The sequence below is a fragment of the Pleurodeles waltl genome, chromosome 10 (assembly GCF_031143425.1).
Source record: "Pleurodeles waltl isolate 20211129_DDA chromosome 10, aPleWal1.hap1.20221129, whole genome shotgun sequence".
Lineage (NCBI taxonomy): Eukaryota > Metazoa > Chordata > Amphibia > Caudata > Salamandridae > Pleurodeles > Pleurodeles waltl.
Window position 1 is genome coordinate 117939187 of NC_090449.1, and position 224763 is coordinate 118163949.

At 43.0% G+C, this 224763-nt stretch overlaps 1 protein-coding gene across 1 annotated transcript; it reads right to left on the minus strand.

Moving 5' to 3' along the window:
- Positions 1 to 24461: 24461 nt before the first annotated feature.
- Positions 24462 to 204205, minus strand: SNX8 (sorting nexin 8). The gene is made up of 11 exons (XM_069209940.1): positions 204090 to 204205; positions 137736 to 137909; positions 107229 to 107346; positions 94261 to 94382; positions 80799 to 80879; positions 69266 to 69426; positions 56579 to 56711; positions 56044 to 56112; positions 48234 to 48383; positions 31957 to 32106; positions 24462 to 31754 (listed from the first exon to the last, which is right to left on the minus strand). The coding sequence occupies exons 2-11, from the start codon at positions 137904 to 137906 to the stop codon at positions 31641 to 31643; spliced, it is 1269 nt and encodes a 422-aa protein (XP_069066041.1). The 5' UTR covers positions 137907 to 137909; positions 204090 to 204205; the 3' UTR covers positions 24462 to 31640.
- Positions 204206 to 224763: the final 20558 nt, after the last annotated feature.

Genomic DNA, 224763 nt, shown 5'->3' on the forward strand with positions numbered 1-224763 from the left:
TTTTTGTGGCATTGGGGGGCCTGATTTGGGCCCCCCTACATGCCACTATGCCCAATGACCATGCCCAGGGGACATAAGTCCCCTGGGCATGGCCATTGGGCAAGGGGGCATGACTCCTGTCTTTGCTAAGACAGGAGTCATGTCAATGGAGGTTGGGCGTCAAAAAAAATGGCACAAATCCGGTTTGAGGCCTGAATTTTGCCTCAGACCTGACTTGCACCATTTTTGACGCACAACCCCCATTTTCCCATACGCCGGCGCTGCCTGGTGTGAGTCCTTTTTTTTAACACACACCAGTCCGCAGCACCAGCTTGCGTCATTCCATTAATAAGGCGCCTGCATGGCGCGTTGGAATGGCGTTAGCCGGCGGTAACATTTTTGACGCGCAACTGCGTTGGCGCAGTTGTGCGTCAAAAAGTATAAATATGGGCCCGGTGTTTTGCGGCTGTGTAAAGGGCGCACATGTATCCCCTTAGGCGCATTACATAATGGTCTTTATGGAGGACTACTATGGTGGCCACGTGCTGCTCCCTGGGAAGAATGACTATTGCTCTACTGCTTTTATACATCTGCAGCAGGTAGTGTGTCATAGTGCTTGCAGTAAGTTTACATAGTTTTATCAGCAAGCCATCATGACCCATAGCTTTGCATGAGTGCAGGTCTCCAATCCCTCAGGCCACTTCCTTCTCAGTGGGGTCAACTTCCATAGTCGCAGCGTCTTCTGCAGAAATAACTGGAAGGGCAATGTCTTTCAGTAGGTCTCTTGAGTCTTCTGCTGCAGTGGTGCCCGTATGGGAGTAAAGTTGAGAGTAGTCTGTAGAGAAGGCCTCAGGAATACCTTGAGGGTCTCACACACTATCTCCATTGGCTGTATGCACTTCCATGACCCAGTAAGACTCTAGGTCACGCCTATCTAACCATGCCAATAATTTACCCGTTTTGTCACCAGTTTTGTAGATCCTGTTTTGCCTCGCCCTATAGTGGGCCCTAGCTGCTTCGTTGGTTATATCTTTATATTCTTGGTGTTTGAGGTCTCGTTTATGTTGTAAGTCCTCTTGGCAATTAATGCCTCCTCCAAGTTTTGTATGTCCTGTTCTGGCCCGCTCTACTGCCATCCTCTTCTCCTTTTTATGCCCCACTATTAGAGAGAGCGCTTGTGCCTGGTCCCTGTTTTGTATGCTTCCCATAGAGTCACGGGGGAATCGACTAATGTCTCATTTTCTACAAAATTAGTTTTTGGTTGCTTTCTCTACTTCGTCACAGATATCTGGAATTATCAAGGTCCATGGGTGTTAGACCTGGCATCCTTGGTGTGGTCTTCCCTAACTTTTGGCCTCTGCTTCGCAGGTTGTTGCTGTGTGCTGGACACTGTTTTTGTTGCTTTTGTTACTCTGGGCACTTTACCACTGCTGACCAGTACAAATACTTTACACATTGCTTCTGAGGTAAGCCTTTCTGCTTGTGCAAAGCTACCAAGGGGGTGAGCAGGGGGTTAACTAGGTGTGTTTCTCCTTTTCTCCGACTAGAGTGAGGGTCCTTGCTTGGACAGGCGGTAAGCTGACTGCCAACCAAAGATCCCATTTCTAACATTGGTGATCAGCGGTGCTATTGGACTTGTATTTGTAATTGACATACAGTGATTAAGTGTACACTACTGTTTTCAGTGTAGACCATTACGTGACTACTTATCATTTGTTTTTGTGTTTTTTCTTTTTTTTTTCTTTTCATCTGCTTACATTTTTTTGTGATTTTTGAACTTCTCATTGGGAACTCTTTTGTTCTGCCTTAGGACTTTGCACTTTTGACCTGCCATTATGTCTCAATCTGTAGATGCACTAGCTGGAGCTGTTTTTGAGTACGGAAGCTGGAAGGTTACACAGTTGCCCAACTGAAACAGTTCTGTAAGTAACTTGCCTGTCCCATTAAGAGCTCTATCAGGAAGGAGGTGCTGCAGAAGGCTCTGAGGGCCTGGGTGACAGCCAAGGAGGCACATAGAAGAGGAGGAGGATGGGGGTGGGGAGGTGCAGAGTATTCATAATGTGGTAGTGGATGTACCTGTTATGCCTGGGAGAGGGTCTCCAGGGCATTCAGTGTGTCATCCAAGGGTCTGACTCCTCAAGAGTTGCAGGACAGACAGGCAGAGAGGGTTCACCAGTTGGAGTTAGAGATGTTTAGGATGAAAATGGAGGAGAGGACGCTGGCCACAGAAGAGAAGAAGATGCTCCTGAGCTTAGTTTGAGGGAACAAGGTCAGAGGAGCCAGTCTAGTAGAGATGGTGGCAGCAGTACCACAGTGCTGCATGAGAGGAGGGTACACATTCCCAAAGACCTAGTTCAGGATATCAAGAGGGAGGATGACATATACTTCTGGTTTAAGGGGTATGAGTCTGCTCTCCACATGAACATGGTCCCTGAAGCACATTGGGGGGTGTCTTTGGAAGCTGTTTGAGGTAGAAGGGAGGAATACTCTGACATCCTTAGGGGATCATCAGGGACTCACTTACTCTAGCATGAAGGATGCCCTACTCACAAGGTAAGGTCTCACCCCTGAGCAGTACAAGGGCAAGTTTAGGTCCTGCAAAAAAAAGAAGGAATCCAAAACATGGTTGGAATGTGCTGACTCTTTTTGCAGGTCACTGGATGGTTGGGTGAAGGGCAGTAAGGTAACAACTTATGAGGGGATTTACAACTTGATTGCTTGGGAGCACTTGTACAGTCTTTGTTTTCCAGAGCTGCGCCAACACCGGAATGACAGCAAGCTGACTGACCCCAGGAAGCTTGCGCAGGAAGCGGACTGTTGGGAGAGCACCAGAGTCCAAAGGAGGTATGGAGGAGACCCCACCAATGGTGGGCAGGGTCCCTCTCAGAAGAATAAGGTTGGGTAAGGGTAAACAAGGGAAGGTCTCTGATGGGCCCCAACCTAGCTCCCAGAGTAAGGATTCCCAACCCCTAGTTGAAAAGAAGCCCTGGTTTTCTAAAGTGAAACCTGCAGAGGGGGGTCCCCACAAGTGTTAAGCATGTGACCAGGTGGGTCATTTGGAAGGGGGAGAGTCCCATATGGACACAGGCACCCAATGGTGCTCAATCACAGGGTTTGGGCAGTGTAGCGCTTGGGGAAGTAGTTGATTCCAGGTGGGTGGGAGCCAGCTGAGATGACCCTGGTCTCACTAGGGGACAGTGAGATGGTCCAGAGGAACCTTTTGCCTGAGACCACTAAGTACGGGCAATGGGTGACCATCAATGGACAGAGGGTGGAGGCTCTGAGAGACACAGGAGCCAGTGTGACTACTGTTAGAAGTCACCCAGTGTCTGAACAGCAGATAGAACCCCATGTACTTCCCCAAGTGGTTGTAGTAGACAACTCGGAGCGCATGTGCAGAGTGGCGCAGGTTCACTTTCAATGGGGGTCCTCAGGTGTCTTGTGAGTAGCTGTGAGTCCAACCAACCTGTAGATTGTCTGCTTGGCAAGGACCTAGAGGATTCCCCTTGTAAAGAGGTGGAATTTGGGGGGGGGGGTGTGGTGTACACACACACACACACACACACACACACACACACACACACACACACACACACACACACACACACACACACACACACACACACACACACACACACACACACACACACACACACACACACACACACACACACACACACCTGTCCGTCCCTCCTCCCCTGTCCATCCACCCGTCGATGGCAGCCCATCAGGGTGATCAGGAGACCCTGGCGCCTGAAATAGTAGCCCAGGTGTCTGCCACAAGCATGAAGGGTAAGGGGCACGGGAAACTGGCCCCAGACGTTCCCGTGATCTGGGGGAGATTCCCTGGAGTCTACAGGGGAACAGGTGGCTGAACTGGGGGAGGTCCATGAGCTGACTCATTGCTCGTTGCCAACAGAAAGGGGGGGGCCCACCAGGGAAGCATTCTGTGAGGCACAGAAGACATGCCCTACTCTGGAGGGTTTGCGGCAGCAGGGTGCAGACCAGGCGTCTGGCAAGAAGCCTGGAACACACAATCTACTGGGAGGATGGCCTCCTATATAGTGAGTCTAAGGTTGCTGAGCCTGGGTCAGCCTGTGTGCTGGTGGTACCCCAGTGCTTCAGAGCCTTCCTACTGGATCTGGCTCATGATGTGCCTTTAGCTGGTCATTTGGGGGCAGGAGAAGACCTTTGAATGGCTTGTCACCCACTTTTACTTGCCCCAAATATGCAGGCACTCGGATGCACACTGTAGGTCTTGCCAAACTTGTAAGGCAAGTGGCAAGAGTAGGGGGGAAATGTAAGGCTCCCCTCCAACCTTTTCCTGTGGTCAGCACCCCCTTTGAAAGGGTTGGTATTGACATTGTGGGGCCCAAGACAGCCATGGGCAACAGGTTCATGCCGGTCTTGGTGGGCCATGCCACCCGGTATCCAGAAGCCAATCCTTTGAGGTCAATCACCTCCCCTGTGGTGGGACGTGCATTGATGTGTTTTTATTTTTTTACCCGCATGGGGTTCCCCAAGGAGGTGGTATCTGATAGGGGTACCAACTTCATATCAACATATATGAAGTCCTTGTGGAAGGAGTGTGGGGTAACGTATAAGTTCACCACTCCTTACCACCTCCAAAGTAACAGTCTGGTTGACCATGGTTTTACTGTTGTAAGTTATTGCTTTGATGGTTTAATTAGACCGAATAAAGCTTGTGTGACTTGACTTGAACAGTGTGGTTGAGATTCAACCGCACCATGAAAGGTATGATCATGGGCCTGTCAGAACCCTTGAGGCGTAAGTGGGACGTCCTCTTGCCATGCCTTCTGTATGCCTACTGAAAGGTGCCTCAAAAGGCTCTTGGATTAAGCCCTTTGGAGTTACTGTACGGCCACCCTCTCGGGACCTTTGCGTCTGGTTAGGGAAGGCTTGGAGAAAGCCCCCCCCAGATGAATTCAGTTACATGCTGGCTTTTAGGAACCAGACTTCCCGCTTCGGGAAGCTCACCCAAGAGAACCTGGAAGCAAGTTAGGAAGATATGAAGCACTGGTATGACCAAAATGCCATTCTGGTTGAGTTTCAGCCTGTCCAAAAATTGTGGGTGATGGCCCTAGTGGAGCCCAGGGCTCTCCAAGGTAAGTGGACTGTGCCATTTAAGGTAGTGGAGCGCAAGAGTGATGTTACCTATCTGGTGAACTTGCAGACTCCCAGCAACCCTTTGAGTGTCTTCCATGTAAACCACCTCAAGCCTCATTTTGAGAGGACCGAGATGACAATGCTCGCAACAGATAATGGGGTGGAGGAAGAGAGTGAGCCTCTTCGTAACCTCCCGTTTGCGAAGGAGAAAGATGGGTCTGAGGAGAGTGTGAACTTCTCCTCTCACTGACCCCCAAGCAACAGAAGGACTATCGCCTTTCCTTGATCCCAGGGGGTCACTCATCTGTGTACACATGATGTGGATACTGGGGACAGCCCTCCTGTTAAGCATAAGGTCTATAGAGTGACTGACAAGGTTAGAACTAATATCAAGGATGAGGTATCCAAGATGTTAGCCTTAGTAGTTGTTGAGTTTTCCAGTAGCCCTGGGGCCAGCCCTGTGGTCTTGGTCCCAAAAGCTGCTGCTCCTGGTTCCACTCTAGACCTCATGTTCTGTTTGGATTTCCGGGGACTCTATGCGGTCACTAAGACTGACGCGCACCCCATCCCCCAAGCTGGTGAGCTCATTGATCGGTTAGGGCCTGCCCAATATCTACGTACATTTGATCCGACCTCTGGATATTGACAGATTTCTTTGACTGAGGGTGCTAAGGAGAGATCTGATTTTTCTACCCCAGATGCGCACTATCAATTTAGGGTGATGCCCTTTGGGATGAAGAATGCCCCTGCTACCTTTCAGAGGTTGGTTAACCAGATGTTGGCTGGACTGGATGATTTCAGTGCAGCCTACCTGGATGACATTGCTATGTTCAAGTCCACTTGGGAAGAACACTTGCAGCACCTCTGCAAAGTATTAGAGGCTCTGTCTCACTATTAAGGCTAGCAGGTGCTAAATAGGGCAGGGCTCTGTGGTGTACTTGGGACAATAGGTAGGGAGTGGCCCCCCCTACAACACAAAATTTACACTATTCTGGCTTGGGAGCCCCCAAGACCCAGGCTGAGGTGAGACCCTTTTTAGGTCTCACAGGCTATTATAGGAGGTTTGTCAAGGGGTATGGCACCATTTTTGCTCCCTTGACTGAGTTAACTTCTAAGAAGCAGCCAAAGATCTGGACTGAGTCTTGTCAGACAGCTTTTGATGAACTGAAGGCAGCCATGGCCACAGCACCTGACTTCTCCAAAGAATTTGTCGTGCAGACTGATGCTTCAGAGCATGGTGTAGGAGAAGTGTTATCACAGCTAAATGAAGAGGGCCTAGATCAACCTGTAGTCTACATTAGTAGGAGGCTATTTCCCAGGGAACATAGGTGGAGTGCAATTGAGCGTGAGGCTTTTGCTGTGGTCTGGGCGCTGAAGAAGCTATGAGACTCTATTTGTTTGGGATTCACTTCCGGGTTCAGACCGACCACAGGCCCCTCAGATAGTTAATGCAGATGAGGGATGAGAATCCAAAACTGTTGAGGTGGTCCATTTCCCTACAGGGAATGGACTTTACGGTGGAACACCGCCGTGAACAGAACACTCCAGTGCTGATGGTCTGTCCAGATTCTTCCACCTTGGTGCAGAGAACTTCCATGAGGTTGGGTAGTTCTCACCACTTTCAGCTGTGGGGGCACTATTTAAACAATAAATTGACCATAGTGGCAAATGATCAGAGATGCCCCTTGCAAAGTATCGTGCCTCACTGCAGTTGGAAAGGTGGTCCGCTAGTGAGAAGATGCAGTCAAGGTGAGACATACTGCTATGGGCCCCTAAGTGTAAGGTAAATTGCTGTAGTGTGGGACTTAAGATGTGCCATACGTCCACCAACCCCAGGGCCGTGGCAAATCCCTCCAGTGTGGTGTGTGAAGGTTGTGTATGTCTCTGGGGAAGTCTGTCCCTGGCATCGCCCCCACAATAAGGTCACCCTCCGGTAGCATCACCAGTTGGGCTCCCATGATGGCTAGGGTGCCTCTCTGCAAGTTCGTTGTAATGTAAACAGAGAGGATATTGATGAGTGCAGCAGCGGCAGATTCTCCACTAAGGTGGAGGAGCGTTGCCCCACTGCATTCAGTACAAAGAAAAATAAAATGATAATAACGCTATGTTATTAGCATTTTATTTTTCCTGGGACCCAGGTTAGGGTGGGGCTGGGCTGGGCTGGGCTGAAGGGGACCAGAGAAAGGATGGAGGAGGAGGAGGAGGGGTATGTGCACCATAACAGCGAATGTCTGTTTGGCCTGGTGTGTTGGGCTGGCCAAACAGACATGCGCACTTTGCCTTTCTCCACCTGGCCGTATTGCATAGCCAGGAGGAGAAAGTGCACAGGCCTTCAATCCCTCTCTGAGCACTGAACATGGCCGCCCACTCCAATCACGAGGCTGCTGTCATACTGGTGACAGCAGCGTTGTGATTGGCTGGGACCCTGTGTGCCGCCGGGAAGAGGATAAGGATGGAAGCGAGACAAACGAGTCTCTCCAAGGAGCTAGTAAGTGGTTCAGTGCCCGTTTAGTGGCAGCCGCCAGGGGAGTGCACCCTCTCATGTCCCAGTTAGGTCAGCAACGATCCCAAGTTTATCTGACCAGGTGTGTGTGTGATTGCGAGGGGGGGTTGTTTCCTCAGTAGGATTTCTGTTCCCCTGGACCCAGAAAAGAACCCTACATGCACTGCCATTTTGTAGCCCCAGTGATCTAAAGATTTGCAGGTATTTCCCATTGAGTGAGTTTCTTGGAGTAGAATCAAGTCGGGCGAGTTCCTTTTTATGTATTGTAGTACCACTCCCCTTAAATGTTATCCCCTGGGCCATTCATGTTCCATGATATGATTTTAATAGATGAGGCAATTATCTTACCCTCGCCCTCCCCCCATAAGAATATAGCACAGGTTGATGGGTCCAAGCTTCAGCTGTCGCTCGGCGGTCAGTCCTCTAAAAGGGAGGGGGGTAGAGGGGGCCTGTACATCCAGTGTTCTATATATGTCTGACATGTTACATGGCTGTTGTGGTGTGAACTGAATTCCAAACTAACATTAACCGCAACAAACTTCCCTTTCTCCTACCTGCTCCCCTGCATTGCAGACCTAAAACTATCCGCTCCCCTCAACTCTGCAGAGTGCCTGTCATGCAAACCTAGTATAATACTTGAGGAGACTGTGGCGGTTCATAACATATCCGCATTAACAGAAAAAAAGGTTACAAACACCAGTGGGTCATCACATCGGGAAATAACCAAGAAGGGATGCCGGCCCCGTATCTTACCTGCTTCCCTTAGAACAGTTTACCAGGATCTATCTGACTACTTTTTTGAGAGTGCCTATTCAAGGTCATGGTCTCTATCCACAACTGCTGAGATGTACATCAATTTCATTGACAAGTCAAGTACACCAGCTGCGGTATTGTTAGCTGAGATTGACACGGATACGAGTCATGATAGTGACCTGTTAAAGTTCAAAGACATAGTTACACACAGTTGTTGAACTAAAATGTTCGACCTCTCATTAATGATGGTGAATATTAAAAGTACAAGAATGTCAAAGATAAATTATCTATAACTCGAGAATAAATGATCTTGCGAGGATCGAGAATCCGGATTCCGAAGAGTCTGAGACAAAAGGTGATAGAAGTAGCTCATAGAGGCGTTGTGGTATTGTTGCTACCAAGAGAGCAGTCTGAGACAAAGTTTGGCTTCCATACCTAGATAAAAAGAGTTGAAAAAAAACCTCAAGGCTTGTCACATATGCATTTGTCTGTCAACCGAAGTCACTCACCATACTCTAAACATGTCAGAACTTCCTAAACATGCCTGGGAGAAAATAACCAGAGATTTATTTGGTCCACTTGACAACGGACATCATATAATGGTGATTATAGATGAATATTCACATTTTCCTGTGGTTGAAGATCTCTTATCCATGACATGAGTGAGTAATCGAAAAACTTGATGGGATCTTTGCAACATGGGGCTTGCCAGCCCTTGTTAAGTCTGACAATGATCCGCCTTTACGCAAATAATTTAAGGAATTTCTAAGGCATCTGAACATAAACCATCAAAAGATCACACCCTTAGGGCCAGAGGCCAATGGGCTTGTTGAACTTTTGATGAGTACGCTAAAGAAAGCAGTGCAGGATGCAACTCTTGAGAAGCTCAGTCTAAAAACAGTACTGATCTCTATTTTATGAGCTTATCGTTCAATACCCCAACTCAACCTCAGGTGAAAGTCCTGCGACTTTGATATTCAGGAGAGCAATGGTAACCAAGATACTCCAAGGAACCACAGAAAGAAATAGTAGTGAAAACATGATTTGTATGAGAAACTTGGTTCAAGAACAGAAAATGAAAATGTATGCAGACGAGGTAACATGAGAAAGACCTCTCATTCCGAAAAGGAGATTTTGTGATTGATCAACAGTTTAGGAAAAGATAATATGATGCTCCTTACAATGCTGATCCTTTTCAAGTAGTATCTACCAAAGGACGCATGGTGACTACCCAATGACCCCGGAAGTCCCTTACTAGGGACTCTTCGCACCTCAGGCATGTGTTTCATCTGTCTGCAACTCAAGATGGTGAAAGAAAGGTTGATTCTGAAAACTCAGTGACTGTTGCCGATTCCTTACCATCATTGGCAATCTCCAGCATTGAAAACAACTGTTTACAGTAACTACATTGGGTCGAAAAGTCAAAGTGCCAAGACGATTAATTGAAGAGATATAGTTGTACATGTTTTCTTCATACAGAGATTTGTGCCTGTCTCATGATTTTCTAAAAAAAATTGAAATTTTTCATCTAACAGAGGGGGAGATGTATTGCCTTGCATGATTTAGAAGTAAACCTTTCTGGATCCTTGAGGACTCCGTGTCTGAATGACGTAGTCGCTAGAATAGAATGTAATGAAAGCCGGGGGAGTTCACAGGTACATGCAGATAAAAAAGACATGTGATTTACAGTTCTGAGTGTGGGTCACATCATTCAGCGGATACCTGGCTGGGGAAGATGCTACGGTTACAAATACCATTGGTGACCCTGGTCAGTTATGGGGCTTGGATGTGATGCTGTGAGCTAGCCGAAACAAACCAACAATTACTGATTATATATGTAGACTAAGTTTCAACATTGTGCTATTCTTCTTGTTACATACACAGTCCTACTAAATAGGAACCGTATAACTTGGCGGCACCAACATTTTAGCTCAGGTACTTATAATGGGTCTCCTGAGCAGTTTTCTCATGTGTGCCCAAGGTTCCCTTTTCACCTCTACACGGAGACATCCGTGGTGAAAAGTATTTATCCTCCTCAGCTTAATAACAAGCACCTATGTGTGTCTGCAGGTTGTTCAAGCCTGAACATTTAAAGGGATTATGCTACCATAGTTTTACCTTTCTTTGAATTCCATTCTTTAATTATGGCACAGTCAATGAATAGTCCTGTAAATTCTAGACAGGCAGTAACTGCACAAACTGTACATGGAATCTCCAATGGTGATGGAGATGCTACCTTTGTGGTTGAGGGACACGAAGCTTAGAAATGTGAAGTTTTTCATTCCTGGGTTATATTTCCTGCAGTGGATACTAACATACAAACATTTTATAAATTTACTGAGGCAGCAGTTCCAGCACCATATAGACCTATGAATATTTAGAAATACCACTAACTTACCAGGAACATCATTATTGGTTCCAAGGCGTCCTCCCACGTATACTACAACATGTAAGACTATGTCTCCTCATTAATGACAGGGAAACCTGGCCGGTTGTAGCCCACTACACACCATATTACAATGTGACTGGTCTGTATATTCATTTAGTGAGACAGTATAAACGCTTAACTCAGTTTGAAATGCATGTAATAATTATTGCCCCAGCATGGGGCTGTTACAGCTGGGCAATCAGAGTTAGCTGCGTCTCCTATTAGTCCAGTTACCATTAATGCCATTACGGGTAAAATCCCTACCTAAATGGGAGGAAATTCCATTTTGGATTACACAAAAATCAAGCTATTTTGAAGCAGTGTTTCCCCATACAAATCCCAAGATAAATTTAGAATTCTCACACTGTGTCTTCCACTTGGTTTGGTTCCCCCAGTTGAAAATTGTGCTACATGGGTACTGTGTTTGCCGCCATATATACCACAACATACAGTAGCCCATCTATTGCTGGTTCGTCTGACGTGCTAAACAAATTCAAGATGAACAAGGACTGCCTCTGACCTGGATTTGGAGGTGAAATGAATTGGCAATTTTGCAGCAGTGTACTAAATTATGTTTGGCAATACGCCAACACCTCATACTGGTTCCAGCTGCAAATCAGAAATGCAAGCTACCTAAAATTATTTCTGAAACCTATACATCCATAGGTTATGATAACTTGAAATCTCAGCCTGGTAAGCCACAACTTTAAAACAATCTCCATTGTTCAATTGGGGGAGGCATCTTGGCTTTTGGATTGTTGAAAATGATCAGTAAAGCTTGATAATCAGTCACCAGTGTAAAAGGCTTTCCCTACAGGAATACATACAAATGTTCATAAGCCCATACTATAGACAAACTTTCCTTTTCAGGCTGTGAGTAAGCATGTTCTGTTAGAGGCAAACTACTACTAGCATACGCCACAATATGTTGTGTTGCATTTGGGTGTCCAGTATGCTGTGCAAGTATAGTGCCTGACCCAATAGAGCTAGTATCAACCACCATCTCTGTATGGAGCTTTGGATTGAAGTACACCATTTCTGTAGCATTCTCTATGGCATGTTCCATTCTCTTGAAATTATTTTCCCATTCTCATGACTATAAAAATACGTAGTGATATATAGCTAATTACGATTGTCTGCGCTTTCAAAAGCCTGTTTAAATCTGCTTTCAGCAGTAACGCTTCACATATTGTATAACTTCGTTTTGCGTGGAGGCTCTGTACTTTTTTGCAGGCTCTTGATCATAGTTTCTTGACCAACAATGGGTAGAATTTTCTGTGAAGCTCTCTTTCCATTTAAACGCTTCAAACCAGCTTGAGTTGCATTTTGACTCCACATGCACCAACCGTCACCTTGTAATACGCACAAGAAGGTTGCCTGGACCATGGCAAACTCTCCAGGACAGCACTTTCTTCTGCGGTTTACTTGTCCATTATCTTGTCACCAGTTGTAGCATATTGCTCAGCCTGGTACCCGCTTAATGACTGTGCCACACACGGAGCTGTAAATCACACGTCTTTATTCCTCTGAACTCCAATGTTCTAAAACAAGCGCTCATTACATTCTATTCTAGTGATTACGTCACACTGATACAGACCCCTCAAGGAACCAGAAAGGTTCCATGCTAATCATGGAAAACACTAAACCCTTTACTTTTACATTCTTAAACCCAAGGGATGTATAAGATAAAGATAACATCTTTATCTGTGGAGCAAGTGTCCCAGTATGTCCCACCAGCAAAATGTACCGACCACCCAACGTTGACGTCTAGGGACTCCTATGTCTTATAGACTTACCAATCTGAGACTACTGAGGTTTCTGCTTCACTGTATAAGAAGAGATGCTGAAAAGCCAGTGGTCATTCATTAACCAAATTATCTTGTGAAGTTCACTGTTGGAGAATTCAATATTCTTTATATTTCATGTTTATTTTGTGTCAATCAGAGGGAAACAAAGTGTAGTTAATAATGGGCATTGATTTGATCTAGAATGTTTAGGTTTTGTTTACCTTTCTTGAATACAATGCTTATAAAAACAAGCATTTCTAATGCAATAGGTCTCACATTTGCTTGAGTTGGAGCTATTGGCGTTGTAAATGCAAAACTGGACTTTTTTTGGCCACATAAATTGTTCAACCCTGCCGCATAAGTTGATCCCCTCTGCCACATAATTTCAGCGGCCACGCATTTAACTCAAGCACTTCCATTTACCTTCTTCCTCTATCTGCAGCAAAAAAATGAAAATCATGCCATTATTTATTATATTTTGTTTATATTATTATTATTATTATTTTGGCCTCCCCCGCCAACTTAGTGTGGGGACTCAGAAATGACCTTGACTAGTTGTGCTGACCATTTGATGGCAGTCTAATTGTCCTAGGACCACCACACAGTAAGTTATGGCCAAAAATATTTTGTTAAAGCAATGCCTGGCAAAGCATTATGAGGGGAGTTTCTGAGTGCAGCGAATATTGTAGTATCTTGACTGTAATGCTCAGAACAGCCCCTAGAGGGTACCACAATAAAATAGAATTTCTTAGAAATATGGTCAGGTAACCATATAATCATTCCCTAGAGAGCATTACCACATGAAAACAGAATGGCAGAACGTAATGTGCAACCATATATTTAGCTGCTAGAGGGCGTAGAGCATTACACATTTTCAGGCCTAGCAGGCCTACTAGAATAATATTACAAACAAGGCCCTTTAAACACAAACTATTCCCAGCTGTAAAACAAAAGTTAAAATATTGAAAGACATTGAATGGTGGGAGGGTTTATTATTTTGAGCCGCCCCTCCTCCCCAACCTAATGTGGGGACCCAGAGACAACCTAGACAGAAAGAGAGCCATGTGCTGAACGTTTTGATGGTGGTCCCATTGTCCTAGGACCACCACGCGGTGAGTTATGGGCAAAAATATTTTGTAAAAAAGAATACCCTGCAAAGCATTATGGCTCGAGTTTCCGAGTGCAGCGAATTTTGTAGCAACCTGACTGTAATGCTCATAACAGCCGCTAGAGGACACCACAATAAAAATAGCATTTGTAAGAAACATGGTCATGTAATCATATAGTCAGACCCTAGAAGGCATAACCACATGAAAAGAGAATGGCAGAAAGTAATGCAGTGTAACCATATATTTAGCCCCTGGAGGGTGCAGTGCCTCAAATATTGTCAGGCCTAGCAGGCCTATTGCAATTCAAAACACAAACTACTCCCAGCCGTAAAACCAAGGTTCCAGCCATGAGAACTTAGAAAGACACTGAATGGTGTAATAAGTTACTATCTTGGAGGTCCCCCAACCTAGTTTGAGGACCCAGAGATGACAGACACAAAGAGCGAGTTGTGGTGAACGGTTTGGTGGTGGTCCCATTGCCGTAGGACCACCGGCGGCTGAGTTATGGGTCAAAATGTTTTGAAAAACAAATGCCCCACAAAGCATTATGGGGAGAGTTTCCCCCAGTGCAGTGAATATTGTAGTATCGGGCTCTCCTACTGTTCCGGGAGAGCCGCTTTGAGGATTTCAGTTTTTTCTTCTGTTTTAAATACACCATTTTGTATATTTTTCAACTTCTTAACTTGTATGTAAGTGGTACTCATGTAAAGGGCTCTTCAGATCGAGTTTGCGCTATATAAAACTTCAAAAAAAGAAAAATTAAATAAATAAAAAATAACCCCCTCCTACCATTTATCTACGAAATCAAGGGGATTTTGAAAGGGAGGCCAAAAAACGAATGAAGGTGATGGGTGTGTGAATTCCCACAGAAGCAGATTACAACATGTCGAGAGACGGTGCCTGCGCTCGACCTGAAATGAGAAGGACCACCACTAAAAGTGGAGAATTCCAGTCCCAACCACTAGATGGCAGAATGATGCACAGCAGGTGAATCCAGAAAATTCTTCAAGCTGCAAAGCTACAACTTCATGTAAGAAACATTTCCATTCTCAAGCCTCCTCCATTTGTCCTTAGTACAACATAAGAAACTTCCATGCAGCCCGAATATTCTATTGAAGGTGCAAGGGAGAATAGATCACCCCACTGTACAATCATTACATTTGGCTGCATGGTTCCGGAGGTTGAGCCTATTGGGTCACACATTGGTTTTTCTCTGGCAGAAACACAAATAGGAGGAGGGCAGTCATTAACCTACATGGATTTTTGGCTTGACGGAGCAACTACCCTCTGACCTTTTAACCTAAACCAACATTATTCTACAGTTCCTTGCCTCCACAGAAATACATATCTATCCCAAGCTATTTATTTGTAATGCTTAACATTACCATACAACATTCATTAAAAGCCTGACCTATTGGCATTGCCAATGTCTGTTTCCTACTATAATGGTGAAGTTTAACAGGGGGGGGGGGGGGGGGGGGGGGGGGGTGTGTGTGTGTGTGTGTGTGTGTGTGTGTGTGTGTGAGAGAGAGAGAGAGAGAGAGAGAGAGAGAGAGAGAGAGAGAGAGAGAGAGAGAGAGAGAGAGAGAGAGAGAGAGAGAGAGAGAGAGAGAGAGAGAGAGAGAGAGAGTGTGTGTGTGTGTGTGTGTGTAATGGCATAGCAGATGTGTTCATGAGGTCCCCATACAAGCTGGCAGGAATTATTCTATGTTTATTTCTTCAGTGAGAAATAGTACGATGAAGAACCAGCATTAAAGTAAGTAACATTTTCATACTTTTCAATGAGGCCTTTTATTGATCAAGTGATCCAAGTGTGGGTCACACCCCAGTCCTGTGATAACTAGTAATACATCCAGACAATTTAAACTTGCATCTACAGACCCAACCACCTGTCCCATCTACTCATCCTTCACTCAAAGGTTTAGTGTCATATATCCTCTGTGATTCTAATAGACTGTTCTATCCTCGAATAGGACATCTAAGCATCTGGAACAAATGTGCAAGAAAATGCTAGCACTAGGTAGTAAAACATTGATGATAAATGGTTCCTGCATTTAGTGCACCACTGTCAATTATGATAGGGTGACCACCTTCCTCCAAGCCATTCAACACTTTCCAGTTCTGGCCTTTTAGTCTAATGCATTGTGGGTGTTGCACTCATGTTTTGCTTTCACTGAACTAATGACACACCTGAAATCTGATTTGGAGATGAAAAGTTCAGGACTGGAGATAGTCCTTTGGGCCTTCTAACAACCCACCAACTTCTGTGCTGTGGTTGTAGTTTTTCTGTATCCTCAGCAGTCCATATTTAAACGTCTTAACAATTAGCTGATAGAGTCGAGTTCCTCACAACAGTTTCAAAGGAATGTCAAAACTGGAATTGCTCTTCACAAAACCTCCATCACTCCAGAAAAATAAGAACTCTCATTTCCTCTGAGGATTCAGTTTATTGGGTCAGCTCTCAACTCTTGTCAGATGAATGCGCTTCCTCTGTCTGAAGGATTGATCCAGACATTGTACATCAGTGATCGTGCCAGATGATACCATCTGTTTAGCATTTGTGCATTTTCCTGACACTTCAGGTGTGTCTGCTAATGAGACTGCTACATTGCTTACTTTAATCTCTGTGCAATCAATTTACAGGCATCTAGGAGATAGAATGTTTATTGATTCTTCAATCCTTTATTTGGCGGACATTCTCTGGCTCTTTGTTATGAGGGACCATCCACACCTCGTGATCTCATTGTACTCTGGTTATGGACACATCCTTCCGAGGGAGGGGGGACTTCTCTATTTGACCTTTAGTGTCTCCGGTCACATATAATGGAGTAGATCTGCGTTTTTACTTTGGCCTTAAATGTTTCTCACTTGCCTGTGAGAAACCAGCAAATCATAACGGACAATACTTTCCTTTTGCCCTATCCCAGCAAAGACGGTGTTGGTGCTCTTTCCCTGTGCATCAAAGCCAGTTGGGCTTTAAACTCTCAGTTGGTATGTCATCTCCGTATTTTTGGGAGGAAGTGAACCAAGTGGCGGATTTCTTGCCTTGACTTCTGCCTCACAACTGTGGGTGGGAGTTTGCTCGCAAGTATTGGAGCAGATCTTAGTAGGTGGAGTTTTTTTCCACATAGACAGTAGTACCCCAACAGTAACCAATATGTGCCTTCTTTTCTGCTCGAGGCAACTCCAGTCTAAATTCTCTATGAAACCTGCTCAGCATATCATGGGAATCCTTGCTTCATTACATATTGGCAAATGATCAGGTTTCTTAAAGCCACCATGATTCTCATAGCTTGAGATTCGGCCATGAGACCATGCTATCCATATCTTAGGCAGATAGTTGATTAATCTCCTTATAGACTCTCTCTTTGAGAAGATCTTGTCTCGTAGTAGTAGAAAGCAATACTCCACCCTAACCTGTCGATTCTCAGTCTGTACACAGATGCCAACTAAATACTGACCTTGCGTTATTTGTCCTCTTTGCACCTACACGAAACGTTGAGGAAATGGCATCTTACTCAGTAAAACACTCAACGCTGCCTCAAACCTCACACAAACCACCAACATCATTTTTGGAACACCTGTGCATAGCAGTCCTCTCACCATTCATTCTCGCCCGCCATGCAGTCCTTGACTTACTTCCAACCTCCTCTCTTAACTATCCTTCCTTGTGATAACCTTCTGTCAGCAACAAATTGCAATACAGACTTCTCTCTGAGCACTCTCAATCATTACACATCTCGTGCCAGCCCATCAGCAAGTTAGCCCTCTTTGGTTCATAGAGTATTTAACAGTAGGTCTTGCTAACTGTAGTAGTTATGCATCAGGTCTAGTAGACTAGACTGATCCTTTAAATCTTCTGCCTTTCATTGATGCTTAACCTCTTGTGCTTAAGAGAAGAGTAATGAATTTGGACCCTGCCTGCTTTGAGGATGCTTGGTCAGTCATGGAGAGCCACACTGTCAGATCAGGGGAGTCTCACATGTGGTCCATTACTTGCCGTTCTGCCCTTAGTTAGGAGATAAGAATACCCTTCACAGGTTAATTGTTATGTCTGCTGTAGCAGTTGGCATAGGCAGATAGGTCGGTGCATTTGTCACTGATTATTCAACATTCCTCCAAAGATGCAAAGTCTCAAAATGCACAATACGTCTAGCATGTGGATCTTGAAAGATGCCACCACTGAAGCAATGTAGTTGCAGGTAAGTAACTTCTCCAGTTGCTGCACATTATATTTAATAAATAAAGCAATCATAGACGAAGCAAAAACTGGTAGTTCTCATTATGTCAACATTATGTAAAGTCTCTTGATTCACCCATTTTCAGATGCATCACTGTAGTATCAAAAGAAAACAAAAAAAACTTATCAATTATGATCATCTTTTTTCAATATATCCTTCAGAAAACGTTAGTTCTTCATTGTGTGGTATATGGAAAGTTGCAATGATTGTCAGGGTGTCTGTGCACACTTCTCACACACTAAGGGCATGTGTGCATATTGGACTAAGGTTTTTTCTAGTTTTAGCAATCTAATCCTCATCTGATATGCTATGTGTCTTGTTAGTATGGGTTTATGTAATAACAACTAATTGGTAAAGCGAAGTACAGTTGAAATGCCGAGCTAACTGCAAGTAATTTTCTTTGTTACTCTACTGGCACATGCATGGGCATTCCAGTTTAGCGAACCAGAATGCAAATGTGCTACACTTTGTAAGACTTTGCAACAATCAGAACCAAACATCATTGCTCAAAGCTGGTAAACAAGCATTATGTGTAAGTAACATATGCAGAATTGGGATTTCCTTATATAAAATAAAGTGCTTATCTAGGCAACCAACGTTACAGGGAATGCAACGTTCTTCACTTTTGCAAGGTTGGAAACTGCTTAGTGAACGTTTTAGAAGATCTGTCCTGGTCCATTTTCTTTGTATCCCCTATATCTATGTGCTTAGTAATCTTTTCAAATGATTCATTATGCAGAATAAACATGCTCTTTAAAAATTCACTCGTTTTATGCAGTTCTGTTTAATGATGGAACTAAAATTACGGCAAAGGTTTCTGCTATATAAATGCTCATTTATGAACATAAGCCTTTTTTGCTTCACAACCCCTGATGACATATTTGTAAAAATGACACATTTAATTTTGATTGAGATATTGAATTGTGGTGTAATAGTTTTCTTTACACGGTCATGACTACTAGCTGACTTAAGTAACATTGTTTTTTTGCTCAACAGGGTCTCCAGCAGACCTGTCTCAGAGTACTCTGTCTTCTTCCAGTCATAGCCGGGGTGAGACTGAGTTATTCTGCAGTTTTATTTGTACAGTTACCATAATCTCAATTTGCGAAGAGACGTAATGGTATATTGTGAAATGTTGTCAGAATAAAATCTGTACCGTGAGCTTCTGAACCCCACACAGTCTCTTGATTAGACCAGAATGAGTTTTGTGCTTGTTTGTTTCCTTCCTCTGCATCAGACGTTTTCAATCTGTGATGCTTGTATACAAAAGTAAAGGCAACAAACTTCACTTGATCACTGATTAGAGAAAAAATAGGTAATTGCTAAATGTATTAAACACAATAGTCAATGTTTCAGGGAATAAAGCAGTCACACAGCAGAGGAAGAAAAGAGGTGAGGGTCCTGTTACTCAGTGGTCTCGCCGAGGCGAAAATAAGAGCTCTCCTCTCTTTATCCGTCCTCGCTCGGCTCCAAACCCAAGCCTATCACGGGACGTTTGCTGCAGGTAGCCTGAAAGGCTTTCTTTTTGATTTGTAATATTTGTACCACCGCACCCACATTCAAAATTTTAGTGATTAAAAAGTGAAATTGAAAAAAAAGTTCTTGCATTGCATATGCGGCTCGTTTCCTAAGGCCTCCAATTGTGTGAAAATAAAACAAGCCGAAGCATTTCGGCTCTGCCATGGAGCGCGAAGGAAAGAGAAAATAAACAATGTGACTTAACTGGTGCTTATGCAAAGTGCTCCGATCGAGTTTTGCGCTGTTTGCAACTTCAAAGCGCCATGGAGCACAAAGGGGAGAGACAAAAGAAAAAGAAGTTCGCCCACACTGAAGTATATTGGCAATGGCACAATTATCCATGTAACAGGGGCAGTCTGCAAGGCGTGACAAACGTTAAGCGTTCACCCATGACATCAAGGGATTTTTGTAAGACAAGCCCACAAACCAGTGAAAGTGATGGGCGTGAGGTGGGCGTGGCTAAAGCCCATAAAGAGATAACAACACGCTGAAACTGCAGCACTTGCCATCCCTCGACCTAAAAAGTAGGCTATAGTGAGAGTGAGTGGATTTGAGTAATTCTGTGACTGCAGCACTTGTGTTGTATAACTACAGATTTACAGCGTTTGTCACATAATTCGCCACACAAATTGCAAAGTTTGCAGAATTCACCTAAAATGTTGTTCACATCTCAAATTATTAAGAATAATATTAATAGAGAATGTGTCACATAATTGGTATTTTTTGCCGCATAATTTAGTTAATATTGATGCATAATTTGGCCATCCAATCCACAAAATCCTAGAAGCCCTGACAACTTAAAGCTCTGCATAGTGGTTTGAGGGCTGTCATTTTGATGACGAAATCCGTCATTTCATACATACGCAGTCATCAGAACTACACTGCAGATTTGAAACTCAATTGAGGAGCTGCTAACTACATTCGTTTCCTCTTCACATCCCTTGTGGAAATGCTGATTTAAAAAAGGGAACTAGGACGGAATTTGATGAATGGAAAAAGTGTGGATTCTGCTGGTGGGCGATCTAAAAGGAATAATAAAGTAATTTTTTAACACATTAAATGGGATTATAACCTTGAATAGAAGATATATTTTAGGCACACTTGGGTAATGCACCCTTTAAAACAACAACAACTCACAACAGATTGTACACAGACAGACAAATCCAGAGTTCCTGCTAAACAGCATACTCCCATGCCAGAAACAGTCCAAATGGAGTCTGCAGTATTTAAGAAAAGAAGAATTTGAAATCTTTCCTGTCAAAAAGAAATGGGGAGAAATATTTTAAAGGGCTAACAATTATTAAAATATGCCAAACTAAGGGGAACTATTTGTAAAGGATTTTATGCCAGTGGCATTGTACACATAGAGGCGTATTTATGGGGAACTGGCGTAAGGCAGCACTGCGAGTCTTTTTGCTGCACTGCCCTACGCCAATGTGAAAGGGCAGGAATGCCCAGTATTTATGCAGTTCGGTGCATTTCTGTCCTGTTCCCCCCTGCACTTAAGCACCATTGGCTGCGTGGCACCAACGCAGGCACCCTTGCACAACGCCGCATGGGTGTATGCGTTGCATGCAGGATTTTTTTCGTACGAAGGGACACCTTCCTGTGCAAAAACAATCCAGAGAGGCATTTTCCTCTTTCTTTATGTGCTGCACATACATCACACAGAGAAAGAGGAAAAAACGAGGAGAAATGAAAATATTTCTCCTTGTTACGCCTGCTCTGGGGAGGCATAAGGTTTTGGCGCTGTCCCAGGTTTACGTGATTAAATAAATCCGAGGCAGCAGCAAAATCCATTGGTGTTGCGTGGGGAAACCCACTGCGACATCCATGGAACGCCTCCCTAGCGCAGAGTACGGTAACACAGAGACTTGCGTTCCTTTGTCTTACTCCATATCTGTGAGGCCATTCAAAGTCTCACACAGTGGCTTCGCGTGGCCTCATAATATGGCTGAGAGGCTTGCGCCACCGAAGGGGAAAGAAAAAAAAAAAAAAAAAAAGGACGCTTCGGCAGCACAAGCCCTTTGTAAATATGCCCCATAATGAACAACAAAGTTCAGACCAATGCTAGAGAGGATGCAGGATGCAAATTGATATTACTTGTGATATAGAACTGCCCACATCTTTAAAAGAGTTTGGATCCGATGTCTTGAAGATAAAAAGAAGGCTCTAGTGCAGAGGTCTTCAAACTGGGGGCCGGGCCCCCCTAGGGGGGCCTCAAGTGATCCCGGGGGGGGGCGCCAAACTCTGGCCAAAATAAATATTTTACAAATAACATGCCTTTGTTTTAAGCAGAAGCATGTTATTGCAGTTTTAAAAAGATAACAGTACTTAACTGCAATGTTTAAATAGGTTTAGACCTATTTAAATATTGCCATCTTTCCAAAATAATTGTGAAAATTTCTGAAGGGGGGGCCCAATGATTTTTATTTTTCAACTGGGGGGGGCGCGGCATTAAAAAGTTTGAAGACCACTGCTCTAGTGGCACTGCTAGCAGCAATCCTGGAAGTAATGATACTGACCATATAAGTATCTCACATACTCCTAGCAGCTACAGAAGCCTTTTTTTTTTTTTTTTTAATCATACTGTGGGATTAAAAGAATACCAAGTCCAAATGTTTAGTAACAGGCTACTGCTATGCTATTTGCTGGCGGTGGAAAAGCTCACTGCAATGAATGGCTGTCTAAATGCTTTGGGAGGACATGGACTTCACTGCTTGAACTACTGAATTACTGTAGAACAAGACACACCAAAATAGACAAGTTAAAGCAGGCACCAAATCCTGAAAGTGAGCTTGCAAATTTGGTGGTTTACCTTACCATAGCATTTAGACAACGTACAAACAGAATACATTGCAGTAATGGACCAGAGTGGTTTTATGAGGGGAGTCACATGGAGGTAGAATGGGGAGGGAGGTTATTGCAATTATTGTTTTAAGATTTGCTTTTCTCCTAGAATGTTTTGCAAATTAAACAGCAGCGGACCCCCACCCCCTGCTCATCAATGGTTGTAATGTTTTCCTTTTGACATTCCCGTTATTGCCGAGGGGAAAAAAGCACATTTTTCCCCAGTAATTATGGTAATTAAGTGAGACAATCTGTGGGGAAACATGTACTTACCACCAATTTTCATTCTGAGCAAATGCCCTACAGAAAAACAGGATCTGCACTGGGAGGAAAAATGAAAGAAAGGACTTTAAATTTCGACACCTGTCAGAAAATGTCTAAGTACTATGTAAAGGATGCAATATGCTGAGTAAAACATAAGAAATATTACACAAAATACATGTCTGTGAAGAAACCAGATGAGATGTGGAGCCTTGTGTTTGTTCATGGATCCTGCTCACATGGTTCTGAGCATTTCTTGGCCAGAAAAGAATATATCGACTGGTAGAGGGAAACAATGATGGGAAGAGTTAATTAAAGATGCAAACCCATGGAAACAATTAAAATATAGCTGCCACATGTGCTTTAGTATTATTTTTATTTTCTCATGGGTTTGTTTTATGCAACTGACTTAAAAGACAAAAACTGTAAAGCAAATGTTGCTTTCAGAAAAGCATTTTTTTACTTTACTGTGATTTTTTTTTCTTACTCAGTAAAACTATGATTCTTAAAGTGGGCACAGATACTGTCTGTTTATGAATATTAGTTAATAGAAACTGTATTATATTCATAGGGGACATCTAGTGAAGAGGGAAAACACAGTTCTCTTTATACAGCCCCGCATTATTAACAATGAAAAACAATAAGCATTCTAAAATGTTGCTTTGATCGCACCAACGATAAGAAACTCATATCTGATATATATGGCTTCTTGACCACTCCGTCAATTTTGCTGCAATCCCCTGCGAGGCACACGTGGGAAGCGGAATGTGAGTGCTCCTTCACCGATAGGGAATGGCGGGATGTGTTACACCGAGCTCGGGGGACAGTGCGCAACATGAACACTAAAGAATTATTCTTGAAAATTGCACATTATTGGCACCTCACACCAGTTCGGGTAGCTGAGTGGCGGTGGGGCAGCACGGACCGATATTGGCGGAACTGTGGGCAGCCAGGCACCTTGACAAACTTACCGTGGCTTTGCCCCCGAATAGCCTCCTTTTGGGATGCCATATTAAAGGCAGTTGATGATATTTATGACACTACCCTTCCACGGTTCCTTAGCTATGTGCTATTGGGGCTTCCCAACCCACAGACTTATCCCCTTAGAACTCTGGCCAGTAGGGCTATCACATTACTGCTCGGAACAGCTAAACAACAACTTTTAGCTCACTGGGGTACTGAAGTGGTTCCCACTCGCACGGACTGGCTCCATAAACTGTGGGACATAATGGGGATGGAGAGGCTCACGGCAGCAGCTACAGCCATCCTGCCCACTTTTAATAAAACATGGGGCCCTTGTGTTGCCTACCTCTCTGACGAATTCAGAGAGATGACATGCCCACGCCATTTGCACATCCTTCACCTCACTGCACCCAACTGCACCAGGCACTCACCTGACCACAGCAAAAACCACTACATAGAATGCATGGGTTCCCTAAGGGTGATAATTATGATCTGCAATGCGGTCATTCAAATTAGAGAAGCAGTAATGTTTGTCTGTTTGTACGTTCTCTATTCTACTGTTATATTTACCTCCACCGGCCAATGGTTGTGGGTGGTGCTGTTGTACACTGCTATAGCCTTTATGATAACAATACAAAGATCTAACACCTAAATAGTTGCTTTGATGACATCAACTACAAAGCTCTAAAGTGACATTGTTCACTAGATGGCTTCTTTAAAACAGATGTAACTAACTGATCTTGTGACAGTTCAATTAGACACAAAACCGATAATTAAAATCATGGAAGACAAGCATCGACTCTTGATAAATAAGCCACATAAACATAATTCTGCCTTGAAAAAGTCTTATAGACATACATGCAGAAGTACATTTCTACACTTACGTATCCCTAATTTTCTGACCCCCTGAGCACCAGGGCACTAATAAAAGACCACAGAACATCAATTTGTCAAAGCTCTTTAATGTATAGGAGTTTTACTCTTACACCTCATATATATCTATATATTTATATATGCTTATTTAAACATTGATTCATATAGATTTTGGCAATATCATTATTTGGAATGCAATAGTTTGTAAACATTATAATCTACAGGACGTGGTACGATAAAGTCTCTAAATTTAGAAGGCAAATAAAGTGCTTCATATGAACTAAAAAAGCTACACCGAAACAGCAGGTCATTAAGTAAAGGGGGTGCGACAGATTCTGCAGGCTAAACTTATTTTAGGAACATGAACACGTTGTCATTTAAATTCAGTTTTGCATATAGATATTTTTGAGCAAAAAGGATTGATTGGGATATCATAAAAATATTACCTGCTTAATGCAGCCCTGGCTAAGAGATGAGTTATCCTGCTGCCCTGTATTAGGGCTCATCACAAAGGGCACTACTATTGACTCGACAATTTATTGTTTACTCTCCTTGGGTACATGTTGACAGGATGTGCTCTAATAAGTGCCGACAAACATTTAGTTACATTTTCCACTCTGTTAGTAGTAGCAAATGAAAAGACAGTTATCACAGTGAATTTGGTACTTTTAGTAGCCAAGATCTCAAAACCTGGCACCAGAGATCTTTCAGTGGTTTTCAATTTGTAAATCTACCTAGACCCAAGTTCCACTACTCAGTACTAGAGACCTCAAACAAAAGCTATACCAGCAGTGAATTAGTCTTTACTCCAAATAAAATTCTGAATGATTATGAGGATTGTTGAGACAAACAGAAATACACAGAAGTGACTGCCTAAGCAGCTGTTGTAGATACAACAACATAAAGGTATATCAGGTGGCATAAAGGGCAACATTTGGAAACATCAATGTGCTGAATTGATGAGAAAATATTTTCTACTTATGTACTCATGGTGTGTATGCCTCCTTGTTCTTCCTTTACACAGAATGATTCCTGTGACATGGAATATGCTCAGCATCTGAGATTTCCCTTGCAAGGCAGCAAAGCTAGGGCAAAGCCCTAACTATTTTGATTGTTCATTTTCAACACTTCCATTGTGTTGTTCAATAAAACCAGCTTCCTCTGGATAATCAGGAAGAATTATTACAGTGGGTTCAAAGATCCCTTATTCTCTAGGCTCTTAGGCTAATTTTGGAAGCCTTGCCCTTTCCCACCCAAACAACTCCAAAGAGAATATTTTTGTAGTGAACCAAAAATACAAAACATAAGATGGTGATTTAAGTTTGAGCTACGCTATCTCAAAAGAAGAGGTTAACTGATGTGCAGTTCTTTTGTTAAGGATTCACCTTTAGCAGTCACTGTGAAGCGACATCCAGCTGTTTGTTTTTTAAAGTGTGTTTTGTGGAACTACATGGACGCAAGGCGCCAACTACTAAAGGTCTTTTTTGATTCACCAAACAATTGCTGTTTTGTTGCATTCGAAATTGGTAATTGACTCTTTGTTAGATAATATGGTCGGTGGAGACGTGAAGGTTGCATATAAAGCTGTTTCTTTGAACACCAGTAACCTGGTGTATTTGAAGGAGCAGAGCTAACCAAGGCTTTGTGAATGAGATCAAGTAGTATCCAGGTACGAATTTACAATGCATGAAATGCAGATGGGCTTGCACACGTAGAAAGAAATGAGTACTTGTGACATTTTGGAAAGAGTACGTGTATTTGTTCTAGCCCACAACATATGAACCCTAGGAATTCTTTATCATCCTTTTAGAAAGTTTAGTGTGAAAGAAGAGGACAAAGCCAGCCTCCTACCTCTCCTTAAGCAGTCATAAAGGCATGGTACAGAGTATGGTAGTATTGAACAACTGTAGATAAGACGCTGGGGGGATTCCAGTAAAACCCTTATGAGTAAAATAAGGACTCTATAGGAAATCCACACTCAGGAATGTGGGAACACTGACTGATGAGGCTGGATGCTTCAATGCCCTTCTCGACCAGACTCGCCCCTAGAGTATGAGTATCTCTGTAAGACACACTGCTGAGTACTGTATTCACGAAAGTCTCAAAACAATTACTGTCGCTGAAAAATGCACAGTCTTCTGCAGGGAAAGTTAGATACCAACCCTTACATTTCAGGGGAAGGTGTTTTGTGAAAGTTTCCTTCTCAACCCACAGAAACAGAGTGTAAGCCACTGACCTAAAAGCTTAACTGGCAGCAGCCAGTCCTTTAGACAACAGTGGAAAAAGTAGAAATTGAGACATTTCGGAGATACACCAACAGCTGCAAATTTAGGGAGGCCCTTACAGATTATATAAACTCTTAGGGACTATAATGATGAAGCTGAGGAAGAGATACCCAGAAATCCTGAGTCATCTGGGTTCAGTGGTGGGCAAAAATTGTTGCACCCTTTCTGTTACAAGACATACCAAGTACTAGAGTAGTTCTTAGAGAAGTGACTCTGTATGTTCCAGATTAATAATTGTTTTGGTCAACTGCTGGCAAAATAAAGAGCATGAAAGCAGGCCCTGTGTCCCTCTCCATGCATACAAGCTTAATGCACGCTTACAGTCAAAACACTGAACCTTAGAAGTGTTTACTGCCTACTTACTAACCGCTTTGCTGAGGATGTGCACGGATACACACAGGCTTGTCCTTGTAACCTGGACTTTGGGGTAAATGCCTTAGGAAAAAACACAAGAGTAATCTTTTCTTCTCAATTGCTCATCTTCAGCTGAGCATGAAAGGCAATATTTTCATATTTATGTTTAACTCTGTGATGTGTAGTGGCATCCGCTATATTAACAAGGATAGGAAATAGTATATTTTTTGTTAACATATTTGATTAGGCAGTAGACATGACTTCACATAGACCATACTAAACATCAAAGAATGCAGTACTGGCAGTTGTTTCTGAACCCTGATCCAGAGTTGGATGTCACACCACTCTAAGGGCTCTAGTGTTCTAATCCGGCACACAGCTTTTTTTCTGAAAAGGCATGCTGAATAAAGAAATGCTGGGTAATGCTCCTGTCTAACCGAAAAAGCCTTTGGCTGTTTTTGAGAAATGCAAATAGTTGCAAAGAACCGAGTACTGGAAGCATTACTTCTTGCTGCAACCAAATACATGAAGACCTACAATGCAGTTGATGGTGGCCTACTATTTGCAGCCAAAGAAAGTTTAATTACAGTTCCACCGATGAGACTAGAAGCCAATAGTTCTCTTCCCTCGCATTTGATTTTTGGTGCTTTTTACTTGTTAAATTAAGGATTTGGAGTGATCAAGCTCTGAAGCTATCTGATGTTTTCTGACAACTTTAAAATGTATTCCTTTAGCAAAATCAACCATGGAAGTGAACTCTGTCAGAAATGAAGAACCAATTAGAAGTCTTTGTCAATAAATTTACGTCTGCATGGAGTGGTAGCAAAATTAAATGAGTTATCTGGAGCCTGTTGAATCACAGGGAGCTTGTTAACACAAAAGAAGGGCATTCCTTCACAGTACACAGATTCCCAGTCAGTTTTTCATAAGGATCCAATCCTTTGCTTTTGACTGTGATTTAGATCACAGAACAGACTTCAAGGAAAGGAAGCAAGGGGAAGCAGAAGATAGTGTTAGTAGCTGTTCCCGTTTGGCCTTGGGGAGGGGAAAGGGTGGAGTTCAGGTATGTTGTCAAATCATTTGATAGGCACAGGTTTTCCAGACAGTGGAGTTGTAACGTTCCTGTGCAGAAGATGTGAAGAGGGGGCACCAGATAGGAAAGTATATTGGACTTTCAGATGCATATGGGAACAGATCTGGTGGTTCATGTTAAGTCAGGCTTGCAGATTCACCTATCATTTTCCTGACCCAGTCATATAAAAACATTATACAAATATGTAACCTACAGCAGTCCTATGGCATGACATGCTGGTACTTTGTGGATACTGCCAGGGATACTTCTTATCAATGCTTTTATGGTTGTTACCATAGTGACCCTACCTGCCATTGACTTGCCACATGGAATTACTCCCAACTGCTCATCTTTTAACACTGCCTGCCCTTGATCTATTTCTGGGGTCTCCTCTACTGTTGCTGACATCTTATTACCAGTCCTCCAAATTGACGGCTTCTACTGCTGCAGTTCAACATTATTGCTATGGATAACATGTTATGTAGATGAACTGTTCTGCCATTAGCTGGAGGGGTCTTTTATCATTGTCAGATCTTTGTCCTATCAAAGATACTGTGTGTCCCATTTGCAACTAGGGCGGTGATGCATCCTATTTGTTTATACTTTACTTCTGGGAGGATGACCAACCTAGGCTAATTCGTCAGTGACGTTGATTAACTCGGCATACAGATGGTAGGAAAAACAGTGAAGAAAAGGTAAGTACTTATGGCAATGTGTACTACATGTGCATATAATACTACTGTTGAATGCAAAGTATGGAATAGGAATCCTAAGACTTCATGTTTAATGTCTTGCAACTTCTAGTTCCCATGTATTAACATGGAGGGGTTGATGTGACCTCATCTGTCCCCCAACAGGGCCCGCCAGTAGAAGACATGAGACTTCCAAATAACCCGCATCTGAAACATCCAAATCCACTGCAACTCATTTCCAAGCCTGTATATTCAACAATGAAGGACTCTTCTCGGTGACTTAAAAAAGGGCTCCCTGCCAAAATTATCACAAGGATCATACAGCGGAGACTTCACCATTCTTGTGATAGCACTGCATTTTACTATGCCATATTTCTGCTGGTCCCATGTGTATATTTGTAACGTTTGCACAATCTTCCTAGGAACCCAGTCTAGTATCCACTGAGAAAAACCCTGTCCAAATTCATTGTAGACAGGAGCCAATAATACAATGGAAACAAAACAATTGTGCTACACCTATTCTCAAAATAAACAAGAAAGAGGGGTAATTGTTGGAAACATAAAATGACATGCTGCAAAGAAATCCCCAAATCCTGGAGAATAAGTGGACGACTTAGGTGCGGATACAATAAAAAAAAAAATGGAACGGATCCCAGTCTCCCTATTATGGTAAAAGGATATCACAAGAACGTCAGGAAGTCAAGGGACACATCTGAAAGGTTGGGGAATGAAGGGTTCAGGGCTCATGTAAAGGGTCTCACCTTTCTAGCATATCTTTCATTTTTATTGTATTAAAAAACATTGTAAAGTTTGGAGTATTGGTCCCATGTAGCAGCTTTCTCTTAACATTTTGATGTTAGGAAACTAAGTGGCATTATAACAGTTTTAAAATGCCAATCCCACCTGGTGCCATTGTTTATTCCCACTTTCACCTGTCTTGAATTAACAGAGTTCTTCGGAATCACACAAATTCACTTGGTGACACAGAAAACAACCATAGAATTAAGATGAGTTGCACAGAAACACATGATTGGTGGTGGGCTCTCAGCAGAGATAAAAAAAAAAGAACTTCGACCACTGCCTACAATTCTCACAAGAGGTAAGGTAAACCTTATGTCCTAATATGCCATTCCCCACTGAGTGTGGATAATGCAAATTATATAGAGGAGGACACTTAATAAACTGAATAGTTAAAGCTAGCCACTGAGCTAGAGTGGTCAGTCTTGGATCAGCACTGGTGAATCAAAGCTTGCCAGTTTTTAAAGAAGGCACAGGATGATGGAATAATACATTTATGTTTCATGTACATCATGGGCTACAGCCTTGTGAGAAGCAGTTCCTTTTAAATTTGCCTCCAAGATGCAATGCAGACATAGCTACACTCTCAAATATCTTTGAGAAGATTACTCATCCTTACTCTGCTCTCATAGTCCGCATCAACAGCACCAAAAAGAGCAGCCTTTTATAAAATCCTAAAGGATACACTGTCTTTGCAACAATTAAGCAGCATCCCTATGTTTCAACAAAGCTGTACTAATGAAATTGCAAATGATTTATATAAGCAGTCCAAGGTGTATCCCTGGAATATAATGGATTGACTGGCTGAACTTCTCCCCAGGCCCTCTAACTGGACCCATAAGAGAAGTTAACACTAATGCTAATTACTTCTGCTGGCAGTAGTATGAGCAAGGCCATAAAAGAAGAAGGAAGCTGTAACAATGGATAAAGGAATAAAACAAACAAAAACAAATAGTGCCAGCGTCATCGAGGTGCCCTGGTGCCACCCATTTGCATACTCAATGCTGAACGTCCAGCAAAGCCTCCATTCTAGAGACAGGGTAACCATCTCATTTGGAACGGTGATAAACAATGCTTCATCAATATTGTTTTGTTTTAGTGGTTTGAAAGACATTTTCAATATTTAGTATTCTCCCAAAGCATTCTTCCAATGCCTACTTCAACACATCATTGCAAATATAGTTGCTTTCATCAGTTGTTTGTAGGTGATCCCGCCCGGCATGCTGGAAATTCACTGTGCTTGAAAACAGGATTATTGCTCAATCTTCGGTTTATGCAGAGAGAATGTTTCCACTTCTTTTTCCAGTTTTGTCATGTAACACATTTGTATTAAGCCACTCCTACCAGGATGGTACACAATTAAGGAATTAAAACAAATACAGTTTGATAACGCCCACCCTCAATCAGTGAGGGGGGAAACAAGCTTATTTGAAAAGTTGCAAAAAGGTGTCTGCCACTGCTCTTAGTTTGTCTTGGCACAGGTTTGATTTTTACCCAAACCAAAAAATATAGATTTTTTGTGTTTCGACTTTTACCAAAAAGAGGTATTTTGAAAATGTTTACACAAGTGCTTTAATTATATCTTTAGCTTACTGGTGTGGACTGTGTGCTGTTGCAGGAATGACATTCTCAAACGGCTCAGGAGTAGGGTTGGATACAAACAGGAGTATACTTAATAATCAAAGTGCCTTTTCCCTCCACTGGAGCTAGTTATTACTTGAGAACTCATTCGACTCCGCCACCGGGCATCTCCAAAGTTCAGCCATTCATTTGTGAATGATCTGTATTGCTGTGAAGGTCTAGGTAATTTAAGCTGCCCAGTTTCCAGAATGCTGAGAGCGGTTGTCCAAAAACCCTTCCACATTGCCAGTGTCTTGGATATGTTCACTGTGAGCTGCCTTGGTCTCCAATGCCTTACAACGTTAACGTTTAATTCCCAAGCAGGTTACTTCAGCAGTCGAGTACAAATGATTGCCTGCGGAATACTTAAATGGTTCATGCTTTTTGCCATTTCTTCCTTTTGCACTTGACACACTCATCATGAGGGCTAAGTTGAGAAGAAATTGCCTTCTTGGGGAGAAAGAGGTGGAGTGGGCATGCTGCCTGTCCCCATAAAAAGGCAATTCAGCTTTGGCTTCAGTTCGTTCCATACATGGCTCATCTATAAGACAGAAAATAAGACAACAGGGTTGGTCAGGATTGAAATACAACAAAGAGAGCAATATACCCCAAACCCTACTGTTTACTATGGAGACAATAATCTTGTCAAACAGATATGGTAATACTATCACATAAAATGAGTGTAGAGGAGAAAAATTTGGAGGCAACGAAACGTAAGGTCTAACAAAAGAAGAAATGCTCACCTCCTTGTGGCCCTGGATCTGAGAATTCACAAACGCTCCCAAGATGTGAGACGTCAGAGGTAAGTAGATGTGGATCAATTGTGTCTCCTGGTGCAAGCAGAAGAGAGAGAAGTAGTTCCTCAGCTCCATGGTGAGGATGGCATTTTCTTGCTGGGAAAAGATAAGCATGATAAATTTAAAAACATATTGCCGGAGAGCCAGAATGACTCATTCTTAAGGTTGCATCGCAAGAGTTAATGTTGCAATAAAAGCCTTGCTGCCCAGAGGTGCCAGGTGCTACTGCTGCAGTTCAACAAATGTTTTTTGTGCTACACTATGTGAGAAATGTATCTAAACGAACCAAAGCTATAAGAACCGTCTGTTCTTAAATGTGTATAAAATGTATTTTTGTTTAAGATTAGCAAGAGAACCATAAGAGATACTTCATGATCTCTGAACTTATCTTTTTAGCTTTCCTAAAAGTAGCCTCGTCACATTAACCCATATATAGACATTTACTTTGATGCAGAGATTAAAGGAACTACTTTGAAGTAAAAAAAAGGGGAGAAAAAAAACACTCAATGTAATAGTTTCAAGAAATAATTGCATACAATCATGAGACCAGCTTGACTATATCAAGCACTGGATGAAAGCACAATAGCCTTTTTCTATTTCCGAGTCACAATGTTATGGGATAGTAAGATGGACATTTTGATGACAGGGCAAAATAATTTAATGTCATAACCATATTTTCATAATTGTAACCATTTCCATATCCTATGGTTATTATAATTTCAGACGACCAAACTTAAATACCTGAATACTTTTCAGTATATACTAGTATTAATTGAGACAACCGCCTAATAGTCGGCTGATTTATAATATATAGTAAAGACATGAACCAGATCTGTGTTATTTTGCCCACACAAATACACCAATATCAAATTTAAGCTGTTTTTCAGAGGTACAATCCATTCAAAAGGGTTTCCTCTGGTAGTAGCATATATTCTGTGCTAATGGTATACCAAACCGCAAGGCTAATCATTTTTTTCTATATCAGAGACAGAGGGATGCTTTCCGTGTTCTAGGCTTCATTTCTTCTCTCTTGTAGTGTCTCCATCTTCAGTGGCTAATAGTCACTGTCTCCAGACCTATTATTAATATGGGCCTGGTTCCTTGACATATTTTCTAAAAATTGGAAAGGTAGTCACTAATCAACCACATGTTACTTAACCAAAGATGTAAAAAGAATCTGGAGCCAGGGTCTCTCCAGCAAAGCCTACTAGTTTTCTTTCTTGATTTTCATGTCCTTTTCCCAAGTCAGATTGAGGAGCTTTCCTTGGTTGTTTGAAGAATGCAGGGAACTGAGGGAAATTAGGAAAATGTTATTTCTAATGTATGAAATTATTTTGAGTTTCAATTGCAATTCCCAGAGGGGTCATAAAGACCTACCTTAAGTATAATAATTAGGTAGGTCGCACTTTACAACCCATTAGGAATCGCAAAAGTCAGAAGACCACCATGTCTGTGATTGCTTTTAAATAAAGCAATGTGGTTTTTAAAAAAAACAAAAGTTTTACTTTGTAAGACTAGGCAATGGTCCACAGGGCCACTGTCTACTCTCAAAAATATTTGTTTTCCATCCTCAAAGGAGAAGGAGTCCCCTGGGTGCCCCTTCTCACTTGCGAATGGGTTACCAACTTTCAAGAAGTTGGTAAGAAATGAATGTTTTTTCCGGCCCTAATTTAGTCGCAAAACTTTCATACAATCTCATTCAGATTCGGTATTTGGAAGGACGCCCCAAACATGCTCCTTTCAAATACCGATTCACAAGCACAAATTGAAATTCTGTGATTTGTTACCGAATGTCATCTGTTTTGTACATACCTAAAAGCATTTATGCGGTCGGAAACAGCCCGGTCAGCATTTTCCGAACGCAAAAATGCTTCGTACGTGTGGCCCTAAGGGCCTTGCTGCAGTTTTACATTGTATCCCCTCATAGATCCGCTTTTGGGATTCTCCATTAGTGATGGAATGCCACACTGTTGTCTAGAGGTGGCACTGGCATTTGCTGTGGATGTAATCTGGAGCTATAGCCAGAGTCTTCAGGACCTGGACCTAGAGTAGCAAGGACAATGCAGTAGGTCTCAGTCATTGATCCTGACCTGCCCTTTGGCCTTTCCATAGTTTGTGGGTCCCTTTTTAGAAGCCTGACCTGCACTTCTTGTAACACAGGAGATATGAAGCCTCCATTGGGGGTGCCAGTCTTTCAGATATCCTTCTGTATGCTGCAGTGCATGTTCCTTATCAGGAGCTGGAGCTCATAATGCAAAACTCCAACTTCTGTTGCTGACAGGATAAAACTTATCTGCTCATATGAGCTCTCCAACACAACTGATCTTGGAGGGTTCTTAAGGACTGTATTCCCGGTACCTAGACAATAAACACTGAACACAGCAGAGAAAACATAGTGACACATGAAACCTTTATGCTGAATAGCCTCTCAGAAGCTGAGCAAAATACGAGGAAACCCTCAAAGTCAGAAGTATGGAATTCATTTTACCTGAAACCCAACATGTGTTGTTTGGTATAAAGAACAACAAGTCTACATGCTTCTGTGGCTAATAGAATAAGTAGCTCAACAGGCTGCAGTGCAAACCCTATGGCTGCCAGCTTACAGTACTATAGTATGTTTCAGAGAAAACTGCTGCCTGCATCTAACGCAAGATGCGCATCCATGTGTACAGGATGTATAAAATTGCATTTGTGGTTCATAAATGCAAAGTCTTTTCTGTTATGGTGTGTATTATGTGGACATACAGTAAGCTCCAAGCCCAGTTTGCATCAATGGTGGCTTCAATGTAAAAAAAAGTGTCTATTGACTTGCAAAATGTAACACGCCGTGGCTCTAGAACAGTGGTTCCCAACCTTTTGACTTCTGTGGACCGCCACTTCATCCTTACTGGAACCCAGGGACCCCCACTAAATCATTATTGGAATCCGGGAACCCCACCGCTTAGTCATCGCTGAATGCTGGGGACCTAATATGCTAATATTATTACATTTTTTAATTAGTCCCAGACCCCCTGGGGAGGCTTCGTGGGCCCTGGGTGGTCCCTGAACCGCAGGTTGGGAACCACTGCTCTAGACAGCTTCTTTATTAAATGATTATCATTTTGAAAGTAAATAATGTACCCAAAAACATTTGCAATCTTATTTAAAAAAAACACAGACTAAGGTTATAGATTTACATAACTAGTCTGCAAATTCTATACTTAGAAAATAAAATGTATTGAATAATATTTGCAACATGAAACTAACATAAGCCAACCCGATAGGTCTGGTGTTCGTCACCAGCATCTTGGCTAGGTCAATGCTTGTTTTGTTTTTATTATGGTTTCTGCAAATCTTTGTCAAGAGAGCTGCTAGGCCTTCATCAATCAAAAAACGCACTGGCTAAATTCACATTTTTGTGTTCGTAAAAAGCACATATTGTCATAGTAGTCCTTAGCACTTAAGGGAACTACTTTGTGTGTGAAAGGTCTTCTTGTCAAAGGGCAGAATGCCATCACTCACAGTGGAGTTAGCCAGTAGCTGAAGTGAGTTGATTCACTGGTCAGTGAGACAGGGTGCAGAAGAAAATGCAAATGGCATAATAACAGATCAATGGATGAACAGGGCTGGCAATAAGACCCTAGAAGTAAGTATATTATACAAATAATTTTAGTAAAATCAAAATCGCTTGGCTTATGCCACACCTAATAAAGGACAAACGCTGTAGATAGCTAAACTACAGTGCATTTTTATGGACAACTTTAAATACCATTACTCTAAAGCATCAATTAATTAAACATATTTGATGGTTGACAATATAAAAAAAAAAAAATCCTGGATAATCAGCACAAAATCAGCAGGCCAGTGTAAAACCAATAAGGGCCTTGGTCTTAAAGAAAGTCACAGAATTTACAAAAGCAGATTTGGGTACCTGCAACATTTGCATATTTCTAGGCACCCTTTCAGCAAACTTCTGTAAATTTCATTTTCACATGAGCAAATACCCAGCCAATGTGTAATATGCCAAGCAACAGCAATTTCTCTAGAGGGAAAATATAAAATTGCCTCTTGAAGAAGCTGCCATCCCACACTGGAAAAAGTTGTACGCCAGCCCTTGACAGGAGTATATATATCTGACATTTTCCAGGACGGGAAGAGGGCAAAGATAAGTTGGCAAACAGAGATTTAGGGGGTGTACAAACTCATAGAACTCCCCAGCCCTGGAACACAACTTCCTGTCTACTTCCAGCCCCTGAATAGATTTGATCATATGAAAATCATAATGAGAATATATAATTTTGAGTGAAATTTACATGTGTAGTGGTAAAATGGTTATGCCCATTTTGTATACAGTACTTCATATGTGTTCACCATTTAGGCAAACAAGGGAATGGGGCCTCAGGAAACTAAAGTGGTTGGCCCACAGAATAGCACAATGTGGTATACTGGAGCCGGTCAGACTAAGGGCAATCAAATCACTGGGCAGCAGGTTTTATCTGAATTTATTTACTGTAACAATTTGTGAAAGGAAAGGAATGATTAAAAGTACATTGGCCAGAGAAATTCACTATACCCTTGCTCAGGAATTGAATAAAAGAGAGAGCAATTAAATATAATGAACACTACTATAATCGGATATGCAGCATGATGAAAGTTATCAGAAAGCGAGCCTAAATAGAGACTCGTCATAGGTGTAGCATGTGAACGTTCAAAGATCGGAGATTAACAGAGCCCAGGTAGGTACAACGTCTGGAATAATCTGAAAGGCATATGACCAGAGCCTGCTATGATCCAACCACTGAGCTACTATGAGTTTTGGAATAAACAGCAACACTATTCTCAGAGCTCTGATATAACAAGATCGCCCCGTCACCTTAGTGCGTTGCACCAAATAAGACACTTGGATTGAATTTTTGTTGTTGAAAGCAAGTAGATTTCTGAAGCAAGTAGTGCCATGGGAAAGTTTATAGTTTATTAAATTCCACACTCCTCCAAATCTGATGTCTCATTGCTCACAAACAAAGAAATCACAGTAGTGGAGAGTTCCACCCAAACTTTTCCCAGCGCTTTAGCTGGAACAGGAACTCAAAATAGAGGGATCATGATTTTCATAATAACACTCTGCTTTGCAATGACATGGTCTCGTCTTCCTTTAGTCTCCCAAAATGACATTTTCTGACAAAAATGTACAGATATTAATAGAATGAGATTCTGCTAGACCACCTAAACAAACTGTGTTACTTCCAGGATTTGAGTTCCACCTCCTAAGGGTACAGGCCAAACAGATTTCGCATAATTGTGAGAGGAGACCCACAAAGACAGGACATTTTAAAAAAATATAAGTTCCTACAGAAATTAAGTTATGCCTGATGCTTAAAGACTGAGTGAAGCCAAAAATTCTCTATAAATATTACAGTTAGACATAATGTTAAGCCTAAAAATAGCAGCTGTGTGTTCAGGGATACACGCTCTTTGAGCGGGGAAATTAACTAGCTAACTTACTCTATTAAGCATGAGAAGACAATTCAGCTTCTGGACTCTTTAAAGAAAAGGGGCCAACTTGTCTGCATATGAAAAGCAACATCTATGGCAGCCATACATGCATATCTACTATGAGAATAGTATGGAAAATATGTCTTTCTCAGCCAAATATAATTTATAGTAATGATTCTCTAATTGCAATAAATAAATGAAATACACCCCTTTATGCATTTTTTCTTTAAAGAATGATTTTGATATAAAATGTTGTACATTAAAAATATTCCACAGACTGAGGGGGTTATTACAACTTTGGAGGAGGTGTTAATCCGTCCCAAAAGTGACGGATATACCACCAGCCGTATTACGAGTTCCATAGGATATAATGGACTCGTAATACGGCTGGTGGTATATCCATCACTTTACCGTCACTTTTGGGACGGATTAACACCTCCTCCAAAGTTGTAATAACCCCCTGAGTCCCTAATAAAAATCCAATGATTGGGAACAGACATTGCCAGTAATTCTACCAGTGAAATTGTCTGTGTGAGCTAAATTGGCAGGAACATCTTGAATTTCTGTTGAAACACTACTAGCAACTATTATATTTTTCAAATCCAGTTGAAAGGAAACTTTTACTTGTAATCATATTTCTCCATCATGGGAATCTTCACTGAAGCAAAACAAGAGAAAACATCAAGATATAATTCAAGAGATCATATCCGACTTAAACTAGTATTTCTTTTTTCGTCAACATGCATGCACTACCTTCTGGCGACAGCAATAAGATTTAGTTTAGACAGAAGCTGTACATTGTTTACCTTTCTCTCAACACCCAGTTTCATTAAATTCCACAGCCTGCCTCCACTGTGGCTTCCTTGCCAATAACTAAGACTATGACCACAAGATGTCTAGGATGCGGGATTAATCTGATATTCTCACCGTATACTGTAAAATAAATTACCTGCCTGTACCGTTATTCTGTGCATTGTCTCTTGTCAACCATGGGGCCCTTTTATGTTTCACTGTTTTTTGTTGAGACTTTACATGTAGTAAATGAACAGGCAGTGCAGTTAGAAATAAAAACATCCCCAAAAAGTCCTCTGATCCCTCCAGTCCAATCCCACGTCCACACCAGATCAGTCACATGTTAGAACACTGTACCCTACGCTTTGGTATGTAAAGTTATGAGCTAAGCCCAAGCGAAGCAATAGTGCTGGATTGAGCAGGCTCAACACAAAGTCTGTGTCATGTCTTCCCCTCAGAATCAGAGTTCAAGTAAGAAAGAACTGGGTCCCATAGGTTATGGAAGAGCTGGGCTTGTCCCCAAGTCGTAAGCAATTTTTTTGCGTCCCTTCGTCTGTCAAAGCTTGAAGAGCCAGAGTTCATATGTAGGGAACGTGGATTTTCCAGAAGGAAGAAGATTGTGTGTTTGATGGCTATGAACACACAAGATATTTGCTTGTCTACCGTGGAGTGTGTAGAATCCCTGGGTGGGTCTGCCAAGGAAGACAAATTCAGAGACATGAGGTCCTTTTTGAGGGTTTCTAGCACCTCTTGTGGAGGTCAAATATGCCCTAGTTAAGTCTTCCTCATTTATTCCCAGCCTCAGTCCCTCTTTCTTTGATTGCCACAATCGGATATATGCTGTGGAATCCCCTTTTAGCCCATTCCTTTCCAGAAACCCTCCCTCAATGGAGCAGTGTGTGGGGGTTTAATGACCATTCCTTTGGACTTCTTCTCTGCCACTCATGGACTCCTCCAATCATGGCAGACAACATGGTTAGTTTTAGAAGGACCATTACCATAAGTTGCTCCTCAGCATCTCATGTGGTACCTCCCAAGGACATATCCTAAAACTGATTCATAATGTTTACTCGTTTGAAAATGCTTGGTAGAATAAACAAAGCACATACTATAGGCAGTTGTCTGATTTCTCAAACCCATGGGCTGCCTCTTGCCACGCCTGGGTGGGCTAAACAGTGCAAGTATAAGATTAGCTGTATACTGCTCTTTCCTATCAGCTGCTTTCAGTCATACCTATGAGGGATCCTGAGGCATACACTATGGCTGGTTGCATAATGGATATTCGTGTGACAGGCCATGGGAGAGTCTGTAGAGCACATGCTATGGCAGTTTCATAATGCACATTCTTATGGGCTGATTTCTGCCACACCTGGGAGGACTCCCCATTTCATGGGTTGCTCCCTGCTGCTCATGTGTAGATTCCAAAAAGCACATACCATGGGTGGTTGTCGAAAGACCATTCCTATGATGTACTCCCCTGCTGCTCCTGTGTGGACCATTGAGCATCTACTACATTTGATACAAGAAAGAACCTCTGAAGAATAGCACCGGTTACTTCCATCACCTTGCAATGACAATATTTCATGTGGTTTAAACTATCTGGAACACACCACTCATAAATGTAAAGATGTATCTGTAAACACAGCATATTCCCTCATCTTTCGCCTACACCCAAGACTAGGTGCAACTGCACGCATGCTGCAATATGATTCGAGCAGTCTTCACAAAAACACTTCCCACATAGGCACAAGCGCACTCACTCACTTCTATCCATCCATACACCACCATCACATACATAAATATCCCAACTATGACTCCATTTTTGCTTAAAATTCATGCACAGGTTCAGCAACAAAACACAATACAAATACAACTGTTCCTCAGGCATACTATCAAAAACCTACCCACTGAAGTCAAATGATACCTACACATGCTTTAGTCTAGCGCTCTCCTAGTGACTAGTATGTAATCCATACAAATATGTGCTTTGGCACCTTTTTGGGAGTGAGGAACACTGAATTAATGCAACTATAAAGAAGGCAATCAAAGACAAAAAAGATACTGTAGGGAACCTAAGAAGCCAGAAACCCCTTTTGTGGAAATATTTTAAAAGAGAAGCCTGTGAAAAAAGGGAAATTCAGCCAGAAGGCCCACAACTTCATATACATGAAAACAGACACTGCTCCCGTATCGAAGCCAAGAGCCATACTATTCTATCATGCCCACTACCCCTCTACGGTAGTTCTATTTTCCAAGTTCTGTAATCTGCATTCTCAAGCACAGGGCACCACCCCTTTTATACTGGATCACATTCTTTTCACTTTTGTCTGTTTAAAAATATGCTTTTTTTCCATTTCTTTGTTAAATGTATCAAAGTGCCTTCACTTTTAGTGGTCCTTCCTATGGATGGAGGAAAGAGTGCTGAGGTGGAGTCTCTTCGTTCTGGGACCCCTTGCAATGAAAATCCTACCCACACCCTTTCAAGAGGTAGACCTGAGAAAATGCCCATCAACACAAAACACCATTCCATCATTTGTCAAAGAGAATAAGGATGTTGGAAACATGATCTCCGTCAAACCCACGATATTGCCTTGACACCCAAAGATTTTGCACACATTGACGAAGGCTATGACATTAAAACATTTAACATCAAAGTCTATCAGTGACTTTTCAATAGGTACAGAAAAACATGGCATTTCTATGATAGCTCCCTACACCAAAAGCCTGGCAATCTTTAAAAGCCTTCATCATGTGGCATCGTGCAACAGTGCCATCTAATCTAACAAACTTGTCAAAACTGACTCCTCTGAAGAGCTTTAAATTCAAGATGAAATATATGCAGTAAATTTAATCAATCAATCAGTTATTTGTTAAGCGCACTACTCACCCGGTAGCGTCGCAAGGCGCTTGGAGGGTTGGTGCTACTGCTCAAAAAACCAGGTCTTGAGACACTTCCTGAAGGTCAGAAGGTCCTTGGTCATTTGTAAGTTGGTGGGGAGGGAGTTCCAGGTATTGGCGGCGAGGTGGGAGAAGGATCTGCCGCCGGCTGTGGTTCAGTGGACGCGGGGAATGGTGGCGAGGGCGAGGTTGGCTGAGTGGAGCTGGCGTGTCGGGACGTGGAAGTTGAGACGCTCGTTGAGGTAGGCAGGTCTGGCGTCGTGGAGAGCCTTGTGAGCATGGATCAGGAGTTTGAAGATGATCCTTTTGTTGACGGGGAGCCAGTGGAGGTTTCTGAGGTGGGCTGAGATGTGTTAGTGGCGAGGGAGGTTAAGGATGAGTCGTGCTGAGGCCTTCTGAATGCGCTGGAGTTTTCTCTGGATCTTGGCAGTTGTTTCTGCGTAGAGTGCGTTGCCGAAGTCCAGTCTGCTGCTAACGAGGGTGTGGGGACTGTTCTTCTGGTTTCAATGGGTCTCCATCTGAAGGTCTGGCGAAGCATGCGGAGGATGAGATGACGTTGACTTCCTGGGTCATAGTGAGCGATGAGTCTAGTATCAAGCTGAGGTTGCATGTGTGGGTGGTGGGAGTTGGAGCTGCTCCTAGAGTGGCAGGCCACCAGGAGTCGTCCCATGCTGATTTGTTGGAGCCGAAGATGAGGATCTCAGTCTTATCTGAGTTCAGTTTGAGGCGGCTTGCCTCCATCCAGTTTGCAATGGTGTGGAGTCCGGTGTGGAAGTTGGTCTTGGCGGTGACGGGGTCCTTCGTGAGTGAGAGGATCAGTTGTGTGTCATCTGCGTAGGAGACAATGTTAAGGCCGTGGGATCGGACGATGTTGGTAAGCGGCGCCATGTACATTGAAAAGGGTGGGGCTGAGAGAGGATCCATGGGGAACTCCGCAGATGGTCTTGGTGGCTTCTGACAGGAACGGAGGGAGGCGGACAGAGAAGAAGGATGTGACCCAGTCCAAGGCTTTGTGGCGGATTCCAGCGTCATGGAAGCGTGTACGAAGTGTGTGGTGACAGACATTGTCGAAGGCTGCAGAAAGGTCAAGGAGGATGAGGGCCACGGTTTCACCTTTGACGAGCCTGCTCCTGATGTCATCGGCCGCAGCAATGAGAGCGGTCTCGGTGTTGTGGTTCTTAAGGAAGCCGGACTGGGAGATGTCGAGTAGGCTGCTGTCCTCTAGGAAGCGAGATAGTTGGCTGTTGACCTTCGCTGGGAAGGGGAGTAGGGAGATGGGTTGGTAGTTCTTGAGGTCTTCGGGTCGGCCTTGGGTTTTTTGAGCAGGGCGTAGACTTTGGAGTGTTTCCAGCTCTCCGGGAAGGTGGCGGTCTCGAAGGAGCTGTTGATGATGGCACAGAGCTGGGGAGCAATGATTTGGCTGGCCTTATTGAAGACATGGTGAGGGCAGGGGTCGGCAGGTGAACTGGAGTGGATGGTGCTCATGGTCTTGGTGGTTTTCTCGTCGTTGGTGTGGGTCCAAGCACTCAGAAGATTGGTGTGGATGGGTGCGTTGGGGTCGGCGCTGGCAGTGGTGGTCATGGGGGTCGGCGGTGCAAAGCTGCCATGGATGTCTGTAATCTTGCGGTGAAAAAAGGTGGCGAGGGAGTCACAGAGGTCTTGCGAGCGGGGGGGCTCGGCAGAGCAGGACTTGGGGATGATGAGTTCCTTGATGATGCTGAAGAGCTCCTTGCTGTTGTGTGTGTTGTTTTCAATTAGTTCTTTGTAGAATTATCTCTTGGTGGTCAGGATGAGCTAGTGTTGCTTGCGGATGGCAGTCTTGAGGGCAGCGTGGTTGCTCTCTGTTTGTTCTTGGCACCAGATCGTCTCAGATTTCCGGCATTCCCGATGGGTCTAAGGTCGGCGGTGAACCAGGGAGCTTTCTTGTTGGTGCTGGTGTTGGTAGATTTCCTAAGTAGAGCGACCGTGTTGGCGCAGTCGTTGAGTCATTGTTTGAGGTTGAGGGCGGCAGTGTTGGGGTCGCTGGTGTTGGGTGGCAGGGCGTGGGCGAGGGTGGAGATCAGTTGGTCCTTGGAGATCTTGTTCCATCTGCGGTGAGGGGTCCGTTGCTGGTGGTGGTGCGCGATGGGTTTCAGGAAGGAGAAATGGACTCAGCCTTGGTCAGTCCAGTTGAGTTCGGCGGTGTGGGTTTAGGTGATGCGGCCGCTGGTGGAGAAGATGGCGTTGGGGGTGTGTGGCCGGCTGAGTGGGTGGGAGTTGTGACGAGTTGCTTGAGACCGAGATTGGCGAGGTTGTTGAGCAGGGCTGAAAAGTTTCTGTCATCGGTGTGCTCCAGGTGAAAATTCAGGTCGCCGAGGAGCATGTAGTCTGTGGAGGCGAGGACGTGGGTGCGGATGGTGTCGCAGAATTGTGGGCTGGGGCCCGGGGGTCTGTAGACAAGGGTTCCTCTCACGGTGGTGTTGGCATTGATGTAAATCTGGTAGTGTAGGTGTTCTCCAGCATCTAGGGCGTCGTGGGTGTTGGTTGAGATCCTGATGGTGCTCTTGTGGACTATGGCGATTGTAGGAGGCTGGACTGGCTTGTAGTGAGTACCTAAGGGGACTTGCACCTTGCACCAGGCCCAGTTATCCCTTATTAGTGTATAGGGTGTCTAGCAGCATAGGCTGATAGATAATGGTAGCTTAGCAGAGCAGCTTAGGCTGAACTAGGAGACGAGTGAAGCTCCTACAGTACCACTTAGTGTCATATGCACAATATCATAAGAAAACACAATACACAGTTATACTAAAAATAAAGGTACTTTATTTTTTATGACAATATGCCAAAGTATCTCAGAGTGTACCCTCAGTGAGAGGATAGGAAATATACACAAGATATATATACACAATACCAAAATATGCAGTAATAGTCTTAGAAAACAGTGCAAACAATGTATAGTTACAATAGGATGCAATGGGGACACATAGGGATAGGGGCAACACAAACCATATACTCCAAAAGTGGAATGCGAACCACGAATGGACCCCAAACCTATGTGACCTTGTAGAGGGTCGCTGGGACTATTAGAAAATAGTGAGGGTTAGAAAAATAGCCCACCCCAAGACCCTGAAAAGTGAGTGCAAAGTGCACTAAAGTTCCCCAAAGGACAAAGAAGTCGTGATAGGGGAATACTGCAGGAAAGACACAAACCAGCAATGCAACAACAATGGATTTCCAGTCGAGGGTACCTGTGGAACAAGGGGACCAAGTCCAAAAGTCACAAGCAAGTCGGAGATGGGCAGATGCCCAGGAAATCCCAGCTGTGGGTGCAAAGAAGCTTCTACTGGACAGAAGAAGCTTAGGTTTCTGCTGGAACGACAAGGGCTAGAGACTTCCCCTTTGGAGGACGGATCCCTCACGCCGTAGAGAGTCGTGCAGAAGTGTTTTCCCGCCGAAAGACCGCCAACAAGCCTTGCTAGCTGCAAATCGTGCGGTAAGCGTTTTTGGATGCTGCTGTGGCCCAGGAGGGACCAGGATGTCGCAAATTGCGTCAGGGGACAGAGGGGACGTCGAGCAAGACAAGGAGCCCTCTCAGCAGCAGGTAGCACCCGGAGAAGTGCCAGAAACAGGCACTACGAGGATGCGTGAAACGGTGCTCACCCGAAGTCGCACAAAGGAGTCCCACGTCGCCGGAGACCAACTTAGAAAGTCATGCAATGCAGGTTAGAGTGCCGTGGACCCAGGCTTGGCTGTGCACAAAGGATTTCCGCCGGAAGAGCACAGGGGCCGGAGTAGCTGCAAAAGTCGCGGTTCCCAGCAATGCAGTCTGGCGTGGGGAGGAAAGGACTTACCTCCACCAAACTTGGACTGAAGAGTCACTGGACTGTGGGAGTCACTTGGACAGAGTTGCTAGATTCGAGGGGCCTCGCTCGTCGTGCTGAGAGGAGACCCAAGGGACCGGTAATGCAGCTTTTTGGTGCCTGCGGTTGCAGGGGGAAGATTCCGTCGACCCACGGGAGATTTCTTCGGAGCTTCTAGTGCAGAGAGGAGGCAGACTACCCCCACAGCATGCACCACCAGGAAAACAGTTGAGAAGGCGGCAGGATCAGCGTTACAGAGTTGCAGTAGTTGTCTTTGCTATTATGTTGCAGTTTTGCAGGCTTCCAGCGCGGTCAGCAGTCGATTCCTTGGCAGAAGGTGAAGAGAGAGATGCAGAGGAACTCGGATGAGCTCTTGCATTCGTTATCTAAAGTTTCCCCAGAGACAGAGACCCTAAATAGCCAGAAAAGAGGGTTTGGCTACCTAGGAGAGAGGATAGGTTAGCAACACCTGAAGGAGCCTATCAGAAGGAGTCTCTGACGTCACCTGGTGGCACTGGCCACTCAGAGCAGTCCAGTGTGCCAGCAGCACCTCTGTTTCCAAGATGGCAGAGGTCTGGAGCACACTGGAGGAGCTCTGGACTCCTCCCAGGGGAGGTGCAGGTCAGGGGAGTGGTCACTCCCCTTTCCTTTGTCCAGTTTCGCGCCAGAGCAGGGCTAAGGGGTCCCTGAACCGGTGTAGACTGGCTTATGCAGAAATGGCCACCAAAAGTGCCCATGAAAGCATTTCCAGAGGCTGGGGGAGGCTACTCCTCCCCTGCCTTCACACCATTTTCCAAAGGGAGAGGGTGTAACACCCTCTCTCAGAGGAAGTCCTTTGTTCTGCCATCCTGGGACAAGCCTGGCTTGACCCCAGGAGGGCAGAAACCTGTCTGAGGGGTTGGCAGCAGCAGCAGCAGCTGCAGTGAAACCCCAGGAAAGGCAGTTTGGCAGTACCAGGGTCTGTGCTACAGACCACTGGGATCATGGGATTGTGCCAACTATGCCAGGATGGCATAGAGGGGGCAATTCCATGATCATAGACATGTTACATGGCCATATTCGGAGTTACCATTGTGAAGCTACATATAGGTAGTGACCTATATGTAGTGCACGCGTGTAATGGTGTCCCCGCACTCACAAAGTCCGGGGAATTTGCCCTGAACAATGTGGGGGCACCTTGGCTAGTGCCAGGGTGCCCTCACACTAAGTAACTTTGCACCTAACCTTTACCAGGTAAAGGTTAGACATATAGGTGACTTATAAGTTACTTAAGTGCAGTGTAAAATGGCTGTGAAATAACGTGGACGTTATTTCACTCAGGCTGCAGTGGCAGGCCTGTGTAAGAATTGTCAGAGCTCCCTATGGGTGGCAAAAGAAATGCTGCAGCCCATAGGGATCTCCTGGAACCCCAATACCCTGGGTACCTCAGTACCATATACTAGGGAATTATAAGGGTGTTCCAGTAAGCCAATGTAAATTGGTAAAATTGGTCACTAGCCTGTTAGTGACAATTTGAAAGAAATGAGAGAGCATAACCACTGAGGTTCTGATTAGCAGAGCCTCAGTGAGACAGTTAGGCACCATACAGGGAACACATACATATAGGCCACAAACTTATGAGCACTGGGGTCCTGACTAGCAGGGTCCCAGTGACACATAACAAACATACTGAAAACATAGGGTTTTCACTATGAGCACTGGGCCCTGGCTAGCAGGATCCCAGTGAGACAGTGAAAACACCCTGACATACACTCACAAACAGGCCAAAAGTGGGGGTAACAAGGCTAGAAAGAGGCTACTTTCTCACAGCGATTCCTCCTCCTGGTTTGTTGGTGCGGTATGTTCGGGTGATTTTGTAGCCCTCAGAGATGGATATGGCTATGTCTGGTTCTGAAGAGGGGTTCATTCAGGTTTCTGTTAGGAAGGTGATCTCTGGGGAGGTTAATGTGAGCAGGTCCCAGAGTTCGACAGCATGCCTGTGGACGGAGCGGGTGTTGAGGAGGATGCAGCCGAGGTGGTTGTTATGGGTGGCGTTGTTGTGGTGCTTGGTGGCTTGAGCGCAGGTTAAGTTGTATGTCCGGCACGAGAAGAGTCCATGGGTGTGCCTAGGGCAGGTCTGGACGCAGGCGGTGGGGCGGCCAGGGTTAAGCGCATAGAGTTCTTTGGTGGTGTAGCGGCGTGTGGTGGCGTGAGGGGGCGCGTGGGACAGGGGGATTGGTGCTAGGCGTGGTCCAGGCACGGACGGGCACAGACGGGCTTGCCTCTGCCGTGCTTCCGTACTGTACACTGCAGATAAGCACATCGATTTTTTTTTTAAAAAAAAATATCGTCGATTTTTTTTTTTTTTTAAGAATACCCCCTTTTTTTTTTTTTTAAGATTATATTTTTCCTAAGAGTGATAGGAACATTTGTAGAAGTGCAACAGAATGCTACCAAACAACGTAACTATTCTGTAGTTACGAGTACCAATGAGGAGTCTTTGAAAGAGATACGTTAATTCCCCTAACTTTGCTTTAAATCAGGCCCTCAATGTTTACTACTATAAATGAGCAGTGCAAAACTCAGAAGCTTTATGTGTGAAATAAATCAAATCACTATGTTCAATTTCCCTATTTAAATGTAAGTAGTCAATAGATCTATTAACAGACTGCCAATTGTCTGCATAATGGAAACTGTAGCTCACAGTTCTGGACAGTGTGTACATGTGTAGGGAAGCAATGATGTAAAACAATGTTAACTATCAAACCATTTTGGCAAACTATTGGATTCTATTAATTGTTTGACTTATAAGTATAATTGCCATCTTTAGGTCCTGTCTACTTCCAGGAGGAACTTAACAATGTCTTCTTCTGCCACCCTGCAAGGAGGTTTGAGCATGCTTCAGCCTCATCTACTGATCCTATGACATTGGAATGTATATGGTGCTGCACTAAATGGGAATCAGCGAAAAATTTACAAGGGGGTTGGGAATGCCTGGAAGCGATTAAGCTGGACAAAAGGGGTGGTGTACAGAGGATGCACTTTCTGGGTGGCCAGTCTGCTAGGGTTGCTACTGATGGTTGAAGAGCTAATCATTTAAGTAGTACATACCTATAAATGTATATGTCTCTTGCAATTTGTAAAGTAGAAACATACCTGGCACTTTCATAACAGCCACTCTTCAAGTCCACAGAAGTATGATAACTGCTCTCAACAGTTCCAAGGGTGCACATATACACTTACCGCTACAATTCGCGACTCCAGCTGTTCCACAGATTCTGGTTCCTTGTTCGTTACAGTAGCACTAATCATTTGTTTCTTCATGATGCTGTATGTGTGCAGTGCCTTCTGATGCTTGTGCAGAACACCCTTTTCATGCCTCTCGCATAGGTCCTTTGATTAGCAATAAGTAAAATTAAGACAGAGAGTCTTAATAAACAAATGTTTTGTTAAAGATGCATCCACATCGCTTATCACACACAGCACATACCATATCCCATAAAACAGCAACAACATTGCAGTTTGCAGCACAAACTCCCCCTGTTAAAACAATTTTAAAAAAAATCACAATCATACAACTACATGAAGGCAACATTTTCATGTTTTTATCGTGCAGTGCAAATGCATACACTATTTATCATATACTTTTAAAAGAGACACAAATAAAAAATAAAAAAATTCCATAGGTGATAGCCTTGCACGGAACAAAAAACTGCACTGCCATTCTAAACAGCAGTGGACCTATACAATCCCAGCATGCACTACAGTAATAGGCATTTTGTTCATATTGGCAGACTGAATCCTCCCCCATTTTTAAAGGCCCCTTCGAGGAGGAGGGTGGATTGTTAATGAAAGTAATCAGGATACAGCACTGATGCCACAAATCAATAATGTTCCATTCTCTGCCATAGGATCTTTCTTAATATGTATTACCTGTGAAACAAAGAGCAGGCCCATCCCTTCCTAAAGAGGTGATAGTGGCAGAAGCAAGAGGAAACATACCTCAATGGGCAGTTCACTTGCGATGTATGAATTTTAAGAAGGCTGATGTGTTTTAGTCGCAAACTTGTAGCTGAGATTGTGAACAAAATAGGTACCTTTGCTAATCAAACTGCAATTCTTGCATGATGACTGATTCATTACAATAAAGGAATAACCTTTGTTGGGCAAATTAGGGACTAATAACTTTTAAGTATTGTAAAGGTACTTTGTATCGATAATTAGTCATGTTAACCCTTCAATCACACATGGAAAGCTACTATAAGCTTCATATGTCAATAAGAACTCTTCGGACTGGATGGATCTCCTTACACTGAAACCATGGCCTGTAGTCCTTTTCCACTGCAAGGGAACTGGGGCAATATTCTATCAAAAAAGAGAAAGCCCTTAAACAAGCTCTAAGGAATAACCTATGATGTAAGAAGAATGTGAGCAGAATAGGAAAAAGAAAGTTTATGGGCAACCCTGAATCAATTTTCCAATGAATAACTAGTTGCATTTCTTGAAAGTTTTGTCTGAATACAGTGTTAGGACTGCTGATCAAAAAGGCTGACCAAAGAGAAGCATATTAGGACTGATACTTCGCTGAGCTACTGCAGCAGTTCAGATGTTGCCCTGAGCTTGAGAAAATGACATGTTTAGGATCGAAAAACACAGTCATATCTGTGATGGGAAGTGATCATGATGACATAGTGTGTTTAAATATATTTACCATTATATAGGTCGAACAATGCTCTTAGCGTGCAGTGCTTGCCACACTTTGAACACTTAGAGTTGGACCTGAAGATCCACATTAGAGGACACAATAATTGGCAATGTCAGAAGATTTTATGTTTATATGGATACTGCAAATCTGCATATGGAGTATCCGGAACGGGTGGTATGGAAGGCCACATACTGTTCTGGAAAAATAGCTCTGGCACACATCCTGATAGTTGCCCTGTGATGTGCACACAATTTAATCAAGGTGTCTTGTAATCCCTTGAGCTGCAGAACGTAAAATGCGTAGAATAATGCTCACTGATGAGCACAACACAAACCTACTGTAATGTGATGTCTGCAAACTGTATTTCTCTCTTCATTTAACCGTAGCCCCACAACTACCATTATCTTCAATCCCAGCAGCAGAAAGTTCTGCACATTAAGCAGTCCACTTCTTAAACACCACTAGCGAAATAGTCACCAATTAAATTTCAAAAATATAGTATTTGATTTTTCATCTCTCCATTGTTACACAATTTAAAATCATATGGAATAGCCTTCATACAAAACAACGGATTTAAAAGCAGATGGCTTAAAGGGGCATTGAAAACCCCATTTGCAGAATCTTCTGTTAATAGGAGTATTTTTCGGACTCCATTCATAACTCATAAAATCTAATCCTCTCAGGATGCAGTCAATGAACTACACCTGCTTCCTGTTCTTTATAAGCAGAGCTCTGGGGACATAAGAGGATGTGGCAAATATGCTTATGAGTCAGCTCCTCAGCACACGTAATTAGGTAGATTGTCTAGTGTTTGTGTCAACTGCAAGAAGGAGAAGTGCATCATGTGGTTTTATGAGACACATGGATGTGAAATAAGTAAATATCTGCATTAAATTACTATTCATATTTGTGCACCATGTAATAGAGGCAGTGGGTAGGGGCCATTGTCAGGCGGTCACTGCACCTTGCACCAACCATTGCCCCTGTCAGTGCTGCCAATGACAGTACAAACACACCTACACACCATCTCCTAGAAGTGTGATCATTTAGACTATTCCAGGCCTTCAAGTCTGTAAGAATGGCTTGGGTGGCAGCTATTGGTAAATGTTATTGTATACTGAATTAATAAACAACTGTTATTCTTCTCAGCCTTAAATAAGGCAAGAAGCTGCACCATCTGGGAGCCTGTCAAGTGCCGGTGTTAGCAATTATGTGCTGGTGCCGAGCACCGGAAACCACCGGCTCAAAATAAGCACTGACTAAAGGGGTTACTCATCCACAATTCTTACTAGCTGAAGTAGCTTCGTGTGCTAGCAGCAAATGCTAATAGTATGTTTTGCAGTCAATTTCATGTTCTTAAATATGTTTGTTTCCAACTACGATTTTCTTATCAGCTCGAGGTGCCGTATAAGGCTTTTATGATGCAGAATTTTTACTAGTCTTCAACTGCTGGAGCAGAAAATGGCAAGTCGAGCACAACAGGAGGAGTTTAAGGCTGATGTATCACGATGATGAGAATCCACCATCAAAGCCGGAACACCTTTGTTGGCTGCCATGGTTTGAAGTTTACATAGATTATGGTGATGATGTACAGCCTGGATGGCCCTTGGCACTCAAAAGCTTCAGAGAACATGCTAGTGTCACTATGTGTGTACAAGTAGCTGCAGTGCTTCAGTGCAGTGGACAGGTTAGTCGCCCCCCTGTAAGTGTGGGGACACGGCCTTAAATACTGCATTGGGCTATCACAGCAGAGTAACAAAGTTGTCATGAAGCACTTCTCTATTCCTTTGCCCAGTCAAGATTCCAAAGTGCGCAAGCTAAATGCGCTCAGAAACAGTACCTGGCTCTGCAAGTACCCAATCACTATCAGGTGGGTAGGCCTTAAACGTCAAAGGCAGCAAATAGTTAACCAACTTGCCCATTCTGTGTGAGCTAATCCAAAAAGTTAATGACACTTACACAAAACCATAACTAAACAGGGCTGTCCTCAAGTTTCTTTACGTAAGTATTATTTATGTATGAATTAGAATATGTTCGCAATAAATGATGCAAGTGCCAATGTACGTCTAACTTAAAAATGATTTGCTCTCGAAGCTTCAACTGCATCGAATTATAAAAAAAACAATCCTACAGAGTTTCTGAAACACTTCACTATTAAATACAGAGAACATCAAAGATAGGTGTATAATCGTTGTTTTAAAATGCTAGCCTCTGCACAGCAGAACAGATTTTGGAGCCTGGTGTGACTGTGAAGTAAAAGTAAAAATGTCTCATAAAAACCCTGGAAAGAAGATTACAATTGCCATGTGGAGGCAGAAAACTGAGTTTCCTCACTCTCATTGTTTATTCAAATCAAATAGGTACATAAACTATGTTCACATCATTATATTGGTAAACCAAATTTCATGGACCACAATGACATAGTATAAAATGTAATTGAATGTTCCAGAAAAATAAGGCAAGGGCGAAATCTACTTGACCAGACATGAGAAAGAAATCCACTTTATAGGTTTATACAGTTTTCCTACAGTTTTTTCCTAGATCCAATTGCTAGACTCACCATTGTAATTTAGAAGAGGCCATCACTGGATCGAGATTGAATGTTGTACTGTTTGCTACAGCATGATGCAAGCGTGAATGAGGAGATTAAAACAATAAATGAGGAATAAATACATCACTCCACTGGATTCTAACTGCAGAGTAGGGAGTGGTAAAGGCCCTTGCCTGTGCTAACCTTCCCTGAGGATACATCACATAAGAAGAAGTTTGAAATCACGGGGATTCAAATCAACAGTTCTGAATATTAATCTTTATTAATTCCTTTGAAGGCATATTAGCTCTTAGATGTTTTTAAAAACTGGACCTCCTTTAGAGAAAAAAACGGTTGTTTGAAGTAAATTTAAGATTTCATTACAGCATAACAAGTGAAGTTTGGCTAAACTCCATATGAAATGATAGCTCCTCTCTATTTCCAGAGAATGGGCTATTTACCACACTTCAAGTATTCATGGACAAGCACTATTTACACATGAGGTGAAACATAAGGATTGTGGTCCTCACTGAAACTGAAGAAAAAGTAGTTACGGAGCTTCTGGAAGAAGAACAAGTTACCTGCAAATTCCTATCTTCTTGATTCAGTCCAGGAGCTAGACTGGATCCCAAAAAAATTGAAAGAGCTCTCCTGCACTGCTCAACCCCGTCTTGACACCAGGAACCAGACTGGACATGACTTAACTGAAGTCATATAAGGGCCTTCCAGAGACACCAATGTCAGTTCTGTGGCTGTTTTTTCCACGCCTAAATATGCAAAGAGGCAGCGATGAGGCAAAGTGGGCTGACAATTCATACAGTGCACCAACACTAAAATGGGAGCGATGTAAGTGACCTAGATTATTCCACAAAACAGGGAAGCAGGAGGAATTGGTATGGAATCTGAAGGTAGATAGAGTATCCAACAGAAAGATCATTACTGAAGGAAAATAACTTCTTCCTCTGAAGAATATTTCTACCTGCAGATTTATCAAATCTTGAATCCACACCAGAGCAGAATGTCCAAGGTGGTAGGTCTGAGTCAAACCAACAAGTCCAGTAAAACAGACTGAAAAAATGTCCATCTTTGTGGACTACAGTGTTGAGGCAGTAATACCTGGTGATAAGTGTGGCCCAAAACCCATATTGCAGCCTCACATATGTTCAGAACAGTAACACCAATGTACGTCACCGAAAATGGAGATTTGCCATCCTGGAATGGGCCCCAATGGTTTGGAAGTGCATAACAGATCTTCATACAAAACAACAACCCAGCTAGAGTAGCCCTGCTCTTTTTATCACCCGCATATCCAGTGAACAACTGGTCATCAGTCCGTAATTCCCCAATTCCTGTTCACATAAAAGCTCGTAGCCCTACAAGGATACAAATGGTGGATTCTTTCCTCCACCCTGGTGAGACGAGTAGACTGATAAAAGGCAGGTAGGGTGACAGACTGGCCCACGTGAAACAGGGTAATTACTTTTGGAAGGAATGAAGGCTATTGTCGGCTATGATCATCCCTAGAGAATCAGTGTGCCCTCTATACTGGCCCAGAAATTGATTTAGCTGTTCAATGGGCAGTCAGGGAAGACCCTGTCAAAAAGTCACTCTCCTCATGTAGACCTTCTTTTGCAACAGACATCCATACAGTGCCATCTTCATCAAATCGTGGACACGATATCACTACCATGTGGAAACTTCATAGTATTTTTGAATAACATAAAATATTTTTTGAATACCATTTTAACCAAAAGCAGCCTGGAAACGTGCCAAAGAAGACCGTGCCTCTTGTGCTTCCAGGCTCTTTTTATTTTTATTTGCAAGTGCTGTGGCACTGACCAACCTTGTTTCTGAAGGGAGGCGCCCCACCACAGATACCTGCTGAAGCTTCAACGGGGTATACGGTACCCTTTAAAAACAACTGCAATCAGTGCTATTAAATCTCAAGGTCCCTGCTGGTCAAATGTGCGGTAGTCTACGTTCTGAAAAATGTCTTGGCTGAATTATGTGTGTTTGCATCATGAGCCAATTGAGGTCATCTGATGCAAAGGAGCCTGCATGTGCCTTTGAACATCTGTACTGCCTGTTTTTTAACTCAAACATGCCACGATCTCCAGTTCTGTCCCACTGGGCTTCACCAAGTATCTCAAAAAGAATACTGTAACATTTTCAAACAACAGGTTCACACTAACATATGCACCATTTAGCGTAGAAAGCAGCGGATGTGCAGACTTCAACTGAGTATCTTGCCAAGAACTTGAGAACTCTGAACCCTATAGTTGTAGTGAAATGCAAACCTATTGAGGAAAATATCAGCCTGTAGACAGTAAAACACATTGTGGCACCAATGATGTAGTTCATGTGAAGTGCATACATGTGTCCAGGAACCTAGTTGCTCAGTTGTGCTAGATCTTTGATATTTATGCCTATGGAAGTGCCATACAATTGAGATACGGCTTGACGGTGATCTCAGGGTATCACCTTCTGGTGATATATTAGTTTAGATGTTTGACCTCGTGGCAGCCTTTCTAAAGACAGGGAATACAGGCTGTGTAAAAGGAGAGAGAACACCCCCTTGGCAATCTGTCTTGTGTTATTCTCTGCTTTTGAACTTTTTATTTCACCTTCATCACGTCACTTTTACTATATTGTATGGTAAATTTTGGGTCAAGTCATACACCCTATTTTGTTCAACACTTTCTGATATCACGTAATTAAAGCATGATTTTACACCAGGAATCCTACAATAGACTGTGTATATAGCAAATGTCAGTCAGTCACTTTCTTCTCTTTTGATGCAGCCACTGATTTGGCCCTGTACAAAGGTCTAAAGAGAAGGCAACCTCAGAAACCCTCTCGACTGACAGAGCCTCCACCTGACTTCTTGAATCTCCATTTGGTACCCTCTGGAAATGCCAAATGATTCAATCTTTGACAAGGCATTGCTTTCACATTAAGGGGCTCAAAAAATGGCAGGAATGCCTTTCAGATATCTGTTTGAGCTATCAGACAATGGATCAGAGAGACGTTGGTAGGAGCACAGCTATTCCACGACACCCTACACCTTACATCAGTGGGAAAACCAGACATTGCCGAAGGGCAACAGCAGGTACGTCCAGGAATGACTGTAATATATTTTCCTTCAGCTTGCTTGTGGCCTTGGTGAAAAACACCTTGTCTGATCTGAAAAGATGCCAAAGCAAGAAATAAATGTAATACTCTACATATTGCCAAACAAGTCCCACTCTAATAGCAACCCCTAAGGAAAACTCTGGTCTCCATTAGCAGAGGACATTTGGCAAAAACAATTTAAACTCCAGCACCTAACTAACAAAACATCATGTAATGTCGTAAAGGGTAAAAAAATAATGCTTTATGAAACGTACAAAATAGCACACAAAGAAATTTATTTGAGAAAACAGATGAAAAGGCAGAGCATGATGTTTACAATCTGATACAGATTTCCTGGTTAAAGAGATGTAACATTTAAGAACTGAGGAGCTAAATAGTCACTGCACTTCATACTGGGATTGGGAAAGCTGCTTTAAGTAAAAGATATGTTGCCTGTAAACAGATATTGATTTTTTTTAATTTAAAGTGATTTTTCCTTTCTGTTTGAAGAGTGAACCTAGAATAGGCACCTATTCAGACATATATTTTACCATGTTTATGAAAATATTAGGAAAGCCAGCATACTGGAGTAAACGGGTGTAAATTAAACAAAGGCTTCATTGAAAGGGCAAAACTACATTTACTACCACTGAGACAGAATAGTGTTATAAGCCACTCTTTGTCTTTTTATGTAGAATAAAACTCACTTTATATGACTGTAGAAGGTCCAGGAAAAGATTTAATTTGTCCACCACGTCATTCTCTTCCTGCTTACCCTAGGGATTCAGAGACAAGTGAAGCACACAATGTTGAATATCAGGGCGAACAGATCATATCCTAAACCCGCTCTGCCAGCCAGCTAAATAAAACTACCCTTCCAATGCACATGTTATTGCAACCATTAACACTCACTGCCACAATAGAAAACTAATCTTAGAATCATTAAAAATACAAATAAAGCAAAATTAAACTATAAGACGACAATACAAAACTATAAAATTGAGGTATATAGAGAATAGAGGATAAAAAGGCAACAGTTTACGGTAAAGCCTGAAGTTGGGGCTCTATTACCACAAGAAAATTTATTTTTATTTTTTAAGCTGTGGAGTTAGGATGGGCACTACGCCCACATAGGATACTGTGGAAGAAGTCCTTGTACCAACACTGGATGTCTTCAATAACTTACTAAACACTTCCCAGCACCAACATAAGCAGAGGATTCGTTACACTAGAGAAACTCACCTGCTGGGCAGCTTTGTCAGCAAGCAGAGCAAATTCCACAGACAAACCCTTCAAGGCTTGCTTCAGGGTTGCCCATGTACTGCTACTCAGTGCTGCCCACGAGGGAAGTGGTGTAGTGTCAGAGCCTAGAGCACTGGAAAAAAAATAACTACATAAGAAACACACAGTAAGACAACACGCATCAGCACTCAACCTACATCATTCACCATTTAAGACATGCTTTTCTTTGCTTTGCTTTCTAGTCTTCTGCAATTTGGATACAACACATTATAAGAAATGTTCAGTAAAATATAATCCGTAAAGTTACAGACGTAGTTAATCACATTCCCCAAGACAAGCAGCTTCCTTCTATTATCAACTACAAGGAGTTACTATCACTAAGTGGCAAGTAAAAAAGTATAGCTGAAACATGGGAAAGTCACCACACAAGTGCATGTCGCCTGCAGGACTGCTCAAGAAACAATTCATGCACCCCATGCATGTCTCGCTCTGAGCCCAGTCTAACTGTTCACATTCAGTTACAGACAACCAACAGGGGAACCTGTGGCAGGCACAAGAGTGAGATCTTGTAACATGAAGGGGCCTATACACTATCAGTACTGCAAATAATATGGCAATTAAAAACAAGGTCCGTGATACTAGTTCTCTGTAACAGATCTGCTCTCTGAATTAATTCATACATACATAGTAGGGGGATGTGTGGGATTCATAGACACATTTTAAATGCTTCCTTACATTTTAAAAGTTCATTTAAAGGAAGAGAACATGCCTGATTGAAAGGTGTTCACTTCCTTTAGCCCTGGGATGGGACATCAGCCTCCTGCAACACATTGTTTAGAATATACATAGAGTGGGTTTGGGTCAAACCACTTTCACCCATTGGCTTGTCTGGATCAGCCTCCTTCAGTCACTGGCTAAAGTCTTTGTCAATCATGCTTTAGACCATGGATACTCAAAGTGCGGCCCCCCTGACCTTTATATGCGGCCCTTTACACAGGGCTGCTGTTCACTGGATTCAGCTCTAAAAATAAAAGATCTTTAATAGAGAATCAATTGTTTATTTCGTGGTTAACCGGTGGAAAGGAAGTAACTAGAGAGTCCAGAGCTTCACTTAAGAAACAGGTTCATTTTTAAATACATCTTGCGGCAAAAGTGTAAAAATATAACAGTTGCTTCAAAATTTAAAAAGTGTATTAAGTTAACATGATGACCTTTCAACCTAAGTGTAAGTTATTTTATCATTGCAATGAAAAGTATTAATTTAAAAGTGATAGTTTTCAAACATGAATTCAGAAACATTAATTCTTATCCTACCCTGACAAATATGCCAATAGTGAATTAAAGAGGCAAGTCAGATGATCTGTGCACCATTTGAGTGGCCTGGGCTCCTACTGTACATGAACAATATTATAGTTTTTTAAATCAAACACAGAAGCATATTTTTACAGTGTAGATGCTGAAATTTTGCTGTCATATGTGATAATGACAAAAAGGAGGGAACGTGAAAGTAAGCAATTGTCTAGGATCACACAATTTGGAAACGTGGGGAAGATGAGATTAATCTCAGGTTTCCTAGTTTCATATTGCTCAAATCAGTCACTAGGCGTATATCCTTCACTTCGCCTACCCATACCTAGCAGCCAATCCTTCTAATTCCCTCGCCCGGCCGCTATTCCTCTGGCATCAATGCGGCCCTCGGGCCAATCACAGACCAAACTTATTGGCCCCTGTGAAAATGTTTGTGAGTACCCATGCTTTAGACCATCTCTTCACTCATGCTATTGGCATTTGGAGTATCATTCCACTACCTACAGAGTACTTGTCTTGCAGTTCATATGTGACTATTTTACGCCAAATGTATACTCGACCAGCACACTTTTTGTCAAACAATTATTTTTTCGCACATGCGTGGTTTACAGAATGGAGACCATTTTTCTAACTGCAGCAGTTTGCTTTCTGAATGATTTCCTCATTACCCAACAAGGTCTCTCAATTCCATTTATGTTTTGCAGTCATATTCAACAGCCACTGTGGACTCAGGGCTCAAAATGCAATCGAAGCAAAAAAAGCATTTTGGAGGCTTCTGTGCAATAATGTGTGCACCAGATGAGACCCAACAATGCCCGAGCCACCAATACCATGCCATCACACATAACATTAACATCAATACCAACAATAAAAACCACCACCACTACTAATACCACCATCATAATACCAGCATCCCCACCAATACCAAAGTAGCACTAACAATACTATTCCCTGAATATCACCACCAGTATTTATACCACCACCAATACCGTTATCTAGATCACTATACCTCCAATAAAATATCCTCCAGATGCCGCCAGAATCACCACTGATACCACCAATATCACACAACCACTATTAATACCACACCATAAATATCAACAACCATTCCACAACCACCAATACACCTAAACCGCCAATGGCACCTCTAAGACAATAATACAACTACTACCACCACCACCTCACAAATACCACTACCACCAATACCACCACCACAATACCAACATCCCACCGTTACCACTAGTAACATCACAACAATACCGGCAATAATACCCTGACTATGCCAAGCCCACCCCCAACACCAAACCACCACTACCACCTGGCAGTTGTTTATTACTTTTCTGGAGGCATGTTAAGATATAGGAAATTAGTAATGGTTTCTTAAATGGTTGACATGTCAATGCATACTGTTCCATAGCCTCCAAAATGTTAAAGTAGAAGTCTGAAATTACTTTGATTAGGGAAGGGGTGGAGGGGTGGTGGTGAGAGACACTTTATCGTGACGAAACATGCAGAGTTCACCAGTGTAATGTGCCGAAAGCTCACTTAGTAATCAATCAAAACAGGTACATTCCATAAAAATAATAGACATCTGCCTTGTGTAAGACTGAAAAGGGGACCATTTTACGTTGGAGAAAACAATATTCAATTCACAGTATCTGGGTAATTTTTTTACGTCAAAAAGATATTTAAAAACAACCAGAGAACCTTTAATCACTTGAATCATGGAAAAGCGTCTGAGAGAAAAAGAAATTTGATATGCGTAATGGCATGCAAATGTGCTTTAATACAGGAAGCCAGATTTTGTTTTATGAAGAAAATAGGTTAGTACATTTAACATTGACCATTTGTTAGGATTCACTTCTTCATGAGATCACACAGTCTTGTGGAAAATCACTTTATTTTTTTTTAAGGATGTTTAGGAGGTCATGTGGAATTAGAAAAGGACTGGAGCACACAGAGGTAAATGCCCATAGCAGCGGTATAAGATTGTAAAACAAAATCCCGCAATTAGTGGAGTGGGACACGTTCCAATTTACCACAGTCTTGAAAGGATCTTATTTCCTGTTCCAAAAATGACAGCTTCTGCTGAGGAGGCATGTATAATGAAATCCTTATAATAACAGAACCAGTTGTTTCATAACATATAACCAGAAAAAGCTGCTCGGCGAACAATAGCACGTCCATTCGGCCTATGTGAAGTGCCATCGGATTTGTACAAAAGAAGTACTTTTCCAAGTCTGGGGCACTCAACATCAGCTGTACATGATCCCCCTGCACCTCTTGTCCTACACTGCCACAAGTGGGATTGGCTGAGATGTGTATCGTAGGTCCCAAGACTAGCTAAACCTAGAGGTGACCACTAGGGAACAATTCAAAGTGCAGAGTAAGACACTAATTGAAGCCACTTCCTGTTCTGAGCCATGGAAAAGCGGTCCACAAATGAAAACCTCAATTTGGAGAAGACCTTCTCTGTTACCTCAGGGTATATCACCCACTTGTAGTCATCCTGTGAGAGGTGACCTAAGAGGATTTGCCCTCACATTTAGAGGGCCTAATATTATAGCCACTACTGACGAGATTCTCCACAGCTGCACCTATTATCAAAGGAAAACTGCTTTTAAAGGAAGAGTCCATGACTACAAATTGACCTCTGCTGATATAGTAGAAGCTGTGGTATAGTCCGACAGAATCTCACTGGTGATCCATGAGTAATAGTTACAATACTTTATTTGGTCACAAAGACCATAAAAGTAATATAAAACACTACAATAAATTACAGAATATCATCATTAGAGCACTAAAATTGCAGGATAAAAACACTTGATTATAAAAGTTAAAAATACAAGCATAACCCTCCCATGGAGTGGCATGCCCCAGGCATGTTAATTCTTGCAACTCAATACAGTATACAGATACATGGCCACCTTGGTTACTCTGATCGACCAGAATTAATAAAGGGCTAGTGTTACAATAGCAAATCTAGGCTAAAGCCAGTTAAAAAAGACAAAATAAGCAATCTAAGAAAGCAATATTGAGACCCTCACGGGTGAGTAGCCGCATTTCACAAATACTGATTGATTGAATCAGTTAATCTACATCACGGTCTTCCAGTTCTAAGTAAACCAGCTAAAATTTAGATTGGTGCCAGATTGTACAAGAGCAGCATATACTATTAGGTTTCCAGAGTTTTCCTGGTCGAGCCCATTGCAAGCAAACGGTTGCCCAACTCATATATGAACTAAAAATACAAAAAGCGGGAGAATAATGCCCGAACTCCAAGTTGAGGCTATAAGGTTTCAGCCATTTTGTTCTGGCACGGTTATACAGCGGACAGCTAAATAAAACATGTTCACTGGCTTCCACTTGATCTAAACATAAGGTACAGAATGTTTGTCTTGGCCCAATACGGGTTCACCTTGTCTAAGTAAACTTCGAACTTCGGAGAAGGGTTGTTTTTTTAAATCAAAAACCTTCCAGTAAGGCTGTCACTATCCGAGTTCTATGAGTATTCGGCATTTATATACCCCCAAAATAGTTCCTCCAAGAGAACTTTGAAGAGGAGTTAATAGAGGAAGGGTTGATCCACAATGCTTCCAAGCCCATGGTATACAGCCATTTTCTTTTTTTTAACATAGTTCAGCTATGAGGTCAGCAGGTTCCTATCCTTCTGCGAAAGTTCCCAGTGGCCTTGTCTACAGGTTTCCAGTTCCGGAGCGGACCAGATCCTAACCCAAAAGACCATAGGTCTCAGTGCTGCCAGGTCATCAATCCAGTACAAGGACAAATCAAGATCTACAGGTACAAGTGGAGTGGACTGGTGTGAGCAAAATAAAGCTCTTACAAAATGGTTTTCTCTAACGATAAGGGAATCTAAAGAAGCCACACCCCAAACCTCTGCCCCTTAGAATGAAGTCTTCTGAACAGAAGCCTTGTACACCAGGGCCCTCGGGCAAGCCGCCCTGTGCATCCTTCCAATAGAAGCGGATCAGGCAAGATGATGGCCCCACTATTCTCAATGTGGGCAGACCACAACAAGGAGATACATATTCTGATTTACAAGTGATCTAAATGATGAACTTCCTCAAGCAACATACCCTCAAGTGTTTAATTCCTTTGAAACGACCTGTGTGGTCTTACGCTCATAAATTTAGTTTTCCGAACATAATTCTCTAACCCCCTAAGAATGCAAAAGTCTCGGAATTTGTTTAATAAATTTTGAATTTCCACAGGGGTTCTTAAAATAAACAGAGTATCATCAGCAAACAGCATCCTGGGGATAGTAACACTACCAAGATTAGGGGCATCGTGGATACAATTGGTTAAATATGTCACATATATAGGGAGAAGAGTGTCAGCATGAAGATGCAACCCTGCCGAGCCCCTCGTATGACACTAATCCTCTCTGTTAATGTTATATCCTTGCCCCACCTTACTTGAGCATTATTATTCTTGTGGAGTCTCTCCAAGATCCCTACTAAGGAAGAAGGTGCACTCATTGACCCGAGAGAGTCCCAGAGATAAGGTTTGGGAACCAGATTGAAAGCACCCCTCCAATGAAGGCAACAGAGATGGCCCTTCTGGATCTTAGTATATTGTCTGAGAATCTACACAAACCTGAAGACTTGGTCCACTGACCCAGCCTTGGATCTCAACCTAGCCTGCAAGGGGGAAAAGAACATGTTCATCAAAAATCCACTCCTGAAGTTTGGCTGAGACCTGGGGGAAAAACACCTTTTGGGGATGTCAATTAAGCTAAGCTTAATAGACCTATCATTGCCAGGATCGGATGTGGCGCCCTTCTTGAAGATTGTTATAATGACAGCTCCCCTCCAAGAGTCAGGAAGAGGGGCTCCTGCCATGATGCGGTGAGTCAGGATGTATATATATGGGACCCAAATCTTTAACTCTGAGAGATACAGGTCGCCTGGAATGCAATTAACAACAGGAGCTTTCCCAGGCTTCAAAGACTATTGCCTTCTTGGTGTCAACAAGGGAGAAAAAGTCTACACCAAGCACCGTGTAATTGCTGTTAACCCATGTGTATGACTCACTACTAGGGAGCCACTCTAGGGAAGAAGAATATAAGTTAGTGAAATGTTGGACCCATACCTGTTGTTGAAGATGATGAACAGTTGGGGTACGTACATCAAGACTACCAAGGGCAATTATATGCCAACAAGAATAAGTGTCTTTCCTATAGGAAGCTTCTAGCAGATCCCAGCTCTTTTTGGTAACCGCTAGTACCTCCTTATAAATGGCGTCTGGCCTCATGAATCAATAGGGGGCTTAAGATTTTGTAGCAATTAACAACCAGACTTTGGCCTGTCTGCAATCCCTAGAAACCCAAGGGGCCGACTAGGTGGCAGCTCTTTTCAAATTGCCAGTACCCACCGCAACCTTAAAAAGCAGGCTTAAAGAGCCAAACAGTTGGCCATTAATGCTAGCAATAGGAATACCATGCAGATCAACATCCTCATATGGTGTGAGCCTTAGGGCGAAAGGATCATAAATTGAAGCAAGCCTCGTAGGGTAAGAACATGTTTTTAACCACTTAAAAGCTCTCCAAGAGTTCCAAACAATAACATTCTTATATGCCCTGCTCTGGTCATTGGACTCAACCAACTCCAAATTAAGCGTTAGAATCAGAGGATTGTGGTCACTCTATATTGATTCCTCCAGTCAATCCCATACATTGAGCGACAAAATTATATAATCAATTCTACTTTTCAGTGTACCTCCACAAAACCTGTAAGCCCTGCCCATACCAGAAACAGCTCTACCATTACAAGCCCACACCCTATGGACGTTAGTAAGCAGAGCTTGTTGTGCTGCCTCAGCGATCTCTGATACTGGAGGAGCAAATGATTCGTTGGCAATGATTAGCACCCATAACTTTAACATTTATGTGCAGATGTTGTAGAGACACGGACCAAAGGCTGTAACCTAATTTCGCCCAAATAGGCCCTTCAACCCAGTGAGAAGATCTCTCTGGCCTGGGTAGCCTAAGGAGGTTAGAGCAGTCCCACACACACCCAAGCAGAACCTGATGCATCAACCAGAAAATATGCAGCGGAGCTGATAAAAAAATCTTTAGAGTTGCAGCCATGCATCCTCCAACATCATTGAAGGGCTCTTATCCACCAATAGGAAGGAGGCCCCCAACAGGATGCATGCGGTCAGGAGGCCCAACAGGCACAATACCTGCAGGACCAAGATCTGGACATGAGTCAGATCTAACTGACTCAACAGAGGCTTGTGTTATGCACCACTCCACTAAAAGTTAGCCTATGTGTGGGAGAGTGAGGATCACTCCTCTCTTTATCGGGACCAAAAAGTAAATTGATCCACACCCTGTGCTGGTTAGCAAGCTCTGAAAGAAGAGAATGGTCGGGTGGGGAATATCTGAAAGGAAAAGTGTTGCACTTGCAGAGCAGCTGTAGTACTCGGTGGTTCACTGTGAATACCTCCTAATCTAAGATAAAATGGAAGACCTCCCTCTCACTGGAAGGTGATACTGTAAAGGGAGGGGGCGACAGTAGGGTTTGGAGACTGCTTCTGCTGACACCTTGCAAATATACTCTAGCTCCGATTTGCTGTGGCAGTAGGACAGTCCAAGACAGCTGCTGTCGAAAGGACTGCATCACCCCACAACAATCATGGAACTTGTTATACTGCTGGAGAAAATTGCCAAGCAGGACTGGTCTAGCAGAAGGCACAAGCCTTACAACTGCTGTTCTTGAAAGATTACATGGAAGAATCTGCCTTCTTCCAAAATAGCCACTCATCATCAAAGGGCATGTCCATGAGCACAGCGTGGAGATCTGAAATTTCTGCCTAAAACATCTTATCATGTTGAGGCAGTGTGACAGGTGCAGCTATACACCCAGCAACCATGTCCATGGGGATGAGGCCACACTTCAGGATCAGTTTGAATGCATATAGGCCATCACACACCAGGTCAGAGAATGGTTTCCTCGTATGTTCTGGCAGACTCCCGTGGAGAGTTAAACTGCTGGAAGCAAACCACTTCCCACCCAATATATCCAGTTTCTTGTATTCATTATCCGCAGGAACGGAGGGAATGCAGGACATCAACAACCAGACTTTGTGATGGTTGCACCAAAATGGACAGTCACCCGAAGCAGGAGAGTGGCAGCTAGTAATACACATATACAATGCTAGAACAAAAAAGGGTTTCTCTGCGCACCATTATAGGGTCTAAGAGAGCAACTGAAAGAAAGGGGGTGATGGGGAAGAAACATATATTACCCTGATGGATCGCTGGAGCACCCCTGTAGTTGTGATCACCTTCCAGTAAGTGATCAAATGTAAGACGTCCCTCTCACCTGAATATTATTATCACAAAAGTGGGTGGTTAGGGGAAAGATGTCAAGGGAGTTTGGCGAATGCTGCTGCCAACATCTCACAGAACCAGCCCTACCTCCAAAGGGATGGTACATCTCCAGTGATGCATGGGTGGGCTGAGACGGCTGATGGTGATGAGACATCATCATGGCTGGCCTGGCCTAGTGGAAGAGATATAGCTCTCATGTACCTGAAAGTTACGAGGCATCTGCGTTTTTTTCGCAAAGCTGCTCATTCTCAAACAGCATGTTCATGAGTGTAAATTGGGCATCTCCCAAAAATGCTGTGGAATGCATCTAATTATATTAAACCAATATGACCCATTGACCAAGCAACAGGGCCTGTGGTGTTGAAGCTAATCTTCAGGATCAGTTTTAATGCACCTAAGTCATCACTAACTCAGTAAGGAAATGGCCTCCTCAAATATTCTGGAAGGCCAACAACGGTAAATTCTGACAATTCCCTAACTGTATGAGCAAATCATCTTAAAGGGCCACCTGCCCTTTAGCTGTGTGGAGAGAGAAACTACTAAAGGCAACGAAACTTGGCACCCAAACATTTCGTTCCTTCTATTCCTTATCTCGGGGAACCAAAGGGAATACATTCAAGACATAAGAACAACCATATTCTCCGATGGTTGAGCAAAAAGTGTGTATCACAAAGAGCAAAGTAGTGTCCTCTGGCGCTATGTCTGTGCACTGCTGGGACCGATTTGGGAGGATGCAAAAGTAGATGGCCCACTTTCTCCTCTCCTACCCCCGATCCCCTCAAGAGTTCGGTTCATATGTGCTGAGGTACAGAAGCGATCTCCAGGACCTCAGCACCTCTTCCATTCCATTTTTCCTAAACACAGATTTCACAGAACGCCACTCCAATGAGTCAAAGGCCTGGACTTCAAGTGTAGTTGGCCCACTGTTGCAAAATAAGTGTGGCATATTCTATGTACTTGTGGTCGAATCTTTCACTTAGATTAGGTCCTGACATGTATGGGAGCAGTTAACTAGCTATAATTTGCAGCAGTTTTTTGTGTTAGTGTTTAGCAATGATAGTGGTCTATTCGAGGCACACTGGGATTCCAGCTTACTAGTGGAATTAATGTTGCTTCTTTCAGCTTTGTTTATACTTGTCCAATAAGCCCTGAGGGCATACATATTGTATGAGAGGCCAGAATATCCATGGATTCTTTATAGAATTCCACCATACAGCCATCATGTTGACACTTGCCATGTTCTTGATCACCTCTATATTATCTTCTACAGTTATTAATTGTACAAGTGTTTCCCTGTTGCCATTCTCTAGCCCAGCTAAAGTAATTCTGCCTAGATTTTTTGTCACCCTGTACACTATGAAGTTCAACTGAGATGTAGTTGTTTATCCTATTCCCTGAAGCAGTATAATATGCCAGGAGAGTCATAGATTGTCTGATTATTTGTTGCTTCTATGTTCCTAAGCTCTCCTCGGCCCACAACGATCACAGCTTACTGGCTAATGTTTTACCAAAATGTTCGGCCGCTCCATCGTTCTGAACTACCACATATTTACCACAAATTTGACTTCCAGGCCTACTTCCTCTAAAATCTCCACAAGCCTAGAGTGTACTTCCTGTAGAATTTCGACACCTGCAAATGACACATCTCCCAGTTCTAATTCTCAGGTCTCTTCTTCTAGCTTATCACGCCTGGATAAAACTGATTTGATGATGCCTGCTCTTATTCTTTGTCTGCCACCAGATTTTTGTTTGCCTAGAAGTATTCCTGGATTTTCATTCAGACTTCTATTTTAAACGCTGCATCAAGAAGGACTTTGGACAGGAAGCAGCATATTTCGATATGCTGAGTTGCTGTAGGTATTTTCAATTCTAATATAAGAGGAACATAATCAGACGTTGTTTGTGACATGTGTCTGCATTCTACCCATGGGCACGTCTCACGAGTCCTTTCAGTAGTTTATGCAAAATTACCTTGTGCATGGAGTAGAATGAATATTTTTTTAAAAATTGTGGGCTTTTTCTATCCAGATGTAGATTAATTTTTCCCGTTCCACTATCCTCTTTAAACTTTAAGCCTATATAAGTGAATTCCTTCGTTTTGTATTTAATCTGTTTAGTTCGACATGGAGGATGGCATTCAAATCACCACACCACAGTATAGTGTGGGGCTCCATTTTGTGACATAATGCTGAAGGTCAGGGTAAAACTGTGTAATATTAATGTTGAGGCTGAGCACATTAGGTGACATTGATTCCCTCAATTTTACCAAGCACTATTAAATGCAGCACTCCAGAATAAGGTAAGGTCTCATGTATTTTTCAATCGGAGGTCAGGATGGACTGCTCTCCAGAGGTTCTACCCCTACCATGCTCCTCTTTGGAGGGTTATGGAGCAGGGCAGGGTGGGGGAGTGTTAGGGGAATAAAAAAAAAAAAAAAAAAAAAAACCCTTATCCACGGTTCCCGATTCTGGCCGCCTCTGTCGTTCTTCTCTTCCCGGCAGTCACTGGGGCACAAAGCACATGCTCCCAATCAAGACGTGGCTCTCATGTTATAGCAATCATGAGAGCAGTGCCGGGATTGAGCTGAGCGGGCTGGTCTGGTGCTTGCTTAGGCACATGGAGCATGTGACATTTCGCCACCCGGCTGTGTAACAGAGCTGGGTTGGAGAAATGTAAGTGTGCATGTCGGTCTGGCCGGCTTAAGACAGCCGACTAAACCGACATTCACACTGTACAGTGCCCACCCATCCTCCTCCCTCCCATGGCCCAGCCCCAGACTTGCATGGCTCAGTTGGAGGCTGGCTCAGTTGGAATTAAAAATAAAATGATAATGAAATTGTTTTATCATCATTTTATTTTTCATTTGCTTGCGATGGGGGGGGGTGATCTTGGCACTGCTCCGCTATTACGGAGGAGCCGACCCTGGAGCTTGCTGGGATTTCAATCAATATCATGCCTCTGTAGTCTCTGCTCCTGGCCCAGGTCATACACTTGCTCCACACAACCGCATGAACCACAGAACTTAATTCCTCAAAGAGATTCACTAAGGCTTTTCTCTTGTTAGCCTGATGTTTGGGCATCTGTTTTTGAACGAGTCTTCAGTGAGGGCCATCATTTCCTGACAACCATTCTGTTACTTCATGTCATATACAGGTGCCACCACCATGTTGATTATTCTGCCAGAATGCCGTTCCCTCCTGCATACCACTGTGGTCTGCATCTGACTAAGGTAACCACCAGTCATGCCCCAAGTACCAGACACACCATCACTTCTGGGTAGTTTCACTGTTTATTTGCAGTTTGAGGATGTGCCCAGTATTCCCTCTCCTCCTAGTTCGGATAGGCCACGTAGGCCAGGGTGACTTGGTTGCTTTCAGATATGTCAGCATCTCAATTTCTTTCATTTGCAGAACCTTCTTTCACTCAGACGATTGCCTAGAGCATATGATGGCCTCTGGTGATGTGCAAAGTACAGGAAACTTAATGAATTTTCGAAATTGCTAAAGGAGCCACACTAAGTTGTGGCCATCTTGGTCCTCAGCTTGCTTTAAGCCCCGACCCCCTGCCTCCCCCCAATGTTGTTGACAGTGACAGAATTTGTTGGTGAGACACCGAGAAAGAAATGCAGACTGTATCTATGAGACAAGGAAAAACAGCAACTGACTGTAGTGCACTGGTTTGTGCCTAATATACTTTGGTGACGCAGTGTCTGGAAGGGGGCTTTGGCTAAAGCTGCATGGCACCACCAGGAAGCACTGGAGGGCCATTTCTGGGGAAAATAATGTCCAGACCAGTCTGAAGAATGGAAGGCGTACCATTAGGTAAGGAATATGTAGCCATCAGCACAAATATACTCTTCAGTAACTCTTTCAATGTATTGGTGCTCATTTGATCTGACAACAATATCAAGTGACACAAAAATAAATGGAATACCTCTTTTTGTCATACTAGCATGCAAAGAGCAGAAATTCACACATAGTTAACCCATTTGACTCCGTACATGAGACTTTACTGCGACTTGCCTTAACTCCTTCCCAAACATTAGAAGATCTGCAGCATTCTCAATAGCTCGAGATGCCATTCTCTCTGCTCGGTCTCTTAGCTTGTAAAAGCTGTTGTAGATATTCCGAATAAGCTCTTTGCTTGCAGCAAACTGTATTTGGATATCAGCTGGGAGAAAATCCTAATGCAGAAACCAAAAGCTTGATAGTTAAAATCATAAAGATGTCAACAGATAGAGTGTCAAGTCATCAGTCAGAAGTTTGCGAAATGGAAATACCAGGAGAGTATTCATTAAGCATTTTATTTGGTGAGTGAATTATGGTTTGCATGACAGGGGTTCATGTTTTGCAGAACTAGGCATAACAAGGTAATTTCAGGGGTTTTCAGTTTTATTTTGTAATAATTTCCGCTTTAACTGTGGCCTTTTAGGTGTATTTCAGACGTCATACTAAACAAACATTAAGTTGTAATGAACCACGCTGCATAACTGCATTCTGAGTGTATGGGTGCTCTTACTGGGCAAAATACAGTGATACAAAATTTCAAAAGGGACATGCAGAATATTTCCAGATTTCAAAGAAATTGCATCTTAATGACAGTCTAAGCTGAACTTCATTTTTCCCATTTGTTTAATTAGTAATAGGAAAATTCAAATTGCAGTTGGGGCCCTTAATAGCTCAACGTTGCAGGAAATGCTTCAAACAACTAAGTTAAGCCATTGCTCATTGTTTAATTAGCCGTCTGTTTGTGAAAACCAATTAAAACCCAAGCACTGAAAATGCAATATAAATGCAAAACGCACACCATAACTCGCACCACCACATGGCTGGCTCATGGAAAACAGCCCCCCCCCACTCCCCAGAGCCATTGACAAAGTGGTGTATTGAGCATGGCGAGAGAAGTGACATACATTGTGCACTGCACACAGCAACTGATGAAATTCAGTGTTTTTTTCTGATTTGTATTTGATGAAGCATTACTAATCTTTAACTGCGTGTTTTCAGTGAATTTCTTTTTTTATGATGTACTGCAATCATCTGCCATGCACCCATTCAGCGCTGTGTATCATTCACCATGTAAAGCAGGAGTTGCAGCCAACCTGAGCTGCACACGGCTTATGGCAGCTGGGTTGGCCACAGGGCCTGGCATTTGATCGAACCATAATTTAAAGAAATGTTGCTTGGCTTTTCTAACTTTCTGAGTCTTTAAGTAGCAGTGAAAATCCCTCTCACATCTAATGAATAAAGATGATTTCTGAATAAAAGGTTGGATTCTGAGAGGATACGGGCAGAGATATGGTGAGGTTTGCAAGGTACACACATTTACTACACTACATTAGGAATAAATACTATCTGCTCATGACCACCCTTTTCCTATCAAATGTGGTCCCAAATTTGAGACTTTAGGGCCTGCATATTAACTGGCTTAAGTAACTGCCACCAGAAAGGGATCTTTCCATTTAAGATGTTACAACAAGGATCTGTTCATGGTTGACAAGGAAATGGGGTGTCTTTTAAGCGGTATATCTGCAACTCACTATATTGGGTGACCATGAAGAAGACCTTTTTACTGGAGGCACTCATTCTTAACGCCTACCAGTAAATCCTTAATCACAAACTGCAGGCAAAGCCTAAAGGTCCGGTCTTTGGGCTTGGTCAATATGTTTTGCCGGTGCTACCCAGTATCAGCAAAAACAAAAAGAAAATTGTAATTGCAGATACTGAAGAGCACTGGCCAAAAAACACAAAAAAGAAGACTTCAGTGTGCTGATGAATAGATGCACATGCATGACCATGCATGTGTGACTATGCGTTATCAGTCAGCAACATTTTGGCTTTTTCTAAATTTAACATTCAAAGATAGCAAAGTCCATCTTGGAGTGGCAAAAAAAAGAAATTTATTAATAAAAGCTGTGTGAAAGCACATTTAGAGAAAGGCCCAATAGTAAGCCGCAATGGGAAGGCCCTCTTACAAGTATTCTTTTAAAAAGGGAGAGAAAGAAAACACATGTTGGGAGCTCAGACTGAACTGGAATGTTTATCCGCTTTTCTGAAGCAAAGCAATATAGATTTCTAATTCATACCTTCTTGCAAGAACATTTTCGATTCTGTAAAATACTATAAGACATAGGGCCTGATTACAACTTTGGAGGACGGTGTTAATCCGTCCCAAATGTGACGGATATACCACCTACCGTATTACGAGTTCCAAAGGATATAATGGACTCGTAATACGGTAGGTGGTATATCTGTCACATTTGGGACAGATTAACACCGTCCTCCAAAGTTGTAATCAGGCCCATAGACTTTTATTATTGATGCAGATAACTAGGCATATATATATGTATATGAGTCCAGAGATCCCTTAAACGTAGGTCTCACAATTTACAACTGAATTTCAAATTGGGTCATGAGTCAGGTTTTTTTAAAATTTATTTTTTACATCTATTTTATTGTTTTCAGCACAAGTATTCAGCAATGAACGCAATTAATAGAGCATCAAGATGACACCTGTTCTGTAATAACATAATAGGAGAGTAACAAACTAGGTCTAGGTCCGAATAGTAGGATTTACATTAATCAATAAACAACTGTACCAAAAATTGTTGGTGTTTCTGCAATCTTATCTTTTTGATGGAGTCAGCTACCCCACTTTCCAACAACTGTGTACTGGTGGATTGTGGTGCAGTACCATGTGATGTAGTATGCATTCCGGACGTTTGTTTTTGTGGAATGTGCGAGTTTTTGACTTGTCAACTATCATATCTGTTATTATGATTACATAACCCTGTGATATCTTCTGGTGGCCCGATATCTCTATCGCAACTCTGTCATTCAGCCCTTAATTTGAACTGATCAAGCAACGGTCTCCCAGCGCGGGTGTGTTATGTGTGGTTACCTCATTGTATTCATGCAGCGGTGATCGGGCACCCCTCTTCTCTTGGCCCCCTATGCAGTTTGTCGAACTATGGAGGGAGAGAGCAAATGGTGCAGGAGGTGGGGGCAGGCAACGCAGGCGAGATACCCCCTCCCCCGCATGTATGCTCCGTACTATCAGGTTCACGGCGGGCGCTCGTCATTCTTAACCTCTAGTCTCGTGACAAATGCTTCGCAGGCGCAACATCCCGTGCGGGTCTGGCCTCTGTCTTGCAGCCTGCGTAATACTGGATTCTCCGTATGCGCCCATCATAGTGGGCTCATGAGTCAGTTTATTAATCTATCTGGACATTTGTAACTCATATTAGAAATCCTCATACAGCATCAATTAATATGTCAAGGTGTACACTGCACTAGCCATTATCCCTTTTATTTGGAATAAAAATATTTAATGTATTTAATAAACGTAAATGAAATTCAGAAGTCCTGTGAGGTGGAAGTAACAAGGCACTTTCCTTATTCAGATGTGTGAAACAGACTAAACAATTTTGGGATGAACATACCACAAACTGATTTGGCACTACATATGCAGAGTTAAAATAATAACAAGTTCCTACAATACATTCCCATGCTTTCAAAGATGCAATCTAGGTCAATTTTAAAATACAATCAGTTTGTTCTATTATTACATTATTCAATAGTGGAAAATGGGTTTACTTTTTAAAACAAGCATTAGCAAAGCCAATAATTCTCACCTTTGGGAACTACTGAGTTTGCCAAGGCCTTATGGTGCTGCTGCACAGCAGCGGTTCCTAAGCTCTGGGGGTCCACAACAGTTATTTAGGGGTCCGCACTGCTTAGAAAGTTAAGTAATATTAACAGAATAATAAAGTGTATCAAAATAAAGAAGAACATTTTAAAATTGAAAATGTTTAAACATTTAGTAAATGTGAAGGAATCTGAAATTGTTTACCGAAATTTAAGTTAGTGTCCTCACATTGATTCGTGGGAGCATTGGAAATGCATCACAGACTAGAACATGGATGATGGGTTGCCTCAGTTTTTATTTTTTTAAATAAATGTAATTGGTATATAGAAAGAAAACACTGGGAGAGCCCATAGGCCATCAATGCACAGTAGTCCAATTTCAGTTATCAATAACCGTATACAACCCAATTGCCCATCCCAGGCACACAACACCCCTATCCCTCCCCATTTCAACTCAGAACCCCTCTCCCCATTGTGCAGATCAATAACATGCTTTTGTTTACCTAGTCTCCCACTGTGAACAGCTAATTCACCCATTGGATAACGAACCCCGGTCTGAGCGATCTACCGCAACTATCCCTCCTGTCTCTACTCTATGTTGATCAAGACAGGGAGTTTGTAGGGGGAGAGACCATTTGTCTGAGTTCCTCAACCAGCGTCGCACAAGCCCTGGCCCCATCGGAGGGACAACCTCTTCGGAGGGCCTCCAAGGTCAACATTTCTCCTTCATAATCTGTCCATGTCAGGAGTTCCTTGCGCCATGCTAGTCCCTGGGGGGCCTGAGAGGATTTCCAACAGTCGTGGCTCGCGGGGATTCCTGGAGGCGGGGCAGGGTGGCACATAATAATTGTAATTTATTTTTAAAAAATGTTTTAAAAAAAATCCTTACCTCGCTCTTGCGCCGCTCTGTACTGCTCCTCGGTCCTCTGCAGGCTGGAGGCACAGGCTCCCAGCCTGCCCTGCGGCCAATCCTGACCAGCGTCAGGATTGTCTGGGAACGTCCAGCTAGGGTGTTGCCAGGCAGACTGGGAGCCTGTGCAGGCTCTCTCCAGACCCGAGACGGCCGGTCAAACACAGATGCGCCCTGAGGTGAGTGCACAGGGCACTCCCCTCTGCTCCTCACCCCCAATGCCCGCCACTTTCACAAGGAAGGGATAATAAACAGGGTTTATTATCCCTTCCTTGTGAAAGAATTTGCAGCGGTTGCTGCTGGCGGTGTGGGGGAGGGGTGACATACCTCCACCCATACGGAGGAGGTGCCCCTGATTTCCAATTATGAGTAATCTCCTGCTTGGTCAATATGAACCCCAGATCCATGAATTTGCTGGATGTTTAAGTCTTCGAGGTGGGCAGGAAGTCACTTATACAGTAGGCGGGTCTCTAGGCACCTCTCTTTCCACCAATGTCGAGAGAGAGTCCACAAACTTCTGCCAGTAGCGAAGAAGTTGAGGACATCTCCAAAGCATATGAAGGAAATCTGCTCCTAGTCCCTGCCAATTATTATTGTGTAGGAGGACCGTTAAATAATCAAGTGGGACCTAAGAATATGGGCGCTTGGTTCTGGTTCTTTGTAGGCATCTGCGCCAGCAATACGCCACCACTTAATGTTCCTTTGTTGTGCATTGCTGTGGATCCCTCATCCCCAAAAGGAGCTGAAGTAGCTGAGAACCAGCCGGTGTTCCGAGTCACCTTTCATTAGGAGGGTTCTGGCGGCTCCTCACCCATTGCGTGAAGTATTGCAGCTGTGCCGCTATGTAGTAGTCTTCAAAATTCGGTGCTGCTAACTTACCCAACGCGGTAGGTCACTGCAACATGGAAGCCCCACATGCTTGCGGCCTGCTCCCCAGATAAAGGATAGAGTCAGGGAGTCTATTTCCTTGAAAAAGGCCTGAGGGATTTTATTAGGCAATGCGGTGAAATAATAGAGGAGTCGAGGTCGCATAACCATTTTCAAAAGCGCCACCCTCCGCATCACTGATAAAGAGAGAGTGCTCCAAAAGTCCATGGTCCCCCCTCAGGGAACCAATTGCCTGTACGATGTTGCCTTCTACGACATCGGAGGGGGTATGATGAATTCTCAGTCCCAAATATGCAATGCAATGTTGCTACCAGTGCAAAGAGTCCAACTATACAGGGGGCATGCCCCGGCGAACCAGGAACAGGCTGCTTTTCATCCAGTTGACCCTAAGGCCAGATATGTCAGTGAATGTTTGCAGCAACTGCTGGGCCCCTGATAGGTCCTCCCTACTGTCCTGAAGGAATAACAGAAGGTCATCTGCGTAAAGCGCAATATGTTGACATTCTGACATCACTCTGGAGCCGTGATAATCACCGCCTAGGCAGGCTCAGAGCGGAATGGGTTCCATCGCTAGGGCGAACAGTAATGGTGAGAGGGGGCACCCCTGGCCAGTGCCACGTTCTCTCTCATAGATTGGTGATATATGTTTGCCAGTCATAACTCTAGCACCGAGGCCTCATAAAGCAGCTGGTCCCAATTGAAGAACCCACTTCCCAAGTGGAAACACGTAATCACCTTGGCCAAATAGTTCCATTCCAGGCTGACAAAAGCTTTTTCGATATCTACTGATAATATTTCAGAATGTGGCACTGTGGTCAGTGCTTTTTTCAGTAACAGCAGCAGTCGATGGATGTTCAGTGCTGTGTTGCGGCCCGGAATAAAGCCCGATTGATCTCTATGTATCAGCCGAGGCATATAGTGTAGTAATCTGGTGGCAAGTATTCTACTAAGAATTTTGTAGTCCGCATTCAGGATTGATAGAAGGCCATAGGCCTTCATGTTGCAAGGTTGTTTCCCAGGTTTTAGCAGCTGTACCATAAGGGCCCCTCTGGTGGTGGGTGGAAGGACCTTTAACAGCTTGGCCTCACTGTACATTTCCACTAATTTAGGCACCAATTGTTCTACGAAGGAGGCATAGAACTTGATCAGGAAGCCACCAGTACCCGAGGTTTTTCCTTGCGCCATATATTTAATGACTGTTTTCACCTCAGGCAGTGTAATCCCCCTCCCCTCCATTAGATTGGCCTTCTCTAGTGACTATCTAGGAAACTTGAGTGGTGTTAAATAAGGCTTTAATTTCGTCTGGGGATACTTGGGACTCACTTTTTTACAACATAGTATAGTAATCATAGAAGTCTCTATTGATGTTTGCTTGCATATTCAGTGAAAGGCCAGAATCTGTTCGAACCTCTACTATTGGCGATCCCCTAGTAGTGGGAATTAAATGGGCCAGGAGCCACCCGCTTTGTCCCTGGATGCATGGGCCATTATCATATGGCTTCGATAGTCACAACAACAGAGTTCTACTTGCTCTGCTGCTGTTTCTTTACCCACCAGTAGGGCCTCTGATTGCTCAGGCCCCTCAAGTAATCCAGCTCGATATGACTCAATGCGGTTTCGGCAGCCTGAACCTCACAAAGTAGAGTCTTCTAGACTCCAGTCGATTAGAATAGTAAGAATAGTCCCTATCCAGCAGGTGTATAGTGCGCCACGAGTCGACCAAATTCCAATTCTCCCCCCAGGAAGTGAACATATGGGATAGTTTGTACACTGGGGAAATCAACCAGTTGGGGTGTGTGACCTATCTAGGTTTGCATCTCCCACACAGTTAAAATCACCACGAACGAGTACCTCTCCTGTCAAGTAGGGGGAGAGCTGTTGAGATAGTTCAGCAAAGAAGCTAGCTTGGTTGACATTTGGTGCATAAATGTGAATGAGAGCTATGTCCTTCCCATCTAGACGTTCCCTTAGACCCACATATTGCCCGTCAGGGTCTACCTTACCCAAATCAGGACCCCCCTGGAGTAAGCGGAATAGGTCGTATAGTACAATTGTCCTCTTCAGTGGCGCTGCAGGGCTAGTCCCTCCTTCTCAAGGGTTTGCGTTTCTTGTAGTAGGGCCAGATGGACACCTCGGCAGGACAAATAGGAAAATACCTAATAATGTTTTGTTATGGAATTAATCTCTCTCACATTCCAGGAAATTTTGCTATGGCGTATGGGTGTGGTCACGTTGCGATGTAAGAAAGAGGAAATTAGCCCAGCGGGCTGTTGCTATCTGAATTAAGTAAGCCTGGAACCTGACAAAGGTAGACCATTTGGAAGAAAGCATCCATCACACTGTACACTGCACAATCCCTAAATAACCAACACAACAATAGAACAACCTACCTCCCCTTCTTCAGGACCGGTTGGGAAACCCTCCATATCCAAACTAAAGTAACAGACACCGTATGGACGGTATCCTCCAACTCCACGGTTGAGCAGTGGATAAAACCATGGTCCGGTGCTGTCCACTGTGCCAACCAAGAAGCTGTATAAATGGCCGTGTGGGAGTGGCGGAGCCCAATTTGTGATATCCTGGTATGCAAAGCAGGGCCGCTCACTGCCATGTACCCCACTGTCCATCTTAATAGCACGAGTGGAAAGTCAATTACCATTATCCGAGCTTCCACAGTTCTAATGGCTTCAGGCAGCTGCAACCTCTAAGTCCCCATGAGAGCTACCCTCAAATAAAGTAATCTGCTATGTGGGGAGGGACAATGATGAGTTCCTGTTCAGAATCCGACAAGTCCGAATGATCTGACTGGGCCGTGACATTACTTGAAACAAAACCATTGTCTTCCCCGAGATCTTCCGGATCCTAACGCTGGGTGACAGGGCTGGCTGCCACCCCCGGCCGAAAGGCTGCAATATCCATGAGAGCCCGTCGCTGGGCCTGTCTAGCCTCTTTGGCTGAGGGGGGTCCCCCTGGGAGCCGCCTCCTCTTATGTTTTGGTTGTTTTGTGTGTGGGGTCGAGAGTCTCTGGCTCCCCGGAAGGACTGTGCAGGCTGTGTTTCTATCCATGTCCATACCTCCTGAGGCATATTAAAGAAGAGAATTGTGCCCTGCGACACAACTCTAAGTCAGGCCGGAAAGATTATAGCATAGGAAACGCCTATTAGCTGAAGTTTTCATTTTGCAGCCAGGACTTCAATTTTGGGACTTCATTGGAGTAATCAGGGAACTCCATCATTTTACTATTGCCATTGGTATTTTCCCTTTCTTCCGAGCTTGAGCCAGGATGAAATCTGTATCTTTATAGTGTAGGAGCCTCGCAATAGCCAATCGCAGTGGGGCCTCGGGTCTGGGAGGGCATGGAGAGTCTCTGTGGGCTTGCTCCTGGGTGAAAAACAGGGAATGGCCTGTTGGAGCTATTTTTTTCTTTATCCAGGTCTCCAGAAAAGCAATCATGTCACAGGCCTCCGAGTTGCCAGGAATTCCCACTATGCGTATATTGTTCCTTCTGGAGCGATTTTCCGCATCTTCTGCTCATTGTTAAAGTGATCAGACTTTGTCCTCTATTGAAGATCGTCTCAATTGTGCCTCCGTTATATTGGACGGGATCTCTGTGAATTCCTTCTCTACTGCTGTGACCCTCTCAGCCAATCAACGATGGTCGTCTTTCAGAAGCCCAAACTCAGCCCCCAGGGTGTTGATCTTTGTTTCTAGCGCTTCACGGGTTGCTGTATGATGTCTCGCAGCGTTGGGTCCTCCAAGTCAGATGGCAGGTCATCAGCAATCGACAATACACCAGGCCCCGGCGGCGGCCCAGAGCGATCCACCCCAGTATCTCTCTTCTTATTTGGTTTCACCATAGTGGCAAATATCTGGTACAGCGGGGGTCCCAATGCCCTCCGCACCTGGTCAACAATGCCATTCTCTGAAGGTCTATACTGTGGCTGCCTTTTCGCCGGGTACGTGTCACGCCCCCAACACCACCGCCACCAGAAGGGGGTTCCCAGAAGCACAGTCCTACCAAGTCACGCAGGTCACACAGGCAAAGAAAATCCTGGTGATTACCCCCCTCTCATGCTGTCCAGCAGGGAGGGTGGATGCTCCAGGAGGGGATGGTGTAACCCTCACGGCCACCGGCTTGCGGGCAAGGGACAGGCACCAGGAGCGCGGCACTGGGCCTCAACTGTCTCTGCTGTGGGTGCCTCGCTCCACTATGTCTGCAGTACCAACAAAAATGGCATCCCCTTTAAGTCGGCTGGGTCTCACGCTGCAGTGACCTCTGCAGGGTCACCGCACCACTCCTGCTGCAGTCATCACCAGGATCACCAAAGTTGACCAGCGGGCCGCAGGGGAGCAGAGAATTTCTCTTCTGCTCCCTCCGCCATCTTGTACAGGCCCCCCATGGGTTGCCTCAGTTAAAATTAGAAAAGCCCAGCCTTTCTATTAATATGAATGTTTTGATTTTTGTATACCTGTTCGTGAATTAAATATGTAATCGCTGGTGTATTTGTTTGATGAAAGTTTGTTTCTGTTTTTTTTGTCCAATAATTGAAACTACTTAAGCTGCAGTCTGACTTCTTCCATTAATGTCTCAGAGGGGCTCCCAGCATTCAATAATGATTAAGCAGGGTCTTTAGAAAACAAAGGAACTACTGTTGTACAGCATTAATAAGCATTTGTGCAGCTTTGTTTTTTGTTTTTTTTAAATCAATCAAGCAAAGAAAATGTGATTAGGATTTTGTAGGTGCATGAGTCAATATGCATTTGTGTCTAAAAAAAATTATGCAGGCTCTTTTTTGGTTTTTTTAAACTTACCAATCCAAGATCCATTTGTAAAAAGAAAACAACAGAAAACAATAAAAAGAAGCATAAATGTACTGTATGTGTTTCTGTATGTGTTTCTAAAGAGCAAGGACCAGCAGCAAAATGTTCTCTTACCTAGTACTCCTCAAGGAAACAAAAATATAATTATAAACAAAAGGGGGCATGGGGACAAAGGAGGAGCATGTGGAAGGAAAACAGTGGGGAGAAGGCTGGTCAGAGGGAAAGCAGCAAATGAGAAATGCAACATGGAGGTAGGTAGAGAAGGATGCAAGCTAGAAAGCAACATAAAGAGAAAGAAGGGAGTTTGGCTGAGAGAAAAGCACACACATGTGAGGTTGCAACACAAGGGGAACAGCAACACGAAGCATGGGATGTGTATCGGTAGACTTCAGAAGCGCACATTGGAGAGAGCTGGAAAACAAATGCTCTCATGGAGTCTTGAGCAAAAAAAAAAAAGTAGTTTGCTAAAAGCAAGCAGCAGAAGGCCAGCCAAAAGGAGGGGTAGTGAAGAGGCTACGCTCCAAGTGAGGGACAAACACAGGATGGACAAGCTGGGACAAGGAATGCTATCAAATGTGAAGCAACAATATGAAAGTGACAAGCCAACCAATGGTAAGTGAAGAAACGCTGAAGTCTGTAATCCCTGTAAACTCACAATAGGTCTTTTGCAACCAGATAGCATGTGTTGTCTGGTAGGCTCTAGCTAAAAAACTACAGAAGGGTTTTCCTGAACAAGTATGTCTTTTCTGATACATTTATTACTCATTTAAAAATGACTAATAAGCAGTGCATATTGTATATGGCTTCCTAATTTGTTTGCTCCATTTTTGCCCTTTTACAAAAATCGTTCTGTGATACCGAATAGACCAAAATTAGCTGGAATTATTTAATATTACACAATCATAAAAAATGGTGAAAATGCATTTTCTATGTTTTTGCACGAGTGCTGAATTTCTGTAATAGAATGAAGAATGAATAGGAAGGAGATTTACCCAGTGACTGGGTGAAGAGAGGCCACTTCCACTTTTTGAAGAAGGGATACATCATGAAATAAAAAGGTGTTTTCCCAAACGAATACTGCAATAAATAAAAAATAAAAAATCTCTTCCAGAACACAAAACAGCACATCATTTACTTCTTATTTGAAACACGTTTTGATTACCACATAAGCGTACTTATGATGCCATTAATAAAGTGGGAAGAAGAAAATGATGAAACATGAATAGCAGGCCTTTCTGGAAGGAAAAATGTAAAAATCAGCAGATATGTTTGGCAGAAGAAGAGGTCTACCTTGGCTCGGGTGGCAAGCTTACAAGTCATGAATTCATCTCCTGCTGCTCGGGCAGATTCCCGCATATTGTTCTGAACTTCCTTTAAAAAAGATAAAAGCACAAAATATGTCCATGAATAGGAATTTAGATTGCAGTGAACACTCCTCGACTTACACATCTAAGATCCCAGTTTCTTGTTAATTTAAATCACTAGGTACCATTAAACTCCTATGTATGGTTTTCCTAGAATATATTAAAATATCACGTTCGAGGTTGTTTTTTTGTGAAGCCACAGCTCACATAGTAAGTTTGAGCAGACATTCAGCTCTAAAGAACAAACGGAAATGTTACCTTCCTTCAAAAACTGTTTTCCAGTAAGGGTGTATAGCCACAGGGTACAACAATATCGTTTATTGACAGGCGATTAGCTTCAAACTTTGTTTAAAGACTGATTTGCACGAAGGCCTATTTTTTTGGGTGAACTCCAAGATGGTTTTTTATGTACACAGACTACTTTTCAGTGGTGGCAGTCTAAGGAGCTCACTTAAATCTTGGCAGGCAGCACGTCCTCCGCCAGGATGACTGAGTAAATTACTCAGTCACCCTGATGGAGGTGCCACCCACCAGATTTAGAAATATCTGCATTCCCAGTGGACAATTCTACCATGGAAGTGAACTGTCCTGCTAATACGTTGCAAGTTTGAAAGACCACTTGGTCAATAATTTTTTCTTAATTTTCTAAAATAAAAGTCTCATAGGGGGATTTGCTTTTTGAAGAAAATAAAAAAATCCCCCATCGCCATGAGAGTTCCCTTCCATAATGGGGGTGTCATTGTGCATCTTTTACTGCCCCTTACTGCCAGATTTTTCCTGGAGGTGGGGGGCACTGAAAAACAGCTGTATATCCATCCACCTGTCTAAATTAGGTGGGTGGACAGATAGTAAAACCTTCCAGGCCCCTTAAGCAGTCGGGCCATCGGAGGAGTTTGATCACAGCAGAGACAGAGACGTCTCCGCTGTTGTCAAACTATGGTTCCTCCAAATTTAAATCAGGCAGTAGGACCACAATGTCGACCGAAAGGGAATTCCTCCGTTCCAACAGAGTTCCCTATCAGCCACAATTTAAATGAGGTTCTCAGTCTTACCTGATGTTGCAGATCAGGTAAGGCTTATCTATATTTTCAGGCAGGTGAAACCTCCAATGTGCATTTGTGTAGCTACATATTCAGCGCCCTTCATTCCTTAATTTGTATGCAATTCAGTATAAAGAGAGGATTGAAAAAATTAAACAGGTGTTTCCAGAGGCAACGGGTCTGGCTCATACATGAAAATTACATTTACATTACATTTTAGCAATGTTTGTTTTCTGTGTAGTCACCACATTCTGAAAAAGGTTCTTTGCGGACCTCTTCAGCCTAGTTTGGCAGGCTGTGTCTTCTATGTCAGTGAGAAAGTTGGATTGTTAAGGTAATAACTGAAGGCCACTGGCAGGTCAATTAACCAATCCAGTGCAAGTATCGCAACTAAATTTACATGTAAGCACTGTGTTTTCAATTGTATGTCATCTCAGCGATCATGCAAGCGCATCACTGTTTATGTCGCACTCCTGCCATGCACAGTGTTATCATTGAGATGTTGTTGTCATGTTATCAAGGATGTCAGAGAACACGTCACGACTGATGTAATATGTGAGGTTATAAGCAGTGCATGACGAGGGTGTGAGTTGTGGTTACGTTAGGGCTCGAGTAATAATTAATGTAAATAACTATAACTGATGAATTTGTGTAGTTGTGTTTGTTTAAAATTGTATATTTAACAGAAATTTTCATCTAACTATAATGTCCCTTTAAATTTTGTTTTTTTTCAGTGAAACTTCAAGAGTTTTGTTAAAGTAAAGTAAGATATAATTACAATTCCTAACTGTAACGTCACTTTAGCCTTTATTTTTGTCGAGGTATTCTAGTATATAAGTATGGCTGTGCGTGGCGTGGTGATGGCTGCAACCCTTTGCAGTTAGGCAAACCCAAGCTCCACATGGCCTTCGGCAGTCAACCCATGACGTCGTCCAAACCTTTGCCATACACAGCCTTTGGCAATGTGCAAAGTAGGTTTGCCAATGGGCCAGGCCCTGCGCCCAACCACCACTGGTGCCTACACCCTGCTGCGCACAAACCATGTGCAGGGCAGGGCGGGTGCACAAAGCTGAATACAGGGGTATCATTTTGAGTAAGGCACAGCTACTGATTTTTTTCAAGCGTTCAGAACATCAAAATATAAAATATGGGCCAATTGGCTTTATGAAGAATATCAGCATATATAAAGCACATGTATTTTCTTTGTTAAAAAAATAATCTAATAATTATAATTAATTTAAATTTCATGAATGTACACTGATCAATCTTTATTATAATTAATAGTCATTAAACATGTACTGGAACTATTAGTCTTTGATTCTTTGTTTTGTTTTTTCACAGTTTTCAGGCTACAAAGTGCAGCCACAAAACAGATTACAAGAGGGCTCTGCATTCCAATTTAAGAGAATGGATCTCCACTTGGAGTGCTTTAAAAATTATGGGAAGCTCTCCTGGGGTCATGGATTTAATGACCTAGGAGATTTACCTTTTTTAATGTTGCTGGGGGCTTGCTGCATTCCCCACAACATTAAAAATGTTTGTCTGTGTGTTAACGCGTCCCTTAATGACCAATTTACTCACGTTGGGACTCGTTTTAGGCCAATGAATCTTTTGACCCTGATTGAAGACACCTTAGGACGTGATAGCTAATCAGCATGTCAATCAATATGTCAATAATGTCATCAAAGTTTACAGTAATGCGACAATTCAAATTAAGCAAAGACATTTAATAGAACTCACAAACCACCATTACCTTTCAGCCATGAATAACCACACCAGTTTAATATGATTTTGTGAAGTTTATTCCCTATTGATTACAATTCTACTAGCAAGTTTATTAATCTCGAAACCAAGAAACACATTAGCATAGTCACAATATGGCAACTCTGATAAGATTTCATCAAAGCAAGAATCACAAATATTAGAACATAACGCGGCGTCAACATAGATTTGCTTTAGGAGAGTATCATCACGTTATTCAACAAAGCATAGATTCAGTCATTTGTCTATTTGCGTAAGTATGGTGAATCCCTCTCCTTTTCCTCGAATTAGCATTGGCATGTTGGGCTTCATGCAAAACAATTTAGTAACACCAATTTGGAAAACATCTAGCTATGGTCTCTGTCAAAAGAAGCAGTTGGTCCCTAGAAGGAAAAAGCAAACAGACAATTACAGTTTCATTGTCATATAGTTACCCTCCGTATTGGGTCAGCACTCCGGTTCGGTATTCGTCCTCAGGACATCAGTTGATTCGCCATCAGGAATTCAGCAATCGGGTAGAAGGGGGCACTTCCCTCATGAGGAGGTAAAGTGTAAATGGGCGATATAAAGGCAAGAATGGTTCTAAGAACCAAACAGCAAAGTCTCTATGCAGAGTGACAAAGTGTCTGGGTCATAGCAAATCGCATCAGCATCTCCCTAACTCTCTCTCCCCTATTCTCTCCTGTTCTGCTTTACTTCCTGATGTCAAGGGTTTTTATCCCATTTTCGTTGTACATTCCCCTAAAATTTGGTTGGATGAGGGGTTGCACCCCATTATCTCCCTCCAATTAACTACAAACTACCTCATCTAATTTGTCACCCCATAGCAGTTCTCACGTAGTTTATTGGTCCTTATGATTGACATCTTTAGCGGGTGGAATGTCCGGCATGATTTCATACTCTCGTGGTCCTTTGCACATCTTCAGTCAGTGGTTCCATTGTCTGTACCGGTTAAGGCGACCTTGTACCTACGACTGGTCTACAGTGTTGCATTCAGCTAAAATGTTTCTACAAGCAAGTCGAATTTCATGAGAACGGATCTACTACAGTTACAGTCAGCTTCTAGTTTGGAGAAAAACAAGAGTTCATGTCCTTCAGCAAGTCAGCACACTGCACGTTGAAAAACACATTTAATATGAGAGCCAGGCAGCTAGGCTTCGACTCATGCTAACTAAGGCCTAATGATTTGTTAGCAAAACCTTTACATATACCTATTATTATTAGTGTAAAATCATATCATAATATAACATTTCAACATTATGAGTCAGTTTCATTAGTCCCCGTATATGTTGGCGGTAACTCCCCGTGGGCACATTTCAAGCGCATGTTATAGCAAAATACATTAATACATTTTCTATGCTGCATTATTACACATTAGTTCATAAACATTTCATGTTAATACAGAATATATCTTTTTTTTTAAGGGGAGAGAGGCCTCTCCCCGAGCCTTTACAGGTTCTGGGGACACCATCCCCAGGGGTCATATTCTTATTCTTATGGGGAAGGGCACATGCCCCCTCTACCTGAGTCTTCACAGGACCCAGGGGCCCCATGCTTTGGGGCCTAATGTGAGTGACCCGGGTCTACCCTGGGCCCCCCACAACATAGAAGGTTGTAGGTCACGGGAGCCCGAGGGCTACTGTGCCCCTCCTGCCTGCACCCATTCTGGGCAGGTATTTTTCCATGCTCCTGCCACAATCCCAGTTTTCCTGCCCGCAAGAGCGGAGGCAGAGAAAACAAATGTCTAGTCCTACCCGGCTGGAGCATTTTTGCAGCTTCCGCTTGTCGAGAGCAGACACATTTTCCCTGCCTGCACAGATTAACAGTGTCCCAGGCGTAGCCTCTCCAGGACACAAGTGGTGATCCGGCCCCAGAGGAGGGCCCTTTGAGGCTCAGAGAGTGGGACTGCGCAACCACCCCCCCCCCCCCTTTAAATATGATTGCCTCTTGGGAATGGGGTCCCTGGTGCCTTTTGAGGCTCATAGAGTGGGGCCACATGCCCCCTCTTCTTTTTTAATAATGTTGGCCCCAAGGGATTGAGTCCCTGGGGCCCTATAAAGGCTCAAGGAGGGGGGCCATGTGCCTCCTTCCACAAAATATATAATATGCAGCACTTCCCAGTCCCCGGTCCACCACTAGGTGTTGTGTCAAAATCTTTAATTTTATGCATTATGTTTCAGTTATGACAGTTACTTTGTCACAGCTCACCTATATTCCTAAATATGTGAACAGATTAGGATTCCATTGGAGGAGAAATTCAAGCCTACAGATGTGGCTCCCAAGGGTCAGGGGAAAAAAAAACTGTGGACTTGTTCCAGTTCAAGGAACTCACTGGCAGTGCTTTAAACAGGGTACATTCTTTTATGAGTGGGCTAACATTTGGGGCGATTTTTCCAAATAGAAGATTATGTCATACGTATATAATAAGTTCCTGGAGCTGAACTGCAGGCCTCTCCTGGCATGCTGTTGTCTGATAGCACATGCTAAGATTTCAGAGACAAGAGCATACAGCACCGTGGATGAAGAACATCCCTCATGGATGCCTCTTCCTACATCTATTGGGTTAGAGAGGAGCCCGTTCAAACGAATCCTGATTGTTGGCTTAAAGTAAAGTAGGTGGATCCACCCCAGAGAGGCCTGTGGGCCTCCCATGTATGTTTTATACAGCAAATTAAAAAGTCCACTGAAGGGAATCAATAGCGTTGGAGGTGTCTAGAAAAATAAATGCCACTGCTTCCATTTCAGGGTTTCATTGATGAATCGAAGATGGTCCACAGGTTATGGGTGTGCGGTCTGCATGAATAAACACTAATTGGTCTTGCAGGACCATGTGTAGAAGAAGGAGAAGCAGTCTATTTGCCAGGTCTTCGGCTGGCTTTTTAACATCTGTGTTCATTAGGGAGATCTATCTATATGAATTGCATTTAAGGGTGGGGGTTTGCCAGGTTTTAGAAACATTACCAATAAGGTTTCCCTTAGTGAACATGTACAGACCTAGTTTTTATTGAGTCTTTATAGACCTGTAACAATCATGGGGTAATTAATGGAGACATAGCTTTATAAAATCCACAGGGAAATCCGTCTTCTCTGGGCGTCTTGCATCTGGGCAAACTACCGAAAAATATGGACATGTTATCTACAGTAATTGGGGTAGCAAGAAACTGGTGAGGTTTGTTAAGCCATCTGAGTGTTTGAAATATTTAGTGTCCTCTATATGGAGAGGGTTAGACTTGTTAGTACCTTGGCCTCTCTTATAAGACAGTCATTCGTCCTAGCTTCCACATATTTGTTTTAGTGTTTAACCTCTTGTTCAGTTATCTCATTGAGAAACATAATTTTGGATTTTATATCTGAGGGTTGCTGCAATTTTCCTGCTGTTTGTATCTCTCCCTAAACTTCAAATCTCTTATTCTAGGCCGTGAAGGTAGTTATGTAGGGCCCGTTCACACAATTCGAGATTTTTCCTGTATCTCATATTTCTCAGGTTCACTCATGCATAATAATTTCCTTAACACCTACTCCTCACCCTTCTCAGCACAGTTACCTTCCTGAAAGGCACAGCTCTTTGATCAATGTATTTCTACTTCAGTATGTTAATCAAAATGTTTTTAATCAGCAGACATCATTATTGAATGCAGTTCAAATGATCATGTGCCTCATAACCAACAAAGCTTTTAATGGATGTCTATTCATCAGGAGCATACCTAATGAGCTAACTTGTTCATTCAGTAACAAAAGTTACACTCCTTGGATAGGTTACTCTCATGAAGCATTGCAAGCATAGCTAAATATATTGTATTTCTTTAGTTCTAATATAATTTGTACATAACAAAATGTAATAAAAGTCATTTATATAATCTCACTATATTTGTTCAATGATTTAATACAGCTCAAATCCTCTTCTAAATATTACAGTCTAAAACACCATAAAGTGACAATTGCATGTATACAGATTTATCAGTACATCTATCTAAACAGGTCTATAGCTATTTGTGTCTAGCAATACATTTTACACAGTAGCAATCCTCACTTTGCAGTTCTTATTCATAAAGCATTTTTTGGTTTGGCTAGAACTTTAGCTCCCTTTGAACAATCTTCATGAAACTTTTGAAAATAAAGTTATTCCACCTCAGCATCTTCCTGGAAAGTTTCAGGCGATCCGTGAAGTGGGGTTCCAAAACAAGTTTTCCTCATTCAGCTCTTAATTTGTAAATACAAACGTGCTGGAGCCCCGGCTGCTGCAATTACATGTGCAAGCTCAGAATGCTGAGGCAGTGTAATCCAAAAGCCATCTCGTGCCTCTTCAATCCATTTACAGCCACTCCCTGCCTCTTCAGCTCACTCTTGCAGCCTTCTGCTTTCTCCCTTTGTTACGCTTTTTTGCTGTTCTCTTCTTCCATCTTTCCCATTTGTGTCTTTTGCTCGCATTAAAAGCCTGAGGCAGAAAAATAAGTGTCGGCCCTCAAAAATAAGTGCAGGTGCCCCGCACCGGAAAGCACCGGTTCAAATTAATCAATGTCCCCATTCATTTTTCCATAGGAAAATTTAACAGTGATACCACAAATCCTTCTGAACAGATTTACACTAAATTAGTCAGAAAGCTAGCTCTTGGTCCAGAAAGCCAGATTTTTGTGATTTGGTGTAAATCTGCACCTTGTGAGGAATTAAGGTAAAAAGATATACATATTTCACACCAAGGAGGATCTGCATAGCTACAGATCTCCAGATAAGATCTGATTAGCTGCCACCAAATAAAAAATTATGTGATGTCAGCCATCTTACAGGAATCAGTACCGAGTACTAGAAAAAAGGTTTAAAAAAAAATAAAAAGATAGAAGGGGACAGAGTAGGGATACCCTGCCCCTCTAGGCCTGCAGCGGATGGGGGGTAGGGGTCCCCCACCGGGGCCAAAAACACAACTCCTCGTAAGAGAAAACAGAAGAGAGATAGCCCTTCCAATTTCTCTCATGGGTAGGGTACCACTGATGAAAATGGTCATACTACCTAAATTATACCAGTTCTCCAACATACCTATTCCCCTCAATAAAGCTTTTTTTTTCTCAAAACCCTTAGATCACATATGATTACATTAGCATGGGCAGGTAAGCAGCCTGGAGTTAAATGGTAAACATTGACTTTAATGTATGAGCAGGTAAGACTAGCTGCCCCAGAGTTTGAATAGTATTACCTATGTGCACAAACTTAATATGCACTTTTGTAATCAAACTCCTACCATACATGTGCATCTACTCTTTCAGAGACACACTGTGGTTCCAACCTCTATAAATGAACTAACTGGAGAAACCCCTAGGAGAACACATTCAAAAATAAATTCAGTTGTCAGCACACAACTAGCATGGGAAGGACTTGAGAAATACCAGTGGAGACTCCGAGCGATATGCAAAGTCCACTTCCTCTCCTTTCCTCAGGAAGCTCTGCCATGTATGGACGTATTGCTGTTCATTATACTCACCTCACCCAGACATACTGCTACTAGCATTACATGCAAACTGACGCTCTTGTAACTTAACCACACACAGAAATAGATCTGTGTTACCGATTTCAGATAAAGAATGGCAATACTGTTGTAATCAAATTGGTTCATTATCTCCAAACACAATACAGAGTTTCATTCATTTTAAATTCTTACATCAAACCAATAGCATTCCTTCACAAGCTAACACGATCAACCGTTCATACAATACCAGTTGTGCAAGATGTTCCATTCCCAGTGCAGACTTCATGGACACCGAATGGCAGTGCCCGAAGATTGCAGAATATTGGGGTCAGATTATTGGTGCATTATCCTCTATGATTGATGCTAACATAGATCCTTCTTTGAAGGTTGCCCTGTTAAGGTTCATGAACCAATCCCGCCACCCGTCAAAAGATTTACCTCTGTAGCATTATTGTTTGCAAAAAAAAAAAAAAAGCATTTGCAAAGCAATGGGTCTCGCATTTGTTCGAGTTAAAGCTATTAGCGTTGTAAACTCCTAACCAAATAAACTCCTAACCAAACTTTTCTTGCCACATAAACCAAAAAGTAAAACAGTTTCACATAAGCGAGCCGACGGCCGCCATCAGCACAAAGCAAACAGAAGTTCGCTTGCAGTGAAACATATTGGCAAAAGTGCAATCATCCATATAACCGGCAAAAGCGCAAATATCCATGTAACTGGGTCGATGTCATGCAAAGCGATCTACTATTGTCCAGCGAGATTGCGCTGCCTACGAAATAGAGAGAAAAAGTAGTGCAGAAACCATACAGAAAACATGGAGCCTCGTATGTTTTCAGAAGTTGGCCGGTGCACTCGAGGACGGCTGAACACCAGAAATGCATGCCTTTCACTAATGTAATCAAGCGACTTTCAAAAGGCAAGCTCATGAACCAACCAAACTGATGGGCTTGACATGGGCATGGTTAAAAGCCCACAAAGAGATGACACGAGGGACAGAGCGCTTTGCGCTTGACCCTAAAAAAAGGAGAGGCATGCTTCTAGGGCAGGAAAAAAGCCCCTTCGACTAATGAATGGTTGGCAGCCCTAACTTACTACAATGAACAACTAGAGATATATTACTCCACCCTTCCACTATATAGTAGACCCAAATATATTTGGCAACTGCTACAGACGTACCAGGCTACCGCAACACTTTCAAATTAGTTAACCGTGAAGATTAATGCTTAGGAGTAGTTTGCTGCTTATGTAATAAAATGATGACAATATGATTATTGGGTATTGGAACAACTTGCATGTAACATGCCTTGTAGCTATGCATCAGTCTTCTAAATGTGGCATTTACAATTTTCTCAGTTTCAAAGACTTGCACTGCAATTGTTTGGTGTGAGCAAAATGAAACTAAGGCTTTGTATTATAATAGACCTTTACTCCCCAAAGATGGCTGAGTTGACTGCACTAACACGGTTATGAACATGCCATGAAGGATATGATTGTACTGCCTTATTTTGTATGGCAGATATTTAGTTGTGATGTCAGAAAAGAAAGGTATGTAAATAACAAGCATTGGCAAGTCCAATAGATCTCGCCTATAGAAGAGCTATTTGTTTGGCAATGTATTTTGCCATGTTGTACAACAGTGTGGCTGCTGTTCTGCATGGCTAAAAGTTAGGGGAGTTGTGAAGTACAGTATCGTAGAGTGGATTTGTTGGAGTGTTAGAGTGGAGTAGGAGCTGTACAATATCGTAGAGTTGAGAAAAGGGGAGTAAAGTTTAGTAGTTCGGTGGCAGATAATGTTGTGGAGTGGCATGGAATAGGATGGAGTTGATTGAGGTAGTTGGGTGGATTGACACAGAGTGGGTGGATTGAAATGGGGTGAGGTGGACTGCATTGGGTGGATTTGAGTGGGGTGGATTGGGCTGGGGTGGGTGGCTTGGATTGGAGGGGTAGGGTTGGGGTGGATTGGAGTGGGGTGGATTAGATTGGACTGGAGTGGGATAGATTTGATTGGAGTGGGGTGGTCTGGATAGAATGGACTGGAGTAGGGTGAACTGAACTGGATGGCGCGGTCTGGATTGGGACAGAGTGGTGTAGACTGGAGCAGAGTGGTATCGCCTTGAGCAGAGTGGGGTGGATTGGAATGGGGTTGGGTAGATTGAAATGGGGTGGATTGAATGGGGCGGATGGACTGGTTGGAGTGTGTACATTGGACTGGGTTTGCGTGGGTTGGATTGGGGTGGATTGCTTTCAGGTGGGGTGAATTGGATTGGTGTGGGGTGAACTGGATTGAGTGTGGTGGATTGGAGTGGGTTGGACTGGATTGGAGTGGGGTGGACTGACCTGGGATGAGGTGGATTGGAGTGATGTGGATTAGGGTGGAGTGGATTGAAGTGGGCTGGGGGGGGGGAATTGAATTGGAATGGGGTGGATTTGATTGGGACAAGTTTGATTGGGGTGGATTGGAGTGGAGTGCCCTGGATTGGCTTGGGTTGAAATGGATTGGAGTGGGGTGGGGTGGACCGGAGTGGGGTGGGGTGGACCAGATTAGGGTGGGGTGGACTGGGTTGGTGTGGGATGGATTGGAGTGGGGTGGACTGGTTTAGGGTGAAGTGGATTGGATTGGAGTGGGCTGTATTATTTTGGATTAAAGTGGGGCAGACTGGAGTGGGACACATGTTTGGACTGGGATGCGGCAGACTGGAGTGGGGCAGATTGTTTTGGATAGGGGTGGGAAAGAACCGGAGTGGAGTGTATTCAAGTGGTGCAGATTGTTTTGCACTGGAGTGGGGCAGATAGAGTGGGGCGGAATGGAATTGGGAGATTGTTTTGGATTGGAGTGGGGCAGATTGTTTTGGATTAGAGTGGGGCAGATTGTTTTGGATTAGAGTGGGGCAGATTGTTTTGGATTAGAGTGGGGCAGATTGTTTTGGATTAGAGTGGGGCAGACTGATTTATATTGCAGTGGGCCGATTGTTTTGGATTGGGGTGGGGCAGATTACATTGGGGTAGATTGTTTTGGATTGGAGTGGGGCAGATTAGAGTGGGGTAGGTGGGAGTGCGGCATATTGTTTTGGATTGGAGTGGGCAGATTGTTTTGGAGAGGTGCAGATAGTTTTGGATGCCAGTGGGGCGAACTGGAGTGGGGCAGACTAGATTGGGGTGGGTTGGGAGGACAGGAGTGGGGTGGGATGAGTGGATTGTATTGGGGTGTATTGGTGTGGGGTAGGTGGTGTGGACCGTAGTGTGGCGGACTGGAGTGGGGTGTACTGCACGATTATGTGTTAAAGCATAATTTCAAAAATTACACATAAGCAAGAAACAATGTTGCTTTGCAATACTCAGAACAAGATAATCATCATCTTTGAGAGCAGCACTTATGAGCAAAAACAAAAAAAAACATGAGTTTAAAGTGACAAAAGACGATTTTGAAAAATAAAAAAGTTAACTATAGAAAATAAAACTTTGCAATTTTGTTTGTCCTGATGGGCACATTTTTGCCAGTCACAAGCCTTCTGTTTGCAGGGCACTAGAAGTTAAAAGGACAAAATAGTACCTAAATCACTTCTGGAGCAGCAGACGGGCACTGATTATGTTGAATCAATCAGTGCTTGGCCCCTGCTCCACAGAGAACATAAATGATGCTTGGCCTCTAGTGACCAATTAGGAGTCTGTAGAGACTAGTGGCACGCCAGACAACAAATGGTAACAACGGGTGGGCTCCAAGCCCTTCACTGAACACAACAGTTTGCCAAGCTAGACGCATGCGATGGTGCATGTGCTTGCAAGCGAGACCCCCCAAAAAAGGTGTGTGTGACTGAACAAAATAAAGAGTTTATACAACAAACCCTACATATACAGGACTGCTGTCAAACATGCAGCATACTACCTGATTTTCTTACCGATCTGCCAGATAATAGATTTCTATTCATCTAAGGATTTACAGGAAATTGGGAAAAGACACATCAGTCTTAGGTTAGGCTGTATAACCTCAGATTTGTACTGCCTTAGGTTATTTCACCAAAAAGAAGGGTAGTCCCCCCTCTCAATCAATAATGCCTATGCTTTTCAATAATAGTTTATTTTAATATTATACATCCCACTTTCTAATGCGCTTTCAGATGCACCACCTCTACAAATTTTGTGATGAAATGCTGGGAAGGCCAGGCTCCTTTGCCACAAGACATGAACAAGCTCATTGTGACAAACATGATAGATCACTTTTCAACTACAAATACTGCACTTTTGAAAAAGCTGTAATAAGCATTGGCAAAGCAAAACAGTTTCGCCTGGGAAGCCTTTGCCTGGTATGTGATAATATATGCAATTGTTTAAAAGTAATACAATGTAAAAATTCCACTGGCTAAAGGTGGCGAGCATATGTCTGCGTTAAAAAAAAAAAAAAACTTGGAAAGTGACCCATTGCAAAAGTAAAGGAAAAAAATGAAACAAAAGTGTCCTGAAAGATGAGACTGGCCCACCAGCCTTGGCACTGAAGTGGGATACATTTTAGGAAGGTGTGCGCAAGAAAACTGTCATCACTTACAGTTTAAAAAGCCAAAAGTGGAATACTGTCTGACTCACTGCCTCATGCTGTCGTGGGCAGAAGCAGAAAGTGAATGAGTGTATTTCTGTTCTGAGTTGTTTGAAAAATAGGAGGCTGGGAAACATCAATGTCTGTCTCTAGGCTAAACCAAAATTGAGAGCACAAAAGAAAAAAAAACACAATAGTGTATAATACGTAAAACAAAAAATGTATACAAGAAAAACAGTTTACACAATGATTAGGCCCCAATAACTTAAGCACTATGCCCAAGATCCTTCTTCACTGGCGAGCAACACAAATCGATCTTTTTTTTGGAAAGATTTAGTTCTCCTTTAACGACCACAATAACTGAAGTCTGCAAAGATTTTATTCTCCTTTAACAACTAAAATAATGGAAGTCTGCAATATTTGCTTAAAACTGCTTTAAGTTCATACCAAACTGACCTAACCAATCAGTGGCATTTCCTAAAGATGAATTCACTCCATTTATTTCATCTAGACAACTCACAATTGAGAAGCTGACGGGCAAAACTACAGATTAGTTGTAGGACCAGAAACATCAAGAGCACAAATTTAAAGTGTACTCACCGGGCCATTAAATGTAAGGAAGATCTTCAGAGCGGCATCGTCCCAGAAAAATGGATGCCGAGCCACAAGATTAATAAAGCGTTTCAAAGCACGTCGTCGTGACTCAATGAACTCTCGATCAGCTAAGAAAGAAAAACATTAATAATATTTCAAGCTCTTAATTTAATAAAATATCTCCGGGTAAATGCCTTCACTTGAAATAATATTATATTTACTTAAATGTTTTTCTCAATTGAGATGTAAGTCTAATCATCTAACTGAAGTTAGGATCCGCCGCTAATATAGCAATGCCAGTCTGGCATGTGCTAAATGCCTCTTAAAACTACAATCAAGAACAAGAACTAACAAACCCTTTCACTAAAGGAATATTATCAATGTTTCCCATTTGCCAAACCCAGATCAATCTGAGCGCTACAGATCTCATCCTTCTGAAGAACGGTCTAGCTGGAACTATCAGCAAGTTCGAAAAGAGGGAGACGAACTTCAGTAGGACTATCATTTTAATAACACAAATTATGCATGCCACACAGTGTTGCATGAGTCAACTTTGTATTCCAACCCATCAACAGCAACACCAGTTGTTTTCCTCCTCATCAGACTTGCAATGTCTTTATGGATCAGTATCTTAAGGATTCCGCATGTCACTGCAGGTGAAAGTCCAATTCTATTTCCCATGTTGAATTGGCGAGTAGAAATGTATTGGACTTTGTTTCAGCGAACACAAACAGGGGCACATGTCCACATTTCACAGTTAGATGCTATTTCATTGGTGACTTCTTAATGCACAAAACATATCAACACACAAAGACACTGAAAGGTGAGGATGCTAGAATACAAAACCTTTGTGAGCATGAAACACTTACAGAGATAAGTCATCAGTTGCACAGCAATGGTGAGAAATAACAACATCAGCAGCCATCTTGCCTTTAGATTTTTTCCAGTATTGTATTAGATGCTCCTACAGACGCAGACCCTTAACAAGAGGTTTGGAAAACAAGTCTAATTAATTTGAGAACTAAGATTCCAAACTCAATCCTCGAGAGCAAGTCTTTCAATAATGCTCACTCTTTTGAAAACAATCTTTTTTCACCATCAAAAAACACTACAGCAACCTGACTTTTGGATGTCAATCTGGTGCAGAAAAGGCCAGAGACCATTTATATAGTATGCACTGGACACCTGCCAGAAACAATCATGGCCTAATTTGGTAAGACTAGCAAGGGCATTGGTCTATTCACTAATATTCTTGGCAATAGTGTATTACATGTACTACTCAAGGCTAGAGGCCTGTAAGAAGTAAGCCACCTTTGTTTGGTTTTAGAGGAACCACATTGAGTGCTTCCATTGTAAGATGAGAGGCACATATTCAATAGCCCTTACAAATATCAGATGCAGGTAAGGTGCTATTTTTCAGCACACTCTTCAAAAGATTCAGAAAGTACATCTGCACTTTGGTCCTTCACAGCAGCAAGGCTTTTTGTTGCATCTATTACCTCACCCAACGCAAAATCCTATATTAGAGCTATTGTACTGAGGGGCTTTATTCATGCCATAATGCCATCATTCAACTTGAGTGTTATGTGATCCTGCAACAATCTTACATTAGAAACCTACAGAATCTGGGTAGTAATCAGCCAAAAACGTGATGACAACTTAGTTGTTAAAGGGTGGTGTTCCATATCGGTACGAACGTTGTAAATGCTATCCCTTGAGTTGGCATTTTAAGCAGCCATACCAAAGTCTTACTTCGACTATCATCGTCCACATCCCTTGTGCTCTTGCTATGAATCTCACTACAATATCGGCAACTAGCATAATGTATCCCATCTATAATTTATTTCGGCAAGTATACTATGTCTTTATCCCCTCAGTGCTTGCAGCCTAACTTTCAAATAATCCAACTACTGAATGAGTGACTTAATAACCACGGCCCACTTTGACATGCACATAACTCACAAATAAACCTAAATCAAACTTATCCTAGAGCCAAAGTCAACATTGATATTAAAGAATTTTACAATAACTTTCCTAACCTCATACCTAACAACAATGCCACCTAACAATTTAACTTAGAAAAGGCAGAATCGCACCCTCAATTGTATCTGGAGAATTCCAATTGCAGCAGAACAGAAAAATAATCAGAGGGTCATAAAACATATGTCTGACTTAGAGAAGCGAACCACAAGGATGCACTGTTATCAGACTAATAGAGCATTTACCTTCTGCACATCCATGATCTCGAGCATAGCTCTCATAGATGCAGATAAATATACACTGCTTTTGGGAATTATGGAAAGTCAAATTTAATGCAGTAAAAAGTATCCCTAGATCACATTTGGGACTGCAAACTTAAAACATTTACTAAGGAGTTTAAAATAAAACTCAACAGTGTCAATGTCAGGACATTTAGGCTTATATGTTTGTAAGCATATTAACAATTGATCCTAACTTATCACAACTACTGCATATTGTTCCCAGTTTCTGTTAATGTGTTTATAACTCAGAAGTCAAGACTTTCTATGTAATAATGTTACAATACCTTCGGAGTCAGTGCTGTACGAGGCAAAATAACCAGTACACTCTACATATTAGGAAAGCCTCTATGACTAGTGGGAGAGAGGCAAGTTTCATTATGATGACCAGAATGGCAGCTGGTCCATGAGGAAGTAACTGGGACGTTTATTTCTTAGCTAAGGTTGGGGGATATTGCTTGTTCTTCCCTACATGAGCATCTCCTCTTTGCATGCCTGCTTCTGGAGAAAGAGGGTGGACGGGATGGAGTTCTATGGCCAGGGTTGGTCATGGTGGGGGAGCTGCTTTAACCACCAAAGCATAGATGTTCTAACTCTCCAAAGTGGGCAATATTTGTTTAGTGGAAAGTGACTAATACCTTGGCTATGACAGCACAATTCCATGGATGGAGGTCCTTGGGGGTCACAAATACAGGCCTCCAGACCGGAATCCATCTCTTCAGAACAGCTAGATATTGCATGCAGATCAACAGAATTGTCCAGGCAGAGTCATGGGGATGTCTGCTGTAGAGTAAGCTCCTAGTCTTGGAATTTGCACTTAGTACTGCAGTAGCGGTACCAGAGAAAGGGGAAGCTGCATCACAACTCGGGGAGGAACGGCCTTGGGAGTAGAGTTTCTCTAACCTTTAAATTGGCATTTGGAGCATAAAAAGAGGGGCCATAGATCAAAAAAAGAAAACAACATGGAGCTGGATCCAAACTAGACTGGCAGGGGTGTGGCATGCATATCCTCAGCTGCTCCTGGTCTTAATCATCAGATGAGTTTGACTATCCTTCAAATACTCCACAACCTTTGAGGGAAAGACAGCCAGAGAGCCAAATGGGGGCTATGTTCTGAAGAAAGGGACTAACAATACTGGGTTGGGTTCCTGAGAGCCCAAGCACTGTGCCAGACAAACTGAGCCAATACAGCTGTACTGGGTGGACCTCCATGGTAGCCATCTTAATGGTGGCCAGTGCTTCTCTGTTCTTCAATCTCCTTTTGTGGTCTGTACACATTGTAGTGGAATCCAGGTTCTTGAGCAGCAGGAGAGAGTAGACTCTTTTTCGTGCACCAAGGTTGTGCTCACAAATTGGGCGGTACCTCCCTTCTTAAAAGCCACTAGAACACCACATTAACAGGTGGCAATCATTAAAGCAGAGGAGTCAGGAGAGGGGTCTACTCAGTCTGTGACAGACCACTTGGAGGAGTAGCTGAGTACCCCCGTGGTGAGCCTGTGTCGTATTAGCAGATGGGTGCTTGAGCTCTAAATATATGCCAAGGGAGGAAAGAAGGTCAACCTACTGGTGCAACTTAAATGTAGCATCACAACCAGAACACTGGCTAGACCATTCACGGCAACAACAGGCTGGAGAATTTTCATCCAGATGACTACATAGGCTTGACTTAACAGTTCCACTACACCTAGTACTATAGGCACACAATTTTTCAGTTTTATCAGGGAGATATTGAAAATAACAAGAGCTCATCGATTACGATTTTTTGTCTTTGTGTGGGATGGGCAGTAGCATCAGGCTCAATAATCTGCCCTTGAATCACTCCCATTCCGGGTAGCAGTCTATCTTACGCCAATTGAAGCAGCTGGCCTTTACAGTTTTTCAGCTGTTTAAAGCCAGTTCTGAGAACGCATGACAGTCAGTGTCCTTCTCCTTTAGTACACAACAACAGTAGCCATTCATCCTATGGTTCACTCCCAACACTATGGGAGGGCAGCAGAGTTTCCTGTCCTGCTTCTAACCTTTCTCCGGGCTAATGCACAGAACTTCTGTTTGAACTCAAATGTGGCTTTGAATACCTAACATTCTCAAACAATATCAAACAAACAAACTAGTCAGAACTGGTTTAACACTTGCAAATTTTGGATGGACTCAAAGTTCAAGTGCACCTTACATCCGGTACAGGTAAGCTCTATGGTAACGTACATATCGTGATAATAAAGAATCTGATTAATGATACACATCCCATGATGTTAACTATTACAGTGTATTTCTCTTAAGACAGTCCTTCAGACAATCTAAGGTTATTGTTGGGCTTTAGCCTCCAGTCAACGGACAAGCACAGGATGTGGAGAATTAGCATTTATCATGTGCACACAAGGGTCATGGTATCGTCCACAGTCCTTGTAAGGTATTTCTCCATGCAGTACACCTTTCTCCAAAACGGACTGATCTACCACCTTTCTATAATAGTAAGATCAGAGGCGTTGAGTGGACCAGAAGTAGCCTTTCCTGCTTCACGAATTGTTTAGCTCCGCTGAACTAGACACACAACAACCTACCTAAAATGACCTGTGCATGGAGTGTAGAGAGGAAGAAGCAGGGTAGAGGGAACATGGTCAGAGGCAGCAACCACAAGATCTATAATAGATTGGGATTGCGTATACACTTGGGAAGCCACAGCCGTGGTTATTCCAATCTTTCAGTGATGCAGAGCCATGGATATAGACAAGGAAGTGTGAGTTTTAGTAATAATCAGAAGTGTAGATTTACCAGGCAGGGTCAATTTGTAGCTGGTCCAGGCTGGGGGAGCAAGTTAAAAAGCCTGTGCCTGAGTCACCCATATTAAAAGACAGTTCATGTTTGGTGTTGCAAATCTCTGGCACAGCTGAGAGTCAGTATGAAGCAACTTGCTACTAAAATATATAAAGCACTTACAAGGAAACTCATAATGTAAATGGCCTGTGCAGGAAATATGCCAGGTCAGTTAGAAATGTTAAAATGTAGTTCCGTAACGCTAATTGGAATATCTGAGATCTGTGGAGAATGGGTGGTTCTACTCTGCTACTAACCCCGTCAGAGCCTGATGTGTGATCTGTACTGCTCATTTTGATCCACGTCAGGTACTACACTTCAGCCCACTTTCTACGTGCCATAGCTTGGCGAATACTCAGCGAAAACCCAAACACCTTTTTCATTTCAGTACAGTGGAGTGGTCCATCTGGCAGGCTCACCATACTCAAATCATTTACGAGCCATGCCTCATGCAGTAACCAGCAGTGCACGCATCATCTAAACTTGTAATATTCAATAGGAAAAATGCACAGCCTCTAATTCTTGTCTCAAGTAGTCGGATGACTGTGGTTGTGCTTTAAAGTATCCTATTCACTCTCCATTGTGTTAGTACCAGAAACTAAAGCACTGCACCTGGTGATGTGGAGAATCAGAAGCAAGCGGAGCTCTGTGAGGTATCATTGCTTTCAAGCCCACTTGACACTTCCTTATGGTTGCTTTTAAGGTGATGCGGACGTGACGCGACTGAAGTTCGTCTCAACTGAAGCTGCAGAGCTGTGAGCCAGGTGCTGGGAGTCTGATCGCCAGCCGCTGCCCGTCGGTTGTCGGAATCAGAGTAGCAAGCTGGGAGCCAGACCGTTGATTACCGGTCACTGTCTGTTGGCTGTACTGCAAGGAGCCAGGGAGCCTCATGACAGGAGCTGGGGGGCTGCCCACCGGCTGCAACGAGCAGAGCAGCGGAGGTCAGACGCAGGTGTGGGCGCTGTGCAGATGTTCTCCTTTCGTCCCTCGGCACCCCCAACCCAAAAAGTGCAGCAAGTTGTGGAGCTGCTGGTCTGGAGCTGGGAACCAGGGAGACTACTTGCCGCCCACCGGCTGCATTAAGTGGAGGAGCGGAGGTCGGCAGTGGGAGGTAGGAGTGGGTGCCGTACAGGTGTCCCTCCATCCCTCTGCACCCCCACCCCAACCCTCCTCCTGCAGAGACCCACGCAGATATGACCGTGTAGCCTCATCACAAGGCAGCTGGTAGTCACACGGAGATGTAGAGCCGCTGGGTGGCCCAGTTGTATTCTCGTCAACAGGCTGCCACCACCGGCTCTCCCCAGGCTTCTAAGCCCCCGCTGTCGAGGAGGTCTGCACAGGACACAGTGCCACAGACCAAACAAAAGACCGCACAGCACATAGCAGGGTGGCCGCCCCAGAAGACCACTGAGACACAAGCGAGGACACCCAGCCAGTAGGGCACCGCCACGCTCAGTGGGCCCGGCGGCAAGCCTCAATCCAATGCAGGCCTCTACTGAGGGAGCTCAGTCTCCTGGAGGAATTCCGGCTACGGTCATATTATGGCGGATGGTAGGTAGCCACGGTGACAGTCTTTTGGAGGCCATCACTGTGGCAGTAGGCAGGATTTACCACCTAGGTCATAATGATGACCTTGGTCTGTTGGGGAGCTCTTGTGCGATAAATATTATTCACTTTGCTGTAATGCCACCCCCTCAAAGAGAGGCCGCGCAAAGGGTGGAGCAGCCTGCTTGCTGTCCAATAGGCTCAACTGGCGTTACAAATGCCTTAGAGATCCCAGTACTTTGTTCTTGGTTATAATTTTATACAGTGTTGGAGAGGGGTCTTATGGAGCTCCCTTGGCAGTGGTAAACTCCTATATCCCCCCTGTGCCTCTCATGATAGCCTCTTAGCTAAAATATTTCTCTTTATTAACAAGCTTTGTGATAGGGAGCCCACAGCTCGAATTATCACAGTAGGGGATTTAAATTGCAAAATATCTAATCCTGCCCTTTTTCAATTCTGGGATGAGGAAAAAGAGGAAGCAAATGGAATCCCCGCTTGTACCATTCCCCGCAAAATAAGATTTGATAAGTGTGGGAAACTTCTCCTTAAACACTTGAAGATGAGCAACTGCATCAGAGCGATTGGTAGACTCCCCTCCAATTCACCAGCTCATTATACGAACAAATCTAAAGGGGGATTTAGCTATTCTAAGTTATGTGATAACCAGCTATCAGACATTCTCCTTGGCACACGGCATAAAAGTGATAGAGACAGCACTCAGTGATCATAATACTCTGGTAACATCTATTAACTTGAATGGTCTCCTTGCTAACACCTGGAACCTTGATGTGTAGAAATCAAAGTTTAACCTGAAAACTGGCAAAACGCATTGGTCCTATGACTTGATTAAGGGGCTGAAAGGTTTCATAGAGATTGTCTCAGGCAACCTCGAAAATTGGGCAGGAAATGTCTTGGAGAAGTTCTCAGAGTTTATGCAGCAGCTACCTATGATCACTCGCCAAAAGGCCCTGAGTAAACATACAGTAAAGCTCTGCCCCCAACTCTTATTGAACAGAGAAATGAATACCCTCACTCTCAAGCAATTCAGGGATTACACCTTAGAAAGGCAAATTCAGCTGGGCCTATTAAAAAGAAGGAGGCGTTTAAAGCACGTCTAAATAGAGATGCAACTGACAAATTTTGGATTAATATAAGGGAAGCAGCTTTTAATGGTCAATCAAGGATTTTTTGTCATGGATAGCAGATGGGTGTTGCTCGAGAACTAAATCTCTTCCAATGGCCATCAACGAGAAAAGTTGGTCCACTTTCATATCAAGTCTCTATGCATCCAATGGGACTACTGTGGAGCTTCCTCTAGTTGATGATGACCCCTTATATACTTATACGAAATAAATTGATGATGTTATTAGATGCATGCGTAGTTCCGCAGCAATGGGTCCAGATGAAATCCCTGTAACAGTTATAAAACATGATATTCTTACCTGGACTAACCTGTGCCATGTCTTTCAGTGCTGCTATGCACCTAGAAAAATCACTCCGTCCTGGCAGGGGAGTATTATTGTTCCTGTATATAAGAAAGGGGACCGCAACTATCCTGGGAACTACTGCCAGATCGCCCTGCTCGATGTGGTTCGCAAAATATTTGCTAAATGTTTGCTTGCTCAGATTAGTGACTGGGCAGAAAGGAACCAAATCATCCCCCTAGAGCAATCCAGCTTCAGAGAAAAGCATGAAACAATTGACATCATCTCGGCCCTCCAGGTAATAAATGAGAAATACGTCTTTTTGTGATGGGGGGTGATTTATGCAGCATTTATCGGTTTTTCCAACGACTTTTGACAAAGTAGATCAGTCCACCTTGTGGAGTAAGCTCTCAAGATTAGGCATGCCAGGTATCCTTTTAGATCTGGTGGTAGCCCTCCATTCCTCCACCTGGTTTAAGGGGGAGATAGAGGCTTATCCCATGAAATCCCTACCCAGAAAGGTTTAAAACAAGGCTGTATGTTGGCCCCGTTGCTGTTCTCATTGTATATCTCTGATTTACCTACTCACTTAACTTGGAGCGAGGGTTTCGCCCCCACATTAGGAGGAAGTCCAATATCCTGATTGCTCTATGCTGAAGATATATTCATTCTGGATTGTAGTCTAAAGGGCTAAATGCCCACCTCCAAGCCTTATGGCAATTCACAGAAGCTCACTTTTCTAAAAACATATTGCTCCAAGAGTAAAATCTTGCGCTTTCACATTACTAAAAGGTTTAAATATGACAGTTTCTGCTGGTCACTGGGAGCTCAGAAACTTGAAAGGGTAAACTTGTACACTTTTTTGGGCAAAACTGTTTGCAGGAACCTCAGCAACACGGCGCACATAGAACATAACCAACATAAGGCCCTTTCTCAAGTTAATGGTTTGAATGGTCTTTATAGGGCTACCAGCAGGAGACATTTTAAACATCCCTTAGAGGTTTATCATGCAAAGATAATTCCCTCTCTACTCTATGGCCTAGAGCATGTTGGAATTTCTCCTTGGAGGTTTCTAGATAAACTAGAAGGCTGCGTTTTGAGAAATTTAACAGCCGCAAACTCAGCCCTCTCAGCAGCAACCTTAAGGCTTGAGATGGCCTTGCGAAGCGCATTTGTGCAAGGACTGGCCGGGGTTGTATGTTGGGTGGTTAGTTTGATGAATTGTAGAGATTGATTCTCTGAGGTCATTGTTAAAAAGAAAAATACATTTTGGCTGGCAACAGGACGAAATATACCATTGGCAGGAACTTTATATATGCCACAGATCTCCTACACTTAGATCCTGCATCTATTGTCTCACTTTCTCTGTTACAGCTAAAATCCATTATTAGGCAAGCAACCTGGTCCGCAAGCCACTGCCTAGATAAGAAGGCTTGTGCACACAGGCAGGCTTTCCAATCTGTAACTGATACTATACTATTCAAGGAAATGCAGCCCTATCTTAGCTGGAACCTGCCTCATGGGGGTCAGACGTTTTTGGCTTCTACTGCGACAAGGGCTGCTCCCTCTTAATGCATTACGGGCTAGATGGTATGGATCTTCGGCTCCTGTAATTGTTGTCAAAATGGTGATCAAGACTTGAATCATGTTGTTTTCATTTGTCCTTCCTTACTGTCATTCCATCGTAGATGGTTACGTCCTATCTGTCTTCAATTTTCTCTATGTACTGTAGCAGACGTACTGCAGGCTTTCAAAAGCTTTTTAATTGTGTATTAATTTAATTACTGAATCACCCTGTAGAAATGGGGAATGTAAATTACTCATGAAGGTTTGGGTTTTCTACTCTATGGTCTTCTTTTTATATGTTTGTTTTATGTAGACCTCCATGGGAGTTCTGTATCTTAAATAAAAATAAACTTTTTCAAAATTAATGTAATAATGCTTGGAGGAAACCACTGCACCTCACTTTAGTGGAGACGGTACAACAATGAACACTGAGTTTTAATTAAAAATTCTGCCTGGTATACCTTACCTCACCACTACGAAATAAGAAATACACATGCCCAGAAAGGCTCCCAAAGTGGGCTCTCTCTCACTCATGACTTCTCCTAGCTGACAAAATACATATCCTCTTTTTATAAAGCTAACAAATATTGGTGCAATGTATTAGGTGTTCGACTGGGGGAATTAACTCAAATAATCTTAAACCACTGCTGAAATGCAAGTGAATAGTGTGATTTATAGAGTATTTAGCCAACTTGAAACATGACAAAATATATTCATTTCTCAGCAGAAAGAAAGATTTTGATTTGAATATTTTCGTTTTTTTTTTGGCAGAGTTGGAAGAAGTTTCAGGGATCATAATACCATAAAAAAATATACGTATATAATTTAGTGTCTCAACTGCAGCCAGTGTTTTTTGCTTCCCATACATGTCCTAGACACAATGAGTGACAAGATCTTGCAAGATATAATATATTTAAACTACTTACCCCACTTCCCTCCCTCTTTCTCAACCTCCCCCATATCTACTTGCCGTGCAGTCATATTAACAATATAGCAAGCATCTACACAGCTACCTTTTATGTCCAGGCTAGAACTCACTCTCTCCCCTATTGCCCTACTTTGTTAGAACTGGTGATGAAGACTTAAAAGCTCGCTCAACCTCTGTCATATTCTGTTAATCGACAACCTTTTTGTCCAATGCATTCATTATATTGCTTGAACATCACAAATTGTCCCTTGACCTTATCACTTTTCTCTGCAACATCGCAAAAGAGGCTTCAAGGCCTGGGCCTCTTTACGTGAGTGTTAACATATCACAACTGGCAGAGCTCTCACCATCACCAGATAGCTGCTTTAACCCTACCTGCTTATGTTTGCTAGCAGACCTACCATGCTCAAGTAAGAAGAACCTTGATAGGGTTGATAAACATCATGTGTTAACACATCAACAGCAATTCTTTAATTTCTCAGCTTGTGAGCCCAGTGAGCTCATTTCTTCCACATCTCTCCACTAGAGAATTACAATTACTCACATCTAGGTTCATAACAATAAGTGGAAAGTTTGCAACTGGACCTGCTACTGCACCGCTAAAAGACCCAAGCTCACCTCCCCGCTTGTCAGTTTGGGGAACAGGCCAGGGACATATAGAACTAAATGTGCTTCTTGAAAATTTCTGTTTTGCACATGGTGATGTCTGAATAATGCAAATAAATTACTAAAAAGACACAGCAAATGTTATTAGTTTGATAATTTTCTAATGTAGCTTGGAAAGGCATTTTTATTGTGCCAAAATTTATGTTTTCCTTTATAGTTATCCTTGAAGATTCAGATCCCTGGCAGCAACGCTTGGCACAGCAATGGGTTTCATCAGTGTTGGCCTTTTAGTTGCTATAAATCCTTGCTTAGAGCAGAAAGTTCCATTCTGATGGCCCAGAATTATAACACATGACCTCATGAGCACCATAGTGCCAAGAGTAATTTTACAACACTTCACTCATTGCTGATGTTGCAGTAGGGGCAAAGAAAAAAAAGATTCTGGTAATTTCCAACAGCATTACACCCAGCTGCTTGAGGTAAAATTTGAGGCGCAATCTGCTGAACAACAGTCAAGGGGTGACTAAGAGTGGTGAGAAGTCTTGTAACACTTGAAAGAGCCGTAAACTTATGGGTGTTTTGATGCTATTAGGACGTTCCACTTGCAGTGGATTTATTATTCTAAGTAATAAAAAAAAAAGAGAGAGGAGCAAACGGTAGGCAGTTACAAAGTTAGAGAGGAAAGCTTATACTAGAGCAGGCTTCTCCAACGAGTAGCTTGTGAGCTACCAGTAGCTCTCAGCTACCTGGAGGTACCTTTCCTGTATAAAGCTCAGTATCCTAAATTAGAGGTTTTTGCTTGGCTGAATTAATATGTATGTACCAAAATAAAAGCCAAGTGTTTGAGAAGAAAATGGATGTATATCCAGAATTCTTAAGCAGATGATTGGAGATAAATTGTTGAATTTCCACAGTACACTCAACAGCTGGTTTGAGTGATAAACACCATGCTGTGTAGGGGAGACATTAAAGGTATTATTGTCTTGGGGCCAGGGGTATTGCAGCTATGGCTGATCTGCATTTCAAATGTAGAAGCATAACCCCATTGACCAAGCATTTTTAAATTACTGCTGGCAACCATGTCTGTTACACTGAGGTTATCACTGCTGGTAATCTTGCACATAGTGGTCACTACGGTAATCATCTCTGATGTGGTCACTTTTAAAACATTTACAATAATAGTAGCTCAGGGTGATTTTTACTGAACATAAGCAGCTCTTAATCCAGAAAATGCTGGAGACCCCTGTGTCGAGCATGCATCGCTCTATTCTCTTCCATAAAGCTACCACCTTTCAAAAGGTACAATTAAGAGTTACAGTGATCCTAAAGGAAATGAAGGGACACATTATTCTCTACTGCCTATTTCTTGCTTGGACAACAAATTTGCATTCTGCCCTTCTGGGTGGGATGCTGAAGCCATGGCACGGCTTTAAAGGGCCTGCACAGTAATGTGTAATGTGTTCATTGAGTGTGGGCTGGCAGGAGAAGGGATGCATTTGGAAGTAATCAGTGCTTTAAATGGCAGGTACTGATGGGTACTGAGTACCTGCACTTCTTTATTTTATAGAGGGACAGTACCTAGACTTCTCAGCAGATGTGCAATGCTATTAACTGGAGCGAATCAGCACTTCTCGGAGGTTGGTACTCTGGTATAAGGTACCTGCACCTATTTCTCCATTTCAAGCATGGGAAATGATGCAGACCAGACGGGAGCCTATAGAAAACCGACACTTCAACTCAGAAATGTAAACATTTACAAAAGGAAAGGTTAACAAAAAAAGAGGACAGTAAGATACAACACCATGTCAGAAAGAAAGTGTTACAACTTATCTTTACCTCCCAGCACTCTCTTTGGAGGAAGCGAAGGAACCATGCGATAAGGGAACTTCTGCAGAAGCAGCTCCTGGATCACCACAAAATCATTATAGCGCCTGAACACAGTGGATTTGAAACGCTGCAAAAGACAAAGAGGAGACGATAGGGGGGCATGAGAGGAGAATAAAAGATGGCACCAGTACCTGGGCTAGACAAAGCATTTGTGATCTTAGCATTTATTTCACAGGGGACATACCAGACTTGCCAGAGCTAAAAATCAAAATGTTGGAATAAGGTTTTACTTGTTACATGAAAAAAATAATCACCTCTCGCCTGAATATGCTATAGTGCTGAGTTATGCACATACCGAGTCGTAACACTAACCTTCGTGCCACAGGAACCAGATAAATAGAACACATCCTTCCCTGAAAACAATGCTTAACGTGACCCCTGACCTGCACTTCTGGGAATCACAAAAAGCCAAACAAAAAGAAATGTCCGAGATTTTTGTCTAATAAGTCAACAGAGCAGTTTCAAAGCAAACCAAATACTGAATACATTTCATGGTGATATGAGAAACTGGGTATGAGCTGGAGCTCCTTGCAAAAGAGGTGGTAAGGCACCATGACTGTCTAATGTGCAATCTCATGCTAAAGATGCCACTAAAAACAAACAATAACATGCCTGTTGATATAGATACTGGACTAAATCAATGTTGTGTCCGCACGATGCTGGGAACATAAACTGGTTCCAAACCTTGAAGTAACAAGTATTTATGTGAGTTGCCCAGCAGAAGAACTGAAGCTTGGCAAGTAGTAGCAGCTTTTCATCTCAGCTCTACCTCAAGCCATATGAAGAAAACATTATGACCATCTTAAACATGTCTTAAGTGGAAGAAATGGCAGAACGTTTTGAAATCAAGGAAACAAAAGTAAGAGACATGAGAGCTGTAATAGAAGTCTTAAAAATGTTGACTTGGATGAGAATCATCATAATTGTGAAAAGTGACAAGTGTAATTTGTTACACATATTCACATTGAGGCCATGTGTGGTGCCACAGAGGCTAAACAAATCTCTGAGTGTACTACTGGCATGTATTGGGATTGGACTACAATAATTATAATGCACTGTAATGTTGATGATGGGTTTATTTTGCAGCAAGGTATGTTGAGGGTGATGTTTCACCTAAGTATGACTAATGTTGCTTCCACACAGGATCAAGGCTTTGTGGTTTAATACAGGGCACCTCACACAGCAGTTCAGTGTACGCAGGTCCACAACACACAGCATTTGCACATTAATGGTGTGCTTCATTTTACAGTTGCAGCTTACTTACTCTTGCCTACTTGAGGCCACCAGCCATACATGAGTGCAGTCAATCGACCCCGTGATGTCACAACATCCTGCTGTAGCACAGATATTTGCTTTGCGGGAAATGACTTTATAAGTGTCCATGGAGAGAATTAGATACGCTGTCCACTCACTTCCTGCAAGGCATCCATCACTTATCAGAGTATTAGGCTGCAGGTTCACAGACAAATGCCATTCACCAATCCTAACGCTGATGTGTGGTGCCCATTGCAAAGAATTCCAGCGCAGGTAGCACTTTCAAGAATGGGAGATGGCAGTGGAACTCTATGTTGGGCTCCAGGGCATCCTTGATGATAAAAATACGTTCTGCAGGGAGCCTTTATTGAGCCTCTATATCCTCCAGATTACAAGCTTATTCATGTTTATGGGTTCCAGCCTTACTCTTTCAATATTGGCTCCTATCATGAATAGCTGCGCCATATAAGATCACTGGTTGGCGACCTTGTTTCCATCCTCATGCTGCATGTGTTATAGTAGAAGAAAATGCATCTGGCATAGCATGATATAGGGGCCTAGCATTGCTGAATCCATGGGTGTGTACTACGAAATGGACGCGTAAGCTACTGCAATCACCATGTGAGAACTTCTCTTGTCCCTGGCTATTTAGGTAGGTCTGGTCATGAGCTGCTGTGTGTGATTTTATTTTTGCAGCTCTAACAGTCCATGCACTTTTTTTATTTTTTTGCATTATTGTGGTGGTCTTAGGTTGAACGTATTGTTTTACCATGCTTCTTTCACACCCTATACTGTGAGAAGGTTTTACCACCTGCTTTTGTCTGAAATTGTTTTAAGGTGGTATTTTACACCGATTGTCAATGACCTCTCATACTTGTAATTGAGGGATAGTTAGGAAATGCATTATTTTTCGCTTTGAGTAAATATCACATACAGTAAACAGCAAGTAATAAATATCACATGCGTTTTTTAACTCACGATCAGACAAGTCAGTAAATTGAGGCATTAATTACCCTGCCATGCGGTAATTACCACAACGCCTAACTCATAATCAGGACCAGTGCAGTTTAAGTAGATCGTTAAACTATGGATTCAGCTGTGGGAGGCAGGAGGTCTCACGGTACACTATTAGAAGTATAATCTGAGGACAAATGTTGTTTCTACATCATCTAACTCCCCTTCCTTCCTCCCTGAGGACAATTAGCTGGTCAACTACAAAGCACCCTGAACATTCCACATCAGTGGAAAAAAGCTAGAAAGTAAATAAATGAAACGTCCTGGAAGCTGTTTTAGAAACAGTGAAAAACCAAGGAACAACAATAAGAAGAGGAAGACCATAACAACTGAAATGACAAATGTTAGACCCGATAGCCTTAAGGTGGTCATCCCCCAACTTTCTGCCTGCCTCCCCCCATTTTCTGACTCTGTTTTTTGCAGGTTTTAGGACTCTGTTCACTTTACCACTGCTGACCAGTGCTATGGTGCATGTGCTCCCTCCCCTAAACATGGTAACATTGGCTCCTACCCAATTGGCATCTTTAATTTACCTGTACGTACCTAGTAAAGTGCACTAGAGTTGCCAAGGCCTGTAAATTAAATGCTACTAGTGGGCCACCTGCAGCACTGATTGTGCCACCCTCATAAGTAGCCTCGTAACCACTGTTCTACATATAAGTCACCCGTAAGGTAGGCCCTAGGTAACCCATACGGCAGGTGCTATGTAAGTAAAAGGCAGGGCATGCCTATGTGTTTTACATGTCCTGGTAGTGAAAACATCACACACAATTTTATTTTCCTACTGTGAGACCTGCTCCTCTCACAGGCCAGCATTAGAACTACCCTTATATTCTTTTAAGTTGTGGATTCTGATCTGAAAGAAGTAGCCTTGTCATGTTTAGTATGGTCAGAATGGTAATAGAAAATTCTCTTACTGGTGAAGTTGGATTTAATAACTATTTTAGAAATGCCACTTTTAGAAAGTGGGCATTTCTCTGCATTTACTACCTTCTGTGCATTACAGCCTGTCTCCAATCACCATCTGGGCTGTGCTGGTTGACAGCTCCCCTTGTGCATTCCACCCAGACAGCCATAAATACAGGAGACACAGCCACATGTGCATTCATCTGCATACTGAATGGTCTCCCTGGGCAGAAAGGGTGGAGGGGCTCTCACTTACACTTCAAGGCCCGTGACCTCACCCCACATAAAGGACTGAAAATCCCGACAGGCTTCCTGGCAAACAGGGCTGGGTTGAAAGGGGACCGTGTGCACCACCTACCGGATCGACCCAGCACCTGCTCCTTCTTACCAGTGCGTGAAGGATTTTCAACACATTGTCCCTGGGCATCAAAACATCCCCCCTCACAGTGAGGAACCAAGGCTGCGCTCCTGGAAATAGACACATCACTTTGCAGCGTGGAAAGAAACAACGTATCGTCTGTGGTGCACCGGAAAATCTGACGCAGCACCTTATTTTTCAACGCATCTCCTCCTCTGCAGCCCACATGCAGCGTTATCTCTGACGCATTCCAGGTACTGCGTGTTAAAAAAAAAAAAACACTGATTCTTAATGATTTAAATCTTTAGATCTTGACTTGTGCATATTGGATTTTTGTTGTTTTGGTCATATTTTGTTCAGATAAATATATATTTTTCTTAACTGGTGTGGAGTACTTTTTGTGGTGTTTTTCACTGTGTTACTGTATTAGATATTGCACTAATATTTTATGGATTGCCTTCTAAGTTAAGCCTGTCTGCTCTGTGCCATTCTACCAGAGGGTGTGCATAGGATAATTTAGGCTGTGTAGAGACTTACCCTGTCTAGGATTGTGGTCCCTACTTGGACAGGGGCGTATACCTCTCTCAACTAGCCAACTAGAGACCCAATTTCTAACAAGTAACAGCCAAGATGGGAAGCCTACTGCAAAAACCAGAATACTAAACTGATTCTGAGCAGTATGCACACAAGTGAAAGTCATGCAATGGGAGAAAGTATTCTGCTGTGTAAAAAAATAAAAAAAAAAATATGCACAAGTACCCTGGGAATAGGAGAAACGTTAGCTACACCAGTGAAATGTGCAAAATTAACTAATTTTACATTGTAACAAATTCATGAAATTTCTCGAAATTATGCCATATGGGATTTCACTATTTACATGGGTGTGCATCTCATAAAAAAAAAGCATTGCAAGATGGGTAATGATAAAACAAGGAGGAGCACTTCAAATACACAAAAAGCTGCCGTAGGGAACACAGCCTAAATGAAAGCCTTAAGATACAAGCCCTTAGTAACTCAAAGGCACGAAAGATGGCAGAAAACTATTGTCATCTTCAATCAAACAGCACACACAATACACCACTACATCGTATTTGCTTTGGAGGTGAATGCCCACCAATTCTCATATATCTATTACCTAGTGGGGGTCACCAAAAGATAGCTATAGTTAGGACCTAGTTTGTATAGAAAAAGCATTTATTTACTTCCCTAAATTCTGGGCTCCGGTTGACAAATCTTCACAAAAATTTCAAAAACAATACGAAGCTCACAACAGCTGCTGTCTGGAAAGTTTCAGGGTGATCCGTCAAATAGGGGGCCAAGAAAAAGGGAGGCTCCAAAACGTGTTTTCTCCATGTTAATTTCTATAGGGATTTGGACCACTGGACGGATTTACACCAAATTTGGCCCAAAAAGCAACCTTTTTGTTATTTGATGTAAATCTGTTCAGTAGTTTTTGAAATATTAAAGAAAAAACAAATTTGTATATTTATATGGGCACGAAGGGTCCGTTAACCGTCCTGATCTTGTGACTGGCTGGCAAGACTCTAACAAGGCAGTGTTGGCAGCCATCTTGGGACTCTGCTTCAACGAAGTCTCCGAAAAAAAGATCAAAAATGAGAAAAGATGCCAGAGTGGGGACACCCTGGCCCCTTTGCTCTGGCACAGGGTCCCATATGGGGACCCCCGCAGGGCAGAAAAGCATTAAAAAATGTTTAAATTTTTTTTTATTACTGTATATTCGTGATGGGGTTGCAAATCCGCAGTAAAAAAATTAAAAAAAATAACAAAAAAGCACAGCTTTAGCTTAATGGTATGCAAGCTGCCCTGCCTCTGTGGGCCACCACTTCCCCAGGTTTGACAGCTCCCACCAAGTAAGAGCAAACACTCCGGTTCCAGGAAGTGAGAGCAGTCAAATAGCTCTCACTTGCTGGACGAGGAAGTTTCCTCCACCAGAGGAAACAATTGCTCTCTCAGACAGGGAGCTGCATCTTTAGCAGCTCCCGGTCTGGTACAGCAATGCCGGCTCCCACAGGAGGCTCTGAGCCAGCTAGGACCGTGGGGAACTTCAGGCTCCCACCGCAGTCCCATTGCACACTTGGTGTCTTGCAGAGAACCCTGGAGGGATGGCCGGGCCCTGGGGGATGGGGTCCGCCGAGGCGGAGATCGGCCAGGGGGGAGGGTCTGCGCGTCACCATGGCTACAGACGTCAACCTACTGCGGGCAGATGTCCAACAATGACAGAGAGGTTAGCAGAAACAGAGGGGGCAGTTTAGGAGCTCCAGCAGGAGGTTGTAGCCCTGAAGAAGACTGTAGCTATGCTGCAATCCCATTTGGCTCATATGGAGGAATGAGTCAAAGACTCCAAGGGTCGCTACCAGAGGAATAATCTTTAATTTCCTAGGGCTTCTGGAACGCGCGGAGGGGCACTCTGCTGAGTTATTCGTGGAAGAATGGATTAGGAGCTCGTGAGAGGCGTCAGAAAATGGGAGGGACGCAGTATTTTCTTTCTAGTGAGATTTATTGAGGTAGTATATGGTGATAACAGTCTCTTATACTGGGGTCTTTGATGGCCGTTAGTCTTTTCCTTCTCTCTGTGGGTCTTCACGTTCGTCCTCTTGATCTTCGTTCTTTCTTTTCCCAGGGTCAACTCAGGAAGAGCACGCAAAGGAAAGAAGAATACAGACAGTGGGTAAGTAGGTCCTTCCTTATTCTCTCTCTTAGCCCTCTCTAGTTCCCTTTTCTATCTTTCTTCTGTTGCTTTTCAGGACAAGATTATCCCTTGTCCTCGCTCTCTGTCCCTCTTCTCTGCTGTTGACCTTGGCTTATGGGTTTCTTGCTGTCACTCTCTCTGCCTTTTCACTATTTTCGCTCGATTTTCCTTTCTTCTTTTCTTTCTTCTCTGGTTACCGATGTTTTTCTCCTCTCTGTCTGTCACCGTCTTTACTGCGTATTCTATCTCTTGCTCTTTCATTTTGTTTTATATAAATAAAAATAAATTGGCACAAATATTGTCTCGGGTATTTATTTTTTTAAGTTAACTGAAATGCTCTTCTGAAAAATTGGTGAAATTGAGGCCCCAGTTATGGTCTGGACAAAACAAATGGGAACAAAACAAATCAATAGGCTTCCTGCTGCTAAGGCCGGGATCTGGTTATTTTGGTATAAAGAAAAATAGTTTTTAGGCTTAATGAGAAGGAAATTGCATTGGAGCTGCCTTTATAACCCAACGTTACCCCAGAACCCTTACTCCAAAATAAACATAACCTCAATAACACCCCGTTCCTGCCTTCCTACCTCCCCTACCGTCCCTGGTGTGGCCACGCTCTCCAGAGCGTGGCCGGCTCCAGCGCGTCGTGTCCTCCTGGTTCCTGGCTCAGAGGGTAGCAGTCGGCAAAGGTCGTCTTCCTTTGTGATGTCGTTGTCGGGCTCCCGGATTCTTCCTCCTCCGGTGGGTTGTAGTTCTCCCTGTTGGTGTGGGCTCTTAAAAAGCCATGCTGCAGTATCGCTGTCCAACGTGTCAGAAGATGTCGAAAGCACTTCCGGGTCGGGAACGCTGTTCCCGGAAGTCTCCCTGGGGCCTGCCTGATGCAAGGCCGTACCCCCAGGGTACCAAGGGGTGTCTTCTGCCGAGGACACCCAGTTAAAGAGCTCTTTGAAACTGAGGAAACTCTTCAAGTTTTTCCACGATCAAAAGAGCCCACTAGGCACTGGAAATGGCCCTCAAGACAGGGGCACTGCCACGTGACATCATAGCCCGCCTCTTCAATTACTGGGACAATGATGCTATCCATGTCAGGGTTCATGGGTGTCCGCAATATGAAGGAAGTGATATTATGGTATTTGCTGACCATACCAAGTCCAGGACCTTTGTGATGACTATATGCTGATCAAAAAAAGGTTGCATGACATGAACTTGCATTAGACTGTTTAATGTTCCCAGCCAAACTGAGCACAATGGAGAGGCATTCTTCTTCATGACGCTGAGGCTTGAGGGTGGTTGGACACCGTAGGTGGAGCATGCCGGAAACAAACAGCATTCCACAGACAGGGGTCCCATCTGGCAATCAACAAGTCTATGGAGTCATTCAGTAGGTTTGGAAGGCATAGAGGGGATCCAACAGACCGGACAGATTGTGGACTGCCCGGATAGTACTCTGCAGCATTCACACTATTTACCTGATCCTTTTTGTACCACAGAGGAGACGGTGACTCACAGAGTGACAGCATGAAGCCGGGCTGAAGTACGAGGGTTCAGCCGTGCTGGGTTACGGTGCTCAGCCACCCTCCACAGCCAGAGTTGGTATTTATGTGAACTATGGGGAGCCGGTCTGAAGAGCTCCTGGTGTTGAAACCCACTAGGTGGGTGCAGGAAAGACTGAAGACCCAACGTCTTTGAGGATATGTAGGATGTTGATTAATGATCATGGGGTCAGGAAGGCGGAATGTGGAAATTGGAGAGGGAGGGGCAGAATATGTGCCATGGCATAATTTTGAGTGAAAATGTATAAAGTGGGCGTAATGTGTAGCAACTGTTTGGGGCTCTCAAGTACAGGTTGATGGGTAGCTGGGGAGGGCTGAGATCCCCTGGGGGTGGTTCAAGTGCCACTGGTCTTGCTGCCACTTCGGGATGCTAGGCCCTCTGCGAGATGCAGTAGAAGTTGTGGAGCCTGCCAGCCTCATTGGAGTGGTTGAGGCAGTGGACACTGTTTGTTGATCCCGGGTGTTATGACCTGGAGTTGTTTGGGTTCACTGCCCAAGTGCGGGGGTTTCTTGCGTGGTTACTGTTTCTTTTAGGGTCTGCATTTGCTCTATTGTGCTGAGACATGTCCACTCCTGGGCAAGTTCAATATTGCTGCTGGGAGAAGGTGCCCAGCGACAGCAGCCCTGGATGGATCACATAAGGAACTTCCTATCTTGATACTTCCATGGTTTGGGGCAGCCCGCAAAATGACACAGAGTCTACTCCTGTTTGAGGCATTATGATATCTCTGTAGCCTTTTCACAAGAAACACACACTTGAAGAGACTGTGTTGCCCATTGCGATGGAGGGGACAGTTGTATATGACCTCTTACTCTAGCTATGACTGGAGGGTTTTGATTTGGGTGGCATTTAGGACTCTGTTTTCTGCATAAGGGGTGATAACAGACAAAGAGGGGCGCAACATGTTCATCTTTGGAATACTGGATGCCAGGGATCTTTGCTTGATTTATGCGCATGCACCAAACATTGATGATGCTAATTTTTATTGGTCAGCAATGAGAGCAGAGACTGAACACCTGGGGCCAGAGGAGCTGTTAGTCAAAGATCTCAGCTCCCTAAGACTGGTACAAAACCTAGCCATGAATGGAACCCTCTGGGAGATCATAGGTAGACATGGGTTTTGAGACAAAGGGAGGGTACGTCACTCTTGGGATCACACTTATTTTGGTTATAATTCAACAACAGGGACACATAGTAGATTACACTACGGCTTTGTGGCTGGTAGTACGGTTCAGAAAACAGTTAACATTTCTTATCTGGCACGTTATTTATTGGATCGATCTTTTTGCTGCTTGAGTACAATATTGGTAGGAATGCAACTAGAGTCCCACTATGGAGATTAAGAGTAGAGGTGCTAACAGACTCAGTCTCTGCACATATAGTTTCAGAAGTGCTGGACCATTATTTTGAAGATAACTGGACCAGTCCGGGTGCCAGGGCCATAGAATGGGATGCTAAGAAGGTGGTATGGAGGGTGAAATGCATGAAGGTGGTGTGTGGTGTTTATCAGCAACTTTAATGGATGCTGGATGTGCAGGAGAAGAGATTGGATGAGTTGGAAGGATGTCTGGCTGAGCAGCTGCAGTGATTGGCAAAATGGAAGGATAGTAGCAGGAAGGTGATGGAGACGTGGGATCGGCTGGACACGTTTGTGCATACCAATTATAGGTAGCTACTTAATGCAGAGGGAGACAAAGCAGGTAGAATGCTTGCCACTCTACTCCTCAATGAGGTACTGAGTGCTCCTGTTACCAGGATACGGGATGAAGAGGGAAGGGAGGACCACACGTTACAGGGCATTACAGACGTCTTTGCAGCCTACTTGCAGAGAGTGTATGCAGCGCCCAAGGGTGAACACCTGGGGATCCAGGGAGATATTGCTGGGTTGTTGATGTTCAGTCTCTCCTTGGAGGGTGGGAACAGATTGGCTATGCCGATCATCAGGAAAAAAAAAAGGTGGCAGGGATCAGGGCCCCGAAGAAAGCCCAGGCTCTGGGAGAGGATGGGTTGCCAGCTGAGTTTTATCGAAGAAGGGCCTAAACTTTTGCAGACTACTTGCTAGAAGTCTACAATGAGTTATACGAAAGGGGGCAGTTGTCAGAATCAAAGCACTTATAGTAATGTTACCCAAGCCTGATAAGGATGTTAACGAGGTTACCTCTCTCCATGTTAGGTGTAGACTTAAAAGTCTTAAGCAAATTTATGATGCCTTTCTCTGGTCTTGCATGCCCTGATACTGACTGACGATCACTATGCTTCGGCGCTGCTTGACACAGAGCAGGCATTCGATTCCATAGCCCAGGATTTCCTGTGGCAGGTGCTTCGAAAGATGGGATTCAGGGACTCTCATCTGTTGAGTGAAGCTTCTATATACTGGGCCGGTGGCAAAGGTGAGCATAGGAAGAACGGTGTTGCACCGCTTTTCCCTCTTTAGGGGTACTAGTCAGGATCGTCCCTATTTTTTTGCATTGCCGATGGAGCTACTGGCATACAGATTGCGGACAGTTTTGCAGGGTTTGAGACCACTATAGGGATGACCACTCAAGGGGTTTCTTTGTACACAGATGATGCCTTGATATATCTGCATCAACCTGACTACTTTGCTCCTGTCATGTTGGCGGCTCTGTCAGAGTTTGGGGAGGTCTCCGGGCTTCACAAGAACTAGGTGAAGTCTAAGCTGTTTTTCTTGGGGGTAATACAAGAGGTTCCTATACAGACCTTTCCAGCACGCACAGGGCCTCCCTTCAAGGACCTCCAGCGTTAGGTTTCAGGGGAATAAGACAACGATGGAAGCTGCAACATATGACTCCCTGAATGTTGGTAGAATGATGAAGGGCCTTAGAGACTCTGTGAAATTCTGTAACTCTCTCCGGCTGTCACTGATGGACAAGCTTGCTCTGGTGAAAATGATTATCCTACTCTGCTTCCTATACATCTTCCAGGGAGCTATGTACGATATACCTAGGAAATATTTTTGTTGGACTAGAGAGTGTGAGTGTGTGTGAGAGTGTGTGATAGTGTGTGAGAGTGTGTTTGTGTGTTGGGGAGATGGCTTAACCATGCTTAAGCATGGCACCTTGCCAGGAGCTCTATTATATGGCTGCTCACCTGCAGCATGCAGTGCACTGCTTTGATAAAAGCAAGGACAATTGGGAGAAGCAGCTTTTGAAAGTTACATTTGGAGGGGAACCCCTGATGCTGGGCGCCAGGGCTCCACATTCTGTCCAATTTGTGGTCAAGCAAGTGTGTTGTGTTTGTGACGGAGTGGTCCACTGGGTGCTGCAGCGTGCTCTCTATGTTGCAGACCTGTTGCTCTGGATGTCATGCCCCTTTGTGCAGATCTCTTGGGTTATGTTGTTGGACCGGTGACATGCTGGGGGTTGTGACACTGCGAGAGCTCTATTCCAATGGTAAATTTATTACTCTGACAGAGGCAGTGGAGGCTTTCAATTTAGGCCCACAGCAGTTCATGCAGTTTGTTAAGACAGCGGCCATGGTGTGAGGGATGTGGCTGACCTTCCCACGTTCCCCCCAAGGAGTCCAGTACTTTGGTGGTTTTGGGGCACCCAGCCAGAGGGAGCAAACTAGTTTCAAATGTTTACAGAACACTGCGGTAATATGTCTCATTGTGCCCCCTGGCAGTTTAGTGGGGGATTCATTCGCAGACAAGGAATGGGAGGGTGTACATGAAGGGGTGAAGGTGATCTCCACCATCGCAAGATTCAAATTAATCCAATATAATTTAGTTCACCAAGGATACTTATCTCCGAACACGTTGCAGCCATATATCTGGGGAGAATGTCCTTCTGCCCGCAATGTCAAGCAGCAGGGGCTGATTCTCTAAACATGCTGTGGGGGTGCCATGTTCTAGATACATACTGGCAGGCCGTTGTCACTGGACCATCACAAGAGATATTAAACAGTGCCGACTGGGTCAGGTTCGGGTCTGAAAGAACAGAAAACTCAGTAGCAAGCACTCAGCTAGTGCTTGCTAAAAGGACCACTGTCTGTGGCAGACTGAATGAGAGACATGGCAGAGTGGGCTGTGGTAGAGGAGAGTCACGTGGAAAACTCACAGAAACAACAAACTGACAGAAGATCTACAGGCATGGGCAGCGGTGCTCACAGAGTTACTGGAGCCGTCCGACTCTAGACTGTCATCAGGATTAACTGGCACTAGAAATGAACAGTGTGGCTAAGAAAAGCAAATGGCTGTCAGGAATGTTTGGAGAGGGGGGGATGAAACATAGACAGGGGAATGTAACTGGGGTGCTATGTGTTTGTGATGAGGGCTGCACACTATTAAGGTGCGGCCAACACCCCTTTGTTTTTTGTCAGTCTTGGTGTTTAATATGTACATTGTCTCATATGTGAGTTGCAGTAGAGAATAGAGAGTAAGATTACTTTTACTTGTAATTACCAAGTTACACTGTTGTACTTAGGACTCTACTGAAAGATGTTATAACCTCATACCTAGAAGTGGGCGACTGGCAAGACTAAAGAATATTGCAAATGTAATTTTTCACACAGAATGGTGTCATTATAAATTTGAGCATGATTTGCGTTTTAGGAACTACTGTGTAACATTTATTAATGCCTTATGCCATGGTGCTATGCTTTGAAAATCTAACAAAAATTAAAAAAAACATTTATTGGATTAAGAACTATCTTGGACCTGTACACAAACATGCAGCTACCCTATCTGACGGAGAGCCTCTGCGGACATCTCTTAGATGTGATGAATCAGATGTAAAAGAGATATAGTGACGTCCTGATCTGTGTCAAAACATTCCACCATCAACAATCAATAATCCAGAGCATCTTGCAATTAGCCAAAAAAAACTGATACCCCACCTAAATGCTAACTAGCTAATAGATGCTGTTGAATTAACTTCATAAGTAAGGTAGCAAGAGAAGTTATGCTGTTAATCTTCGTTCACAGCAAAGGCCCTTTACTCCAACCCACTATGAACGATTCATTTTCCTTCGGAACAGACAGGAGAATCAGATTACTCTTTTCATTCTGTATTAGATGGAATGCTATGGAATGCTGAAAGGCTTTTTGTTGACAGATAGCCATGTCTTATCACAGTAATGAGAAATCTGGTACGTGCTCACCAGGATGTTGATTTAGATAATAGGCAACTGGAAGTGAAATGCATCCTCTAATCAACAAAGTGTGCAATGTATGCAACCGGTATGTTAATTTTACCACTGTATGTAATAGAGCAAACAGAAAGAACAATTGATGGGCACAGCTGCTAGGATCCTGGATGGACACGGCTTTTATTTCCAGCGTAGTGGCTTGACCAATCTTGGCTGACAGCAAAGGCCAAAGTTGGCTAGTGGTAAACCTGAATATTCTGCGTGCAGTGCCCTGCAAAGTCTGGGAATCTGAAATAGAACTCTCCCTTGCCCTACATCGATGCAAAGACCCAAGATAGTGGCAGTTCAGCAGCAGTGTCCAGAGAAGGGGCACGAAGACATGGGTTACTGTCCTTCAAAAGCCTGAAGAGTCATTTCCTGAATGGGAGCTCTGCTGCATAAGTGTGAAGATTTGGTCCTGATCTTCGGTGCCTGTATGGCAACTGATAATGCAGGAATCATGGCCAAGGGTGAAGGAGATTGAGCAGCTGAGGAACTGGAAACCAACATAACATCTTCAGTGCACACACCGACAACTTTGGCCAGGTTGTAATGATTTGTTGGGGAATGTACTGTGCACTTGTTAAGCTAGAGTGATGTACTGAAAAACTGAGTTCTTCAGTGTGCTTCCACAATGCTGCCAATGGAGGACAATAGACAAAAAGACCTGGATGAAAAGTAATTTCCTAAACTATGGCCAGCATCTACTTCTTCACGGAATAGTGTAAGAAGCTCTGTATTCCTACCTCTAAACTCAACAACATTTTGAATTAAACCAGATACAGCATCTGGATTTCTAAGATTGCATTTCAGAACCAGATACATTTTTGGCGTTCTGAAATGCACATATTATGCTTTCTAGAGAGAGGAGGGCCCTTTATGGGGGCTCTACTGTAATGAGCTTTTGGACAAGTGAGATGAACACCATATGCATGACGCTATTTCAACTGTGTACACTACATTATCAGTAGTCCAGACTTTTGTGCACCAAAAACATGCTGCTCATCTTATATGCGGCCAGAGACCGTAAGATGAGTCACAGAAAAATAAATCACAATTTTAGGCACCAAGAAAATAGGTCATTAAGAGCAGTAATTCTCTCTCTACCGAAGAATAGTAAACCTCAAGAAAGGAGAGATTTACATCTAAGTACATGCATACATAAAAATGCTTTTCAGGTTTATTACAATAGGATATAAAAACCTTCTGTTGTACAATTTATGAGAGGCAGTGCCAAGATCTAATTGTTATCAAATTCAATCCGATTTACAGGAAATAAAGAGTTGGGATCTTCCAAACAAAAGGATCCATCTTCCCGACATGGATCCACTGAGCCAAACAATATCAGGGGGTTACATGTATACATCCCCAGAAAATCACCTTTAAGTTTACATTCTATTAAGGGAGAAATTAAAACCTTTGCTCTATAATTTATGAGGGGTGTGTGAAAAGTTCTGCTTTATTCTGTCTTATTTTATCCACACCAATTAATCTGCTCACCAATCAGATAAAGAGAATGCCAGATTTATAAGATCTACTAGTCATTGAAAGAATAGCAATCCAAGTGGGACCACTGAAAATTTCATATGTAATAAGAAAAGTGGATACAAATAGGAGGAATTTGGAGACCAACAGAGTGAGGAAATGAAATACATTAATGAGCTAGATGTCTTATTCATGTATTAGTAATAATAATAGGGATCAGGAAGAGCATGTTTTTGGACTCACAGGGCAATTAATCTGGTGTTATGGCATTTTGAATGGCATGTTGATTCAATATTGTAATCATCTCATTCAAAACCTCTATACCCATAAATATTAGTAGCTAAGTTTGACTTTAGTGTAAATGGCTACCCTAGAAATATATATATATATATCTCTCTCTCTCTCTCTCTCTCTCTCTCTCTCTCTCTCTCTCTCTCTCTCTCTCTCTCTCTCTCTCTCTCTCTCTCTCTCTCTCTCTCTCTCTCTCTATATATATATATATATATATATATATATATATATATAACTATTACAATGTAGACCCACACCTTGTAATAGTGTTAATTAAATAAATCCCCTATGGTCAGAATAATTCCATCTATTCTTCACTGTATTCAAATAATGTTTAAAAAGTACCTGTAACCTGAACTAAAGTAAAACAGCATATTTCCATATGTAGTTACTCACAAACAACTGGTGGAATGTGTAAGACATTTTGTAAAGATTTGTGCCAAAAAATGAATTATGATATTTCATGGTAAAACTGTTATTTTGTACTACTACTGTCTAGGATTGAAGACCCCCCCATCCATGTGGAAAATTTGGAAAAGTGTCATTTTATGCCCCGAAGAAAGCTAATCAAAAGAGATTATGGTAGCCAAAATTCTACAGCATTGAAAACGGATGTCTATAGTGTCATAATTTAAAGGTTCATGAATGGGAACAGCCAGAAAATATGTGAAAACATATTAAATTAGTTTAAAGAGGAAGGGGCATGCGTGGCTTGAGCAAGTAGTTTAATAGTATGCATTTAAATGTAATACAAACCAATGAAAATAAAATTTGCTTATGAAATTTTGAAAATCATGAGATAATCCTAATATCTGAACCATAAAATTCATGGATTAATGGTGAAATATGAGAGCTGGTGCTGACATTTAATTATGTATTATTGTTGCCGACTCCTCACACGGGCTTTAGGAACACCTTTCAATTTTTGTACAGTTCACTGCTGAAAATATAGACATGTTTGTTCAGTGATCCAGTGTTGCTGGTCCATGGAGGGTGTCCTAGAATAATTATGTCAGAGATGACTCCTTTTCATGAGAAGATAAGAAATCAGAGAAATTGAAAAACTTGTGCAAATAGAAAAGGTTTCTCACAACTCTCAGGTTACTACTACTTAACTGTGAAGAATGAGCATTTTGTACTCTAGGGACTAAGCTACGCTCCATGTGAGAGTGCCCCAGTGCTGACATACTGGATACAATTGCCTGCCACAGTTCCTGCTCGAGGCACTCCAATTTTGCCTGATGAGAACATTTGCTAAAGTGTTGTTGAGGCCCATAAAAGAGATATTGTGCTTTTATGTTTTCCAATGTAAATCAGGCATGTCATATTGATTGTGCAGACACTGGCATTTGTGTTCCTGATGCAAGGAGGAAAGACCTGAAGGCTAACCTTACTGCCTGAAGTTCTATAATTTTTGTAGGCAGCTTTATTCCTCCTGTGCCAAGGGACTGTGTATTGCAAGTTGCTAAAGATGAGTTGCACGTCACTTGAGCTACGAATCCTGTTAATGTCAATTGCAGCACTTAAGAGGATGCAGTTTGCTCTGTCCCCATCTCAGTGCTTGATTCAGCCAGTCACCAACTTGCACACTGTTGTGCCAATCGCTTGACAATTGGTGCCATTAAACCTCTATTTCTTCCTGGTTTGAGTGAATTATGAGGAGGATGAGAAGAATGCCCAAAAATATGCATCACAGTAGACCTTGGTGTCAAACACTGTAATTTCAGTCCAGAGAAAGAACATGGAATTGGTCAGTGTGAGGTAATTCGCTGGTACGGTGGGTGAAGTGAACTGCTTCATGACAAAGTGTTCTAGCTGTTGCTTTTGTGATCTCTGTAGAGATGCAGCTTTCAGTAATCAGTTGGGATAAATGTGCAACCCTAAACAAAAAAAACATGCAACTTTGAGTGGTATACAGTTGTTGAAAATCTGAGGTGCAGATTTGGGGTTTAAGGGGAAACTTTTTACGATAGAACAAATGTAATAGCAGTGTGTTGAGTTTTTTTAGAAATAGAAAATATGCACCCTTTAGTCTATAGAGGCGCCATACCTATACTGACATGTAGCACGTAGGATGTACTGTATGTTTCCATGTATAAGTTCTTTCTTTCTGACCTTCTTTAGCCTTAGTTAAGTCTTTTGTTACCAAGAAAATTCTTGAGTAGAGCCATAGCCTTCAGTAGCATTCTCATGATCTCTTCTTGAAGATTATAGAGGTGTTGGTGGTATTGTTGCTTCAGATGCATGCATAGGTATTTTGCCAGGCACCCCAAGGAATGCCCATAACAAATTATATCCAACACGCATATCTCTGTGGTAATGCACTGACATACAAGCAAATTATGCTGAATTTTACGCTCCACACTACCAGCCTGGCCAAGGAAAATGGAATGTGCCCAACCAATTAGGTTCTTTGTAGCCTGTATTGCAATCTGGTGAAAGGCCCACATCTAAATTTGTGTAAATGCCATGTGGTATTTTAGCTCTGTTGTGGTTTTTGGTGTTTCAGATAGGTTTGGGAACAGAAGCAACTTCCATATTATTCATAGGGGGTAAACTTTCTTAAAATGTCCTCTGGCTCATACAGTGGTCTCCTGTAAGGCTATTGCACAAGTATGTCCAAAGTTGTCTGGGAATTGGCTGTTTTTCAGTCTGTTTTAAATGCATGAAAAACTTCATACATCAATTTGTCAAATAATGATTGGAGGTCAACGGGTATGTCTGAGATTCTAGCCAGCGCCTTTAGCCTAAGGTAGATACTGCAAAACCATCTGTAGTGCCTCCAAATCATCCACTGGTAAGTGGCAAAAGTTTGTGTTGGTGGAATCCATTGAAATACCAATGGAGGCTGTGGAGGTTGCTTTACCATCCTTCAGAATATCCTCAGACGCTGCTTTTTGGGTTTCTTGAAGTGTACCGCGAAGTTTTGCAATACTGTTCCATGAATGCCTGTCATAACAAGCTAAATTTTCTTTTTACATCTTTAGTATTTTCAGTAAGTGTATATAACACATTGGACAAATGTCACATCTTTCATTTTTTGTCAAATACAACTTTAACTTTTGTTAAACGCACATTTTTCTCATTTCATGCATATATTCTTCCAATTCCCTCAACCACCACCCAACCTTTTCAAGGATGTACTGTTCTGTGCATCTTACTGGCCCATACAACATGTATATATCTAAATCTTACAACCCTTTCTCTCATAGTTCTCTCATTAAAGCCCACATAGCTGTATATATTGTGCTTAGTTTCATCATTAGGTTGGCTCAGTCAGACAATTCCACTGTGTCTTTGAACAAAACATTTCTGAGAGGGCCTCTGGGTTGCATCCAGCATATAAGAGAAATTATGTTTTACCAATCTTGTTCTAAACAAATCAAACCTACATCTAATTTTTTTTTATGGGGTTTGTGAATAAGACTCAAGCAATGCTTAATCGAAAGTTCCAGTAATATCAATGTTATAAGATGCAATTTGGTTGTTACGTTTTCTCAGGAGCCTACTGATGCCCCTGTTGTATGTAAGAAAGAAGCATCATTCTGTTTAGATATTGGGCAAGCTAAGTTCCAATCAGGATATCTCTATTTCAATTTCCGAGGTGTTAAATACATGTGAAATAAAATAATAAAGAGTATCATTTTGCTCCTCGTGTTCCAAGTTTTGCCTTCAAATGGGTACATTATTTTCAGTTCATTATCAGTGAGAGGTTCTTGCAGTATTTCCCCCACTGCTGCCTAATTTTCAGACGTCTTTTACTTATGGAGCTTCAGTTTTATATATCTGAGAGGTCAACCTGCCATATTGTCTCTTACCCAATACTGCTATCTCATGTGCATTCCCTCGAAGTCTCTTGCGCTATTCCAGCTAATGCGGCATAACAAAGAAATTACCAAGTCTCTCTCCATGGTTGCCCCACACACACCCCTTGTCTCCATCTCACATCAACATATTATGTCCTTTACGTTTAAAGGTTGCAGGGACCAAATCTCTAAATCTCAATAAACGTGGGTTGGGAGAGAACTCTTTCCGAACCCCACTAGCTTGTAGTTTGTCTGTGTTTGACTGATGGTTGAACATAGTACCCCTCGCCCAAGGGTATTTCCACTAGAGCTTCCCTTTGTGCGGCCTCACTCAGTAATGATTTTTCAAAGTTATTCACTTCAGTGCACCATCAAGCTGCATGCTTAAGCTGCATAGGGACGTAATCCATCTCTAAATCTGGTAAGCAGAGGCCATCCTCCTCCCAGAACACCTTCAACATTTTCTACTTACCCCCACTTCTCCTGCCAGTCAGACTAAATTTGTATTCCGCCCACCCAGTTGTTTTAATGGCTCCTTGCAATAGGTATGTTGTGTTCTGTAGAGTGAGTAGGTGATGTGGCAATAACAATACCATATAAGTAGCAATCCTACCTACAGTGGATAATGGCAATGTATTATAGAATTGATAATGACCTGAAATTGCTGTCCAATATGCCATCTTCATGTTGCTACAAAAACAGTGAAGTTCCTGTCCACGGACTCCTCCTTGCTACTCTCTCTCCAATGGGTGTGTTGCCAGGTGCAGCACAGTTGCTTGACCTAAGTTGCCACTATGACGGAATCCATATTATCTTGGTACATTAAGCATCTGCGTGTGTTGTTAGATGCCCTATCTTTCTTTTCTAAACAACAAATATTGGCAGAAGATATAGGTGGATTTTGTTTTTAAACATAATAAACCTCCTTCTGATACGTGGATGTCTTTAATCTATTCGTTTCTTCTCATTAAAAACTTAAAGAAAGCAAAATGTTCTGCTTCAGTTGGCACTGGCAGAACAAACTTAAAACTCTGCCCTCTCAAGCAGGGTGTGGAATTTCCCAGCAGTAAATCTTTAGGTATGGGTCAACAGAACCTTTATCTGGTGCATTGTACTAACTTCATCCATCATTACACGCTGATTGTTTTGCAACTGTAGTCCAAAAACCCACTTCTCAGTCACAATCATCAATACCTTCAGCTTCTTCACCTTCTGTCTCTTGTTGCTTAGGAAGGGGTAGCGAGGGTGAAGGGCAGATTTATACAGCATTGAACTGGAGTGTGCTCCAGCCACTGGTAATTATTCAGGCCATATTCCAGTCCATAATGTTTTGCCCACTATGCCACCCTAGACAGAGACCATCCATATGCAAATCAGTCTTGGACCTGCTTCAGTAGGAACACTTCAGCTCGATCTGCCAGGGATGGTCCTTTCCAGACAGGAACATATGTAACCTCTGACCGGTTTCAGCCGTTTCAACCTCATCAGTGACGTGCAGCTTGAATCCAATCACACAATGAGCATGAGACCCATGCCTGGAAGCTGACAGGTGACTGGAGTACACCGCTTCAGTAGACGAATCAACATTATGTTAATGCTAGTGCACTACAGAAGTAAGAGATATGTTGTGGAAAATAATTAACTGCTACACAGAGAATACAGAAATGAGTTTATACACTGTTATTTGATTAGGGTGCATTTCACTGAGACTTCCATTATTCCCGTTCAGTTCAACACAATTCATAGCTCCACCCCAAAATCCACTCAAGAATAAGCCTTGGCTGCTACTAACCAGCTCATGCGAGGTCTGCACTGGAGTGAATCTCTGGGGACAAAGGTGCACTCAGGGTAAGCAAGTTCCCACTGACAGATCTGGGCAGGCATGGGGAACAAGTCTCTGGTTGGCAGGAGTAAGTTCCAAGTTCCCACTGACAGATCTGGGCAGGCATGGGGAACAAGTCTCTGGTTGGCAGGAGTAAGTTACAAGTTCCCAATGACTGGTGCACAGAGTGGACAGATATATCTTACTAACCTACTAAAGCAGCGCCAAGGCCGCTTGTAGCAGTGACCATGATGGTGCTTCAGGGAGTACGACGAGAGATGTCAAGCCACCCTAAAATGGTCCGTGAAGTGGCCCAAAAACAATGTGGGTCATAAACATATTGAAACTGGTCACAAATTTAAAATCCCAAAAAACTGTGCCACTGCTAATGTTTGTTGGTAAATACTAGTTTGTATGCTCTGTTGTCACACTTCTGTCTCTGGCCTGACCATGCAGCACATAATAACTCTCTGCAAGGCAGGTGTGTGATGCACGCTGGGAACTTTGACTCTTGGCTGTTGCCCCTCTTAGAGACAGAGATGCTATAAACAGGCAAAATGTAGTCACTCAAAATGCCTGGCTCCACCAAACACTCACCCGCTGCACTGCCAAGACTGCCAAAGACTGAAAGGGGGGGGTGGAGGGGGGAGGAGGAGGCATTGCTTCCTGCAAGCTTGCTGTTTAGTGGGCTGACCCAATACTTTTTATAGCACAGCAACAGAGCAATGGCTTAACGTGCCCCTTCAAGTATTATTTTATTTTAATGCGTGTATTTTTTCTCATAATATCAAATTGTTCACAACTAAAGCTGTCTCTGTACCAGACCTGAAAAGGACACCCAGGAATAAAACTAGGGGCCAACCTTGGCCATCAGTGTTCAAACGTCATCCCACAAAGGCAGAAAAAAAAAAATTGGGGATACTGCCGACTGCCTCTCATGAGGAGGTAATGTGGATACTAGGCATTTTCTTATGCATTCTTTCAAGCAGATAAAATGGTGCTAACATTATGTTTATCTTAACGTTATAGATGCTTTAAAGACTTACATGAGAAAAGCCACAAGAAATAAGCTACGATGAGTCTCTAACAACTATACGAATCACAGGTTGAATGTGTGCACTGGGTTTTGAATACCAGGGTGAATAAGATCCATGGGGAATTAGGAGGGACTCTAAATGTTCTTTCTGCTGGGATGTTTAATAATACAATCCTATTGTGATCTGCAACAGAAGAACAATACCTGGACTGGAAAAACACACTTTGCAAGTGTCTCTCAGAAAGATTGTGTATCCTACAACCAAATTTAAATAGTGCTCAATGATCTCTGTTAGAATACAGCCTGACATGGAAAGAGAGCCTTACAAAATGGATTTCATGTCATTTTAATAATACTTTCACTCAAAGTGGTAGAACAGGCTGTTAATGGCTATGGGTACAGAATCCTAAAAAAAGGTGAGGTATGTGAATGCTAGTCTGTTTTTTTAAATACAGTCTTACAATATTATAGGGTATGTATGTCTTTGCACCACAAGCACAGCATACACGCCGTTTTTTGCACACCGAATTAGTTCAGATGCCAAGAGTTTAAGAAACGATTTCAGTGGGGTGCTAAAAGGCGGATCTTATTCCAGCACATCTGGCGACTCTGGATCCAGATGTTTTCAATCCCTCCAACAGCGAAATCAAAGAAACGCATAGACTGTAACAGACTGGCTGGGAAGGTTGGAAAAGAGGGGAAGGTTGGTGGCATGCACGTTAGAGCCATTACAAACACCTCCTTGTTTTAGATGGAAATTGGACCTCTGTCACATGCATGTCTGTGCTCCAAACATTAATCAAATAAACATAGCAGGAATTTCTCTCGTTGTTACTATGTATCATTTAACTACTGCTTGAAAAACATTACCGAGACATGTCGGCTTAAGGAAGTGCGACTTGCACAGCTGGAGATAGCTTGTTTTAACACAACCCTTCCTAATCAATTCTGCGGTTTCTAAGCGCTGTGTTACTTCTAGCCAATCTAATGGCACTCAACCTTGGGAGGATGGAGAGGATCCTGACAGGATAAGAGGGGGTCAGAGTCGGGCGTTGACCTAATGTACTATCTTGCCAGTTTCATGGTTATCTTTATAAATTATAGATTTGGGTAAACATTTACTTCTTATTCGTTGTTCACACTGGATTGGCATACAAAAAAAAACACACTAAGAGCTGTGGATGCATTAAGTAAGTTTTAGAATTATCTAATAGAAGGTCAACGATTTGTTTCATGTCCAAGAGAAGCGCAGCATCTCTAATTCTGGATGCCGAGGGGTTGCTAACTAGGAAGTAGCTAATTCTTCATTGCATTACATGGATGTTTTCTCTCCTGCTCCTTCCACACAGTCCATGAGATAAACATAGACAGCAGTAAAATTTGCAGCAATTCATTTGTGTAGTTTGGCAGAGGCCGCAGTAAAATACTAGCGCGTGAACAGGAGTACCAGAGGACAAAGTTTGGTACAAGTTCACAGGGGAGTAAGACAAAATACATACTTGCATCAGAGGGAAGTGGGAATTGGGGTATGAAAAACGATGGGAGTGATATTTGTTGAAGCATCGTCCCAATTCGGGAATGGAATGGGTTGTGGAGCAGCAAATAAAGGTGCTAGGAAGCTACAGGATGCAATGAAAGTATGACTATGTAAATGTTATTTACCCATGCAATATGTAAAATGTTACTTATCTGGAACCATTTATTTGTAGATTTTCTATTGCACAGTCACCTTTTCTCACACCCCAGCATCTATACGTGGTCTCAAAGCTACAGATTAAAGTTATTCAAGTTTGTAGTCTACTGACAACGAAGGTACTGGTACACTAACTATAGACAATGTCACTATTGTTGTGTTTGAATCTGCTTATTGAACTTTGAATATGCACAATAACTATTAAACAGACAAAGTGCGAGGCAACACAAAGGCACAGAAGCAATACGCCGTGGTGAGCGTCGTATAATATCATGCAAAACCATTACACGCTCGCCACCGTGTTGCAAGCTTCAAAGTACATACGATGAGGTGGCAGCAGGAGAGAAAGTGAAAGTGACATAACAATCATCTATAACCATATAGTAGCCAACAATATCTTGCAGTGAAAGTGCTACTGGGCTGAATCAGTAGCAATACAGAGGCTTGTATATGCCCAACATCAAAATAAAAGCCAGCATTTGCAATGAAATGGGTCTCGCATTTGCTCGACTTAGAGCTATTAGCATTGTAAAGTCCTCACCGGACTTTTCATGCCACATAAATTGAAAATTAAAAGTAAAATAGTTTCACATAAGCGATTTAAAGCGCATCGGCATGATTGTGAAGCACGAAGGAGAGACACAAAAGGAAACAGAAGTTCGCTAGCAGTCAAACCTATTGGCAGTTATGCAATTATCCATGTAAAAGGGTCGATGTCATGCAAAGCGCTCAATTACTGCCGAGCGAGATCGCGCTCCGCACGAAATAAACAGAAAAGTAGGCCAGAAGCCATGCAGAAAACATGGAGTCTCGTATGTTTTCAGTAGTTGGCCGGTTCGCTCAAAGAGGGCTAAACACAGGAAAAGGCATGACGTATGCATGTCTTTTACAAATAAAATCAAGCAAATTTTAAAAGGCAATCCCACGAACCAACAAAACTGATGGGTGTGCGGTGGGCGTGGTTAAAATCCCACAGAAGGATTACCACAGGCTAGAGCATTTACGTGCTCCCTAAAAAGAAGGAAGATTTTCAAACAGTTTCATTTTGCATTCTTTTTATTTTCTGGGGGGAAGAACTAGGGCATAACAGGGAGAGGAAACAACTGCGACAAAATCCCCCTAAGAGCCCCTCCATCCTCCTCCACCCGCCCCACTCCCACATAGCCATCAAGTTTGCTAGTGCATCATTTGAATCTAGACTCCTAGATTAATGTGTCTATGGAGGGGAACTGTTTGTATCAGGCACTGTGTAGTCAATACAATCACAATTTGTACAACACCCCACAACAGATACACTCAATCAGCAGTGTCTGGATGTAGGTTGATCTTAAACTCGGATAAGACGGCGCCCCTTTAAGAGGCTATTCGGTACTTACAGAGCCCGATATTGTCTTCCCTGTGTAATGCAAAACGTTTTGCCTGAGCCCATGTGATGAAAGAGTCCAGGACACCAGCACCGGGGTGGTTCAGGGGTTTTCCACCTTCTAGTGATAAGGTGCTTGGCCTTAAGGAAACCTAGGTCCAGAAAACTAGTGGGCTCTGGACTTAATGTATCTATCTGTATAGGACATACTTCCTACGTGTGCAGGTCCGGGTGATCAGTACAGCTGAACAGAAGAGACATGCACCCTGCCAGTAAGCCTGTAGGCGGAGGCAAGCACACAGCATGTGGAGCAGATCTGCGTCAATTTGATGACAGCAGGGGTAAGCAGTGTCTGTTTGGTGGAAAGAACGGTTAATTTTGGCAGGGGTAAGGTAGGCCCTATGTACAATATAAAATTGAATACATTTAAATCGGGCATTGCTTGGGACGTGTACTGGGCCTTCTAGTATAGCAGTCCATCCTTTGTCTGTACAAGGGTGGGCCAGGTCAGTTTCCCAGTGCCGAAGGGCAGTAGGAATTAGAGCGGTGTGAATGCGCGGTGTCGTCCTGAACCCATCAAATGGAGAAATTGAATGGTGAGGTGAGTAGGAAGTTCTTATGAACATATCAACCCATTAATCTCCCAGTGAGGCAAGTAAAGGGTTATATAGTAGGAATTGTCCTGTGGGTAAGCTCTCATCCATCATCAATGTTGCATATGGGAGAAGAGTGCCATCCTAGTATAGGTCGCCCGGTGTGTGGAGGCCTGCAATATGTCATGCAGTTAGTTCTGAGGTCAAGGTGAAAGTGCCACCTCTAGGAGTACCTAGAAGTGCCAGTGTGGGTGTGTAAGGAACCTGGGAGAGCGCCTGAGGTAGATACATCTGCGGCAGCAGTGATAAGCCACACTGAGCAGCAAGGAATAATGTGTTAGAGCTCGGAAGCATGGGTGAAATAAGGGTAGGATAGCAGATAGATTCCAGGCAGGAAGGGTTGTGGCTGTGTCTGCTACTTGCACACCAGCAAACCATCTAGCAATCCACTGCATCTGGGAGGCAAGATTATATTACTCCAGACGTGGGACTGCAAGTCTGCCTTGGCTTAAAAGGGAGTATTATTTTGCCAATGTGACTCTACAGCATGCGTTCTACCAGATAAACTCCCGTATGTGTCATTCACAGAACAAAAGGAGGCTGCCAGGATATGGAGAGGTACGTTAGAAATGTAATATAATAAACGGGGCAAGCCCACCATTTTCAAGAGCGCGACACGTCCAGCCAGCGTTATTGGTAAGTGTGCCAAAATGTCATTTGGGATCGTAAGGATGCGGCTGCACGTGTAATGCTGTCATCAAAGAGGTCTGTCAAGGAGAGGTATATTCATACCCCTTAATATCGGAACGTGTGGGGTTGCCAGATGATTTGCGTCCCGTTAAGGGTGAAATGAGGGTTGGATAAATCAAGTACAAAAGGAAACAGGCAGGACTTTGCCCAAATAACCTTCAGGGGACCAAAAGGGAAGTAAAATGATCAAGTGTCAAGGCTATTGTGTCAGGAATGGCATATGCGTTTTTAATGTATGGTAATAAGTTGTCAGTGTAAAGGGAGACAGTGTGGATTCAGTCACCCAGAGGCATGCCCCATGCATCACCTTGATTCCAAAGTGCTATTGCAAGTGGTGCAATTGCCTAGGAGAAAAGAAGAGGGGGTGGTGGGAATCCCTGTCTGATGCTTCTGCGTATTTGAATGGGGTCAGAAACTAGGGAACCTGTCTTAACCCTGATCATTAGGTGGGTATATAGCAATTGTATTAATCTGAAAAAAACAGGTACCAATACCGGATCGCAGTAGTTTATTAAATAAGAAGGGACATTCCAATGAATCAAATGCTTTTTTGAGGTCTAATACCATGCACCCAGAGTTAGGCCACTGCTGTCGTGAGTAGGCAATGACTCTAGATTGAATGCCACTATATCAAGATCAACAATCACTATATAAGTATAGGTCGAGTTAGGAATAGTAAATCTATATTTATTTCAATGCAGAGGTAGGTCCATGTAGTGGATGCAATTTAACTGTCATGCAATATAAAGCAAAAAACAGTAACCACAAAACAAAAGCTAACTTAACTTATTTTTCCTGCACCTCAACAGTGTCTGCGTTTCCCGGACAGGTTAACTTCACCTATACTTGCCTCACAAGGTAAGTGAACAATAGTAACAATGCAATGTTACGTCAATGTACTAGATACAGTATTATTATCATTTAGCATTTCGCTAGTGAATACACTGACTCACACTCCCGCCCCCCTCACCCCCGCCACCCACCAGCCCACCCCACCCCAGCAAGACGCTATGCTAACCAACTGTGGTCTGTATTTCAGTTTCTCTGACGTGTGCAATAAAAAAGAACCTTCACTGATCATGCACCATGGAAGGTCAATACACATGACCATAAACTGCAAACCAATAGTTACAGCTAAGTAACATTTCCCATTTGAAAAGTGTATTGTAGTTAAAAATGCGGTACATTGTTACGGTGGGGAGCTTGCCATGTTGGAGAAACTAAAAGTCTTCAACACTGTCAGACCCTCTGAAGTCTCTGGCTACTGACATGAATATCTAAACATTAGTGTTGGCTGAAAATGTGGATTGAGGACCCCATGACTAACGTACACCAGTCAGCTTTCTTATATGATGCATGTGAGAAGATGCTGCTGCTTGGAATCCTTTATAAGGCATTGCATGTCTGACTCAACGGGACAGATCACCTGCCAACCCCGATTTGGAAACTGGCTGGGAAAAAGCAATAAAATTAGTTTGGAGTGGTCTAATATTATCAATTCAATATAAAATAGCCAATCTATCAACAATTTGCGGTCATTATCGACCATTAGCATGATGGCTCTTTAGATGCCTAGCAGGGACATTCAGTCCCATGACAGGGCTGGGAAGATTACTACACTATATCAAAGACAATATTATATTCTCTGAATGTTCGGGAGATGCAGCAGAACTGATACCCTTGCGGGTTTTGGATGACAGACAGTTCAATATAATACAAATAGTTTTCAGTTAAGGGATGTGGTGCAATGTATGAGCTACAAAACCAAAAAAAATATTAGACTATGCAAATTGATCTAAAAAGAACACAAAATACAAAAGTTTCTCACTAATTTCAATTTCCTGCAGAGCAGTTTTCCTATGAATTTGATTGGAGCAGTTTCCAGAGGGAGTGTTGATGACCCACCAAGAATTTACACACCTGCATGGACTTCCAAATACCCTGTTCTTAACACATGCTAGTATTATTAACTATGTACCTCGACACTGGGCCCCAGACGGACACATGCCTGAAACGCACAAACTGTTGCAGGCAATACACACTGTTGGGCAAGAACGATGATTAATTAAATGGCTATATAAGGAACTTAGGAAACATGTAGGGATTTCTTTGGCCTCCCTAAGGAATAGATGGGAACTCGATATACAGAGGACACTTACAGTCGGAGAATGTGCCTTCCTCCTAAAATATTCAAAACAAATTTCCCGAAACTCACGCTTCAAATGTATTCAATTTTCAACACTCCATAAGGCCTACCTCACACCATAGAGATTGATTCGGATATTCCCATCGGTCTCAGCCTCCTGCCCACGGTGCCATCTGCCAAGTGCGGATCTAATACAGATGCTGTGGTCTTGTCCACTACTATGATCTTATCGGGATGACGTTAGGACAACATTGATAACTGTAACAGGTGGGACTCAGTGGCAAACGTTAGCACACTGCATACTGGGTTTATATCCTAGAGCCAAATCAACATACGTGACTTCCCAGTTTGCAGAAATGGCACTTCTGCTGGCCAAGAGGTTACTTATGCGCCATTGGAAATCCCCCAAGCTCCTGTTGATACAACAATGGAGGGATGAGATAAAGCAGTGGGCGCTGGTGAAAAGTGCTGCCATCCGCCGCAAGGAGTACAAAGGGTTACGTAAACGACCAATAGCGATGCAATGGGACATAATGTTACAGAAATGTTCCCCACAGGACAGCGACAAGGATGGTGTTTAAAGGGTTATCGTGGGACCAATGTACAGAGGAGCCATTTCTCCTACTAACATCCGTTATGTTTCATACTGCTTGTACTTATGTTACACTGGCTTTCCCGCGGATCTGGACTCCAGGTGTCATTTTTTGCTTATCTACGGTTTGTAAGCTTACATACTAACAAATTGTTCATTGTGACGAGACAGATAACTGCCTATTCATAATATTATGCAGGCCTAGTCCGCCCCATGGTTATAGAACAGCTGATTAAGCATGTCAGTCCAGGGTCGGACGGTGGGTAAGTTAGCAGGTTCAATGTTATGTTTGCAAAACACATGGATACTGTTTACTTTATATATCATTACCCTATTATATGTCACATTGTTCTAAATCCAAAATGCAGATCTCCGGTAACTATAAAATGCAATAATGTTGCAATAAAGTTGTTAAAAAAAAAATGATTGGTCAGCCGTCTGTTGCAATGAACACTACATTTCTGGTCCACCAAGGAGGGCTCCCATTGCTGGATCGTCAGTGAGAGCTTTGATCCATCCCCACTTTACTGTGTTTAACACGCATACTCACTAATAACTTGCTAGTCAAACACCCCACCCAATCACACTCATGGTCACTGCTTGGTCTTAACCAAGCCCACTATATCAGAGTCTATAGAAATGCCTGACCTAAAAGGGTAACTCAACATACAAGGATGCCACTGTTACTAGTGACAACAAAGGAAATAAAGGGAGGGCACAACAGCACGAAAGAGAGAAAGAAAAAGCTGGAGCAAGATTAAGAAGGGTAGAAAGGAGGGGAGAGAGGGAGCCGAATAAAGCAATGAATGAGAGAAAAAGAGAAAGCGTGAAAAAGAAAGCGATTGAGATAAGGAGAGGGACAGAGAGGGCTGGGAGAGTGAGAAAGAGATGGACAAAGCGAACTACATTGTTATCACAACAAGCACAAAGAGGTGCCATCTGGTTACTTCTATTGAATTAAGGAAGTCAACACACCTTAAATTGGACGTGAATGGTATTGTATCCCACAGATCTAGCTTTAAATTAGTTTCACAGAATGATATCATTACTACCGTAGACACCATTTTCAGCTTTCACCCACAATAAACCGTCTAGCACAAAAGGTGTCTACAGGGGGTTTCTCAACATTTTTACGTCTTGTTTTATTTACATTAAAAAAAATACTTGGTTGAAAGGCCACATGATAATCAGAAAATATAGATCACGTGATACCCCTCACTCATTCCCAACACTTAGATTTGAGAGAAAGATGTAGGGAAACTGAGAATGGAGGACGCTGTTGATGGCCCCAAGAAAGAATGCCATTTCTGAGAGACATTGTACAACTACTTACACTGGGTATACTGTATCAGGGCAAGACTAGAAAATAAGACGAGACACATTCCACCATGTGTTTCAGATGCCACAAGACTGAAGAAGCCTAATTTCATGTGGAGTGGAGCTGAAGGATGACTCAGTGTTTCTAGGAGAGGGTGGCACAAATGCTGTCAACATCACTGGGATGTAAAAAAAAAAAAATGAACTCCTTAGATGATGCTCAAGAACCTGTTTAAAGACCTAGGACATTGCAGATATCAATTAACTTTTGGGGGCCTGGGCCTCATACAACCAACAAGTGCCAAGAACTGGAGATTGGCAGATGTGTCAAGCCTTGCACTGTGAAATGCAGAAACAGATAAGTGCTGCATATTGGAAAAACCGATACAACAGGCCCGTCATTGGCCTCATTAGCATCAAGGAATATGGAGGAAATAAATGTGTCATCAGGTACACACACAACAATCTTGCCAACCCACTCTGAAAATGTTGAAGGATGACCGAGCTCCAGCAGGGCACACAATTTCACAATGTGTAAGTGCATGGACAAGGTCATATATAAAACACTGTGCTGTTTATTGTGTATTAAAACAATGAGATGTGGTGTATTAAAAACATGCTTACCTGGCTGGAGACCTCATATTCTACATGCTTGATGAACATGCCTTTTTTCTCAGGAACCAACTCTACTTTGACAGTGTCCTGTCCAACCAGCTGCTGCAGTGTATGAGGGAGCATCAGTGGGTTGTCTTGAGAGACTTGCATTCTAAGCGGTCCTTCGTCACTCTGCTCCATTATCTACAATGTCAAATAACCCGGAAAGTTTAAGGTTTCAAAAATGTTTAGAACATAAATCCATCCTCACAGTAAATTAATGTAACCTTAGCCTACAGCTGTCCTTAAATTGTATTTATAATTAAAAATGCAGTGCTTTGTAGTTGTCTTATTTAAGCATAAAGAATGAAAAATGTAAATCCAGCAAGCTTCTTCAGCTACCCTAGTGTAACCACCAAAGGTTAGGACCCATAGCAGAAAAAGAAGAGAAGCAAAAAAGTATTCTTTAAGCGCAAGAAAGCACGATTCTTTTAAATACTTTTATTAAGGTAGTAGGCTCTGTACAAACAGCATAGACGTCAGTCAAAAAAATAACATTTCGACTCCAGAAACAAAATAAGCAAAGATAACAGAACTGGAATTGGAAACTAAGCTTTTGGATTTGTTGATGCGTTTTGTATTTTCTTATGGTTTTTGCAAATCTTTAATTTGGAGGCGCTCCCGGACACTTATCGTTATTAATAATTATTAAAAATAAGCATGGGCATAAAGCAAATTTTGTGGCCTCATAAAGCACACTTTCCACAGAAGTTGTGATAATTATGGGAGGTACTTTGTGTGGATGTGGCCACTGTAAAAGGGAAGAATGTGGTCACCCCGGTGAAGCCAGACAGAAAAATGTGAAGGACACAGCCGCAGATCAATAGATGAAGAGAGCTGGTTCATAGCCCCTCTATGTCAATATATTAAACCTATAATTTAAGTAAAATCAAGAAGTCTTGGCTAATGACAGACCTAAAAAACATAACAGAACTTCTGTCACTACCCTTCAAATAAAAAAGTACACAGTGGGATTCATGGAAGTAAACATCTCCCACATCGTTGTATTGGACGTCTGGTATATCATTCTGCCTCATAAAAGTGCCTCCCTTGTAATACTTAAGGGACTAATATACATCAGAAAATAGGCAGAATTATCTAACTTTTTGTCTACTTCAATCATTTCGACCACTCTTGCAAGCTAAACCCATAGCGATCAATTTTTATTTTTGTGCTCACTGCAGCAAGCATTTTATTAAGCCTCTGACAGGACTTAACCCCTCAGGTGCCTTGGACGTAACTGTTGCGTCCTGGGCAGCACCACTCGGGTGCCCAGGACGTACCCATTACATCCAAGTAGGGGCCCTCAGGGGAAGCGCTAGCGCTCCCCCCGGAGCCTCGCACCCCCTCGGGGAAAGGGATGGAAGTGGAATATCTTCCCCTTCCACCCCCAACCCCCCTAGCTCCCCCTGCGGCGTTGGATGATGTCAGGCCGCTGACCTCATCAGAGTCCTACCCCTCTGCAATGGAAGCTATGCTTCCAGTGCGGATCGGAGGAAAAGCATTTCTCCTCCGATCACGGGGAGGGGCCAAGAGAGGCATCAAAGGAAAGGAAAGGCCAAGGGCCGCTTCCCAGGGGGGAAATATAATTTTAGGCCATTTCTTTTTTGTCAGTTTCACGTAAGGGGAAGACCCCTTAGTCAAGGGTCGCTCCCCTGTGGGGGCAAATTTGTTGTAGGCCATTTCTGCCCCTCTTGGGGGCAGATCGGCCTATTTTTATTAAGCCAATCCCCTATTGTAATTAGGTCGATCTTCCCCCAGGGGTGGGGGGCAGAAAACCTTCGACACCAGGGATTTTAAAAAAAAAGATTTATATTTTTTATATATGGGGAGCGGCCTCTTAGGCAAGGGTCGCTCCCCTGGGGGGAAAATTGTCTTTAGGCCATTTCTGCCTGGCCAATTTTTATCAGGCCAATCTGCCCCCAAGGGGGGCAGAAACCAATAGACACCAGGGATTTTTATTTTTTTGCGTCAATTTAGGCAAGGGTCGTTCCCCTGAGGGGCACATTTATTTTAGGTAATTTCTGCTCCCCTTGGGGGCAGATTGGCCTATTTCTATTAGGCCAATCTGCCCTTGGGGGACACAAACCACTTAGGCACCAGGGATTGGTGTGCGTGTGTGTGTTTTGTTTGGGGGCAGCCCCTTGGGTAAGGGTCGCGCCCGATGGGGGCACATTACTGTTGGAAGGCCCATCTGCCCCCAAGGTATACCCCCACCCCAAATAAATGGGGCCAAAGTTGTTCTGCCCATGGGGCAATTACCCCCGATCCACAACCCGGGGGGAGAAAGCCTACTAGATGCCAGGGAATTAAAAAGAATATATATATTGGGGTGGTGGCTACCAACCAGTATGGGTCTGGTTATGCCCCCACCCCAACTGAGGGCTCTCCCCCACACACTAAAACATCTTATCACATGGCAAGCAAGAGGGCATTTGATAATTTTAAAGTCTGATTTTACATTTGGGCCATGAGAGGTTGGCTAATTCTCCAAATTGTCCCACTTGGAATGGTGAGGGCTGCACTTTTTGGACTTTGGGACGCTGCCTTGTAGAAAAATCCACAAGACCTAGACACATCTGAAAACTAATTATCTGGGTGATTCCAGGGAGGTGTGCTTCACATGCACTCCACACCATTTTCTTACCAACAGTGCCCTGCAAACCTCCAACTTTGCTGGAAATCACACATTTTACCCACATTTTTGTGATGGAAGCTTCAGGAATCTGCAGAAATCCAAAAACTTCCTACCACCCAGCATCGTTTCATCTATACGGATAATAATTCTGCCACACTTAACAGCCTGAAAATGTATTTTTTTCAAAATGCTTGTTTGGACCCGTTTTGGTTCCCCCTCAATTCTGACATGTTTTTGGATCTTCCCTGTCACAGGCACTTGGCCCACCTACACAAGCGAGGTATCATTTTTACCGGGAAACTGAGGGGAATGTTGAGTGGTGGGAAATTTGTCCCAGTGTGGTTATCCCACATACAAATGTAGGAAACATTTGATTTTTTTTTTAGCTAAATTTGAGGTTTTTTGAGGATTCTGGGTAAGAAAACATTGAGGGCTCCACGCAAGTCACACCTCCCTAGACTCCCTCGGGTATCTAGTTTTCAGAAATTTTGGGGTTTGGTAGGTTTCCCTATATGGCTGCTGAGCCCAGGACCACAAACGCAGGACCCACCCCGGCAAAAACAGGTAGTTTAGTATTTGATTTTTTGATGTGTCCACACAGTGGGGTTTGGGGCATTCCCTTTCGCGGGCACTAGGCCTATCCACACAACTGAGGTACCATTTTTATTGGGAGACTTGGGGGAATGCTGGATAGAAGGAAATTTGTGGCTCCTCTCAGATTCCAGAACTTTGTCAACAAGATGTGAGGAAAACATGTTTTTTGGGCAAAATTTTGAGGTTTACAAAGGATTCTGGGTAACAGAACCTGTTGCGAGCCCCACAAGTCACCCCATTCTGGATTCCCCTAGGAGTCTAGTGTTAAGAAATGCAACGGTTTGGTAGGTTTTCCTAGGTGCCGTTTGAGCCAGAGGCCAAAATCCACAGCTAGCCACTTTCCAAAAAACACGTCAGTTTTCTTTGGGAAATGTGATGTTCCATGTTGTGTTTTGGGGTATTTCCTGTCACTGGCACTAGGCCTACCCACACAAGTGACGTACCATTTTTATCGGGGGACTTGGAGGTGCACTGGGTGGAAGGAAATTTGTGGCTCCTCTCCGATTCCACAACTTTCTGTCACCGAAATGTGAGGAAAAAGTGTTTTTGGGCCAAATGTTGAGGTTTGCAAAGGATTCTGGGTAACAGAACCTGGTGAGAGCCTCACAAGTCACCCCATCGTGGATTCCCCTAGGTGTCTAGTGTTAAAAAATGTGTAGGTGTAGTTGGTTTCCCTAGGTGACGGCTGAGATAGAGGCCAAAATCCCTAGCTAGGCACTTTGCAAAAAACAGGTCTATTTTCTTTGGGAGAATGTGATGTGTCCATGGTGTGTTTTGGGGCATTTCCTGTCGCGGGCACTAGGCCTACCCACACAAGTGAGGTACCGTTTTTATCAGGAGACTTGGGGGAACACAGAATAGCAGAACAAGTGTTGTTGCTCCTTGTGTTTCTCTACATGTTTTCCTTCCAAATGTGAGACAGTGTGTAAAAAAGATGTCTATTTGAGAAATGCCCTGTAATTCACATGCTAGTATGGGGACCCCAGAATTCAGAGATGTGCAAATAACCACTGCTTCTCAACACCTTATCTTGTGCCCATTTTGGAACTACAAAGGTTTTCTTGATACCTATTTTTTATTTTTTATATTTCACCAAATGAATTGCTGTATACCTGGTACAGAATGAAAACCCACTGCAAGGTGCAGCTCATTTATTGGCTTTGGGTACATACAAGCCCTATATATCCCCACAACCAGAAGAGTCCAGCAGACATAACTGTATATTGCTTTAAAAAATCTGACATCGCAGTAAAAAGTTACAGAGTAAAACGTGAAGAAAAATGGCAGCTTTTTTCACCTCAATTTCAATATAGATTCACACCCATTTCTGTCACTAACTGGAAGGAGGCTAAAAGCACACAAATAGTAAAAATAGGGTATGTCCCAGTAAAATGCCAAAATTGTGTTTAAAAATGTGTTTTTCTGATTCAAGTCTGCCTGTTCCTGAAAGCTTGGCATCTGGTGATTTTAGCACCGCAAACCCTTTGTTGGTGCCATTTTCAGAGAAAAAACCACAAGCCTTCTTCTACAGCCCATTTACCCCATTTTTTTTTCTTTCTGTATTTTGGCTAATTTCTTGGTCTCCTTCAGGGGAACCCACAAACTCTGGCTCCCTGTATAATCCCTAGGATGCTGTAAATAAAAGGGCGCAAATTTGGCGTGGGTAGCTTACGTGGACAAAAAGTTATGAGGGCCTAAGCGCAAACTGCCCCAAATAGCCACAAAAAAAGGCCTGGTAGTGAAGGGGTTAAACACAGGCCTGACTCTATAATGCCCGCCTTACTTGTATCTTAATGTTTGTACATCAGGAAGTGATATCCCGGAAGTCTTTCAAGGGCAACAACAAAAACTGTAACCTTGCGGGCAGGTGACTGCTATCTTGAGGTACTTCCTGATACAATTTCAAGTAGAAAACCCAACCACAGAACTGCAAATTTACACTTTGGCTCCCCTTCTGCTGCTGATGCCACCTTCTCTCTAGTTACTTCAAGCTTGCTCACTTTAAATGTCAAGAGCCATGCAAAGGTAGTGCAGCATTTGTTGATTCTTCAGAATCACCTTGTTAATGGTGAAGTCCAACATTTAACAACTGTGACAATTAGAGAATTGAAATGTATCCAACCACACAGATTACAGAAGATTGAACTACTGAGTAGAACCTACAAGAATTTTAGGCCTTGCCTGCGGATCACAAGAAATTTAAGAGGCAATCTTGAACCCATACACGTACTTTACTGGCAAAGGCAAGGGGTCTGGCTTTTGTGTGCTAACGCATACAAACAGCATTTCTGCATGTGTGTCTTTGCACTCATTAGCAGTTTAAAGCCAGACCGCCTACCTTTGCCAGTGCTTGTTCTGTAATGCTTCTACTGGGCCTGTGCCCAGCTCCTTCTAATTGCATGGTAACGACAAATGATTTGGGTTACGTAAAGTGCAAGGGAGCTGTTGTGAAAACAGCAAGGATAAAATTTGTTCTTGCCCCCATCCACACAGAAAAAATGTGGGCATGCTGCAACATTAATTACAACAAAATGTACAGAATAAAAATAACTAATTAACAAAAAGCATACATTTATAGATCATATACATTTTTTTTTTTTTTTTTTTTTTTTTTAAACAAAAAAAATGTATTTATGCATTTTCATATATCAACACAACATGGAGTGCATGATAACAGGTGCCAGTATCATAATACAAAACTTAGGGGCGCAAACAGCCAGTCTGTCAGATAGGAAGAATCAACACAGCTGCCAAAACAGTAAGCAAATTATGGCTACCACAAATCCAAACAAATCTCACTCAGCAGTGTCAACTCTCTTACATAAATCGAGGTTGTATCTCCTCACTATTCTGGGTCCTCTTGGTCCCAGCCTGCAACCATATCACCGTGCTCATTGAAAGATTCTAAAACCAACCCCCAAGTCATCAATACGAGAGGGCCTCATATGTTGTTGCTCAGTGACTCTCCATTCCAGCAAATTGTTAACCCATAAGACCTTGCTTGGAGCCTGTGGCCCTATCCATCCCAACGCTACTCTACGCTTTGGGAGAAGATCATATACTTTAATCTACAATATGCACAAAATTACACGTCTTTGGTTGTTGATGAAACCCTATAGGTGTAAATCTAAAGAAAATCGTAAATATTGCCACGGGGGCAAGTGGAAGTTCCAGTCATGCTCCTCACCATAGGAACCTCCTCCAGGAGCGGCAGCGGTGGGCGGGCTGCTGAGATTCCCCTAACAATTCAAGGAGCTCTTTAACACCTAGAATTTCTGAGAAACCCGCATATCCTCTATTTGGCATCATTTCTCAGAAGACAATGGCTGGGGAGAATAAAACTAACTCCTCCATTAATGAAGATGAGGGAGGAATTCAGGATCGACCTTTTCGATCCCCCTACAAGTCAGCAGGAGGGATTCACTATGCAAGTTCCACCAGTCTGTCCTGTTCAGTCTGAACAAATGCCAAAGAAGGCAACACGGATGGTATTATCAGCCAGTGAGCTTTAAGAAATTCCTGGAACACCTACATTATCTGCTATCCTCCACATCATGCTCCAAGTGATTTTAAGGGAAGTTTGAGAGATAGAACGTGGACAACAGAAAGCCCACAAAGAGGTATAGATCCAGTTGGGGCAAATCAACAACAGTTTCCTTCAACTTAATATTCGACAAACTCAAAAGCTGAGCAGAGCACCTATCCGCGTTAGAGGGCATCTGGAACACTGCTGAATCCCACATTAGCAAATTCGAACGGAAGATACTGGATACCCAGCACAAAGTCGAGGATACATGGAACAGATCTAGACGTTTAAATTTACGATTTACTCGGATTCCTAAAGGAAATGAACGTGGACAGGATCTAATTAAATTGATTTCAGATCCGATTCAGCAACACGTGTTTCCTGAAGCTCAACCTAAGTCAGATGAATTGTTTATTATGCGGACCCATCAGGTTCCTTTCACCCAGCCTATGAATGCTAGGTATAACTCGCACTTTTCTTGTAAATTTTGGAGATTTCTGCACAAAAGAGAGCATTCTGTCAGACAAAAAGGACTTCAGACTCTGGGCAACTTCCAAATTACTATCTTTTCAGCTATCTCAGCTGCGCCCGCACACCGTCGCCAAGAGTTCAAAGCTATGACTGAACTGTTTAAAAAACGAGGTATTCAAGCAGACATAACACAGCAATCAAAGCTCAAGATGCAACTTAGTGGACAATTTCATATACTTGGATCAGTAAAACAAGAGCATGAACTTTTACAACAGTCCCACGCAAATGCATAAACAAAATGACCGAACTGTTAGAGCATAAAATACTTTACCACCTAACTTAAATTGTACTGCACCATTATGCAATGAGTACAATAATGTTATAACTGCTCAGATTATTTGAACCCTTCCTATTTTTGAATTAAGGGACTAGGACAGACAATGGTCTTCTGGGCAGGTCAGGTTATGTGTGCCACTCCAAAGCACACTGTTAAGGGAGGGAAGGTGGTGGGGTTGGGCAGCCCCCAGGTGAGCATCTGAGACAGGGATGGTTCTAATGGGTGGCAGCCGCATGGGTGGAGGGCCACCAGGGGGGGTAGGAGAAGGTGGGGCGGGAGGAGGCAAAGGGTATGGCGGCACGGGTTGGGTGTTTTCAAGCTAGTTAATGTTAAAATAGGGGAAAAACAACGCAGCTGATTTTTTTGATTGATGTAAGATTATTTTTAAGGGATGTCACCTAGAAGGATGAGAACTGTCTCTTGCAATGTGATAGTAATGGAACAAAATGCTGGGGTATATTAGTCTGGTTCAGATCATTAAGACGCAAATGTGATATTTTTACAAGAGAAACATTTGAAGGACAAGGCCCGCCTACCCTGAATGCCAGCTTACATCCAGCATTACTTCTTTGCTTCATCTCAGGCCTCAATACGCGGGGTTGCAATATTGATCACAAAAACATTCCAATGTGAAATACTCAGATCATTAAATATCTAGGCGCTCGATGGTTGAGGGTTAAAGCTAGAATTCAAAATCAATTAATCAACTTTCTAAGCTACTGTGGGCCCATTGTAGACTCTCCCTTGGATCTGCAATATCGTCATAGTATGTTGAAACAGGCTACGGGTCACTTAGTAATGAGGGGGGGATTTTAATCTACTTCAGAATACTTCTCTTGATTCATCTCGCATGAACAAACAGCAAAACCTACCTAAATTTATTAAGGCCCCACATATTCAAATGTAAGATTTCTCCCCAATAGACTCTTGGAGGGTTGAACATCCCCTGGAGCAACAATGCATAGGTCATTCTAAACTATATAGTTCATTCTCTCGTATAGATTTTTTTGTTTTCTTACTGTCCCACTCAATTCGATTGGTGAACTTTGTTATGCTAACCAATCCATTCTCAAACCATTCAGTCATTTCCTTAGAGATCAATTTTATGGTCCCACCATTTCAGATACCTAGATGGATTTTTAATAAAGCACTGCTCACAAACGATTGCTGGGTTGAACAGATGCGCCAAATACTGGAGGAATGTTTAAATCTTAATGTGGGTCCCACTTCCGACTTTACAGTATGAGATACCCTGAAGGTTTTTTTTTTTTTTTTTTTTTTTAAGAGGTTAGGTTATTTCTTTTCAGGCTGAGCAAAGGCAGATGGATGACCCCAGGCTGCCCTGTATGCAGCTACTAAGGAGCATGTTTTTTTTTTACTGCCAAAGAAATAATTTATCATATTTCATACCTCCAGAAAAGATATGAGGAAAATGAGTACATGGGTAAGTTTCTTGCTTGGCCTGTCAAACGTATAGCCAATGCCAATGCTATTAAAATGATTTGTGATCCACTGACTGACAAGGTAGTACCCCAGCCCCATGTAGTCATTGAGGTGTTTTGAGGTCATTAATCCAGATTATATTCTGAATCTCTTAGCCCGTCCCTCCGTGGCTCTTAAAAATTGGCCAGATGTTATTGACTTGCCAAAACTTTCGGATGACCGATTTAAAATCATGTCTACTCCTGTAACCTTGGCCAAAGTCCAACAGGTAGTAAAATCTATGCCCAATACCAAAGCTTGTGGCAAGGATGGTATACGTGTCCTCAACAGTGATTGCAAATTGTTTACCAAGATCATTGCCAATAGGTTATCTTTGGTAGCTCAATCCATTACACGTGGATCAGAATGGTCTTCTCCCGGCTCTGAATACTGCTTCAACCACAATTGTTTTGGTCCAAACTATAGATTCTTATTCAAACCAGAAGGTCAAGGCAGCAGTGATAAGGTTGGATGGGGAAAAAGCTTTCGATCGTGTTGAATGGGAAGTTTTATTAGTAATTCTCGACAAATTTGCCTTTCTACCCAGCTTCACACAGCTGTTATAAAAGTTATATTTGGATGTAAAAGCCAATATAAATATTAATAATATGTCAGCTGGGGAGATTGTTATCAGACGGTGCACTTTACAAAGGTGTCCAATGTATCCCAACCATTTTGACCTTTTTATTGAACCACTAGCTTCTGCCATTTGTCAGGATCAAAGTATTTGCCCCCCGTATTTGGAGCACCGAAGCTCAAATTATATGCTGGCGATATGGTCCTGTATTTAACAGCAGATTAATCCAAAATTCAACCCACCTTCTTTAAAATGAATGAATTTAAATCAATAGGCAGCTACAAGCTCAATCAGCAGAAGTCTGAAGATTTGTTATGGAACAGATCCCCTGATGCTCTTCCCATCACAATGTGGGCGGGCTACCATACAGAGCACATTATTCGATATTTCGAAGTTAAGATCACATCAAAATTTGAAGATCTGTACACTCTTAATTATGTGTCCACCTTTTCTAAAGTTCAATGTTTATTAAATCACCCCCTTACGATCATAGGCTGGGTCTCGCTGATAAAAATGAATGCATTACACCTGTTTTGTTTTTACTAAAGTAATGATCAAAATTACACAATTCTTTTTTAATGCCATTGATGCAGAAATTCGTGGCTTTATCTCCCATAGGAAGAAACTGCAGCTTACATTTCAGGTTTTCCAATTAGACCACGAACAGGGCAGGCTAGCACTCCTGCGACTTAAGACTTACTGTCAAGCGGCTCTGGTAGACTGGTTGTTGCGCGCACCTAAAAGCATTGCAAGTGATAATAATTTTTATTTGAATATCATGCTAAATGCTTCTGGCATAGATTATTTTTCCTTGTTGAAGATCCCTAGACTACCAAAGAGAACAGGTATAAGATTCTTCTAAATTCTCTTAGATCAGTGGTTCTCAACCTTCTGACTTCTGTGGACCCCCACTTTATCATTACTGCATCCCAGGGACCCCCACTGAATCATTATTGGAATCTGGGGATCCCGGCCTAAACATTGCTGACTTGAACAGCAAAACACTACACAAAAAAGTACAAAAACAATCATTCATCAAACAAAGACGCAAATTATAAGCCATTTTACTTAATTTATAAACAAATATATGTTATAAAACAAACTGAATAGGAAAGTTGGAGCCTTTCTAAATTCAACTGAAGCCATGCCTCTGCACTTGCGCTGCTCCCATGAATCAATCTGAGGATACTAATTTAAGTTTTAACCTCCCATTTCAAATTCCTTGACATTTACAGTATGTTTTAAATTGTACATTTAGCCACTTGATTTATATGGACTGAATTAATATGTTAACATTAATTTTCTGAGCAGTCTCGGACCTCCCAAGGAGTCTTTGCAGACTCCCAGCGTTCCCCGAACCACATGCTCGGAACCACTGTCTTAAATCGTTTCTACCTGATCTGGGAAGAATATAAACTCCCCCCGTCTACACCCACAATTGAATCTTTCCTTCTGTGCCGGGTTAGACTTCAGCTTGGTCGGGCTACATGTAGCCACTGGGCAAACCCGGTTTTCAGAGGAACACAATTTTTTACTGCAATAATTAATTTATCTAATGGAAGGTATTAATAAGGAACAACTCCTCCAAGTTGCACACCCAAATTAAATATTTCTGTTTTAGCTACATGGTTAATACAAACAAACTGTCCAAGAAAATCAGCTGGGCTTCCTTATGGTCTCCTTATTTGGAGTGGGAAATTGGTATAGAATACTACTCCAGAACTTGGGTGTGAATTTGCTACCTGGTTTTGTGAGAAAATTTGCCTCCACTACAGGATGCAAAATAGCTGTTGCTTAATGGTGTTATTACAATAAGCTCAGTGCCTGAGCCATTCAGGCGGTCAATTTCAAAAGAATGGCGTTTGTATCAAAATGGATGCGATATTATACGCTGGATAAGATCAAAAAGATGCAGGCAGGTGGAGGAAGTCATCAGCATGTTTCAGATGTGGGTATGAGGTTGGTGATTGGCTTCACATCATGTTTACTTGTCCCAGGTTATATTTCTTCTGGATCCAATTTTTTTCTTCATCGGGGCAAGGATGAGGCGAATAATCTCTTCTAATGCCCTAGGGGAGTTATTGGGTATTCTGATCTCTTCAGATAATGCTTCCATTGGGCTAATTCAGTTTTTCTTTATAGCTACTCGAGTAGCATGGCCACTGATCCTGGTGAACAGGAAAACAGATGTAATTCCACCTGTCACCCTATGGTACGCCAAAATGCGCAAGATTAACTTTCATGAGAATTTCTAAGCCATAGAGTGGGATCAATTAAAAGGTACAGGGAATTCTGTCAGAACTAGGGAGAATGGGAAGATTAACAGATGTTAAGGTGTAATAGACAGATGTCATTCTTCCAAGGATGATGCAATTTTGCACAGTAATATTTTTCGCATGTGCACTTTCTGATTTTCTGTATTCTTCTGACATATTGTGGATTTGGGTTGATCTTTTTATATATATATTGCACTTTATATAAATCAGAAGAGGAGGAGGAGTAGTTGAGACTGACAGTGGGAGAGTGCAGAGACAACTTTAGGGTTTTGCAACCAGTACAGCCGCACCCGTTGTGGATCTGGGATGGGGTGGGGTGGTAGGTCGGGGTGCGCTGTGTTTAGATATAACTCATGGGTATGCAAGCACCTGCTGTAGAGTTTCCTGTGTGTGCAGCAGAATCCAGACAACAATTTTAAAAAGTCAAGGTAAAGTTGGCGGTTAAAGTTCCTGCTGGACAGAGATCGAAGTTTTGTCCAGTGCAGTTTCACTCATCGTACAGTAGGGTGGAAGAAACATGTACTGTGTTTATCGCAGAACTGTATTTTATGTGGGTAGCTCAGTGGGTTACTGCTGCAGTCACAGATTCTTTTGTTACTCGCAGTTCATATGGTACAATCCTAATGAAGCACAGTGACTTATGAACTATCAACAAAGAGCTGCATGCAAACTGCTTAGTATGGGGTAGGGCCTTATGTTTTTTCCAGCCTTTCACTGTCTATTCTCAGGTTTGCTGAAAAGGTTTCGTTTGGGCTTGTTAGTGAAGTCAACTCCAAACAGAGCTTTAAAATAAATAAATATATGTGAGAGAGGGGCTACAGAGCGACGAGGGGTGCTGCTGGTGGAGGGTGGTAACGAGGGAAGCTGTGGAGGAGGTGGTCATGGGGGCGTGGGGGGGGGGGCGTTTGACAAAAAAAAAATCCTCGCACTGGGCGCCACCTGCACTAACTCAGGAGTGGAGCGTGGGTGTGTATGGAAGGAGGCTGGGTGTTTTCAATCCTAGATAGGGAAATTCTCAGACATTTACAAGAGTCGTTTTCTGTTCATTTTCAGTGCGCAAAACGGCCCACAAAAAGATTTATGAAAACTGGGCGTTTGTTAACTTTTTAATCAGCAACAACTCGGAAGGCCTTCTGACCCTCCTTCCCCTTGCTGGAGAATAAGGCTAGAGGACAACCAGCAATCCCGTCCGATTATCCGCCGCAGTGAATCCGATGTGCGCGCGGAAATGCCTGCCCGACCAGACTGTGTGACTCCGCTTCAGGGAGCTTCCGCCCACTGATCAGTCGTTGGCACATGCAAGTTCCACTTTAGTCAGCAAAAGTTATGTCAATTGGCCCTCAGGTAATCTAGGGCAGCGGTTCCCAAACTGTTTACAACCACGACCCACTTTTTACAACAACAAACTTTCAGAACTCACATGCCTTTAATGGACAGGAGGAGGAGTGATTGTTGAATGTAAATAAAGCGTCGCGTGGTAGTGTTTTGCCACTTAAAGACAGCACATTTTCCACTGAAATGGCCACTAACTTTGCACAGGTATACATGTTCACTCATGAAACTAAATAGCACACAAATTGCGTGCGAAAAGTCGGTTTCTCTGAATATTTATCATTTGTGCATCACCAAATAAAGTGCTGTGACCTGTTTCGATCCTAAAAAAAATCTCTTTTCCAGCACACTTCAAAATTAGAAAATCAGAAATGAAGCACATTTTTTTGAACGGCTAAATGCATGAACTTTATTTACAGGTATTTATAGTTTGTTTTGCCAAAAAAAACGACATCCTACAGCCTTTCCTTTCACACTCCAAGAACTTTAGCAAGATTGTTATATATTTCACTTCAAAAACTAATCTCACTTTGTAGTCGGAGAAAGAAAAGTAAACACCAATCCCACTGTAAATATAATGAGCAGCATTTCGTCAGAAGACACAGAAGACATTTGACCTCTGTCTTTGAAGCATTGGCTTATATGAAGAGATAAACACAGAATTTAAAGACATCCTCATTTATAGCTCGGACTTGTCAGACTCACCAAAAATTGACTTGTGCCCCACTCACTGTGCAGCACACAGATATAAGGGATGACTCTGTGATGTGGCAGAAACAATGGACCCTAGAAGAATTTTGCCTTTCAAAAAAAATAAAAACACCAAGGTTTGAACCCAAGTAGGTGTACATCACGCGATCATATAATATGGTCATCATGGAGCACACTTTCAGTAGCACTTGTTACTTGCAGTGCTACAAAGCTTGTTGCCAAAAGAGCAATGTACAACACAAGTTACTACATAGAATCGAAATGTAAACGATGGCGGTAGGGTGCAGGCTACAGCCCTGGGGGCCTCATTACCAGGCCCTATGATGTGGGGTGGTCTTAACTAGGAAACCCATGTGCAGAGGCGCGACACAGGCACCTGCGGTGCAGGGGGCCATGCCCCTTAAGGGGGGCCCCACTCAGCTCAAGGTCAATGAGTATCTGTAATATGGGAGACTCGAGGGCCCTTCATCACATTTTGCAGAGGGCCCCATCATCTAGTGCGCGCCGTTGACCCAAAGAAGTTAACGTGCTTTTCACTACGGGAGTGCAAAATCAACAGGTTATTTGGCGTTGAGCCTTTAGAATCTACGGGCTAAGAAGGAGCTACCAGGGGGAATAGCAAACCCTGTTAGACCTCATCCTCTGCAGCAGTTTCAGACAGAAATACCAGGTTCGTTCAGCAACAGAAATAAGGAATGGAAAGAGGACAGTCCTTGGTAACTCCACAGACCTCACAATTGCCATTGTGGGCCTGTAACAGGGTTTCCAAACTGAAAGGGATTTCAAGGGTAATGCGGGCTTTAAGAACTCAAAAGAACTAGAATGCGTAATTTAAATAAGCAGTGGCAAAGCCAAAAGGTCTAGCATAGGCATTTTTGAAAGCCTATGCAGTATGCAAAAAAAAAAACACAATGGAACATACAAAAAAAATGTATAAAAGAAATGTGTTGGGCAGTAACCCAGGTACATGTGCACTCCTTTACAGCTAGCAGTGGAAAGGCGATCAGGCTAAATGCTTTCACAAGGCACGAAAGCCAAAGGATGAAGTGGGTGACCCAGTGCCCCATGCTGATACTGTGCAGAGAGGAAGCAAAACGTGAATGACTGCTGAACAGACTTTGGACGAAGAGGGCTCACCTCAGACCATTCTATGCATGTGTATATATAGGTGTATATATTTTGTATATTTTTTATTACATGAGTCTAGTACGACAGCTAAAACTATCTCTAAACCAGACTTACAAAACGGGGCTCTAAATAAAAAAACGTAACTTACCTGGCATAATACAGTGTCTTGCCATGCATAACAGTGTACAGGTGATCACTCAAGGCGAGAGACGCACAATCATGCATTTTTTTAAAGCAGCATTATCAGGCCGCATCCTGTTAAAGGTTAGGCGAGCAGAAGACATATGATGCCACATTATTGTCAGCATCCGTATAAACCCATTGCAGCTCACTGCACTTAGAATAAGTAGCATCAATTCCACATTTTCACCAGAGCATAGACATGCACTGCATTCACCACAATGCATCTGGGCCAACTGTGTGCTGGTATGCCAGACAGTGTGCTCCTACGCCTCTCGTTTCCAAGAGCACAATCTGAAGCAAAACAAATCTTTTCTGGAAACATTTCAAACATGTTGTGTTGTATCATGTCACACTGGGGTGCATTGTTTGAAGTACAAAGATAGTTGTAGTTTCTATCAGACTCAGAGTTACCTATATTCTTAGTCAAACAATGAAGTGTGACAAAGTCCTCCTTATTTAGGACACATAATGCCTTGTGGGTGCTTCACGCCTCCTGTGCCTAGCCAGTGCACAGGGTTGCCACCTTTACAAAATAAATCTATCAGCCATTTCTTCATGTTTTAAGAGTCTGCAAACCCCCGGATGGGATGCTTAACTTCATATAAAGTCATCAGAATTCATTGGTAACATGACTTTTCTGTTTTTGTTTACTTTACTTAACAGTCAGGGATCACTAATGCAGATACAAAACTCGTTTTAAAGTGCTTTCTTCAAATACTTTCTGCTCGAAGTATGCACAGTTAGCTGGGGAGAATACCGGCTTTATCGCATTTTTAGAATTTCTGTACCGACTGGGACACTGAAATACCGAACACTGAAATACCGGCCGTGCCGGTATATAAAAAACCTCCAGGGGGAATCCTACCAGTGCAGTGTCTCCATTTACATACCAGGGGTCACAAATGATGGGGTAATCCATTAGCAGAGGGTGGGTGCAGAAAGGTGAAGAACCTCTATTTAAATTTAAAGAGCATTTTAACACTACATTGTATTCTCCCCTTTGTACTGTGTAGAAATCGAGTTACTCTCTGTGATATTTACTAAAAGACTACCAGTAGGCTGGACAATACTTTGAGTCTGTTGGTTGATTGTTGGGTTCTGAGTTCATGTCCCCCTCCCACCCCCCCCCCCCCCCACCCCCCACCCCCCTCAACTCTGTGATTCCTGGCACAGCTTGTTCTTGCTACCCCGAGAGTCAAGTGCGGAAGGGACTGAACGCTGCTCAGTTTGCAGAGCTGCAGTAGGATGGGCCCCGGGAGATCAGTGGCAAACAACTTCAACCACCACCGTTCGAACTAAAGACCTGTGGTTGGCCCTCAGGGGGCCACCCCAAGTAGGGTCCGAGAAAAGGAGATTATATATATATATATATATATATAAATAACTTTTTGAATAACCTTACTACAGGAAGGTTAATTCTTTCAAAGATTAGGGAAAGTGTTATGCCATTTTGTTCTGGAGAATCAGGGTTCAGCAGATAATTCGATTTCAGAGAAAGAACTCAAAGCTATGGTCAGGGGAGTGATAATTTTCATACAATAAGAACGAGCACGGAACAAGAAGGCTGACATTGATTGTTAAATTAGTGAAAAGGCTTATTTAAATCCAAACACAAGAAGGATAAATTACTTTTAGATAAACCGAGAAGCAAAACTGGAGATTATCAAATGATTGTTGATTCAAACGCAGTATGGCAAAATTTAGGTGAGGAGGTGGGGCTTCTGGAAAAACTAGGGTGGTCCGCAAGTTATGTCACACAATTCTGGTGTAGAAACTACGAGCCCTGTGAGCGATAGCTGGTCTATAAAGCATTTCATCCACTACAAAAATCTACATCAGGCAGAGACAAAATGTATCAAGTTTTATTATTAAACGAAACAGAAATTCACAGATTAATTTCCGATGTGGGATTATCTCAAACCTTTTCCGTCAATGACATAGAAGAAGCTATCATTATTTTGCTGGGTGGTAAGGCTTGCAGTTAAAGTCTGCCCTCAGAATTTTTTTTAGACCGAACAGGTCAGTTGGTCAAATTATTCAATCAATTGCAGGCAGGAGAAAGAATTCTCCCTTTATTTAAAATGCCGTGTTTAACAGTTTTTATAAAACCAAGGCAAAGTGGCAATCGATATAGCTTCTTGTAGACCGGTAACACTTGAATACCTTTGAATTTTAGTTATAGCGGTTGGCAACAGGTTAGCCTCAAAGGTATAATTGCAAAGTCAGAAATTGACTTGCTGGACCTCAGCCGTTTCTTATTTTTTTATCTCCTGCTTCTTCAGTGCCCAGAATGGAGTTGAGGTCTTACTGAAGACCACGTGTGGGTGAAATGGAAGGACCATTATTCATGTTGTCGTGAGACTCTGCGCTGAGCATGTGGTAGTATGTGTGGTAGTATGCTTACGTTGCCAGAATCCATCTGGTATCTTTGCTCATGTCATTGCCTAGAGAGGTGTTCGCAAACTGTCAGGAATAAAGGATGAGAATGGCTGCAACAGTACCGAGGAGTACAAGTCTAGATAAAGATGTCAAACTGGGCTTCTGCTTAGCTTGTAAAGCAAGCACCATGATTTGTAGAATGAGGACTGGTCAAGCCTCAAAACTTGTCCTTTCCAAGATTGGGGTCTGTTCATCTGATGCTCTAGGAAGATTGCAATCCAAGAAGAATTAGTTATTTTTCTGTGATGTCAGTTCCTATTCGAATCACATAGATGGACGCAATTCTAAATGAATGATATGTTGTAAATTGTTAGCTTATTTTTCATCGTCTTATCCATCCCCTTGTTAGTCCAACAATTTTGCTTCTTGCAGTTTGATTCTGCTTATGGAATTGGACTGTCTCTATTCTCCTTACTGGTCCTCATGATGAGTTTGATGCCTATTATCTGCATTACTAATCTTCATCTTCAATCAAGATTTGTAAGAATGATTTTTCCTCTCCTCCTGTTTCCTCCTGCTTAGGACCATTTTAGGGAGGCACCTGACATCTTTCTGTTTTTTACTATTCTGTGCATCATGGACCCAAGGTTACCAGGAGTCACAGCCCGCTCTTAGGGCATTCTAGAAGGACATTAATCAAATAGTTCTGTACTTGATATCTTCAAAAGGAGTTGGCCTAGATAACTGTCGCAAGCATCAGTCATAAAGTTAATATTTTAAAAAAAGACAATAAAAGGGAAGAATGTGCAATGTTTCATGTTCCTACCCTTATGGGGTATACTACAGCCCCATTAGTTAAGTAGAATAAAACAGGGATTAGGCCCTCAACACTTGAATTTGGGGAGGGGTCGGGCAGGGGAGAACTTTTTGCAACACAGTCTGGGAATGGCCTGTGATACAGCAATATTGGTCCCGGATATGTAAAACAGTGTCTAGGGAATCTAGGGAAGCAGGAGAGCAGGTTACCCCTGAACCCAAAACGATTCTGCTGGGACTGATGAATCAAAGGGGATACCAACAGACCACTAGACGATTTGTGGCACTAGAGCTACTGGTAGCCAAGAGAGACATTTTTCAACACTGTTGTGCTGGGAGGGTACTGCTGATAAAGTAATGGACCCAATGCATGGACTGTTCTGCAAACGCGGAAGAATATGGGGATAAATCCAGGGGTTGCCTCCAAAAATATCACAAGATCTGGGATATGTGGTAGAACTATCAATAACATCTTTCACCAATTTTCTACTGAAATATTCCTCACTGTAATGGTTTTTGGAGATCAGCTATGGAGCTTGGCTTGTGCTATGTACTTCTTTTGTTGCTTTTGCTCTATTTACCTGCTATAAAACAAAAAATAGAGTTGACAAAAAAAGACTAGCCTGTTTTGTGGCCCATCAAGGCATCAACAACTAAGAGCACAGTGTAGCCCTCGTACAGAGCTTCCTCTCTTTATGAAATCCTCAACTCACATCCCCCAAGCTTTAGCAATTTTCATGGTGAGTACTGTAATTTAATTTCAAACTTATTTTTAAAGGAAAGAATAAGCGTTTTATGTACACACAGAAATGTAGGACAAATAAACTGAAGACAACACTAAAAACACAACATTCCATTGGAAATATAAGACCTAAATGACAATTATAGAGCTTTTGTGATTAACCACTACGTACATAAAACATGGGGGCTCACGTACAGTGGTATCTTGTGTGCAGGGATACTGGTGTTCAACATCAATCTTCCACAACTTGATTAACTACGAGCTAGGTTTACTACAGCCAGTCTGTGGAGCCAAACAGAATGTGTTCGACCTGGCAGCCCTTGGCGTGGTTTCCCTGTAATTTTTGTTTCTGACCCCTGTTTTTGGATCTTGTGCTGTAATTCGTTTTTGCTGGTTTAGATACTCTGGGCACTTTACCACTGCTAACCGGTGCTAATGTGCAACTGCTCTCTGACTAAAGGATATTAGTAATAGGTTTTCCATTATTGGCACATTTATTGGTACGTCCCTAGTATAGTGCACCATGTGTGCCCAGGGCCTGTAAATCAAATGCTACTAGTAGGTCTGCAGCACTGATTGTGCCCCCATATGAGCATCCCTGTAAACCTGTCTCAGGCCTGCCACTGCAGTGTCTGTGGGTGCAGTTGTGTACTGCCAATTTGATGTGGCAAGTGTAACCACTTACCAGGCCCTAACCTTCCCCTTTACTACATGCAAGTCACCCCTAGTGTAGTCCCTAGGTAGCCCCATGGGCAGGGTGCAGTGTATTTAGAAGGTAGGTGGTGTGTTTTACATGTCCTGATAGTGAAGTACTGCCAGAATTGGTTTTCATTTCTGCAAGGCCTATCTCTCCCAGAGGTTAACATGGGGATTGCCTTTAAATATGTTTAAGTGCAGTTTCCCATTGGGAGCAGATAGAGATCTGGAGTTTACGCTCTCTGAACTCACAATTTAAAAATACAACTTTTGATAAAGTTAGTTTTTAGATTGTCTGTTTGAAAACGCCACTTTTAGAAAGTGGGCATTTTCTTGCTTAACCATTCTGCGCTGCTGCCTGGCTGCTGAATACTCGTCTGGGTCAGATTGACAGCTGGGCTGTTTTTTCACTCTAGACAGTGACACAAAGGGAGCGGAGGTGTGTCCTGCATTTCCTGATGAGTCTTCCTCGGCTAGAGTGGGAGGGAGGAGCGTTCACCTGCACTTGAAAGGGCTGTGCCTGCCCTCACATAATACATACTTCAACCCATCTAGAGTGTGTCTGTGGCAGGGCAAGGAAGAGGCAGGGTCTTGTGCACTACAAAGCCTCCCTTTTGAAGTTTGCCTACTTCAAATGCAGAAAGGAGTATAAGATTTGGACTGCTGACCACACAACTTTAGAGGACTTCTGGATCAACAGGAACCTCCAGGAAATCCAAGCACCGCTGAGGGCACATCAGAAAAATTGACGCAGCGCCTGTCCTACAGCTGAAAATGAGATGGATCGCCTGCCTAGCGGCTGGCGAATCGACGGGGCACTTTTTCTCAATGTGGACCCTTTGTACAGCGCATCGGAATTTTCCACGCATCGACCCTGGGCGTCAAAATCATCAACATCACCGCACAGACCCGAGGATGCTTGTCCAGCAATCGACACATTCCTTGTCTGCGAGGAAAGAATCAATGCATGGCCTCACTTGCGAGTAAGAATTTGACGCATTGCCTGCTTTTCGGATGCACGTTTGCCGTGGGGTTTTATTTTCGAAGCATATCAGGCACCCTGTGCTTACACAAAAGCATCCATTGATTTCTATGGATTAAGACTATTTTTACTTAAATGCATTTCTTTGCTTGTGTATGTTGGATTTTTGTCGTTTTGGTCTTGTTTGATTTATATAAATATTGGCTATTTTTCTAAACTAGTGTGGAGTCCTTTTGTGGTGTTTTCACTGTGTTACTGTGTGTGTTTGTACAAATACTTTATACATTGCCTCTGAGATAAGCCTGACTGCTTTTGCCAAGTAACTAAAGGGAGGTGAGCATTGGTTATTTTAGCTGTGTATCTCCCTTACCCTGACTAGAGTGAGGGTCCCTACTTGGACAGGGTGTAAACTGACTGCCAACTAGAGACCCCATTTCTAACAGATTGCTACCGTAGGCTTGCTCACAAACTCTTGGTGTCCGGTTAACGCTTCTATTGGGGACCTAGTAGCCTGTGTTCAAGTCTGGAATGCAGTTCTGGATGAGAGAAGGTGAGATCCAAATTAGCATAAAAGTCACAGTTTAATATGGGTGATGGAGAGCACTAGGTGCTCAATTAGGGTTAAAACACTGGGTATCACCCTACCACACCTACACCTAAAGTCCACCAAACCTTCAATGGCTCATATTGCAAAGCTGGTTGGTCGCAGTCACGTTTTTTGGTTGGAACAGGCGTGCACAGGATTCAGGGTAACCAATGGATCTAAGGGCACCTCAGTTAGGATGAGTGGGAACACTGATTTAATGTTAGGGTTCACCTCCTCATTTAAATATCATCCATTGGACCCTAGTGGATAGACAGAATTCACACAATCTTAGAATAAAGGCACACTCACTGACTCCAAACTTTTGTGGGTGGATGTGCCCAGCATTTATTTTGCTTTTGAGGATATTGGCAGGAAGATATGCTTTGTCTATTAACTTAGACCACAACTGGGCTCCTTTGGCCAGCGTCCTTAGCAGTTAGGTGATGCCCATCACAACACAATGTGGGCTGCAAGAAGAAGTTACACAGGTGCTATATATAAAATGGCTGGGGCTGGCATATAGTCCCCTTTCCCAACAGACACACATGTGATCAACCATTTACAACTCTAAAGACCAAAGCATTAACGACGTAGAACAAAGACAAAGTGGGGAAGGTTCAAAAGTTTGTATAGGTGGTCACGGTTTCCATCTTTAGTTTAATATTCATACTGTATACAATCTCATAGCCTCACAATACATACGTAACATGGCATAGAAACACACACACAGTGTTGGCACACATCATGGGAGTAAGGAGTCCAGTTAACAGGATTACACAGATTTTAGAGTGAGGGTGGAACGGCTGTCTCCCTTTAGGGCTCAAGGTTAAAAGGTCTGCGCCTGTAATTTGCTGCTACTGTCAGCCTGGTGTGACCAGAAAGAGATTCGACCTATAAGGACAGCAGTGGCGGCTGGTGACATTTGAAAGTGGTGGGTCGTAAAAGTGCTGGGTGAGTGCACTGTGGCGAAGGAGAGTAGCGAGCGAGCCCAGCCATCATAAGGGAGGTTCAGAGAGGTTTCTCCTTCTGCGAAATTTTTGAAAAAAAAAGAGTGGGTATATGTGCATTTTAAAGCAAATTTGAGAAAGCAAGAAGGTTAATAAATCAAATCTACTGAGGATTGAGAACTGTACTAACAGTTTTGGGGCAAGGGCTATGAATTTGGCAAATGCTCTTTGTTTTACAAACAGCTAGCAGTTTACAGGTTGCCTTGTAAACGTTTTGGAAACATCTGCTGTAAAATTAAAGGGATTAGCACTTGGTTGCAAAACCAGGAATGAAGATAAACGTGCATCTACTGACTGGAAGGTTGTGGCTATCTTGCGTGGCTTTAGGACAAGGGTGGGTTTATACCAAATAATCTGTAAGGAAACTGTACTCAATGCCTTGGTTGTGAACGATGGGTTTGATTAACTGTTTTTTAAAATACTATTATTATTAGGGCAGTCCCCACTGTTATTTGTTAAACTTGTGTTTAAAGTCCGTCATACTTCTGCCCATAGTTTCTCTTTTGGGCATGATTTTAATGATTTTATGTAATTAATAAGCCAATCTAATAGTATTATTATTACTTTCTATTCTGATTTTAAGCAGGTTCCCCTTTCACTGTCTGATGGTACATCCCTCTTGACCCTTTATTCTGTTAAGGTTACTATATGACTCCATGCCATCAGGGGGACCACAGGCCAGTCAATGGTTTCCTCCAAGAGGCTATTGCATTTTGGAAGTCGTAGTCTTTATTCACTTAAACAAGAAAAAGAGAATGGGCTAACGCCTAAAAACAATGATTTGTAAAAGTAAACTTGGTGTTTCTGAAGGAATGTGGTCATCTGGTAACTACACTCTACAAGGTCTTTCTTGGGACATTTCCGCATGGTGCCCTCTCTCTCCATACTTTTTCTTGCACTCTCTGTTGGCGCTGGTTTCCTGTCCTCTGCCTCTCTATCGTCCCATCCTTCTCATTCTGTTTGCTATTCCATCTAGTCCCCCATTGCTTCTCACAAACTCATGCAGAGACCACACTCTTTGTGTCCCTCTTTCAGTTCTCTTTAGTTAACTATTCACACACTAACCAAAGGGGTCTGGTTCTGTGGACTCGGCCTCTTCTTGACTCTACTTACAAAATAGGTGATACTAGACAGGTACTTCGCTTTAAAGTTCTATTTGTCCGGATCAGTCTCTCTCTCACTTCCCACATTTGCCTTCAATGCTCAAATGTGTCTCTCACTTTCGTCGTCCTCACTCAATACAATATTTCCTTCTTCACTCCCGTGTTTCTACTTCTTATTCTTCAATCTCTCGTCATCACATCAGGGCAGCAGGGCCCTGAAGCCAGCTCCAGATGACCCAGACAAACACGCATGTGCACAGTACGGCCTGTCGGTGTTGGTTGCAGGGGCCTGCCTCTTCTGCTCATTTTGGTACCCACAGCAATCTTCACATCTGAATATTAATACACTCCCGAACAGCCTGACAGGGCTGTGGAAATGCGACCTCGGGCGGAGGCTGAGACGCCCCACCGCGACCCCGATCTCTGTCTCTTTTGTCTGCCCCTGCACTGAGAACACATTTCGAGATGTGCCGTGCTGAAAAAGGCACAATGGAAGTTGGGCCACCGCCCATTCTTTTAAGTACTAAGTCAGAGAAAGGACCATAAAACGAACTTCAAAGAAGGAAAACGAATACCTAATAACAGTGTGTGACACAGCCTCCGATTTAAAATCATGCAGCATATATAATTACTTGGGCCTTACATTCTCCATCCAATTCTTGATGCTGAGGGCATGCCTCAAACCTGAAATGGAATTTTGCTAATTAAACATATTGGCTCTTCTGTTCTGTGCGTTTGCTTTGTATGGGCCCGGAGCTCCCGCATTCTTATTAGGGGTGGCTGCTGAGAAGATAAACCACTCTTAGCACAGGTGGGTGAGAGAACCACCCGCAGGCCACACCACCATGACAGCAGTACTCCTAGACAGCACACAGAGGCAGCTGAGCTAATATTACAACGCCAGGCTCGGAGCTGCACTGAACGCCATCTTTTACAATTACTGCGAGCACTTGGACACAGAAAGCGTTATTTCTCGGGCTGGCGGTAGTGTCGGTTCTGGCAGCGGTATCAAAAGGAGAGGCCTTGGGGGTCAAGGAGGAACACTGGAGCAGGAATACTTTGTAACCCCAGAGGCACAGTTGGAGACTGAGCGTCATTATTAATCTCCCAATAACAGTTTGTGCAAATCGGCAGCATATTTTCACAACTAGTTGTTCACTTTTAAAACGATCCTGTTTCAGAGAAAGCTCGATTCTTACCCGCATAACATTTGCTCAGAACTCGTGAGCAGCGGCTGCCTCTGGGCGTACACTGGTAATGGAACCGTGTGACCAAACCACACGTTGTTCTACAGTTTGGCCCTCGCACAACAGGATCTCTCCTGAGTTAATGTAGACGCTGCTTCCTTGCTGTTTATGCATGACAGCAACGTGATGACTGGTCATTCATAGCAACCCAGTGATCCTTAGGAGGCCTGGGGGCTGTAATACCCGAGTTCCTATCAACCCTCAGGCAGGAGAGGCTTCAAGTGCGCATGTCGGGCTGGTCAGGGTAAGGCACCTGTCCAACCTGACATGCGCACTTCACTCCAAATCCCAGCTGAGCAGAACCAGGCTGTTAATTAAGCCCCACCCATATCCGTTCTACTCATGCAGAAAGGCAAACTCAGCCATGCTGTTGCTAAAATTACAGCATGCACTGCGGCCAGTAAAAACAAAAAAATCTAACTGTTTAAAACATTTAACATATGGGGCCCAGGGCAACAAAACAAACAGAGGGGCAATGCACCCCGCACCCCAATAAAGGAACGGCCCCTGAAAGACAGAACAGGAAGGGAGCTTGCGGGGGTGTGACCAGGAGTGTCTTGCCAGAGGTGTTTAGGTTTCCCAATACACAGTATTGTCATGTTTCCATTTAGTTTTGGGAAGTGATTGCGCATGCAGCTCTGCACCTCAGTAAGACAGTTCTCAAGTTTGGAAAGTAATTGAGGTTTATTGTGTTCCAGGCCAAGGAGCTGGATATTGTCAGCATATGAAAAATGAGAGAAGTCATAAAAGAGTCAAGCAAAGCCATCCAGAGCCACACATACATTTTTAACAATATAATTCACAGAAACGTTAGTACCTGAAGGGCAACAAGACCAGGGGTTGCAGGTGATCTTCTAGCAAGGACACAAGACATTTTGCCACCGCACCTGAGATTCCTAATACTAAATGTGTGGAAACGAGGATAACATGATCGTCAGTGCCTAACGCTGCTGATAATGTATAAACTACTCACATCTTCAATCATAACTGCCAAGGCAGGTACAGTGCTATGCCTGAAATACCAGTTGCAATGGGTGAATCCAAACTGATTCCTTCACGTAAGCTTAGAGTGACGTGGAGATAATCCTTTCAAACCCATTCCCCAGAATAGGGAGAAGGGTAATGAGGTGAAAATTATCTACCACCAAGCTGGCCACTGTTTCTTTTTTATGTTTTGTCTATAAAGAGCATGCGCTGTCAGAAAAAGCTACTGTTATAAAAAAAAATCTTAATAAAAACAGGCTTAGAGCCCGCCCATTGGTTGGCGTCCACTTAACTCTTGGTTCCTTGCTTCTCACCAGTCACGCCTCCTGCCAGCTGCTCACCTCCTCCTGCAGTCTTCTTCTGGCTTCTGTCCATGCCTTCGAGCATGGACCCAGCACAGCTTCCTGTTTGCGGCCAACGTCCTTCCATTGGCCAAGCACTTTGTAGGATGCTGGCCAAGCACTTAGAGTGCATTGCACCGTATAACCTCCCCACCCCCTGCTGTCTGTTTACCAGTGCCTCCCCTGCCCAAAGTTTCCCTCTGCTGTCTGTTCCTCCCCCACCCGGTTTCACCCTCACCCACCCATCTCTTACTCGCCATTTTCCCTCATTCCACCCTCTTGCCATTCCCACACCCTGCCTGCCGTTGTTTAACCCGCTGCCTCCTCTTGTGTTGTTTGACTTTCCCCAATTCCCTATCCCTGTCTCTTTTTTTGTTTTGTTTATGAGTTGCACGTCGGCAGGGGCTGCTGTACAACATGACTTAAAGGAAAAAAAGCACCATGAGGTAGTCAATGCTGTCCGCGTCATAGTGCTTTTCTTCCCCCCTTTAAGTCTAACTGCATTGCAAATGGCACTGCTGTGCAAAAGTTGTAAAAGAAAATTGCCAACACATTTTCCATGGGCGAAACAATTTGACTTTGCCAATGCTCATTTTTATTTTTAGTAGTTATTTCTCTAATTAACGAGTACTACACCTATTGGCAAAAATCGATTGTACATGTCAGTGAGATGAGGTGCAAGCTCTAGGGCCAATGCTTGGAAAGGGGACACAGAATACATGATATCTAGTGATCCCAACTTATCTTTTGAAGTTAACTTCTGCTACTTCTTGTATACGTACACGTAAACAACAGAGAAAAGATGTCCGGTCGAACTTTGAGCAGTGTGATTGGATGAATTTAGGTGTTACACTTCGGACCGAAAGATATTTTATAATCTTGCAGGGGAGTAACCAGAGGATTAAAATAACCCCCACTTTGGGCCATACCTCAAAGCCAGACAACCCGACCCTCCTTAAAGGAGTTCCATTCACACTTACCTTCTGCTTTCAACCATCTTATCTAGCCATCCTCTCACCTTTCCGTCTATCCATCCAGTAACCTGTTCCTCCTTTCATCTTTCGTCATACATCCAACTATACTTTCCTCAATCCAGCCATCGTTTCACTGTTTCATATATACATTCATTCTCGCACTTAACACTACATCCCAGTATATATCAATCTTTCCGCCCAACAATCCTGTCTCCTTTCTCTTCATTTCACATCTGTTTATTCTTCCACTCACTCACTTTTCGATCCTTTCACTATTCAATCCCTGCTTTCACCTTTCCTTTATTCTTTTTACCCTTACATTTATCATTTTATTCTTGCAAGTTGTACATCCTTTCACCCTGCCATCAATTCATTCACCCTTCCTTCCACTCGTTCATCCGACCTTTCATCTTTCCTTCTTTCTTTTTCTTCATCTCTTTTGTTCATCCTTACTCCCTTTATTTCCCCTTTGCATCTACTCCTGTTTCTACTCCCCTTCCTTATTTTTACGTTTTGATGTGTCGCTCACTTACACTTTCCTCTCTGTTTATAAATATTTGTTTGCTTTTTTCACTGTGCGGTCAGCCCATGGACATATCTCTCTGCCATATTATTTCCTAAGGATGTCATTTATGAGCATTTGCCTGCAAACGTAGACACAGGAGGTCCATAAGTAAAGAATGCTTGACCGGGAGTGACGTCACCAGCCCATGGGGCCCAGGGACACCCCCGCTTAAGATGCTGAAGCAGTGAGTTCAAGGGCCACTGCCTGTAATCTTTCCAGTCGTATGAAGAATATGCCAGGTACCAGAATGTCAAAAGTAAAAAATAGTTCAGTGGGTAGAAAAGCATCTACAATATTAATCATAAACAGAGGGTAAGTGATTTTAGACCTGTCGGCGAAAACATTCTCCTTCCACTGACAACATGTTCACCATTACTACAAAAACGTTTACACAGATTAACCTCTTCCGCTCTAGTGATTATCCTACCAAAAGAGAAAACTCTGGTCTCCGACAGAATCCTCAAGACAAGGGTCTGAAGCTACCAGAACTAGACAGCACTTTGTGGCATTACAGCACTATATAAATCTCGGCTAATATAACTTTGTAGTGGGGTAAAAATGACTGTCTAGCACCGGGTTCTGCAAAGTCGGTCCTGGATTGCTGGGTCCATTCCAGGGTTTTAGCATATCCACATTTAGAAACAGGATGTTTCAGAATTCTACATTTTTCTAAATGTGGATATGCTAGAAATCTGGCATGGATCCGGCTCTCCCGGACCGACTTTGCAGAACCCTGGTCTAGCATTATTGTCTAGCATGATTCTGTAACATGTTCTGCACATAATAAATTGTTAAAATGCTCTACTTACGTGAACGAGGTGTTCCTCGAACTAATGTATTAACGCCAGGGTCACATTTGATCAGACTGTGGCTGGTCGTGGGCCAATCGTAGGCCTGATATCCTGCGCCAACTGCAGGCGACAGATCTTTTTTTTTTTCATGAAACGTAGTTTATCATAAATCATTCGGTTCTTGCGTTTAAGGCATGCGTGGGCTATCAGTGTGTAGGAGGCATACTTTCAGCTGAGACCTTGACGAAAAAGTTTATTTTGAATATTTTCAGACACTTTACTCGTTATCACTGGGTCTTACTAGAGGGAGCTATGTTGACGCAGCAGCTCGGGAAGCTCGAATGGAGTGCGAATAAATTAAACCCTACTCCGAGAATCTTCCAGAATCCAGACTATGGAAGCTTGCACAATCCAAAATACACAGAAAGGCTGGAATCTCGTAGCCAGAAGTCAGATTGTTTTTGCGAAACCGGAGGAAAAAGGCATTTAATGCACCATCAGTCACGAATTGGAGTAAACCGAGACCCTGCCATCACAAGTTAAAACAGTAACTTGTTATTCAGAAAGGACTCTAGCCCTCGCTTCACTGTCCCCGAGGGGGTCAAAGGCGGGCCATGGCTGGAAAAACAAAAACACTTGCTCCCAGGAGAATACTAAATAGAGATGTCGAGAATTGTGCATTTATTAACTATAAAAAATGTCCATGGCTTTAAAAGTCCTGAAGTATAATGCATCCATTCTTTTCTAGTGTACCCGGAATGAAGTTCTGAAACACAGAAAGACTTCTATACCAAAAAGTAGTTCCTACGCGCAAAAAGTACCGAAAATGTAACTCTCAAAACCTTTTGACTGTTTAGCCACTAAAACGAAACACATTAAGCTAGATGACAGATACAGTTTAGCAGAAACCTTTATTAATAATCACGTTCTATCATTTTAGAACTAACATGACAGCAACAGAAGTTTCATTAGAAGTATAAAACAGCGTTGAGGCTTCCCATTCAGCAGTCACAAGTAGTCATCTATAGATTGCAAGGTAATATCTTTATCTGGTTGCAGCTATTTATCAGTACAGGATGAGCTGAAATGAGGGCCTGGTTCTATATTGTGTCACATAACACATTGTGGTGACGACATGTCACGGCCCGCGCTCTTGCATTCTGACATCAGATGTTGGTTTTCTAAGTTGAATCTAAACTCAGGATACCACCAGCCCGAGCTCTCAAATATCTTCCACCATACAACCACATTCTTGACCTATGTCAGCCTCCAAGGCAACCACTACCTCAACTTTGGCATTTCCTCACCAGAAGAAGTCTTTCAGAATGCCATTCACAAGGTCCTGTTGGGACTGGAAGGCGTCATGAACGTCAGCAACATCATCTTTATATCCTCTCACCGCCTCGTACCACCAGAGGAGAATGGCTGTCACTCTCCAGGAAATCAGCAAAGTTTGGTTGACTCTCAACAACAAGCAATTCTTATGGTAAGAAATTGGATTTTATGCCTAGGTGTGCTCCAGAGACAGAATCTGAGCAGACCCAGTAAAAAGAGCCAACTACAGGGAGGCTGAAGCCCCCAAGATTGCCCTCAGGAGTCAGAAGTTTTCTGGGACTAGTGACATACTATTGGAGAATCAAACCCAACTTCGCAACAGTGAAAGTGCCGCTGGGAAACTCACAAAGTTACCAATACCTTGGGCCCAGAGACAGGCATGATAGGTAGTGTTTCAGGACCTTAAGAAAGCACTTGACAAGACATAGTGACATCAACTTGGACCCACCAAGGAATTTGAACTTACTGTTGATGCTACTCCTAACGGACTCAGCCGTTCAAGCAACGGGTGAATAACAACCAGTGGGTACTGAATGTCTTTCCGAGTACGCCCAACACAGATATGAGGAAAAATTATGCTCATATAGAAAATAATGATATCTACAACAATGTCTCAACAGGTATTAACAGAAAACCCAATTGAATACATAATGAATAGGAACACTATGGGAGAGCACTCAAGGTATCCTTAATCCTGTGTTATTCAATCTAAAAACAATAAGAAATATATGTAGCAGCATCAACATTTCTCAATAATAGGTGATGTGAGTCACTCAAAGTGAACACATAGTGCTTGTGAATGGCGCATATGAAACACATCACACTGTTCAATCAATGGAGAGAATTCCCCTGTAACATCAGTGCCTATGAATACCAAGGGGACTGAAAACACTATGGAAAGTGCTAAATGAGAAGAGAATTCTCCTGCAAGGCACAGACTCGTCATCCCGTGCTAAACGGGACATCAGATGCTACTCCTTTACCACACTGGATATCAAGTAGAGACAAATACTAAAGTCCATTCAAAGATCAATTACGATACTCTGCCATGGACATCGGCCTTGCTGAGGTTGATGCAAGTTGCCACTGGTGCCTAACTAACAGGACATCTGACAGACCAGCACTAAAAATAACAGAAGAACCCAGTGGCGGCCCATGTCTGGACGCAAGTTTTGACTTTGGGTCCCTGCCTGATGGACGCTATAGAGTATTCTCTGAAGCATCCTTCAAATTACCGTTGTCAATGTGGGAACTCACACGAACCTTGAAGAAACAATGAATCATCTAGCCAAGATCTTTGCCATGTTTCAGCTGATTAAAAGTATGAAAAGTGACAATGGCTCCCATTTCCACTAAATGAGTTTAGGGAATACCTTGAGCATTACCCATAGAGATAATGCTGTGGTATCCACAAGCCAATGGAAAGTCGAGAAGCTTATAAGGACTGTGAATAAAGCAATCAGCAGTGGCCTCCAACAACATGACGACGCTGAGGGCGTAATCAAGCTTCTGAGAGCCTACAGGCACACTACCAACAGATTGCCTGCAAACATTGTGTTTGGATGAGCCACTAAAAATGTAATTCCCCACGTCAAATCAAGGTCCCCTACGCCACCCGACATGCCATCTAGTCATCAGAAAAGAGCTGCTAACAATGCTGAGGTGAGCAAGGCCCAGAGGTCTTGAGATTCCAATATAATGGTCGGTGAGTGAGTCATAGTGCACAAAAAGCAAAGTAGGGGAAAGTTCAGCCTTTCTTTTGAAAGATACCCTCTTTTAGTGACAAGCCAGAGGGGAACCATGGTGACAGCCAGAAGGGGCATAGACTATGTCACTAGTAACGCTTCTACATGGCAAGCACTCACTTATCCAGGCACAGTACTATGTGCCAAAGTGAGAAAGCGTGTCTGGCTCCTTCGCCACTGCTGCAGTATCGATATCATTAACCATAGGCTGTTATGGGCCTGTAATATTGAAGGAGTTTTGGCTGCAGTGTTTGCTCATCTTGCTGCTCTAGCTCTGACTGCCTCACTTGTCCTATACATTTCCCACACCTTCTCACCATACTTAGAATGGGAAACACGTAACCGTACAGAGGAGGACAATGCACCTGGAACACAAGATGCAGGGGGGTGGAATTTAACAAAATATCTGCTTGTCCATGGGGCAAGTTGCTTCATAAATCTACTTGTCCTTTAAAAACATACACTTGACCTTTTGGTTCCATGTAGTGCTGCACTAAATTATGGCATCAATCTCCTTATATAAGAGCTCTGATAATAGCCTAACTGATTATGCCAGGGCTCACACTATAGCAGGGTTGGAATTCTAGCAATTCCTGCATTTTGCCACCTATCCACAGATTTACATGCTGCTTACCCACCCTCAGCGTCACTGAGGTAAGCAGACATGGCTCATCAGTGAAGAAACAACTTCCAAAGTATACATTTTTTGAAAATCTAACAAAACAAATAAAAGTACTGGCAAAGCCAAAAGGCTGACAGACAATGTCAGACTTTGTTTGGCTTTGCAAATGCTTCTTTCATTTTTGCTGAAAATCACTTTGTAATCAATACTTTTTAGCCTGTGTTTCATATTTGCTCATGATTGGATGGTTTGTCTACTTCACTTTGCTGCTCCTGATTCAATTTTTTTCAAATCTTGTGTTTGTCCCACCTCTGGAGCATTTCATTTTCACCACAGTTGTTTGATTGGTTAAGTGGATTCTTCCTCTCTTGACAACAGGGAACTTTTTTAAAAATATATAAAAATTTGTAAAATTGTTTTTTTACACACTTTCCGTAGCTCCACAAATCTCTGTCTTCGTCATTCAGTCATGTTTCCCCTACCTCTGACAGAGCACTGTTATGGCTCAAACATGCATGTAACTTCCCTTTCACCTCTTCTATTGCTTTCTCACCTCTGCCTTTCTCACACTTCCTAGTGCCCCTCTCCTGCTGCCCACCACTCATTGCTTTGTTAAGCTGAATGCTCTTAAAACTGAATCAGCAATGGCAACTCCATTCGCAGAAGTGCATGTTTTATACTTTCAAGATGCCTCCACATAGTATGAAGCAACGTTCAAGAAAGAAGCCATCTTAAAAGTATTAAAATATATACACAATATCGATGGCTGCCGCTAATGGCTTGGCCAATACTGACTTAATTTATAAAGCATTTGCAAAGCCAATAGCAGCAAACAAGCCCTTGCAAACTTAGGACAACTGGCTATTTTTTTCTACAATAAAAAAAAAAAAAAAAAAAAAAAACATAGGAACTCTCACCAAAATATATTTTAGCTCTTCAGAAACTATGATCTCACACCACTGTTGAAGAGTTTATGAAAGTCTACAGTAAACTAGCTGTTGCAAGTACTAGTGAATTTATTATTTTGAAATCACTCTTTAAGTACTTTGTATGTTGAAGCCTCGAGGAAATTACTGGCTAGAATATTAAAAGACTATTTCATGCCTATGTCTATGAAGTGCATTTATAAGGCACAGAAAGTGGCAGTAGCTTAAGAAGAGATGTCCCAGTTCTTTTCCCATTACAGTAAATTGTCACTGCTTACATTCATCATGTTCATGGGAATCATCTACAACAGACTTGGTAGTTTATTGTGAACAAAGATAATGTTTGTCAAGAATTAGCGCAACTAGGATTACCAAACTCAATCTTCTCTCAATTGCTTGAGTATTAATCTTGAAACTCAAAGTCATCTATGAAGTGACAAGTCCAATTCATATAGCGGCTTAGTCTGAGGACATTAATTGGTTTTAACAAATAATTCATCTTCATAACTGTTTAAGAAAGGGTCCCTGACAGCAGATTCTGCTTCATTACATTCAGCAATAGATCTCATCAGTATTTTGTCCTCCAATTATGCTTGCTTAGAATGTGGGAACTTTTGATTACAATAGCTAGGTAAAAGCATTGAACCGCCTTTACTTTCACACTAATACCTCTTAAAAGCATAGTTCGGTAATGGACTTCTTACAAAAAATGTATTATCCAAAATACATTTACTGAACAAACTACTGTTACAAAGATCATATTTTTAGTTTATTGACAGATATTTTAGAGGCTCTTTTACACAGATGTGAAGAGGACCATTTGAAAGATGCAAGAAAGCAAACACAATAATTTAAAGTAAACTACCAAATAATTTTTTCAGATTTGCCGCTTGGAACATGGCTTGTACACATCAAAGAGTCAGGCTGCTGTTACAATGTACCTTTGATAATCCATTAATTTAAAGTGGCAGAGTAACAAGTCCACTCCAAAAAACATATAGTATTCAACAGAAGTCACTTGCGATGCTCTTTCAGTTACAATACCACATCACAGAGTTCACCCGCAAAAAATAAAATATATGAAACAAAAATTCAAATTGATAGATCTTCATAGAAGAGATCATAAATAACTGTATAAGCAAAACAAACCTTAAGTCTAAAGCAGCCATGGCAATTACATTCAAAACTGGAAACATTAAAAAATAGTTAAAAAGGAGAAGAATTACAAAAAGAGCTCACAGGAAAAAAAGAAATGTACATGACTGTCAATTTGTTATAACCAGAATAATAAATTAGAATAGCACTCCCTTTTTTGCTTTCAGGCCTCCTATAGAAAAGCCCTTGGAGAATTCAGACCTGTACATCTTATCCACAATATATCATTACAATGGTATATACTCATGTAGGAGAATTTAACATTTTCATAAGTATGAACTATGTTGCAAAGGCTTGGTAGGGGTACTTACTTTAATGTGTATTCATAGTAGCCATGGCATACATATTTCTCTTAAGGGGTAGATTTATATGCAGCTCATCAGAATCTACTCTCTGTGTACGGCAGATGAATCTTTTAGCATCTGATTTAGCCCTCAGAATAATATTTTTTCAGTAATCTTTAATTCTATTTCCAATAAAGCTAGACTGTATATTTTATCTGTAGATTTTTTTTTTAATGAAGTGCAATTGTTGAAACAAATTGCAGGATAACAGAATTAAAACAACCCTCCCATGTAACAGCAGGTCCTCCTCCCCAATAATCGGTTGTAAGCATTTTAAATGGAAATTCCAGTCAAAAGGTTTGCATTACAACTGGACATGCCATGAACCTAGTAAACCACCCTCTCTTAGTAACAAGACATGGCCTTCCGTTGTGGCCTCTATGAAAATCCCAGGCCCCAAGTGCATAGGCTTGGTCTTCTAGCAAGTCCAACTGGCCTTGGGAGCAAAGCGTGGAGGAAAGCACAACTTAGGGCCACATCATGATTCCATTCTTTCAGCTCCCACAGAACATTAGAGGACCCTAAATACAGGCCCTGAGCGGTAGCTATGCCATTTGCCCAATCTCCCTGCCCACGCTGCTCATCAGACATGGCCTTTGGCCATACCCTACCAACTATGGCTAAAATAAGTAACTGTATATATAAGACATTCCAAGGCTATTGTTTAAATAAAGGATCTACTAAAGCAAGTCATTAGGTTATTTTTGGGTGATTTGTGTTACTACATTCTACTGCGGTTAATTGCAGTAACATGGTCTTACACTAAATGTGCATGTGAAGGCAAGACCTAGAATCCAGTACCTTAAGTCACTACTACAGTTCCCTGTGGCTATCCAGAGGAACATCTAGTAACATCTTAAAACATTGTAGCCTCTTTATTTCATCTCTGACAGGCCAGAGAGAGAATATGTAGCCTTTTATTTTCATATGTAACCCCACTCACCCGCGGCATGGTGCCTTCAGACCATGTTTCTGAATAACATGATTTTTGTGTGTCTGAGGGTTTATAGGAGCCAAATGTCATCTGTACTGGCTGTGCACATATTAGTTTACGACGAACAAGTGTAACATACTATTTTTCGGTAATGGCACGTATAAATTTACCTGTTCTTTGTCGTTGTACCTCTGTCTTAAGTGCTTGGGAAACTAAACACCTCGAGCTTACTGTCCATCAACTGCACAGGGAGACCCTTATTTGTTCTCTAGTTGCCTACATTAAGAACCTTTCACTGAAGGTCTGAGAATGACAGATTCTATGTCATGACCTAGAGCAACAATTAAGCCTTTTCTTCCTTTACCTTATTCTCACCAACCATACAAAAGACATCTTAAAACAAGTACATTTCCTAACAGGCTTCGGAAATAACCAAAAGCAACCAACATGTGCCTAAAAAAAGCCAATCACTGTGAAAGTCTGTCCTCAAATACAGTAGCATCCACCAAAACCCCTTCTTCCTTGCTGCTTTGCTGCCTAACAACCAAAGATTAGGTTCATCACAACCTAATCACATCTCGGTTTATTGCTTGGCTTAGAGAGTGCAGAAACAGTAAATGAGCTTAGTGTGTGATTTCAAATTCTGAGGTGGTGCGCTTCACTTGACACACTTCGCAAATTGGGGACAGTTCTGCCTATCCCTCGTCGAGAGCAGGTAAGCGGTTGCATGGTGGCTCCGGATAGGCAGTTATGCAGATTAATTGTTTGCCTTGCAATGTCACTGCATGAGCTCCTGGGGCAACCAGCTCCCACAACCACGAGCCTCAAGTGTTCCTGGCACTAGGACATGTGACGCTGCAGATAGTGCTGTGCAGCCACCTTTCTGTAGGTTGCAGTGTGCCTTGGGGCCACCATGGGTGCCCTCTTTTTCCATCAGATACATGCATGCACCAAACTGAACGGTGAACTCTATTAGACGGCTATTCTCTGCGCTCTGGATTTTTAGTTATTGAGCTTTAAAAGGAAAATTGTTTTATCATGAGCATCAATGGAAGACTCAACCTAACTTTCAGTTCCAGCCCCCAGAGGTACTGAGATAGACAATCAGGAGGTAGGAACCCCTGAGCGTCAGTGATAGTTTAGTGCATCAGGATGGCACACCTTATAACATTTTCTTCTTTTAAAACCTGGCCCTGTTAATTGGTTTGTGGATGGTTCTATAGAAGAAATGTACTCCTCAGTGCAATATGCCATATCCACAACCCTACAGCCACTGGGCCAATGGCTGCAGATATTAGCTGCTAGGATGGTTGATTAGCCCATCTCTCAGAGAGTTTAAGAGTTTTGAAACCCCAGTAGGTAGATTAAATTAATCTGCAAATAAAGGCAAAAAAAAGCGGGACCCCAGCCCGTAAGCATTTGGCTATCTATTTTTCAGAGACATTAGAAATCCTTCCTGTCAAAACAACTGAAGTTGCTTCCACCACCATTTCTCAAGAAGCTGTAAATTCTGATGTACAAGGCATTCAAGTTGACCTAATGATTTCCTTCCTGAGGAGGAGGGCCTAAGCTACCACGAGGAGGGGTTAGAGAAGGAGTGATCTTGGACTAGTAGATGGGCGAGATGAGAAAACTTGCCCTTAGCAGCCAGACTACACATCCAAAATGCTAAGGCATGATCCCGGGCAGTTCCCCTTGGAGTGGGACACAACTGATCAAGATGATGACGAAAATAAAGGAATGTTCAAATCCAAGAGCCTATGCCACTCTACGTGCTCGGAATTGGGGGTAGGTTGGAGATAGACTGCCCTAAACCCACACTGGTGAACAAGGTGGCTCAGGGCCCAGCAATAATCAAAATTTCCCAATGACTCGGTTCAAAAGGTGAAAGCAACATCACACTAAAGGATGGTGTACCAACTGAACGATCAAAATATATTTTTCAAAAAGTCTGCAGAAATGTTTTTACTGTTAAGGACTGAGTGATAATATGCATACATTGGAAATTAGTAGATAAAATGAAGGCTAACCTCTCCAAATGACTTACTAAAGAACTTTCTTGTGATTAGAACTTTATGAGAATGTACAAAGACACCAGGGAGGGTAAGCATAACCAGGGCTTTCAAATGTTATCGGCGTGTGGTGGGATTACCAAATTAAGACTAAGAAAGAAACATTTATATGCTAGATCAGTTCCAGCTTAAATGTAAAAGAAACTTAAATTACAAAAATAAACAACTACAGCTAACACCTGGTTATTGGATTCTAACCAAAACCACAATTTATCTCTAGGGTCATTGTTAGTGCTGTGTAGTTCATAATACTATTTGGGAATAATACGGATTGGGATCCTCTCACTAGCATATACAATGCCTCAAGATCACTAGTTGATTGCAATCCCTAGGAAAATAATGAGAACAAAAGTACAACTAACTCTACTAAACGTGAAAATGATGCTGCTTGATGTCTGCCTTTAAGAGTCATTAAATGATGCCTGCCTCTCAGTTTAGGGTTTTGGCTGTACTTTTGCTGCTGGTTATCTTGTTATTCAAAAATGGTAAGTTGTCAATCAAGGACATTGGCAAATGGGGTTGTTTAGAGGTGCGGTGGGAGAGATCTTACTTATGAAAGGGAACATTCTGGAGGTTGATATTCAAAGGCAGAGTGTATATGGACCAATGGGCATAAAGGGCCCATGCACATATGCCCACCTACATCCCCACTCATCCCAAGTTAGAGACTGTATACAAGAGCTCGCTAGTAAGCAAACAGCGTGATAGACACCTATGCAGAGAAATGAGAGGGTCATTGAAGCATGGCAAGAGGGCAAATTTCCCAAAACGCAGGTGGCAGAGGTAGTGATGCGCTTGTCAATGCGGCTTGAGCAAAACTAGTGGTAACAGGGAAGGACAAAGTGGGTCAGTCCCACAAAGGTTCAAGACACAGAGAAGGAGTATGCTCAACAGGCAATCCCCACTCAGCTCACTTTCACTTAAGTTGGCGTTCTCCTGCCACTGGTGATGCATAGAGAGGGCTTCTTGGCACTCTGGATCCCGGTATCTGGGCTGACTGGGGATCTTCCAAACAGGGAATATCAGCATCCGGGAAGTCAGTAGAGCACCAACCTCAGTCCTAACCTTGAGGAAATGGCCTACATTGAGCTCCACATTCAGGGGGCAAGGAAGCGGGCTCAACACAGGCCTGCGTATGTGTAGCTCTTTGATTTGCCAGGCTGGTTTTGAATCCCTTAGGATGCTTACTACCTTGACCCTTCTGCACTTTGCACCTTACTGCACAAAACAGTCGATAACCATATTTTTTTTAACTTTGTTTTAAAATGTGTTTTTTACCAATATTAATGTTGTGCCTGTACAAGCAAAGTTGTTTTAATTAATCATGCATAATACAATTATCTTATATATTATCTAAATTATCTTGGTTTGCCAGGGTGAGAGCTCCAGTTTATTTTCACTGTCCTTGGCAGCAGTCCATCATTAGTGGGTTCAGGCACATCTTCACAGCTTAAAAATCCAACCAGCCATCATGGGACTGGATTTGTCTATGTAGGGAGGTCACTGGGCAGAGAGCATCATTGCCTTGGTCCCAGAACGCCTTGCAGGGGATGAGGTCTACTTGACCACTGACAAAGCGGATGGCTCAAGGGGGCTGCTCTAACGGCAAGCTTTGCTTACAATAGTCAGACTAACCCTATAAATGAAGTGAGGGATGGTTTGTTTCTATCCTTTTTGTGGGCAGAGTACATCCTCTATCTTTCACAAACCTTTTGCACAAAGATATGTTAATGATAAGCTGTCCTTAACCCTAGTGGCAGGCAGTGCTCAATTTGAGCTTGTGGTTGCAGGCAGGATCCACAGGCACTCATTTGTGGGAACAGGCACTTATTTTCCTCATCATACTTTCACCCAGAGCAAGAGAGAAAACCCAGAAAGGGGGAAAGAACACAAAAGACAGGAAAACACTGACAAGGGGAGAAATCAGAGGTGAAAAGGTGAGATACCTGAAAACGTCACCTTCCCACTGGTGCACGTTGTCATGTTTGTGATTGTTTGTGCAGACACAGTCATACAAAGTTCCTCAACATATCCATTCGCTAAAACAATAAATTCAAATGGATACCTGCTATCAGAGCTCACTGGAGTTAATTAGCATGGCAGGCTCTGCATGCATTGCCCCTGGTCAGCAACTGCATTCCTGAAATGATGGAATTTCTGCCACCAAGCAGGACCTAGGGTAAAGGTTACATGGGGAGTCACCCACTCAAAACTATGGAGGGGGCGTCCAGTTTTAGATCGCCCTTTGTCCTATGGTACACCAAAGGCATGACTGAGGGGCGCAGGATTTGTATACTTTGGGGTCCGTTGAGGTTGGGGGTTTCACAAACAAAGCAAAAGAGTAGCAAACCACAAAAAATATATTTAAAAATTAAATGGCAGGGAGGAAAGACTTAGGGCCATATGTAAGAACACATTTTCCCAATGACACAGAATGGGAAAAACCCTTTGGTACATCTGGCCCCTAGTGTAGTCAAGTAAGGACTTTCTGTCCGACTATTACAATTTTTGAGCAATGAATGAGGTCACAGTATTCGGGCACACACAAACACCTTCAAAGCGTACTGGAGAGATTTACATTCATTAACACAGCAAGAGAGTCTAGGAGAGGCCCCGCACATAAAACAGCGCATAGTATGTGCGATTTACCTTACAGCGGTTAAGTGACACCTGCATTTAATGAGGGAGCAAGGGGCACAGAAGGGCATGAAACTGACAGTACACTGTGCACTTTTTTTTTGTTTAACAAATAAACATTAACATATTTACAGCCCGTGGCACAGTAAGATTAACCCTTACTCGCAAGTTTTAAGCCAGGTGGAGAAATTGCGATTCCCAGTACAGGTCACTGCTTGTGTGTCAGTGAATGAACATGTGCTGTGGGTACTCGGGTGGCTTCGCCCTCTCTCAGGGTGCCGTCACGGGACCGAGTCGGTTTTCCGGTTGTTTGAGGTAGCTCTTCTGTAAAGTGGGTGTGGTTAAAATATGATGGTTTTTGTGTATATTTGATTGTATGTTTGTTGTGCTGGGTAGTGTTTTTTGGGTGTGACTGTAGTTTTTTTTAATCATTTGGTACATACGTGCCATCTGCACACAGGTATGTACAATGTCCCGTCTGGAGAGGGCCCAACTTGGCCTAAAGTCTATGAACTTCTGTGACGTGGGTTTCTCAGGGACCCTCACCTCATTCTGCAGGCCAGGGCGTGGGGGGCTAGAGGTCCAATCATTTTGCATTCCGCCATTGCTGTGACTATTGCTTAGTGGACCACCCAACCACTTTAAACCAGTTACAACTGGTAGTGACTAGAGACGTTCACTCTGTTGTGGCAACCTGTCAAGGAGGACGTCTGGAAGCCAGACTTCACTAAAAGGTGGTTACTGGCCGTCGGTAAACTGATTTCACAAATAATCCATTGCTCCCCTGGGTGGGCACCCTTGAAGGCAGGACATTTTCTAACAATACCCACTTTGAAGGACTGGCAAACCTCAAGCATACCCTGCGTGATCACAGCCATGCACCCAAGCAGATGTACAAACAAAGACAGGATGCGGCGTTAGGGTCAGAGCTGCCGAGTGAAACTGGGGAATCAAATTCGAGTCTCGGCGTCGCTTAACATCCTGAGATTCTGGGCAAATAATTCAATCCCCCAGTGCTTATAAAACCCACAATGAAATAATGTGTGATGTAACAGGTTCTAGTGTAAAGCGCTCCAATACTTGCGGGTCGAGTTCGCGCTATATAATGCTGCCAAAAATGGCCTGAGTGTTAGCAGTTCAAACAGGAAAGATGTCCATTGGTAGATAAAACAAACCGGATGAAACGCCATCTGCAATCCTGGCAGCAACGAGATAATATAGTGAAATCTACCAGGGCATGTTAATAATACAATAAAGTACAGCAGATGTGGGCAGCAAAGACCAGATGTTGCGCCGCTCCTGAGCGCTGTAATCACCAATTTACTAGTACCAGTGATTTGTTTACCAGATACACTTGTAAGAAAACGCACCTGACACTGCAATCGGGTCTAAACGTTCCACTCTACAGAAAGGAGTTGTACTTTCACGACAGTGGCGTTGCTTTTGAAACCAACTTCCTTCCCCAATTAATCATACACCCAATTACAATTTTGTATAACTCCATACATCAAACTGGGAGTTAAGTTTTCCCTATTCTTTGTGGCAGCGGAGTCTAGCCTAAACTAGGTATTCACCATTGTTATAGTAAGTGGAAGGTCACCAGGACAGGGAATTCCTGGATGATTCTCGTACCGAGTACCAAGTGTCATACTTTTTTTTAAACTTATTGTAGTTATGGTTAGCGGATTCGAAGGGTGGGGGTGGTACTTGTTTCAGAGGGTATGCAATTTGACAGTACATGGCAAAGCAAGTCTTACAACGGTGACACACATAGCAGACTTCCTTGTTACTCATAGAAAAGTCAGTCAGTCAAGTTTTTTATTCGGTTAAAGAAAAGCATAAAGGCACAGATATAACATACATTTATCTTTAAGAACCAATCTGTACATTATAATCAGCATAATCCATATTTACTCCACACACAATCACATACATGAAAACAAACACCCGAATATTTAAAATCTATGAAATACATACAGTATATCACATAGAGCATGGGTACTCGCAAACATTTTCACGGGGGCCGCAGAGTTTGGTCTTTGATGTGACCGAGGGCCGCACTGATGGCAGCAGGGTGGCAGTCGGGGGTTGGTAGTAAAGTGGGTGTAAGGGACGCAAAGCTATACTTCTAGTGTCTGAATAGCACAACGTGAAACCATAAACTTGGGAATAATCACAGCTTCTCCACTTAACCAAACTGTGTGATCCTAAGCAAATGTTTTATTTCACTTTCCCTCCTTTTTGTTCATTATCACATATGAGGACCTCGCATGACTTTAGAATGTGGGCTGCACAAAACCTTTGTGTTTGATTAAATAAACTATAATGTTTTTGTATAATTGAAACCTAGGCCACCAAAAGAGTGCACATAGCGGACTTGCCTCTTAGCTCACCAAAGGCATTGTTGTCGGGGTGGGAGATGGGGGAGTGAATGTTTCTAAATTCTGGTTAGAAAATTATCACTTTGAAAAAAGATATTTCTTCAATGCACTGATATATATATAAATAATCTGGTGAACTAAGATGAAGTTTCTGCATGTTAATGAAATACACTTTTTGAATTTTGAGCAGACTTGATCATGTTTTTACATTTTTGCTTCAAATATGTCTCTAAAAATGAAGGTGTTTCTGATGTTACATTGTACAGAAACCCTCTCTTATCTCTTTTCTTAACCTTCAAGTCTCCTTAAATAAATGCTTGCCTGTTTATTAATTTTTTTTAATGTTAGTGCCCAGTCTAGCTAAGAGCAGCCCAGTGCTGCTGGGCCGCATATAAAGGTCAGGAGGGCCGCATGCGGCCCCCGGGCCGTACTATGAGTATCACATAGAGTAACTGAGTGCATGAAGAGAAAACATAATATATAAAGACTCATGTTTGTAACTACACACACATAATAACAGGGCTTTGTCTGCCTATTTCTCTACTAATCTTCGTCTTTTAACTGGAGCAGAGATAGATCAGTAGATCGTAGGGCAGACCCAATTGGTTTGCAGCAGTTGAAGATACTCCAATGTTGCCTTGCATTTTCCAATATTGAGGTTCCTCAACAAAGATCTTAAAATATGTGCTTTCATGTCCTTATATATTGTACAAAAAAATAACAAATGCAGCTGGAACTGGAAGCCTATTGTATCGCATGAACGTTATATCAGCTCTCTGTTGGAAAGAGGTCTGAGGGATAAAAGTACCAAATAGTGGGCCATTTTTAGTCTGAAACTAGTCAAATAGAACATCTGGTGACATGGCACCGGGACTAGATATGGTTCGATGTGGGTAGTTATGCACAACGTAAGTTATGCTTCCACTGACTTCTTCCTAAGTTCTATTTCTATTCTGTTCACAGCTACAGATTTCATTATTTCATTTTTCACTGAGGATTTAGAGGCTCGATTAATGTTCTGCGGGTTTTCATACAAATCCATTCTACCAATAAACAGCAGTTCCTCTTAAACGTGCTTAAACAATTTGATTTTCTGAACTCTTGACATTTTTTAGCAGTTAGTGATCACTATTTAAGTAAGGGCAGCTTCAGGTCTAGAATAGACAGAGTCATAGCTGGATTGGTACAAGCCTTATGATGTCTCCCAAATATTGGAGTCCTAATTCCTCATGAGTCATTATAACTGGGAATCTATTAGGAGGTGACAGCAGCCTGCGTAAAAAAACTATTTTCCCAGACCTGAAGTTGTGAATAACTTACCATTCACCTGCACCATAGGTGTCAATTGATTTTGTTCTAATTTTGTAACATTTCATGGAAGGATCAAGTGACATAGACCAGATTATGGTTGCAAATTGAACAGTGATGCTACAGTCTGTTCTAACTGCATTGGCCGTACATTCGTTAAATGCCTCGAAGAACTCCCATTTTCAGTGGGGATCCACAGGTTGGTGAAAGTTTGTACACATTGGCGTACAGTACCATCTACATGAAAAGGAGTAGTCTTCCTTAAAGGACGGCTACACAACATGGCAAATGACTGTCTTGTTAGTTGAAGGATCCAGATCAGACATAAAGGCCACAAATTTATCTAGTAGCCTCTGAAGTCCCCTTCCTGATCTTGCTATGAGGACAGTCATCAGCATACATCAGTACTGGTAATTCTCTACTCCCTACCCTTGGGGAGTCAACTTCAGCCTCAATCAGGTAGCTGTCAAGACCATTTATATATAAGCTGACGGGGGGGGGGAAGTGGTGCTACACACACCCTTTTCAGACCACTGTCCTCGTCTTATGGATGACATGCACTCCCCATTTGGTCCAAACCTAACATTTTCTTCCACGTCCTCATTAAGCCAGGACAGTAAGTGGACAATCTTTGGGTTGGCATCCTTCTCTATCAGCATACTCCACAGCCTGCCCCCAATGACACTGTCAAAGACTGCGCTGAGGTCCATAAATGCCACAAACAGACACCCTTCCTTTGGCAGATACAGATTTGCTTGTTATTAGGTGAAGACTCAGGTCTATTGTTCCTAATCCCCGTCTGAAAGCCGTTAAAATGTCCTCTTCATTTACCCAGTTCTCCAATTAGTCCAACAACAGTCTGATTAACACCTTGACAGTGGAATCAATTAGAGATATTGGGTGGTAACACCGGTGGTCACCCATTTCCCCTTTCTTGAAAATGGTAACGAGAATTGGCCTGGACCAAGATTTTGAAGGAGCAGCGCAAATCGCTTTACGCAGCACATTCACCAGTACCGAAGCCCAGAGTGCCTGGCTACTCTTTAAAAGATCAATCAGGACTCCATCGGGTCCTGGCGCTTTGCTGCTTGGGCATCTTCCAACTGCAGAAAGGACATCTTTAAGTGTGATAGTTATCTTCTCCTTAGATAATTAACTTCTTCATTACACTGATGCCAGCACACACCAGGTTATGGGAGTCATAAACATTGGAAAAGTGACAAATTTGGAGATGTCCAGGAATAGTTGTAGGAAGTTGGCTCTGTATGTGCTATTTCAAAGTAAGGAATAGCATGCACAGAGTCCAAGGGTTCCCCTTAGAGGTAAAATAGTGGTAAAAATAGATATTACTAATGCTCTATTTTGTGGTAGTGTGGTCGAGCAGTAGGCTTATCCAAGGAGTAGTGTTAAGCATTTGTTGTACATACACATAGACAATAAATGAGGTACACACACTCAGAGACAAATCCAGCCAATAGGTTTTTGTATAGAAAAATATCTTTTCTTAGTTTATTTTAAGAACCACAGGTTCAAATTCTACATGTAATATCTCATTCGAAAGGTATTGCAGGTAAGTACTTTAGGAACTTCAAATCATCAAAATTGCATGTATACTTTTCAAGTTATTGACAAATAGCTGTTTTAAAAGTGGACACTTAGTGCAATTTTCACAGTTCCTAGGGGAGGTAAGTTTTTGTTAGTTTTACCAGGTAAGTAAGACACTTACAGGGTTCAGTTCTTGGTCCAAGGTAGCCCACCGTTGGGGGTTCAGAGCAACCCCAAAGTCACCACACCAGCAGCTCAGGGCCGGTCAGGTGCAGAGTTCAAAGTGGTGCCCAAAACACATAGGCTAGAATGGAGAGAAGGGGGTGCCCCGGTTCCGGTCTGCTTGCAGGTAAGTACCCGCGTCTTCGGAGGGCAGACCAGGGGGGTTTTGTAGGGCACCGGGGGGGACACAAGCCCACACAGAAATTTCACCCTCAGCAGCGCGGGGGCGGCCGGGTGCAGTGTAGAAACAAGCGTCGGGTTTGTAATGGAAGTCAATGGGAGATCTCGGGATCTCTTCAGCGCTGCAGGCAGGCAAGGGGGGGGTTCCTCTGGGAAACCTCCACTTGGGCAAGGGAGAGGGACTCCTGGGGGTCACTTCTCCAGTGAAAGTCCGGTCCTTCAGGTCCTGGGGGCTGCGGGTGCAGGGTCTCTCCCAGGCGTCGGGACTTAGGATTCAAAGAGTCGCGGTCAGGGGAAGCCTCGGGATTCCCTCTGCAGGCGGCGCTGTGGGGGCTCAGGGGGGACAGGTTTTGGTACTCACAGTATCAGAGTAGTCCTGGGGTCCCTCCTGAGGTGTTGGATCTCCACCAGCCGAGTCGGGGTCGCCGGGTGCAGTGTTGCAAGTCTCACGCTTCTTGCGGGGAGCTTGCAGGGTTCTTTCAAGGCTGCTGGAAACAAAGTTGCAGCCTTTCTTGGAGCAGGTCCGCTGTCCTCGGGAGTTTCTTGTCTTTTCGAAGCAGGGGCAGTCCTCAGAGGATGTCGAGGTCGCTGGTCCCTTTGGAAGGCGTCGCTGGAGCAGGATCTTTGGAAGGCAGGAGACAGGCCGGTGAGTTTCTGGAGCCAAGGCAGTTGTCGTCTTCTGGTCTTCCTCTGCAGGGGTTTTCAGCTAGGCAGTCCTTCTTCTTGTAGTTGCAGGAATCTAATTTTCTAGGGTTCAGGGTAGCCCTTAAATACTAAATTTAAGGGCGTGTTTAGGTCTGGGGGGTTAGTAGCCAATGGCTACTAGCCCTGAGGGTGGGTACACCCTCTTTGTGCCTCCTCCCAAGGGGAGGGGGTCACAATCCTAACCCTATTGGGGGAATCCTCCATCTGCAAGATGGAGGATTTCTAAAAGTTAGAGTCACTTCAGCTCAGGACACCTTAGGGGCTGTCCTGACTGGCCAGTGACTCCTCCTTGTTGCTTTCTTTGTTCCCTCCAGCCTTGCCGCCAAAAGTGGGGGCCGTGGCCGGAGGGGGCGGGCAACTCCACTAAGCTGGAGTGCCCTGCTGGGCTGTGACAAAGGGGTGAGCCTTTGAGGCTCACCGCCAGGTGTTACAGCTCCTGCCTGGGGGAGGTGTTAGCATCTCCACCCAGTGCAGGCTTTGTTACTGGCCTCAGAGTGACAAAGGCACTCTCCCCATGGGGCCAGCAACATGTCTCTGGTGTGGCAGGCTGCTGGAACTAGTCAGCCTACACAGATAGTCGGTTAAGTTTCAGGGGGCACCTCTAAGGTGCCCTCTGTGGTGTATTTTACAATAAAATGTACACTGGCATCAGTGTGCATTTATTGTGCTGAGAAGTTTGATACCAAACTTCCCAGTTTTCAGTGTAGCCATTATGGTGCTGTGGAGTTCGTGTTTGACAGACTCCCAGACCATATACTCTTATGGCTACCCTGCACTTACAATGTCTAAGGTTTTGTTTAGACACTGTAGGGGTACCATGCTCATGCACTGGTACCCTCACATATGGTATAGTGCACCCTGCCTTAGGGCTGTAAGGCCTGCTAGAGGGGTGTCTTACCTATACTGCATAGGCAGTGAGAGGCTGGCATGGCACCCTGAGGGGAGTGCCATGTCGACTTACTCGTTTTGTTCTCACTAGCACACACAAGCTGGCAAGCAGTGTGTCTGTGCTGAGTGAGAGGTCTCCAGGGTGGCATAAGACATGCTGCAGCCCTTAGAGACCTTCCTTGGCATCAGGGCCCTTGGTACTAGAAGTACCAGTTACAAGGGACTTATCTGGATGCCAGGGTCTGCCAATTGTGGATACAAAAGTACAGGTTAGGGAAAGAACACTGGTGCTGGGGCCTGGTTAGCAGGCCTCAGCACACTTTCAATTGTAAACATAGCATCAGCAAAGGCAAAAAGTCAGGGGGCAACCATGCCAAGGAGGCATTTCCTTACAATAGTCACGTCCAAATTATTGGTAACATTGTTTTAAAAGAAGGGTGCATTCAATATCTGCCAAAACTGGGTTGCATCATTCTTAGCACAAAAGGTAGTTGTTCCCAGTTGTTCTGATCTTCTCCTTCCTTATCATAATGGCCTCCTTATAGAGTTTCCTGCCGGTTCTGACTTCCTCCATATCCCTTGGTGAGCTTTCAACTGCTTGCAGCAGATTGCTATGCGTTTGGGAGCATGATTTATCAAACTATTTTTTTGTATGCTTAGGAGCTCCAAGCGGCTGTGATACCACTAGTAGCTTAGTTACCCTTGTACAGATTACTGAAAAGACCCGCATTATCCTCACAGAGTCAGGCTGGGGACCTAAGCATCGTTCAAATTGCTCCCTTTTACCTTTCAAAAGCAGGGCTAGAAACGCCTCTGGGTCACTATCTAGTCAATGCATTGAAACTCCCCAACTCTTGGTATACTCAATTGGGGGACCCACCTAGCTGCAAATCAACGTTGACAGTCCTATGTAAAAGCTTAATGCCAGCGAGTTATGGTCGCTCATGGGACTCAATATGATATAAAACGTATATAACTTTTTTGCCCATACCTTGGGTATTGCAATATAGTCAATCAATCAGAGACCCAATCCCCCTGCCTGTGTATGTACAATACCTGCTGAGAAGCTTCACTCAGAACCAGGTCTATGCTAAGGATGAGATCATGAGTCACCATCAGCTTGTTTATCTGATCTCTGCAGGTACTATGTCCATAGTGGAAATAACTGCATAATTCGTTATCCATTACTCCTCACACACAAGGTCACTGGCGATAGGACAAAGTTTAAGATTAAATTCCCCCCTTCCCCCATATTATGCCATCTCCACTGATATCGGTAAGTACCCCAGCTAGGGCATGGGCAAGTGATTCTACTATTGACACATTTATTCTATGAAAAATAGTCTGGTAAAAGTTGAATAAAATAACAAGCAGAGTCCCTACCAAAGATATGCAGATTATCTGATAATAAACTGAGCCCTAATAGTTCTTTACTATCTAGGTAGACACAGTGATACTTATTAGGGTTATCAGTCCGCCAGTATGTGGCCCTGATGTTGACAAAGTGGCAGGAGTAGCGAATGAGTAAAAAACATTTAAGTGTACGTTTGACCGACACAAAGGCTCTTGGAGACAAACAATCTGATAATCAGCGCTACCCATTTATAAACCATTGTTTGTAATACCAGCAACATTGCAAAAAAGGAAACATAAATCAGGAGCCGCAGTATCACTATTCGGTTCGCTGGTTAACACCGGATTATGAATATGAGCCCAAGAGGAATCCTTTAACCTGTTACCAGGTGACACAATGGGATGTCAACAACATCACTACCAATTGCAGGCAACTGGATACCCAATATCTGATCCCTTGTCTCGGATAAAAAATGAAATTGCTCAGGGCCCAATTTAGAACTACTATTGCAGAGAGGCCGTCTGAGCTCGGCCTGGTCGATCCCAGAGTAGCATATCATAGCAGGTCCATCAGTTGTCACAGTTAGATTAATTACTTCGGGGTCTGCATGGTCATGAGTCAATCAATCAATCTCGTCAAGGACAGCAAATCGGTTATGCGTCGCAATAGCAAATGTCCTGTTGCCCTCCGCATTAAGAATTAATTGAGCAAACAATGCAACTTGCCTAGGCTTATAACATTACCCAAATGGCACCAGCTGTATCCACTGCAGGGTCCCTTGGAGGTGAGAGAACCTGTTCAAAATGTGGTCCACCAAATGAATGTCAGGAAAGTTGATTATGATACAATCTTCTGTTTTCTTTTGTGGACTACTTCCGATCCATTGTACCCTGTTGACTAATTATGGCTCTGTAGAGCATATCGCTACTGGCATTCCCTAAGGTCATGCTGAGCCAATGGATTGCTTTCTTCTTCAACTGGTAATCTGAATCCAGTTGGTTTTGGTGTAAAGAAGGGACCATTGTTTAAAACTACCACATACGGTATACATTCAAGAGGTAGCTGCAGGATTCCATAATTATTGCTAGTATGTTTCCTTTGCATGGTCAGGCTCAGTAGCTGTGGGGTTGGGGGGGGGGGGGGCGAGGGGGGGAGATTTTTGTCAAGCCGACAACCATTGGCATTGTGGCAGTCAGAACCACAGGAGCAGGATTAGCTTGATTTACCCTGTTGTCATTCAGACCGACTATACCAGACCCTCCACTAGATTTTGTGTTGCGAGAGACAGTCTAATTGAAGCTATGCTGGGACTCATCAGCCTCAGTCTGACCAGATGGATTTTGGATCCTTAAAAGAAGTTCCTTCTGGGTTAAGTCAGTGCTCTGGAGTGCTGTCACCGCTGGTCTCAGAAGCTTCGCAAATGTCTCTTCAAAGTGATCAATATTTCCAAAGGTTTTAGCGGTATTATCACCCCCTGCAATCAAGGACGGAGTCTGTGTTTAGACTTTAGGCCCTAACTGCCCACTCTTGTTTCCATTTTGCACTTGTCCAGAGTATTTTTCGTCACTGGCCTTGTCTGCGCATACTGGATGGAAATTACCTTTTTTCCTCTTGGTGGGAAGGGGTGGGGGAATCTATTACATCTTTGTTAGGAGATTTACCAATTGAATCCTGCTACCACTGCAGTGTTATTGCAATGTCAAGACTCCCCAGATATACACAAGGGTTGGTTACTTTTGACACATCATGGCCTGAAGGGGCCCCTCCATCAGTCTGGTGGGCTGTACCAACCAGCAGTGAATTTGGTGCATGAGTTCAGTCTAATGTAAGTCACAAAGACATCCTTGTTGCCCTTGGTCTCTCTTCCACACTCTCAATTTCAGAATTAATAGCACTCATTGTAGAGTTAAAATAGTTAATAATTGAACCGGCCGCTCGGTGCTCATTATTAGAGATAGTAATAGCTCTGGCCTTTCTCTTGCCAATACATCGCCATCTGGGGATGATATGAACATGAACTGGTGTTGACTTCAGAGGACCCAGCCAAGAAGGGTGGCCCAGCTTCCTCCGGGCTCTGATGTGCACAGAAAGGGCCGCTCGTGGCCCAGTCTTCATTTGGGTTCGTCCCATGCTGTGCGAGTTCAGCAACACTTTTAATCGCATCTGTGATCATAGCGTTGATCCCTCCTTAGCACAGGGGGATGAAGTCCCACCCCAGCAAGGGCCTCTCTGGGTTATGGTGTTATGGAAAATGCGGGCAGACTGCAAGCAGGAAACCGCCCACCTCATGTCCTCCACTGCTGGAGTCCTGCGGTGTTTTGATCACACCTGCAATTGTAGCATGGGCCACTCCTTAGCACAGGGATACGCTGTGGGACAAAGTCCCACCACTGCAAAGACCTCTCTGGGTTATGGAAAATGCGGGCAGAGTGAACTGCTGGCAGGAAACTGCCCACCTTAGTGTCCTGTGCTGCTGGAGTCCAGCAGAGGTTTTAAGCACAGTGGGATGCTGGGGGACAAAGTCCCACACCAGCAAAGACCTCTCGAGGTAATGGAAAATGCAGGCAGAGTAAATTGCATGGAGGAAACCGCCTGCCTTGATATCTAAAGTACTTGCCCAATACCGATGATCTTGGTGTCCAAATTTATATAAAAATCTGTGTTAATTTTCTAAATTGGTCTCACACCCTTTTTAAGTGTGTGCAAGAAATGCTCAGCGCTCCTCTCTGATAACCCTAAGCTGCTCAACCACACTACCACAAATAGAGCACTTGGAATTATTAAAGTAAGCCCCTGCAAACCAGCTTCCTACATTGGTGGCTAGCAAAGTATGTCTCAGATCTATCAATTCTGAAGAATCTTCAAGTCAAAACAACGGGGATCAATGAACTCTCCAAACAACTGTCATATGTAAGCTAAAGAAGCAGGTAGACACATGGAAAAAACAGCCCATGCAATTTTTGGGGACAGTGCACAATTTGAAAAACGCTAAGCAGTTTTCTTGGATGCACACAATTCAAGAAGCTCTACTGTCCTAAATTGCTGAGAGTGTTGCAAATATTCCTCCTGAAAGAGTCATAAATGCTCCAGGGGAGTACTATGGACAGCTACACATATAGGCACTACATTGCTCTGCTCACTGGTGATGCCTTCAGTAAGAATCCTGGGGAAGGAACTGGGGAGGCACCATTTGCACTATAAAACTGTGCTAGGGTCCTATTCCACAGCAATCCACCAACAAGGTACCCATGTTACTACCTTTTCGATCCCTCCATTTGTGATGCTGTGGGAAGGCTTGTGCCTTTTATACATAGCTTGACTTGACTTAGTGATGCACTGGCTTAGGTTTTTCTTTGTACATTGCTTATTATAAATGCCAATAAATATAAGTTGTTTAAAAAAAGCTTTAGAGGAGAAGGAATGAGGCTGAGGGATGCGATGAAGCATGTGCTCAGTACAAATTGGAAAGAGAAAGTTTGCACATTTGAAAACTGGTTTCGAAATGAAGGGTTGGTTAAAGTCTCTAAACAATTCTCCTTTTGGGGTTTTGATATGTTGTTACACCAGCCCTCCGGCGGTGGACTTTTTCTTGTTTGTGTATACAATGTAAAATCAAAAAACAGACTTGACTTAAAAAAATATATAAAACAAGAGGGGCACAGGATCGGACTAGCCTAAAGGGCAATCAGGCAGTGCCCGATAGACTGGTCTGTCAGATCAGTGTGTGAGCAATTTTTTTTTTTTTAAAGCGTTTGTGGGCCTGTTTATTGCCAGGTGGGCCAGTTTTTCGATTAAAAGACACTGGATGAATGGAAGCGCAAATGTTTCACATATATTAAACATTTTGAATTAACATGACATTAAAGTACAGCTACACTGCTGCTATTTGTAAAAAGAAATTATATTTATTCACATTTACTTTTATTTTAGTTAATGTAGGCCTCAATTTCAAAATTAGTGGACATTGGTTGTCATTTTTATTTTGTGATGTGAGGATTTTTTTTTTTAGTCAAGCTGAAGTCCAAATGATGTTGAAAACGATACTCTTTCCTCCCTACCCCCCATGTGAACAAATGTTTTCTTTCATTTGTTATTATTGTGGAATGTTGTTTTAAGGAATAGCCCTTTCAAGAGACAACTGGAGAGTACAAACCAGTCCGTGTATCTTATCTTGATGCACATAGTGTAATTTTGAAGGATATAGAGAGAAGCTTGTATTATGTAATGGTATCATTTAGCTTTAACCTTATGTTTGCTTTTTATAAACCATTAACTTTTAATAAACTTTCATAGTTTGATGCTAAAATATTGTCTGGTATTTTTATGGAGCCCAATGTGCCTCACATAATTTTAAATGCATCGATTTGTTGCCTAGATTCAGGTGTGTGGCACTAAAATCCTTAGGGGATTAACACAGCTCCTGGTCTATCTATAAAAGTGTGTTACGGTTTTCTAATTTGCATAAAGTAAAGTACTGATAGGAGTCATGGAGTAAGAAAGGTACTGATGCCATGCAGTATTTGGAAATGGCGGGGGGAGGCATAGATTACGGTGATACAAAAAAAAGAGGGAAAGGAGAGGAAGAAGGACCAGTCCGCTCTGAGTGGATCAGAAGTTATTTCTATCCATGTGTGGACAGTGCCTCCACAATGCTCTCTGTTACCTGCTACAAGTTAGTAGGCAGACATCACACAGGTTGCATGCGACCCCTTAGTATACATCATTTCTACACCAGAGTCACAGAGTCAAGCTGCCACAATCCTGGAATCTATGGAAAGAGTTATGAAAACACACACACACAGTAGGATACCTGGATCAACTAGAGTCATTCGCGTGTCTTTTAAATGTGAAGGTCTGTAGGCAGAATGGTGTTTACTTTGAACAACGAAACTGAGGACTCCAGAAATGCAAAATGGGGAAGTTCACAATACTTATAGTGACTGATTTGGCACATATTAGCACCCACGTGAACCAGTGAGCATTTGCATGAGCACCCAACACAGTGGTTTTATAAACATTGCAAACATACAACTTTTAATAAAACCTGTGTATTGATCCAAGCAATCAGCAGAGAACAGATATGGGGGGTTATTCCAACTTTGGAGGAGGTGTTAATCCGTCCCAAAAGTGACGGTAAAGTGACGGATATACCACCAGCCGTATTACGAGTTCCATAGGATATAATGGACTCGTAATACGGCTGGTGGTAAATCCGTCACTTTTCCGTCACTTTTGGGACGGATTAACACCTCCTCCAAAGTTGGAATAACCCCCATGATGCAAATCTGATGAAAAAAAATAGGTTTCTATGCCTTTAAATTCCAGAAAGAAATGCCCAAAACCAAGAATAACCAGTCTAACAACTACACTACAATGCAGTTTCATATGGGAACACCCCGAGGGTTCAATAAGCCACAGCAAGCCATACATGACTCCGTTTTCTACCTGTTAGACGCAAGCTGGATCAACCCAAATCACAGCTTACACTTTCACGTCATCAGCCAGTCATGACATCTACAGCGATCCAAAAAGCCAACATTTTGTTGGTTTCTTCTTAACATCTGCCCTGATGGAATTCTGCGGGCTAATGTCAGGTTTTTTTTTTTTAACAAAAACTATGTGTTTTACAAATTATACTCAGCACAGCAAAAGGGCTGAGCAGCAATACAGCGATTTCAAAATGTCAATAACGATTTGCAATTGTTTATCGTCGTTTTCTCATCAAAAGTAGAAGAACACCAGTTGCTTCTAGGCAGAGCTTAACAGACTGAAGCTTAAACAGCACAGCCAAAAGATAAAAGTGACAACTATGAGGACCTTACAGAACCCAGCTGCGGGGGCTCAGTATGGAACCAAACCCAAGAAATTAAGGTCACAGTAATTCCCCACCTGAGAGATGCAGGACGTGCCTGGTGAAACTTTCATTTCAGGCCACAACGAGGCTTACAATTAATCTTAAAAATCTGCACACCATGGCAACTGCTGTATGGTTTAGGGAATTTTTGAATAACTCGAAATGACGAAGTATTTGTTGCAAAGGTTGACGTGTTATGAGAGTAGGGGTGTGTGAAATTTGTGTAATTAGCCTTTGCATAATATAGTATCATTTTTGCAAAATGATGTGTAATCACGCAAAATGAGTCATAATTAAGAGAATGGAAATGCATTAACGCCACATTTTAGCATGAAATGAGTCCTCGTGCTAATTTTTGACACATTTTGCGCTACAAATACTGGAAATAACAAATGCACAGAGAGCAAAATCCACCAGTCTTCTGTTCTTGTGCATTTGCAGTACACTTTTATTGCAAATGGCATGATTCACTGAAAATGTTTACAGTGAATGGTATGTAAGTATGTGACGTGGCAAATTGGTGTAATTTTGGGAAATGTGCAACAAGCGTAACTCAAAATTACGCAAAAGTGATTAAATGTTTACCCAGGCCTGCCTGAGAGCAGGAGAAGAATAGAAGAGTAGAAAAATAAAATCACACGGAGTGGTGAACAGTGGAGAAACAGAGGAGGCGGATATACATTGGCACTGGAAAAAAAAAAATCAAATGATTTATATTTTGCCTTGACCTTTACAGAGAAGAGGACTACCAGGTTATGCAGTCAGTATAGCCAATTTTCGAAATTAAGGCTGTTGAATGTAATTAATGCAGATGACGTATTTCATTTAGAAAGTGTTTAGCTTGTGTCGGTGGTGCTATTTTTTCAAATAAAATAAAAACTATAAACAATGAAGATTACATTAGATGTGCAAACATATGCAATACACACAAAATGTTAGCAAACATAAACATAAACATAAAGCAATGACCCAGCACCAGGATACCAGTCCCGCCAACGAAGTGCTTCAGGCAGCTGTGCACATGTGAACAGGCGAAAATGCAATAAGGGCAAGACAGAAATTGGATGAAGAGGGCTGGCGTGCTGCCCCGTGTTGTACAATGTGGTGTGTTGAAGCAAAATATGGATAACACCTGAGCAGACCAACGGATAAAGAAGGCTGACTCTGACTGAAAACCAAATAGGTATTTTATTATAATTCTTTGGAAAAACAGGAAGCTCGCTAGACAGCTAAAACTACCTCCACGTCAGACCTAAAAAGACAGCGCGTGAGAAAGAGTGAGATAAAAGACAAAGAAGGAATCCATAATAGACATAACTTTATAAAGTCAGCTTCTCTAAAAAATGTCACACTGGAGAAAAAGCAAATTAAAATTTCAGTTTAAACGAACACCATAAAGTCACCCTGACTTGCAAAGTTTAATTATATTTCACCAACTTCGTGAAAAGGATAGAATTAATTATATTGTGTTATAATGCAATTTATTCCACCATACTCAAATTCACTCTGAGAAGGAGAAACATGTTGATCACAAAACTAGAACTGAAATGTAAGGAATAAAATCAGCAATGGATGACTTATTTGGCGAGTATTCAACCGAGAGAATGTTACAAATTTCTCAAGCAACATATTCTGGAGACTAAGCCATTTCCTACTAAGGCATTCTCTTTGTCATACTATCACCTACAACTCCTCTATAAACCCACTCTTCTCTTTCAACACATCCCTCACCACCCAAATCCACTTTCTTTTCCTTAGATCCTGTATTTCCACTAAGTCATGCCTTCCTAAAGACAACATCTCCACATCTCATTCTCTCACATTCCCCTCAAACTCCCATTTCTTCACTGTTTCTTTCTTAACAATTTCTCCTATCCCTATTCCGCTTGTGACTCCACATTCTACACTATTCTTTCTACTACTTCACTCCTCTGTCATCTGTTTTATTTCCCTCTAGAAGTGTCAAAGGCATCTTTGAATGATTTGTTTCCATCTCCACTTACACTACACGCAATGTGGTAAAAGATGTAGATCTGGAGCACCTACTGATCATATTATGTTTCCCACCCACTAATCTTTCAACACTTTCAAGGATTTGACCCTCGTCTGTCTGCTATCTACCTCCCAACCAACTGTGCCTTACAACTTTACTTCTTAATCAGTTTCCTACCCATTTTATCTGAGCACTCCTATTGTCATCCTCGTGAAACCAAACAACGGAAGTCACTGCTTTGCCTACGGGAGAAACTTGACGAACGTATCATCAGACCTTGCTCACCAGCTCCACTCACCCACAAGCTGCAACAATCGGAGGAGCCTCCAGACCATCCACCGGAAGGATCAACCAACCTATGTAAGATCTAGGAAACCACAACTGTCTGTCCATAACCACTTTGTTTTAGCACTCTCCTTAGTTGTACTTTTCTTTAACATAACTGACTGCCAACTTGCCTTGAGTATCCAACTGAGCAACAACCAAAACTGTCAACCTACTCCTGGTTAAGTGAAGCAAAAAACTCAGAACTGAATGTCAGCTGGAGGGTCAAAGAACAGTCTTGGTTCCAGAATCAACTTCAATACTTCCCAACATATGTGTGCTGTCTCATCAATGAGAGCAATCATCAGTACTGCAAACCAACCGTCAAACCTTTACTAGGCATTACAGCAATCATGCATTCTGAACATTACTCAGCACATAATCGCAAAGCAAAAACACAAGTCCCATCTACTCCTGGCATGCAAATATTAACCCGGACCTTCTCTTCAACACCAAAAGATATCTATGTTACGATTCTGCACACATACTACTCAAGTCAATTTCTGATGCATGTTATCTCCCTTGTTCATAAATCAACCAAATAAGAATGGTGGAGGGCTAGCAGTGGCTCCCAAAACACAGTTCTCACCCCAGCATTAAATAATATAGTAGCAGAATGCAATTCAATATTTCTTTACTGTTCTCAAACCTCACCTTATCTTTTGGCATTCCCCAAAATTCCCAACTTTTTTAGATGCTCTTGTGGAATCAATATCAGACACTACAATGGAACATACAAATCTCTGCATCCTAGTAGATGTCAACAACTGTGTTGACAAACAAGCACTCTGACACACCTCATGCTTAACAGCACTGAAGCACTGGATTTTCGTCAATTGGCCATGGTCCACTCCACTGAACAGGTCATACCCCTCGTGCATTTTCCACCTTAAGAAGAATAGTTTGAGTTTTAGAACTGCATGATGCGAGCACAACATTCACTTTATCTCAAAAATCTCAACCACATATTGCAACCCATCTACAGAACCTAACACAACCTGTTTACCTAGACTGTGGAAGAATTTTGACTTCTGGATCTGGTAATGTCCATAAAGCACCGTCATCAATATATGACAGTGATGTTTTTCAACACGGCGGCCTCTCTCAAAACAACAAAGATTTGGTCACACAAATGGAGGGTGAATTTGCTCAACGTGGCCTTAAGCTTGAAAAAATATAAAACACCTCAAATCAAATGTCTTGAAAGAAACGGAGTAAACTATATAACTTCAATGATAGGAATCAGCTTCACAAGTGGTCTATAATCGACCGAACCTCCACCAAAAAGGCCAAGAGACCTTATTTATCTTAGCCCCTCTTGACTGCCAAATGTGCATGTAAAGGGCTCTTCAAAATAGGCATTTAATTCCACAACCCTACCTTTAGAGTAACACTCTCAGAAATGCCTTTGCAAAAAACTTCATCAAAAAGCTGATAATCTTGAATCTCACTTTCTCTTATTAAACAAAAAAAAACAAGCAACATCCCCTAACCAGCAATCTTGACAGTACGGCTTACATCCAACAACGAAACCCTGCTAATCCCTCCCACTAACAGAAAATCAATTACATAATCCAAAACATATCCGGCTCACCAGCAGAGTGAGCCTTGGCCCTCAACATTTTCAAAGCAATTCTCCTAGAATTCTCTGCTGCAGTACCGTTAAAAGCAATATTTAACTCCTTCCCTTCAAATGAAGAGTACCTAATTGACCAGAAAACATCTCAAACAAACAAATCATAAGCAAGGGTTGACTAGACTGACCCAGCAAACCACAGATAACAGCCAATGGACTGTTTCAATGTAAACTTATTGAAAATACAGCATTCTTCCAATGATCAGTAAATAAAGCACACAATCTGAGAGGCAGAATTCTGATCAGTATGAAGCACTACTCTCCATTTGGAATGACCTCAAAACTCTACAGATGTTTAGGAAGTCAACGTTTTACTGCTACTGTACTTATCATAATTTGCCACTGTAAACCACTAAATACAAGCCTTAACACTACATGACACAGGGATCGATGCACAGTCCTTAACTGTACACTCTTCTACCCTAAAGATACTCCACCACCGCTCAGTTCTGGTCCTTTCACCTGTTTGGTAGGGATGCCACAGCACTCCACAACAAAACAAACCATGCTCCACATGCAACTATCTTTTCTTTCTCATCTTATTAACTCTTTCAAACTCAATTGCTACAAGTATGCTGGTAACCCTCAAATCATGCATTATGCAGAAAATATAACTGAATGTCAGGACATCCGGACTCAGCAAATACGTGCAGGCAGCGGAACAAGGGATGCTAGAAAAACATGTCTTAAAAACTTGACTCCTCCAAAACCTAATTTCAGTTCTATGGATTCTGTCAAAATCACAATCCTTTATCCTTTGGAGACTGAACCACTGCCAACCTCAAAGTTAGAAGAAAAACTTCAGTGTGATAATGTTTCCCAACATCTTACTTCTATCGCTAGTCAAGGAAAGGAAGAGAGCCACTCATTATGAGGCGAATACTGCACCATAAAACTTTCCCATGTTAGGCTTCTCTCAAAGGATACTGGTACACTTAGCGCTACTGATGTCACATATTCGTTAAACCAATGGGTTAAATAATCCATTGGTGCCAACAAATCCAGAATAATGAAGCCAGTCATGAACTACACTTGAATAGATGAGATCAAGTTACACCAACACTCAAGGATCAACACTGAATCACAGTTGCGAGCAGGAACTCATTTAAACTCCTCTACATTCCACAGGACAGGATGAAACGTCCTTCAGTCTAAACTTGGATACTACAGACCATCACCCACTCCCGTCAATCCCACATTTTTAAAAACAAGAATATCACATAGGGGGATGCTTCTTGTCAAAACAGACATGCAAACCATGGAATAGGCTCCTTAAGGAACAGGAAACGTAAAAAGCCATAAAAAAATTAGAACAATTCAAGAAAACAAAGCGTTAATAGGATCAGCAAACAAGGATCGCAATTATAAGGTTCTTTAGACCATGATCAATTTCTTGCAGAATAGCGGACCTCTAAGGTCCAAAGCCGAACTGGAAGTCATGAACAGGAAGGCAAGTATTGTTGTATAGAATCTGCATGGGTTGATTGACTGGTTTAACGGCTTTCCAGGATTTTAGCCATAAAAAGTTAGACCACATATTGGGTGGAAGTTATTTAAGTCATCCTAATTAGCAGTGGGATTTTTTAAGAAAGAGGAATATTTGCTCAACTTTGATACGGTCTGGAAGACACTCCCTAAGATAGAGTAAGGTTAATGCAATTTATTCACTAAGGGGCTAGGAGGTTAAATCACATATTCTTGGTTAATTGAACATCTAAGAGTTCTGCCAAGTGCTATCAGCGACTGAGTTTGCCAATACTACTCGATCCAGTTCGGGTTACTTCTTTGAAGGTAAACCAGATATTTAGTGATTTTCTGCATTAAGTGAATTTTGATCTTTTTTTGCTTAGTGTTGAAGATGTTGGCAAAATCGTCATATTTGTTTTCCAGACCCACTACAGCTGGAATTGGTGTGGGATTTGTGGTAACTTGTATTATTCCAAAAAGCTTCATATGTCTGTTTTTAGCCAACACAATTTCAGATTTGATAGTCATGGATTTTACTCCAACCACATGTTTTTTATATTCTCTCCTAGTAATGTCGGAGTTGTCTAAACTGGATCTGGAGTGGTGTTGCTTCCATGTACATTCAGTCAAACAAAGTGTTGCTTTTCTTAATGGAGATCATAAGTGTGCCAGTGAGCAGATTTTTTGTTTGTTCTTTTCTCAGGTGGGGCAAGACTGTTCATTTGTTACACAGAGTTCTTAAAGGCATTTGCAGCTTCATTCACATCTTGAACTTTCATGGCTAAATGGAGGCTGAAAGAAGAGCAGGTGGCAAGACCAGTGCACTAATACTGTTGGTGTCCTTGGAGTTTTTGGTCTTTTAGGCTGTCCACTGATCACAGTTTTAGTGAAAGACATGTGGAATTGATTAGTTGTTGGTTGGCCCAGTAAATTAGGAGAACATCTTCAACTTGCAGAACGTCTGTTTTGCAACTACTAGATCTAGTATGGATCCTTTGATGTGACTAGATTTACAGTAGTGGTGAATCATGCTATTCTCAAACAAAACAAAGAGTAGAAAGAGTGTGACAATAGTAAGTGGGGAAGGCCCCAAACTCTACTGCTGTTCAGAGAGTAGAGTACTGACCGATAGCAGTTACTCTCCTCTTGGTTTCCCTTCTCTGCTGAGGTGAAAGGTGCTATGATCAGGAGGAAGGGGTGGCTTTATACAAAGTTGGGAAGTTTGGTTAATCAAGGTTACAAGGAGTACTATAAGATCTAAGTCCATTTACAACAGTGACATCAGCAATTTCAATCTGATGCTTGACTACCAATCTGCAACTGTGTAATATGCACACATGGTCTTAGTTGTAATGCCAGGTGTTAATGGGACACTAAAGGAACTGTAATAGTAGCTCTACTACATTTTGTTGTATAGCCACTGTTCAGTCTATTTTATTGTAAGGCAAACCCTCCAATAATTGGATGCTGTGGGAAACAGGGCTGAACTGTATTGAAGGGGGGCACATTAGATTGAGGGAGTGCTTCACTGGTAAAAGGTGACTGAATTAATCTTACTACTGGCAAGAATATACGCATTAGAATGACAGTCTACAAGTATAGCAATTATATCTTCATAAGGAAGTGGAAGGACTGTTTTGAGAGGGAGAGGTAGATGATTGGGTCTTGGAGTGGGGCACATAGCCACCAGTCTGTTCCTTTCGACTACTTTTTCCAATCTTTCACCTGAGACTTGAGTCATGATTTCCAATTTATTGAAAATGGAGATAGATGAGCACTGATGAGTTGTTAGAAAGCTTCTTTCATTGGCAACCTTAGCTTTAATCAGATGTCCAAAACTGCAAGATAGCCAACCATGAGGACGTTTGTTAGAAGGAGAACATGAGGTCTATTTTCAGGCTACCTTATTCTGACTGTAATATTGGTGCATAATTGTTGTTTCAGAATAGTTTCACTGACGTCTGTGCTTAAAATATTTGGATAGATGGGTGGGTAAATATTAATGTAGGAATTTGGTTTCAATCAGCAAAAATTGCAAGATATATTGGTGGGAACAAGACTACAATGCATCAGCAGGGTCTGTGAACTACACAGAAGGGAACGTGAAACCCCCAGTAATCCCTAATATGGTACACAGCTGGAAAGGCTAAATCCACTGTTATACTAGGAGGTTGTTATGTCTATTGCTCTTAGAGATGTGGGTATTGTGATGTTGTAAGACATGTGATGACAATAAAGTGATTCACTGCTATTAGGTCTGCTCTATAGCGCCATGACCAGACCTGACTTTGTGTTTGTTTTTTATATATGATTTATTGGTAGGTCTTAGTTTAAAAATTTTACATTTTGTAAAAAATATTTTAAAATCAATTTGTCAGAAGAAGTTCATAAATTAGAGGGTAATTTTTATCAAAATATATCTTTACAAATGTGTACCGTACAGAATAGATCAGAGGAAAGAGTGTCCATAATTCTACGCCAAAATCAGTATTCAGTAGGGAGCTCATAGCTGTGGAGAGAGAGCACCGGAGGGGCTTGCCAAATGAGGTGTCAAACACTTATCTGTGTTTGATGCTGAGTAATGAAGGAAAAGGTGAGCAAGGGCCTCAATCTCATATCAGTGGAGAGTAACTGTAAGTAGTGCTTTGTGAGCTAGATTGTCCTTCGTACTACTGGGGAATGTATCCAACACTCAGCTACTTAAAATACCGAGCAAAGAAGGGAAAGGTGAAGCAAATTATCTTGTATGGTAGGTAGAGATTAACTATAGTAAACACTATGGGAGAGTAAGTTTAAATAGTATTAGTGTGAAGGGTTGTGTTAATGGGGAAGAGGAAGTCAGGTGAGGGGTGCTATTTGGAGGCAAGTCAGATTAAAACCCAGAGTTACAGGTGAGGGGATAGTCTTGTTTTAATTTCTCCTGAGGAAAGGAAACATCTATACATAGTCATTTTAGAGTCTGGTCAACATTTAGTAATGCTAAGAACAATATTATTTTTTTCAGTTTTGGCTACATAATGCCAATGAAAAAGGCTGCCTGCCAGTGTGCCCAGCAGGCCAAAATGGTGGGCAGATCAGCCAGTATATTGACATCCACAAAGAATATGCCTTAATTTTGTAGGACACTCCAGGCCTGTCTATCCTTCAAGTAAGTCAGCGCACAGACCCAGGGAGTAGGGAAGGCAAGCGAAGACCAGCAGTGGGCTGACAGCTGCAGGCAGACACTAGTCATCTTCCAGTACAAAGGAAACCAGAAAGTACTGGTATTCAGAGCTTTCTAGTCCTCTGTACAGTTAGCAGGATGGGGAAACTGGGCAGCTCCTGATAACCAGCCCTTCTGTTTGGGTGCAGAAGACGTAGAGGACAGAGGTCAAAACGCACACCATTTTATAGGTCTTTCCACTCATCGATTTTGTTGGTGCCATGCGGCAGTATCCACAACTCCTAAATCTCCACCTGCTGGAGGGAGGACTGATTTCAGCAGCTCAGAAGAGCAGGCACTTGACTTGTCTAGGGACTAGCATGCTCCAGCCAATCACTGATCCGTTCAAGCCGAGCACTGATGCTCCAGCTGCTCCCCCAATAGAGCAGTCCACCAACTCTCTACCTCCTTCAGTAAAGCTGCCCACTGAGGCTCTAGTTGGCTTAAGCTGCTCCACATACCCTAAATATAGCATGCATAGCATGGCTCAGAGGAGCACACATGGTTCACTACAAATTAAGGTCTAGGGGACAGTCAGGTCACCCAGCTAGCCATAGATCAAGGAAAGGAAATGGAAGAATAAAGCCAAGCATGCTCATCCTTCACCTTCTCTGACCAGATTGTGAATTTTTTACACACGAAGAAGTTTAAGTGAATTTGAGGTCTCTAATCAAGTTGTGGGCACTATGTTTGACAACGATTAATTATCTGAAATGTATTTTTAGACATCCTTTTAATATCCAACTTTTCATGGACATTTTAGCGCACATTTAAAAAAATATATATATATATACTTTGAAAGAGAAACTAAAAGGCCCAGATTTCAATGCCCTGTTGGGTAAAAACAGATGAGTAGCTGATAAGGACCATCATGATAAAACTCTAGGTGGAATTATGTGGCATGGATATGACACTGATGCTTTCGCAATTAAGGTTTACTGTCCTGGTCTGGCTAGGGTACGGGAACCCGAAGTGCAAGAAAATAGGCTAGTTTGTCGGTGCAAAATGAGGCTGTTTAGGTTTACTGCTGTGGCCTGGACAGAGCAAAAGAACCCCGAGGGCAAAAAAGGTTAATTTGTAGATGCAAAATGAGACAGCTACATGGAAGCAAGAAGAAAGATGTGCCGAAATATCTGCAGCTGAAGTTTATTAACTCTAGTGCTTAATTTGTGCCAGTGTTTCCCGTTCCTCGGAACTGGCACATATCCCCTGATACTGGCAAAGATTTATTAGAGTCCACCACCTTGTGGCGCTGTCAGTACTCTATATGTTGACATCAGCAGCCAATTTAAAAATTAAAAAAACATAAAAAATATTAACATCAGCACGTCTAGGCCGCTCCCACAGCTGTGGATGGCTAGGAATATTCCATATTGTCACATCTGCAAGAGTGTGATTGTAAGTAGGTAATACTGGTACTGGAATTTGACAGGACTGACACGAGTGGGTGGTGAAAGCTGCAGTGGCCCCCTGAACAAAATCCTTCTTCTTATATTAGTCATACTCTAAAAGCTACTTTTTAAACCTTATCCCAGTACAGTCTACGCAAAGCCGTGTTGTTGTGTGATTTCCCCCTAAGGACTGATCTTCCTGCCGCCAACTCGTGTCTTTTTTATTAACAAGCTATAGGTACGTTTTAATGTTTCACCAGTTGTGAGTCCACCCAATTGCTCAGTTGATCCAAAATGTACTTTTTCAATTAACCTGCCAAATTATACCTTAGCTTAAAAGTGCTGTAACATATTAACAAAATATAGTGGAGAAGATTGGACACTGCAAAACAGACATACAAGATTTTGCTCTAATTACTCGAGAGACTCTAGCTAAAGTACACATTCTTAGTTAATTTTGAAGTTAATTAAACACTCTGGTGGTTATTAACTGACAAGTCTTACTACATGAACGCACGAGTAAACTTGTTACAATGGGTAGTAAATCTGTGAATCTAAGACACAAAACACTGGGCCAAGGCCAGGGTCGGACTGGCCTGTAGGGCAATCTGGCAATGCCCAAAGAGCTGCCCCTACAGGTCAGTGTGTGGGCCGTTTTTTGGTTGTCTGTTTATCGTGTGGTGGGAAAGTTTTTACTCTTGATTTCTTTCATCGAGCACAAATGCATGCAGTCTGTCATACCCTTCAAAACACTTGTGCAGTGTGTCTTTGCAAGTTCAAAACTGCCCTAAATTGCAAATGCAGGTCACTTTTTATCTATCCGATTTACTAATGGGTCTATATTTATTTTGGTGCCCAGGTCAATTTTCTGTCCCAGTCTGTCCATTAACTCACGTGCCTTTTATCCCTGCTGTTTGGTTTGAACCGACCCTTCCTGCAATTGTACTGCACTATTTACTTAAGGATTTTAGGAGTCCTGGCCGGGTAATATTTTGGAGCCTCTGCTGGAGACAACTTTGAATGTTATTACTCATTTTTTGCTAGTTTAGACGTGTTGCGTAACAATCTTGAATTATACCTTAAAAGTTAATACAGAAAAGTACAATTTCCGTGTGTGTGGGGGGCGAGGGGGTCCCTGGATATGTGTTCACTTTGTTCATGCCTTAAAACGTCGCTGTACTACTCAACGCACTAAAACACCCGAAGAAGCACCTAAAAGCTTTCCACAAACTCCTGCTGGCCAAATGTCACCAGCGCCCGCACCCTGTATTACTCATATGCAACTTTCTGGAAGTTGCAAAGTACTTTTCGGAGCGGGAAGGATGGCAAGCCCCAATTCCTTAACGGAAATACATAGAACTAGAGAGATTTTACAAGACGATCATAAAAAATATACTTAAAAAAAAGTCAATGCACACATCCAACTAAGAACTTCCCTTCCTAAAGGACAGCTGGACTGCATGCTCGAGCAGACAGCCGCCGTCACTGAACAGCATCCCGCTGCAGAAGTTAGGGGAGCCCTCAGCTCACCAGGAGCATCCTCCCTCACCTTCAGACCGCGGAGACTGCCTCCAGCATCCTACCCTTCCCCGTGGACTGTCCCAGCAATATCCCGCGTGTCACTACTCACACCTACCTCGCGCGCAGCACAACAACTCGAAAGCCACCTCCTCACTGAAGCCTCGGGAACCGCTGCCAAGCGCCGCAGCTGCCAGCCCGCAAGCTGTCAGGCATCCCGGACCACGTGACACCCTCCCATGAGACCCACAGCTGTACGCGGCGAGCCAGGGCACCGCCTCCCGATCGCTCTCAACGTTCCAAAAACGACTAGAGCGCTAACACAAAATTGTGCTACGACAAACGTTACGTAAGGCGGCCGTGGGTGCCACGTCGGGATCTAAGCAGTGAAAGTTACAAAATTCCCGAGGAGCAGCTTCAGAGTTTGAACAATTAATGAGTTTTCATTTTGTGATACTGCATTTATAAATACTGTTGTGTTTTTTTTTTTAATAGTGAGCGTCTTTCGCTAGTTATGACATAATACAGTTTTAAATATTAGAAATAAGAATGTCAAGATAGCAGAGCTCTCAGATTGTACAGATTATTATGATCACGTTTGTTAGACTGCATTCTGGTGCTTGCTTTTTTATGTTATACTTACGGGTATGGAAGTCCAAAAGTGGAAATAAAAACTTATGTGGATGAATTATTCATGGCTGAAATGAAACAGCTTGTGAAATACATTAACAGTCTTTTAGTGTGTGTGTTTTAAAAGAGCTAAACGTGATGTATATGGCATTACAGCCAGAGTTACCCTCTTTGGAACTGAGGAACCAGGTTCTGGTCTAGGCGTCGGCTCAACATCCTGTGAATCACTTAATCTCCTTGTGCCTACAAAATATTACTTGACCTTGTGTAATGTACATAGTCATAGCTACCATGTTTTAAGATGGTTTATGTGTGGCATTTTCTTAATTTTAGTGTAGTTATGAGTGACATTCTACTTGAAAATGTGTGATACTTGAAGTGACACTTTCTACCGAGTAAAATCAAGTAATGAAGTCCATGCGTCCCATTACAATGATAATAAGGTTGATGTAGGAAGAATAGGAATACATCACATACAAACAAACATACGTTCCCAAATCCCAATACAAGCATTTTAGGCTAGATAGTTGTAAACCAATGTAAGTAGTGAAAGGCTTAATAAATGACATGTTAAAAAAGACAGACTGTGGGTTCAATAGAAAAGGCAGGTCATATTTAGGACAAACAAACACTTACTACTTAGGAAACTTATACACATGCTGCATTGTTAAGTTAGCTGTGCTAAAACACACAAGAGGCCCAAGCCACATTAGAATGAGAGTTTTTCTTTAAAGCTGCACCAACTGTTGCTTTCAAAATGTTCACTTAGCATGAACAGGGTGGAATAGAAGGGTGTATCCTTCCTTAGCACAGGAGTCCTAAAAACCACAAGTCATTCATATCGTGTTAAGGGGAACTGTGTAAGGGTCAGATAAGTATTTGCAAGGCAGGGCTACCATGAGCAGCACGGAACATATAATCTCTTGTGCAGAAAGATAGATATGGTGAATGACGTCAGTGTAACTTACCCACCCATGAGGCCAACAAATGCATGTGCTTCTTTCCAGGGGCACCTCATTATCTTATCTGTACCGCTTGTAGTTGCTTACGTCAATGGTGAACTCTTCACCACAGTTTTTTGTGTTTTTTACAGTATAAATGCTACTGGTGTTTGAACCAGAACTTTGAACTTCAGTCATGGCCTCTATGTTGAGACTGCCTGTTGTTCCCAGCTGAAAATCGATTAAACCTATATTATTGTGTCAAATTGATCTGTCTTATTTTATTAACAGATTTCCCTCTAACAAGGTCCAGGGTGTCTGTAGTGACCACACTACACTTACATGGTAGCCAGAAGTGCTGCTCTGCATACCATCTGCTTCTGCTCCTCCCCACCACAAATTAGACGACTGCAGCAATGGTGCCCAATCTGCACCTAAATCACTCCTTTCCGCACCCCCCAACAAAATAGGACCCAGTGACAACAGGTGTGGACTGGCCACATTTGGGTATACGGTCTTGCCGCACCACTCACTGAACAACCTCATTATGAATTGGTCTGTCACTGATAGCTATTTACCACTGCTGTGTTTAGTCTCTGCCAGGTCTGCTAAATTTTGCCTTCTACTGGCATTGTGGTGCTGAAAGTACACAGCCTCTCTTTGGGGGGGCTGATGGGCTCACTGCTGCACAGTGACAAAAGTGGTTGACGATCAGATCATCGGCGTCCTGGCAGAGTCTACAAGAATACTGGCAGTCAAATGAAAACACACTCTCTGCTGTCTGCACTCACTTCCTTGGTGCTATAACCTGCAGCCTCTGATGCTGGTGCTGTGGTGGGCTTGCTGTGGCGACGGTCATTGACAGTCTGTCAGAGGATCTATCTTTGGCTCAAATTCAATGCTGTGAACTCGAGTCTGTTGCAATGTCATGTGATACAGTGCTAGTGCCCGTCAAAATGTTAGGGTAGCTGCCTTCAAAAGAGATAGGCCTTGTGAACCCATGACCAGACACCACAAAGTGTGAATAACGACCTCCCATTTCCTCCCAACACACATGGAACAAGAGAGGTCGGGTCAGACTTGTTTTCATCGGGTTGCATGTTCCTTAAGGCACCAGGCTCTGGGGCTGCGCAGGTCAAGAGTCTTGAAAACAGCTTGCCTGGAAAAGAGCACACAACTTCCTCCATTGACACTCTGAAAACACCTAAACTGAGATCATGAGGTGACAATCACAGCCCTACTGTACTCTGGAGGTGGCGAGGAAAAAATCTGCCACCCATGATCTCTGCCCCCGGCCAGTCATCACTTGCCTTGCTGTTCTCAGAAAGTAACAAAGGCAAGCACGGCTGTCCTACCAGATCCACATGAAAACATGCACTGCCGTGGGCCATGGGGGCAGGCTCCTTCCAGGAAAATTAGAAACACAGACAAGGTACTGCCCCTGGTTCTGTGACTTGAAGATTCACTGCCGGGTCATCGTTGTTGTTTGGAGACGGGGGGACGGCTGAACCCAGGAAGCAGCACTCCTGATTCACACTGTGGCAATGGCTCCCAGGTGCAGTGCAGCCACCAACTGAAATAATGGGGATTTGGGGGGAGCGGGACTTATATAGGTGGGGCAGGGTGTGGGCGGCCTCTTTGGCCGTTTTGCCACATCAAGGATAGTCGTTGTTTTGATTTGTGTGGTAGGCCGTAGATAGGTTTTTGAAAGTTTTTGGGTGCGATAATTAATTGGTTGCAGTGCCTTGGTTTTGGAAAATGTATACTTCTGAAAAAGGTTTGCAGCATTTGAGATGCTTCAGGAGGAGGGTAGGGAGGACCTCCTCCAAGAGGGCGTGCTTCGGCAGGGGTGGGTGGGTCTGAAAAGACCCAAGAGAGCCTCCTCTGAGGGTGTGGCTGTGGCGGTTATGGCTTGCGAGTCACCAACTCGCAAGTCTAAAAAAATTAGGCAAAAGAGCGTGTCAGGGAGCAAAATCGCTGCGTCACCTGAAGTTATGGTAGCTTTAGGTGGTGAACAGGGAAATAGCTTACCTGCGCAGATAGCGGCGGGGAGGAGAGGCGGAACGAAGTTCGCGTGCCGTTCTGGCGTGTCGATCCGGCAGCGCGTTTGTACCAGGGGGCGAGGTTTCAATCAAAGTGCTGCGGTGTCGAACGCCCGCCTCTTGGGGGCTTGTTCGGTTGACAAGCATGCACACGTGGTGACGCTCGGCTCTGTTGGAGGGAAAAAACAAGCTCCACTCCCCTCGGAAAGTAACAATAAGCGAGGGGAAGGTGCTTTAAAGGAAAGACAGTGGGGAGCAGACTTCAAGATGGCTGCTCGCATTACAGTGCAGCAACAAGAGGTTATTGAGTTGTCAGATAGTGTGGAGGTCGATATTTTAGGAGAAGGTGGTGGGATCTCAGGTGTGAATGTGGTTAATGCCCCTGTTTTTGGGCAGGAGGGCAGAAGGCTGCAATTGGTGCCTAGATTGTTTAGCCCAATGCTGCATAAAGTTCAGGAATGGGATGTGAGAAATCAGACTATTTATCAGTCAGGGCAGCAAATGGAAGTGACAGACGATAGTGGCATGAGTATGAGGGGTGTGTTATATGGAGAGGCTAATGCCAGTGGTAAGGCTGGTAGGCACAGGTGAGTGTGGATTTTTGGCAGCCAGTGCATTAGTTCAGGGACCTGGGTGTGGTGGCTTTTATGCATTGGGCGGGCATAAGGTGGTACCTGCAGGTTCTGGGCGGCCTGTTGGGAATCAGGCGTCATCGGTTGGGGTTGGTACACCCTCTGGACACCGAAAAGAAAAGAGGGTGAGACCCAGAGCGGATCACCTGACTTCGGTGGAGTCAATTTTACCCGTGACATGGAATATGCAGCCTTTTGCTCAAGAAAAGCCTTATACCAGCTGGGGTGCTAGTGGTTTGGATAGAAGTGTCATCAGGGAAGGAGACCTTCTGGATTATAATGAAGGGAACGATTTTGAGGTGACAGCTCCTTTACAGCACAATGTATCAAGGGGTGCTTGTGTGCAGGAATCTAACAAGCGAAGGGGTTTTGGGGTTTTACAGGCATCATCAAGGGCGGCGGTCTGGGGCGATCTTACAGTGGATGGAGTTGGATTGACCTATCTGTGGGAAACTTACCTCAAGGTGAGGAAAGGGGGGAGTATCCCCTTTTTGGGGGGTGTCATACTCAGGGGGGTTAGGTTTGGTTGGAAAGGTGGTAAAAGAAATGGGGGTTCAGGCTGGGTCTGGGGATGATGTTTTGTTGAATACAGATTCAGTATCGGAAGTAAGTGTCATGGATACGGTTTCAGGTAAGCTAGATGCGAGCCATGTGGGGAAAAATGTAATGCAACGGATAGTGAGGGTGCAGGGGAAATTATTAAGCATAAGAAACTTCCTTACATTGGGGTGTCGATGCCACTGGGGGCGCATCTCACTCAATCTCTGAAGGAAACAATTTGTAGAGGAGAGTTTATTGATGTTTTTAAGTTATTGCATAGGGAGGTCCAGGCTACGGAGGGTTCGAAGGAAGAGTAGTGGGAATTAGTGCGTAGGCCCAAGGTAACCACTACAATTGAGAATTGGACCTCAGCCTTTTTGATATACGCAAATGTTTAATGTAAGCGTTTTCCAGATTGCTGTGTTGCTATGTTTAAATATATGGGTATTGTGCGGAGGGCACAGATGGACTACGACGGTTTCGGTTGGTTCAGGTATGATTAAGAGTTTCGGGCTCGGATGGTGGTGTATCCTGATAAAGAGTGGGGGGAATAGATATTGAGTTATGGATGCAGTGGTTGCGCATTGGGAGGGAATGCGCCACCAATACCACTACAGAAGGTTGTAGGGGGTAGAAACTCAGATATATTATGAGTATAAAATAAAACAGAACTCCCAGTAACATCAATCCCTGGCTAGTTCCACAAGTACAAAAATAGTCTGTTTTGTTTAAGGTAGGTAAATGTAACAGTGAAAACTATGACACACAGAAAACCCACCAAGTGATGGCCCAAACATGTAATAAATTCTTGGCGCTCACTAACAGAGTTTTTATTATGTTGGCTCTATGGTCAGTATTATTCTGTGTAGTTGTGCACAGGTTAGGATTGCCACTTTTCTCAGATTAAAATACCGCCCATTTGGTTCATGTTTGGAGATTGTGGACAAGTCAGGATCTATTTTCTTTAAAAATTATTTTTAAAAGCCTCTGCATTCTTTTTTTATCATGGTTATTTTGTGTCTTTTTTCTTTCATAGTCATTGAAAAATAACTTTGCCAGCCCTAAAACATTTTAAAGTGATTTCTTCTTGTATTAGCTGCTCTAGGTGTACACACTGTAGGGAAAAAGCTCGCTTGTGTTGACTTTATACTGGCCCTCATATCAGATTAAAGGCCAATTTCGTAGAATACTAGCTAGGTGGCAGTAATAGCAAAGGCCTGCTTGAGGAACTTCAATACTCGTCATGCTAGGTTTACATTACAAGATCAAATTGACAAAGGTATGAGACAAAACAATACAATGCAGCTGACTATATTTTCTGGCCCTCTCTCATTTAAGGTCTCTGGCTCCAGCTTCAAGTAGCCAGCTCTATGGGCTTGAGGCACTGCTGTTGAGTTCCCACCAAAAACGTAGTCAAATACGTAGAAATGTAGAACACAAAAGTAACAAACATTTTTAAACTATAACTGTGCCCCATCCAAAGATGTTATGATGGATACAAGGGATAACTGAGCAAAGGTCCCAAAGGTTAGCTGTAACCAGTACCAGACAGGGACATAGTCTGTCACAGTCCAGGGTCTAGTTGAAAATCTTAACTCGACCTCAGAGTTTTTTAAAGCTTTTAATTGTTCTTGCTTGCAACAACTTATGGATAAAAATTCAGTAATACATCCTTCTTGGTAACGGCAATTTAATTGCCTATATTACATAAAGGGAAACCCATAGGTCCACTGGTCAACCAAGGCTCGCACAGTGAACTGGGCTTTAGGATTAGGCACATATAGAGCCTATATAGGTCTGGTTCTCTGGAACTGTAATGATTAAAATATATTTTCAAATGTAAGTCTAGTGGTAGTGGCTGTAGGTCAAAGTCTTTGAGCACATCCTCTTGCCTACTCCTTTATGGTGAACTGAGACCCTATCACATGACCTCAACTTGCACACAGGGTGGAAAGCTGTTAGAAATTGGGTTCCTTGTTGGCAGATGTATGCACTCTTTCCCAGCAGGAACCACAATCTGGGTAAATTAGATACAACCTATAATTTAACCTGTGCTCACCCTCTGGCAGCTTGGCACAGAGCAGGCAGGCTTAACTTAGGAGGCAATATGTAAAGTATTTATGCAACACTTAAAACAGTAGAACAGTGAAGATACCATACAAAAAGGTACCACAGCTGGTTAATAAGATAGAGTTTAATTTGATGAACAAAACAAGAACAAATCAACAAAAATCCAATAAGTAGAAGTCGAGATGTGAATTTTTAAAGAATATCTGCAAATGGAGAGTCTGATTTATACCTCGGGTTACTCCGTTGCAACAGTAACGGGTATTCCATCCGGTGATTGTTTCCCGTGGTACTTACAATTTGGTGGACTGGATATCCGTCACCATTGCGATGGAGTAACCCCTCCGCTGAGGTCTAAATCAGCGCCATAGTGTTTAAAAGCATAAAAGACCAACTGGGGCTATTTGGTCACGCTGGACGGTGTGAAATCTGAAAAAATCAGGCAGACCGCGATGGAGCATGTGTGAGATACAGGGACCAACCTTGTCCCACTGATAAAGTACCTTGTTGCACCGACAGGGCCTGATAAGTGGAGCAGAAGGGCAATGCGTCGGCATTGATCCAGCTTGGAGTAGGCGATGTGTCAGTTCTGAACCGTGCAATCCGAGATGAGTGGTCTGCGGTTCCTTAGCAATTTAGGCAATATGCTGTCGTCTAGCCAGCTGTGATGTCTTTCTCCTCAGTGGCAGCAGCGATGCGTTAGCACCGAGGGGAGATGCATTGGTCCCAACCGCTGCATCGACGGCGATGTGTGGATTTTACAGTTGCAACACTTTATACCCAATTCCAGAGGACCAGAACTGGATTGGCACCACTTGGCAGGGCAAGACTTGCGGTAAGCAAAGACCAGGTGCTGTTGCACAATGAAGGGAAGTCTTTGATGTCCTTGAGACTTCAGAACAGGAGGCAAGCCAGCACATGCTTTGGAATCACTTTGGTTCTGGGGATGTAGAGATGCAGGTCCAGCCCTTCTCACTCCCAGGCAAGGAGGACAGAAGGGCAGGCCCAGCAGAGCAGGAGTCCGGCAAAGTCCAGCAGAGTGACAGTCCCTTCAATAGCACAGCAATCCTTCTTCCTGGCAGAATGTCCTCAGGTCCAGAAGTGTACTAAAGCGGTGGTGCCTGAGGTCCAGTACTTATACACAGGTGTGTCTTTGAAGTTAGGAAGACTACAAAGAGAGGCCTACGAAGTGCACAAAGTACCTGCTCTCCCTGCCCTGGCTCCAGACTCACTACAGTGGGGTATGCAGCTATTTGTGAGGGAACAGGCACAGCCCATTCAGGTGTAAGCGTCAGCTCCTCCCTCCAATCCTACACAGGATGACTCATCAGAATTTTAATGGCACATCAGGATGTTGATAACCTATCAGGCAGACCTAAGCTCCCTCTGTGTGTGGCTGTCGAGAGGGAATACACAAAGACCAGCTGTCACCCACCCCAGATGCTATTCAGACACAGGAAAAGGCACTTAATGGTTAAAGTAAGAAAATGTCCACTTTCTAAAAGTAAAAAGAACAGATGATGGACAGAATGCTGAAAAAAATCAAATATTCATCCTCATTCACAGATCTGGGTTTAATCCATTGTTTTTTGCTCACCACACAACCCCAATTTGGACCCAGCCACATGCAAATCAATCTTGACCCTGCCCCCATGGGAACAGTCCAGACCGAACTGCCAATCAAGCAGTCAATCACTCAATCAATGCTTATAAAGCACGGCTACTCACCCGTGAGGGTCTCAAGGTGCTAGGGAGGGACCTCAACTGAAAGCCACCAGGGTTCCTGGTGCTGGCCACTGTCCAGGCGTGGATGGGCGCAGACGTGCTTGGCTTTGGCACGCCAACGGAACAACCCCTGCGCATGGCCATTATTAAGAAGGGGAGGGAGGTGGGGGGAGCAGTTAGTTGGGTGACAGGAGGGCAGGAAAGGTGCTTTGCGGGGCAGAGGAAGAGGGGAGAAAGGAAAAAGCACTAGGGAAAAACAAGCGGTGATAGAAGAAAAGGCAGAACATGCAAAAGTGAAAGAGCAACAAAGAGAAGCAAAGAAAAGGCAAATGACGAGAAAGGCAGAAAATGCAAGAGTGAAAGTGCGACAGAAACAAGAAAAGAAAAGGAAAATACGTACTTGTGATGGCCAGTAGACCACCAGGGATGAGGCGCAGGACCGAGCCTGCGGGTGGAGGAGGGCCTCGAACTGAGAGTCAGGAGACCCTCAGTTTGTCCCAGTCAAGAGGCAGCACCAGCTGCAGCCAGATGAGTTGGGGAGAGCAGCAGACACCGACCAAGAGGTTAGTGTAGCTCGGCTAGTTCCTCCGTGGACCAGAAACAAGCATCCTGGGATCGGTTTCAGGGTAATACCCCTCGTCAGCCATGCTAGCTTGAATCCAGTGGCACAGTGAGCACAGGACCCACATCTGGGCATACCCTTACCACTTAGGGTGACAAAACTAAAAATTACAAATTAACAAATGATGGCCAGAACGCCGAACAAACCAAACATTCATCCTCAGTCACGATTCTGGGTATAATCCATTGTTTTTTGCCACAACACCCCAGTTTGGACCCAGCCATATGCAAATAAGTCTTGATCCTGCTCCCTATGGGAACAGTCCAGCCCGAACTACCAGGCCAGGTCCCCCTTGACCGAAACCAATCATCCTGGGACCGGTTTCAGGGTATCAAACGTCATCAGCCAGGCTAGCTTGAACCCAGTGGCACAGTAAGCATGGGACCCATGCCTGGGCATACCCCTCCTATTATGAGTGACAAGAGCAAAAAGAACAGATGATGGGCGGAATGCTGAACAAATCAAACATTAACCTTCCGTCACTGTTCTGGGTTTAATCCAGGTTTAACCTTTATAAAAGCAGCATTTTCAGAATTGCAACCTAAAATCCAACTTTACCATAAGTTGTGATTTTAAATTGTGAGTCCAGAGACATCAAACTTGAAATATCTACATTTTTCCAATTGGAAATGACACTTAGACATGTTGTACTCCAGCACGTCTCCTGTTCAGCAAGGCTACAAAAGTTAACGACATAAATGAGAGTGGCATGGCATGAAGTGTTGTAGAATGGTGTGGCGTGGAGCGGCATGACATGGCATAGAGTAGCATGGCACAGACTGTTGTAGAGTGGTGTGGCATACTGTCGTAGAGTGGTATGGTATAGAGTGTTACGGAGGGAGCAGAGTGTCATAGAGTGGAAGGGTGTAGAGGGGAGTGGATTGTCAAAGAGTGGAGTGGCACATTGTGTTGTAGAGTGGAGAGGCATAAAGCAGACAGTACTGGCATAGAGAGCAGTGAAGTAACATGAAGTCACATAGAGGGAGTTGCATAGAGTTGAGTAGAGTACAGCAGATCGTCGTAGAGTGGAGTGACATAGAGTGGCATAGTGTAGTAGAAAGGAATGGCATAACGTGGAGTAGAGTGTTGTAGAGTGGAGTGCCATAGAGTGGAGTAATGAATTGTAGAGTGGATTTCAATAAAGTGTTGTGGAGTGGCGCAGAGTGGAGGAGTAGAGTAGAGTGGAGCAGTGTGTTGTAGAATAGAGTGAAGTAAAGTGGCAAGAAGGTGCATAGAGGGAGTTGTGTAGCGTAGCAGAGTGGAGTTTAGCAGAGAGTAATGTCATACAGTGAAGTACCATAGAGAGGCAAAGAGTGCCCTAAAGTGCTGTGGCAAAGACTAGAGTGGTGCAGAGTAAATTGGTGTAGAGTGCATTGGTTTAGAATAAATTGTTATGGAGTGTACTGGAAAAGAGTGCAGTTACGTAATGTGCAGTGATTTAGAATAAAGTACAATGATGTACAGTTGCGAAGAGAACAGTGGCACAGAGTGGAGTAGCGCAGCCTAGATTGCAGTGGTGCAGGGTGGAGTAGAGTGGTGTGGAGTGGTGCAGGGTAGAGTGCAATGGTGCAGGGTAGAGCACCGTGCTGAAGACTGCAGTGGTGTAGAGTAGATTAGAGTGGAGTGATGTCGAATAGAGTCGTGTGGTGGCGTAGAGTGCAGTGGTGTAGAGTGCAGTAGAGTGATATAGCATTGAGTGGTGCAGAGTAGAGTGCAGTGGAGCAGAGTGTAGTGGCGTATAGTGCCTTGGTGTATATTGCAGTACAGTGGCACAGAGTTGAGTGGGGCAGAGTAGAGTGCAGTGGTGAAGAGCAGAGCGGCATAGAGGTCAGTGGTAGAATGCAGTGTTGCAGAGTAGAGTGTCGTAAAGTGCAGTTCTGTAGAGTGCATTGACATAGAGTGCATGGGTATAGAGTGCAGTGGCATAGAGTATAGTGGTACAAAGTAGAATAGAGTGGTATAGAGTGCAGTGGCGCAGAGTAGATTGGCTTACAGTGCAGTAGCATAGAGTTTTGTTAAGCAGAGAAGAGTAGTGTAGAGCAAGATAGAGTGGCAAAGAGTGGAGTGGCACCGGATAGAGTGCAGTTGAGTAGAGCAGAGTGCAGTGGTGCAGAGTAGATAGGAGTGTGTAGTGCTTTTGCTTTTATCTAATTCTTAGCACTTACATAACATACCAGGAATGCACTTCTGAGTTCAAAGAAGACTTTTATTGTTGTTAATTCTTCCCCAACCGCGATTTCGTTAATGACGGATTAGTAGATTTCAAGCACACGTTAGTGAAAACCAAATATATCAGTTTGCAATATACACAGCAGGTTATATTTATAAGATATTGAATGCAAAGCAAAACAAATACTTCACTGTGTGAGAAACTATTTACAGCTTCATCTTTCCAGGGTCTGCAAGCTGATGACTCCCTGTCAGCTGCGAGAAAGAGATTTATCTACCCACACGGGATGCTGGCAACTGGCGCCTAGTTCCAGCACGAAGTCAGGCAGATCCGAATCTGAATCTCTGCAGCCTGTGACATCCGTTACAAAGGTGTGCCCCCTCCTCTCAGACTCGGGAAAACTACGTAAGCCTTTGGAGACTGGCCAGGTCTCCGAGACTGCTCCTCTTCCCAAGCTCGAGCAGAGAAAAACAACCAATGTACCCTCTCTTGTGAGAAAAACATCTTGGTTCATCTTGTGCAAAAACACAGCTTGGAAAAATACAGCTTGGATTCTCAACTGCAATGTCTAACTCCATGTTAAAGGCAATAGGCAGCTAACCTAGATATCAAATGTAATGTATAATATCATGTCAAAGCCAATAGGCAGCTGAGCTTGATACAAAATGTAATGGCTAATGCAATGTCAAAGCCAATAGGCGGCTCAACTGGACAAAACATACAATGTGCTACTGGTGAACATTGAGCAACTAATATGCGCAGTGGTGAAACACAAAGTCATTGGTCAAACAAAATTAATCAAATGGCAGGACATTCCGCCCTTTGACCAATTAATTTTTGTTTCACATATCTCTTGTTTCAAACAAAAACAAAAAACATCAGCACAAAAAAAACATTATCAGCAAATCAGATTTGAATGATCAAAGCAATCCCTGTAAAGCAATAGAAGTGGATTAACACATTGATCTCATAACCCTTCACCTCAGATACATCTACACAAAAAAGACTGAGTGTCTCTAATTCAACAGTGTTAGCAATTTGATGTGGCATGAGTTCTACTCATGTAAAGGTGCACGGTCCATCTGAAAGGTTTGCTGAAAGGTAAGCAAAAGTCAGAGTTCCATACGAGAAGGGAAAAAAAAAAAAAAACACAGCTTAGTTCCAGTGGAAGAATGCAATCAAACAAGTTGAACTTGAACTGAAGGCGCAGTTTGCGCAAAATGGATCCATGGTGATGGCACTTTACTCAGCCAGGTTCAGGTTGGGGTTCGGTCCCTTCCCCGACCCCACACGCACACACCGGAAGGGGGACCACACAGCACACTCAGGGACAGTGGCGAAACGTGGTAGGATCTGCAAAAGAAACAAGTATGACTTTTCTTGCAAATAACATTTGTCATTTAAACTGCACCCTTCCTCTTTCTTTCCCTGTTTTATAATCAGCAGGACGTTTTTGGGGCCCTTTGTTATAATTTCTGCAGGTTCTGGAGGATCACTTGGGGCTTCAGCCCACACATCAGCACTGAGGTTTTTATCTGCTGCACCACAGCTTCCCTTTTCTTGCACTGTCAGAAGGGCTGGGGCAGACTCCTTCTTTACCAAGCCTCCATTCACTGCACTTTTGACAATTTGGGCCATTCTGTCTCCAATTTGTATGAATAAATCAGATTCTTTTCTAGGTATCAGCATAATTTCGATTTTTCCTTGGTAATTTGCAGCAATCACTCTCCCTAAAACCTGCTCAATTTGCCATTTCTGTCCTGGTAACTTTCCTCTCCCCAACTGCTCTATGACTGCTTGCATGACAGATTGCTTTTGTGCGTGCTGCACAGTTTTTATCAAATCTAGGGGAATGTGCATCTCTCTCATCTCTGCCCACCTGTAAGTGGCTTTTTCTCTCAGCTGTTCACATTTCTGGGGCACCCACTTAGCCATCCCCACTAAAGCAGAATTCTGGGTGTACACTTCTCTCTCTGAATTTTTCTCATTAACGTCTGCAAGGTAATTGAACCAGTTAGGTGCAAGCCATGTGGAAAAACAAACAGCTAAAACATTAGCAATGAGCCAAGAATCAGCGTAAAAATGACACATCTCACGTAGCTCTTGCTTTAAAATCTGACACACATTGTACAACGCTGTTCCTTCTCCTGTGCCATAAAACAACATTTCAGTCAATGAATCATTAGTAAAACAAACATTCTTTTTATCTTCAGTGGACACGAGTTCAAATGGTGCACACAATTTCACTAGTGACTCTTTTACCTGTGGTACTCTAGCCCTGTCTGGCAAGTACCAGATCCAGTGTATGATACCAGGAATGCACTTCTGAGTTCAAAGAAGACTTTTATTGTTGTTAATTCTCCCCAACCGCGATTTCGTTAATGACGGATTAGTAGATTTCAAGCACACGTTAATGAAAACCAAATATATCAGTTTGCAATATACACAGCAGGTTATATTTATAAGATATTGAATGCAAAGCAAAACAAATACTTCACCGTGTGAGAAACTATTTACAGCTTCATCTTTCTAGGGTCTGCAAGCTGATGACTCCCTGTCAGCTGCGAGAAAGAGATTTATCTACCCACATGGGATGCTGGCAACTGGCGCCTAGTTCCAGCACGAAGTCAGGCAGATCCGAATCTGAATCTCTGCAGCCTGTGACATCCGTTACAAAGGTGTGCCCCCTCCTCTCAGACTTGGGAAAACTACGCAAGCCTTTGGAGACTGGCCAGGTCTCAGAGACTGCTCCTCTTCCCAAGCTCGAGCAGAGAAAAACAACCAATGTACCCTCTCTTATCAGGTCTAGTCTACTGTGAGAAAAACATCTTGGTTCATCTTGTGCAAAAACACAGCTTGGAAAAATACAGCTTGGATTCTCAACTGCAATGTCTAACTCCATGTTAAAGGCAATAGGCAGCTAACCTAGATATCAAATGTAATGTATAATATCATGTCAAAGCCAATAGGCAGCTGAGCTGAATATAAAATGCAATGTATAATATCATGTCAAAGCCAATAGGCAGCTGAGCTGGATACAAAATGTAATGGCTAATGCAATGTCAAAGCCAATAGGTGGCTCAACTGGACAAAATATACAATGTGCTACTGGTGAACATTGAGCAACTAATATGCGCAGTGGTTAAACACAAAGTCATTGGTCAAACAAAATTAATCAAATGGCAGGACAGAGTGGCGTAGAGTGGATTGGGGTAGAGTAGAGTGATGTAGAATAGAGTGGAGTGGGCTACAACTCTCTTAAATTAAGAGGAGCAACAATCTACTGTACGCCACTGCGCTTTATGCTACTCTACTCCACTCTACTGTACACCATTCCAGTCTACACTATGCTATTCCAGTCTACACTGCACCACTCCAATCTAAGCCACTCTACTCTGCACCACTGCACTCCACACCATTATGCTCTTCTAAATGTCACTGCACTCTACGCCACTCTATTCTACTCTGAAGCACTGCACTCTACTCCACTTCTTTCTGTGCCACTCTACACTGCTCTACTCTATGCCACTACACTCTATGTCACTCCTATCTGCACCACTGAACTCCATGCCACTGCACTCTACTCTGCACCACTCTACTCTACTGCACTTTGCACCATGCAGTATCTGCCACTGCACTCTGCGCCACTCTATTCTGCATTACTCCACGCAACGTTACTGCACTGTACGCCAAGCCACTCTATGACACTCTACTCTGCACCACTGCACTCTCTGCAACTCTATGCTACTGTACTCCACTCTGCGCCGCACCACACTGCACCACACCACTCTGCGCTGCGTCACTCCATTCTACTTCACATCTCTGTACTCCACACCACTGCACTCTGTGGCACTCTACTCTAAACCACTGCACTCTACACTAGTGCACTATACACCACTTTAGTTAAAACCAACACACTCAACGCCACTGCACCTACACCAATTTACTCTGCTCCACTGAACTCTACACCACTGCACTCTAGATCACTGCACTCTACACCACTCTATTCTTATCTACACTACTGCACTCTATGCCACTGCTCTCTATGCCACACTACTGTACTGTGATACTGCACTCTACGTAAAGTGTAGTGGCGTAGAGTAGATTGTTTCAGAGTAGACTGAAGTGGTGCAGAGTGAAGAGGTACAGGGTAGAGTGCAGTGACGCAGAGTGGCATAGAGTGTAATGGTGCAAAGTAGATTAGAGAGGCATCGAGTGGACTGGCACTGAGTGCAGTGTTGTAGAGTATAGTGGCATAGAATGGAGTAGCGCAGAGTAGAGTGAAGTGGCCCAGACTGGAGTGGTGTAGAGTGCAGTGGCGAAGAGTGCAGTAGTGCAGAGTAGAGAGGAGTAGAGTGGGATGGAGTGCATTGGCATAGAGAAGTAGAGCAGAGTAGAGCAAAGAGGCGTAGACTGAAGTGGCGTAGAGCAGAGTGGCGTAAAGTGGAGTGGGGTAGAGTGGAGTGGCACGGGGTGGCGCAGAGTAGAGTTGAGTAAAGTGGAACATGCATAGTGTGATATCGACTGCGATTATGGCAACACATCTTCAATAGGAATGGCCATTACATTTGCACAGGCATACTGTTTTACTTATAAAAGTATACAGCGAACAAATGATAATGTGTGGAAATATTATAACTCAATGTAGTGATTAGTTTTGATCATATTGTATTATTTGTTTCCACCACACTTCAGAATGATTACAAAATATGTTTAGTTCTGATATATCCTTAAATATCTGCACAGTTCATATTCAGACAATTAAATGTTGTTGTGTGCTAGAACCAAATAACATCCTACAGCCTTCCTTCAGCACGCCACCAGTAGCCAGCATAAAGGTCACATAAATCCTCTCACTTTGAAGTCAGAAATATAAAAGTAAACACCAAGCTCTCTCGAAAGACAGAGCCTGAAATTTGACCCATGTCTTTGAAGCACAACTAATGTGACACATAAGAACAACGTTTAAAGACCTGTTTACAGAATTCAAACACTGGTGGAAGGATACAGTAAATGGAGTATGCTTTAAGAAATGAACAAACTCAGTCTGGGGAGCCTAAAATTAATAAAGCCAGTGAACTGAAAACAAGCAAATCTGAACTACAAACCACAAAACCATTAACAAGCAATAGGTGAAATCCATTCCCAGGGAACTTTCTGCATGTTCCCAAGATGTCTTTAGCTAACAAGACAGCTGTGCTGCCTCGAAGGCTTTGACCTAAAAATGAAAGCAGACAAAACTGGAAATTCTGGCAAGTAAACCACAATATGCAACAGCAGACAAAGCAGAAGTGCAAGGAGAATCAAGAGTGTGCAACCAATATGTGGCGATGTTGTGTTACACTTAATCACATCCAAGAGCCTTTTAAATAGGAATAGATCAGAATATGAGATGTATCACAGGAAGTAATTGCAGCAAAGATGAGTTTAGATGTTTTCATAGAACTACTGAGCTAAAATGGCTCTAAACCAGTGGATAAAACATGATAAGGAACTTTAGGAATCACATTTCAAGGATCGGGAGCCAAATAATCAGCATTCATGCTGACCCGCTAAAGAGAGGCAGCAGACAGAGATGCTTCAATCCTACTGCCATTTTACAGAAGCACGCAAGTAATCAGTATAATTGCTTTGAGACAAGCAGTCTGTGGCCAACACTCACGACCAGAAAAAGACTGCCCTTCTGTAAAGAAATGGCTTCCTGTTGCAGTTACCCCCCACTTTTGCCTGATACTGGTGCTGACTTGACTGAGAAGTGTGCTGGGACCCTGCTAACCAGGCCCCAGCACCTGTGTTCTTTCACCTAAAATGTACCATTGTCTCCACAATTGGCACAACCCTGGCACCCAGGTAAGTCCCTTGTAACTGGTACCCCTGGTACCAAGGGCCCTGATGCCAGGGAAGGTCTCTAAGGGCTGCAGCATGTCTTATGCCACCCTAGGGACCCCTCACTCAGCACATACACACTGCTTGCCAGCTTGTGTGTGCTGGTGGGGAGAAAATGACTAAGTCAACATGGCACTCCCCTCAGGGTGCCATGCCAACCTCACACTGCCTAAGGCATAGGTAAGTCACCCCTCTAGCAGGCCTTACAGCCCTAAGGCAGGGTGCACTATACCACAGTGCACTATGCCCCTACAGTGTCTAAGCAAAACCTTAGACATTGTAAGTGCAGGGTAGCCATAAGAGTATATGGTCTGGGAGTCTGTCAAAAACGAACTCCACAGCTCCATAATGGCTACACAGAATACTGGGAAGTTTAGTATCAAACTTCTCAGAATAATAAACCCACACTGATGCCAGTGTTGGATTTATTAAAAAATGCACACAGAGGGCATCTTAGAGATACCCCCTGTATTTTACCCAATTGTTCAGTGCAGGACTGACTGGTTTGTGCCAGCCTGCTGCTGAGAGACGAGTTTCTGACCCCATGTGGTGAGGGCCTTTGTGCTCTCTGAGGACAGAAACAAAAGCCTGCTCTGGGCGGAGGTGCTTCACACCTCCCCCCTGCAGGAACTGTAACACCTAGCAATGAGCCTCAAAGGCTCAGGCTTCGTGTTACAATGCCCCAGGGCACTCCAGCTAGTGGAGATGCCCGCCCCCTGGGCACAGCCCCCACTTTTGGCGGCAGGTCCAGGAGAGATAATGAGAAAAACAAGGAGGAGTCACTGGCCAGTCAGGACAGCCCCTAAGGTGTCCTGAGCTGAGGTGACTCTGACTTTTAGAAATCCTCCATCTTTCAGATGGAGGATTCCCCCAATAGGATTAGGGATGTGCCCCCCTCCCCTCAGGGAGGAGGCACAAAGAGGGTGTAGCCACCCTCAGGGCTAGTAGCCATTGGCTACTAACCCCCAGACCTAAACACACCCCTAAATTTAGTATTTAGGGGCTCCCCAGAACCTAGGAACTCAGATTCCTGCAACCTAAGAAGAAGAGGACTGCTAAGCTGAAAAACCCTGCAGAGAAGATGGAGACACCAACTGCTTTGGCCCCAGCTCTACCCGCCTGTCTCCCCCCTTCTAAAGACACTGCTCCAGCGACGCTTTCCCCAGGGACCAGCGCCTCTGAATCCTCAGAGGACTGCCCTGCTCTAGAAGGACCAAGAACTCCCGAGGACAGCGGCTCTGTTCACCCAAGACTGCAACTTTGTTACAAAGGAGCAACTTTAAAACAACTTGTGTTTCCCGCCGGAAGCGTGAGACTTGCTACTCTGCACCCGACGCCCCCCGGCTCGACTTGTGGAGAACAAACACTTCAGGGAGGACTCCCCGGCGACTGCGAGACCGTGAGTAGCCAGAGTTGCCCCCCCTGAGCCCCCACAGCGACGCCTGCAGAGGGAATCTCGAGGCTCCCCCTGACCGCGACTGCCTGTTCCTCAGATCCCGATGCCTGGAAAAGACTCTGCACCCGCAGCCCCCAGGACCTGAAGGATCCGAACTCCAGTGCAGGAGTGACCCCCAGGAGGCCCTCTCCCTTGCCCAGGTGGTGGCTACTCCGAGGAGCCCCCCCCCCCTTTGCCTGCCTGCATCGCTGAAGAGACCCCTTGGTCTCCCATTGATTTCTATTGCTAACCCGATGCTTGTTTTCACACTGCACCCGTCCGCCCCCGCGCTGCTGCGGGTGTACTTTCTGTGCTGACTTGTGTCCCCCCCAGTGCCCTACAAAACTCCCCTGGTCTGCCCTCCGAAGATGCGGGTACTTACCTGCTGGCAGACTGGAACCGGGGCACCCCCTTCTCCATTGAAGCCTATGCGTTTTGGGCACCACTTTGACCTCTGCACCTGACCGGCCCTGAGCTGCTGGTGTGGTAACTTTGGGGTTGCTCTGAACCCCCAACGGTGGGCTACCTTGGACCCAAACTTGAACCCCGTAGGTGGTTTACTTACCTGCAAAAACGAACTAACTCTTACTCCCCCCAGGAACTGTTGAAAATTGCACTGTCTAGTTTTAAAATAGCTATATGTGATTTATGTGAAGACTGTATATGCTATTATGATTATTCAAAGTTCCTAAAGTACCTACCTGCAATACCTTTCATTTAAAGTATTACATGTAAAATTTGACCCTGTGGTTCTTAAAATAAACTAAGAAAAGATATTTTTCTATACAAAAACCTATTGGCCTGGAATTGTCTCTGTGTGTGTGTTCCTCATTTATTGCCTGTGTGTGTACAACAAATGCTTAACACTGCTCCTTTGATAAGCCTACTGCTCGACCACACTACCACAAAATAGAGCATTAGAATTATCTCTTTTTGCCACTATCTTGCCTCTAAGGGGAACCCTTGGACTCTGTGCATACTATTCCTTACTTTGAAATAGTTCATACAGAGCCAACTTCCTACACCTTCGCTAACAAGATGTGTACTGATAACCCTAGAAACTGCCCTGATAAGTGTGGGAACCAGCACCTCCTGAAAAATGGTCCAGGATGACTGTACCAAGTGCACAGACATAGCACTGTGGAGTCCTCAGACAGCAATCCTGAGATGCTCACAGCTAACAGGGGTTGGTAAAACAAGGAAATTTGACTAGTGGGTTGTTGAATGACAACATACCCGATTTTTCTAAACACTTTGTCCCTCTTCGTGAAGAGAGAATTTACCAGGATCCTTGTGATAGAAATTTGTGAAAGGGTAAGGAGCATGGCATGCTGAATATCCTTTCCAATCTATCAAATATTTAGGTTTTCCTTGGAAAATATGAGAACCACAAATTTAATTAACAATTAACTCTTCATGACTATCTACAAGGATAGGTTTAGGATGATAAGATGCATTTTTCAGGTAAGATGGCCGAGGGGGTTTCAACCAGGATACATGAAATGAAGTATGAATTCACCATGTGAAAGGTAACGTAAAGCAAACCGTAACTGATTTTATAATTCCAATAGTAAATGGTAAATATTTGGAAGATAACTAGACCCTGTCTCCAACCTTATACTGGGGCGACAGTCTTTGGTGCCTGTTTGCATGTTTGGGATTTCCTTACTGACTGATTTTCAAATTGGAAAGAAGGTTTAAATGTCTTTAAAAGTACGTCTCAAACTGCAGAAATTGTTAGACCTGTAGTTGAAGATAGCCAAGTATGAAGATGAGAATTAGTAAAAATGAGCTATATCCTGTGGAAGAATGTTCTACATTGCAGGTCGAATTTGCAGTTTAAAACCACTCAACTAGGCTGCAGAGGTAAAGCTTGCAGTCACGTTTACACTGTCACTTTAGAGGAGTGCACAAGGGTGCTGCAGCCCAATAGTAACACTTAACTTACAGACACTTGGTACAATATACTAGAGATGTACAGGATAGTTAATTATGTCAATTTTATTATGCTGAAAGGGGAAGCAGAGAAATTTTGCCGCTGGTTAGCAGGGGTAAAGCTCACAGAGGTCTACAGTCAACAAAAACAATCTTTGGCTACATCG

What these genes read in the sequence shown, in the direction of transcription:
- SNX8 (XM_069209940.1), bottom strand. Translation starts at nt 137,906, where the DNA reads ATGGAGCAGAGTGACGAAGGACCGCTTAGAATGCAAGTCTCTCAAGAC. An exon ending in ATGTTTGGGAAGGAGTTAAG is followed by an intron (nt 56,712 to 69,265) that starts GCAAGTCGCAGT and finishes TTTTTTTTCCAG; the next exon opens with TGCTCTAGGCTCTGACACTA. An exon ending in AGATCCAGGGCCACAAGGAG is followed by an intron (nt 31,755 to 31,956) that starts GTGAGCATTTCT and finishes TCTGTCTTATAG; the next exon opens with ATGAGCCATGTATGGAACGA.